The 288,358-nt window shown below is 48.8% G+C and overlaps 1 protein-coding gene across 1 annotated transcript; it reads left to right on the top strand.

The window, feature by feature from the left end:
- Positions 1–93,516: 93,516 nt before the first annotated feature.
- ACTL8 (actin like 8) lies at positions 93,517–96,383 on the top strand. The gene is made up of 2 exons (XM_063103997.1): positions 93,517–93,864; positions 95,631–96,383. Exons 1-2 carry the CDS (start codon positions 93,517–93,519, stop codon positions 96,381–96,383), a joined length of 1,101 nt encoding a protein of 366 aa, XP_062960067.1.
- The last annotated feature ends 191,975 nt before the right edge of the window (positions 96,384–288,358 follow it).

Genomic DNA, 288,358 nt, shown 5'->3' on the forward strand with positions numbered 1-288,358 from the left:
CCCATCTCAGGCCTCAGAGACAGAGGTGGCAGCTAAGCACTGCCTGATTTAGTGTAGGCAGCCCTGGGGCCCACAAGGCAGGCCTGTTGGGGAGGGGGGTTGGGGTGGGAAGGAAAAGGGGTGCCTGCTGCCTATGGCTTCTGGTGCTGACTGGGGACCCTGGCAGGGAGGCTCCTGGCACCAGGAGAGAGCACAGGCTCCAAGTCTGATAGGCTTCCACAGCCCAGCTACAGGACCTTGGGCGAGCTGCTCAACCTCTCTGAGTCCCACTTTCTGCTGCGTTCCTGCTATGTCGTCACCAGGAGCTGATGTGATGCCTGTTTTCTGGTGTCTGAGGTGAGAGAACCCCCCCCCCCAATCTCCCATTTCAGATGCATTTCTGGAACTTTCCAGGTCTCTCTAGGCCTTCTCAGGCCCTTGGCCACTGTCCGCTCTGTGTGCCCACAGCCTACATGAGAGTAAGAGGCCTCTTACTGGTTCTAAATGAGCCCCTCTTTGAGGGGGTGCTGCAAGGTCAGAGTCTCAAGCTCCTCACCCTCATTTCTTGCTTCCTGAAGCTCCAAACCAAGAGGTCTCCACCCCTCAATCTCTTCTCTCCTGTCTGCCTGAGCCCCCTCCCCACTAATCCTTTTGGCCATTTGCTCTTCCCCAGCCCCACCATCTCTTCTGTCAAGCTACAGCAACCAGAACTGAGGCCCTCCGTATCCACGGGTCCTGCATCCACAGATTCAACCAAGCGTGGATTGAAGATGTGGTTAGGCCTATGATGGTTGCGCTGTGCTGACCATGCACAGACTTTTATTTCTTGTCATTAGCCCCTCAACAATAGAGTATGACAACTATTTACATAGTATTTGCATTGCATTAGGTATTATAAGTAACCTAGAGATGATTTAAAGTATATAGGAGGATGTGCATAGGTTATATGCAAATATTATACCACTTTATATCAGATATTGAGCATCGGTGGATTCTGGTGTCTGCAGGGGTTCCTGGAACCAATCCCCAATGGACACCAAGGGACGACTGTATATAAAATAATAACAACAGTAATGGAGATGATGTTTGCCTCTAGATCTGTGCCCCAGTCTGCTCTAGGCCTGCCTTTGTCACTGCTCCCATTGGGTGCATGACAGGCTCACTGGTGCCTGTCACCATCAGGAGTGCCAGTCCTGAGACCTGTGCACACAGTGTGGGTCCTGGAGTCAGACAGATGCAGGTTGAAATGCTGATTCCATTGCTGTCACTGTGGCCCTGGGGCCTTCACCGTTCCAACACCACGCCAGGCCTCAGTCTCCTCATCTGTCAAAAGTGGAGGGTGTCAAGGGCCTCCTACTGGGTGCTGTGCTTCTGAGACACAGCAGGTCTTAGGCTTCACTTGTGCATCAAAGCTCGTCCCCCCTCTGCAGAGCACAGAGGTGACCCCAGCCCCTCCCTCAGGGAGCTTGCCACCAGGTTCAAGGAGGCAGAATGCAACGTAAGAGATCATTCCGATGGCTGCAGTAGAAACACAAGGTGACGCAAACTCTGCCCTGTCCCCAGGGGGGGATAGGTAATAAGAAAAATGACTATAATACTACCATTAATAAGTAATAACGATAATCTGCTGAGTATTTATTACAGGCTAGGAGCCCATCTCAGTCCACCAACTGTGATGTGCAAAAAACACACCCCCTTTATTGTTCTAAAAGTGTGCTTAATTTCTATTTCAAGTTTCCACAATGACCAGGAGCAGAAACCTGATCTCTGCTCAGGGACCCCCTTCTCTTTTCCCCCTTGGGACTGTGATTTGTGCTGGCATTCCAGGTGTTCTCGGTGTTGTGCGATTGTCAGTCCTTGAGCCTGTCCCCCTCATTACAGACTCTACAGGCTCTTCTGGTCCCATGGCACTCTGTGTGGGGGGAAGATTCTTCTTCTGGGGTGTGGGAACATGGCAGGCAGCCTGCTCCAGCCCTCTGCCTGGACCCCACAGGCAGACATTTTTTCTGCCCTCATGCTGTGTTGATGCAAGGACCTTGGGCTCTCTTTGCTTCCCCGGGAGCCGTAGGACAGGTTCCTTCTGCCTTAGCTCCCCATGCTTCCATGGAGGTCCACCAGAATCTAAATACCTTCTTGCCCTCTCTGATGTACTTAACCCAAGGATTCCTGAACTGGTCTGGGATGATAACCCTTGCTTTTATACTAACCTCCTGTTTTTTCCCACATCTCTGTCTTATGTCAGAAGCAAGGCAGTTGGCACAGAATGATTGGGGGTGGTGGTGCCTAAGGGAAGACTCAAGGGGGAATCTTGGTTAGAACCCCAAGTAAGAACAGCTGGTATTTATAGAGCACTTACTATGTGCCAGACCCTATTCTAGCTGATTAACATGTATTATCTCATTTATTGGTTGTAAAACCTTCTTTGATAGTTGAGAAAACTAAAGCACAGAGACAAGTAAGTCACCCAAGGCCACACAGCTGGGAATGGTACGTATGACAGGGCTTTGAACCCAGGCAGTCCAATTTCAGTCTTCTGGCTCACAATCATTCCGTCCCGTGGCCAGCGTGGGCTGGGAGCTGGGAGGGGTGTTGGTCGTGAGGGCAGGGGGCGGGGGTGGGTTGGTGGCTGAGGACGTTTGAGCCCTGAGGCTGGTCAAGAGCAGGAAAGAAGTTCAGGATTGGCTCTCTGTCCGTGCTCCCTGCTGCTGTGAGCTGCCCTTCACCTGGAGTGGGCTGAGCTCCCCGCTGGGATGTGCATGGGCCAATGTTCTGCTGTGGTGACTAAATCTCAGGCCTGGCTGGCCTTGACCTCATCTTTGCCTATGGAATCGCTGAATGAGCCCCCTCTCGAGGCTTCCAGCAGTGGATGAATTTTGCCTTGGAGGCTAGCTCCTTCCATGGTGGGGCTGGGAAATCCAGCTTCCCTTTACCCCTAGATCCCTCCCCACTCCTGTCTAAGCCAGAGGGTAGGATCCTAAACCTACTGCTGTGCTCTCTAGATGTGCCATCTCAATGGCCCTACACACCAGCCTGGTGTTACCATTCCTGTTTACAGTTGAGAAAACGGAGGCTCAGAGAGGTGAAGTCATTTACCCCAGATCACACAGCCGGTAAGAGGGGAAGTGTAGGCTGAACCCTCCCGACTCACACTCATCTCACTCCATCAGGGATACAAATAGAAGGTGTGGTCCCTTCCACTAGAATTCTAGAACTTATCGGGTCCATGGGAAATGGGGCCAAGGTTTCGGTTATGGGATTGGAGGTGAAGGGGGTGCAGCGGCTCAGCTGTTGTCTGATGTATCTGGGAAAACTCCCCTTAGGGCTCTTTTCAAGGGACCTGTTTGAGTGACAAGGAAAGGTGACGTGGACAAGTCTGCCACAGTGTTCGGATGATGGGCTTTGGAGTCACATAGACTCAGGTTTGAATCCCAGCTCTACCTGTTTCCTATGTGGTTTTGAATGAATCCTTTATCCTCTCTGAGTCTTGGGCTTTGTATCTGGAAAATAGTGAAATAATGCCTCCTCTGACCCTATAGAAGTAACAACGCGTGCCTGCACATAACCCTAGCCAAGGTCACCGAGCACTTGTGATGTATGTACGAGGCCCCATCCTCACCCTTCCCCACTTGACACCATTTGCTCCTCATTATGCCCGATGGGCAGATGCTCAGGGAGTTGAGTCACCTCCCTGAGGTCACACAGCATGGAGGTGGCAGAGCTGGGGGTCTGCAGCCTGTCTCAGCTCCCTATGCCCTTCTGTTCCTCAGTCCCTGTATTAGTCTGTTTTCTGTTGCTTATAATAACTGAAGCTGGGTGGTTTATAAGGAAATGAAATTTATTTCTTATAGTTTTGAAGGCTGGGAAGTCCAAGGTCTGGGGCACATCTGGTGAGGCTTTCTTCTTTGTGATGACTCTGTACAGTGATGGTGATGCAGGCTGTCACATGGTGAGGACGGCCTGAGCAGGAGAGCGAACCTTCTCGCTTGCTCTCCTTATAAAGCCATCAGAACCACGCCCCTGATAACCCATTAAACCATCAACCCATTACTTCATGAAATTCACAAGGGCACAGTCGTCAAGATCCAGTCACTCTCAAAGGCCCCGCCTTTCAAATACCATAATGGGATCTCCCACACTCTTAACACTGTTACAGTGGGGATCAAGTTTCCAACACATGAACTTTTGGGGACACATTTGACCCACGGCAGTCCCTTTTGTGCTTGGCTGTGGCCCTGGTACTTCAGGCCCTGTGAAGTGCTTTGAGGGGAAGCCTGCTTTGGGGTTTTGCAGGGATTCTCAGTCAGCCTCCAGTTTTTCCTGGTGAGTGTGGGTGTTGGGGGGTAGGGGCATGGGTGCTCTTGATTCTCCCTGAGGTAAATGACCTTTTGCCTCAAACCTTTCTTACCTCCCCACAGTTCCCAAGCCTTGAATCTTTTATGATATTCTCCTAGAGCTTGCCAAGGCGCCAGGCTTGGGGTGACGTTCAGCTTGGTACTCACAGCCTGCCCCCCACCGGCGGATACCTGATGGCTGGTAGTATGGCCCGATTAGGACACGGTCACCTGATGGCTGCAGGTGGGCCCTGGGGTACTCCCCACAAGGCTGCCCGGCAGCCAGCACCAACAGGCCCATCACCATAGAGCCCCATTTCCTGGAGCATAACTGTCACTGTTCGGGGTCTCCCACCCCAAAGGAAGACTTTGAGATAAGGCTTGGTTCAGGTAGTTTATTTGGGGCTTGATTGGGGGAACAGGGGAATAGAATAGAGTAGGAGGCAAGCATTATCCAGTTAGCTCTTGGACTGGTGCTCCATCTTGCTGGAACCTTCTGAAAAGCCTTAGGAAATGCATCTGTCAACTGTCTGACTAGGGGACAGAGGCAATTACCCGTTGGCTCTTGTCCCCCAGGTAGACGTGGCCACATGGGTGCTCACTCCTGCACACTTCTGTGCTGTGCATGTGGGACTCCTGCTGCCTCCTCAGAGAAGAGGCTGGAAGTGAGGTCAGCGTCCCAAGTACTGTGAGGTGGCCCTTGCCTGATGCTACTGGAAGTCCGTGTAGAGCTTGTCCCTGCAGCAGTGGCTGAAGGAGGGGTGGGGGGTGAGAGGATTTGCAGGGGCATGAAGAGGTGTCTAATGCCTGCCTCTCTGCCCCACCTGGCTACACACTCTCCCCTCCCCATGTCCAGGGGTACCGAGGGGTACCCTGCTCTGCTGATGGTTGCCGACTATGTGCACAGGGCCTGGCACACAGCAGGTGTTGAATGAGCAATGAAAGGAGTGAGTAAAGGATGCCTCAGTAGACGATCCGTCTCATCCGCTGGACTTGAAGACTCAGCTGGGCGTCCTTGACTTCGCGTCTTTTTTGACAGACACCTGCTCTCTGCCAGCCCTGTGCCCAGCACAGTAACATCTTACTTGATCCTCACAACCCTACAAGGCAGGATTACTACCCTCCCCATTTTACAGGGCAGGATGCAGAGACTCAGAGAGTGAAGGAGCAAGCCCCAGGCCACACGACCAGGAAGGGGTGGGGTCGAGATTGGCAGCCAGCTTCCCTCTCCCTGGGGGCAGACCACCCATGTGAGAGGCAAGCACTGGATTTTCCAACGGAGGAGCCCTGGGGAGGCCCTGAGTTGGAAGGAGGAGGAGATGGGAAGCTCTGCCAGGCAGGGGCTGCATCCTCTCTTGGTTCTGACACCCACCGCCCCCATCACGCAGCTGTCAGTCTAGTCTCTCACCACCTGGGACTCCCAGAAGGACCCTTGTGGCTCACCTAGTCCAGGATTACTGAAATCCGTTGTTGAAATAACATTTTACATGGACTCCTGGCACATCACACAGATCAAAGTGGGTCTGGTCTGGTGGCAGCTGGGGTGGGGTGCCACCTTCTCTTCCTCCGTTTCAACATGCCCCTGAGACCATTGTGGGAACGTTGCAATAGCAAGAAATGCACTTTGAAAACCCCTAATCTTGTCCATACTCCTCCTTGAGCAGATGGAGGAATGGGGCTCGGCGAGGTCACCTGACTTACTCAAGGTCACCCAGGGAGTTAGGAGTAGAGGCAAGGCCTGGGCTGTGCGGTGGCCCTGGCGTCCTCTACAGTGCTGGGGGGCTCTGTGGAGCCTCCCAGAGCCGAATTTTGTGAAATTCCCTATGCAAATAGCACGCCCACCCCTGCTGTGGTTTTTGCTCATAGCTGCAGTGCCTGGCGCTTCCTAAGCCTTATCACTAAAGCGGGGCTCTGGTGCCGGCAGCCCCCTCCCCCTGCTCTCCAGGCTGAGATAAGGGGCATTATCTGTCTCAGAGAATGGAGCTCCAGGAGCGGGTGTAATAAATGGTGTTTGCCGATCAGCACTGTGTTCAGCTGAATCTCCTTGAGGAAAAGACACAGAAATAGCTCAGCGGGCCCCAAATATCCCAGGCCTGACTTCCCCAGGAGATGCAAGGACCAGGCAATGTGAGACCTTGGCAGACCCCTGCTTTTGCTGGGTCCCTTTCTCAGTGGGAACCCTAAGAGTGGCCTCCAACACGACGCAGGTATGGGCTGGGTCACCAGCAGGCAGGATGAGTACCCAGGGTCCACCTGGCCTCCATCTGGCTGTGAGACTTGGTTAAGTCACTGGGCCTCTCTGGGGCTCAGTTTCCCCATCTGTACCAGAAATCATAATAATCTCTAGTGCCTCAGTAGCTCAGGTACCCTTTGTCCTCTAAACCCCATGCTGCCTTGGGCCCTGCTGACTCAGGTGAGGTTGGTGGGCTCCCTGCCCCTCACCTGCATGCTGAAGGACCAGCTCCACACTGCAGCCTTCCCTCCACCACCCATGGCTCCCACCTGCTCCCCTCCCGGAGGACTGACTCCAAAGGAAGCCTGTCCTTTGTCAGCAGAGCTGCCTCGCCTGGCAAAGGAGCTTTCATCTTTGTGAGGACTTCTGCCACATCAGCAGAAACTTCTGGCTGAGGAAGAAACAGGCTCCTGATTCCAGGGGGAAACTTCAGAGAGTCCAGCCTCTTGTCTTCTGGAATGTGAGGACTGGCGCCAGGTGCAGGGGTAGGGTTGCTCAGTGGTTAAGGGCACAGACTTTGGAGTAAACCAGATCTAGCCTTGAATTCTGGTTCTGCCACTTACTTGCTGTGTGATCTTGGGCTAGTCACTTAATCTTCATATGACTCAGCTTCTCTAACTGGGATATGGGGACTAATAATAATACGGAATTAAATTATAGGAATAGTTCACGACATACATGATAACAAGTATAAAATATCCAGCAGACCACCTGGCACATAATAAAGACTTGATTGTGGAAAACTGATTGCATTAACAACCCCAATTTTTCAGTCTTTCTGTACCTGTGTCCTCTGCAGTGACACCTTGCAGTTGCTCTCACTCAGTAGACAGAGGCTATTTCCCCATCCCTTGTACCTGGTCTGGCCTCGTGACTTGCTTTGGCCAATAGACTGTGGTGGAAGTGTTGATGTGCCAGTTCTGAGTCTAGGCCTTGTACATTTCCGCTAGTTGGCTCCTGCATTTCTGCCTTGCCATGGTATGTGCCCAGCTAGCCTGCTGGAGGACAGGAGACGTATAGAGAGGAGCTGAGTTGCCCAGCGCCCATAACTGAAGTCAGCCCAGATCAGCCAAGCGCCAGCTGACCCCCAGACACACGAGCGAGCCCAGCCAAAACCAGAACCACCCAACTGACCCACAGACTCATGAGCCAAATAAATGCTTGTTGTCGTCAGCCACTGAGTGTGGGGGTGGTTTATTATGCAGCGCTCTTACAGCACTAGATAACTGATACAGATATTTGTATGATTACACTTAGAATGACAGAGGTATCCCTGTGTACTAACTGGCTGTGTGGTTTTCTGCTCCATCAGTATTCAGCAGGACGACAGGGCAGTGGTGGTGGTGTTCCTGGGGACTGAGACTTTTCAGAGCTAAAACTGGGAGAGTCCCAGACAAACAGAGATGAGTTGGTGGCCCTCATTGTTGTCTGGGTCACCTATGTAACTGCAGCTACCGAAGGCTTGACTGGGACCTCTACGGTGGCTCTATTCACATGTTTGGCAGATGGTGCTGGCTGTGGACTGGGAGCTCAGCTAAGGTTCTTTGCTGGGGAATCTAGGTTCTTCTCCATATCATGGGCTTCCTTACAGTGTGGGGGTCTCAAGGCAGCCTTCCAAAGGGAGTGTCCCAAGAGAAAAAGCCCCAAAGAGCAAGTACCTATAGAGCTTCCATTTGCTCCTACTGGCTAATGCCCCACTGGCCAGAGCAAGTGCCATGGCCTAACCCAGAGTCAGTGTGGGAGGGGACTCCAGGAGGGCAGAAATCCCGGACGCTTGGTTCACTGGGAGCGACCAACGAACTGGCCGGCAACAGGCTCTGTAGGTGGTTGGGGTCGTTACTGTGATTATGATCGATATAATGAAGGGCCTGGATTGATGATCTATGAGGTTCCTCCCTCCAAGCTCCCGTATTCTGTGATTCAGGAGGATGAATGACTCGCTCAGGGCCACACTGGGAGGTGAAGGCAGAACCAGATAAATCATGGACCTCACATAAGCAGCACTATTGATAATATAATCAGTAACCTAGAAATGACAGAAACATAAAATATCACGCATCTGAGCATTTGTTAAGGGTGTTAAGTGTGGCAGCACCATCACAGGGGCAGTGGTTCTGTGCCTGCATGATTGCAGACAGTGAAGGGATGGGAAAGAGTTGGGGGACCTGGGGTGAAAGGTATGTCACACAGACCCTAGTGCCCTTCCCATGACTGTTCTGAGGCCTTACTGGAGGGGCTGTGTTTACAAACCAAGAGTGAGGCTATGTTTACAAATGGATGCTCAGAGGAGTCAAGACACTTGTCCAAGGCCACACAGCTAAGACATGGTAGAGCTGGGATTTGGACCAGGTTGCCATCCACAGGGTATATTTTTCAGGCCATATTGCCTCCAGTCTTCACAAAGCAGCAGCCCTTCTTCAATAGGCTGGGTCAGGGCAGACAGGTGGTGCTTACACCAGTGGGTCTACAGGTCAGGAAATTCTATTGCCTTGAATTCTTGATCCCAAAGTCTTCCCGACAGGCAGTTTGGTGGGTAGTTACGTTAGACTTTGGATTGGGGTAAATCAGAGTTTGAAGCTCAGGTAGGTTCTTTACTGGCTGTGTGACTTTGGGCAAGAACCTTGACCTCTCTGGGTCACTTTTCCCACATAGCTGTAAGGATGAAATAAAGATGCACATCGAGTGCTTAGTTGGGTGCTTGGTGCCTGGTAAACCCTCCATAATGCTCACTGGTATTCTGCACTGAAGCACTGTGATGCTATGCGGCCGTGGTGGAAGGGACAGGATGACAGATGATTTTCCTAGGCCCCTTTCAGACAGGATTCTCCCTGCCAAGCCCAGTACTGCGGGTGCAGCTATGTCTGCCTCCCCACAGCCCTCTAACGCCCCCAGCACCAGTGGACGATGGAGAAAGAAACTCAAGCAAAACGAATCTGTTGGCTGGAGGCACCAGCTGCTGATTTATTCCTGGGAAGGGCCCTGCGTCCCCTGCAACGGTGACCTCTATTAATGTTGACGTGTTCAAAGCCTCACATTGGGATGCAGCGTGCCTCTCCTGTCCCTTTAAAGAACCCGCTGTTAAGTTTCAAAGACCCTCACCAAACACTAGGAGTACCTGGGAGTACCTCCGGGAGGAATATTCCATCAAACGCTGCTGCGTGATGAATGGGGACCGGAGCGACTGTAGACACTCACTTTGGACGCGATTCAGTCACGAGCGGCCCAGCGAGGGAGACCTCGCTGGCCGGGATAAAAGGAGATTCATTCCAAACAGAAGGCCTGAACAAATAGCCGCGCCTGTGTGCATTTCTCCTGCCCGCCCTGCTCTTTACTGCTGCTGGTTCCTTGCCCTGGCCAGAGCTGGTCCGCTCTGTGTGCCCAAGACCTGCTGGGTGCTTTGCATATGCTGTCTCATTGTGCGCCCACCCTCTGTGGCCAGGTGGCCTCAGCATATCCCATTCTGTAGAAGAATGGGAGGAGAGGCACAGAGGTTTGGGGAACTTGCCTAAGGTCACACAGCCCAGCAAGCGGAGAGTCAGGAATATGACTCCTAACTGGTTTTCTTTGCACTACCCAGAAATTTTAGCACTGATCGAGACTTTAAAGGCAAGAAGTATCAACCATGGTATTTTGCATTAGGGAGACTGAGGCCCAGACTGGGGATGTGACTTGCCCAAGGTCACACAGCAAATTCGGTAGAGGAATTTTCTCGTGATCAACAGACATGGCCCATCATTGGTGCTTACTAGATTGAAGTCTGTTTCCTTTCTGTTCCCCCGTCCTCCCTCCAGCCAAGGCAAGGCGGGGGAATTTTAGTGAAGGGAACTGAAAACCCAGCGAGGTGGTGCGGCCGGGTCACTCAGTGAACTTGCACTGGAATCGGGTTTTGATGAGTCTCCCTTCCTTACCCACAATTCCCTTCAACTCTGACAGCAAGGCCTGTGGCCAGAGGGTCAGCTGTACAGTCCCCTCTGTGGGTCAAGGACAGCCCTCTGCTCTGCTGAAGTCCCAATAGAGGTCATGCAGCTTCCAGGACAGGCCAGTGCCCTGGAGAATCTGGGGTCACTTGGTGCCTCGCTAGGGCCCCAGACGACACCTTCTCTTCCACCCCTCTCCCATCCAAGCCACACTTCAGAGAAATGGCCTGCACCTGACTCTGTAAAAGCCTTTAATGATTTCTTACTGCTCACAGGACAGCACCAGGGCTCCTTCTTTCCTCCTTGCCCTGTTCCAGTGCAGGGTGGCTGCTAACCTCTGCACACACACCCCACTCTTCCCTGGCTCTGGCCCTTTCTCATGCTGTTCTCCTGGCTCGAACACCTTTCCCTCTCCCTCCCCTGCTAACAAAGCCCTACCTTCCCTTTAGGGCTCAGCGTAGCAGCTGCCTCATCCAGGAAGGCCTCCCTGGCCTTTAGCCTGGGCTTGTGCCCCTCCTCTGGGCTCCTGCAGCAACTGAACCTGCCTTTCTCAGAGTCCTCTACACCTGAGCAGTAAATCCCTGTTCCAAGTTTGTTTCCCTGATGGGACTGTGAGCCCCTAAGGGCAGGGCCCGTCTCCCATTCCTGTCAGTGCTCTAGGGCCTGGTACACAGTAAGTGCTCTGCAAACAACTGTCCTGCTGCTGTCTGTGGGACACAGGCATGGCTCAGTGTGTGTGTGTCTGGGGAGGGGCCTTGGATGCCAGCTGGTCCTTCGGGAAAAGGCCCAGGAGTAATGGTTCAAGGTGGCCATTTTACCCCCAAGGGTCTTGCAGGTCCCAGGCTCACCCAATCCCCCACTGTGGGGGGCGACCCTTGGGGTCCCAGTCTGGGTCAGGGCCTGGTCCCTATGGCCTGGCCTCCAATCATCATACCTTCTGAGCTCCCAATCAATTCCTGCTCCTAATGTGCCTAAGGATTGATATTTTTTCGAGGCCTGGCTGAGGGCTGGATCGATCCTAACTTAAAGGCACAGGCCTCTCTGAGAGCCTTCCATGGGCATTTTGTGGAGGTGGTTATTTTAAAAAATCACCTTTCATTTTGTTCTTGACTCCGAAATATAGCGAGCTCTCATTCATTGACCCTGGGCAGGGGCTGGCGCTGTGTCTGGAGCTCTGTATGGAATATCTAGTTTAATCTCTCGATAATCATTTGCGATGGAGTTATTAGAATCCCCTTTCAGGTGAGGACATGAGGGTCAGGTTGGTGTGGTAACTTGCCCAAGGCTGCACAGCCCCTGAGGGCAGAGCTGGGATTGAAACACTATTTATCTGATGCTGGGGTCTGCATGCATAATGAGGATCTAACCCAGCTTGGGTGAAGACCCTCTGCATGCCCAGTAAGGGTCCGCGGATATCCCTAAAGCCCGCAGTACTGCTGCTGGCTGCACGGCGGCCGCCTCAGCCCCAGGCCCCCATCCAGGAGTGGGTCCCTTCCCTCCCTCCCTCATTCCCTCACTCAGCCTTTTGCCTGCTTGATTACAATTAAGGATGAGAACCATTGAATAGGCCATGACTAGTGAATTAATAACCTTATCTCGGCCCAGCCAAATCTGGGGCTACTGCACACCTCTGGCCCAGGGCGGGAGGGCTTCTTTATCAAGCTACGGGCAGCGCTCAGACTTTCCCTCTTAGACATGATGAAACAATGATCTCGCCTGCTGGCTGCTTCCCTTCCCCACCCTCCACCACTGCTGTTAGTGCCCAGCCACTGCCTGGCATTTCCCCAAAGCCTGGTGCTTCTCAGAAATGTGCCCGAGTCGCTTGTTTGAAATCTTAGGGCTGGACTGGCTCCATGCAATGCGTTGGTGCATTTCTCTGTCACCGAGCAGGGGGTGACTGTGTCCCCCTGGAGCGATGGCACTCTGTCCAGCTGGCGATGGGGGCTGTGAGTCCTGGCAAGAGCCACTACCAGGCTGTGAGCCCCCACCTGCAAGGACAGGGAACGGCATTGGGCCTGGCATGTGCTTGGCACAGAAAAGGGTCTTGGTACATAATGAGAGAAAGAAAGAACGAAACTGCCCTGTGCTCTTTGGTGGCTGGTTCATTTTCCTCATAACTGTGGGGGAAAGGGAGGACTGGGGAAGGGTCTCTTTCTCCAAGGGGACCCTCAGGGTTCTTGTCTCACAGGTTGTAAAGAAGTGACGCTGACGTTGCCTGACATGAGGTTTCTGTCCCCTTGGCTGACTTTGGCTGGTTCACTTGCTGTGCTGGGAGACCCTTATCATTGTGAAGGGAACCAGATTGGGCCATGGTGCTGGAGGGAGACAGAAACAGCTAAACCCTATTACACGGGCCCAAATCCCAAATGCTCTGTTAGGTGACTCCACACAGTACAGAGAGCGTGGAGAATCAGACTCCGTGGAACCCTGGCTGTGCCACTTGAAAGCCGGAGTCTTTGGATCATGAATTTGGCTTTTCTGAGCCTCAGTTTCCTCCTCTGTGAACTGGGAATACTAGTAGTAGGAACTTTGCAAGGTGATTTTGAGAAAACAGATGAGTCAATCTGTGTAAGTGCCTAGAACCGAGCCTGGCATGGAGTCGGGGTTGTATAAGTGTTGGTGGTCATTATTTTGTTCGATCTTCATTTGAGAACCCTCTGTGAGGGCATCAGGAAATTGAGGATCAGAGAGGGAAAGTAACTTGTCTAGGGTCACACAGCTGTAAATGGAGAGGTGGGTTTTAAATCTCTAAATCCTGCCACCCTCTACAGCACTGCCTCTCTTTAGAGGGCAGTGGCCCAGGGCTCTGGCTCTCTCCTCTGTCCTTGACTCACCGTTGTGGCCTTGGGCAAGTCACTTCACCTCTTTAGACCTCAGTTGCTCCATCTTGAAGAGAGTCATGTTACCTTTGCTGAATGAAGGCAGAGGGCCGGATTAGACAGAATGGAATAGCCTGGAAGGGGCTTCAGAAACCATCAGTCTCATTCTGTCCTTTTAAAGGTGCGATGAGGGCCGGCCTGTGGCTCACTTGGGAGAGTGCGGTGCTGATAACACCAAGGCCATGGGTTCGGATCCTATATAGGGATGGCCGGTTCGCTCACTGGCTGAGCGTGGTGCTGACAACACCAAGCCAGGGGTTAAGATCCCCTTACTGGTCATCTTTAAAAAAAAATAAAAAAATAAAAAAAATAAAGGTGCGGGATTCTGACATAGTATTAGGGATGGAGCCAGGACCAGAGATTTCCAGCACACTCAGTGGACCTCCCTCCTGCTGAGACCTCTGGATCCTCCCCACCTGGTGGGTCGTGTAGCCGGTGTCCCACTTCTGCCTCTTTTGACAGTTCTAGCCACGGAGAAATCTAGCTACTGAGAAATTCTGTGGGGGGCTGGGGATCCAGTGCCTGGACCTTCCCCTCCCACCCCCAGCCAGGGCTGGGGTGTGCACATCCCGGAGAAGCTAATGTTCTGAGCGGATCATCCTTATGACGATAGACTGACCTGCAATTTCACCAGGCCACCACCCTCTCCTCTTTTGCCTGTGAGGAGACTGTCAACCCCTTGGGGGCCTGCAGGACCCCCATTGCCTTCTCCCCAAGTCTCAGGGGCTTGAAGAAAGACCTGTGGAAACTGGCCCCATTTGGCAGATGGGAAGGAGAAGATGAAAAGGGATCCCACAGTAAGTGAAACATCCTGGAAATAAACGATGCCCTGCCAGCCCTAATACCGAAGGGGACTGGGATCCCAGTGTGGAAGATTAATGCTCTAATCCTGCTGGTCTCTTAATGTTCATATTGGATTATTGATACCCTGGAAAGTGAATGCCCCAGGAATGCTGATGTTTGAGGATTATTGGGATCCCGAGCTCTGGAAATTGTGATTATAGGAGTGCTAATCACCCAAGAATACTGTTCTTTAAGCAGTATGGAGACCCCCATCCTGGGAAATTGATCCCACCAGAATACTGATTCCTCTGTGTTGTTGATACCCCAGGAGCATTCCTTTCTAAGCCCCGGGCCCTCAGCAGCCTGACTTTCCTGTGAGTTCATGTGAGGCCTGCAGGGGTCCCTGGGAGTGATTTCCTCCCAGGAAGCATTTTGGAGAAATACTTGTAGAACTTGGCTCTCACAGTTGAGGTGCATCACCATCAGCAGGAGAGCTTTGTAAAACAGACTGCGGGGCCCACCCCCAGGGTTTCAGATCCAGCAGGTCTGGGGAGGGTCCAAGAATTTCCATTTGTGCTAAGTCCCAAGGTCCAGGATCCACACCTTGAAAAGCACTGTTCTAGAATCCAGATGATAGGCTCTCAGCCCTGGTTGCAACTGAGAATTATCTGTGATGCTTTTAAAGCTCTACCAAGGCCCAGGACCCCACTCCCAGAAACTGATTTAATTGGTCTGGGATGGGGCAGGCAATTTAAAGTTTCTCTGGGTGATTCTAGTGTTTGGTCAGGAGCCGAGAAGCACTGGTCTCAGCCAAGCTGTGGTGGGTGGGGGGCGAAAGCAGTAAGATCCTGCCAGAGGTTCTGAGATGGGGAGGCTGAGACATACCCTGGGGCCTTTGGGGAGACACTGGGGCTTAGCTCCCTGCAGGGGCCATCCCCAGACTCAGGGCCCAGGCAGCCCAGGACCCTCTCCTTGGAGCTACTGAGGTGTAGCTGGACTCTTCTGGACTCTGGCACTGCCAGGGTGTCCGTTCATTCATCCACCCACCCATGTTCCATAGATATGTATATGACAACTGCTATGTGTGTTGCTCTAGACTTTGTGGGTGTCTAGATGCAGCGGTGGATGAAACAGGCAGAACTCCCTGCCTTCATGAAGGTCATGTTCTAGTTCATGTTACCAACACAGCAAAGTGTGATCCAAAGGTGCCCTGGTCACGTGAGGGTCCCTTTGCTCATACTCATGACTGTCAATGTGATGGAACCCCATAGCAGGTGCTCACTAGCTACTGAATAAATTAATGGATAGATGAATGAATGGATGATGAATGAATGACGAATGGATAAAAGGGTGGATGGGGCACTTATGTCATAGACACAGAGCCACGCCTTGGGGATATAGGAATAAACCTGAAATAGTCCCTGACCTCAGATTAGCCCCCTAATGGAAAAGACAAACAAGCCAATGAACAATTAGGGGGCTCTGTGCTCAGAGCTCTCAGCAGAGCCCAGATCTGAGCAGCCAGATCTCTCTTGAGCTGATCTGGTGGTGGACTTGGCTAGGAAAATCTTAGCAGTCCTTGGCCCAGGCCTGGCTCAAGGACGGGATGAGGCTGACTGGACTCAGTCTGGAAGGGGTCTGTGGTCCTGGCAGGCTACCATGTCTCCCTGAGCTGGGAAGGGGTTAGGGGCTGCAGCCCAGAGCCTGCTGTAAAATGTGCCCCTTAATACCTTGATGATGTCGTGCATAAGAATGCAAACCATCTGCCACAGGGAAGGGGAAGAAATCTATTTCCCAGCTAGGAAATTATTGAATATTTAGGAGCAGGAGCAGATCGTTTAGAGGGGAAATGAATTTCTCCGGCTTCCTTTGGCCGAGATAAATCAGCCCAGATGCTCCCGTACTTTCATTTACCCCCATGGAACGGGTCTGGATGGGTGTTTATGCAGCGCTAAAGTAATCGTTTTTCCAGAAGTGGTAGCAATTGCTTCCAAAGCCATCAGCTGCCTGTCAGTGCTGGCATGGTGGGCCCTGCGGGTCAGCCCCTGCCTGTGCACATCCTGGGGGCCTGGAGCCCAGGAAGGAGAGGAGCAGGCTGGCCACCCGTAGGTTGTCCACGGCGCCATCTTCTCTCCTGATGGTCTAGGTCCTGTGGTCTTGACGGAGCACTGAGCAAGATCCAAGCAACGGCCAGTAACAGTGCGAGACCTAACAAAGTGTCCAGGTTGGGCCAAGGGGTCTGAGCCATGAGGCAGGAGAATTAGGGGGTGCTGGATTAAAGTTAGACTTAAGAAAGAAATTCCCCGTCAGGAGGTGATTGTGCTATTGCTCTGCTTAGGTGATTGGTCAAAGCAGAGGAGACCCTCATCTGTGGCGAATGCAGGCAGGGGATGGACTGAATGGCCTCCGAATTCTTAATGACCCAGGATTTTCTGATTCTCAGATTATCAGCCTGCAATTGTGTCAGAAGCTTCTGCCTTGGCACTGGGCACTACCTAAACTTTCCTTCAAAAAGTTATGTTTTTCTAGACCAGGGCCCAGCAAACGTTTTCTGGAAGGGGCCAAATAGTAAATATTTTCACCTTTGTGGACCATGATTCCCATCACAACTACTCAGCTCTGCTGTTGCAGCACTAAAGGAGCCGTAGATGATACATAAGTAAGTGGATGTGTCTGGGTTCCAATAAAACATTTTTTACAAAAACAGGCAATGCGCTGGATTTGACGTGCCTGCCACAGTTTGCCAAACCTATTCTAGAGACTGAAAACTCTTCGGGGGTTTCTTAGAGGAATCCATGTTTCTGGCTCTTGTCTGTTTTTGAAGTAACTCCATTTTGTTTTCCCGATTAGAAAAGAAACCTTTGCTTAGAGCAAAAAATTAAAATAATGCAGAAGGGTAGAAGGAGAAAGTCGTCAGTAACCCTCCCCTTTCTCAAAGTTCACAGTTTAATGTCTGTATATATTTTTGTCCTAACACGGTGTTCTTTTGAAAGGGCATCTCGCACAGACCATATTTACTGAAGCTGTTGCATTCTGAGTCCCAAGTTGACTCTGGTTTGAAGGAAATCTGGAGACGGCCTCTGGGAAATCAAGCCGAGAGTGACAGGAAATGGACGAAGTGAATTTTTCTTTCCTGGGGTGTTCCCTCTGAGGGAGCTGCCTGGTGCCTTGGGTGGCGTGTGCACCAGGGCAGGGCTGTGTGCTGAGCTGAGGGTGCAGGAGGAGGTGGATGGAAGAGATGGGGGAGGGGAGGGAGCCAGGGCTGCTCCTACTGACCTGTGGGAGGTCAGAATTTGCTAAGTAGAACTTGCAGAACCAGCTGTAGTGCAGGGACTGCCCCCCCAGCACCCCTGGTGGGGTCCTTGGCAGTGGGAAGGGGAATCCCGAGCCTCAGAGGATTGAGTTCATTGGCTGCCCTGAGGGGCTCTCCCCAGCTGATCTGTCCACTTCTGGAGGAGAGGAAAGGCTGTTGCCAAAAATACCCTCAAATGCCATGGCAAGGTGCTCCTGGTCCTCCCCCACCCTCCACCTTGAGCAAAAAGACTTTAAAACATCCATGCCCGAACAGGAGCCCAAATCCAGAAGCACTGGCTTTTCTTCAGCCTCAGTTCCACAGAAGAGGAAGCATCCTTTCCCAACAGTGAGGGGATCAAGAAGAAACGAAGAGGACAAAAAGGCCACCTGGGCTAGCTGTCCATCTCCACATGGAGGCAGAGAGGAGGAGTTGGGGACAACAGTGGAGACATCACCTGCCCCTCTCTCCCGTGGACCCCGTGCATGGTAGGGAGAGGTGGAACAGCTTTAGGGATCATTCAGGTCTGAGTTCAAGTCCCAGCTTGGTCTCTTTCTCACCATAGGCAAGGTTTGCCGTATTCGAACCTCAGTTTTCTTGCCTGTAAAGTGGGTATAATATTAGCACCTTAAGGATTGCATGAATGATGCACGTAAAGTGCCTGCCCCAGTGAAAACTATGAGAGTCACTTTTCATTCCTTCCTACTTTCCTTTGATAAAATGTAATTAGGGACATTGGCATAATCTTGTACTAAATCTCAGGCTCATAGGAGGCTCTGGAGAAAATTATGCTTAAAAAAAAATTTTTTTTTTCCTCTCTAGAATCTTAAGATTCTCAATGACAAGGTTAGACTGCAAGCTCCTTGGATAGGAATCTTGATGGCTTGTTCACGGCTGTATCCCTATGTCCAGCCAGGACCCAGAGCCCAGTAGGTGCTCATGAGCGGTTGTGGGAAGAATGCTTATCGAAGTTTGCTCAGAGGAGGGAGCAGTGACAACCCCCAGCAGCCCCTACCTCTCTGGTCTCTGCTCTGAGCCCTGGATTCTTGCTCTGTTATCGCCGTGTTATATCACGAATTAATTTCAGGTCAGCCAGATCCAATTTGGTTCCTGAGTAAAAAAAAAAAGGAAGTGTAATTAAAAAACAATAACAGCCATGGAACAGAAGTTCCGCTCTCACAGCTGATTTTTCATAGACGCTGATGATGGGGAAGGCGGTGCAGCCCTGTGTGGTTCTGGAAGCCGCAACAGGCAGGGGGCAGGCGGTGGCCCTGCATCCCAAAGTGTCTGCAGTCCCAGGAGGGACACTGAGGCTGGGCAGATCCCCCCTCCCCAGGATAGACCCTGCTTGCCTCACAGGCAGGCTGACCTCTTTGACCCCCTTTGTCTTCTGCTACACCAAATCTCCACTCAGCTTTCTGCGATCTTGCTCTGTGCTCCTTTGATCTGTGACCCGCTGCAGTCCCTCACCCCAAGTCCCGTCTCTTGCAGGAAGGCTTCCCGCCAGCTCTGCCACATCCCTGCAGTGTGAAGCTGGAAGGAGTCTTAAAGAGGGTGAGCGTCACCCCCTCATGGTCATTAGTGATCACAGCTAGCCGTTAATGCTGACCTACTGTGTGCCTGAACTCCTTCTCACGACACTCTGAAGTACGCACTGTCACGCCCCCATCTTTATAGGCTTAGAGAGGTGAAGCACCTTGTTCAAGAACAACAGCCAGGAAGGGGTTAAGTTGGGTAAGACTGTGCTGGACACCACACTGTGGACAATTGGGGGATAGAAAAACAGATAAGGCAACCCCCCTGATTTCAAGCAGTTCACAATCCAGGCAAACCTCGAAGCAGGTTGGCTGGCTGGCAGGCTGGCTGGCCGGATGGAAGGACAAATAGAAAGCCAAATTTGGAGGCACAGAGGAAACCAGGTAATGAAGAGTGGCTGCACAACAGACCAATTTGTCCTCAGTTCAATGGGTAACCGGTGAGCTGGTCTCGCTAGCCCTGACACCAGCATGCCGTGTGACCTTGGTGGTCCATTGAACCTCTCCGAGCATAGTGGAACCTCTTTGAGTACTGTCTGTGGAATAAGGGCTTAGATGCCACAGTCTGTAAATTTTCAATGGGCTCCAGTGTTGTCTGATTTTCTAAATCTCTAAACCCCACATTCATCCTGGAAAGCAGAGACAGTTGTGTGGGTGCTGGTGGCAGATGAAGTTTTAATTCTGACTTGCTGAAATTCTCTAAGAGCAGCAATTATAAGCTGGCAGCTGAGAGCTAGACACAGGTATCTTTTGTTATGCCTGTAAATATTATTTTTTTTCTTAATCGGCAGCTAGCATTTAAAATTAGGTGATTTTTCAGCTTCCCTCACCTCAGAAAGCTGAAAGGTTGGGCAACATGGGCTCCTGCTCCTGGCGTAGTGAACAGCCCATGCTCTGCACGTAGACTGGTGGGTTCAAATCCCACTGTTGCCATTTTTTAGCTGTGAGTCTTTGAGGGAAGATACACTCTTTGTGCCTCAGTTTCCTTATCTGTGCAATGGGGATGATAATAGTATCTGTCTCATAGGGTCATTGTGAGGACTAAATAAATTAATCCATGTAGAGTCTTTATGTTAGTGCCTAGAACACATGAGGGTTGTGTGTATGTTGACTTTTGTCACTATTATTTTTTCATCATGTGCATTAGTCTGCCAGGGCTGCCATAACAAAAACACAGACTGGGGGGCTTAAACAACAAAAATTTATTTTTTGATAGTTCTGGAGGTGGAAGTCCAAGGTCAAGGTGTCAGCAGGGTTGGTTTCTTCTGAGACCTGTCTCCTTGGCTTGCAGACAATGGCCTTCCTGCTGTGTCCTCACATGTCTTTCCTCTATGCATGGACATTCCTGGTGTCTCTTCCTCTTCTTAAAAGGACATTGGTCATATTGGATTAGGACCTCATCCTTATGACCTCATTTAACTTTAATCACCTATCTCTGAATAGTCCCATTAGAGGTTAGGACTTCAACATCTGAATCTGGGGAGGGGGGTTGGGGGGGCACAATTTAGTCCATGACACCATGTGGCAGCTGCCAGCCTGAGGCTGAGTAGCAGCTGCTCCATCAAGACAGGGTCTTTTTTTCTGTTCATGACAGTTCCAGCTAAGCTGACAAACCTTTGTGGTTTGCCCAGGATGAGGGGGTTCTTGGGAAGAGAGACTCGGTTTCGAAACCAGCAAACCAGGATAAGTTGGTGATGTTCATTGTAACTGCACTTGCCTCCTTCATTTATTTTACTTTCCTGGCCCCTGAGTTTTGTCCCTGCCTTGGAGTGACGCTTGGATCCAGGAAAGCTGGTCCCAGGCAATGGGAAAAGATGTGCTCCTGGTGCTTCAAGGTACTAGCAAGTGACCTGGCTGAAGGAGGGAGAGCATGTGGCACTGGGGACTCTGCAAGAGCCTGGGCTACTGAGGGTTAAACCCACCTCAGAAAGAATGCCCAGCAGCAGCAAGGGAGGGAACCAGCACAAGCATTATCATGATTAATGTTATTTCAAAGACTTAATTTTCCCCCCTCTTTCAGCAATGTTTGTGTGCTGTTGCACCCAGCGCTGTCTCTCGATTCTGAGTGTCCTTCCCTGGAGTAATTTGGAACAAGGTCACGGTTCTCCAGGCAAGCCTCCTCTGATCTACCTGCTGGCAGCCCTGCGAGGCTGAGGGGCTGAGAGCAGCAGGAGGCTGGAGAGGGAGGAGGCGACACAGGACCAGTCCTGATGCTTCCAGGGCTGGGCCCTCGCTGGCTGCAACATTATCCCACCCAGGAGCAGACAGAGGCTCAGCCCAAGGAGGCAGGGGTGGTGGGAGGAGGCTGGGGTGAGGGTGCAGACCTTTATCTGGCTCAAGCCCTTTGTTGGCTGGTCTTCTTCAAGTGTCAGTTTCCTCACCTGCAAACTAGGGAACGGTGCTTCCCTTCCCATGGTTGTGACCGGCACTTCTCAAGCTCAGCTGTGCACACCGTCACCTGGGGGCGGGGGTGGGGGCGAGATGGACTCTGCACGTCCAACAGGTGCTCGGGTGATGCCCACGCTGCTGGCCTGTGGACCACATTTTGAATGGCGAAAGTTGGGAAGATGAAATGCGGTGTAAGCTCTCAGTATCACAGGAAGTGCTCCCAGTGTATCTCACTTATCACCATCGTTACTACAACTGCCACCGTCACCATTTCATCTTAACCGTCGTCATCACTGGCATCATTGTCATTCTCATCATCTTCATTGTGGTCAGCATCGTCAGATCTCGTCGGTGCCTTCCCTTCTCCCATTCTCCAGAAGAGGTAAGCAAGACACAGAGATGGTTTGAGACTCACCCCGGCCAGCTTTACGAGAAGAGGGCTGCTATGTTGGAACAGATGAGAGCCTGATGGCTGCAATTCAGGAGACTGAGACTCAGGTCCCAGTGCTCTGCCTGGCTTATTAAGCCTTTGAACTTTTTAAAGGGAAGGCCCTTAAAAATTGTCCAGTCCAACTCCTTCCTCTAACATTTGGGGAATGAGGCCAGATAGAGAAGAGGACATATAGTTAAGCGTATGGGTTTTGGACAGTCCTGCCTTCAAATCTCTCTTCTATTACTTGCTGGTTGTGTGATCTGGGGCAAGTTACTTCATCTCTCTGAGTCTCAGTTTCTCCATCTGTAAATTGAAATGTAGCATCCATCTTTCAAGATAGTTTCCAATGACCCCCATCTCTTGATATTTACTCCCTCGTTTAATCTTTTCTCACATTGTTCCAGGGTTGGTCTGTGTGACTAATATGGCAGAAGTGATGGTATTTACTTCCGAGGCTAGGAGGCTCGGTTGTTACAAAGATGCTGCAGCTTCTGCTTTGGGTTTTCTTTTTCTCTGATCACTCACTCTGGGGCAAGCCAGCTGTCATATCCTGAGACTTAGGCAGCCTATGGAGAGACCCATGTGGCAGGGAACTGAGGCCTGCCAATAGCTACCATGCATGAACTTGGAAGTGGATCCTCTGGCACCAGTCAAGCCTCGAGATGAGACCACAGCCCTGGCTGACCACTTGACTGCAATCTCATGGGAGACCAAGGCCTAGCCAGCTAAGTCACTCCCAGATTCCTGCTCCCTGGAAGCTGCATGAGATAATAAATGTTGTTTTAAGCTGCTAAATTGGAGGGTAATTTGTTATCCAGTAGTAGATAAATAACATATGGGGATAATATCTATCTTGTAGATTTGCTGTGAGGATTAAATTCTTGTAAGCACTTTGCACAGTACATGCATGACACATGATGAAGGTTGGGTGAAATGTAGCAAAACAATGACAGCCTAGACAATAGTATCATGGACAAACCCCAGGGTCACATAGTGAGGGTGTGACAGGGTGGATGGTCCTGTGGCTCCCACCTGCCCAGTTTTAACCATTTGTGTCCCTTAAGCCTTACTGACCTTAGTGGGTACCAAAGACTTTGCCAGAAAGGGAACATAAGGGTCAAAGGGCGGAGGGCAGAGGAAGGTGTGATGGTGATGGTGGCAGTCAGTGGGCCCCTGGGATGGGGAGCAGCCACAGTGTGCTGGAGGGTTGAGGGCTGAGGCACGGGAGCAGTGTGTGTATGTGTGTGTGCGTAGGTCACCTCTGAGGACCCTTCCAGCCAGAGAGTGGTTGATTATCTGATTTGCTCCTTGTTTCTGGGCCTGCTGTCTGTGGAAGGCTCAGAAAAACCATGGCAACAAAGGGATAATTAATGAGCAGGGACGGAGGAGGCCAGGAACCTGGGTGTCCCAAAGGCCATGCAGAGAGTTACTCAGGAGGAAGGTCCACTGGGCTTTTCTGCCTGGCATATGGTACTTCCTTGGGAGAGATATATTGGAGAGGGTCCAAGTGGGAGGTAAGCCCCTGGACCTCCAGCTCCAACATTCCAGGAAGCACAGGGCTCTCCAGGCCCACAGTATGGTTCCTTTAGGGTCATTAGCTCCAAGGTTATGAAATTAATGACTTGTTTTCAGGAGGCTGTCCACAGCTTCCACTAGGTTCTCAGATAAGTCTGTAACCCAAAGTGTGGAGACTTTCTAGATATTACTCATTGTAGAGACAAGGAAATGGAGGCACAGAGAGGTTAAGAGACCTGCCTAGGTCACACAGCAGGCTTAGGCAGAGTGAGGGTTGGAAGCCAGGCCTCCTTGCTGAATACTCTGTTCCAGGGTGGGGCCCATGGTGGGTGGGCCAGAACACACTGGTGGAGGGCTCTTGTGCATGTGGGCCCCTCTGGCTGGTAGACATTCTGCCAGGAGAGTTGGGTCACCCCTGCCCCCTGCCTGGACCAGATGGACGGCCCTCTCTTCCCCATCTTCTCCACCCTTTTCTTTTCACAGGGAATAATTGGGGTGGAAAATTCAGGGGGGCACACAGTCTGCCAAGTTTGAGCCTGGCACCTATCCGGGCACCTGGATGCCAGTTGGGTTGGAAATAGAACTGGTAAAGGGGCCCTTGGGGGGAGGGGCGGGCTGCTGGGAATAGCTTGATGATTGCCTTTCCTGGCTCCTGTCAGACCTTCTATCTCAGGTATATCCCCTCCCTGCTAGAACATGCCTGCCATATGCCAGGAGCATCTGGAAGAGAGTCTTCTGACAGGTTGTGGGGTGCAGAAGTGGTTTAAGGGGACTTACATATTCCAGAACAAACATCTACCAAGGAAAAGGAACCGGTGTATGACTGTAGTGCCTGCTGGTGCAAGGGACCAAGTGAGGCCCCCACACATCCTTTGTTTCAGTTCTCATCATAACTGTGACATGGGATTCCTGATTTTACAGAGGAGGAAACTAAGGTTTAAGAACTCTAGATGAAACTGGCATAAGGTCACCCAGCTTTTAAGTGGTAGAGCTGAGATTTAAATTCAGGTCTGTGTGACTCTAAAGCCTGCCTTTTCCCACCATATGTCCCTGTGCCCTCTGCACCGATATGTCCAGGTACCAGGCTAGATGCTGGGGATATGGTGGTGAATGAGTGTGAGCCCTGCCCTCAAAGCACTCCTAGTTTAATGAGCGTATCTGCAATTGCTACTATGTCAATGCTGTATGACACACAGCCCCCTAATCTCAGTTGCTTACAACTGCAAGCAAGAGCCTTCTTGCTCACAGGTGGTTGGGTGGGCTGGGGTGGCGTTGCTTCAGGCTGCAGGTTGGTCTAGGTTGGCTTTACCTGTCTCATTTTCCTTGCACCAGTGGCTTCTCAGGGCCTGTGTTCGTGGCTGGGCAGAAACATCGATGTTTCCTTTGGATCAGCTTGGAACTGGTGCACTGTCCTGCTGCTCACATTTCAAGGCATGTCACACGGCCAAGCCCTACATCGGTGGGGTGGGGAAACTCACTTCACCTCCTCTGATGGGAGGCACTGCAAAGTCAGGCAGCAAAAGCATGCTTGCCTACCTCTCTACTGGGTAGGCAGGAAGCATAGAGAATAATAATCTAGGCGTCCACAGTGGGCAATGCTCACTTGTGTTAATACTGTACTGCATTTCATCAAATCTAAGAAACCATTAACTTCAAGGCACACTGTTAATTTATGTACCACTAACAAAGAAAAGTGGCTGCCAGCTAAAGTATAGCATGATGCTTTCTTAGCCCACTGTATTTTTATTTTGTTCTTTGTGAGAGAGCTGCTTGATCCATAGGCACGGAAGTGACAACAGTAGGAACAGTTTTGATCAGGTTTGCTCTTGCAGAGGCAGTGACAGCTGTGTCATGACTGCCACTGTCCAAGGAGATTGTGAGATGCCATCGACTGTAAGACACGTGCTGATTTCAGAGATGTTAAAATGTGAAAATGTGTTAGAATTGGTGAAATCCATTATTTAGCCATGGTGAATACTTGCTCTGGGCAGGACACTGAGCTAAAGGTTCTGTGTGGGTAAGCTCATTTGTACCTCGAGACAACCCAAGAGGAAAATATGATTATCGCCATTTCAGGGATAAGTACAGAAAGGCTCAGCATGACCACTTGTCTTGCCCAAGATCCACAGTTAGGAAGTGGAAGAGCTGGGATTTGAACCTGGGACAGTCTGACTCCAGAGACAAAGTGGTTAAGAGTGTGGGCTCTGAGACAAACTGTACCTCAGTTTCCTCATCTGTAAAATGGGGATGATAGAAGCAGGACAGGTTCTGCTTCCTGATTGTAGTGTGTTCACAAGGCAGCCTCTCTAGCGCCCTGCTCCTGTGTGCACAGTGCAGGTTAGCAGTGTCCCCAGCATCCCCCTTCAGGCAGTTTTGTAGTGGCGTGCCTCTGGTGGGACACCTCCCATGAGCAGCTTTTGTGGCACCCTATCGGGCAGATTTCTGGTAAGTTCCACCAGTTGGATTTCTAGCAAGTTCCACTGGTGTGGCACCGGGGCAAATTCTTTTTCATGCAGTGACTATTTAGTTTTGAAAACAGAGTTAGGCACAGAGCACTCAAGACATGCTGGTTACTCTGGGAGTACCAGGGACTTTTTGCTTCTCTGAAGCTAACATTAGCGTAGTAAAAGCTGTGACTGGACTAAGAGCAGACGGCTATGGTAGCCCAGAAAAGCACGTAGGCCAGTAGCTTAGTGATTTGGGGGAACCATCAGAAATCTGATGTGCAGAAAGTAAAAAGAGTGTGTGATTCATGTGTGCATTTATTTACTCAAAAATATTTATTTACCTGCTGTGTGCAGGGAGTAGAAAGTGACTGGATTTGAGACAAAAAACTTGGGAGCTAATTTTTTAAAAATCACACTATAATTTATCTACAAAGAAACACACAGATCTTAAATGTTCAGTTTGAAGGATTTTCACAAATGTATACACCAGTATACACCATCTCAATCCCAAAAGAGAATATTTCCATTATCCCAGAAAATTCCATTGTGCCCCCTTCCAACCCCCCAGTCACCTGTTTTTAAATTTCTATCACTGTAGATTACTTTGCCTGTTCTTGAACTTCATATAAATGAAAACTCACAGATTGTGCCATTTTGTGTCTGACTTATTTCACTCAGCATATCTCTAAGATCAATCCATGTTGTTTCATGTATCAGTAGTTCCTTCTTTTTATTGCTAATATTTCATTGGTGCCTTTTATGATTGATTGCTGCTTAACTCCAGAGTCACCCTTTTGGCCTGCTTGGTGAAAGAGGATCTGGGCCCTTTAAATTTTTCTGCCTGGCTGGCTGGCAAGCTAGGCTTTGTCAGTAGAGGGCGCTGGGGAACCCCAGCAGCAGGGCACGTTCTGCTTCCTGATTGTAGTGTGCTCACAAGGCAGCTCCTGCAGCACGTGCAGCCTCTCCAGCACCCTGCTCCCGTGTGCACAGTGCAGGTCAGTAGCTCCCCAGCATTCCTCTTCAGGCAGTTTTGTAGCAGGATGCCTCTGGTGAGACACCTCCTGTGAGCAGCTTTTGTGGCTACAGGGCAGATTCTTCTGGTAAGTTCCACAGGTTGGATTTCTAGCAAGTTCCACAGGTATGGCACCAGAGCAACTTCTTTCCCATGCAGTGATCCAAGGCCATGTCCTCTTCAGCAAGGTCTGGATGTTGGCCCCCAAGGGTGTGTGTGTGTGGGGTACTTCTTTGTGTGTGTGGGGGGGCTCTACTGCAGATCAAGTGCTTTTCTTTGGGGTCCTATCTTAGCCCTGGGTGAGAGCTCCTCCTTGTGGTGGGGGGGAGGGGTCTAGCTCAGACTGGTGGGGGGATGTCTCTAACTTGTGGGCTGTATTTTAGCCCTGGGGTGAGGGGCTTTCCCTTGGGAGCTCCATCTTTGCCCCAGGTGGGGGCTCTATCCCAATCCTGGGGTGTGGGTGGGGGCTCTTTCTTGTGTGCCCTATCTCAGCCCAGGGTGGGGGCTCCTTTTTCAGGGCTCTGTCTCTACTCTGGGTGAGGGCTCTATTTCAGCTTGATGTGGGGTCTTTTCTTTGGGGATCTGAGACCTAGGGTGGGAGGGCCCTTCATAACCCTCAGGGGCTTTTCCTTGGGGACTTTATTTCAGCCTGAGGAGGGTGCTCTTCCAGGGTGGCTCTACCTTAGCCCTGGGGTATGGGGCTCCTGCTTCGAAGCTCTGTCTCAGCCTGGGGGGGTTCTTCTTTGGGGACCTTTCTCAGCCCTTGGATGGTGAGCTCTTTCTAGGGAGCTCTTCCTCAGCCCTGGAGGCTCTTCTTTGGGGACTTTATTTCACCTCTGGGGAGGGATTTATCCTTGGGGATCCTACCAAAGCCCTCAGGGGCTCCTTCTTGGGGATCCTATCTTAGCCCTGGGGTGGAGGATTCTGAAGGGCTTTATCTCTGCCCTGGTTGGGGTCTCTTCCTTGGGGCTGTATCTCGGCTGTACTGATTGAGGCTGCCCCTTATATCTGCTGTTCTTATATTAATTATAGTTCTCATTATTCCTTATCAGTCAATTCCTTCTTAATTCAATCTCTTATTATAAGTTAATAATTCTTCCTATGAAACTTTCCCTGTTAAAATCACTGTGTGGTTTTCTATTCTTGGTGTCAGGAGTAACACCGGGAGATGGACCTGCAAAGGTGGTATTTGGGGACTGCTTTTCTGCAGACTTTGAGCTTGAGTGTGGTATCGAGTTCCATGCCAGTGGGAAATAGGATTGCTAGTAACCCAAGGCATGTAGTGGCATTACAATTTATCAAGCTATCACCATGGTTGATTGAGATGAAGTGCCAATGGAGGCATGTCCCTTGGCAGCCAGAGTGATGCTGCACTTGACCGTTATAGCAGTAGTAATGATGACTGTAAGGACCATGGGGTGGGATGGATTTTTTTGAGGACTCTTGAGCACTTACAGAGAGAAAGCGACAAGCTCAGGTCCATTAATGCTCACCTCAAGTCATGGTTTGAGAACCAGAGAGCTTCCATGACAGCCCTTAAAGAAGCTCGTGCTCCTTGCAGCCATGGGGCTGATACTGCCGAAAATAAAAATTTAATTGTGCTGTTGTTGAATTACAATGACAGTCGAATTCACATCCTGACAAGTTTCTCGTGTGAAAATTAGGGTGATCATCAGGAAAGAATGGGGTCCTGAAACATGGAGTGGGGACATCTGTTGGATCCACATGAAATGACAGTCTTACGTTCCAAGTCACTCTGAGCCTCCCTTATTGGTGGGAATACCTTGCCCTCTGGTGCCTCTTCCTGTGTTTAAAAACACTGTGATAATCTCGGCTGGAGCAGATGCCTTGAAAGGGTATGCCCATTCTCCTCAAGACTCACCACAACCACCTCCTGTTGTCACTAGACCCTACCTAGGGTCAATCTCAGTGTGTCCTGTGCTGACAGGTGCACACTAGGATCTAGGAGGAAACAAACAAAGAATCACAATACTTTGCTAATATACATCAGCAGAAACCTGGGCAGCATGTCAGAGAGATTATAAGGATTTTGAATGCAGGAGGGCAGAACATAACACTAGACTGCACTGAATTCATCGATAGGGGTGCACTTATTAGAGATCTCGGATTTGATTGTTTTCTTGTGCAGCTGGAGGCTGCTGTAACAGCTTACTTGGTTGATTGAAATTTGGACTTAACAGTGGCCTACAGTTAATAAGGTTGCAATGTCACGATGTGGGAGAGGGGAATCCATAGGCTTACGGAGACAGAGATGTCAGATAGTATCTATCATATGCAATCTTCACCCCCCGTTCCGATTGTGTGCCACAAGAAGAGCCAGAAAACAGGGCCATTGAGAAATCCAATAGTGAGGGAGCACCTCCATCCTTGAAATCCGTGGTGGCTGCTCTCTTTTGTAGGCTGGTATGACCATAGAGGCTGCCTCCACTGAGATGGGCTCCCTGATTTCAGTGGGGATGAGGGGATCCTGGAGTAGCAGAGACCATGGACAGCACTTTACCGCCCATGACGAGGTGGGCACACCTACTGTAAAGGGCAGCAGGAATGTACAGGTAGTCAGAATGCCTTGGCCCACAGGATCTTCAGTGGTGACTAATTGATCACAGTGTCTCTGGGAATGAAATAAATGGACAGCCTACTTGAATATTTCCTGATGTATATAAAACATAAAAGCTCTAGGTCTTATAGCCAAAACATGACTTGTCACCACAATAGACAGGCTTGGCCTCTCATCCACTTTCCCGACTGAAGTCAATTTACAGCCCTTGGGAAACTGGGTCCCCTTGAGGAAGGAGCCTGCATCACTGCTGCAAGTACTTACTTAATGTAAATCTTCCTCCAAACCTTGCCCAAAGGGACTTGCAGCCATTTACCAGAATGATGGTGCACTGGGGAAAGGTAATACTCAGACAGTTCTGGGATTACTAGGCACTGGCTCTGAACTGACACTAATTCCTGGGGAACTAAAATTCTACTGTGGCCCATAAGTCAAAGTGGGGCTTATGATAGTCAGGTGATACAGAGTTTAGCTCTAGTCTGACTCATAGTGGGCACGATTGGTCCATGCCCACTTGAGGTTATTTCTGCAGTTCCTCAATTAATGAGTAATTAGAATAAGCATACTTAGCAATTAACCTTGTTCTTCCTCTCCTTCCCCATTTTTAATTGTTATGCAGGTTTTTGGAAGTCAACTTTACAATTTAGTCTTTAGGTGACAGAATATTCCATGGAACTGTGACTGAATTTGAGTAGTAATAAATATAGTCAGTGATGACTTGTGAGCCTGTTAGTCTACTCATTTCTTGGAAAGGGTGAGAATGTCTCTTGTAAGAATGATGGCTGCATCTTCTTAGGTAGAAAAAAAGAGTTGTGTTGCACAGGCATTCAGTTTTGTGTAGATGGGTTCATATGGAAGCTGTGTAGTCAAAGGGACAAACTTGGCTCATTATGGGTTATTGCCTCCCAGTGCCGAATTCACCCTTTTTGCCTGCTTGGTGAAAATGGATCTGGGCCCTTTAAATTTTTCTGCCTGGCTGGCTGGCAAGCTAGGCTTTGTCAGTAGAGGGCGCTGGGGAGCCCCAGCAGTAGGGCACGTTCTGCTTCCTGATTGTAGTGTGCTCACAAGGCAGCTCCTGCAGCGCGTGCAGCTTCTTCAGCACCCTGCTCCTGTGTGCACAGTGCAGGTCAGTAGCTTCCCAGCATACCTCTTCAGGCAGTTTTGTAGTGGGGTGCCTCTAGTGAGACACCTCCCATGAGCAGCTTTCGTGGCTACAGGGCAGATTCTTCTGGTAAGTTCCACAGGTTGGATTTCTAGCAAGTTCCACGGGTGTGGCACCAGAGCAACTTCTTTCCCATGCAGTGATCCAAGGCCATGTCCTCTTCAGCAAGGTCTGGATGTTGGCCCCCAAAGGTGTGTGGGGGGTACTTCCTTGGGAATGGCTCTAAGTCAGCCTTTTGGGGACTTCCTCAGCACTGGAGTAGGAGCCTTTTCCTGGAAGGTTCTATGTCAGCCCTGGGCGTGGGGGGAGTTCCTTGACACTCTGTCTCAGTGCTGGGGTTTGGGGGATTCCTCATTGAGGGTTCTCTCAGCCGTAGGAGTAGTGGCTGCTCCTTATATCTGCTAACCCTATATTCTGTAGAATTCTCTTTACTTCTTTCTAGCCAACCCCTTGTTAATTCAGTCTCCTATTATAGTTAATAATCCTTTATATGAAACTTTCCCTATTCAAATGACTGTGTGGTTTCTCTCTCCTGATAGGGTGCAAAGCGATACACGTTGTATGTAAAGGCCACAGTTTGTTTATCCATTTTCATGTTGATATTTCCAATTGGGGGCTATTACGAATAACCTGCTATGCATATTCTTGAGCGAATAAGCCTTTTTGTGTTACATCTTTCATATCTCTTGGATAAATTTCTGGAATGGAGTTCCTTTGTGAAGGCCAGGCTAAAGGACTTTATCTAGCGGGTGCTGAGGAGCTGCTGGAAGTTTCGTAGGGCTGTTTTTTTTTAGGACAGTGATGGGATTTGATGTGGATCTTAGATGGATGGCCCCACCTTATGTGAAGGGGAGGGGAGACACGCACTTTCAGTACCCCAGGTGAGGGTGGCAGTTCAGCCTAGTGACTCTGGGCATGTGACCTTACTTTATCACCTATTTCTTAACCTATGAAAAGGGGATTTTCAGGTGTATCTGTAGGGTCTTGGGCAGGACTGTATGGGATGATGCAGTGTGGCACTTGGCATGGAGCTGGCAAGGAGACACAGCAGGTGGCAGCCAACATGACTGCTATTAGGTGTTTCAACCAGGATGTCCCAGTTTCTTCCTGTACTAGCCACTATGTGTCCACAGACCAAGAGCCCAGAGGGGTGGGGAAGGGTCTTAGTGTCCAGCCCAGAGGCATCTCTGGACCCAGAGGTGGTGTGCAGCTGCCATGGCTGACCAGTGCCTGGTGCTTTCTGATGCCTTCTTGGGGCTTCCCTCTGAGGAGTGGACCCTCAAGGTGGCCTTGGGCTTTGGGCTCTTTGCCCAGCCCCCTGATAATCACCTCCGCTGGCACCCTGCCAGTCCAAGCTCCGAGCTGCTGCACCCCAGCAAGTCAAACCGCCACGAATAGTCAAATAAAATTTCCATCTGTTGAGGAGTTTACAAGAGTTATTATTGGCTATAAAACCAATCTGAGTAGAAGAATGGATACAGGGGGGTAAATGCCTCTAATTATTTGCAGCAGTGACTTTTAAGTATGGTTGCACATGTCCTTATTGAAGGAAGCCAGGTCCCCATCTCTGTCTGGGCTGGCGGGGGTGGGTGCTTCACTGCAGAGGGAGGAAAGAAGAGGAGCTACTGTGTGTGAACCTCTAATGGCATTTGAAAAGATACTGGATGCAAAAGGGCCTAGCACAGTGCCTGGCATGCTGAAGGTGCTTAATAAGTGCATAGTTCTGCTTTACTTGCTTCCCGCTGGGGACCGAGCCAGGCTGCTGGACAGAGGTGGCAATCTCTCTGGACTAGGCTCTTGTTGGCATGGTCTCTTTTTGTGACCAGCCCATGAAAACTTGCCGGGCCTCTGTAGCTTCATCTTTAAAATGAAACAATTGATTACCAGCATCCATCCCCTAAGGAGCTCTGGGAGGGAAGATTTTTGAGTATGTGGGCCCAACCTTGTTCTGCTACTAATACATGACATTGCTCTAATGCTCCACATGTCTTTTACCTCCCAGCATCTGTAGATGGAGGCCGTGTCATGGGCTTGTCCCCATCTCAGGTAGCAAGGTTTTGGGGGGACTGAGAGGCTCATCTGAGGTCACCTTTATGCCAGATGCTCGTGCCTTCTTGGAGAATCAAGGCTTTTAAAGTCCAAGCCCTTACCTTCATCCTACTCGAGATGCTGAGAGTGAGACTGCACTTGGGGGCAAACGTGGACTCCTGTGGCTGGGAGAGCCCCTGGGGTGGTCATTGCTGGAAAGGACTGGCTTGAGTCAAACATAACCAGGTCCCCAAGACTGAGGGTGGAGATGAATTGCCCCATCCCAGAGAGTCCAAACTGTCAAAGTTGGGCTCTGGGGCCTGCGGCTCTGAGGTCACACAGTGAATTTGTAGCAGGTCCCCTTACTGCTAGGCCAGGGGTCTTTCCACTGGTCCATGGAAAGGAAGGACAGCCACTCTCTGTCCCACTCCTCTCCCCCACAATCAATCACTAACCAGCCCCGCACCCCTTCGGCACATGCTGCCCCCAGCTGGCCACACTGTTAGTGCTTAGAGTCAGCTGGTGAAAAGCCTGCACCTGCAACCAAGTGCCTTCAGAATTCACCCTTCCCTAGGCTCCGGCTCGCCAGGCAGGTAACTCTCGCCCTGGGTCCTTTTCTCTTTGCCACGTGGCTTGAGTGTGATCGTTTAGCAGCAGTGTGCACTCTATGTGGAGTCCCTGGTCCCTGATTCTGGATGGAGCCAAGGGCGCTGGGCTGGAAGTGGGAGGGCAGGGTCTGGCCGAGGCCGGCCCAGGTTGCTGTTTGCAGCAGAGTTGCATGAGGAGCTGAGTCCATGCTAGCCTGGTTGTGGCCCGTCGGGGAGGCTTCTCCCTCAGGACCCCTCAAGCCGGTGGTTCCCTTGAACCTTTAGGCCAAAGGCAGCTGTGGAGGGGCGAATCTGGCCCTCGCAGGGCTCCCAGCTCTGCTGCTGGCTCGGGACCTCCTGGGGCCTCAGTTTTCCTCTGTGTGAGTGGGGATGATAAGGCTGCCTTGCATGGTACAGGCAGCAATGAAACGAGTGTGAGAGACGGAGAGGGACCCCAGTCAGAGCAGTGCTCCCATCCTATTTGCCTTCTGGGGCCAGGCTAGGGGAGGGGAGGCTCCAGGGCAGGAGTGAGCCAGGTCTCTGGAATTTTCCCTTCCCCTTGCCCCCCGTTGGGGGATGAAAGAGCCTGATGGGGCGGGCACCAGGGAAAGGCCTTGGTACTCTTGGGTCCCCAGACACTGTAGGCTCTGGAGCGACAGTGGATGAGCTTCCCTTGTGCTGATGACTTCACTTTGCCTGGGTTTCATGGTGTCTACAGCCAGGTGTGTGGTGGGGAGTGCGTGGGGTTTATCTGCGCTGGTCCTGGGCCATTGCACATGTGTCTGATTCCTGCTGCTTCCCCTCTGCCAGCCTCCCAATTCCAACTTTGGCTGCATGATGACAACATAGCCGTTATTGCTCTTGCTTTACAGATAAGGAAGCAGGCTTAGGGTAGAGACAGAGGGCACAGTTGGTTTCAGACCTTAAGACTCGGTGTTCCTGCCAATAGAGCCAATTCAGCATGTATTTATTGAACGTGCTCTCTATGCCAGATGCTGTGCCAGGGCAGGAATGCAGGGACAGCTAGAAGCCAGGCCCTTGGAGCCTCTGGCCTGGTGGTTGCAAGCAGACCAGTGCTGTGACTGCCGTGCCCTAGAGTGACAGGGTGGTGGGGTGCTCTGGGGGTGTGTTCTTCAGAAAGGCTCCCCTGGGGAGGTGACATCCTGGATGCCTCATGGTCACATTTGTACGGCCCTCCCCTGGATTGCCTGCCTCTCTCCCCCTGGGTGTTGGGAGCCCCCTGACCTGGAGCTCCCGACTCTGTGCTTTCCTGGTTCTTGTCACCCTGCCCTCCCTTCCTTATTTCTGAGTCAAAGGACACATGTCCCTGGGCCCTCTCAGTGCCCCTTCCAATGCCCCTTGCCTATAGCCTGGGAGGAGAGTCTGATGATTTCTCTCCCAACAGTGTGACTTGGAGGGTTGTCAATCCCTCTCCTGGTTGGAGAGGCTTTTATAAGGAGTGGATTACGTCTTTCTTTTCTTAATTCCTCATTAGCCAGAGGCCTTCTCCACACTGGAGTTCCCAGAACATCTGGGCCTTCGCTTGCACCTTGGGCAGAGGAAGGCTTATAGCAGAATCTTCCTTAGTCCTTCCCCGAAGTTCCTCCCTGCTCCAGAAAGAACGAGAGGTTGGGAGCCTCGGAGCCTATGAGGTTTAGTGTCTGCCATGGTGGGCTTCTGCCCTTGGGGAACCTGGGTTTCATCTGGAGCTCCATGCCTTACCAGCTGATGACCTGGTCAGTCTCAGCCTCAGTTTCCTATTTGTTAAATGGGGATGGTAACTTCACAGGGTTGTTACCGGGGTTAAACAGGATGTTGATTTGTCTAGTGCTTTCTAGCATGATAACCACTATTTTTGATAATGTGTCCCAGACTGAAATAGCAAAGGATGGAAACTAGCTCCATGTTGTCGAGCTGAGCTAGGCTCAGGAAGCCAGAGGCAGAGCCCATGCAGGAGCCGGCCCTTCATGTGAGCAGACACCTCTGGCCGGTCCCTCCCCTTGGTGGGAAGCTGTGGCCCAGGTCTTGGCCCACTGGGGGCTTGCCTTGAGTATGACCTGGTGGTCCTTCCTCCCCAAGGTCTCTCTGTCTTTTCCTGAGGGTCTGGGTCGGTCCCCGCTCGCCTTGGGCTTTGTAGTTTTACAGCATCACCTTCAACTCTTGTCGACCAAAGGAAAGACTCAGGCCCGTTCAGTAGGAGGCTGAAGGTACCACTCAATTGCAAGTTTCCTGAGGGTGAAGACTGTGCTGGACAAGCAGGTGAACAGGGCATGGTCCTACCTACAACCACTTATATGGGGGCTACAATGGAGTAAGATATGGGGCTGTAGAAGTGCAGAGTCTGCTACTAACTGGGGGTGACAGTGGGGGAGTAGCAGGGAAGGCTTCCTGGAGGAGGTTGCATCTGAGTGGAGTCTTTAAACAGGAACAGACAGAAGCCCAGCAGAGAAGGAGATTGAAAGAGGGAGAGGTGGTGGGGGTGGGGTGGGGGGGCAAGAGGACCCCTGAGGCAGTAATGACCTGTGCTTTGTTGTTGCTGGAGAGTCAAGTATGGGGTGGGGGAAGGTGAGCATCGAGGGCGAGGAACCAAGTCAGGTCGGCCTTGAATGCCGGGCCATGGAGCTTGGATTCCGTGCGGAGGGTCTTGGGTGTCAGGGGAAGCTGGAAGCAGGAGCAGCAAGCTCAAGGCTTGTTCTTTAGTTGCTTTTATGTCCCTAGCCCAGTTTTTAACCAGGAGCAATTTTGTCCTCCACGGGGCATTTGGCAATCAATGTCTGGAGACATTTTGTTGTCACATGGGGGTGGGGTGGCATGGGTGCTGCTGGCCTCTGTTGGGTAGAGGCCAGGGATGCTGCTAAACATCCTACAGTGCACAGGACAGCTGCCACCACAAAGAATTATCTGGCCCCAATGTCAACAGTGCTGAGGTTGAGAAACCCTCTAGCCTCAGGCCTGACACATGGGTGGGTCTCAGTAAAAGCTGGATGAATGAGAATCTGGGTAAGGCCAGGGGACTGGTATCAAAGTCATTCGGAAAATTGGGAGTTTGCTTCCTTTTAGCCTGATGTTTCTCCCTAATGCGCTGTTAGCTGTGGATAGGAGTGTTATGAGTTTCAGAGAGGCAGGCTCCAGCCCTGTGTGCCCTTGGGGAGGGGGCTGTGACTGCAGTGGCCTGGCTCCTCTTCCCCTCTCCCTGCACCCTGATGCCTATGTCCATGCTGCTGAAAATCCACCAGCCCCACTTGGTATGCAGGCCTGGTGTGGCCCAAGAGCCTGGGTTTTTATAGCTGAGTATTTCTTTAAACAAATTCTATTTGTCTTGAGGCCCTCATTCCTTCCACTCTGCCTGCCTGGCTCCCTGGGGGAGTTCATGCAGAAACGGATGTGTTAATAGGCCCAGGGCTTCTCCCTTTCTGTCTCTCCACTTAACCTCCTGTGGAGAGGGCCAGGGCCTTTCTGTTTGCTCTCTGTGCCCCTGCCCAGCAGCCTGTGATGGCACTTGACTTGGGGACCCCATGTCTAGGCGGTGGGGGCTGGGTGGATGCCAGATGTCAAAATCCACCTGGGGAAAGCTGCCTCCTCAAGACCGTCCCTGCTGTGTTGGTGGCGTGAGCCCTGGGCACGGGAGCTGTGAGCTCTGGTCCATTCTAGGATGTGGTCACTAATTTGTGACTCATCTGACCTCCACCCCTCCATGAGAGAGGAGGAAAGAGGCTTCCATGGCTGTTCTGAGGACAAATCCACCCTCTTTACCCGAGCTTTGAAGGCCTTGCCCTCTGTCTACCTTTTTCTCTCATTGCCTCTGATGGATGTAGCTGAATTCATCAAGGACTTAACACGTGCCTGGTGGCACTGTGCTAAGCACCAGCATGCCTTATTGTATTCAGTCCATACAACAACTTTATGGAAGGATGGACATGCTGCTCTTTCCCCCATTTGATAAGTGAAGCAGTCGACACTTGGAGGGGTCCCTTGCCCGAAGTCACGCGCCTGGTGAGGAGTGACGCTGGGGTTTGGACTTGGGTCGATGCCCGTGCAGCCTGCCACACGGAGCTGTCTTCTTGAGTCAGTCCTGAAAGGTTTCCTATGACCCCCACCCCCTTCAGTCAGCTGAACCAAGGAGCAGCCTTATTCTGCGAGGCCAAAGGGCAGATTTGGTTTCAAAAGCAAGAATTTTCCAGCAGCAGACCAGCCTGCCTCCCTGCCAGAATGCCTTGCTGTTTTGGCGATGTGGTGAGCATCCCTCACTGGGGGTATTCAAGCAGGGGCCAATGGTAGAGGGGACCCTTCTCAGGTGTGAGAGGCCTCTGAGGGGCCTTTCTCTCTGAGAATCTCTGTCTTCCAAAGCTTGAATCCTGCAAGCCTCACAGGAGTGGAGTCAGTGCCCTGTCCTCAGAATGAAGAACGGCTGGGAAGCAGGAACTCCTGTGCCCATGTTGCCTGCCCCTCCCTACCTTCCATTTATCCCAGGTGGCTGGGCATGGAGAAGGCCACCCATCGTCTTGCTTGGTGGCAGTACACTGGGCCATTGGTGACCTTGGGGGAGGCAGGAGTGGGCTTTGATCTGGTTAAATATCTCTCCACCCGCTCTGCTGGCACTTATACTCCGCTGAGCACCTGCTGTGTGCCAGGCCCTGTGCTAGACCCTGGGGACATGGGCTCAGGGGCAGGTGATTTCTGCCTTCAGCAAGATCATGTCAGCTTTGCTTGTGGTTCCCACACCCCAGCATGGAGTGCTGGCCTTCCTGAGAATTGCAGGATCAGTCACCTGAGGCAGGGCCCAGGGATTTCCATTTTGTCTCTGTCTCCCCAGGGCATCACAGCTGAGACCCTGATTCAGGAACCAGGGACACAGTTCCTAGTGGGCAACTCATAGCAGCTGGGAGCTCCAGCTGGAAAGGAGGTGGAAGGGCTGCTGTCGGCACGCAGAGTCGGTAGTGAGCTGGGGCCAGCAGGAGGCACTGGACGCTTCCTTCCGTGAGAAGGAGCAGGCGAGCCCCTGAGAGTAGCACACCTAGGGGAGATGAGTGCATCACCATGGCTGCCCCCGTCATGTGCACATGAGGGTCGACTCCATGAGAGCACAGATGTTTAAATGCTGTAGTCACTGTCGTGTTGCGGTGCCCAGGAGAGTGCCTGGCATGGAGGAGAGGTGCACGCACCTGTGGGGGGTAACTGTGAGGCTGCTCCCCTGCTGCTCGCCTCCAAACTGCAACCTCTGCTTGAGCTGTAACTAGGGACCAAACTCTGTGCTAAGTGCATTTACTTATCAACTCGTCAGGCACTCACAATAACCCTATGAAGTAGGCATGATACTTATACCCACTTGACAGATGAGAAAACTGAGGCCCAGGGAAGTGAGTTCTCTCTCTGTGGTGGGCTCAGGTTTCCCCCGTTCAGAGAGGTCTTCCCTGAGCCTTGGCCAGATCACCCGGACATTGTCCTCACTACATCCTTCATAGCACGTGTCACTCAGCTACCTGTAAATATCTTCTCTGTTCACTTGCTCATGATTTGTCTCCCCTTCCCTGGAATGAAAGGTCTCTGAGGACAGTATTTGGCTCATGGTAGGTGCAGGGAGGGCAGAGCTGGCCGATCTGACCTGACATCTATGCTCTTATGTACTAGGCTTTCCTACCTGCTTGGTTGACAAGAACAGTGAGTTCATTAAATCTGACATTGGTGTCATTTCCCTGGATCCCGGGATGGGAGGTGGAGGTTCTCAGAGACCTCCCTCAACTCCCAGGGAGTTATATCTCTCCCCGGGTCTTAGATCAGCCAAAGTTCATGCAGCCAGCCCTTCTGTGGAGTAATTACTATAATTTCCCCTGTATAACCCTCAGCACTTGGGTGATATTGTGACCAAAATGTAAAAAGCAGTGACACTTCCAGCCCTTGTAATTGAGGCTTTGAAAGCACTGCCAACATCTCCAAAGGGGACTGGGTGCTCAGTGGCATGTGTTGGAGGCGTCACCTCTGAACTCTGGCTTTTCGACTTTGTGGCTGCTCTGCAAATATAATAATGACTAATGGATGTGACACATTGATTCACTCCCCCATACCCCCCAAATTGCCTTCACATCCCTGATCCGATTTGATCCTCATGGCAGCCCCGTGAGGCTGGGACTGGCTCTTGGCCCTGACTTGATCACCAGAGAAGAGTGTTTTCCTGAAATTGCTCAGTGTGTAAGTGACAGGGCCTGGCTCACACCCAGGTCTGCCACTCATGTCACATACTCTTTCTGTCTCATGTCCCTTCTGCTCAGATGCCCCATTAAAGAGGACCTCCTGATGATTCTACCACCAGGCTGAAGTTTGTTGTAGAATAGCAATAACAAAAGCAAAATTCACAGCCTTGGGCGCTGATGGCACGCCAGACACTGTCGTGGTCACCTTGCATGTGTTAACACATTTCATCCTCCCAGCAGCACATTGGGGTAGGGGCTGTTGTTATGCCCATTTTATAGATGAAGGAACTGACTCCCACAAGGGCTACACTTACTCTGGGACAGGGAGCCTCAATGTGATAGAGCTGGAATTGGAACCCAGGCAGTTTCCAAAGGCCAAGCTTTTAACCATCCTGCCACACAAATTGTTCAGAAAGCCAGCTGTATTATTCTGTTTCTGTTGCTTATAAAAGAACACCTGAAACTGGGTAATTTGTAAAGAAATGAAATTTATTTCTTACAGTTTTGGAGGCTGGGAAGCCCAAGGTCTAGGAAACACATCCAGTGAGAGTCTTCCTCTGGGTGGGAACTCTCTACAGGGTCCCGTGGTGACCAGGGTGTCACATGGTGAGCGTGGGCTGGTCAAGAGAGCTAACCTGCTCACATGCTCTCCTTAAAAAGCTAACAGAACGATGTCCATTACTGCATGAATGGATCAATCCGTTCATGAGGGCACAGTCCTTACAGTCTAATCACCTCTAAAAGGCCCCACCTTTCAAATACCATGATTGGATTTTCCACCCTCTTAACACTGTCAAATGAGGGCCCCGTTTCCAATACATGAACTTATGTGGACACATTTACTCCATAGAACCGGCCTTCCTGGAAGGTGTTGTGTTTTTTCTTTGGGGTGTTCATTTGTTCCTTCCTTCCTTCATTCAACCATAGTTTGTGGTTACCTGTTATGTGCTGAGCATTGTCCTAAGTGCTGGGGATTTGGTCCTGTACAAAATAGGCAAAGTTCCCATCCCATCCTCGTTGGGGGAGACAAGCCGTAAGCAAACAGCTAGTGCAGTCTCGGTTGGGAGAGCTGTGGTGGGAAGGAAGGGTAAGGGAAGCAGAACGACGGAGGTGGGTGGCTTTGGCTGGAGAGGTCGGGGACAGGTTGAACACAGACCTGAGGGAAGTGAGTGGCAAGCCTTGAGAGCACCATGGGAGAGAGGTTCCAGGCAGTGGAAGCAGACTGTGCAAAGGCCCTGGGGCAGGAGGCGTGCTGGAGAAGCAGCAAGGGGGAGGTGGGAGGTAAGGTGGAACTAGTGGTAAGAGCAGGGAGATGCTGGAGTTGTTTGAGTAGGGGGATGACACGATTCAACCTCCGCTGGTGAGGACAGAATGTAGGGGTGAGGCAGAGGCCGGGGCTGGTGTTGCGGCTCCTGGACACTCCTCTTTTGTGGCTGTTCTGTGCATCAGTCTCTTGGCACTTAGTAGGCCCTTTGCTTTTTGGATATTGAGCAAAGGTTGCGCATGCTGTGTTTATCCTACTTAGGTATTCCAATTTTATTTCTAATGTCTGCAGAAATGCCTGGGTTATATGTAATCTGCTCACTTATGCTTATTGTTACCTTTATTTGTTTGTTTCATACAAGAGGCACCACCCCTGCTTGGCTTCTCTGCTCACTTTGATTCGGTTACTGCTGACCCGGGAGGAATGATGCTGTACTGCTTAAGCAGTTGGCAGCTTGGCTTCTGCTGAAGGCATGAGGCCCCGGCCTCCCTGGCTATTGAGACTTGGTGCTCATGGGCCCCTCTGGTGGGATTGCCCTTGTCCTTGGGTTCAGTTCTGGAGGTCAGGTGTGAGCGTGTAGCGTGTATGTGATGTGGGGTTTAGAGAATCAGGGTTTTTTTTTTTGCATGCAGCAGAAATTGGTTCTGGCCAACTTCAGCAGGAAAGGAATTGATCAGAAAGAAGCTCTTGGAATCTGAGGTTGGGCTGAAGGATTGGCTGGGAAAGGAACCCAGCTAGCTCTGGGGGATTTCTTAGCAAGACCTGCTTAAAGCCCTCTGGGGACCCCACCTTAGCCAGCTTTTAAGGATCTTGCAGGACTAAAATTCCATGTCCTGGGAGAGAGGGGACCTAACTGGTGGGGCTTTGGCACCTGTGGCCAGTCCTGGCCTGGTGGGTTCAGGGTCTATGATCAACAGCCCTGCCAAGACTGCATTTTGGGGAGAAAGTAACTCCTGAAAAGGAGTTTGGGGTGTTGGTGTCAAAAGAGGATGGGTGCTTGGCTGCTAGAAATACTTCATATTTGCTAAAAGTCACATGTGTGAACTGTGTCTTGGTCTTTTAAGATGCTAGAGACAGAGAATATCATCAAAAAGAATGTTAAAAGAACTGGACCAAGTTCCTCCAGACAGATGAAGAAGCTGGGTTCCGAGTGGAGAGAGGTTCCTGGGTCTGGGGAGGTTGTGGAAATGCTGAGCCTCGAGGACTGGGTTGCCTTGGGTAGGAAGAGTTGTGGGGAACAGGGCTCTGGGGAAGGCTTGCTGGAGGGCAAAGGTGCTGGGCTGGGCTTGGTGCAGAGGAGAAGACCAGAGGCTGGAGCTGCAGGCTTGAAGATGTGATTGGACACCCGGCCCAGTAGTTCAGATTTGGGGGTGTGACTGTGTCGGGCTGGAGTGGAGTGACAATGGAGTGGAAGTGGAGTTTGAGGAGCGATAGGAAACAGTGCTTTGGTGGAGAACCTGGTATGTGTCTGATGCCATACTAAGTGCTTTGTTGTAGCCTCTTTAACCTTCATAGCGACCCCACCAGATTGGTGCTGCTATTTACCATACTATACAGACATGAGCTCAGAGAGGTTAAGTGACTTGTCCAAGGTCACACAGCAAGCAAGCAGCAGCGAAGGGGTTTGAACCCAGCCCTCACCGACATTCTCTACTTATCTGTGTTACAGAAGGGTCATCTGTGAAGTCTGGGGGTGACCTTTTGGCCTGTCCTATTTCCCTGATTCGTTCTCCTCAACCTTCTCTTTGCTGGTATTCCTGGCCAGCACCGAGCATGGCTGTGAGCAGGCAGAGGTGGCAGAGTACAGGGTCGGAGGAAACTTTTCACCTTGTCCCTGCAGAGCATTTTCTCCTCCCTCCCTTCCCCTTGCAAAGAACTGGAACAAAGCTGGCAAAATTAGAGTCAGCAGAAAAATCTAATTTTCACCTCAGACACGTTTGTAGCTGACAGATATTAACCCAGCTGCTAGACTTTCCTTCCAGACAGGTCTAAGCTGAGTCCTGCCCTGGACATTGAGAGACCAGCTCTGTCATAGATTCATTGGTATATCTTAGACAAGATGTTTCTCCTCTATAGGCCTCAGCTTTTCCAACAATAAAATGGGTTTGGTGGTACTGGTGGGGGGTTATCGCAAACTCACATGCCTACAGGGGCCCTTCAGGAAAGACAGAGGTGTAAAATAGGCCAGGCACAGGAGAGAAGAGGGTGTAGGGCTTTAAGGGGCCTGGTGGGCATGAACCCTGCTTATATAGGGTCAGTTCTAGCTCAGGGCCAACCAGCTGTTGCTACGTAGGACTGCTATGGCCAGACCTTTGAATATTTTCAAGAAACTCCAGTACTCTGAATTATGCTCTAAAATATTTCAAATTTGAAATGTTAGGAATTTGTTTGAAATTTTTAGAAAGATCATATAGGCCAATAACAGCAGGTCACCAGTTTGCAATGTCTGGATTGGATTATTTGGGTTTCTCCCAGCCGGATGAGCTATGGCCACATTTAATATGCGTATAAACAAAAATCAAATATTTGCCTTCTAGATATATTGATTTGTATTTATTGATGAGGTCTGTGTTTATAATGTGCATCTAAGCTCAGAGTTAATAATGGGGTGGATGCCTTTTGAGAAACCTTAGTCACAGATTAGGAATTTGTGTGCCCACTCTTCTCCCTCTGGATTACTTTGCCTTCTAATGTCTAACTTTAATCCTTCCTGCTGCAAATTTAGCTTCTGTAGTTTCTATGGCAACAGAGCATGCTACATCCCCCCCCCCCCCCCCCCGTCATATATTCAGAGACAGAAAAGCAGTGAGGGTGGACTTGAGATGTCCATAACTCGGACAGGAGTCCCAGGGAACCCTACTTTCAACCTGTGTGAAATCATGGGCAGGATGGGTTTATTCAAAGCCATTGAGCAGCCCAAGAGAGAGATTAATTGACTCTCGTAAATTCTTTAGAGACCTCTGGCTAGAGCTACCAACTTTATCACGTGCCATTACCTTAGTCCCCAATCTGGAGGGTCTTTGCAGATTGATTTCTCTAGTATCCAGAAAGCAAGGAGTTTATAGGCCCTTTGAAGGGTGGGCTGGGGAAAGACCTCTAAGAGCCAATAGGGTTAGAGGAGGATCTAGGGGACACAGTAGCCAATGAGCTAGTTATTCCCCCATGCACAGTGCAGGGCTTGGGAAAGACCTAAAAGAGCCCATAGAATTAGAAGAGGATCTAGAGGTCATAGTGGCCAGTAAGCTCATCATTCTCACCAGGCACAGTGAAGCCAAGATGGACTATAGGTAGGGGACGGAGATGACCCCATTGGGCTGTAGTGTATAACAACAACTGTTAGTCCTGGGCTTTCACCAGGGAGAGCAGGGGTGTGGGAAAGATACAGACATTGGAGTCAAATGCCTGGGTTTGGATCCTGGCTTCCTGCTGTGAGGCTGTGGGACGTGGACAATTTACTTAACATCTCTGAGCTTCTAAGAACTTCCTTGGCTGGAAAGTGAAGATTATAGCAGTTTCCTCCTCATGGGGTGTTGTAAAGAATGAGATGATACATGTAAAACATATAGAATAGGAGTCTGCAAACTTTTTCTGTAAAGGGCCAGGTCATAAACATTTTAGGCTTTGTGGGCTCTTCAACTCGGCTGTTGTAACTTGAAAGCAGCCATAGACAGGCAATATGTAAATGAATGGGTGTGGCTGTGTGCCAATAAAACTATTTATAGACACTGGCATTTGAATTTCATGTACTTTTCATGTGTCACAAAATAGTCTTCTGATTTTTTCCCAACCATTTAAAAATGCAAAAATGATTCTTGGCTCTCGGGCTGTGTAAAAATAGGCAGTGAGCCGGATTTGGCCCAGGGGCCCCAGTTTGCTGACTCCAGATATAGAATGATGCCTATTACGTGTTCATTAAATGTCAGTCGCTGATAGTACCTTTATCTTTATCATTATTTTCATCCGAGGGACGAGGGTGGGTTGAAGGCCGTAAAATATTTGGCCCAGGAAGAGGTGACTTGGGTGGGTGGATGGAGTGTAACAACTGCTATAGGGGAGGAAGACGGGGTTTGTCCCGTGTTATCCCAGAGGGGTATCCTCTGGGACTGAGGGGGAGGATTGACAGTGACAATGATTTTTGGCTCTGAGGCTTCTAGCAGCGAGAGGTACCTAAGGTTGGAACAGACTGCCTTGGGCACAGTGAGCTCCTGTCACTGGAAGTGTACTAGTCACTGACACTCTGCAGTGGAGGCTGGAGGAATGGACGATGAGGTGCTGGGGTCTGAGCTAGTGCTTGCAGCACCTGCTAGAGTAGTGTGGGAGGGGGCAGTTTCCTGTTCTTCCATGGTCCCTTTTCTTAATTCTCAAAGTACCTTACCTTCTTCCTGGCTTCTCAAATAATCCAGAGATGGGTCCAGGCCACATTCCCCCCATTTAACAGATAGGACAGCCACAGCTTGGGGACGGAGGATGAATTGGACTCCTGGCCAGACCTGGGGGTTTAGGCAGAGAGGTGTGGCTTGGTGGGAACACACAGGCTGGGGTCCTGGCCCTGTTCAAATCCCAGCTCTGCTGCTTCCTACTTTTGTGAGTCTAGGTAATAAAAGTCACTTAAACTCTCCAAAGCCTCAGTTTTCCCATCTGTAAAGAGGAGGTGTATTGTCCTGGTGGTCAGAATGAGATGAGTTATTGCAGCTAAAAGGTCTAGCATGGCATCTGGCAGACAGTAGGTATTCAAGCGGTGCTCTCTCACTTCTGCCCTGGTCTTGGCCTCTGGTCCTAAGGAGCTGCTGGCGTGTCCTGGGAGGGTCAGGGAGGAGCCTGCCTTTTGGGACATGGCCTATCCACTAGAATTTGCTGTAGCAGATTCTTCCCCTTCCTCTGCTGCTGGCATCATGGGGAGCTGGGGAGAATGGGGTGTTATTAGGCATTAACTCCAGGCCAGCTTAAACATCTCTGGCCTGGGGGGAGGGAAGACAGGGTCTGGGCCACACACAGGCCCAGTCCATGGAGTGGGGACCATCTCTGCTGAGATACAGAGAAGTGAACACTAGACAGGGAGGTCTGTGGTCCATAGTGTGGCTTCCAGAGGGGTTCAGCAAGCTAGACTGGACTCTCTTCCTGCAGATGTGGGGCTGTCACCCTCTGGTACCTCGGGGAGGATGACTGTAGGGAAGAGTAAATGTGAGAACTGGGGGGTTCAGCAGAGACAGCCTGGGGTCATACACCCACTCACCCCATGCTTCATGTGCTGTGCCCTCTGCCTGAGTGACTCACACAGGGGATCCCATGAATTCTCACAACCACCCTACGAGAAGCATCCAACTTTTACCCCCAGTCATGGGTGACCAGACTGGGGCCGAGAGCCCAGGCTCCCTGCCCAGGGTCACAAAGGAGGATGCAGGAGAGTTGGGATTTGAACTGGGTCTGACAGCAAAAGCCTGCACCCCCACACTCCCAACCCAATCCCCATCTCCTAGCACCTTTTGGCTCACACTGGAATCCATGGTGTGTAGGGTAAGCCCTGATCATGACAGTAGCCCACATTTTTGGAGTAGTTACTACGCCCCAGTCACTGTTCTAAATAAGTCCTCTTGCACTGGTTAATTTTGTGACCCTCACAACCTCTCTACGAGCTGTTCCCATTTTACAGATGAGAAAGCTGAGGCACAGAGGGGTTACTTAACTTGTTGAGGTGACAAAGCTAAGCTGTAGAGCTGGGATTTGTGACCAGGAATTCTAACTCTGAAGCTTATTCCCTTATCACTCAACTCTCCTGCCTCGAACTTGGCTCTACAGTGCTTAGCGTAGCATCGGACACAGGCTAGGTGAACAATAAACAGAAACATCCAAGACCAAGTACCAGCATGAGCTTATTATGACATCGGGGAGTCGTGACCCACTCTGGCCTTGACGTTCCTCTTCTGAGCACTGGGGATAGCGACACCCCACCATGCTGTCCTTGCCTCTCAGAGTGGTTTGTGCATGTGAAGAACACTTTGTTCTGCTATAACATGACACATGCATTTCTCAAAATCACCATGCTATGCAAAATTCCACAATAAAAACCACAGGGTTTTTACACACCTGGGAAAAACACTGAAACACTTTGTCAGAGAGTAATCTAATAAAGTGGTCGCAGAGTTTTATTCATGTTTAATGGTTAAGAAATACATACATTTGACAATAAATACCGCATATTGGAAAAAAAGACCTGAAGTTTGCTTGTGGAAGTATGTGCTCACTCTACCTGCTGCCTGTCTTACCGATTCTCACACCTGCCACCCTGTGTGCAACGGGAGGGAGACGAGAGAGAGAGAAAAAGTGGGAGCTAAAGAAAGAAAAAGAGAGAAGAAAAGTACAGAATGGGCTGAGGGAGGAGACAGGGAGAACACGGGATCACAGCTGCTGAGTTTTCGTGAAGTGCTGGAAGGAAGGTTGTGGAAATCAGATGGGGAGGTGTAACCCCAGTGTGGGTGCGTGTGGCTCATTGTCTGCAAGGTGCGTGCATTTTGTGTATTCCCACATGGCCCAGCTCGGCTGAGTGTGGTTTTCTGTGTTCATCTGATTTTTCTAGGAAACAAAATCCTGCATAAGCTGTCATGAAATTTGCATAATGCTCAAATTATTCCCTAATATATCGATTGCATTGGAACAAATTTACCTTTTCAAAATTGGAGTTACAGCAGAATGGACTATACTTCACATCAGGAGTTACGAAGGGTGGGAGGGCCTTTTTAAAATAGGGACTTCTTTGTAAGGCTTGTCCAACCCCAGAAAATAGGCTTTTACAAAACCCAGCAATTCAGGGCCTAGGATGGTCTCTGGGATTCGAGTCTGTCCCTTCCCCAACCCCCAACAGCTGGTCTTTTGGGACCTGAAGGCACCACACCAGGTCCTCTAATGAATCCTGACCCCACCCATTATTTTCGGCAGAGCCAGCATCGATGGAGGCAGGGCAGCTCCACGGCTCTGACCACACAGCCTCAGCAAAAAAGCAGTTTATGCAGGATCGTGCTTGACCAGGGAGAGGGGGCCACACACGGGTTGGAGGAGGTGGGGGTTCCCTTTTGAATGAGAGGGGAGCAGTGGTGTTAGGCGGGAATGGTGGCCACTCATCCCCTGCCCCCTGGAGCCTCCACCATTTGGCCAGTTAGTCTCACGTGCTCTGGAGCTGCGGTGGCCAAGGGGTCTTTCTTGGGCCAGACCCAGGAGGTCTAAGAATTGCTTTCCTTTGCAGCAGAGCCCACAATGGGACCTCCGTGGGGGTAATGAGGTCTTGTGAGTGGCTCCTCCTTGGAGCAAAGAGGAAAAAAAAAAGGACTGCCTGGAATTTATTAGTCTAATTACATTTTCCTAATGTGGTTGACCCTCGCTCACAGCAGTGAGCTTATCAAAGCCACAATCACCCCAGCATTATTGGAGTTTTAATAAGAGTCAATTGGTTATTGTCCTTGCTGCGTCAGACACTGTAGATGTAATCCCCTGAAACCCCTTGGGAAGGCAGGGAGCTGGCTTTCTTTGCCAGAATATTATTTACATTAATAACAAGGATTAGAGGTTTGTTTTATGTATTTAGAAGAAGCAGAGCTTTTCTTTGTTCAAGCAGGTCCCGGCTGCCAGCTGAGAGCCTGTCGTCGCCCCTCTGATCTTGGGAGAGCACTGGGCTGTGAGTCAGGACCCTGGGGTTCTAGCTCCATCTCATGGCTCGCCAGTCACCATGCCATGCTGTGTGAGCTTAGCCAAACTGTTTCACCTCTCTGGTCCCTCCTGTGTGAGATGAGAGGACATAAGTAATGACAGTTCATAAGAATGCATGGGAAGCACTTTCCTAGGATACAGCAAGTGTTAACAAAGGCTGGCTGTTTCTGATATAGCCTGGTAAAGGGTTAGGTGACAGCAAAGTTCTACCTTCACATATATATTTATTGTAGACTCAAGCAGTTTCACATCTGGACTGAGAATTTCTAGGATACTAGGTTCTGTTACCTTACAATAAAGTAGGGGGTTTGGGGGGGGCAGTCTAGCCTGATGAAGAACAGCTGGACTTCAAGGGCTCCAATTTCTGCTCTCCCATTAGCTGTGTGACTTTGGGCAACATTCTTGACCTCTCTGTGCCTTAGTTTCCCTTTCTGTAAAATGGGGGTGATCAGAGGATCTCTCTTCTAGGGTCAGTGAGAGGATAAAAAAGGTAATCCATTCAGTGTGTAGAACAGTGCTTGGCCCAGGCTGAATCGATGCTAGTTACGGTGAGACCAGTGCGATTTCTAGGCTTCCGTTTTCTAATTTGTAACTAGGAATTACAGAGGAGATGAGGCCGCGTCATTGTGAGGATACGATACGGCTGCGTTCAGGCGATGCCTGGCACAGAGAGGAGTCAGCGGACGTGGGCATCACTGTAGCTCTCTCTGCGCTCCCTTTCACAGATCAGGACAATGCAGGGCACACGATGGACACAGCAGAGCCAGCTCTAAAGCCCAGGGTTCTCTGAGGCCAAAATCTGGACTCTTGGCTTTAGTGGGGGCAGTGTGTGTGTGGCGGGTGCTTCTGTGCCCGAGGGCTTGGCAGCCCGACAAATAATTGCATCCTGCCTTTGATCCGAGTCCTGATTTCCCCTATTTTGCTAATGAGGCAACTCTTCGCCAGCTGAGCAGCTACACGCCCTTGTGCTCAGCCACACTGGGCATCTTGGTTTATCATGGGCTCCAATGTCAGTGCCCAGGGTGGAGGTGTAGGCCGTCTTGTCCACTGCTGTGTCTCCAGGGCCAGACACAGCACCTGGCACATAGGAGGTGCTCAATAAATATCAGCCCCGCGTGTAGCTTACAGTATGTCACATGGTGATAAGTGTAATGGGGAAAAATATAGAGGAGAATGGGGACAGCGATATTGGGGGATGTTACGGGAGGTTTGCAATTTTAACTCCCCGAGGGCCAGGGAAGGCCCACTGACAGGTGCCACTTGAGTAGAGACTCCAAGGTTACAAAGAGCAAGTGTGCAGCTGTCTGGGGGAAGGGTATTCTTGCACAAGGAACAGCAAGTGCAAAGGTCCTGAGGCAGGACCATGCCTGGAGCCAGGGAGGCTAGGGTGCAGACTGCAAGGGGACAGAGGGTAAGGTCGGAGTTATCTCTGCTTCCACAGCAGCTTAGGGTGCTGGGCTCTGAGCTGTGGGAGAGGTGCTGATTGAGGCAACTAATCCCTGAAGGGGGCTGAAGACCGCCCCCTTTGAAGGTTTGCCTCCAGAATCTTTGTCCCTGTCTCTGGTGACAGTTGACCCCTCTCACCTAGATGGATGCATCTGCCGTGTCAGGCTCCACCTCCCCTCTGCCATCACCTCCAGCCCTTTTCATTTACCTGATTTGTAAGTAGGAGGCATGGGCCCTGGAGTCTTGGGGTGAAGAGAGAGAGGCTGGAGGGTCCCTGGAAATGCTCCTGCTGGCTCAGCCTCTGGGGCTACCCTCCCCACACTCAGAGAGGACTTATCAGATCAGAGCAGAATTAGATCTGACACTCTCAAGTGTCAGGTGGGGAAACTGAGGCCACATGGGGGAGGAATTAGCCCAAGTTCACCCAGCAAATTAGAGACCCAGAGCTACATCAAGCAGGAGGTCTGGAGCCCAGAAGATCCAGGTGGGTGGGGACAGCAATGAAGGTCCTGGGGGGAGCCTGCGGAGGCTGCCCCTGCCCCATCAATTTGACTGATTGGCTTCTGGGGCCTGAATTCCTGGGAAATGGAAGAAGAGAGTTGGCTCTTTGGATGGTCAAGAAGCTCATTGACCAGGCACTGGCCTGGGGAGGTGAGAGCTTCTATGTGGAAGTGGATAGAAGGGGCCAGAGGCAGGAGGTCCAGGCAGCCAGGGCTCTACGGTCAGCGTTAAAAGCTCAGGTGGACCTGGAGGTGACATCTGAAAGGAAACCATCGCAGGTTTGGATGGGGTGAACCATCAAAAGGCTATAGTTCCCTGCCAAGGTAACCTGTGAAACCCTGATAGCTAAATCTAACGGCTCTTCAGTCCTCCTCCTGAGTCAGCAGTGTTAAAGATGCTCTTTCTCAAAACATTCTCCATTATTTGGCATGACTGAACTCCATGCACCCATTTAAGTTTGAGAACTTCTATTTTGGAGCTCGTTAAGGCGTCTCCCCTCCCCTTTCTTCTCCTTCTCTAACACTCATGTGCTCTGGATGCTCTCTATCTGCGGTGGGGTGAACCAGCATGAGGTAGGGGGTGCTTAGAGCTAGGACAGAAGATTCTCAGGACTGTGTGTGGAAGCACCTGGTCTACCTGGAAGAGTCAGGGAGGGATTCCTGGAGGAAGCTTCACTCAATGAGAGGACTCTGGGCAGAGGAGCGGTTGCCTGGGAGTCTAAGGTGAGGTGGAGGGAAGGTTGCTGCATGCAGAAGAGCACAGAGATATGTGTGTAGCATGCCTGAGAAACTACAGAAATTCCTGGATGACAGCTGTTAACCTCTGAGGGTTGGGGGTGGGGATGGGGAGCATGTCTGAACAGGAAGCTGGAGAAGAAAAATCACAAAAAGTCTTGTACAGACTGATAACAATGATGATGACCCCCTGAGTATCTACAAGGTGCTTGCTACATGTTATCTCTTGTCCTCAGACCAGCTCTGGGAGTAGCTGTCATTATCTGCACTATTGAGATGCTGAGGCTCAGGGAGGTGAAGTCACTCACCCACATTACAGCCTGTGAATGACAGGGACAGGATCTGCACCCCTTAGCCTCTTCTCCCCAACCAGCACTTGTGATCTGACCCCGAGGACCACAGGGAGCCATGGAAGGCTTTAGAGCTGTAGGCAGGAGCTCATGATGAGAGTGGCACAAAGGTCCTGGGCAGGATGGGGCACACCCAAGCACCCTCCATCCTGCCCCTTCCACTGGGCTCTGGTGAGAGCTGTCCTCCCTGAGAGGCAGTGCCATGGAACTAGAAGGCAGCTGTGATCATGGATTCAAACCAGGGCCTGTGCACAGTCACTCTGGGTTTGATGAGACTGAGTTGCTCAGTGTCTGGAGCTGGCAGTCAGGCGTCTGTGTCAGTGCTGAGCTCACCTTGCTCCTGTCTTGGCCCTCCTGCTGCACCCCTGGTGCACGGGCCAGCTCCAGGAGCTGGGGGAGGGGGTGGCGCCTGCTCACTTCGTCTTCCCTGCAGCCTCCCAGGAGCTCGGACGGCTGCTGCTTTGCAGTCCCCATCTGTATCAGTCAGGGTTCTCCAGAGAGAAAGAACCCATATTATATGTACATAAATACTTGAGAGGGGATTTATTAGGGGAATTGGCTCGTGTGATTCTGAAGGCTGAGGAGTCCCACCATAGGTCGTCTGCAAACTGGATGCCAGTAACGTGGCTCAGTCTGAATCTGAAGGTCTCAGAACCAGGGAAGCTGATGGTACTGTTGGTGAAAGTCCTGGAACCCAAAAGCTGAAGACTCTCGAGTCCCAGTGTCCATGGACGGGAGAGCAGAGTGCATCCCAGCTCCAGCGGATAGAGAAAGAGAGATTTGCCTTTTTCCGTTTTGGTTCTCTTCGGACCCCTATCGGATTGCACGGTGCCCGCCCATGTTGAGGGCAGATCTTCCCCATCCAGTCCACTCAGGCCCCCATACTAATCTCTTCTGGAAATACATGGACACACCTAAAAAGATAGTTTTACCATGTTTCTAGGTATTCGTTAACCTAATCAAGTTGACACATAGAAGTAACCTTCACAAGTCCAGCTGCTGTCAACTCGGTGTCCATACTTATTTCCTTAAACCATACTTAATCTTTAAATGGGGAATATCAGTGTAATAGTTCCACGTAACATGATGCAATTATCCTGCATATACCCCAAAATGCGTTAATCCCTTTCCCAGAAGAGGAGGTAAGCTCCTTAGATGACATTACTCTTCTGATATCCCATGTCTCCTTTCTTCCCACCCCGTGTCCCTCATGGCCTTGTTTTCCCTCCCAGGCAGAGCCAATGGCCATCTGCAAACTTGGCAATCTCACAAACATTCCTGCACCCAGGTCTCTTGTAAGAGTTTTAAATATGACTCGTTCTAGCACCAGTCCCTGGTGCCTATGGGGTGACCTCTTTCTTCCTTCCAGAGGGGCAGAGGGGCTTATGTGTCCCTCCTCTTTGTTTTCTGTCTCTAAGGCAATAACCTAACCATGGCAGAACAAGCCCATCTCTTAAACAGTGCCAATGATGTGCAAGTTGTGCTGGGTCAGAACTTTCAGAAAGTCCAAGATTCTATGTCTTGGTTCTCGAGGAACGCCTCTCCAGAGTGCTACCTGATTATTTACATCACAGAAATCCACCCCCAGTGACTTTTGCTTGCCCGGCAACTCCTGCCTAGCAGAATGCCACTTGGAGTCCTTTGTCCCATGGTCCCAGGGCTGCATTATTCCCACTTCTAAGTGTGTCCTGATTCTTTCACTCCACCTGATAAACGCGTGCCCAGTGGTGAAGGCAGCCCTCATATCTGAGATCCTCAGCTGGTGATAGCAGGTGTGGGGTGGGGCATTCATCTTGTGTGTCAACTCCAGCGAATTGGCCTTTGCTTATCAGAGTGTGGTGTAAAGAGATTCCCGGCTTGCTTGGGCTTGGTGGGAAAGAATCCGATGATTGATTAGTGATGTCTGCCATGCCTGTGAGGGAGAATGATGGCACATGTGCTAAAAAGTGCCATCTGAGGCCCGCTGCCTTTTCCTCATGTGTCCCTGGTCATGCAATATGCTCTGGAAGGTGGCATTGCTGGGTGGTGGTACGTATTAGGTTGCTTTGAGGGCTGAATGGGAGGCAAGATATTAGTCCCAACTGGTTTTGGGGAAGAGTTGGGAATTGCTGTATGCTGAGACATACATTTATCCAGTGGCATGGGCTTTGCCAACAACAAGTCATGAGTTACCCCCTGTGTTGGGGTAGGCTGGGGCAGCTTAGGAGACTTGGTGAGCAGAAAGTGTTTATCTAGTTGCTGAGCCTTGGAAGTCTTCTAGCCTTGGTGCAAAGGGCTTGCTCATTTGTCAGTGGCGTCTCACTGGGCCTGAGGGGCTGCAAGGCTAAAGTATTTCCCAGGATATCTTTTGGGATTCGGGTAGGAGCACAGGGCTGGGGTCTCTACCAGAACCCATGAAGTCACCCAAGCTTAGCTCCTGCCACTGAGACCCTGGATCATCATTTCCTCCTCCCCGCAACCCCATGCATAAAACCTGTAGAACTGATGCCTACTTGGCTGCAGGTGTGTTGTTGGGTGTAGCTGCTGATTCAGAGAAGAGCTAGTTTTGGGTGGAACAGGAATCTCAAGGACCCTGGGATCCTAAGAAGCAGAGCAGTAAAAAACAAACAAACAACAAAAAAATGCAGCATTCTTGGTGCCCAATCTGCATTCTAGTCACAAAGCTTCACCATGGATTTGCTGTGTGGCTTTAGGCAAGTTACTTCCCCACTCTGGGTCCATCTTTCTTATCTGTACAAAGAAGGGAGATGACTAGAGATCTAAGCACCCTTTCTGCTCTAGCTGTGGAAATGGGCTCTCCTGGGCACAGCACTGTGTCTGGTTAGCCTTCAGTGGGGTGTTTCTGAAAGTTGGATCCTCGCAGTGGTAGTGTGTCCCCAAAGCCTGTGCTCTCAGACATTGATTGGGTGCTTGTGTGCGAGGTGATGGGTGGCCTGCTGAAGTAGTGCCAGGCTTGAGTGGTGGGTGTGAAGGTAACAGACGAGCTGATGACACAGGACTGAGCAGGGTCAGGAGAAGCCGGGCCTGTTTGCTGAAGCCCACTTCTCCCTCGGGATGTTTTTGCTTGGAGGTGGGGCAGGCAGTTCCTAGAGAAACCCGTAGTCCCTGCTCCCCCACCCTTGGTTCCCCATACCCACCTGAGATTACAGCTGTGCTAAGCAGTGTTTGATTTCCTCTGGGCATTTGTACCTGCTGGTCCATCTTTTGGATCTTTTCCTTCCCTCCACCCCTCCTTGCCTCTTGCATCACTCAGCTTGGGTGGACCTCTGTGGGAAGTCTTCACTGACCTCTGCCTTGTACTTTGCACCTCGCTCGAGACATTCAGAGGCAACCCGAGACCACCCCATTAAATCCCTTTGCTACCCTGTCTGGGTTTGACTGCTGCTCTGCCACATTGTAGCAAGTCCCTCTGTCCTTTCTGCCTAGATTCTTCATGATCAGATTCTCAAAAGGAAATAGTACTTGCATTAGTCAGGATAAGCCAGGCTGTGCTGCTTTAATAAATATGTCCTGAAATCTCAGTGGCTTAAAACAACCAGGTCTAGTTCTTGCCCTTGTGAAATCTGAAGTGAGTTGGGTGGCCTTCCAGGATGGCTCTCTTCCACATAGCAACTCAGAGATCTAGGGATGCCACGATCTGTGGCTCCACCTTCTCAATATTGGCCCTCCGTGGTCACCACCAAAGAGGACAGAGCACAGAGATGTCCCACTGCCTTTTAAATTTCTTAGCCCAGAAGTGAACACTTCTGCTCCCCTCATGGACCAGATCTAGTTTCACGGCCCTCCCTGGGGCTGGTAGGGGGGCCTGGATATGAGTGAGCACTAGGGACTCTATCACAGTCCACGAATCTAAAAAGGTTAATGCCTCTGGCTCAGTGACTGGCTGTAGTAAAGCAGTGGCATTACCTGGACGGATCTTAGAGTGCCTCCTATCTAATGTTACAGAGAACTGAGGTCCATAGAGAGCTGGGGTCTTGCCTGAGATGGCAGCTGGCGTCTGGGGAGAGGCCAGGAGTAGATCCAAGTTCTCCCACTGTCCAGGCAATGTCCTTTCCTCCTTCCCGTTTGGTCACACTGCAGCCTGGCCTCCTGCTGTGAGATGCAGGGAGGGACGGGGTGTCGTCTCTGGGGCTCTTGTGAAATTATTTTAAGACCTTGGAAAGCAATTAGAATTTCATACCATCCTGCCCTCTTGAAAGCAGACTGGGGGTGTGTTAGAGATAATTTAATTTTTGCTTTGTTTTATTAATGGGATGTGGGAGGGTGGGGGAGGCTGTGAGTCGATGGTGGCTGGGGGGTGCTGGCTTCAGTGTGGGTGGGTGGTGCCAGTCCTGAATCAGTAGTGTTGGAGGAAGGGCTGGAAGACAGCTCTGGGGAGCGTCCAGGCAGCTCCAGCCTGAAGATACAGATTTGGGAATCACTGGCTCTTATCAAAGAGGTTCTAAAGTGGGGTCTGTAGTCTCTCTGGGATTGGGGGGCTGCATCCATTTCCTGTGGCTGCTGTAACAAATTACCACAAACTCAGTGGCTAAAAACAACAGAAATGTATTCCCTTTCTGTTCAGGAGGGCAGAAGTCTGAAATCAGTATCACTGGACTGAAATCAAGTTGGCAGCAGGGCCACGCTTTCTCCAAAGGTTTGAGGGGAGGATGCTTCCTGACCTCTTCAGCTTCTGGGGAATCCTGGCTCTCCAGCCTCTGCCTCTGTCCTCATGTGGCCTTCCCTGTGTGTCTCTGTGTCCTTTCCTATTGTTTTAAAGATACCAGGAACTTACAAGTCATTGGATTTAGGGCCCAGTCTAAATCTAGGATGATTTCATCTTGAGATCATTAGCTAACTATATCTACAAAGACCCTATTTCCAAATAAGATCAGTCTGACATTCTGGGTGAATATGAAATTTTAGGGAAGATTATTCAACCCACTACTGGGGCCACTCATGGGTGGTCTTCAGGAGGATTGCAAACCACCTAGATCCATATGTAAAATCCCATGCGTACATTTCCCTTCTGGAAAGACACATGTATTTTTTGATTTGTCAGAGATCCCAAAGATGAGGGGACCAGTACTCTTGCAGGATCCATCTCTGGCAGGTGGGACTACTGGGGTACAGGCCAGGCCATGGGAAACACACATAGAAGAGGGATCTGGAGAATGGGTCACCCATAGAGCAGCCTGATAAAACAAAGAGGACATGGGTGGAGAAGTGTTTTGGGAGCCTGGGATGATGGCTCATAACTCCCAGGGATCGTGAGCATCTTTAAGAATCTGAATTTTTCAGAAATGTCCCCAGAAAAATATATAATGAATATACACACCTTTGGTGTATGATTCCAGGGGCATGGGACTCCCCCACTCCAAAACCCATAGGGACCCTGGTTAGGACCCCCAGCTGGAGGAGAAGAGTTTGAGAAGGAAGGACAGAGGGGAGGGAATGGGAGGAAACGCCGCAGATGGCTCAAGCTGGATTTGGCAATTCGGAGGCCAGGGGTGACCTTAGTGAGGCCATTGTTTCCGCTTCTGGTTTTAAGGATTATGAGAGATAATATGGGGGAAAGTGCTCCTTGGTTTTAAATGTTAAGTTACTTATTTTGTCTCTTTTTTTATTAAACTGTACAAAGCAATATCTGTCCATGGTAGGAAGAAATGAGGAAATGCAGATAAGCAAAAGGAGAAAAATCCCTTTCATTTCATTATGCACAGACAGCCACTGTTACCACCTTGATGTATGACCTCCCGAACCTTTTTCTCTGTATTTTACTTGATATAAATTGGATCATCATATACGTAATAGTGTCACTCACATTTTAATCTAAATTATTTAATACCTTTTCACACAAAGAAGTGCTCATGAAATGCTTTTACTGGCTGCAGAGAATTCTGTTGTCTGGCTGTATGATAACTTAACCAATTTTCTGTTTTTGGACAAATTGCTTTGTTTCATTTCTTTCTTTGTAAACAATTCTGTAGTGAACATTCTCATAGTTTCTTTTGTGCATCTGTTTCTGTAGGGGAAAGTATGCTGCAAACCCTAAGCCACAAAGCGCTTCACTGATGCACACACTTCAGCAGCCTTGCCAGTCCTGAGCTCCCCCATACCATGTGTGGGGATGGGCTTTTATGGGCCCTGGGACCCCACCTGGTCCCATTTGTCAGGGTATACCTGGAGGCTCTCTGAAAAGGTGTTGGTTCTTGTTCAAAACATTTATCACTAAATACTCGTGTCCTGTACCGAATTGGCTTGGAACAGAGGAAAAGGAGTCCCGTTCCTGCTGTCCTTTGGCTGTCTGTGGCTTATGCAACTCTGGTCACCCTTTGTGTCCCACAGATGAGTTGTTCATCTCTTGTGAGGTCTAAGGGATCCAGAACTGAGCAGCTGTTGGGCTGGAGATGTCATCTCCAGGCCTCTGCTGTAGACAAGCTGCCCCTGTGTTCACTTCCATGCTAAGGAAAAGCCCTGTTTTGGGGAGATGCTTCTCTCAGGCCCCACTGGCCTGGAATTCTGGAATGAGAAATAGCACTTGGCCTGGGTTGGTTCAAATGGGATATCTTGGCTTTGTGGCTGAAAGCCTTTGAACTGGTAATAACTAGGAGCTTGGGGTTTCTGGGGTGGATCCTATGCCACCCTCTCAGTCTAAACAGGTGTCCACCCTCTGTTTTGCCTCTCACTATGCAGACTAGGCAAGTTGCTTAGCCACTTCCAGCCTCGGTTGTCTAGTCTGTGGTATGGGCAGCTAGCCCCTCATGTACCTCGCAGGAATGTTTGAAAGCAAGCCATGTTGTCCTCTGTGGGTGACAAAAATGTACCATATCCTTGGAAGAATGATTTATAATAACCCATTTTCCCAGGAGCTGTTACTCTTCAGAAATTGAATGTTTATTCTTTTTGTCTCCATTTTGTTTTTGAGAGCGGTATAGAGCATTAGGACAGAGAGTCTGCATTTTCCCATGCCGGGTACTCTTCCCAGTGCTGTACCGCATTCACCCACATGTCAGTCTGTTTCTGTTGCTTATAACATAAATACCTGGAACTGGGTGATTTATAAAGAAAACAAAATTTATTGCTTACAGTGTTGGAGGGTGGGAAGTCCAAAGCCCAGGGAACACATCTGGTGAGGGTCTTGGTGGTGATGACAGTGACCCAGGGTTCTCACATGGCAGAAATGGCAGAGAGAGCAGAGAAAGAGAGAGCTCCTCAAGCACTCTCCTTTTATTTTTTTATTTTTTTATTATTATTTTTTTAAATTTTATTTTGTCGATATACATTGTGGCTGATTATTGCTCCCCATCACCAAAACTTCCCTCCCTTCTTCCTCCCCCCCCCCCAACAATGACCTTTCTGTTTGCTTGTCGTATCAACTTCAAGTAATTGTGGTTGTTATATCTTCTTCCCCCCCCGGTTTTTTTTTTTTTTTTTTTTTTGTGTGTGTGTGTGTGTGTGTGTGTGAATTTATATATTAATTTTTAGCTCCCACCAATAAGTGAGAACATGTGGTATTTCTCTTTCTGTGCCTGACTTGTTTCACTTAATATAATTCTCTCGAGGTCCATCCATGTTGTTGCAAATGGCAGTATTTCATTCGTTTTTATAGCTGAGTAGTATTCCATTGTGTAGATGTACTTTCCGTATCCACTTATCTGATGATGGACATTTGGGCTGATTCCAACTCTTGGCTATTGTAAAGAGCCAAGCACTCTCCTTTTAAAGCCCCCAGAAGCATGCCCCTGACCCCCATTATTAATCCATTCACTACTGCACGGTCCTACAGTCCACTCATCTCTTCAAGGCCCCACCTTTCAATTACCATAATAGGATTTCCTATTCTCTTTACACTGTCACAGTGTGGACTAAGTTTTGGGGGGGACATCAATCCACAGCAACCCGCTTAATCCTCATGAGATAAGCACCACAGTTCTCCTCATTTTACAGGTGGAGGAGACTTAGGCACAGAGAGGCAGTGCACTTTGTTAAAAGCATGGGCTGTGGAGTTGGAAGACGTCCCACATGGTGTTGGGTGCTGGCAGAGCTGGTTGAATGCTCATTGAGCCACTTACTAGCTGTGTGACCTCTGAATCTCTATTCTCTTATCTGTAAAATGGAAGTAACACCTGCTCTTGGTGGGTCTGCTGGGACCACTTCAGCACCTGGCCCTGCATACGCAGTGTGTGCTGGCAGACACATGGCCTGCCACCTTCATGGAGTAGGTTTCATTCTGCAATGTGCTGCTGATTCTCCATAGGAGGATTTGGACTGTCCCTTTCTGTTGCAAGGGACAGTAAGAGCACCTGCCTGATAGGTTTTTGTGACGGTGAAATGAGCAAATGCAGGTGAGTTCCTTAGTGCAGTGGAGAGTCAAGTGTCCACTTCTCGCTCCGTCCCCTTGCCTCCTTCTTGGTCCCTCAGGGTCTTAGACATCAACTGTGATAGGGGTGCTTGTAGGGTCTTTTGCCCTAACTCACAATGATCCAAAGTAGTTGTTAGCTAGTTCATAGCTACTATTCTTCATTCTAATGCTCATTTCTTACAGTTATTGGTATCTTTTTTTCAATACGCACTTTTAATTTGATGAGCGTATTAGTTTTCTCTTGCTGTGTAACAAATGACAACAGATTTCGAGGCTGAAACAACACACGTGGATTATGTCAATGTTTTCATGGGTTGGGAGCCCAGGTACAGTTTAGCTGGGTCTCCTGTTCAGATCTCACAGGCAGCAATTAAGGAGTTGACTGGATTGTGTTCTCATCTGGAGGCTGGACTGGGGAAGAGTCGCTCCCAAACTCATGCACGTGGTTGGCAGAATTCATTTCCTTGTCACTATGACTGAAGGCTTCAGTTTATTTCTGGCTGCTGGCTGGCCTGCCCTTAGGTGCTGTAGGTCACCCTCTGCTCCTAGGGGCTGCCTGCAGACCTCCACAGACAGCTCACAGCACGGCACTTTGCCTCTTTGAGGCCAGCAGGAGAGTGTCTCTCTCTTCAGCCTACTGGGACTGGGTCTGATATAATGAAACACCGTCATGGAGTGGTGTCCCATCACCCTTGCCTTATCCTGCTGGTTGGGAAGAAGCCACTGACCCCAGCACGCTCAAGGGGAGGGAATTATACAAAGAAGTGGATCACTGGAGTCACCTTCAGGTTTGTCTGCCACAATGAGTTTAATAATCTGACAGCTTACTAAAATGGCATAAAAGGAGAGTTATTAGCCCACAGCACTTTCCCCAGAGCAAAGCATACACAATCCATTTTGACTACCAGGTGTCTATTTGCCTTGTGGTTCTAGGCTGTGTTCTGGAGTCTTACAAGTGCCAGACAAATAGGTTATTTGGCCTTTTACTGAAAGTCTATTTTTCTTGTGAGAATTGTCAGAAGAGAGAGGCAGAATGAAGAATAGGAGACGAAAGTGAGCAGGAGGCCAAAGGGATGAAGGAGGGAGGGAAACATGGATGTGGACGTTGTTTACATACATGTGTTAAGTGTCATTTTATAGGCAAGTTTATATAAGTGCATGTATTATTTTGTTTCCTGTTGCTTATAATATCATATTTGAAACTGTGTAATTTATAAAGGAGTGGAATTTATTTCTTACAGTTCTGGAGGCTGGGAAGTCCAAGGTCCAGGGGCTGCCTCTGGTGAGGGCCTTCTGGTTGGGGACTCACCATGAAGTGCTGTGGCTACGCAGGCACGGGCAGAGAAGAGCGTGTTTCCACATGCTTTCTTCCTGTCTTTATAACCTCCCCCAAAATAAAAAACAAAAAACAAAAACAAAATAAATAAATAAATAAATAAATAAAAGAAAAGAAGAAAAAAATACCCTGACAATCTATTAACAATAAGAAAAATATAAAGACCTCAGTTTGCTCCTTGATAACCCACTAAACCATTAACCCATTACTCTATGAATGAATTAATCCATTCATGAGGGCATAGTCCTCATGATCCAATCACCTCTCAAAGGCCCCACCTTTCAAATACTATATTAGAGATTAAGTTCTAGCATAAACTTTGGAGGGGACAAACATTCAAACCATAGCAGTGTATAAATATTTTATATGTCTTAGTGTAATTTTCTTTGTTTATCTCCTAACCCTCCTTCAGTGCAATCCCCGTGACTCCCACCCTGGAACCCATGTTAATGATCTATTACAGATCTTTTTATATTTTTCTATGCTCTTATAATCATGCAAACATATATGAATGTTTTTACATTCCTGGATCTTTTATCATTCAAAGTGTCCTGTGGAAATCTGCCCATGCCAATAGCTGTAGTTCTGGTGTATTCTTTTTAACAGCTGTGTAATATTACAGAGCGTGGATGTACTTACTGTAATTTAGCTGATTACTCACCTGTTTATTAGTGTTCATTTCATTTCTCATTTTTTTTTTACCATAATAAGCAGCACAAAGATAAACCTTCTTGCACACACATATCCTAAGGTACCTGTTTTATTTCCCTGGGGTATGAATTGCTGGGTCAAAAGGTTTGTGTACTTTTAATTTTAATAGCAGTTGCCAGCTTGATTTCCCTGGAGGCTGTAACACTTCCCATTTACCCCAGTAATCTAAGTGGTCTTTTCCCTGTGTCGAGCCAGTGAAAGATGTTATTGGTCCTCTCAGTTTTGACTGTGCTGAGAGGTATAAAGTGATATCTCATTGCTACTTTTAATTTGCATTTCATCATCAGCCATGAGGCTGAGCAGCTTTTCCTCCATGTGGCTACATGGACCCGCTCGCTTGTGAGTTGCCTCTGCAGATCCTTTGCTTGTTTCCCCATAGGTTTACTGACCGCCTTGCCGACTTGTCAACTCTCTGCATAGCCTAGACGTTAACCTTCTTCTCGCCTTCTGCATAGCAGTTATTTGCCAGAGATACTGCATTGTCTGTTAGCTTTGTTTATTCTCTCTTTTGCCATATGGGTTTGCTTTCCTTTCACATCGACTGCTCAGTCTAGCAAACGTTTACCAAATGCATGATCTGTGCCAGGCCCTGGGATAAACACTGCAGAGGTGGGATAAACAAGATACAGTCCTGCCCTCAGGGAGCTCAGAGTCACCCAGATAATTACAACCAGCATGACAGAGCACAGGCTGCCTGTGGGCAGGGGCTGGGGTCAGGCTGGGCTGCTACTTCAGCCTGGAGCTTCCCAGTCAAGGTACAGGTGTGCCAAGGCCTGATAGCCTCAGCTCTCAGAGCAGCCAGGGCATCTGGGGTGGCTGCAGCCCCAAGAAAGGCCTGGTATAGGTGGCCTAATCTGTGTGTCCCCTATAAGAACCATTTTCTCTGTCTTCCCTGTTGTGGGCTGCCTTAGCTAATGCTTCAAGGGGATGGCTAATTTAGCCAGGTAAGAAAGGAGGGTGGGGAGAGAGAATTCTTGGAGGACGGAATAGTAGGGGGTGGCAGGAGGGCTTGTCCTCCCTGAGGAGTTCCAACCTGGGCCATAGGAAGAGATGGACGCAGGGCAAGGGTGGGAGTGTGGGAAGGTGAGCCCGTGCTGCAGAAGGCTGAATGCAAAACAGAAAGGGACCCAGAGCTGATGCCCGTTGCAAGAGGGGATGTGGTGGAGGGGAGAGTTGGATTTGGAAACTTTGCCCCTGGTGCATCTGAGGGGGAGGGTCAGGGCCCTTGCATGCCAGTGACCTGCCATCCCTCGGGCTGTCTCTAGGGCTGCTGGCTGCTCCTGAGCAGTGGTCCCGAAGTAGGGTTTATGTATTCTCAGGAGCAAGTGAGAGGATCCACAGGGGGCAGGAGACAGAATTAGAATTGCATTTCTATTTATGTTCTCATCTCTTCCACCAAAGGTATATTTTTGTGTATGTTTAATGATGTACATAATATTAGGAAGGCAATGCATGTTCCTAATTATAAACAAATATATATTGGGACATGTGCACAGTTAAAAGTTTGCAGACCATTGCTCTTAGTGGGATGAGCGATTGCAACCCATAGTCCCCTCACCTTCAGCCACTCCCAGCCAGCCCCAGAGGGAGGGGACCCACTGACATAGAAGAGGGGGACACTCATGTGGGTGGGGGAGGCCTGGGAAAGTGGTTACTGGGAAGGAAATAACTTCTCTCACACTCCTAGAATGGCCGGCTCCTTCTCATATATCCCCTCCTCGGAACAGCCCCTTCCAATGCCCCTTATATTGTATTTTAACACCCTTTTTCCTTTAGAAGATATCTTATAATTTGTCGTTATTTTGTCTATTTACCTTTTTCCTATTTCCCCACTAGACTGTAAGCCCCATGAGGGCAGAGACTGAATGTCTCATCCTTTGCAGTATTCCCCAGCACCTAGCACAGTGCCTAGCATGACGTAGGTACTCAATCCCTGTCTGTAGTACAATGAATGGATGTGTTCAGCACGTATTAGGTGATTTCCATACCTTATTTATTTCCATGCCGCATGAAGGTAGGCATCATCATCTCCATTTTGTAGGCAAGAAACTTAGGTTCAGAGAGGTCGAGTAATTTGCTCTAGGTTGCACAGCTATTTGGGTACGGGAGTGGGAGAAAAGGAGCTAACAGTTTCTGAGTAGCTGCTAAATGCCTGGCTCTTACCATACCTTGATACCACCTCATTGGCTACAAAGATCAAACCCTGTTTACAGAAGAGTAAACTGAGGCTCAGAGATGGGAAGTGACTTACCTAAGGCCACACAGCTAGGAACTGGAAGAGCTTAGATTTGAATCCAGGTCTGTTTCAGTCTCAAGCACAGCCTCTTTCCACCACCTCGACAGTGATTCCTTTATTCTGGGTCAGCTCAGGGACCCAATGGTGGGCTCTGAGGTCTGTAAGGGGTTCATGTGGGCACAGACTGAATGATGGGCACCCCTGCCAGACACCTCCCTGGATCAGGCCGCCCTGATGGTGGGAGCTGGTATGCAAGCACCAGGCCTGGAGCCAGGCTGATTTGCCTGCTTAACGAGGAGGGTGATGTTTTATGCATGGCGCCTAATTTTGCCCCAGCAGCTCTGGCTATATTTAACACCATTAATCATTATTGTTGGCTCCCAGGGGGATGGATCCCTGATTAGTGTCAGAAACACATCACACGAGGAAGAGAGAGGGAAAAAATAAGCGCTCACCCCCAATCGGATTTCTTCCAACTGGAAACTTGCATTTCCGGCACCCATCTCTCTGCCATCTGCGACGTTCGTGACTAGCGGCTCCCTTGGCTTGGCATTCCTGCCCCTCGTCAATTCACGGTGCTCCCCCACCTGCCCCCATCGCTGGGCTGCAGCCAGGGCCTGTTACCCCAGTTGGCCCCCCTTGGCATCCCTCTTCTCTGCATCAGAGCAGCATGAGGCTCAAGTGAGGACAGCTGCTGCAGCCAGAGCTCAAGAAAGGGTTAACTAAGCATTTATTAAACTCCGACTGTAGGCAAATGTCCCTGCCCAGTGCCTTACCTACCTTAGCCTAATCATCTTGACTCTCACCTTTCTCAAGGATGCATTTTTAACCCTTCTTGACAAATGGGGAAACTGAGACTCAGGGTTAGGTTTCATGGGCCTCCGGCTGGTTTGATCAAGTGTGTGGAAACACTCCTCTCTTTACAAAGAACTTCTTGAGCATCACGTAACCACGTGGTTTTGCTTTCACATATCTGGAAGGGTCTTCTGGTCATGTCAGCACTGGCCAATGCCCTGACTTCCCCATAATTAAATGCAAACGTACGTAGAGACCAGGGATTCATGCACAACACCATTTTCTCCTCAGGTGGGTGGCTGGCTGTCCCTCCTGTCCATCTCCATCCCCCTCCTACTCTGACCCTTGGCCTCTCCCCAGGGCCCTGCTCATCTTGCCACCACCTTTGACATGGCGGACAGCAGCTCCTTGTTTATCTCAGAGTTCATGGGGGCTCTTTCCTGAGCAGAATGTCTGCCCTCCCGCTCATAGCGATGGCCTCTCTTGCCATAAATTTGGGGCTCTGCTAAAATCCTTCTCCACCAGGGGCAAAGATGGGAGGTAAAGGAGAAGAGAAGGTGAGGACAGAGGACCCTGTTCTGCCATCGCTTGTCACCCAGGGAGGTGGCAGACTGACAATCCAGGTAGAATCAGATAGAGGTCAGTGGAGTGGGGAGGAGATGGACCCAAGAGACAGGTCCTGTGGGAGGAAGCTGTCTTCCTGTGTCAGAACTGTCTTCCCCCATCCTATGGTGGGCTCTTGCTTTCTCCTCAAGAGGTTTCTGGCTGTGGTGCAGGAGGAAAGGACCACCGTCAGATTCACCTGTGCATCCTCTGGGCTTCTTGCCCCAGGAGAAGTAAAGCAGGGGGCAGGACTGTTGATAATCGGCCAACTCCCCTGCCATCCACCCTGCCCGAATCTGTCCTGTGTGGTGTCTTATGATTTTCTTGCACAGTTGAGGGATGCTAACCAGAAACTGGCATCAGAAGCCAACCCGGGAGTGGAAATGGGTTTGCCTAAGCAAGGGATGGATCTCTGTGCCTTTTGTTATGTTCAAATCCTGCAGCTCCGCTGGAGGGGTGCTTATCCTATGGGATCCCCAATTGGCAGAGGGGTTTGGGGTGGCCGACTGAGGCCCTCTCACTCTTGCATATGTGGAGCTGATGTATTATGAGCATCTACTGTGTGCACAGCTCTGTGCAAAAGGCTTTATCTATGTAGCTGGTTAACCAAGGAGTCAATGCTTTGTGCGCAAAAATGGGAGATGGTTTGGATTTTTCCACTTGTTGCTTTTAAGCGAATTCTTTCAAGTTCCCCTTTCTTGGGCCTTCATGTCCTCAGGCAGATTTCATTATTTCCAAGCCATTTCCAGTTGTTAAAATGTAATCTGGACTGTTTTAGAACCTCGAATCTCACATTTCATCTAAAGCTCTCAATTCCATTCCCACCCCATTTTCTAGGCTTCTCAAGAGGTGGGAGAAGGAAGGAGGCTCACTCTCTAGGCCAGGCAGGTTGTAGAGGGTGGGGGACTGCCTGCCCTGGTTTTGGTTGATTCTGCCCACTCTGGTGGTCTCTGCTGCTGAGATGGCACCTCCTGGCTCCTGCTCCCTGACAATCTCCGTCTCATAGCCGGTGTCACCTCTCATGACCAATGCTCTGCTCTTTGCAAGGCTAACCTCTTCTGTGCAGAATATGTGCGGGAGAGTTGGTTTGGGGGCTGGTTCTGCTGTTTCCTAGTCAGTCCTGGCAGGACACAGGAAGAGGGCAGTTCTGATCCCAACGGCAGGCAGTTTCTTGTCAGCTCTCTCTAGAATCTGGTGGTGCTTAGCCTTCCTTGTCCTTCTTTTTAGCTTTGGTTATAATTCCAGGGTACCAGGAAAAGTCTCACTCACATTCTGTTATATAAAAATTTCTCTTGCTGACTCTTCAAAGAACTCTGCATGGTTTATTGGGTTATTCCTGTTGACAGGTGAGGAAACAGAAGCTCAGAGAGGTGCAGTCATTTGCCCAAGGCTGTTCAGCAGTGGATAGTGGGTGAGATTTGAACCCAGGTCTGGCTAACCTTAAAGCACTTGGTTAAGAGCAAAGATTATAGAGTCTGACTTTTTGGACTGAATCCTCCACTCTGCCATTTCCTAGCTGTATACTTTGGGCAGGTTACTAAACTTTCTTTGCCGTTGTCTCCTCGTCTGTAAAATGAGCATGATGATGAACAAGAATCCCCAGGGTTATTTGGAGGATTAAGTGCATTACACCATAATAATCATTATTGCCTTTGCCACCAGGACTGTTGCTGGCATTGTTCAGCGACTGCACTGTCCCCTCTAAGCCCCACAAGAGAAATGGCTTTCAGACCTCGAAGACTGGAAAATAGATATTGAACAACCAACAGTCACTATAAGTTGATTGTGTTTCCCTTTTTGCTTTGGCTGCTAGGAAGCTCAGTCAAATTACCATGAGTATACAGGTCTTCCTGGTCTCATCTTATTTTTTTCTACTTTTCTCTTTGCTATAATTTTTTCCTTTAATTTTGTCTTTTTTCTTACTGTGTGAAGTTGTGTAACATTCTAAATTCCTGTGTGAAGCTCTGGTTGTCGCAAGCTGATGTTGCCATCAGAGGGAAAGTTGATGGCAATGCAGAGATTCAGGAGAGCTGCTCTTCCAGACTGCTCCAGCCTTTACCCTTCAGAGAAAAGCATCTTTGAAGGCTGAACTGCTCTTGTGGGAGTGGGGGAAGGAGGTTGGGGGTGGTTAGTAATACCAGAAATTCCCTTTGTATCCTGAGGCGGTAGGATGATCTGCTGATAACATCTGCAAAAAAGAGTAATACCTAAAGGGCCACTGTATCAGTTTAAGATTAAAGCAGATAAACCCCAAATAAGAGGCTTAGTAAGAAGTTGATTACCTAGAAGTTGATTTCACTCTCGCATTCAGATAGTTTAGAGGTGGGTCAATCTGGGGTGGCATGGGCTCCACAGTTTGGAAAGACCTAGCGTTCCTCTCTTCAGTGCTGCTAGGTAATAGCTTCCATTCCCAGAGTTTCTCACGTTACAAGATGTGCTGGAGCTTGCCATCATGTCTGCGTTCCAGCCAGCAGAAGGGAGGAAGACAGACGGAATGGCACTTCCCAGAAGGTGCAGAGACAGCAACCTCCCCTGCCCCCTTAGTTCTCACTGACCAGGCTCAGGACCGTGCCTACTTCAAAGGAGGCTGGGGAAAGGCGTCTTCATTCTGTGCAAACTTGGGCTTCTCTGAGCCTGTTCCCTCCACTATCCACATTCTACCTTGCAGGGTTCCTGTGAGAATTAAATAAGATTGTAGTAAAGTATAACAGGTGTTCCACAAATATAAATGTCCTTCTATTTTTACTTTCCCCTTCTCTCCATTACTTGGGAGGAAAAGAGAAGCTTTAGCTACACCAGGAAAGATTTAGGAGCAAAAAAAAAAAAAAAAACCTCTTTGAGAGGGAATGTTGTAGTACATGCCAGAAAGCTGGGATAACAGATGCCCTTTGGCTCCAATCAGTGAGGTGGTAAAACAAAAACAAAGAAAGGAGAGTGGGGGTCCCATGTTAACCACTAGAGGTTAGACACGTGAGGAAATGAGGCTGGATCCTTGGAGGAACCTTACCTGCCCTTTGATTCCAAATATTGCTTTGATCATCTTCCCCAAGTTCAAGGTGGTGCATGTGATACTTGAACAAGGCGGGTTGGGTTTGCATGTGCGGCTGTTTTCATCCTCAACATGAGCTTGGCAGTTCCAAGACTGAGTGCATGCCAAGCTAACCGGCACGGGGTGCAGCATCTCCTTCCTCTGCCACCCCTTTCTGCCGGGGCTGAACCTGCAGGAACCCCTTTGGGACCTGTAAAAGCTGAGCCAGTGAGGGAGGGAGCCCAGCAGGCGGCTTGCTCTGCTCAGTGGGGGCTTTGGGAAACGATGCTCTCTCCCTGGTTGTCTCGCGGGGGTGGAAATGTTGAAGTCAGCAGTGGGGCAGCAGGTCCTGGGGACCCCTCAGCTGCCCTGGCTACTGAGCATGCCCAGACTGACTCTACTGGGTATGGCTTGGTTCCTTGGAGGATAAGGGAGAGGAGGAAGAACAGGAGGTGGTTTGTGGGGGTTGTACTTGATGGAGGCAGGAGGGTGGCTCTGTGTGTGTGTTGGGGGAGGCGCTCCTGCTTTCTGAACATTCCCTCGCTCTGCTGGGGTGATGGGCAGCTGGAGGTGAGTACAGGCAGGTGCTCTCCATGAGTTCCGTTTACGTACACATCATCTCTTGAGAGGTGGGCATCATTTCCCCTCTTAACAGAAAAGGAAACTGTGGCTGGGGGTAGGTGGGCAATTTGCCCAAGTTCAGTGGCAGCCTTAATATATTTGGAGAGATTCAAATCCAGCTTTGTCACTCACTCAGCTTTGCCCCTGACCGCATGTGGGGTGAATGGGGATAGTCCCCACAGGGGGTGCTGGAGCTCTCCAGCCTCCTGCTCACCTGGCTACCAGGTGGCTGAGCCAGGATTCAAACCCCAGGTCCACTCGGCTTCAGTGGCCGACCGTGTGCTGCTTGATTGCGTCTTCCGAACTCTTTGGAGTGGGCTCTTCTCTAGCAGCTGACAGTATGCTCTAGACTTAGGCTGCAACAAGAAAGGAGGTTTAGGTGGCAGCTTGTTGGGGCATTAATTTGGCTTGAAGTGTTAACTCCTTAACTTCCAAGCTGGGAATTTCCAGAGTGATAGTTTGCGTATCACCAGCACTTCAGCAGCAACTGGACCAGCCCTGAAGACCTAGGCAAAGCCCACTCCTGGCACTGACTGGGCACCCCTCTGCTCTGGCCTGCTCCCAGGATAGGTGGCCCAAGTGAGGCCCTTTGGAGGCCCTCTCTGGCAGCCCTGGGGCAGTATCCACACTCCTGGCTCTGCTTCCTTGACCATAGGCTTACGGCTGGGATCTGGAGTACCCATTACTAAGAAGTGCTTGAGCTCAGATTTCCAGCCAGACCAGGGTTGGAGACCCGAATCTATCCTGACAGCCTGGTGGTCCTGGGCCAGCTCCCTACCATCGTGGAGCCTCAGTTTTTGTACCTCTACATGCAGGGTGGCAGCCACCACGTGCTAGGCGGCTGTGGCAATTTGAGATGATGCTGATAATGTGCTGAAGCCCTGCTCTGATTGATACACAGCAGCTATTGGTTGTAATATTAGCCCCCTCCCATCTCTCCTATGAGACCATGATTGCCTTGGAGGTAAGTACCCCCCACTCGAAATGCCTGGAGCTGGCTTAGTGCCATATCAGCTTTTTCTGTGGACAAGTATTCCTGAAAAGAGTGTTCTGAAACCGAATGTGTGGGGGAGATATTGCATTAGATGGGCTTCTCAGGGTATTGCCAAAGAGCACTGGGAGTCTCCAAGGAAGGCAGAACAAAGTATACACGATTTCTCACCTGTATTGAACAATCAGACCTTCCTCTCATTCTCCCTGCAGAACACAGTATAGTGTGTGTTTGAGAGAACATTCTAGAAGCCTGCAGGCCTGGGCATGGCTGGTGTGTGTTACCTCTCTGAACCTCAGTTCCCTCACCTGTAAAAGGGGGAGAGCGGTCCCCAGGTTTCCAGGTGACTCTGAGAATTAAACGGTGTGATGTGTGTGAGGCTGTTAGCACAAGCCCAGGCTCATAGTGGGTGCCCAGTGAAGAGTAGCCACCATTACCAGCAGCAGCGGGATGTAGGGCGGACTTACAGGACAGACGAAGTGGGACCTGGAATAACGAAGAGACTGAAATGCCATCGAATCTGAATGAGGCAGAGGACAGGTGTGAGGCAGGAGGTCCTTTTCCCTCCACGAAGGCTTTTCATGAATCTGGACCCTTGGGTAGATTCACAATCCAAGTCAACCGCCACCATGTCTTCACAATAGGGGCACCTGGGTTCTTTCCCAGGATCTCAAAGAATTAGCTAATCAGGCCGGTTGTGCCTAGAAGGCAGAGGTCAAATCGGTCTGTAATTGGTCTGTAATTCTGTGAAATGTGCGGTGTAACTAAGTAGACTTAATCAACCCCCACTCTGCTTCTGTCTCTTCCTGAATTATGCAGCGAAAGTGCTGCAGGATGTGGACACACGCCAGTCTTCACTCCACTAATATTCGCCACCAGCAAGGTGCCCCAAGGAGCTTACCGCCTAATGGGGGAGCCAGGCCAGCAAGTGTGCAATTAGACCAGACAGCCGGGCTGGGACCAGGAGGGCAGGGGACCCACTGACACTGGGAGGAGGACTTGGACAGCACCTTGGTGGGGGTGCTGGTGGAGGCATTGGCACTTAGGAGAAGGGTAAAAGCTCACCTGGCAGATGCTGAGCTCGGGGAAGGACATTTTAGGCAGAGAGGGAGAGAAGCCCATTCGAGAGGCCCATAGAGTTCTTCTGGGAGCTTGTTTTGAGATTTCTTAGTCTGAGTCATGTCCTGTTTTCTACCAGGACCCATGAGATTGACTTACATTGATCCCAACATGCTTTTCAAACACAAAACTGTTAAAAAAAAAAATCCTTCTATTTTTGCCCTCCAGGTGAAACAAGTTCATAACAATCTACTACTTGTCTGGTCGAGGCCCCCTCTGGTTTTAACAACCTTCCATTCCCGATCCCTGCTCCTGTACCCTCTCCCTTCCTGTGCTTGTCATCTGTCCTGAGATATGAGGGTACTTCAAAAAGTTCGGGGAAAGATTAGTATTATCTTTTAATTCTGCTTTCCCACAAACTTTCTGAAGCACCATCATATGTATCAACATGAAATAAGTAGGTTTTTGCATTAACTGGCATCGCTAGTACTGTGCTGTTTAAGACCTCCTTTTACACCTTCACTGTTTCCGCTCCACACTCTCATTCTTTGTTTTAAAGGGACGTCTGTGCTGCTGTTCAGTCCACTAACGAGCCAGTTTTCCATGGATACGTCCTTGTGAAGTCGCCACAGGCTTGGAGAGGGTGGTGTCTCTGGGGGTGCATGCCAAGGAGTAGGGATGCCGAGTAACCAGGACATGCACATGGAACTCACCAGGTTTCTCCAGATGCCCTTCCAGAAGGTTCCACAGGGCTCGCTCCCATCACTCACTGGGAGCTTCCTCTTCCCCACATCCTCGCCAGCCCTCGGTGGCATTTTCTAGTTTTGCTGCTCCGATGCACGTGAGACATCTCATTGCTTGGCTCTGGGCACTGCTCCTCAGCGGGCGTTGGGCATCTCTTCACGTGCTTGCTGGCTGTTTGGATTCCTGGTCTCCGAATGGATGAATCATATACTTTGTGCATTTCTCCATCTTTGTCTTTTTTTCTTGTCGGTTTCTAAGTTCCTTGTCATTTTTAGACATTGCTGGTATCTTCTCCCATTTTGATATATGTCTGTGAAATGTATCTGTGCTTTCACTGAACAGAAATCTATTTTATGTTGTTACAAATCTTTCTCTCTCTTTTTTTTTGGCCTTAGAAACCGTGGGTGTGTTTTCTGCCTTGTTTTTAGAAGTCCTTCCCTCCACCAAAGCCAAAAAGATTCTCCCACCATCTATTATTCCCTGAGCTTTGTAGTTTTTCTTTTTAAATTGAGGACTTTAATCCATTTGGATTCTGTTCTGTGTTCTCTAAATGATAAGCACACACTTTATTTTTCTCCAAAACATAAATCAAGTCCAGCCCGACCCCCCACAGTCCATCCTTTCTCCTTTGGTTTCAGGAACTACCTTTATCATTTCAAACACAGCAGGTTCTATTTCTGAGTTCTGCCTTGTGTTCCATTGGCCTGTCTGTTTTTATACGAGTGCCATTGCTGTTTTTATTGCTGTACCTCTGGGACATCTCTTAATTTCTTGGAGGCCAGAGGCTTTGCTCTTCTTTTTAAAGATTGAGCCACTGGTGGAATTTTTCTCCTTCCAGACAATTTTAGAATTAATTGACCAAATTCTCTAAAAACCTCTTTGTAATTATCATTGAAATTGCACTAAAATTTCTCCATTACTTTGGGGAGTTGACATATGAACAATGTTAACATGCTATTTAGTTTCCTTTGGTTATCAATTTAATAATTTAAAACTTTTCTCTGTATGTCTTGGGCATCTGAGTCAATTCTAAGATTGTTTATATGTTTTTAATTGATACTATGAATGGTATCTCATTTTCTATTGGGTTTTCTAGTTGGTTATTGCGAGTGTAGAAGAATGCTCTTCATTTTTGAGTTGATCGTTCTGAACGTGTTCAGATTTTGTTGGATCTTTTGATGACATTATTATCCTAGGTGTGAACAATGATAATTTTCTCTTTCTTCTTCCAATTATTTTACATTTTGTTTCTTCTTGTCCTATTGCATTTGCCAGGACCTCCGGTGTGACATGGAATAATAAATAGCAGTGGTGGTAGGCTTCCTTGCCTCAGTCCCAGTCATAAAAGGAGTGAGGCTAAGATGCTCAGCTAAGAATGGCTTTTGCTGTAGGTTTGACTACATAGCACTTATCCAATTAAGGAAATTCTCTTCAATTCCTTGTGTGGGTTTTTAAAAATAAATAGATGTTGGGCCGGCCCTGTGGCTCACTCGGGAGAGTGCGGTGCTGGTAGCGCCGAGGCCACGGGTTCAGATCCTATATAGGGATGGACGGTGCGCTCACTGACTGAGTGTGGTGCGGATCGCACCGAGCCGAGGGTTGCGATCCCCTTACCGGTTTTAAAAAAAAAAAAGATGTTAATTTTTTTTTTGATATATTACTTTTTAAATGAGAGATATTTAATGAAAATATTCAAGTACAGATTTAAAATAAAGAGATATTTTTGTTTAAACAAATTTCAACAAGAGTAATTTTCCCATTAAAATTTTCTATGCACTTATATAGTTAATATTCTACTCTATGTGGTAGTTCTGTATCTCGATCAACATAACATTTTCCCATGCGATTAAACGCCTTAAATATCATTTTTTTAAAAAGTTTTATTTTATTTATACAATGTGGTTGATTATTGTGGCCCATTACTGAAACCTCCCTCCCTCTGCCCTCTCCCCTCCCTCCCAACAACCTCCTTTCTGTTCGCTTGTCGTATCAACTTCAAGGAATTGTAATTGTTGTGTCTTCTATCAAATTCTCTTTTTTCTAAATTTATTTATTTTTTATTAGCATATTCATTATTACAAATTGTGATTATTCTTTATGCCCCTTACCCAACCAGTCCCCCTCCCCAGCCCCCTCCCTGCCTCCCCTACATCTCTAGTATCCTTAGGTTTGTTCTCTCCTTTTGAAAGGTCAACGTGTTATTGTGATTCTCTCTCTTCCTTCCTTAGCACCCAGTTATGAGTGACATGTGGTATTTTTCTTTCTGTGTCTCTGGCTAATTTCACTTAACATAATTTTCTCCAGGCTCATCCATGTTGCTACAAATGGCAGAATTTCATTCTTTTTTATGGCCAAGTAGTATTCCACTGTGTATATATACCACATTTTCCTTATCCAGTCATCCATCGATAGACATTGAAGTTGGTTCCATAGTTTGGCTATTGTAAGTAGAGCAGTAATGAACATGGGAGTGCAGGTGTCCCTTCGGCACGATGATTTCCATTCCTTTGTGTATATACCCCGCAGTGGAATTGCTGGATCATATGGTAGTTCTATCTGTAGTTGTTTGAGAAACCGCCATACTGTTTTCCGTACTGGCTGTACTAATTCACAGTCTCACCAACAGTGTAGGACAGTTCCCCTTTCCCCACATCCTCACCAGCATTTGTTATTGTCAGTCTTTTTAATAATGGCCAATCTAACTGGGGTGAGATGATATCTCAATGTGGTTTTGATTTGCATTTCTCTGATGTTACCAAGTGCTTTTGTCAATCTATGGAATTCTTGCACTTCTGTGCTAAACCTTCCTCTGTCTAAAAGTACTTATAAAGCTCTTTCTAGGTGCCAGATTGTGTCGTGAAGGCTTTACAAATATTCACTTCCTTAATCCCTATAACAGCTGTTTAGAGCTGGACACTATTTAGTGTCTCTTTCTTACAGTTGAGACAAGGTAGGCACAGAGAGACTAATTCATTTGCCCGAAGTCACATAGCCAGTCAGGTCCAAATCCTGTAGATTTACAGAGCTAGGGGAAGAATATAAAGGGACACATATATACCAATTCTAAATATTTACAGCTATAAAACAAGCTAACAAACTGTTAAATAAAACGTGTCTGAGAAATATATCTGATAAAGATAAAATCTACGATATATCAAGATGACCAGATTTAATTATTGTACATTTCAGTATTCAGTTGATAAGTCTGAGATATCTGGATAAGTAATAAAGTCATACATAACTCATAAATTATATATTTGTTCCATAAGACTTACTTTTCTTGCCTTCAGTTCGATAAAATAGCTAAATTTTTGTGTAATTAAGATTTTCACATGGTTCATGTTCTATTGATAGTAGTGATATAAAGGATTAAAAATAAAACACAATTATATTCCAAGTATACAAAATTAAACTTTCACCACCCAGACATTAAAGTAAATGTAAAAAAAAAAAAAAAAAAAAAAAGAATTTCTTACGCTGTCATAAAGTTTTTCATCTAAAATTCAGAATTATCTGTAAACATTAAAAAGCAAAATATAAATCAATAAAAATTTAAAAATCAAAGATATTTAAAGCTTAAAAGTATTCACCCTTTGAATTCTAGCATTCAGTGTCCATATAGTTGCCAATATAAATAATTGGTGTCATGCTTTTCCTCTTATTACATCTAGATCTAGGTATATGCAAGTATAAGAGTCATAGGAATTGTTCAGTGTTTCAGAAGGTCTCTGAGCTGCCACGTAAATCTGTCCTGAATGCTGTTCCAATTCTGCTAATTCGTGAGTACCCCTAGTACCCCAAATCAGAGCATGAAGAGAAACAAGGGAACGGAGGCACCGTGCTTCTAGGAAGCGATGCTTCATTCCGTGGGGCTCTATTGCTTGAGCACTAAGAGGAAGATTGACAAGCTGGTTTGTTTGTCCTCTCTCTTACTGAACTGCCTCTGTGCCTCCATCCTTTCTGTGGCTCAGAGCTGTGTCCTATGGCAGCAGCACACACAATAAGCTTCTACGCTGTTTGGACTCTGGTTGTTTCTTGCTTCTCTGATGTAGAGCAGCAGCTGCTGAGAAGTATTTCTCGGGGGACTGAACAGAGTTCATCATGAGAGTGAATGTTCACTTAGGGGTTGCATTTGCTGGCCCTGCACACTAGAGCCCGGGTGACTCTGTGTGTGTGTATGTGTGTGTATGTACATACTTAATGCGAGTGGGACTCAGGGCTCAGGGTAGGATCCCAACTTGCCTGGGTCGGAAGGAGTTACTGTGGCTAGTAAAGAATGGAATTTGAACCCAGACTCTGACTCGAGTCCATGCCTTTAACCACAGCACCAGATTGTATTTAGTTGACTCTTAAGCTTGATTAGCTGATGCTTTATTTTGGATTTTTGCAAATAATATTCATAACTGAATTGAGCATATGATTTTCTTTGCTTATTACTATCCTTATTCAGTTTTGGAATTCATGTCATACTAGCCTCACAGAATGAGTTTGGTAACTTTCTTTTTTTCCTATTTTGTTTAAGCTGGGGAAAATCGATTTGGTACAACTCAGCTGTAGAACCATCTGGGGTGAAGGCCTTTTGGGTGGAGATATCTTTGTTGTTCAAATTTTGTTTTACTCTTTTATCAATATGGACATTTTTTATTTTTCTGGTAACTTTTCTGAGTTTTTAAATTTTTGAATGATCCAGGCCAATGTGGGTGAGAAGAAAGGACACTGGACGGCCTTTCTCCTGTTTGTGGTCCTGGCCATCTTTTCTTTTGGGATGCCTTTTCTCCACAATGAGGCCCAGCCCCTGTCTGTCTCCCTAGTGGCCTCTCCTAGTGTTCGTCATCAACTTCCATCCTACTGCTATGGCACCAGCAGGACTGGGTCTGGGGGAGGAAAGCCTGTGCTGGTTTGGGGGCCTCAGTTCAGCAGCCCATGTTAGTTCACTTGGCATGTGTATTAGTCTGTTTCTGTTTCTTATAACAAAATACTTGAAACTGAGTGATTTATAAAGAAAACAAAATTTGTCGGTCACAGTTTCTAAGGCTGGGACACCCAAAGTCTAGGGAACACATCTGGTGAGAGTTGTGGTGGTGACTTCAGTGATGCAGGATATCACATTGTGAAATGGCAGGGCAGAGAGAGCAGAGCAGAGAGAGACCAACCTCCTTGTTCACTCTTCTTTTAAAGCCCTCAGAACCATGCCCCTGACTGCCACTATTAATCCATTCACAACTGCATGGTCCTCCAATCTAATCATCTCTCAAGGCTCCACCTTTCAATTACCATAACAGGATTTCCCACCCTCTTAACAGTCACAGTGGGGCCAAGTGTCTTTCTTTCTTTCTTTTTTTTTTTTTTTGTCTTTTTGTGACGGGTAAGGGGATCGCAACCCTTGGCTTGGTGTCGCCCGCTCCGCGCTCAGCCAGTGAGCGCACCGGCCATCCCTATATAGGATCCAAACCTGCGGCGGGAGTGCCGCTGTGCTCCCAGGCGCTGCACTCTCCCGAGTGCACCACAGGGCCGGCCCGGGCCAAGTTTATAATATGTAAAACTTGGGGAACAAATTCAAGCTTCAGTGAGTTTTGGGGGGACATAATTCAATCCACTACAACATGATCATGTTTAGTTATCTCACGTGGAATCGGGCTGGAAGTACGTGAAGGGATGCCAACACGGCATCCAGGCCCTACAGAAGAGAGTTCTTCAGTTAGCGAGGCCTGCCTGGGGTGTGTGAGGGGAGCGTGTGCCACACCTGCCGTTCCTGCCTTAAATTGGTCAGCCCGGCTGAAGGTCCCTATTATTTTAAAGGCAGACAGGCAGAGAGAGAGGGAGAGTGATAGAAGGTCTGTATGTTCAAAGCAGGGCTTTTGAGCCAGCAAGACTTGGTTCAAATTTGAGCTTTGCCAAATTCCATCAATATGCCTTTGGGCAATTTATTTTTCTCATCTTGTTTTCTTATCTGTAAATTGGAAAATTGGATATAACATTTACTTCCTAGGGGACTCATTAGGCCTAGGTGAAATAATATACATAGCATAAGAATTCTGTGACCGGTTAGACATCTAACCTATCCAAACTGGCTAAAAGAAAACAAGGAAATTGATTGATTCGATGAACTGAAACCGTCAGAGGCAGTTCTAGCTTCAGGAGTCTGATCCATGATGTCAAGTCCTGGCCCCATTTCTCTGTGACATTCTTGGCCCTGACCTTCTCCACAGGCCGCTTCATCCTCGGCTGTAGCCAGGAAACAGTACTGGGGGCAACGGTAGTGGCTGTGGCCGTTTCAGAGCTGACATCATGGGCTCAACAAGAGGAAATGGTTCTTTGGGGGCCTCCTGTGATGGAAAACAAATTTTTACCCAGAAGCCCTCAGTCAGTGTGTCCTCATCTCATTGGCTTGAGCTGGGTCACGTGTTCCTCCCAGAACCAATCACTGTCCTAGCATGTGGGAGGGGCATGACTCACCTCATCTCTGTGCAGAAACCTTCAGTGGCTCAGCCTCTCCCCAGGGGCCAGAGCTGGAGTCTTTACAGTTTCCTAACAAGGCCCCAGTGCTGTCCCGCCTCCAAATCACCCCTCACCTCTGGGACTTCACTTCCTCTCCCTGCTTCTCTGGGTGGCTCCCTTCCAGCCCCCCTGGGTGCACCCCTGCCTCTGCCTTTACATTTGCTGAGCCTTCTGCCTGATCTCTCTTCCCCAGACATCTGCACGCCTCCTGCCTGCGCTTCTTTCGGGTCTTAGTCAAATGGCATCTCCTCAGAGAGGCCTTTTCTGATCAGCCCTGTCTAAAACAGGAACTCCTTCCTTCCCCGTAATTCTCCACCCCTGTCCTTTGATTTTTTTTTCTTTATAGCCAAATGCTTTACAAAACAAATTTATTTTCTAGCTCCCTATCACGTGCCCCCCCGTGAGCTCCCTGAGGACAGCCACTGTCTTCCTGTTCATGGTTGTATCTGCAGAGCCCAGCACACTGCCTGGCACATAGTAGGGGTTCAATAACTATTTGTTGAAGGCGGTAGCTCTAACGCTGCCACTCTTCCTAACAGCTCACTGAGGGCTCCCTGTCTCTTACCTGCCCATCAGCCCTTGTCCTGGGCCAGAATGGGAGGTCCCAGGAACCAGATGTCACCCACCCCGATGAGTTGTGATGTGTGCCCTGGACATTGGGGTGTCCACTCTGGTCCTTGGCGGAGCAGCTGATTAAAGGCATTGCTTCCTCCTTGCTCTAGGCTGCCAGGATCTTATTAGCCCTGTTTACACGGGCAGAATGTCTAGCGATTAATTTTTAATGGCTTGGTTTATTGCATGTTTGAACGGTTTATTGAGTAATTCCCACATTTAAGTGATTAATTCCCCAGAGTTCGGAACGACTGGTTAGTTTTACATTAATCAGGGTTTCTGAATGCCAAGAGACAATCAATCAATCCATCCCGCCAGGGAGAGTAATGTTAAAATACCTCAAGGTACAATGAGGTTAAGAAAAGGAGTAATTAAAACCCTGTCTTCCCCTCATGCAAATTTGATGTCTCTCTCCCTCTCTCTCTCCTCTCTCTTTCCTCTTCTCTCTCTCCCCTTTTCTCTCTCTCCTTTCTTCTCTCTCTCTCTCTTTTTTCTGGCACTCCTGCCCCTTTCTCAATAAGGGCCCTCCCTGAACCCACCTGCTCTTTAGGAGGATCCAGTCCACCTCTGCCCCAGGGGGTCTGACTTCCTTGGTGATGAGGTTCAGTGTGGCTGCTGTGAGGAGTTGGGGCTTGCTCAGCTCTTTGTCCCCAGGGAGGGGACTTTGGAGCCCCTGCGTTCTTTCCTCTCACCTTGATTCCTGATTTGCAGGGAACTTGAGCCATGTCTGGCCTTGGGATAAAATGTTTGGTTATACCTTGTAGCCAGAGCCCAGGAGGGCCTCAGGTGGATCTCCTCTTAGGGAGCAAGGGGAGGGAGCTTGGGATGTGGCTTTGCTGTTTGACCCTGTGGCAGAGCCCTGTGGCCTGCTCAGCACTGAGTAGGGGAGAAATGAGAGCGGCTTTTGCATCCGATGAGTCTTCTATTGTTGCTGTAACAAATGACTACAAACCTAGCGGCTTAAAACAACACACATTTGTTATTTTACAGTCCTGGGGGTCAGAAGGACAAAATGGGTTGCAGGGGACTAAAATCAAGATGTTGTCAGGGCTGGGTTCCTTTTGGAGGTTTTAGGGCAGAACCATTTCTTGCCTGTTCCAGCTCCTAGAGGCTGCCTGCATTCCTTGCATGGCCCCTTCTGCCACCTTCAAAGCCAGCCGTGTTGCTGCCTCTTCACATCTTTTGCCAACTCTGACCTTCTGCCTTACTCTTCCACAGGAAATGACACTTGTGATTACACTGGACTCACCTGGTTAATCCAGGATGGTGATCTCCTCTCAAGGTCAGATGATTAGTAACCTTAATTCCCCTAGGCCATGTAATCTGGCATATTCACGGGTTCCAGAGATTAGGACATGAGCATCTCTGTGCTGTGCTGGCCACAGCATCGATACGATGAGAAGCAGTATGGCTGTCAGGTTAGAATCATAGACCCTGGAGCTGGATTCCCTAGGTTCAAATCCTAGCCCAGCCCCTCAGTAGCTTTTGGTAAGTTTTCTAAGTGTACCTCAGTTTTCTTATATGTACAACTGAGTCTGATAATACCACCTGCCTCATAGAGTTGTTGTGCTGGGGAGATGTTGAGTGGAGCCTTTGGCCTGGTGCCTGGGCCACAGGAAGTATGCTAAGTGTGAGCAGCAATTACTGTGTCTATATCCATAAACGGGGATGGAAACCAGAGTGATGTGTAGGATTCAGTGGGAATGTAGATAAAAGGCCGAGTGAATGGAAAGTTCCTTGCAAAGTGTTTACAATTACAAAGCAATTCACAGGGGCCCCAGATGGAGCCCTCAAAAGCCCATATGTGCAAGTGCTGTGCAGGCCTGAGGGAGAGAAGTCCCCACCCAAGGTAAAGAAGTAGCAGGAGGCAGACAGCAGCCAGGGGCTCAGCAGACTAAGTAGAGCTGACGTGGTAAAGTTCTGTACCCTGTGTCCCTCACATGATATTGCTAGTCCTCTGAGCATCTGCAAAACGTAGTACTTCTCATCTGAAAACTAAGGTTTAGTGACTTGATTAACCTAAGACCACGGTTAATCAGGGCAGTGGTGAAGAGGTTGGGCCGTGGACCCACAGACATGCATTTGAATCCAATTACTTCACTTCTGTAAGACTCAGTTTATTCGTCCATAAACTGCAGATGGTACTATGCCCTTGTGATTGGGTGGTTGTGCGGAAAGATGAGATAATATGTGGACAGTACCATGCCCAGTTGCCTGGCACATAGTAAGCGCTGAGCAAGTGTTTGTGGTAGTCCACGGAAGTTTTCTGGTGTTCGAAGCTTTAAGGAATGAAGGTTAAGACCTGACAGGTGTGGTGGAAGGGAATTTCAAGCAGACAAGAGATGTTGAAAGGTCAAAATTCTCAAGCAGCACATTTTCCAGCCTGGCTCTGGCCTTGGGTGCATGGACAGGGTAGAAAAGAGGTGCGACCACCAGCAGCCAGAGTCTGGTGGGCTTTGTCTGTCAAGCTAAGTTTAAACTTCATCTCGTTGGCAGTGGGAGCCACTGGAGGATTTTGAGCGAGAAAGTAACGAGAAGCCTATAGAAGAATCGTGTTTTAGGGACGTGGAGGTGGAGTCCATATGGAGCTATCATGCTGCCAGCAAACCAAGGTGTTTTTAAAAATTCATTCATTCAACACAAACTGAATTAACAAAAAATTCGCCAGTTATGTGCCGGAAATATGGAAGGAAAATAGAAATCCAAACTTGTTCTCTTGGAGCCTGCATTCTAGTGGTGCTTGGGGCGAGACAGACAGCAGCCAGAAAACACAAGCTAATGATGTATTGTAATCCGTGCTATGAAAATAATACAGCTAGTTGATTGGCTCGGAGGAGAGTGGTCAGGGAAGGCTTTTCTGGAGAAGTGACACTTGAGTTGGGACCAGAATGATGAGAAGCAGCTGGTTTCTAGAAGAGCCGGTTCAGGTGTTCTAGACAGAAGGTAAAGCAGGTGCAAGGCCTGGAGAGAGGAAGGAGTAGGCTGTGGTCCAGGGACAGAAGGAAGGACAGATAGGTCAGGAAGGCTGGAGGCCTGCGAGCTGGGGAGAGGGGAGAAGATGATGTTGGGAAGTAGGCAGAGGCTTAATCGCGGAGTCTAGATTTAAATGTACTGTGCTCTGCTTTTATTCACCTTTTTCCTCCTCTGGACTATTCCTGTCAGCATAAAACCTCCCCATATTATTTTTTGTCTTAGTAAAACCACCCCAAACCTCCCGGGGCCCCGTGTCTCTGCACATCTACCGCCGTCTGTCTTTGCCTCCTTTACAGCAGAACTCACCAAAGCTGTCCGTACTCATTGTTTCCTTTTCTCTCCTTCCATCTTTTCTTTTTCCAAAAGCTTTTCATTTTCAAAACTGTTCAGACTTAGAGAAGGTGCAAGAATAGTTCAATGCACTCTCCAGTATCCTTCATCTATATTCACGAGTTATTGTCTTTTGACCACCATTTGGTCTGACACTTTTTCTGTATACACATGCTGATTTTTTTCTTCATCTATTTGAAAGTAAATCGCATGACATTTTACCCATAAATACTCCTTCATCTGTCTCCTTAAAATCAAGGATATTCTCTTTCAAAACCACAATACAGTGATCAAATAACATTGAAAATATAACTCATATTCAAAATTCACCAACTGTCCCCAAAATGTTCTTTTAAAAAATTCACTTAAAAATTTATATGCAGTAAGACTCACTCTTTTTGATGTATCATTCTAAGTTTTGGTAAATGCATACAGGCACATAACAACTATTACAATCAAAACATAATACAGTTTCATCACCTCCAAAATTCCTCCATGCCCCTGTGTTGTCAGCTCTGCCCACCTCCCTCAGGCCCTGGCAACTACTGATAGTTTTACCTTCTCCTGAATGTCATATAAATGGGAACATACAGTATATAAGTTAGGCCTCTTTCACTTAGTACGCTGATCTTGAAAGTCATCTATGTTGTTTATGTATCAGTAGCTTGTTCCTTTTTATTGCTGAGTAGTGTAACATCATATGGATGTACCATAGTTTATTCATTTTTAGTGATTACGAATAAAGCTTCTACAAACTTTGGTATAAAGCTTTTTGTGTGACAATATGTTTTAATCTCTTCGGATACATACTTAAGAATAGGATTGCTGGGTTGTATGGTAAGTATATGTTTAATTTTATAAGAAACTTCCAAATTGTTTCCCAGATTGTACCTTTTTACATTCCCACCAGCAGCATGAGAGTTCCAGTTCCTCCAAATCCTTACCAGCGCTTGGTACTGTCTTTTTTTTGTTGTTTAATTTTTTTAGCCATCTGTGAGATGTAGTAGTGTCTCATTATGGTTTTAATTTGCATTCCCCTAATGACTAATGATATTTTTATCATCTTTTCATGTGCTTATTTATCATTGATATAGCTTTTGTCCATTTAAAAAAGTGAGTTATTTGTTTTCTCATTATTGATTTTTGATAGTTCTTTATATATTCTGGATACAAGTCCTTTATCAAATATGTGATTTGCATATATTTTCTCCCAATCTGTGGCTTTTCTTTTTTATTCTTCTAATAGTGTCTTTCAAAGAGCAGAAATTTTAAATTTTGATAAAGTCTAGTAAACCAACTTTTTCTTTTATGAACTGTACTTTTGTGTTGTATCTAAGAATACTTAGATGTTCTTAGGTCTAAGATCACAAAGATTTTCTCATTTTTTTTTCTAGAAGTTTTATAACTTTCTGTTTTATATTTACATTTTACATGATCCATTTTGGTTAATTTTTATTGAAAAGGTGAGGAATGGGTTGAGGTGATGATTATTATTATTTTTTGCACAAACAGGTCCAATTTTCCCAGCACCATTTGTTGAAAAGACTATCTTTTTATTACTGAATTGTTCTTGTACCTTCATCAAAATCGATTGATTATATTTGTATGAGACTATTTTTGAACTTTCTATTCTTTTCCACTGATCTATGTGATAATCTTTTTGCCAATATCATATACTGTCTTGATTACTGTAAATTTATGTTGGGCCTTGAAATTGGATGTGTGTCTTCAGATCTTGTTCTTTTTCAAGATTGCTTTGGTTATTCTAATTCCTTTGCCTTTCTATGTAAATTTTAGAGTCGGCTTGTTGATATCTACATATAATCTGCTGGAATTTTGATTGGAATTTAATCTATAAATCAATTTAGGGAGAAATAACATCTTCTAATCTACATTTCTATTTATTTAGGTTTTCTTTTATCTCTTTCATCAGTGTTTTATAGTTTTCAGCAGATTTTATAATATGTTTTGTTAGATTTATAGTAAAGTATTTCATAGTTTTGATACTACTGTAAATGACACTTAAAATTTTTTTTTTTGATTTCTAGCTGTTGATTGCTAGTATTTAAAATATAATTGGTTTAAAAGATATTAAATGTGCATCCTGTGTCTTGGCCAAACTCACCTGTTAGTTTTAGGGTCTTTTTGTAGATTCTTTGACATTTTCTACATATGAGGATACTTCAAAAAGTTCATGGAAGGATTTATCTTATCTTTCAATTATATTTTTTTTGAAATTTTTGATATACACTCATAGACAATTATGTCTTCTGCAAATAGGAAAAGTCTTTTTTCTTCCTTTCCGATTTCATCTTTTATTTATTTTTTCTTGCCTTATTACACTTGCTAGCACTTGCGATTTATTGCTGAATATGAATGGTGAGAAATGATGTCCTTACCTTGTTTGCAATCTTAGGGAGAAAGCATTTGGTTTTCCACCATTACATACGTTAGCTGTAAGTTTTTTGTAGATGCCCTTTATAAGGTAGGAAATTTTCTCTATTTCTGGTTGTTGAAAGTTTTTATTATAAATGCATGTTGAATTTTATCCATTGATTTTTGCATCTGTTGAGATGGTCATGTGGCTCTTCTTCTTTAGTCAGTTAGTAGGTTAAATTACATTGATTTAAAAATGTTGAACCAGCCTTGCATTTCTGGGATAAGACCAACTTAGTCAATGTGTATTATCCTTTTTATATATCACTGGGTTTGCGAAAATTTTATTGAATCGTTTTTATCTATCTTCATGACAGATTTTAGTTTGTAGTTTTCTTTTTTTGTAAAATCTCTTCTTTGGTTTTTGTAATACCTTTGCTTTTGATTTGCTGGCCTCACAAAAGGAGTTGGTATCTGTTATTTCCTCTTCTGCTCTCTGGAACTGTGTACAATTAGTATTATTTCTCCTTAAATATTTGCTAAAATTTTCCAGTGAAGTCATATGAGCCTGGAGCTTTCTTTGTTGAATATTTTTAACCATTTTACCTAAATTATCAAATCGATAGGATAAAGTTGTTCATAATATTTCCTTGTTATCCTTTTCATGTCTGTAGAGTCTGAAGTCATGTTACTTCATTCCTGGTATTAGTTCTTTGTGTCTTCTCGTTTTTTTGTAGTCAGTCTGACTAGAGGCTTGTCAATTTTATTTATCTTTTCAAAGAACCAGCTTTTGGTTTATTGACTTTTCCCTATTGGTTTCCTGTTTTCAATTTCAATTATTTTGCTCTTTATTATTTCCATCCTCCAATTTCTTTGGGTTTAATATGTTCTTCTTTTTCTAGTTTCTTAAGGAGAAAGCTTAGGTTATTGATTTTAAACCCTTTTTCTTTTTCTAATATAAACATTTAATGTGATGTATGCCTTCTGAGTACTGCTTTTGCTGCATCCCACAAATTTTGATATGTTGCATTTTTAAAATTTAGTTCAAAATATTTTCTAATTTTTTCTTTGACCCATGAGTTATTTAGATCTGCATTGTTTAACTTCCAAATATGTGGGGGGTTGTCTAGATATCATTGTACTTTTGATTTCTAGTTTAATTCCTTTAAGGCCAGAGAACATACTTTATATGATTTCAATTCTTCGGAATTTGTTAAGGTTTGTTTTGTGGCTTATAATGTGGTTTATCTTTGTAAGTGTTCTTTGTGTTCTTGAAAATAATGTGTATTTTGCTGTTGTTTAATGGAGTGTTAAACAAATGTCAGCCAGAAAATCAGTGAAGATATGGAATTTCTGAACAACCAGCTTGACTTGTCTGCTTGTTCTGTTGGTTACTGAAGAAGGTGTTGAAGTCTCCAAATTTAATGGTGGATTTTTAAATTTCTCTTTGCATTTCTTTAAGTTTTTGCTTGAAGTGTTTTGCATATCTGTTGTTAGATGCATACATGCTGTGGTGGATTGAATTTTGTCCTCCCAAAACTCATTGAAGCTTGAATTGTGTCCCCCAAGTTTTATGTATTGGAAACTTAGCCCTCACTGTGACTGTTAAGATGGAGGGAAATCCTATTATTATTATTATTATTCTTTTTCTTCTTCTTCTTCTTCTTATTATTATAGTAATTGAAAGGTGGAGCCTCGAAGATGTGATTGGATTGTAGGACCATGCAGTAGTGAATAGATTAAAAATGGTAGTCAGGGGTGTGGTTCTGAGGGCTTTAAAAGAAGAGGAGACTCTGTGCTCTCTGCTTCCACCATCTTGCAATGTGAGGCCCCTGGGTCACTGTTGCTACCACCAGATGGACTTTGGACTTCCCAGCCTAAGAAACTATAAGCAGTAAATTTCACTTTTTTTAAATAAATTTCCCAGTCTTAGGTATTCTGTTAAAGCAACACAAAACAGATTAATACACATGCTTAGGATTGCTATATTTTCTTGGTGAATTGAACCTTTTATCATTATGTAATGTCCTTTATTGCTGGTAATATTTCTTGTTCTGAAGTCTACTTTGTCCAATATTAAGATAGCTACTCCAGCTTTCTTTTATTTAGTTTTTACATGTTGCATCTTTTTCCATCCTTTGACTTTTATCTGATCTTTATTATTTCATTTAAAGTGTGTTTCTTGTAGACAGCCTGTAGTTAGGTCTTTTTGTTGTTACTGTTGTTATAATCTGACCAGCTCCGTCTTTCAATTGGTGTGTTTTGGGACATTTTATTTTAATGTAATTGTTGATATGGTGGGACATAGGTCTATCATTTTTGTCTCTTTGTTTTTTCCCTCTCTGTTTTTTTGTTTCTCTTTTCCATATTTCCAGCTGTGTTTTGAATTAATCGAGTATTTTTTAGTATTCCTTTTTAACTTATCTATTCACTTTTTGGCTTTATCTCTACATATTATATTTTTTCTTGGTTCCTCTTGGGATTACTATACAAAATCTAAGCTTTAGATGACTAACAAGAGTTAACATTTATATGTCAAATAATGTGTAGAAGCTTTGCAACCATGTAGGTTCCTTTACCGTACCTCTTTCTACCTCTGTTTTCATAGTTTTTTCAGTACATGAACTTGTATTGAAAACTTTATCAGACATTGTTATAATTTTATGCTTTCAATGGCTATGTATATTTTAAGAGGAGAAAAATATCCTTTTACAAGTTCTCAGGTATTTGCCATGTCAGGTATTTGCCATGTTGCTTTTTCTTTATTCCTGAAGTGCCAGGTTCTTGTATCATTCCCTTAAAAGCAGTTCTGCTAGTGATTAATTTTCTTAGTTTTTCATTATCCAAGAATGTCTTATTTTGTCTTCATTCCTGAAAGATATTTTTGCTGGGTATAGAATTCCAGATTGATAACTCTTTTCTTTCTGTACTTTAAGATGTTGTTTAACTGTCTTCTGGCCTCCATTGTTTTCTGGTGAGAAATCTGTAGTCATTCTAAGGGTTATTCCCCCGTGTGTATAGTTTTATTTTTCTCTAGATTAGTTCAAGATTTTAAAAAATCTTTGTATTCAGCAGTTGAATTATGATGTGTCTGTGCATGCTTTTCTTTGAATTTATTCTCTTTGGGGTGTTCTGACCTCCTTGAATCTGTAGTTTTCTTTCTTTAACCGAATTTGGGAGACTTTTAGCCATAATGTTTTCAAAATTTTTACTTAGCCAATCTTTTCCTTCTCATTCTGGAACTTCAATAACATGAAAGTTAGTCCTTTTAATATCATCCCATAGGACTCTGAGGCTCTGTTCATTAAAATTTTTTTCTCTGTGTTTTTCAGATTGGATAATTTCTACTGATATCTTAAGTTCTCTTACTTATTCCTCTGTCATCTCCATTCTACTATTGAGCAGAATTTCTTAAAATTTATTTTTATAGTAAATTGATAATTTAGAATTGCATAAATTTATAGCATAAAAAGTGATGTTCCAATTTCTGAATGCAGTGTGGAATAATTAAATCAAGCTAGTTAACATATCTGTCGCCTCAAGTACTTAACATTTTTTGTGGTGAGAACATTTGAAATTTACTCTCTTAGCAATTTTGAAATGTACACTACTCTGTTATTAACTGTATTCACCATGCTGTGCAATAGAACTCAAAATGTTAATAGCTTTCCAGGCTAAAAATATTTGAATATTATGTTGTGCGACTCTGTGTTCTGTTAAAATCTTGGGAGAACATTTGTTCTGTTATGTTTTAGCTTTTAACCAACCCAGTGAGGTTCAGCCCTTAATTCCATCTTGTCCTCTGCAGGCAGTGGTACAGTGTCAGCTCATGCAAAAGGCCTTCGCTCTGCTGCTTTGGGTCTGTCCCACACATTCACTGCTGAGCCTGGGACTGAGCCGTTCGTACACAGAATGGGGGCTACTTTCTCTGTCTGGCTTTCTTTTCTTCAGTATTCTTCCTTCTCGTCATCTGGACTCTCATAGCCCCTTTTCTTGATCTTTTATGGCCAGAAAGCTTCGTCTCTGTCTCAGCTGTCAATCAGCCATTCCTGAAGTTCTGCTGGAAACCTGCCTCAGGTCAAAGCTTTGAGAGCAAACAGGAAAATAGAAGAAATGGGAAACTCACCCTGCGCAGTTTGCTTCTCTAAGTTTTGATTCTCCTCTTCAAGTTGCCTGCATTCCCTGCCCCCACCCACCATGTCCTCAAGTAGTTGTGTTGTTTGCATCTTGTCCAGAACTTTTAGTCTTATTCAGTAAAAAAGAGGGATGTAATGAGCTAACTCCATCCTGGCCAGCAGCAGACCCCTGTGATAATGTCCTATGTGGTATTTTTTTTTTTCCTGATCTGGGATGAGCAAATGTGTATTGTGTTGGTTGCCATGCCCTATGATTATGAACGCTTCCATGACATTTCTTTGTTTAGTATGCTGCTGGTGCTTCTGCAGAGCCTGGGCCCATTCCATAGAGTCTCTCTCCATCTCCCACCCTTTCTTGAATCATTCTTGTTGGGCTTTTACCCTCTCCACTCCAGTGGAACTGCTTCAGCCCAGGCTACTGATGACTTCTATGTGCTAAATCCTATGGATGTCCCTCTGTCTTCATCTTTGTTTCTCCCCACATTTGATTCTTCCCTTCTTGAAACACTTTCCCTGTTTGGCCTTGGTGACACTGCTCCCTCTGGGTTTCCCTCCCACCTCCCTGGCCACTCCTGTCCAGTCCTGTCTCCTGGCTCCTTCTCAGGGTCTGGCCGCTGGACCTTGGAGTGCACTCAGGCATTGGTCCTTGGCCGCTCGAAGGCCCTTTGTGATCTTATCTATCCCAGCAACTTCCAGTTCCATCCGTTCGGTGACTCCCAATCACATCTCAAGCTCAGAAATCTTCATATGTATCTAACAGGCATCTTAAACTTAACATGTCCAAAGTGAAATCCCTAATTGCCTCCACCCCCTCCCTTATCTCCATCTCAGTCTTCCTCAGCTCAGAAAATGGATACTTCACACTTCTAGCTCTTTAGGCTAAAAATCTTAGCGTCTTCCTTCGTTCTTTTCCTGGTCTCATGTTCCAGGGAATCAGCCTTTCTTAACTGTATCCAGAATCGGGCCATTTCACACCCTCCTCACCGCTGCCGCCTTAGTGCGGGCCATTGCCATCCGTCACCTCCTTTTCCACTCCTGCTCTGGTCCTCTGAAGTCCGTTCTTCATGTCAGCCCAAACGGTCCTTTTGCAGCTCAAGTCAGATCATGCCATCCCTCTGCTCAAACCCCCAGGGGGTTTCCCAGATCTGCAAGACCCCCAACACACTCCCCTCATTGCCACATCCCCGCTGTGCTGGCCTCCTGGCTGTCCCCAGAACACACTCAGGCTTTTCTTCCTTGGGGCCTGTGCACGGCTGTGCCTTTGGTGTGGAATGCTCTTCTGGTGATTCACACGCCTCACTCTCACTTCATTCAGTTCTCTGCTCAAATGCCACCCTTTGGAGAGGCCTTTTATGACAGCCCCATTGAGAATAACACCATGCCTCTGTGCTTAAATTCCCTGTCCCTCTTACCAGTTATTTTCTCCACTGTGCGCATCCCCGCTGGCATGCTGTATTTGATTTGGTGCTTACCTTGTCTTTCTGTAGAATGCGAACTCCAGAAGGGGAGAAATCATATCAGTTTAGTACAGTTTTTGGTACATAGTAGGTGCTCAGTAGCAATTTGTAGAACTGACAACTCAGTAAAAGTGCTTTTGAATATGTGCATTTTATGTCCATCCTTGGAACCATCCAAATTTTCTTCTTACAGTGTTGGTCCAAGGATGAATGGTCCCCGGCCTCTCACCCTTACACTCCCAGGCCAGGTCAGTTGGGTCACCAGCCTGGAGTCCCTGGCCGCACACCTCAATGAGCATCTTGATTGACAAGCACAGTGGAGCTGCCCCTGCCAGAGTCTCCTACGACTCCAAATGCCTGGGCCGAGGAAGCATTTATCAGTCACCCCACTCTTATGGTGCGGGGGAGGTCGGTGGTGGCAAAGCCTGCTTCCTGGAATGTCATCCAGGCAACCAGTTCTCCATCACTCTGGGTGATTCAATGTGAAGAATCCATCACTCAGCCTGCCAGCAGGTACACAAAGAGACCTGGCTGCCTTGGCTCTGTCTCTCTCTTCCTGGCTCTCCTCGCATCTGATGTCAGAGCTAATTAAAGTCAGGGAAGCCTCATGTCTGCCCCAGTGTTGGTGACAGCGACGAGCTACTGGCCAGGGCCAGGCAGTGGCTGTCATGCTCAATGGTGACAGGCAGAAGCAACCACTGTCCAGAAGCCGATGCAGAGCAGATAGCTGGTTGAGTGACAGCCCCAGAACCAGCCTTTGAGCTGAACCACCTGGGAGCAGGTGTGTCCTTACAGGAAACACCCATATAGAGTCTAGGCACCAAGTCTGCTGTCCATGTAACAATTTGTATTCTGCAAGGTGATTTCATACACCTTTCATTGGATGTCCCCACACCCACTGTAAATTAATTAAAATTTAATTTTAATTAAAATTAAAATTAAAAACAAATTTTTTTAACTTAGAGTAAAATTCACTCTGATTAGGGTATAGTTGTGAGAGTTTTGACAAACGCATGTAGTTGGGTACCCACCTGCACAATCAAGATGTAGCACGGTTCCATCATTGCCCCAAATTCTGCCACCTCTCTCTGCTGGTAGCCACAGGTCTATTTCCCATCCTTATAGTTTTATCTTTTCCAGAATGTCATATGAATGGAATCCTACAGTATGAAGCCCTAGGAGTATAGCTTCTGTCACTCAGCATAACGCAGTTGAGATTTATTCGTGCTATTGTGTGTATCTGCTGTTCATTCCTTTTTATTGCTGAGTAATGTTCCAGCGAGTGAGTCTTGTGGATCCATTCCCTAGCTGAAGGATCTCTGGATTGTTCCCCAGTTTTGGGCAATTATGGATAAAGCTCCTATTAGCATGTACATAAAGGTTTTCGTGTGAACATAAGTTTTCATTTCTCGTGGGAAATGAAAACCTAGGAGTGGAAATACTAGGTCGTGTGGTAGGTGTATGCTGAACTTTTAAAGAAATGCCCAAATTGTTTTCCAAAATGGTTGTATCATTTTGCATTCCCGCCAGTGGCACGTGAGAGCTTCTGTTCCTCCACCTCCTGTCAACACTGGTACAGCCGGTCGTAACTTTAGCCATTGCAATAGACGTCTGGTAGCATCTCCCTGTGGCTTTAATGGACGTTTTCCTAATGACTAAGCTTCTTTTCAACTGCTTATTTGCTATCCAGATATCTTCTTTGGTGAAACAACTGTTCAAATCTTTTGCCTGTTTAAAAATTTGGGTGGTTTCTCTTATCATTGGGTTTTGAAAATTTAAAAAATATTTTTAGATATGTTTTTTTTTTTATCAGATATATGATTTGTAAATACTTTCGCCCTGTCTATGGCTTGTCTTCTCATTTCTTAATAGTGTCTTTTGAAGAGCATAAGTTCTTACGTTTGATGAAGTCCAATTTATCAATTTGTTCTTTCATGGATTAGGCTTTTGATGTTATATCTGAGAAAACTTTGCCTTACCTTACTATAATTTTCTCCTATGTTTTCTTTTAGAAGTTTTATAGTTTTAGGTTTTACATTTAGGTCTATGATCCATTCTCAGTTAATTTTTTATGAGATGTGAGGTATGGACTAATGTTCATTTTCTTTTTCTCGCATATGGATATCCAAGTGTTCTCCACCGTTTGTTGTAAAGATTGTCCTTCCATTTAATTATTTTTGCACCTGGTCAGAGATCAGTTGACCTTGTTTGTGTGAATCTATTTCTGGATTCTCCATTCTGTCCCATGGACATATGTGACTATACTTTCAACAATACCACAGTGTCTTGGCTACTGTAGTTTTATAGTAAATCTAGAAATCTGGTAGAAACCACACTTATCTTTTGAGTATGAGGCTTATTATTCCCCCCACTTTACAGATAAGAAAACTGACCACAATCGTGGGTAGGTGTCTTGTTGATAGCCTTCCTTAAATAGTGAGTTAGCTGCTCAGCTCATACTCAAAACCCACATCTTCTCATGCCTGATGCTCAGAGTACACAGCCTTAGGAGTCTGTTTGGGTTTAGCTCTTAGACCTACCTTTGTTAGGTGTATCGCCCAGGGAAAGCAACTTTAACTCCTCAGCGCCTCAGTCTACCCATCTGTAAAATGGATGTAATGACAGTACTTGCCTTACAGATTGTAGTAAAGACTAAATGAGTTCATGTATCAGGTTGAACCATATGAAATTACCAGTATCTGACTATTTCTGATGGTCATAAATGGAAATTGCATATAGTCCAACCTAATGTGCAAAATTTTCTGTGTAGCAGGTAGAGGGTATGCATTCCAGACATAGCAGCTGTCGTTCTCATTGTCAGCAGCGCGTCACTGTTAGTATTACCACTGCTGCTCCTGCTGCTGTTGCTACATCATTATTGCTGAAGGTGGTGGCTCCTGAGGCTGATGTTTCATGTTCCATGTACCTTCTAATCAAGAAGCTGGAGCCTACCAAGGACTTCCTAAGTGACAAGCTTCTTGCTGAGTCTGCACAGAGTAATCTGACCTCGCCTCTGCTCTTGTGGAGCAGAAGAGCCCCTGGTGTGACAGACTTGTGTGCAAAGTGCAATGGGAGAAGCTTGGTGGGAGGAGGGGTGACCAGACTCTCCAGGCAAGGTCAGTTAGAAGGGCCTTGTAGGATGATTGGGAGTTTGGGGTGGGAAGAACATTCTAGGTTCAGGTTATAGCTTGTGCTTGGGAGGGGGGACAGACAAGTTTCAGGAGAAGCCTGAGGCTTGACTCTGGGGTGGAGGGTGGGGAGCAGCCCAAGGTAGCCTAGAATGGGTTCACAAATAACCCCCATCCTTTCCTTCCACAGGTGGCCCTAGTTTGCCAAACATCCTTGGGTACCCAAGTCTAGAAGATCTCTCTTCCTCTGCCTCCGTCATGGCCGCAAGAACCATCGTCATTGACCACGGGTCTGGCTTTTTGAAGGCTGGCCTGGCTGGCTGGAATGAGCCCCAGATGGTCATGCCGAGCATTGTGAACTACATACCGTGCAGGGAGAACCCTGGCCCTAGCTGCGCCCGGAGGCGCGTGAGCCTGGGCATTGACGTCTACCATCCTGACACCTTTAGCCACCCCGTACAGCGTGGCCGCATCCTCAACTGGGAGGGCGTGGAGCACATCTGGTCGGTTGTCTTGGAGAATCACAGACAGGAGCAGGAGAACTCTCCTGTGATGGTCACAGAGTCGCCCATGAGGGAGCCTGGGGACCGACGGAAGACCCTGGAGGTGAGGCGTGCTCGGGGCTGCCCTGCTCAGCTGGCCCTTTATGTCTGGATATGACGGGGCACTAGGAATTCCGTTTTGTAAATAATTTGCCCCAGAAATATTTTCCGAGTATTTAGTGTGTGTCCAGCATGGTGCTAGGCAAGTGGTCCATGGAGCCTCCTGCAGACAAAGCCACAGCAATTAAAATGCTCGGTGGAAAGGGTGCTACCAGGGGAGACACTGAATATCTGTTAATGGATTTCATAAATGTTCATAGACTGTGTCCTGGCCCTCAGAGAACTTCTATTCTGAGGGAAGACTTGACCACGAAGAGGTTAACAAAGAAGGATTCCAGATAGTGATCATTTCTAGAAACGAAATGACTGGTGGGAAAGGGGGGGAGCCTGTTGGAAGAGGGTGATCAGGGAGGGCTTCTTTGAGGAGGTGATTTCAGCCAGTGAGGGTGGGGGGTGGGTGGGGGTGGGGTGGCAGCAAAATGCAAGCAGGATGATGAGGTCAACAGGGGTTGGACTTCAAAGGCCAGCCTGTGGGGAGTGCTTGGATTTCACTCTCAATCAAGAGTTGGCAAACGATGGCCAGTGAGCCAAATCTGGCCCCCCACCTGTTTTTGTAAATAAAGTTTTATTGGAATGCAGCCACACCCACTCATTTACATATTGTCCAGGGCTGCTTTCACACTACAGCAGCAGAGTTGAGTAGATGCAACAGAGACTGTATGAGTACGGCCTGCAAAGCCCAAAACATTTGCTATCATTGGTTTGCTAGATAAAAATACAGGATGCCTTGCTAAATTTAACTGGGCGTCCTATATTTTTGTTTGCTAAATCTGCCTCTCCCTTTATAGAATATGCTTACCAACCCTTGCTCTAAATGACTAGGAAGTTCCTAGAAAGTTTTAAGCAGGGCAGTCATATTTGATTTTTTTGTTAGGAAAAGAGAAGCTTGGCTGCTAATGGGGAAAAGATGGTGGGGGGTCAATGCCGAGAGTAGGTGTGGAGTGAGCCTCTCCGCCCAACACTGAGGGGAGAAGGTGGGCCTGCTGGGCCTGCAGAGCTAGGTGAATAGCCAGTGGTCACGAAGGATGGACTGTTGCAGCCTTTCTGCATCTGTAGGGTCAGAACCTGGGGGATAGAGCCAGACCTGGGGAACTGGGGAGGGGAGCTCTATAAAGACCCAGGAGGTGATGGGCAGAGGGGGAATTCATCCCAGGGATATTGCCAAACCCTAAATATCAGAAGTCCAGTTTTTTTTTTTTTGACATTTGGAAAGTTTTTAGTAAAAAGAAAATAAGGCTTCACCTACCTGGCAGTGAGTGTTTACTTTCTTTCTTTGTACCTCTGCATTTTTGGAGGCAGTGATGAATATGGAGCTCTTGTTCCTTTTCTAATTTTTTTCTCCCTTCATCTGAAGAGGTGGTTCAGGATGCAGATCTGACCCTTGGTCTTGTCCCCCCATCCCCCGTCCTCGCTCACGTAGCCAGGATGTCCTAGTGCTATTTCTTGCAGCCTGACAGCTGTCTCCACCACTCCACCAAAATGGTCTTCTGGAAAGTCATAATCAGATAAGCTCTTGAGGGCAAATCTGGCTCCTTCTGATCCTCGGAGTCCTTCCCTTATTCCCATAGCCCGAGAGTCCCCTGAGGATGCAGGTCTGGGGTGACTTCAGTCTTGAGAGCTGAGCTTGTGGTATGGCCTTGGGAGAAACAGAAATGGACCAGAGCCCTTCGTTTGGGGAAGATGCACTGACTGTCTTCTCCCTTCTTGCAGATTATGTTTGAGTTACTGGATGTCCCATCCATACTCCTGGCCGACCAGCTGGAGATGTCCCTGTACTCCTCTGGCCTGCTGACCGGTGTGGTGGTGGATTCTGGCTATGGCCTGACCCGCGTGCAACCTTTCCAGCTGGGCCGCCCCCTAGCCTCCAGCAGGAAGACACTGGAGTTCGCCGGCCAGGATCTCTCCTCCTATCTCTTCAGCAGCCTCTTTAAGGAAGATTGCAACCATCACAACCTGTTTCAGCTGGAAACGGTCACCGCACTTCAGATGGGCAAGTGCTACGTGCCGCAGCATCTGGGGGAAGCTCTAGACTTTCTTCAGAGCATGCCGAGTGGCTCCGATGAAAACAACACCTACCAGCTCCCGGACGGCACCCCGGTGGAGCTGACCCCCCTGCAGCGGCTGGCTCCCGAGATGTTCTTCAGCCCACAGGTGTTCGACCTGCCGGGGCCCAGCATCTCGCAGGCAGTCGTGGATACCATCAAGGCCTGCGAGGCCTCTGTGCACCAGCTGCTGACCTCCCACGTGGTGGCCTGCGGGGGCAACACCCTGTACCCCGGCTTCACCACGCGCCTGTACAAGGAGCTGACCACGGATCACTTCTCTTCCACCAAGACCGCAGTATGGGTGGGTTCCAACAGGAACTTCAGTGTCTGGCTGGGAGCATCCATGATGGCCCATCTTTCCACGTACAAGTCTGAGTGGATGACCAGAGAGGAGTATGCCGAGAGCATGAGGGTGTGACCTGTTAGCTCACTCCGGGGAGTGGGTTCCTGTTGAGTGGGTATGGGTGGATTAATTTCAGCAAATGGCCTGGGCAGGGATTGGGTGGGGGGGTGGGGTGAGCTGGCTTTGAAATTCTGAGGTCACGTGGGATTTTTTTTTAGGTTCTAAGGTTTTATCTTAGGTTTATCTAAGGTTTTAAGAGTGGGATCCAACCCAAGGGAGGCCAGGGTGTCATCCCTGGAAACCTAGAGGAGACAGTTTTTCCAGGGTGGCCTGTCATTGGGTTGAGGGTGGCTATTTGCCATCTCCACCTCTTGTTTCTTACTGACATTTCCCTTGGGTTGTCCCATTCCTGGTTGAGTGTGTTTTAATTGGGACAAGAGAATGGGACCTTTTGCTAGGATTCCCAATTATTTTTGACTAGGGGATAGGGAGGGTGGGGGTGGGGAGAGTTGAAGTTTCTAGTCCTACAGGCCCTTTTTAGCCAGGGAGCCGTTGCTGCAGGAGAGCATGGAATGTCCCTCGCACTGTGCCAGGGTCTTGTTTTTTATATGCAAATAAACAATTTGTTTGGAACCAGCGTTGGCTCCTGTGATGGATGGGGGTAGGGTGGGCAGTCCCTTGGGGACACCCAGGGAATGTGAATCTGAGAGAGCTGAGTCGGGTCTGGGGCAGGTTCTAGGAGCTTGGGGACCCATGGATAGTGGTCACCACCGAGCAGAATGGAGAAAGGCCTGTAGCGTCCCCCTCTTCCACTGCCACTCTCTCTCCATTCATCCAAGATGTCCCCGTAGTCTGTTAAAGTTTGAGTTCTTCTTAGTTTAATATGTATCAAAGAAGTGTTCAAGTACCTGCTATGTGTCAGGTGCTGTACTAGGCGTTGGGGACTTCCAGGTGAAAAGGATACATGAGGTTTTTGTTTTCAAGGAGATGACAGTCTACTCTGGGGACATAGACAATAAATAAGTAAATATATTTCAGATGATAAACAATGAAATGAATCAAACGAAACATGGTAATTGGGTCTGGGGGTGGGGGGATGGCTACTTTTGATGGGGTGGACTGAGATGGAGACTGCTGGGGACCATCAGTAACCTCAGTGTCCTCTCCTTCCAGGGTGCACTGTGAGGCTACACTTCTGAGTCCCCGGCAGTTCAGGAGGGCCATGAGATTGGGTTCTGGCCAATTCAGTGTATGCCTAACTCTTAAAGTATCCTTAACAGCCTGTGGGATGCAGGGGTCCAGTGGAGGACTGGGAAACCTTAGGGGGCATGAGGAAGAACCTGTCATGTATGGGGTTCTTTGTTATAGTGGCTGTTTTGCTTGCTCTGACTAATGCAGAGAAAGGGGCCATAACTTACTACTTATTTAGCAAATATATTTCTTCTGGTAAGTGGCAGAACTGGGGTTTGAACCGAGTCTGGGCTCTCAACCACTGTGTTATCCAGCTGTTTCTGAAAAGGGCTTTTGACTCCCAAATGTTAAAAGCTGGAATAGAGTAACAAGTATGTGAAGATTGAAGCCCAAGGAACCCAGATGTTTCAGGGGCAGATGGAGGAATTTGGAGGGCAGAGTCCAGTCCCCTCATCTTTGAACACATGAACTGTATTCTTTTAGCCACAACTTTGCCCCCAAACTGGTCCAGCAGTGGTCCCCAGGGAAAGGAGTGGGGGCCTAGAAATTATGACTCTTTATTGGAACAGCTCAGAACCAGCCTGGTGCATGCCCCAGGGTTTGGGGTCTGACTTGAGTTACAAGTTGGCCCTGTTGTTAGCTAAGCTCCCTTGGGCAAGGTGCTTAACCTCTCTAAGTCTATCAGGTACACAACAGGAAGCGATACTTCCTCCTCTCAGAGATTTTGGATTGAGGATGAGGTAAGATGAGGGATGAGAAGTCACTTTGAAAACTATGAATTACTCTTGAAACCTGAGATGTGACTTTAAGTTTTATAATGTGATATCATTCTCCTATCAATCAGGGCTATTAATAACAGCAGCAGCTACCATTGCCTAGCTAGGCATTGTGCAGCTTTACAAATGAAGTCACTTAATCCTCATGTGCACGCTGTGAAATGGGTGACATTTACAAATAAAAAACCAGCAGCTTAGAAGTATTAAACAGTTGCTCAAATTCACATTCAAGCTCAAGCTAATCATGAATTGTCAGAGTTATGGATTCAGCATTCCTAGAACACTAGACTAAAAGTGGCTCAAACAGAGATTTGTCACAGGTAACAAGTGTGCAGCCCAGGGGAGCAGTGGCACGTCCACATCATCATGGACTCGTTCCATTTTTCTATCTTTTGTGTGGGGGCTTGCTGGGTTGCGGTCACGTAAAGGCTGCAGTGGCTCCAGGCATCACGTCCATATTCCTTGCAGGAAAAGCAAGAGTGAAGGGAGTGTGCCATCTGAGTCTGTCTCTTTCTGTTAGGACAGTGTCACCCAGCAGACTTCTGTTTATGTCTCATTACTTGCAGGTAGCTGAAAGAAAGACGAGGCACATAGGCACTGGGTGATCCTACCACAGTGTCTATTCCTCGGCAGAGGAGGGAGTTTGAGTATAGGTCTATCCGTACTAAAGCCTATGCTTTTGCCCATGGTGCCAGGCTGCCTTCCCAGCTTTCTGGGCCCTATTGGTGTCCTTGGCCTGAGAGATGCACATGTGCGATTTTCCAGGCTTCAGTGAAAGCTGTTTTTGGGTGGCAATCAAGGCATTGAGACATCCTGAGAAGTAATCTTTGTGCTTGAATGCAGTGTATTTGTGTACACCTGAGCCTTAAAAGGCAGAAGAGGGGAACTCAGAAATGAGTATGCAGGAGAGGAGGACCTGAAGAAGAGATGAAAAAAGGGTATTTTCTTCATTTAGTTCTGGGCAACTAGCATCAGACCTCTTTTTCTCATTTCATTCCAAATGTAACATTTAACCTTTCTGTTCAAGCATCAAATCTGGCTGCCTGGTGTATAATTATGAACTTTTCTTCACTTTCTCTTCTCCCTCTCCCACCCCAAAAGCTTTTAAAACTCCCTCGCTGGGTACGATCTCTCTCCTCCGATTCTCCAATTAAATTAAAAATAGCAGCTCCATGGGGCTGTGCAGGGCCATCAACCTAATGTAAAACTGCTGGCATGCCAGGCCTGGCGGGGCAGTGTGTGGTGCTCAGAAGATGCCTGCCGGCTCCAGCATGGCCTGGCAGCTGCTTAGAGCTGGGGGAGGCTTATCCTCCATATGGGGTCTGGGGCTGTTTGCCAGGGGCAGCCAGGTGCAGGGGGTGGGAGGCAGGGTCTTGGCAGCTGGGTGAGGGGCTGAATGGGGCTGGCAGAGAGGACAAAGGGAATGGCCCCCAGGCGGGCCATCCCTGGTTGTGAGGATAGAGCCCTGCCAGTTTCTATTGCCAAGGCTGGGGCTTGGCACCCTTGCATTTGGGTTTGGGTGGGATTTGGATGCCCCAGTTCCCTGAAATAACCCTGGTAGAGGCTTTCGGTTCTACTGATGCTGAGAATCAAGTCAGCATTAACACTGAGCACCCTTCTGGCTCTGTAAGAGACTTTTATTACCTCTCCCACCTCTAGGACCCCTTTCCTTAGAGAGGCAGATGGTGAAATGGACAAGGGTACAGAACCTGAAGCCAGACTGCCTGGATTGGAATCCCTGCTCTGCTGCTTTCTGGTTCTGCTAACCACCTTGTGCCTCAGTTTTCCCATCTATAAAATAGGCATAACGAAGATGCCTACCTCAGAGTAGTTTTGTTGACTACTGTGTGACTTTAATGAGTTCATGCATATAAAACACTTAGCAAGTGCCAGACGCGTAAAGGTTAGCTGTTGCAATTTCTGTACATACCAGCCTCTATTAAACAAGTGCTTAGGAAAAACCTGGCTCTTCCATTTATATTTACTTGCTCACATGCAGGCAGGTGCTAGCAATAGAAGATGGATGAAACATCATAAGGTGCTGGTTGCTTTCCAAGGGGAGGCAAGGCAGGGTAACTTCTTTCCTTGTCTGAGTGCTATGATGGTTTGAATGCATCCCTCCAAGATTCGTGTTGAAACTTAATCCCCATTGTGGTGGTGGGGCCTTTTGGGAAGTGATTATAAGGGACTCATGCCCCTATAAAAGAGGCCTCAGAGAGCTGAGACCCTTCCACTCTTCCACCACATGAGGACACAGTGTTCCTCCCCTCTGGAGGACGCAGCAACAAGGTGCCATCTTGGAAGCAGAGAGTGAGCCCTTACCAGACACTGAATCTGCCAGTGCCTTGATCCTCGACTTCCCAGCCTACAGAACGGTGAGAAATAAATGTTTGTTATTTATAAATTACCCAGTCTGTGGTATTTTGTTACAGCAGCAGGAATGGACTAAGACACTGAGTCATGGGGTAGAGCCCCATTGTGCACACAGAGGTATCACAGGGGTCGGGTGAGTGGCTGCAGGTTGAAGTGAAACAGCCAGAGGGGTCTTCCATGAGGGATCTGCCTGAGATGATTCCTGCCAGAGGAGCAGGGCTTTGCACATGCTGTTTCTTTTGTTTGGAATGCTTTTCCCTACTCCCACCCCTATAGTTGCCTTTGACAACCTGGCACGGGAGAATAAATAGATGGAACATTTAAAATGTCTGAAGAATAAGGGCAGTATGGCATGGGGAAAGATGGCACATCTCTAAGGACAACTAGTGTCACACCAAGGACAGAATTGTAAGCAGAGTTATGACATCACTTGAAGTAGGCCTCTGGGTAAAGTTTGGAGAATGGCTGAGAGAGGGATTGGAGCAGAGAAATAACATAAACCGTGAAAAGAGGTGTTTCATTAAACTCTAAGCTAAAAATTCTGCACTGTCTTCAACCTTGCTCCTCTCTGATGTCTTAGATTGGGAACTGGGTATTGGTGATGGCTGGGGTCTTGGTGGGTTTGAGGGGCTAACAGATCTTCCTTTTTATCATCCAGCAATGGCTTGAGGGCATATTGAACCTACCTGATAGCAGGAGAGGCAGCCCAGAGTGCAGGACTTGGGGTGCAGAGCAAGATGAATTCATGGAGAGGGCAAGACTTGCTCTGCCTCAGTTGGGGCATGTCCGTGCTTGCCTTCAGTTGCTCTTCCTTTCAGCACTGCGAGTCTTGGACAGCTCCCGGGGGCTTCTCAATTCCTCGCCTGCCTCATTCATGATCTTCTGTTCTGAGAAGCCAGTCCCTGCTGAGAAAGCAGGAACCCTGGCTGAGAGGGCAGGGATCTAGAGTTCAAGCCAGACAGTCACAGGCTGGAATCTCTGTTCCCCACTTGCATGCTGTGTTGTCTGGGGTGAAGAACTGACCCCTCTCTGGTTCTGTTGCCTCATCTGTAAAGTGGTGATAATAATACGTACCTCATATTAAATAAAACATATAGAAGGCCATTGATTTGGACTGAGCTCCTGCACTAGGCCCAACAGACCTAACCAAAATGGAGTTACTTGTGCTGAAATTCCATGTCACCAAGCTGAAACTAAGTTATTTATCTGACCACCTGAGAATGCAGGGGAGAGAGAAATAATAGCCGAATCCCCAGACAGGTCAATTTTAGCTAGCATGATAAGGAAGTCCCCTCTGCTTAATCTTTACAAGAAAAGTAACTGAAATGACCAATCACTTTTTGTTTTCTGTTTCTGCTTTCCTCAGCCCTTTTCTGTCTATAAAGTTAAACTCTTCTGCTCAGCTCATCAGAACACTCATTCTATTTTATAGAATGAGGTGTTGACCGATTCTAGAATTGCAAATAAAAGCCAATTAAGAGCTTTAAACTCAATTTGTTACAATTTTGTCTTTTGACACTCATAAGGCTGATATGGGACTTACAGCCATTTATCCACTCAATGAATTTTCATTAAGCACCTACTCTGTGGCCTGGGCCCTTTCCTAGACTCTGTTAAACTGAAGACTACATGTAAAATGTCTTAGCACAGCCTACTGGCACATAGTATTTGTTCAATAAGGGTTTGTTTTCTCCCTGAATCACTCTCTGCCACAAAAAGACAGGACTAAAGACACCAGAAGGTGTCATGATGCACGGGTCCCAAAACTTGTTTTTGTTACTAGCAAAGGTTTCTTTTCAATCTGTCCTTTTGGAGAACTTTTCCACCAAGGTGTTGGATCTTGATATATTCTCAGGGAGGTTTAGAGTTTAAAGAGGCCCTAAAATCAGAGTATGAGAGGTGGAGCCCACTCTTGCCTTTAATTAAGAAAGAGCTAACTGCACTTACTCAAATTCAGGCCACTTCTCTTGAATAAGGGAGAAGTGAGCCCCCAGTTCTGTAGTTGTCTCCTCTACCATAACCTCCCTCCAAGGAGAGAACGCTGCTTAACCCAGGAAGGATGACATTGATGGCACTGAAGACACAGTTTCACTTCGACAAGCCTTGCTGTACACTGGCGGGGGATGCTAGGGACACAGAGGACAGAACTGGTTCTTACTCCCTAGGGTTTGATGGGGGGGAGGGGTGGATCGGGAGGTGGGGAGCAGACCCGATCTGCTCCCTCTGTCACCCTCTGTTTGTGGAGCCATGATCTTCGCCCAGCTCTCTGGGCCAGCAAATCAGGCTCTTGGAGGGCCCGAGGGAACCCTGTAGCATGTTCCCACAGCAGACATTCAGCTGGGGGATGGGGTGGGCTGTAATCCGTGTTTAATTTCTCCAGGGCCTCCATTATAAATTCCACAACTCCACCAGTCAAAACATGACTAATTCCTGGGACTGCAGCCCCACCTGGGAGTAGAAAGCCCTGTGCAGCTTTTGCAGCCTTGTATCGCTGCTAATAAAGGCTCAGCAGTCGGAATTCAGTTGCTGTGGGTGGTTTTCTTATGCTTGCGGCTCCCCCTCCCCCCACAGGGTCACTATAGAATAAACGTTTGTTTGTGGGACTGGATTTCTACCAGCTTTGTAATATTCTCTGTCAGAGAAGCTGTGAGTCTGGGGACAGTCTACAAAGAAGGGGTCGTAGCGTTTAGGGTTAATTGGGCCTTTGATGATGCTGACAAGGGTAGGACGTTGTGTGATTTCTGGAGAAAAGAATGAGCTGGTTGAAAGTAAATAGAGCAAAATTGCAGGTGTGATGTTTAACCTGCTGAGGAGGATGTGATTCGGGCTGCTCTGTCACCTCGCCAGTGTGACAGTGGTGGGGAGAGTGAGTTGTGCATGCAGAGAGACTGTGAATCATTGTTTCACCCCCACTAGCTGTGAAACCCTGGGTAGGTTACTTAGCTTTTCTGAGCCTCAGTTTCCATATCTGCAAAATGATCCCAACTAGCCATCAGTCCTGTCCGTACAACAGGGTTGTACACAGGTATGCACTTAGCCTGGCCATCTGTGGTTGGGGAAACAATCCCCCGTGGTATTATTATATCTAACATCATTACATATTCATTAAAGATGTTCCCTGAGGGCCTGGCTAAGGTATTAGTTTGTCATCTTTTCAATAAGCAACTAACTTGGCTTTCATCTCTCTAAAAATAGTGCCTGTTCCTAGACACCTGGTTCTCTGCCTGGAGTTATTGTGATCTCACTCCAGGTAGGAAATGATGAAAGCTTTGATGTGGGGACTCGGTGGGGGGTCTGTGCATGTGGATGCAGGGGGTGTGAGATGAAGTGGCCCTGTCTCAGAAAAAAAGGGTAGGGACAGTGGAGCCAGGGCCAAAGGTGATGATGAGATGAGAAAGGGGGTCTGCCTGGGAGCCCTGGAAGGGACCACGCAGAGAAGAGCTGCTCAGCAAGGAAGGGGAAAGGCTGAAGGAGTGGCTGTGGTTTCAACCCTGGCTGTGCCACCTTACGCTGATTACTTAGCATCTCTGAGCTCCAAATTCCTCATCTCCTAAATGAGTATCATAATAGTACCCACCTCTTGGTGTCTGAAAGATTATATGAACTACTGTAAGCAAAATGCTTAGCAGGGCGCCTGGCACTTAGTAGATGTACAGTCAGTGTTGGCTGCTATTATTTTTGTTGTGATTGTGGTCATTACTATTCATCTCCTTTTCAGCTGCCTTAATGGGGGGATCATTGGCACAAACAGACACAATTGTCCTTCTGAGCTTATCGGTCATGGCTGGGGGCTGTGGGTCAGTAAGTTTGCTGTAGGGTAGCAGCATCATGCCAGATGTAGACAGACCCCCTCGGGAAAGCCCGATTTCCCCAAGAGCTGCACTGCACATCTCAGATGAGGCTTAGGGCTGCCACCTCTGTGGCTCGCACCTGCCACCTAATGTGAAAAGCTTCTACTTGCCTAGCTTCTGGCAGATTAGAGTCGAAAGACAGAATGTCAATGTCAACCAAGGACAAACTGTTGACCTGGTGGCCGAGACCTTGAAAGGGAGATTCACCTTGGATAAGCCAGAGTGGCAGTAAATAATCACCCTGTTGTCTCTGACTTCATCATCTCTCCAGAAACAGCCTCTTCTCACCTGCTCCACAGCTACCACCACGGGCCACCACCTCTCATGCAGGTTCCTGCAAGGGGCTCCTGCCAGCCTCACCTGCTTCCAGCTTCCCCCCGTCATCCCCCGCTCCCTGCCCCTGCAGTCTGTCCTCAACACACAGACCACAGCGAGCCTGTGAAAGGCCATGTCACCTCACACGGTAACAGCATCCACAGTAACAGCACCCGCATCTCCTCTTTTTCCTCTTCCTGCTTTATTTTTAAATTAAATTAAATTAAATTTTATACGTTTGTCTCCCCACTAGACATAAGCTCCATAAGGCAGGAATGTTTTGTTGGCTGCTGTCTCCCCAGTGCTTAGAACAGTGCCAGCACACAGTACCTGCTCAATGAATGTCTGTCGAATGGACAAATGGCTGCTTATTCCTTCCCTGAGAGTACGTCTGTAGTCTCCACGGAGAATGGGTGGCCAGCTCTTCCTTCTCTCCTGAGGACCAAGTAAGCATGTGGCTCCAACATGCAGCAGGATGTATTGAGTTTAGCTGCTTGTAGGATTTTGGCATAGTCTTGTGAGTACATCGATTGAACTGACTTTCTCGGGGGTTTGAAAGCCTCTCATCTGTAGGAATGTGTATTTTACATTAGCTGCCTGGTAGAACTTTCTGCTGTGGGGAGATGGGCCTGGTTATAGAGGTAACGGAGAAGCTCAGGGTGGTGATGGGATGCCCTCCTGGATGCCGACTTACCAGTAGCAGAACCAAGGTCCAAATCAGGTCATCTAGTTAACAACCCTCGCTTCCGTTCATTGGGCACTATTCTCCCTTTTGCTGGAATGTTCCAAGCACACCCTCCATCTAAGTGCCTCACCTCCTTCCCCTGACACCTTGCTATCTTGACACCTTCTGCTGGCCCATGTCTCTTCTTTTCAGTCTGGTTCAAAACACCGTCACCTACTCAGCTCAGTCTCTGTCCCCGGCTCTTGCATGGGATGAGTTTGGAGCATGATCTTTGTTTTGCAGATGTTTTGGGGAGGTTGAACTTTATGTCTCTCAACTTAACTATAGCTGCTAGAGCTTACCTCGGAGTTGTGGGGCAACAGAAAGGCGGAGTGGAGAGACCTCAGGCTGTGTTGCTAGATGGGAGACCCAGGCTGAAAATCTGGGTTCACTGTGAGCCTCCATTTTCTCATTTATACATGATGGTGAGAACACATACCTTGTCATCCTTGGGAGGACATGATGAGCCACAGCATGAGAGGTGCCTGTCACAACGCCCAGCCCACTGTAACTGTCAGCATGTTGCAGAGCTGTGGTTAAAGGCATGTGCTCTGGAGCCGGAAGGCCTGGGTGCCAATCCTGGCTCTGCCACTCTCCAGCACTGTGACCTTGGATAAGTCTCTTGGCTTTTGTGTATGATGAAGTTAATATCTGCCTGGTAGAATTGTGGGGTGGGTTCAGTGAGGCCTACAGGAAGCTCACTGCACAGGGGCCTTCTGGAATAAAGCTGTTATCTCATCGTTGTTGCAAGAAAAATATGACAATGTTGTAGAAGAAAATAGGAGAGTCAAGGTTTCTTCAAGCTCCCCAATTTACAGATGGGGAAACTGAGGCCCAGAGGGGCAGAGCAGAGACGCAGGTCTCTGACTCTTAGGCCTGCCCTCTCTCCTCAGCTCCATGGTCACATCACTAAGTCTGTTCTGCTCTCCCAGGGTGGGGGACAGCAAGGGTTTGGTGACTGTCCTGCCTGTCTTAGGTGTGGCACTTCTGAGGGATGTCGGTGGGGGGATTGCAGCTGACACTCTGTTCTGATCCCCACTTTGGAGACTCAGACTTCGATTCTGTGAGGGCTGCCTCTTTCCCTCCTAAATGAGAAAAAATGTCTTGGGTATGCCTTGTGCTGTAACCACCCCTAATCTGCAAACTCTGTAATTCTCCGAAAGAGAGAATGGAAAGAGAAAAACCACCTACGCAGTCTGGCCGACTCCTGGGCCAAGATTTAGTGACGGGAGCTGTAGTGAGGTCTCGCATTACTGAGCCTTCATTACTTTTACAAAATATGTTCCAGTGGGTTCACCCGCAGCTATAAAGCGCTGTCGTAAATAATTAAACTCCACCTGTCAAGGGGGCCAGGAGGCGGGTGGTGAGACCATGACATGGTGCGAGGAGCACTGGACTGGGAGACAGGAGTCTGGGGACCCACTGGGCTGTCTCTGATCCCTGCGACCTTGGGCAGGCAACTTCCCCTCTCCAGGCTTTGGCTTCTCCATGTGGCAAAAGAGGAGTTTGAAGGTGGTGGTCTCCAAAGTCCTCGCCAGCTCTGACAGTCAATAATGCTCAGCTCCAGTGAGCATGCAGTTTGGGGAAGACGGGTCCAAGCCTCCCAATCTTCTTTCCTTCTATTCATCTTTCCATTTACCCAAGTTCCAAGCACTCTGTCAGACCCTTGGAACAGAGTGGTTACGGCACAGGCAGACTCAGATCTTTAGAGTCTCACAATCCAGTGTAGAAAGCCATCCAGGAAACTGATCACAACATTGGAGAAGCCCAGAGCCCTGTGGAAGTGCAGGCGAGGGGCAGCTACCCAGCTCAGGAGGGCCCACGAAGGCTTCCTGGAAGAGGTGCCATTGGGCTGAGTCTGGAGAATGGGTAAGAGTTAGACAAGGAAGGACATTCAAGACAGAGGAAATGGCCTGTGCAAAGGTGCAGAGGACAGCCTGGGAGTTAGAAGGTTGGCCAGTGGTTCTGTCAAGAGCAGACATGACCTGGGACAGTTGTTGGGTGGTAGGGATGGATCTGGGGACCTTGAATGCTCAGTTGAGGAATGTGCTTTATCCCGAAGGCAGTGGAGCTTCCATAGTTCTGTGCCTTTGCCTGTGACATGCAACCTTGGCAAAGGTTAGGTAAGTTTGCCTCCTGTCCAGCCCCACTTTGCCCTTCAGTGTTCCCTCTTTGGATCAGGCAGAATTTAGAGTGTGTTAGTTTGCTAGGGCTGCCATAACAAAACACTACAGGCTGGGGGGCTCAAGCAACAGAAATTTATTTTCACTCAGTTCTAGAGTCTAAAAGTCCAAGGTCAAGGTGCCAGCAGGGTTGGTTTCCTCTGAGTCCTCTGTCCCTGCTTGCGGGTGGCCGCCTTCTCCCTGTGTCCTCACGTGGCCTTTTCTCTGTGCTTGGCTGCCCCTGCTGTCTCTTCCTGTTCTCATAGGGACCCTGGTCAGATTGGGTCAGGGGTTGCCCTGAAGGCTTCATTTGGCCTTAATCACCTCTTTAAAGGCCCCGTCTCCAAATATAGTCACATTCTGAGGTAACAGGGGTTAGGGCTTCGACATATGAATTTGGGGGGACACAATTCAGTTCATTACATGAAGTTTCCCTCATGTTATTTGTGGAAGAACGAGGTTGTCCCTTGAGCTCCTGGGGAGATTTCTGTGGGTGGGAAGATTCATAGAATGTTCCAGCAAGATGGAGCAGCTGTTCCCGCCTCCCAGTTTAACAGATGGGAAAACCAGAGCCCAGAGAGGAGGTTTGGCTTGCCTAAGGACATAGCACATTAGTAGCCCAGCAGGATAAGAACTCAGTTTAACTACTCTCCTTGAACTGGTACTTGGCCCTGTAAGGAGTGGGGCCCTGTGCAAACACTGTCCTTTTACTTCTTGGTCCATTTTACTGAACAAGAATTCTGGCAGCCCCACTTACCAGCTGGATGGCCTTGACAAGGTCACTTTGCCTCTCTAAGGGCATCAGTCTGCTAATCTGAGAAATGGGGCTAGTATTCTCCTGCCTAGCTCCTAAGATTGTTATGGCATCCTGGATAGGAAGACGTCGTTTAATCTAAGGTCAGTTATTGTTATTAATGTATTAATGCACCTGGTGAAAAGGAGGTGCAGAGATGGCCAAATGACCACAAGTCACAGCCCTGGCCTAAGAGTGCTGGCTTTGGGGACCTCGCCCCTGCCTGTTGCCCTGAGCTCACCAGGAGGTGAAGGAGGAGGGTGCATATCTCTGTTTATCTCTGCTGCCTCTTCCACATCACAGGACAAGCCTAACACGTTCCAGCCCATTAGCAGCCAGCCAGCTTGGTGGTGGCAGGGTTGGTGGCCTTGGCAGCAGATACAGCAGTGCCAGCTGGGCACAGCTCTTAAAGGGACAGTGTTACCACCCTGCTGGGGCAGTTCCCCAGGGTGCTATCCAGGTTCCATCTTGGAGTCCCTGACTGAGAGTTTGGGACTAGGTGCCTTGAGGACCAGCCTGAGGCAGGCTGGGGTCCTGCCATGGAGTGGAGTGCAGGGCTGCCTGGGGAAGGACAAGCTGGTTCTGGGAAGTATCCCCAGGGCCCCCATGCACCACCCCCCCACAGACTCTTGTTTCTTATCCTCTCTCCCTCTGCCCCTCCCTGTTTCTAGCCTCCTTTGTCTCATGCAGACCCTATACCATGGAGCACGGAAGGAGCCAGAAGCATGTTTTGGGTCCCACCTCCCTCCATCGCTTCCCAGCAGGCAGACTTGCTGCAAAACACGTAACTCCACTGAGTGCATTTCTTGTCTGTGACACACAGACAGTGGTACCCACCCTGGGGCTGATTGTGATCATTGTGGGAGAGAATACAGCTTCAGGCCTACCCTCTTACCTCCACATTCGTTCTGGCTGCGCTGGCCTGATTTCTGACCCTGGTTCACTGCTGCTTCAGGCAGACGGGACTTGTAGGTTTCCAGGATCACAGGATCACAGCTGTGTTTTCTGCCTTATGTCCTGTTCCAACTTGCTCTGTTGGGTGGTGTTTATCATTTGCCACGGGGTAAAATCCACAGCAAGTCTCATAGCTTTCCTGGTCACTCTTAGGCAGTGAAGCTTCCTCTGGTCACCTCTGTAATGTGCAATCCCATGGAAGAGTGAAAACTTCCAACTGCATTCATTTAAACTCAAGGATTCTCCAGTCCCTCAGTCAGGTCTGCTGGGGTGCTGGGAGTGGGTGTGGTCAGGATGTCAATTTCCCCCCTGCTCTGCTTGGTCTTCCCCATTGCTAGCAGCATTTTCTGAGGGTCCTGTCCTTTGGGGTCAGAGGTGGGAAAAGCTGGAGGAGAGAAGGAGGCGCACGAGGGCAGAATTCTTACCTGCCTGGCCCTGTTGTGAGCTGGGGCCAGGGCACCCACCCTTCCTCTCTTGGGGGACTTTTGTGGGTTCCTCAGACCTGTATCTCCCCTGGCTGACCTCCTGTCATATGTCTCTAGCTGCTTTTTGCTGGGGCCTCTTTTCCCTCTGGGGACCCTCCTGATCTGCCCACTCTGTGGCACACATCTGGTCCTGGGGAAATGCGTTGCTATGACAAAAAAACAGGTTTTAGGTGTCCCCTCCCCTCCTCCACCTTGTCATCTTAACTTTTGCTGGGTGAGGCTCATATCATTGCTGTGCCCCCACCTGAGGGAGACAGATCTAGCTGTGCAAAGAGCTTACTGAAGCCCACCTGCCTGGGCTTGCGGGAAGGACAGGCACCGCCCGCTTCTCTCTTGGTAGGGGGCTCTCGGAACTCCAGCAGCTCTCCTAGGAACTCCCTGCCTCATCTTCAGCCTGCTCTTGACCTCTGCAGCCTCTTTTAAGCTAGAGGTGGGTGATCAGCTTAGGGCTGCAAGGCCAGTTCTCGGCCCTTCTTTGCAAATCCTGCTCGGGTGGTCTCACACCTCACCTTGGAATGGGGGCACGGTTGGCACCTATTGTCTTGGGGCCTCAAAACTGAGACCAAAATATTTTCGTATTAACATTTGGTTACCTTCAACCATCATGAAGCATTCTCTCCTCAGGACTTTTGCATGTGCTGCTTCCTCTTCCTCGGCCTGAGTACCTTGTCCCAGATCCCTGCGTGGCTGAGCCCCATAGCTGACCTCAGCTAGTTCATCTTGTCATGCACTTGCCCTCCCCAGCGAGTCACGCTGTTACATCAGCCTGCTCTTTTTTTCTACAGAGCATTTATCAAGACCTGAAATGATTTGTTTGTTTGCTTGTTGATTTTGTGTCTGCAAACATCCCCTTCCTCTCCACTGCCCTTTGCCCATCAGCTCCACGAGACTTTATCTGTTTTGTTCACTGCAGCAACCCCAGGGCCGACAGAAGAGGCACAGCTCTGACACTCAGGGAGAATGTTTGGTGATCTTTTGAATCTGCCTGATTAATCAATAAAAGAGGTCCACAGTCTTTGGCATGTAGGTTATGATCAAGATACTGCAACATCTCAAGGGGCCAAAGTAACAGGGACAAAAGATCTCTGTCCATCTGTCTGACGCAGGTGGCAAAGGTTTGCGGCTGGTCAGAATGGCGTGAGCCACCTGCCCAGCTTCCCCTGGGTCCCCTCCTACACTGATGGGTTGTGAGCTGGAACTCAGATGTGCTTCCTGGCGTCATCTCCTTAATAATTGACTTCGACCCCAATCCTCGTCTACTTTCCAAAAATCCTAAGCAAGAAAGGTGGTTGGGAGAATAGAAGGAGTGTGTTGTTTTTCTCATGGAGAAACATAAGTTCAGAGAGGTTAAGCAGCTTTCTTCGAGTCACCCAGCAAGGAAGGGTCACAAACTAGGTGTGTTGAGTCCATGGGGCTGAGATGGGTAACCTGGGGAGTGGGAATGAGGAGCTGGGTCTCTGGAGTCGATGCCTTCCTGGGGTCTTATTTATAGGGCAGCAAATGGTGAAAAAGTCTGTGTTTCCCAAGGGCAGACAGTCTCTGGGGGTCACGTCCAGCTTGGCTTTCAGAAGAGTCTGCAAGGGGTAGAATGTAGAACACACATAGCTGACCTGAGTCTGGGGCTGGGGGGGTCCCACAGGGCAGGCGCTGCAGGGTTAACCCCACACATACTAAGGTGGGGAGAGTCCAAGGGATGAAGTGTCAGTCCAGCTATGTCCAAGGGCAGTGGGACCGGCAGCTGTGGGGTCAGAGTGGGAGGGCTGCCCAGCAGGAGCCCAGCAGGTGGAGATGTAGAATTAAAACAAAATTGGAGGGGAAGAGACTCTCTCCCAGCCCCGAGCCCCCAGCCCTTCCCAGCACAGATGGTGCAATTAGAGGATCGGACAGATTCTCTGCAGAAGATGATGCCACTTGAGGAAAGGAAACAGTTCTGTGGGGGGCCTTTTCTCTATTTTAAAAGCAGCTGGCAGTATATAATTCTTTCAAGTAAATTGTATATTTAAGTGTTTAGGGTGGGGATGTAGCCGCAGTACTTGCTTCTATGTAGAAATTAAGAAGATCCTGGGCCTGTGGATCTGGAGCTCCTGCTGGGGGAGAGGGAAGAGCAGGGGAGAGCACAGAGCCATGTGCGGGCGCCCCCACTCCCCCGTCCCCTGGCTCGGGGAAGGCTGGGCAGGCAGATGGCATCTCCCTGTATTGTTTTGTGGGGCGGGATGCAGTCCATCCCTTGCCTTCCCCTGAGTTGACCATATCTGACCCCCAAAGACCAGGCAGGGCAAGGTGGAGGGTTCAAGGGCTCAAATGATGTTCCCGTGCTGCCCAGCAGAGGACAGGCTCCCCAGGTCCTCTCAGGGCTCAGGCCACCCCTCACTGCCCTTGTGTCTGCAGGGAACAGCAGGATCTTTAAGCGTTTGTGAAACTCCAGGCGGGCAGGGGCCCTGTCTGTCTTGTTCATGAGGTATACAGCAGGTGCTCAATAAATATGAGTTAACTGAATACAACAGGTGAAGGGGAATAGTAGGGACTCGCTGACTCAGGCTGCCACTAGAGCTCTGTTCTATTTAGGTGCTGGGATCCCCAGCTCCTTCATACGTGACGTGGAGGAAAGGGGCTTGCCTGGGGGATTTCTACGAAGATTCACAGAGGTGGTGCTTGCAACCTGCCTGTCCCAGCCCTTGGCACACAGTAGGTGTTCAGGAGATGGCAGGGCCTGTGTTCTCTGATTCTCTGGGTCCTCGTTCTGCCATGTGGCTTCTGGGTCAGGATGGGTGTGGGTCGGGATATGCTGGGCTTTGGGGACCACAGGGTCATTAGTTCTCCCTCTATGAGCCAGTCCCTGTCCCTGCACTCCACACCCCCAACCTTCACCCTAGGTTCAGACTCCAAAGGAAAGAGCCCAAACACAGAGGAAGGAGCCTGGTCTCATCTTTTCAAACCCACTGCCTGCTGTGAAAAGGGCAGGTCGAGGCTTGTTTTGGGGGCAGGGTTGGAGGTGATGAGTTCTGTGGACCTCCCCACCCTTGTCCCCTTGCAAGGGTGCAAATATGTCATTCTCTTCCAGAGCCTGGGAGGGAAAGACAGGGAAGAGGATAATTCCAGGGAAGCTAGTTGGCTGGCCGCTGTCTGTGTGTATGTGTGTGTGTGCGAAAGGACATTGTCCCTCCCTGCATGTGTCCTCCTGTTCCCGGATGTGTGTACATATGGCAGGGGAGTTGGCTTCTCAGAAACAACACTTGGCCCAGCCTTCCTCCACCTTCCTCCCTCCAAACTCCCACTGGGCCAGCCCCGTAGAGGAATAGCTCTGTGGCTGGCCTCCCCCAGATCAGCGTAGTGAGTTGAGTGGGCCTGGGCCACCCACTGTCCCCTCACTGAATCCCTCAGCCATCTCCTGGCCCCGAACTTAGGGCCTGCCCCACAGCCACCCTGGGCAGGCTGGATCAGGAGCTGAGGGGTGGGGGGTGGTCTTTCTGGGAGGTGGGGGCAGTTCATCTGGGGGCTCTTCCACCCGCAGTGGTCTCCAATGCCAAAAGGTCTCCCCCAAGGGCCTTGGAAAATTAGAGAGTAATTCCCACCCGAGCCAGGGGCCCGGCACATGCAGTAAACGCCCATGAGTAAACAATGAGCTCTCCCTCCACGGCCGAGGCAGCAGCCCAGGGTGGGTTGGGTGGGCTTTGGGATGGGGTGCTATGCTAACTGCCTCCACATGGAATGTTCTGGGTCACTATCTCCCTCTACCAGAGAACCCAGACTGTCAGATGAAATGCTGGATGCTCTTGGCTGATGCTCTTGGGAATGTTTATGGCTGCATTCAAGTTCTAGCTCTGCCACTTGTGACCCTATAAATACTCTTATTGGGCCTGGGCCTCAATTTCTCTACCTGTACACTCGGAGGAGTAAGGGTTGGACCCGATGTTTTCTAAGGGCTCTTTGGCTCAGGTGAAGATGGACTATAGGACCATGTATTAATCCACAGAGAGAGAAGGAGAGTTGAGCGACTGAGCTTGATTAATTTTAAGGAGTTGGCTCACGAGATTATCGAGGTTGGCAAGTCTAAATCCCAGCAGGCTGCAAACTCAGGCAGGGCTGCTGTGTTGCTATCTTGGGGCATAATTGCTGCTGCTTCTGGTGAACCTGTCTGTGCTCTCAGGCCTTCAACCAGTTGGATGAGTCCACCCACAGCATGGAGCGTAATCTGCTTTAGTTAAAGCCAACTGATCGTGGATGTTAATCACATCTAAAAAATACCTTCCCAGCCACATCTAGACTGGTGTGAGACCAAACAGCTGGGCACCACAGCCTAGCCAAGTTGACACATAAAATTAACCATCCCAGAACATCCGGCCATAGGTAAGAGGGACCCTTGGATTTACCGTGTTCTACCTCTCAGGCACTAAGCAGGTGATTATGATTAAGAATGGTGGTTTTCCCATGAGCAGGGAAGCTCCACGAGGTGGGATTTTGTGTTCGCGGCCGCAGCACCCAGATCGTGGCACACGATAGGTGCTCAATGCATTTTTGTGAAATATAAGGTTGCACAAGGGCAGGGATTTTTTTCTGTTTTATTCACCACTATATCCACATTGGATTCCCAGTAGATATTTCTGGAACGAGCGAGTGACTGCTCTAGGGATGTCTTTGGAGTTGTGAGACCCAGATAGATTTCTGCTACTTCTTCCCTCCTTTACTTCAAGAAACTGGATTGAAGCCATAGACTGAGTCTACAGTCCCTCTTCTGGCTCCTGGGGGACTCTCTCCCTTCCTCCTCCTCCACTGCCTGGCTGAGTCCAGCCTGTCCTCAGAGGCCTGGCCCCAGCCCGGCTCTCCCAGGAAGCCTCAATTGCAGCCCTGCCCAGCTCTGCTCTGGCTCCTGCAGGAGGTATGTCACTGTGTGCCGCACCATTGGGCTAAGGGTTGGAATTTGGCCAGTGAGCTACGGTTTGCTGAGCCGGGTGTAGGTTATGTCATCCTGGGTCTCTGAGTGAGAATGGCATGACACACTGCCCTCCTCTGACCTAAGGTGGATTTCTGAAACATTGAGATTTCCCCTGTAGTATAATACCCCCCCCCACAAGGGCTACCTCTTGCCTCCTCACCAGCCCCACCTTGCCCCATGTTCCACTGCCCTCACTGGCCATCTCGCAGCCTTTTGCATCTGTCACACTCCCTCTTACCCCAGGGCCTTTGCACTTGCTGTGTACTCAGCCTGGAGCACTCTTCTCTTTCCTCTTCAGAAAAATTTTATTTAATCTCGGCTTAAACATCATTTTCTCCAGAAAGACATCCCTGACCCACCTGCCTCCCTGACAAGGTCTGGTTTCTCTGCATGAACTTCTTGAAGCCCACATACCTTTCCACAGCCTTTGCCATGCGTGCACTTCTGCATTAGTTGGTGTGACTACAAGATTTATATCTAGTTCCCCCACTAGCCTGGGAACTCAGGAGAGCCCAGGCCTAGGAACTGTGTTCTCCACTCTTTCCCCAGTGTCTGGGAAAGGGCTGCACATGCTGTCCATTTTTGAGTGAGTGAATGAATGAATGCATGAATGAAATAGGTTGCACGAACTTCTCATTTCTTCAAAGACTTGACATGCACTTGACCCTTCTCACACTGGGCTTTGCACCCACCCAGTACTCGCTGTGATCATGGAGTTTTGGACAGCCAGCCCTGCCTCTGAGGGAGTTTCTATTCTCCCCTCAACTCGAGCACTTGCTGGGCTACCCTGGGTGGAGGTGCCGTCCATCTCTGGTTCTCCACATTCCCCTCTTCCCTACCTTATAACCTCCCACAGTTTAGGGCATGGGGTCAGTCAGCTTTGCCTTAGCAATGAGGCAACTGTGGCTGGGAGGAGGGCAGTGACATCCAACCTGTCCTCACATCCTGTTGGGTCCTCTGCAAGTGTGCTCCTCCGCCCACTTCTCACCATCTTTTTGCAGGAATCTTCACCATCGCCTGCAAAGCTCCTGCTCACTGTGCTCCCGGCCTGCCACCCTCCTGTCTTCTCTCCACCCAGCTGCCAGAGTGATATTTTAAAATATAAATTAGATCGTGACATTCCCTTGCTCAAAACCCTCCAGGGGCTTCCATTGCAGTTAGAATAAAATTCAACGCCCTGCAACAGGAGCTGGCAACCTTCTCTGTAATGGACAAGATAGTAAATATTTCAGCTTTGTGGACCATATGGTCTTTGTCATAACTATCAGATGCTGCTGTTGTAGCACAGAAGCAGCCACAGACAACTCATAAACGAATGGGCATGACTGTGTTGCAATAAAACTTTATTTACAAGATAGGTCGTAGACCGGATTTGGCCCACAGCCTATAGTTTGCTGACCCCTAACCTACGAGGTGCTGCATGCTCCATCCCTGCCCTGCTCTCCTACCTCCTCTTTCTCCTCCTCCCTGCTGTCTCTTCCTGGGCTACTCTGGCCTTCTCTGTGTCACTCACACTCAGCACACTTATCCCCATCTCAGGGCGTCTACACCCGCTATTCCCTCTGCCTGGAATGCAACCCTCCTGGATCTTCTTAGACTGAGTCTCCATCATATTACAGATCTCAGGGCAAATGTTCCCTCCTCAAAAAGCCTTTTATGATCAGTCTAGCTAAAAAGCAACCCCCTTCCTTTACCCCCATTACCATCTCCTGTTTTATTTTCTTCAGAGCACTATCACTCTTTGAATTTATTTATTCATTTGTTGGCTTGTCCCTCCATCCACCCTCCATCCATCCATCCATCCACCCATCTATCCATCCATCCATCCACCCATCTATCCATCCATCCATCCATCCATCCATCCATCCATCTGTTTATCCATCCATCCATCCATCCATCCATCCATCCACCTATCCATCCATCCATCCATCCATCCATCCATCCATCCATCCATCCATCCATCCATCCATCTGTTTATCCATCCATCCATCCATCCACCCATCCATCCATCCATCCATCCATCCATCCATCCATCCATCCATCCATCCATCCATCCATCCATCCATCTGTTTATCCATCCATCCATCCATCCATCCATCCATCCATCCATCCATCCATCCATCCATCCATCCATCCATCCATTCACCCATCTATCCATCCATCCATCCATCCATCCATCCATCCATCCATCCATCCATCCATCTGTTTATCCATCCATCCATCCATCCATCCATCCATCCATCCATCCACCCACCCACCCATCCATCCATCCATCCATCCATCCATCCATCCATCCATCCATCCATCCATCCATCCATCTGTTTATCCATCCATCCATCTGTCTTAGTTCGTTCAGGCTGCTATAACAAAATACCATCGATTGGGTGGCCAATAAACAGCAGAAATTTATTTTTCACAGTCCTGGAGACCAAGGCACTGGCCCATTTAGTGTTTGAAGGCCCACTTTCTGGTTCATAGGTGACTGTCTTCTCACTGTGTCCTCACATGGCAGGAGGGACGAGGGAGCTCTCTGGGGCTTCTTTTATAAGGGCACTGATCCCATTCATGAAGTCTCCACCCTCATGACCTAATCACTTCCCAAAGGCCCTACCTCTAAACATCATCGCATTGGACATCAGTTTTCAACAAATGGATTTAGGGGTGGGGGGGGACACAAACATTCAGTTCGTAGCACCATTCATCCACCCGTCTATCCATCCATCCATCCATCCATTGGTCTGTCTATTCTTCCATCCGTCCACCTATCCATCCATCCATCCATAGCCTAACTTTCCCTTCTAGAAGATATGCTCCATGAGGACATCCTTGTGTCTGTCTTGATCACTAACATGGCCCCTGCATCAAGAATCATGGATATGGTAAATGCTCAATAATGTGTGTTAACTGACTGAGTAGTTAACACGCTTGTCCAAGGTCACAGCGATGCTGTGTGGTCAGGGCGGGAGAGGCCTGCCCCGGCGTGGGTGGGTGCACAGGGCACCTCTCCAGGGGCTTCTCCCACCTCTGATGCAGCAGCACCCTGTCTCCCGTGCCTGCTGTAGAGCTCTTTGCTAACTTCTGGGCCACCCCGTCCTTCTCTAGAGGAAAAGAAATTCAGAGAATCAAATAAAGTCACCATTTTTGGGAGCTTCCACATGAGCACATCGCAGGTCAAGTCTAGGGAGCTTTACTCCAAAGACCGAAGAGATGTGGATACACTTGAAAGTGAAGTGTTTAATTATCCTATTATAGGACAGGAACTGGGCATTAAGATTTTTTATAATTATTAATAGGGTATTAAACAATGAATTATCATGAACAATTAAAATTAATTACATTTCTTGGAGTTAATTAAATGATTCCTTTAATAGGACAAGTGGCTAAGCAGACATAAAATTAAGAGCTGGTACTACAAAAGTCTGCAGGAACGGGGTGCAGTGAGGCAGGGAGCTTCTCCCTCTGCAGCCAGGGGGAGGGCTCGGTGAGCAGGCTGGGGCCTTGGGGATCTCACAGTTGTCCAGAGATGAGGACGAACTGAAAGGGTAGACCAGGCAGCCTGCTCAGCATCCTGCCTGGATCCTCAACCATCAGGCCCTGCTCTCTGTTTTCCTCTTTCTCTCTTCCTTCCATTCCTTCGTTTCTTTCTTCCTCCCTCTTAACCCTTTTTCCTTCTCTCTTCCATGTGGGCTGGGCATGTCCTAGGCAGTGGAAGCACAGGGATAAATCAGTCAAAGTTCTGTCCTTTGTGGAGTTCATGGTCAAGGAGAGACCTGGCACTGTATTAACGCAGAAGACTCAGATGGCTGGGGTTCGACTTTGGACTCTAGCTCTCACCAGCTGTGTGACCTTAAGCAAGTTACTACTGTCTCTGAGCCTCAGTTTCCTCATCTATAAAATGGTACCTACCTCATGGGGCTGTTGGGAAATGAATGAGTTATGATGTGTAAAGCATTTAGTATAGTGCCTAGAACATAGTAAGTGCTCAGGAAGTGTTAATATTAGCATCATTGTTGGCCCCTTAGCTGCTGTGACAGTCAGAAGCAAGGGCAAGATACCTAACCTAGCCTATGAGGGTCAAGAAGCTTTTCTGGAAAAGAAATCCCCGTCTGAGTCTTTAAGCACTGGTAGACCTTGGCTAGGTTGAGCTGCGAGGGAACAGCATTCCAGGCAGAGGGAACAGCATGTGCAAAGGCCTGGAGGCACAGCCCATGCAGTGAAATGCAGTAGTTCTATGTTCCAGAAGTGTTACCTGGAAGTTGTGCAGTGGGCATAGATGGGCTTGGAGAAGTGTGGGAGCCAGCCTCCAAAATGGTGTCAAACCGTATCAAGGTTGGCATGTGATGAAGTGTGGCAGAAGTGATGGACTATCATTCCCAAGACTGGATCCTGAAAGGCACTCTGGCTTCCTTCTTCCTCTCTTGCTCTTGGATCAGTTGCTCTGGGGGAAGCCAGCTGCCACGTCAAGCAGCCCTATGGAGAGACCATGTGATGAGAAACTGAGGCCCCCAGCCAATGGCAGCATGAACAGCCATCTCAGAAATGGATCCTCCAGCCCCGGTCAAGCTTGCAGATGGCTGCAGCCCCATGGACACATTGACTACAGCCACATGAGAGACCCAGCGCCACCCAGTGCCACCCGGTGAAGCTGTTCTTCTGTCTTAACCCACAGAACCTGGGTTGAGATAACAAATGTTTCTTGTTTTAAGCTGCTATATCTTGGGGTGATTTGCTAAGTCATACAAGTGGTCACTGATTGTGAAGGGTCTATTGGGAGCTGAAGGTCAGGTTTGTAGGTTGGGAAGACCACTTCCTGCAGCACACAGGATGCATTGAGGGAATGAAAAGCAGCCAGCAGTTACTGCACAGCTGTTATGTTCCAGGCACTGTTCCGAGGGTGTCACTGTATAACACATTCAGTCCTCCCCACAACCCTGTGAGGTAGGTACTATGATTATGCTAATTTTAAAGATAAGAAAGCTGAGAAAGGTTGCAAAACTTATTGTAGGCAGCTTCTTCACCACTGCATGATGCTGCCTCTCTGGGGCCAGGAGTCCTGCAGGTGCCGGGGATGGGACCGGAAAGCTCCAGCACTGGGTGCAGACACAGACATGGGGGATGGTGCAGAACTGGACTTGGGACCTGACGGGAAGGGAGCGTGAGGGAAAAGGCGGCACCCACAGTTCCTGGCTGGGCCTGGCATCGAAGGTGTTTCTAGAACCTGACACGGGAAAACTGTAGGAGGGGCAGGTTTTGGGGAGGAATAAGGTTCCTTTTGGAGATGCATTGAGTTTGAGATCCTGAAGGGCATCTGGGTAGCTCAAAGGAGACATTAGAGCCAGAGACCTGAGTATTTCCCATGCCCCACGGCCCTGGACTTGTCCCCTCTTAGATCTTATCAGACTGCACAGTTATTTCTGTGCTGTCTCCCGATACTCCATGCCTTGAATCTGTGCCACCTCCAGTCCTCCAATGCCCAGCATGTGGCTGGGCCCATGGTGGTGCCCAGGGAATGATTGTGAAAGGCATGACTGAGCTCTAGGTCTCAGGTCTGGTGCTGTGGGATGCTCCTGGGTGGTGTGATAGGGGTACAGTGGGCAGGTGGGAGCACGGAGCCATGTGGCATATCCTGATGGTCTGCTCAGGAGTGTGGCTGGGACTGACATCTTCACCCTGTGAGCTGGTCTTCCCAAACAGATGGCCATCTGCTCCCTCCCCAACCCAGTGACACTAAGCCTTGGCTCCTGAAACAGCAAGTTGATCACATGCGCCATGCTGCCAGGGCCAGGGCCACACAGAACAGGGCCTGGCTCCTTGCTGAGGCTGAGACCACAGTCACCCTGGGCCTCGGGAGGGGGCTGGAGGAAGACCTCCCCAAATGCAGGTTGGGCCTCTCTTTCCATCACCCCTTCTGCCAGGGTAAGAGCACTGGCTTTTGTCTCCTACTGAACAGGCCTCTTCAAGTGACCGGTGCCAGGTCTTTGAGTGGCTCAGGTGAGCGCCCTCCAGCAGCCCCGGGCCTGAATGACCTTCATAAAACAGCAAGAGGCCAAGGAAGCCCTTTAGAGCAGAGATTCTAAACAGGAGGGAGAAGAAGGGAGGGAGGATTTTGCTCTCCAGGGGACATTTGGCAATGCCTGGAGACATTCTTGGTCGTCATAATTGGAGGTGGAGAGGGTGCAACTGATGTCTGGTGGGTAGAGGCCAGAGATGCTGCTAAACATCCTGCAGTGCCCAGGGCAGTCCCCACAACACAGAATTACCCAGCCCTAAATTCAACAGCACCGAGGCTGAGAAACCCTGCTGCAGGGGCCCGAGGCCTCTGGGGGTGGGGAACACTGCTTTGCTGGACATATCATGAGGTTCTGAATGGACGTGGGCCTGCCCAGCCCTGCTCCTGGGACAGGACACGGGGCCTCCAGTCTGCTCTGGGCTGTGGGGAAAGAGAGACAGCCCAAGAGCGGGACGGGAGACGCGCAGCACGCCCTTTGGCCTGGGGTAGAAGACGGAAAACTGTGTTTCCAGAGCCTCCACGTGGGGCAAGGGGGAGGCTGAGCAGGTGGGGTCTGGGGCCGTTCCTCTCCCCAGCTACTCTTTTTATTATTTTTTAATCTAGGGGCCGTGTATCTAGTGAGTATGAATTTCAACCCACGTACTCTGGTGTGCCAAGAACTGTAGCTTTATTTTTCTATCACTGAACTGCATTTCCATCCCAAGCTCCCTTTCTGCCCAAGGGCAGAAAATGTAATTTCAGGCAATTCCAGGTAAACTCAGTCATTTCAGGCTTAAGCTCAGTCGATTCAGGACTTCCTCCCCTCCTGCTCCTTAGGGTGCCATCTAAGTCTGGGGTGTCGTGGCATCTGCACGCAGGGTCCAGGGCCTCTTCACTGGCATCCGTCCATGGGAGCCTCTGCTGGGTGGACAGTGTCCAGCCTGGCCCTTACACGGGGGTCACTCCTCCCTGAAGGCGCCCACATTCCTGTCTGATCTCCAGTTTGTGCCCCATCTCTGCCTCTCAAGGGACAAGATGGGGGGTGTTTGCTCCTCTTCCTCCGCCTCCGTTCTGTCCTCTCCTGCCCCCCCTTTCTTCTTCCTCCTCTCCTTCCTGCTTCTCTTTCCTCTCCCTGGTAGAATCCAGCAAATCTTACTCTCTTCAAGGCAGAAGCCCAGAATTTAACCCCAATTCCCAAAGGGCAGCCGTCTGCTCAAGCTGTGTTTGCAAAGCGCTTCGGGATTCATGGGCTGGTTCCAGACATCTCAGGTGAGCTTTGCTGGGCAGAGCTCTGAGCTTTTGCATAACAAGCCGTGTTTACCCAAGGGCTCTGCCCTCTCGCTCCCTCACTGGCCATCCAGGGGCTGCACTGAAGAGCCTGCCCAGGCCTGGAACCACCTGGGCACACAGAGGGGGTACACGGGAGGAACCTGACTTTTCCCAGGAGGGCCAACTGGAGCTCAGAGAGGGATGGACATTTGCCAAGGTCATTAGGCAGCAAATGAGTGGCCAGGGAAGGTGGGGTGAGGGTGGCCTTTGTGGAGGAGGATGTAGGCAGAATCTTCCCCACAGCAGTCGGAGTGAGTGCCCTGTGAGGGGTGGGCTGCTGGCTGCAGGGGTGTGGCCTCTGCTTCCCCTCCCCTCTCGACTTTGCTGTGTGCCCTGATGCCTTTAACTCTCACAGGGAGTCCATAACACAGACACTGGGATTTCCATTTTACAGATGGAGAAACTGAGGCTCGGGCAGTGACATGCCCAAATCACACTGTTAATCAGTGGCAGAGGTGGGAGTTTTAAAAATCACTCTTCCTTTATTTTTAAAATATACACCCATTAAAGCAATTAAACAGTAGTGAAGTATATAAAGTAATAACAGCCTTTCGACCCTTCTTCCATTTTCTGTCCCCTACACTGCTTCCTGTCTGTGGTGACCAGTATCTCCACACCTGTAAATGTATATGAGGCTACTTCAAAAAGTTCATGGAAAGATTTGCATTATCTTTAATTGTATTTTCCATGATCTTTTTGAAGTTTTCTTGTACAAATGTGTACACACAAATATGAGGTGCTGGGGAAAATGTGGGGTGCTGCTGCACATGCATTCTGCAGCTTTTCCCCTTAATGTGTTTTTTCCTTAGCAATATAATTTGTGCTTCACGATATATTCTGGACATCTAAGGTCAACAAGACAGGTGTAAGTTATTCTTTTTAACAGCTTTCTTGTAGCCAATAGCATGGATTGCCACACTCATTCGACCGGTCCCCCTTTTGATGCACGTTCCAGCTGTTTCAAGGTTTCTGCTCTTATAATACTGCGACAGCCACTGTGGAATAAACATCCATTGGTAATGGTGCTTTTATGTCCAAGGATCGATCCTAGAAGTGGGACTGTGGGTCAAGGGTTATAAACATTTTTATGTTTTCATAGATACCAGAGGTGGGATTTGAATCTGAATACGTCCAACTCCAAAACCCAAGAAAGACCCAGGATAAAAGATGGCGGCATGACCCCCAGATACCATCCTGACATCCAAGCCACCTGCCCCAGCTGGTCCAGAGCGTCCTGCTGGGGGGCATGGATACTGGCCTCCCACCTTGCAGGAGCCTCTGGCCACAGCCATAACCAGCCCCACCATGGATGCAGAGCCTCTGCACACACTGCCCTGTCCCTTCTCAGAGGCAGCCTGGGAGGTAGGAAGGGGAGGGTTGGGGTCCCATTTCTCAGGTGGGGAAGCTGGAGAAGGGTCAAGCCCGGAACGGAGATTTTCTTGCTGAGAGTGGAGCAGAGACTTCCCCAAGGCCAGGCAGGTGGTAAGTTAGACCCAGGCAGGTGAGTGCACAGCAGGGTTTTAAAGCACTACCTACGGGGTGGGGAGGGCTCTGTGTCCTCTCACGGATGGAGCTGGGGGCAGGCAAAGCTCCCTCCCCTCTGCACACAGCCTGGTCCACCTAGTCCAGGTGTGGGCGCCGTGCTGCCCTGGTAGGGAGGGCAGGGTCGTGCTGCGCCTCTGGCCTCCCGTCCCCGCCCACAGGCCCTGCACTTTCCCTCCTGCTGCAGCTGTTGCAGAGGCTGGGGCGGGCAGAGCGCGGCACTTGTTAGTGAGATGATGGATGCACTCTTTGCCTCGAAGAGAAGGAGCCATAAGAGGGGGCCCAGGGAAGGGACAGTGCCAGGGCCATATGCTGGCAGGAGCAGGGGTCCTGCCGTGGTGCCTGGCTGTCTCTTTAATAAGATAGCCAACAGATGGAGGGCAGAGGAAGGCAGGACAGTGCAGGGGTGGGGTGGGAGGGGAGGGTGAGATCTCCCAGTCTGATAGCGGAGGCACAATTGCTGCCCTTGAGGAATTCCTGTTCTGATAGAAGAGGCATGGCTGCTACCTCAAGGAGCTTCCAGTCTAGTGAGGTGACTAACAGTCCTGGCTTTGGGGACCTCCAGTCTTATGGAGAAGACTGAAAAATATAGAAGGCCTTGATGTAGTTTTCAAGTACTGCTCTGCACGTTTTCCCCCCTTAATATGTTTTTATGCTTAAAAACACTGAAAGTAGCACTGGCATGAAGGAATGGCATGAAGTGACATGCAGTGTGGCTGTTGGGGAGGAGCACAGGCTTCAGAGTCACAGGGACTTGGGTTGGAATCCCTGTCCCACCAGATGAGCTGTGTGAACTTGGCTGTGTTATTCTGCCTCTTTGAGCCCATTCTCTCACTAAGTACAGGGTTAATATTTAAATGAGTTGATGCTCATAGAGCCCCAAGCCCAGTGCTTGGCCGTGAGCACCCACAGCATGGTTGCTACTCTGACTGGTCTTATTTGTGTAAGTTTAAATCATGGAGGGCTTCCTGCAGGAGGAGAGCCCTGGGGCTGGACTTTCTTGGCCTCCCTTCTAGGTTTCCCTAGAGGATCTCAGCCACTGGATTGTTCTCCACGCTTGTGGGCCTCACTGCCTCTCCTTGCACCTGTCCCAGGCAGCTGGGCCAAGCTCAGGAGAGATGATGCATAAAGCAAGAGGATGCATTTAAGGGCTGTGACGGAGGCATAATGAAGGTCATTAAAGGAGATGGAACACACCCGCTGGAGGTGTCTTCACCGCCAGCTTATAATGGAAAAGCCATGGGTTTCGAGTAATCTCGTGTTCCCCAGCCATGGATACTGTCTGCAATTGCCACCTCAGTGACTCCTGGTCGCCTGTGGTTGCAACATTTAATGCAGACACATTGGATGAAGGAGCCAGGCCAGTTGGGGAGAAGCTGGAGTGACAGCAAACACTGTGGACAGGTGAGGCGGCAACAGCAGGACTTGCAGAGGTCAGGAAAGGCTCCGAGGACTGGGGGCAAAGCAGAGCTGCTGGGAGCGCCTTCTTTTTGAACGAGTAGGTGGGCTTGCGGGTTGGACACGGTCTGATCACCTCCCTCAGCAGGCGTCTGTGGCCTTGGCCTCTGGTTGCCTGACCCTGGTGGCTCACCATTCCCTCCTGTCTATTTAAACTCCCAGCCCGCGCTGTATGTGGCTTTGGCCCCAAGGGGTAGCTGATGGGTGTTGTTGATACTGTAGCAGGTCAAGCCAAATGGAAACCAGTAGGATGTTGGAAGGTAGGAGACCCAAGGTCTGTTGTGGCAGGAGAGAAGTCTTAAGGGCAACTAGTGTGGCAAGTAGGAGGGTCCCCAAAATATACTCTTCCTCTCACTGTCATTGACTGAACAATTTCTATGCCTTGTACACTGTGCTCAGTATGTGCATTATCACATCAAATGCTCCCAACCACCCCATGAGTGAGTGCAATCTTTATCCCCACGTTACAGTGAGGAAACCAAGGTTCAGAGAGGCTTAGTCACTTTCCCCAGGTCACACAGCTACTCTGTGATGGAGCCAGGTTTCCGAGGCAAATCTGTCTCATTCCAAAGGCAGATATCTGAGCAAGCCAATCCTAGGGGGCAAGTCCAAGAGCAGGCTGGGGTCAAATCCTCCCAGGAAAATGACGATGTGCAGGAGCCAGAGATAGGACGTGGGACACTGGAGTCATTTCCTTAGGCAGGGCTTGCCTGCACCTTCACACCTTCTGCAGACCCAGAGGTGTGCCTCTATGATGGGGTCTCAGCTGGCTTAAAGGTGCAGCTCTCTGAACTCCAAGGAAGTGCCTCTTCCCGGCTGGGTTCATTCTTTCATCCTACCACCTTGGCCCTGTGCCTTGGAATTGTCCAGACATGACCAGATCTGCCAGACCTGCCAGCTCTCGAAGGGGAACTGGGGGAAAATTGGTGATAATCTCAACTACCATCCAGTGGGGGAGCCCACTCTGGGTCAGCCCCACAAGGGTCTTCACTCTTGGACTTGCCTTCTGGTTCTTCCTCTTAGGCCTTGGTTTTTCCCTCTAGGCTGTACAGCTCCTGCCTTCAGCTCTGGGTTCCCTCACCCACCCCTACCCCCTCCCTGCTCAGTGTTGTGCCAGAGTCTGCACCTGCACCCACAGCTCTTCACGCATGTAGAGGGGCCTGGCCCCTGGCCTGAAGGGGCCATCTGTCCAATTTTATGAGCTCTTTGTTGACAAGAACAGTGATGAAAAGAGTTAAGGCAAGTGTGGTGCACAGGAGGAGGAGGTGGGAGAAAGAGAGAGAAACAACCCAGCAGGCTGTTCCATCCAAATCTCTGCTCCCCAGGACAGAGTTGCTTGCAGATAAATGGGCGAAATAGCACGAAGGTGTATAATGACACAGAGTTATTTCAAAGCGATTATCTGGGATAACAGTAATTATGTCCAAGAACAGAGAAGGTCAAACCGGCTGGTCCCACTGCTCGATTCCAGCGAGACTCTTGCCAAGAGAATGTTGCTGTGTGTGGGAGGCGTGGAGGGAGGGGCGGGGGGTGGGGAGTGGGAGGAGGAGGAGGTGGAGGAAGGCACAGACAGAGCCTGGCTCTTGACCAGGGACTCAAGAGGGGCCTGTCCCAGGGTTGGGCTCCTGGAGAAAGCGTAGCTGTCAGTTCCTTGGGTCACCCAGGAAGCCCTGGCTTTGGTGAGTTCTTGGCCACTGCGTGAGGGTGACTCTTTACCCGTGGTCCTTAGGATGTGCCTCTGAGTGGACATGGGCTGGGATGAGCCCTTCTCTCTTGTCTTTCCCTTTGTTTCCTCTCTCCCTCTGTCCCTCCCTTCTTCTCTTGTCATCTCCATCACTGTGCAACCCACACGCCTACACACGTGCTCATCCATCCAACCACCTTACCACCTATCTACCCAGACCCCTTCCATTCTTTCCCTCCCAGCCACCCAGTGTCCCACCCACCCGCTCACCCTCTCATCCGTAACCACCTGTCTATCATCTACCTTCCACATTTCAACCTATCCACATATCCCCCACTTCACCCTTCCACATGCCCACATTAACACCATCTGTGCATCCAAGTTCCACCTGCCCACGTTTCCACTTTTCTCCCTGTGCACCTGTCACCTTCCACCCTTCACTATCCGCCCTTCCACCTGGTCATCTACCTACCCAATCTCCCTTCCCCACCTCCCTTCCTTTCCCTCTAGATTCCACCCCTCTGTTCATCCACTTGCTGTGATATCCACTCTTCCATTCATCCACCGTCGCTTTTCCATTTTTACACTCTTGCCTCCTCCATTGTCTCAGCTGCCCATACTTCCCGTCCACCCTTCCACCTCTCCACCCACCTGCCCTTCCTGTCTCCCACCTCCGTTTGTCCACACTGATCCATCCTTCCACTGTGTAAGCCTCCAGCCTACTCAGTGCCCTCTGATGAGCCCCATAGCTTGCTGCTCCCATGAGTTTGTTCATGCTCTCTGCCATGCCTCTCATGTCCTCCTCCTGAACTCTGATTGTTGAAATCTTACCCACTCTTCAAGGTTTATTTTGGGATCTCTATTTCAAGCAAATGTAGCGCATTAGAAAATATGGGAATCTGCAGCCAGAGAGACGAGTGCTATAATTCTGGCTTAGCCGTTCACTGGCTGCATGACCTTGGGAAGGTTTCTTAACCTCCCCAAGTCTCCATGTCCTCGTATGTAAAAGGAATTAATGATACCTACTTTGTAAAGTAGTCGAAGGGTTAAATAAGATGGCCTATAAAGTGCCCAGCAGCTGGCATGGCACCAGGGGATACTCAACAAATCTTAAACTCCACTGAGAAGGAAATGCAAAATTGATTAAAGACCCTCCTGTACTCTCAAGGTATATAGATGACATGGCTGGCTGGGGACAGATGTGCTACCTGAGGCTGACTTCTCCTGCTTTTTGTTCGGTGCTTTGCGTGGTCTCCACTCTAACCACTGATATATCCCCCAGAGGTATTAAAAGCAGAGACAAAAGGTGGGCATTGTAGATACCAGGACATGGTTAAATCGACTTCATCTCAGCAAGGGGCCTGGGATGAGACCACGGGCATTATGCCAACTGCTCATTAGAGACGAGAGACCTGCTCTGACATGCATAGCAGTGACTCCAGAGGGCTGGGGTTTGATATTTCCAAAGGGAGCTGGATGTTGGTGGGAAAGCCCTTTAATTGAAACTTGTGGTCATAGAGGCCCCCTGCAGAGATGAATGGGGCAGCTGGACCCCATAGGGAATGTGCCCTGAATCTCCCACCCCCACAGGGAAGCATCCCCAGAGAAGCTCAGAGAGTCCAAAGCCGGCGCCGTCTTCTGAAGTGAGATGTCCTTTTCGAGTGAACATGGTTTTCTCCCAGTTATTCACTGGCCTAATGGAGAACCGACAAACCATGTTCTTTGATATGTGACCACATCCTCTGTTGTAAACCAGCCATCATATGCTGGTACATGTTTAACAACAATCTCTCTGGGACATTAATAAAAACAGGACCTGGTTTGGAACGTTTGCCAATTTCCACGGTTCGAATACTTCCACTAGAGCTGATTTCGAGCTACCGATGTGACATCATGGAACACAGAGTTGGGAAGAGATCCTCGGCAGGAGACCAGCACAGAGTTTTTTCATCATGCAGATACGATAGATGTAAATAACCTCAAGAGCATAGATAGTAGCAAAATAATTAAAAAGTGATTAATTTTTAGTATTTATTATCTTTGTTTTTAATATAATTGGTTTAATGGTAAGTTTACATAATTTGATTTTTAACAATGGCTGTGTTTAACAACTGGCTCGCACAGTTCCTGAAAACGTAACAACTGGTTCACACGAGCCATCGCAAGCCGGCGCCAGCACATCACTTATCTTAGTTCAATTGAATTTATTTTTCTCCTGCACTCTCAACTTCAGAGGTATGGGGAGAGCCTCATGTAGAAGTATGAGCTGAAGAAATGGATAAAACCACCCTGGCTTAGAACTTTTGCTGGGGTATTCTCCAAGGTGAGTGATCTGCAGGTCTGACCTGGTGCCATGCTTCCTGAAGAACAGATGGGAAAATGTGATTTTCTGCATCATTCACTTGACAGGCAGCTGGTGGAATGGGCTTTGGCCCTTCTGATCTAGGTTCAAATTCGGATTTTACCATTTGGTAGTGATGTGACCTTGGGCAAATGACTCAACCTCTCTGAGCCTTTTGAGTAAATTAAATAACTTATTAATTCAATAAAAATTTATTGAGCACCTGCTATATGCCAGGCACTAGAAATAGAACAGTCAAAAAAAAAAAAAGTCCCTCTTTGCATATAGCTTATATTCTTACTGGACAAAGTATTAAATTGTCTGCTTTTTATATAGTAGGTGCTTTTTAATGGTGACTGTTTGTTGTCTTGATATTATTGTCATTATTTAGAAATTATTTTTTCCACCCATGGATGTTGGATGGGGTGACATTGGATAGGGTGACGGTGGATGGGATTCTGGTCTTTTTCAAGACAAGGACATATTGCTACCAAAAGCACCATATTCTCTTTCATAGGGTTTGGTACTTGTAACTTTTAAAAATAGAAATTGACTCCCTGCCCTGGTATGGTATATCTTACCTGGATTTCGCATTATCTGTTTGCTAATAATTCATCCATCCATCCACCCACCCACCTGGGAGGAATATATCTCCATTTCAATGTTTCTTTCAATTAGTATAATTCTTGGCCTCTCTCTATTCTGTCCCAGGGTAGGTGAAGTGATTTATCTCGCTTGGAGCTTGCCGTCCATAGGGTGCAGGCATTATTCCCTGATCTTTCATGACCTCCACTGTCCAATATAATAATCACTCACCACGTGTGTCTATTAGTATTTGAAATGTGGCTATTTTGAATTGAGATGTGCTGTTAGTGTAAAACACTCTGAAATTTAAAGACTAGTGTATATATATATAAAAGAATGTGAACTATCTCCTTAATAATTTTTTATATTGATTAGGTGTTAAAATGATGTCTTAGAGATGTCGGGTTAAACAAACTATATTCTTAAACTCAGTTTCACCCGTTTCTTTTTTTTTAATGTGGCTACTTGAATATTTAAAGCTATGTATGTGGCCTGCATTATATTTCTATTGGACAGTGCTGGTCTAGACATGAGCTTTGTTCCTGTGGGGGGCTGGGCGCTGTGTAGCCTTCCTCACCCAGAGCTGTCTGTGACAAGCTGGGTTGGTCTGCCTAATTCTGGGGTTCATTGAACAGGCTCACTTGGCTTTCACATGAAGCTATGTCTTGTTCTCCAAATTAGCCTTTAGGTACACCAAAGGTGACCTGTTGGTTTCCATCTACTACTCCTTTGTCTTATTTCCCAATGTGTTCAGAACTTGGGAGGAGAAGAGGAGAAATATTTCTGAGTCTCTTTAGGGACCCCCTGCCATTCATCCAAATAGTTGGCACCAAATGCTTTGTGCCTTGCTCCGTGTTGAACATCAAACACACAATTCAGCAGGATGTCCGACCTCAAAATGGAACTGAAACTTAACATGGCTCTCAAGCTGGAAACATTCACAAACACACACACACACACACACACACACACACACACACACACACACACCAAATTTTGCTTATGAGTTTAGGGAGGTACCTGGATTTCTGGAATAATAGCCATCAACCTTCTAAGGGTCCTAAGAACCCCTACTTAAAAACTGCTTGTTTAGAGCAGGGTTTTTCAGCATCAGCACCAGCACTATTCACATTTTGGGCTGGATACTTCTCTGTAATGGGGCGTGCCCTGTACATTGCAGGATATTTAGCAGCATCCCTGGCTTTGACCCCCTAGGTGTCAGTAGAATGTCCCGCCTACCCCTCCCCAGTTATGACAACCAAAAGTGTCCCCAGACATTGCCAAATGTCTCCTGAGAGTAAAATTACCCCATTTGAGAACCCCTGAGTTGGAGGGAGCTGTATCTGGCTAGATTCAGACACCAACATGATGAGAGGGCTTCTCCTACTTCTGATTAGACTGTGGGCGCGTGAGTACTAAGGCCACATCTTATCCATCCCTGGATGCCCCGTGCCTGGTCCCCCCTGCTCTGCAAGGTGCTGGATGCATGACAGTTTTATTGAATGAAGACTGCAGGTAAGCACTGAGGCCCCCTCATTTTCCCCTTTCCCACTGGCATGTGAAATTCATTCTAGTACCCAGTCCTAAATTTCCTATTTGGCCCTGGGGGATGTGCCATCTTTAATTGTTTTAAACTCAGATGCTGCTGAGACATCTCCTCACTTCCCGACTAGAAATCACTGCTTCTGAGCAAGCAAGAAAAAAATATCTCTTAAAAGCCTCAAGCCAGATGTTTCTGGAGGCCCTGCTGGCCTCTGCCGCCCACTCCTGCTCCCGCTGCTGACAACTATGAATTGGACTGACACGTGTGGTCCCTCAGACATCCCACCCATGCCCTGTGGGTTACTTCTCCTGGCCTCATGAGTGGCTCTGCTGCCTCAGTGCAGACTCAAGATCAGACTTGCAGGGCCTCCAGAGAGATCCTCCTAGGGTCCACTGGGTCCTGAAACCCTGGCTGACTCTGGAGCTGCGAGAGAAACAAAGAGAAATCAGGCAATGAACAAGCAGGGGCGTCGGTGTCAGACAGAGCTGGTTCAGATCCCAGGCCTCACACTTCTATCCGCTGTGTGATCATCTGCACATGGCTTTCCCTCTCTGAACCTCATTTCTTATTTGGAAAGTGGAGATGTAGGCTGATTATCTCTAAGTACCTTCCTGCATTGACATGTGAGGCTTATTTCAAGTCCACAGGGTTGACATTGGCTCTTGCTTTGCTTTGTCCAGGCGAATTTATTTTCCATTGTATGGGCATTGGGACAAAAAGAATTCCAGTTCAGCCCTAAAGTCTGTATTTTAAGGTTTTCACTCCAGGCTTCTTCTGTCTCCTGTGCCCTCTCAGTTTTAATTTCTAGGCTCAGCAAATACTGGAGAGATGGCATTATGCAACTGAGTATCTTACTGCATCCTCATTTTGCCTCTCTATGCCTCAGGTTCCCCATCTGCACAATGGACATAATAAATAGGGTGGTAGTAATCATTATTACTTCCTTTTTTGTAGATGAGCACGCAGAAGCATAGAGAGGCAACATGCCTTGCTGCAGGTTACAAACAGCAAGTGCAAGAGCTGGGATTCAAACCCAGGTAGGCTAAGCAAGACCCGGGTCCTTACCCATTTGGGGATGTGGTCCTCCAAGTCAGAGAGCCTCTGTGGAAAGCTGGCTTGTGAGTTTGCATGGAGGGTGCACATGCGTGCAGGGCTATGGGTGGCTCCACAGCAGGAGCGTGCCGGTGTGCACCTGTCCGAGGATGCTTGAGGGTCCGCGTATCCATGCTTGCATTCACTCCGCACCTAGGCTGTGTCAGCACCACGTGGGAACAGAAGCACTGCCCTGTGGTGCTCGCCATCCAGCAGCAGGAGTCAGATTATAATCACAGTAATTTGTGCCTCAGAGAGTCCGTGAGAAGGGGGAGGGGCAGTGTGGAGGAGAACAAATGCACCTTTCCCTTTTTCCTCACCGGGGAAGGGCAATCCCGAGTGAGGAAAAGGGAAAAGCAATTTTAAGAGGCCTCGCCAAGAGGGTAATAATTTAGCAAAGATGTGAAGGAGGTGAAGGGGTCGGCTCTGTGGCTATTTGGGAGAAGAGTGTTCCAGGTGGATGGAACAGCCAGTGCAAAGGCCCTGAGGCAGGCATGTGCCTGGCATGTTGAGAGAACAGCAAGGAGCTCAGTGGGGCTGGAGCAGAACGAGCACGTGATTGTGCAGGGCTCTGTGGGTCAGGGTCAGGACCTGGACCTTGACTCTGAGCGAGATGGGAGCTGCTGAGGGTTCCAAGTGGATTGCCCATCCAGGGTGCCTATCTAGAATTCAAGGAGCTCTAGCACTCCTTACCAACCTCCTGTGAAGCGGTCCAGTCCAGGGGTCCCATGGGGGCCCTGTGGCCTCCTCTCCAGGAGGTCCTAGAAACATCTGGAACCCAGCACTCAAGCCCCAGGCTCTGCTCCCTGGGCCTGGCTGCCCATCTTGAACGCCCTGGACCCACCAGCTCCTCGCGTCTGAGTTCCTCCTCTCCTCCCCACCAGCCTGGAGCTTTTCATCTCAGGCTTTGTCCCCTTGGGCAATTATTTATTATTTCCTTCTCCAAAGTGTTTCTGAGACATGGCTCTTATGAAAGATGCTACACTGAATAAAGTGGGACGGCATCATAATTCACCTTGGCTTCAGCTGAAATATTTGAACGACAACACATTACTGTCCAATTTTGCTGCTGTCTGCTTTGAGGGAGAGGCAGGAACCCCCGCTCGGGGTGCTCTGAGCTCTTTGCAGAATTGAATGAAATGGGCCTGGCAGCCGTGGGGCTGAATGGGGCGCTGCAGGGAGCCATGGGTGGGGGATGGTCACTCAGCAAGGCTAAGACGGTCCTCTGCCCTGCTGCCCTGCCTCCCCCATCAGATTGGGAAGCCCTGCAGAACAGAGATCTCCCTCTTCCTCCTTCCTTGGTATCTCTCATGTGCCTGATTCGGGATGCAAAGTGAGGGGTGGTGGAAGAAGGCAGCTCTGGAGTCAGTCTGGCCCGGGTGAAGTCCCAGCCTTGCCTCTTGCTAGTTGCGTAATCTCAGAACAGACCCTTGGGCCTCAGTCTCTGTGCCTCTATAATGAAGATACAGATATCTATGCAAAATTGGCTGTTTCATGGATCATCACGAGATAATATGTGTAGTTATCTATGGCTGCATAGCAAATGAACTCAAAATGAGCAGTTTAAAACAATAAGCATATATTGTTTCACACCTTTTCTGAGGGCGGGGTTCTAGGAGCAGCTTAGCTGTGTGATTCTGGCTCAGGGTCTCTCAGGCAGTTTCCTCCAGTCGAGATGGCAGTGGGGCCTAGAGTCACCCGAAGGCTTGACATGGCTTGGAGGATCTTCTAAGGTGGCGCACCTGAATGGCAGATCCAAGAGGCCTCATTTCCTCCCTGGTTGTTGTGGAGGCGTCACTGCCTTATGACATGGGCCTCTCCAAAGGGCTGCTCATGACAGCAGAGAGCAACAAAGGGACCGGCAAGTGAGCCAGATGACAGCCACGATGTCTTTTCCCCCCAGTGGTTTTCACACATTTACAGACTGGTGCAGCCATCACCACAATCCAGTTTTAGAACATATCCATCATCTCCAAAAGTTCCCTTGTGCCTATTTACAGTTAATCCCGTCCCCACCCTAAGCCCTAGTCAATTACAATTCTGCTTTCTGTCTGTATAAGCTTGCCTTTCCAGTCTCTTCATTTAAACGGAATCATAGAATATGTAGTGTTTTCCATATAGACTCTTTTACTTAGCAAGATGTTTTTGAGGTTCACCTGTGTTGTCACATGGATCAGAGTTCATCCCTTTTGATGGGTGAGCAGCATTTCATCATATGGCTACCACATTTTGTTCATTCATTTTCTGATAGACATTTCAATTGTTGTAGTTTTTGCTCATGATGAATAATGCAGTTGTGAATATTCACATGCAAGTCTCTGTGTGCTCGTGTGTCTCCATTTCTCTTGGGTAGAGTCCTAGGAGTGGACTTGCTGGGTCTTGATAAATGTATGTTTACCTTTTATGAGAAACTGCCAAAGTGTTTTCCAAGGCACCAGCAATGCACAAGGGTTCCGGTTCCTCTGCGTCCTCAGCACTTGCTAGTAACTTTGTGATTAGAGCCATTCCAGCAGATGTGTGGTGGTGTCTCACTGTGGCTTTCATTTGCATATCCCCAAGGATTAATTGTGTTGAGTATTTTCTCGTGTGCTTGTTAGCCATTCATATATCTTTTTTGATGAAGCATCTATTTTTTTGTTTGTTTGATGAATTTTCTATTCAAATACTTTGCCTATTGGGTTCTTTGTCTTATTACTAAGTTATAAAAGTTCTTCATATAGTCTGGATACAAGCTTATTATCAGATATGTGATTTGCACATTTTTTTCTCCTAGTCTGTGGCTTGTGTTTTTTTCTCTCAATGGTGTCTTCGAAAGTGTGAAAGTTTTCAATTGTGATGAAGTCCAACTTACCAATTTTTTTTTACATTCATCATGCTGTGGCTGTTGTATATAAGAACTGTTTGTACTACCTAAGGTTATGAAGATTTTTTTCCTATATTTTCTTTTGAAAGATTTATAGTTTAGTTCTAACTTTAAGGTCTGTGATCCATTTTGAGTTAATTTTTGCATATGGGGTCGGGTAAGTCTAAATGGATTCTTTTATATGTGAATATCCAATTGACCTAGCACCAGCTGTTGAAAGATTATTGTTTCTCCAGTGGAATGTTCTAGGACCTTTGTTGAAAATCAGTTGACCATAAAAGTAGGAATTTATTTCTGAACTCTTAATTCCATTGTCGGTCTATATGCCTGTTCTTGGGTGCTCATAACACAGTAACTCATAACAACCCTAAGAGGTGGGCAGAATTATTGTCTGTTTCATAGGAGAGAAAGCCAAGACACAGAGGGATGAAGTCACTTCAGAACACCCATCTGGGATTGGAAAACAGATCTGCCTGTTCCAAACATGTGTAATTGTTCACCAGGCTTTCCTGGGCCTCGCTTTGGGTAAATGTTTCATAAAAGTGGATTTAAACGCAAATCTATGGAAGGACTTTGTAACTTGGGGAGCTGTCTGGCAATGGAATGGATGTCTTCCTCCTGATCAAGAGAAATGAGTTCTCCACCTCTGGAGCAATTCAAACAGAAGCCAGATGGTCATCTTTTAGGGATGCTGGGGAGGAGTTTAGAGGAGTCAGAGTCAGAACCAGTTCATCAGACCAGAGATTCCTTCCCGCATTGAGCACTGAGAAGTCTAATGGTCATGTTCAAGCTCACTCGGTCAGTTAATGACAGGGCCATAATTTGAATCCAGGTCTCCTGACTCTCAGATTTTATAACCATGGACTGTTACTACTAGAAGTCCCTTAGTGTTCATCTAATCCAACTCTCCCCTCTCATTTTATAGGGAAGAGGGTTAACTGAGGGCCACAGAGTAGACTTCACAAGGACACCTCCATACTTAGTGGCAAAGCTGGACTTGAACTCTGGCCTTCAGTTGGCCATTTATCTGCCTCTCCTTCTACGCCCTACGTTCTCGGGGGCTGGGAGCCTGCTGCTTCCCCTGCTTGGGCCAGGATGGAGTTAACTAGATAAGTAAATGACAGCCATAGTCCACCACAGCGGTTTCCTGTTTAGAAATGCAAATGCCTTGCAAGGCCATGCTCAGTGCTTCACGTTTTTATGCCACACAAATTACTCTTTTTTTCCCTCCCTCTAAGACTCGTCTGGGATTGTTTGTACTACAAAAACCAGAGGGAATTGGGCCATTTGCTGGAACAATCCTGCCAAATCTGGCCTCTGAGATGAGGCTTGCTTCAGCAATGAGGGCCCTCGCCCCCTCTCTCCTTTCTCTCACTGACTGGGGTGGAGGCCCAGCAGCAGGAACACAGCCTCCCACCCTTTCTTCTTCCTCCAGGGACCAAAGGTGGGCCAGAAAGGTAAGGCCGGCTCAGGAAGGACACCGTGCAGGTGTTGTTCCCATTACACAGATGGGAAGACTGAGTCCTAATTTTCAGGTCCTAATTCTCTCTCACTTTAGGAGACAAGGACAGGTCTCAAACTTCCGATAGCTGCCAAATTCTTACTTCCATTCTCTGTTCCCTCTTCCCCCACTAGTTTTATTTCTGTGCCATTGGCAAGTCACTCAATGACCACGGGCCATCCTGTGTGCTCCAGGGCAGCCCACTTGTGGTTCGCAACATCATTTTGATTGTTAGATTAATTCTTATGAGGACCAGTACCCCTATTTCACAAAAAAGGAAATTGAAGCTCAGAGGGGTGAAGGGTCAGATTGAACCATATGAAGTAGCTGTTTCTGTAGACCAAAAAAATGGCTGTATATTGGCTATTTCTTATGGTTTGACTTAATAACTTGCCTCAGGTCATATAACTCACCCCTTGTCTAGTGACAACAAATGCACCTACCCTGTTTTCGATTAACCCTCTTACTGGTGGTGTACTTTTAGCTGAATCACAGGCTTCTGTTTTGATGAGGGTCATGAATATGCATGAGTCAACCCGCATTGCTGTAAACCATATACTTCACAATAGCCACCCAGGCTCAGCCAACACATATCTGTGGGCTCTTGCATGTTGTCAAGGCACAAGACCTTACTAATACAGTTATCTGTTGCTGTGTAACAAATGACCCTGAGACCTAGTGGATCTCTCCACAGGATTGGTTGAGTTTCCCTACAACATGGCACCTGGCTTCCTCCAGAGCAAGTGACCCAAGAGACAGAGAAGGGGGGAAACCACAGTGCCTTTTAAAATCTTCCCTCAGAAGTCACACGCTGTCCTTTCCACCATGTTCTATACATTAGAAGCAAGTTGCTAAATACCACTTACCCTCAAGAGCAGGGGAATTAGTCTCCACAGAAGGAAAGGATGCCAGAGAATCTGTGGACATATTTTAATACCACCCTGCTCAGCTCTGGCCTAGATGCTGATAAAACACAAAGATAGGAGAAACTTCCAGATATTCTTCCTGGGATGTTTTTCCCCTAAACTAACCACCTTTAACCTTCTTTGGGCAACCGTTCCCTCATTGAAAAACAAACAAACAAAAAGTTTATTGATGCTTCTCCTGCGTGGACACACGTCAGAGAACACAGACACACAGGGTCTGGTTTCTCCTCTCCAGGAGCCCATGATCTTGGCTAGTCCTTTTCTTCCTTGGGGATGACAGCATCATTAGCTGGTTCCATGGGGCATGGCCTAGGCCACGGAGCTTAGGCGAGGGGAGGTTGTAGGGCATCATAGGACAGGCACTGGACTGGGAAAAGGGAGAACTAGGTTTTAATCTGATCTGCAGGAATCTATTAGGACTCTCACGGCACTAATAACAGAAAGTCCAGCCCAAACCAGCTTAAGCAGAAGTAGGAAAATTTAAAATTTATATAAATTAAAAAGATCAAGGGGGTGAGCCAGAATTTAGGAGCTGCTGGAGGTAAGCATTCGGTGATGTGGAGGTGGAAGTGATGGGCTGGCCACACAAGGCTCAAGCCTTAGTGCAGACATGTTGCTGAGAAGCAGTTGCCCAGCCAGGAACTACATTTCCCAGCATCCCTTGCATTTAGGTGTGGCCATGTGACCAGTTCTTACCAATGGCATAGGTGGAAGTGGTACATGTCACTTCCAGACCAAAGAGCTCAAGAAACATATATGCTCCCTCATTCCAACTTCCCCCAAGGGCTGGATGTGGAAAACTCCAAGGCACTAGTGGAAGGTGCAGCACAAGCTGGAAGGATCCTGGATTCCTAATCACCAGAAAGACCCACATCAGACTGTTGTGCAAGCAAGAAATATATTTTTATTAGGATAAGCTACTGAGATCTGTGGGTTTATTTGTTACAGCAGCTAGCATTACTCTAACTAATGCAGATATCAGGACCTCTTCTCTCTCCAGCTGTTTACTCTGCTTTCTTCTCTGTTGGCTCCATGCTTAGGATCCATGGGATAGTAATATGGCTGCCAGCAACTCTAAACCAAGTACACATCTAGAGATTTCTAGGTTCAAGGCCAGCAGAAAAGATTGTGTACCATCCTGTCAACATTTTGAACCAAGTCCCAGGCCTTGTATCTCATTGCTTAAAGTTGTGGCCTTATCCCAGAATGAATTACTATGCCCAGGGGTTTGCCGTGCTTGGATTGGTCAGCCCAGCTAATGTCCACTCCTGGAGCTGAGGGTGAAATCAATGGCACATAGGCTGCAGTTGGAGGAGGGGACTGGATGCTAGGCATTTGTCCATTACCATGAACTTGGGCGATCCTCATAAACTTCCTGTGCTTCAGTGTTCTTTCCTGTTCAGCAAGGGTGCTGGACATACAGGTATTGTGGAGGATTTACCAGGACAGCATGACCTTGGAGAGTTGCCTAGTCCTGAAATTTGTGACTTGGTGATGCTCACATTTCCTTCCTTCTGGAACATCGTGGAATTGGCTCATTTGGGCTCTGGGTTGATTCTCCCAGCTGAGCATTTTCTGTTTCCTCCATCCTTTTGTTCTCCCTCATATCCACGCAGGGCACTTTCTGGAAGGACATCAATGTCTGGGCCCAAAGCACACGGTTTTGAACATCACTTGCTTGGTCTCGCCCGCTGCCAGCACTCTGGTTGGTTCTGCTGCCATACCCAATCCTTTGATCCGAGGGAGCTAATCAGAGCCTGTTTCTCCCCCTCAGAGGCAGCGGGTTTCAAACCTCAAGGCAGTGTTTTCATGTCCTCGCCCACGTCGCCGGTCCAGCCTCGCCTAGTGGGAACACAATCTGTGAGGCCCTTCGTGTGGCAGATAATGAGGTGGATGGGTCTTTCCAACACCTCCTCCCAGAGGCCCTCCAGACTGGCCCAGGCCACACCAAGCTCTCTGAACTCTTAGGCGACTTCTGCTTCAACACCTAATTATGGTCTGTCCTTTAAATGAACAGTTTCCTACTTCTCGGTCTTGTCCTTCAGGGCAAGAACATATTTTCCCCCTCTCTTGTGTTCCCCACGTGTCCTTGGGTAGAAGTGAGCACAGAGTCAGGGAAATGAAATGCAATCCAGATGACATTTATTTAACGTGGGCTCACTGTCAGACACCCCACCAGGAGTGTTTGCATCCGAGTTCTCATTTGGTTCTCACCAACAGTCCTGTGAATTGCATATTCGGACACATATTTTTACACACAAAGAAAGTGACACTTAAGACAGACTGTGTCACACGTTCAAGGTCATAAAGAGTTAGAGAAGGGACAATGATTCAAATGCAGGTCTTTCGGACTCATTCATTTGGGATTTACTAAGTGTCTTCCATGCACCAGGCTCTGGCTAGAATCCTGGGGGGAAATGCTGAACTGAACGGGTTTCCTGATAACTTAGAGGTTAAGAGCCGGGCTCTGGAATCAGGCTTTTTGGATTCAAATCCTGCCTTGACCACTTTTAAACTGTGCCACCGTGGATGAGGCATTTTCCCTCTCCCACCGCAGATGTCTGTGTGTGGGCGCATTGTAGGATGTCCAGGGCCTGTGTTTATACTGCTCTTCCATATGGCTTCGTTTACCAGACCCTTGTGTAGGACTTAGCACTTACTATATGCCTGAAATGATTTTAAGTGCTTTGCAAGTATTAACTAATTTCATGCTCATGCAGCCCTATGAGGTAAGTGCTATTGTTATTCCTATTTTACAGATGAGGAAACTGAGGCTCCAAAAGGCTAAGTGACTTGCCCAAGCATTGCAGCTAGGATTCAAACCCAGTCCACCTGGCTCCAGAGTCCCTGCCCTTAGCCTTTATGTTTTGCTGTCTGTTCACTTAATAAATAGCGCTTGAATTGGATTGAATTAAATCACCCAAATGGTCTTTGCCAGGCCTGCTTGGGGGTGAGTTTTCATGAGTCCTTGCAGGACTGAGTCAACCACATCCATCTTTCCCTTGGATTCTGATTCAGGGAGTGAAGTCACGCACCCACGAGGAAGGCCCTGACGAGGCTCTAAGCCCTGCAGGCAGGATGGCATGGCCTCTGTGAGCTGTCCTGGCCCTGCCCTGGGGGCTGGGCTGCCCAGCAGTGGTCCAGAGGCTTTGAAGCAGGATGTTCCACTCAGGGCCCAGTTAGTGGTATTGGAGCTGCCAAGCCCTCTCTGCAGGCTGGACTCCCCCAGCACCCTCAGCGCTGCCAGCACCCCAAGCACCATCACTCTGTCCATCCTCCCAGAGCCAGCAAGGAAAATATTCCCACCTTGAGGTAGCCCGGCAGCTCACGCTCTGGTGCCTGTGCTCCAAGGCTTTCTGTGTGCCAAGTGGTTTTCTTTTCCCCTCTACTTGACTGGAAGCTGACAGAGGGGATCAGACGCTGCCTCTGACAAATCTCAGGATTACTGAACAGTCCCTGCATGACCGATGCTGGCAGCCAAGACAGGAGGGACTGAAATCTGCCAGCTGGTGGTGGCAGCGGGGCTTGGAGACTGATCCAAATGCACCTTGTTCTCTCAAGCCTTTTCTTTCCTTTGTGGCTTTGACTGTTTGAGATTCAAGATGCCCTTTGAGGATGACTCTGTGCTCCCAAAGGAAACTGTTGTCTGGGGCGAGCATGGATGGATCCAGGACAGAGAACTTTGTTGCCCTGAACACTCCATGACCATGGCACCTTCTCTTTTTTCTCTTTTGAATTTTGTTTGAAATATTTCCACATGCACAAAGGTGCAAAGAATGATACTAACCAAGCCCTGTTTACTAACCATTCGGGGTTTATCTCCCAATTCAGAAATGCACACACCCTCCTTCCACAACCCCAACAGGCAGCCAGACACCATGTCTACAGTGTTTTCCCCTCCCCTACCTAATTTGAAGAAGGAAGGTTGGTATCAGTGCCCCCATGTTACAGATGAGGAAACTGAGGCTCAGAGAGGTGAGCTGTGACCTGCCTTTGGTCACACAGTCAGGAAGTGGTGGTGCCAAGACTCCAAAACAAGACCTAGGAAAGTCTTGTTTCTACCAGAAGCCAAAGCAGCCAGGACAGGAAGAACTGTATTGTCATTGTCTGCTGTGCAAACCCCTTGAGTGAGGGGCTGTATATTTCCTGTGTCCTCGGTCCCTGGGCACCCACTGGCTCTTGGTAAATACTCGTTTGATTGCACAAGGAGATATTGTGTGACCCTAACTGGGGGAAGGGAAGACTGCCTGGAGGAGGCATCAGAATAGTCTCTTTTGGGTTCTGTATGTTTCCTGGGGCTGCCATAACAAAGTAGAATGAACTCGGTAGCTTAAAACATCAGAAATGTCTTCCCTCACAGTTCTGAGGACTAGAAGTCTGAAATTAAAGTGTTGGCAGGACTATGCTCCCTCTGAAGGCTCTAGAGGAGGATCCTCCTCGCCTCTTCCAGCTTCTGGTTGTTGCCAGCAATCCTTGGTGTTTCTCGGCTTGTGGCTGTAACATGCCAGTCTCTGCCTCTGTCTTCCTCCTCTGTCTCTCTGTGTCACCTGTGTCTCTGCAAGCCTTCCTCTCCTTATAAGAACACCAGTCTTGGATTTAGAGCCCACCCTCATCCAGTATGGCCTCAACTTAATACTTACATTGGCAAAGACCCTATTTCCAAATAAGGCCACATTCTGAGGTTCTGGGTGGACAAGAATTTTGGGGGGACACTACTGAACACGTACAGGTTCTAGTCCATCACTTACCAGCTGTGTGTCCTTGGGAAAGCCTTGTTGGAGCTGAAATTTCCTTTTTTGCCAAACTGGGGCCAATAGGGCCTCTTTGTGTGGGAATTGTGAAATGAAGTGAGGTAATAGCTCCACGGCGCCGGGCACACTGCAGCCACCAAACACGGCAGTGACTCTCCTTATTACTATTATTTCTATTATTAAATGAAATGTGAGGAGAGTGCAGAAGAATGGCAATGTTTATATTTAGAACGGGGAATATTTAGAAGGTAAAGAATTCCAATAAGGGAGCACAAAATCCATTTATTTATTTGTGTACTTGCAATTACTGGGGTTTAAGGGAGGGCAGCAAATACCTTGCTTTATGCCCAAGTTTGGAACCGACTGAGAACAGATGTCAGAGTCAGACAGAAGGAGGTGAGAGTCATTCCGATTGCTGGAGGGTGTGGCGTGCTCATCAGCGGGCCTCCCGCTGCTGGGTCGCTGGGCACCGCCACCCTGCAAGAGTGAGCAACTCCCGTCCCATCCCTTTACCGGGGCCAGAGAGCGCCCTCTGCAGGCAGAGGAGGAGGGTGGCGCGTGGCACGCAGGCTCAGTGCCCGCTCCCAGACTCACCAATCAGAGGGCTGGGGGAGGGGTGAAATGCGAGAGGTGGGGAGGAGTTGGGGGGTAGGGGAAAGGGGCTGGGGGGTGTTGGGAATTCCTCCCTCCAGATATATAAAAGTTGTCCTAGCGCTGCCACCTTCTAGCTGGGAGGCCTGCAGCAAGTGGCTATGCCTTTCTGAGCCTCAGTTTTCTCATCTGTAAAATGGAGGTTATGAAGCCCCTAGTTTATAGGCTTGTGTATGAATGAAATGATTTAATACCTGTGAAGTACTTGGAACATGCCTGGCACAAAGCAAGAGCCGAATTAATATCGGCTTCTGTTTTTGCTGTCCTCATCACTACTGTGCAATGTTTAGGTGCAGTGGAAAGGCACGGGATCTAAACATGATCATCCAAATGCTTCTGTAACACAGTCTGATTCTGGGAGAGGATGAGGCATAGGGGCACCGTCTGCTCTCAAGATTCTTGAGAAAATGGGTATGAAGGTGAGTTATAGACTGTAAAGTGCTATCTGAAGTGCAGGGACTATTGGTGTTCCTCTGAGAGCTGTCCCCAGAGTTCCCTCTCCTTTTTTTGAGGGCTGACAGAATATTGGAGTAAAAGCCCTTTCCTGGCTTTTGGGCTGTGCTGTGGGTAGGGGTCATGAATGGGCAGGATGCCTTGCCAAGGCAGCCTCGTGGACACGAAGGGGGAAACAGCAGGGAAGGTTGGGATGCTGGGCGGGAGGACGATGCTAAAGGGAATCTCCCCATCTCTCTCCAGCCTAGAGGGTGAGGGAGAGAGGCTGAGAGGAGAGAGCACTGGCCCGCTGGCTGGGAGGTTTTCCTTTCCTGTGAGGATCCATCAAATTGCCCAAGGAGCTGGCCATTGCTGGAATTGACCTTTCTGGGGGTGAGTGCTGGCACAGCAGCACAGAAGCAGATGTGGGCCCCTCCTAAATGGTCCTGCAGGTCAGCAGGCGTGGTGAGCCCAGGGGTGGGGTGGAGGTCGACGGTGGGGGACAGGTGTCATCTCAACACCCTGCCCCAAAGGTTTACATCCTGGGATGGGGTGCCTGGAGCTGTGGCTGGAGTCCACAGATATTAGTGGCCCTCTGAGTGGTTGGCTTCTCAAGACATTCCAAAGTCAGACAGAACTAACATTATAAGGAGTTTCAGATCATGCAAGTCCAGGCTCTTTCCCTAGTCTGGATAAGGGAGAAACAGCTTGAACTTGAATCATTAGGCAAGTTACTGAATCTCTATGAGACTCAATCTCTTCATCTAATATAATGGAAATAATGATAGAGTACCTCCTCCTCACTGGAGTTGTTAGGAAGATTAAGGGAGATAATCATGTGAATCACTTTGTGCTATGCCCAGCACATCAATGAATGTTATCTGTGACAACAGTAATGGCAGTGATGACAACAGTAACGGCAGTAATGGTTGTGATGGTGATAGAGGTGATGGTGGAAATGATGAGGTAGTGGTGATGGTGGTGGTGGTGGTGGTGGTGGTGATAGTGATGGTGGTGGTGATGGTGGTGGTGGTGGTGGTGATAGTGATGGTGGTGATGGTGGTGGTTGTGGTGGTGATGGTGATGGTGGTGGTGATGGTGGTGGTGGTGGTGGTGATAGTGATGGTTGTGGTGGTGGTGGTGATAGTGATGGTGGTGGTGGTGGTGGTGGTGGTGGTTGTGGTGGTGATGGTGATGGTGGTGATGGTGACGGTGGTGGTGGTGACGGTGATGGTGGTGATGGTGATGGTGGTGATGGTGATGGTGGTGGTGGTGATGGTGGTGGTGATGGTGGTGGTGGTGATGGTGGTGGTGGTGACGGTGACAGTGGTGGTGATGATGGTAATGGTGGTGGTGGTGGTGGTGATGGTGATGGTGATGGTGGTGATGGTGGTGATGATGGTGGTGATGGTGGTGGTGGTGATGGTGACAGTGGTGGTGATGATGGTAATGGTGGTGGTGGTGGTGGTGATGGTGGTGGTGGTGACGGTGACAGTGGTGGTGATGATGGTAATGGTGGTGGTGGTGGTGGTGATGGTGATGGTGATGGTGGTGATGGTGGTGATGATGGTGGTGATGGTGGTGGTGGTGATGGTGACAGTGGTGGTGATGATGGTAATGGTGGTGGTGGTGGTGGTGATGGTGGTGATGATGGTGGTGATGGTGGTGGTGGTGATGGTGACAGTGGTGGTGATGATGGTAATGGTGGTGGTGGTGGTGGTGATGGTGATGGTGGTGGTGGTGACGGTGATGGTGGTGATGGTGACTGTGGTGGTGATGATGGTAATGGTGGTGGTGGTGGTGGTGATGGTGATGGTGATGGTGATGGTGATGGTGGTGATGGTGGTGGTGGTGATGGTGGTGATGGTGGTGGTGATGGTGGTGATGGTGGTGGTGGTGATGGTGGTGATGGTGGTGATGGTGATGGTGGTAGTGATGGTGGTGGTGCTGGCAATGGTGGGGACGATGGAGTGGTGATGATGAGAAGGTGGTGATGACAGTGGAGGGAGTGATAAAGGAGGTGGTGATATAGGAGGTGGTGATGATGTTGACAGTGATTTGGTGCCAAGCCTTGGGCTGGGTGCTGGGGATATAGAGATAAAAAAAAGACAGAAAACATAAGCACATAAGTGGTAATTATCATATGTTGTGACAAAGGTAACCAGTGAGGAACGTCAGGCTAAATTGAACAACTCTTCAAGAATATGCATTTTGAAGAGGTAATCCTTCACCATATTTTTAGGGAGGGAAAGGGAATTGCGTGGAGAGGAAACCGCATGTGCTGTGGCTTGGAAGCCTGGAATGGCAGGGTGTTCCCTGTTGCTGGAGCATGAAGCCTGTGCTGGGGCTGAGGCCGGGGTGGTGAGGCATAGGCTAGAGGGGTGGGCAGGGCACTGAAAGCCACATCAAGGAGTCTGGCCTTGTTCTTACGACGATGGCAAGGCACTGACAACCCAGCACCACCAGAGCAGCTGGGACTGGAGGTGGTCCAGAGACACCTGATGTTATCAGGTCTTGTGGGTGGTGGGGTGGGGGAAAGATCGAATGGGCCAGAAGCCTATGAAGGATGGATATTGTCCTGTGGTGGATCTCTAGGAGCTGGAGGTGTCAGTGAGCTTGGGGGCTGGAGCAGGACCCAGTACTGGGGAAAACAAGATGGCGGCTTAAGCAACAAGTGGGTCCTTTGGTTTTTATTCAGCTCCTTGGTCCTGCTAGTCACTACAGAAAGGCTCCAACATGCTTCTCAGACTGATTTATCCCTGGGCACAAGCTGTCCCTGAGCCAGGGCTCTGGATATGCAATCAACCTCGGTTAACATTCATCCATTTATTGATTGACCTGGTGTCTGTTTACTGAGCATGAGGCGTTGTTCTATGCACTGGGGACGGGTGGTGAAATAGACAATGTCTTGGCCCTCGTGGAGCTTCCATTCTAGTGGACATTATCTGTTACGCTGACGCTAACCCTGCTGCATACTGACCCCCAACCTCGGTCATAGACCAGACCTGTAGCCTGATCCTCAGGGGAAGTCTGACAAATGCAGGTTATTCATTATCCTGCCTTGAACAAACTCCACGGGCACCATTTCTGTTATTAGCGGGCAGATGGGAGGAGAGCACACAGAGGCCCTGCAGGTGCTGAGAGGGTCTGGGTGCCTCAGTGCAATCCGTTCTCACTGCTGGGGAAACCACCCTCCATGTCTGTGTTAGCAGGCTCAGAGAGGAGTTGAGTGCAGTCACCTCTTGGTGATAGCTTCGTCCCCTGACTACCCTAGGATGCTGAGGGGGTGGTCCCAGGATGTGTACATGTGTATGTTTTCCTAATGGGGGGGTAAAGGGGAAGCTCCCTGGAGACAGCAAGTCCTGAGCCAAGTTTTCCAGCCTTAGAGCAGAGGAGGTGGAAACTAGCCTACTCCACACTGGGAGGCAGGAGGCAGCTGATCTCTAGTGAGGGGGGCATGGCAGGGACAGATTGTTGTAGGTGATGATGAGTCCTTTAAAATCACATGAAATCAGTCAACGGCCTTTAGGATAGAGTCCAACTCCTTGCTAAGGCCCATGAGGCCTGTCCTGCAGAGACCCCCACCCGTCTCCCTCCAGTTTCTTCTCTCACCTCCTCCTCCATCACACTCGAGATCCCAGCCCTGCTGAGCTACTGACAGTTCCTCCAAAACGCCAGCTTTCTCTCACCTCCAGGCCTTTGCACGTGCTGTTCTCTGTGCCCGGGATGCTCACTCTTCACACTCGCTTATTGCCGCCTCTTCACCTGCCTTCAGCCCTTGCCTTAGCTATCACCTACTCCAGAAGTCTCCCCTGTCCAGGTTGGCGTAGGTGCCACCATGTCTCCCAGCAACCCATGCTTCCTATACTTAGATGTATCACACTGTCAATAAGTCTGTCTCCTGTCTAGATTGCACCCTCCTTGAGGGCAGGGGTTGGGTCTAACCACCACAGGCCCAGCACAGGACATGGAATATTGTGTGTTGCATAGATGGATTGGAGGATGAATGAATGAACAGGGGCGAGGCTCAGAGCAGACAGGCTGCTTCTACCCAATTCTGCTTCCTTGCTTGGAAGCAGCATCTCACCCTGCTGGCTGGTTACTGAAGGCCCAGGCAGCAAACCTCTTGGAAATATAGAGCGTTATCTAAATGCTAAATAGCAGCAGTAACAGCCGAGACGACCTCTATGAACAATGCGCGGGCCTATTGGCAGTCTCCTGCCTCCTGTCCTCCCCACACTGGTTGCAGTTCTAGAAGGGCTGTCGGGTCCGTTAGTGCTCACACTTCATCAGGCCCTGTGAAGATCTCTGAGGGGCACACATGGGGGCTGTGTGGGCTGCAGTACCTGCAGGGAGAGTTAGGTGGCAGGTGCTAGTCTTGGGGGCACTGCTGCTGGCCCTTACGTGACCAGCAGATGACTGACAACCCTGCACGTCCTTGGGTTCCTCATTTGTAAAGAGAAAGAATTTCATTACCATCACTGAAAACCTACTACATACCAGGCACTTTTCTGATATTCTCAGAACAAGTCTGGGGAGTTCTCCATTGTCCAGACAGAGAGACTGGGACTCAGACAGGTGAAGAGACCCCCTGCTAGTGAGCGTTATAAATAGGACTTGGCCCGAGGCCACCTGACTGCAAACCTCCGCTGCCTAACATGAGGGGCTGGGCTGGATCAGAGGTTTGCAAAATGTTTGTAGTGGAGGAAAACTTTGTTCAAACAAAATCTTACACAGAAACTCTACCGAGAACAGATAAAAGTGGAGTGGATCTGATTGAAGCTGGAATCGGTGGGTGGGCAGGGGGTCGGTGGGCCCTTCCTGATTCGCCTCCGTCCCACCCTGCAGCTGATGGGCTCACTGGGGACTTCCAGGGTCAGACCTTCCTCAGGGTGAGGGATATAAGAGTGGCCGCTTGAGGTCACTTGGAGGGTTGTGTTGACCTGAAAGTTCCTGAGTCCATCTTCCCTGGATGGAGGGGACCCAGGCCCTGCAGGGACTGCGGGCTGCACCTGGATTGGGCCACACCTGCACATTAGTTTGGTCTCCTTGTTTGTAACCAGGGCCTGTGGATTATCCAGGCGGGGTCTTCTCTGGCCACCTCCTCTAGAGAGGCCAGGCAGGGGTGGCTCAGAGTCCCTGCCCTTTGACCCTCTGATGTTAGAAACGGGATTTGGGGAGGATATCAGTTCTCCAGCCTCCCCTGGGGCGTGTCACCCTGACTCTGTGCCTGGCTCACTGTGGACTGGTGTGCAGTCAGGGGGGGCCTGGCGGGGCCCAGGACTGGGCTGGAACAGGGCTGTAAGAGGGGTGTGTGGGTGTGGCCAGGGTCTGGCCAGAGAGATGCTAACCACCCCAAGGCCTGGGGGATTTCAGGACGTGCCAGAGTTGTCCCCTGGGCTGTCAGTGGAGCTCACACCACTAGGCTCTGGAGACGAAGGACAAATTCCAGAAAAGAGCCGAGGGGCTTAAAAATGGGGGTGTAGGCTCTGAGAGAGAGGTGGGGGCTGGCAGAAGGGGAGGATCAGAGAGGGCCCTCAGATCGACAGTCCTTTCAGGGCTCAGATTGCTCCAGGAAAGGTCATTTGCAGGATGGACTGAAATCCCCCCAAAGGAGCATTAACAGTTCTTTTTTTGGGGCTGGGTCTGTGGTGGGTCTCCTTCCTGTGCCCCCTCCCCTGACAAATACCTGTGCTGTCTGTTTACATTCCCTGCTCTGACCCCTCTTTCCACTGTGTTTCCCTGCCCAGTGGTCTCTGCTCATCAATGCATCCCTGCCTACCCCAGACCCCGGGTCCAACCCACACCCAGCCTGGGACCCGGGAATCCTAGATTCTAGTCCCAGCAGTGCCCTGCCTGTTCCTGCCCCTGTCTCAGTTTGCTCACCTGTATATTGAAGGTTTTGGAAGAGATGACCTCGGAGGTTCCCTGGGACTGGGCGACTCCAAAAGGCTGTGACTCGAAGCTGAATTCTGTGCCCACCTGTGTCCCCTCCCTGCCTCCACTATCAGTCACCCTGGGTGCTCTCTGAGAAATCCATTTGGTTTATTAACACAAATACTCTTGGCATAAGCCCGGGAATGGCAAATTGGATGGGAGTTCACGGAAGTCAGGTGATGTGTTTGTCACCTCCAGCCCTGTCACCTGTCGCTGCTTCTGGCAGTCAGAGGACCAGAGAGGGGTGTGGAGGGGTGAATGGAATCACCTCCAGAAGACCACTTATCCTTGGCTGTGGCTGTTCTCTGCCCAGTGGACAGGGGTCTGCTCTCTGATCTTAGGTGTACAGTGGACTGGCCAGTGTGTGAACTTGGGCAAGGTCCTTCTCTTGCCTGGGCCTTGGTGAGTGGGGGCTGCGTGATCTCAAATTTCTGAAGATGCACGAAGCTAGGACCGGCCCAGCTTGCAGCACAGTGTCTGGAGTCAGAGCTCCACACCCTTTCTTCTCTCTGACTCCCAAGGCTGTGGGGCAATCTGAGAAGGGCACGAGGATGGGATGAGTGTTTGAGCTCTTCAGGGGGAGAATGTGGCAGAGGGACACTGCTCCCTGGGAAGCGCTGGTCCTTTCAGAGCCTTGGGCTGACAGAGGCCTGGTGGACTCCCTCACCTGGAAGTGGAGGGTCCCGTTAAACTGGGAGCCATTTGCATTAATTAGTGCCCCCTCTTGGTCCATTAATCCCAGGAGCAGTGCATATCCGTTGCTGCCTGCTGGGTGCTGGGAGAGGTGGGATTTGGTCTTAGTGCTCCCAAAGAGGTGATTCCTCCTCTGAGAGCCAGGTCCTGGGGGAGAGGTGAGGGCACCTGGTGCTGTGGAGGGCATGGTCTTGGAATCAGGCTGGCTCCAGTTTTCCAGATGAGGAAACTGAGGCTTGGTTGGAGTGTTCCTCGAGTGACCTGTTCAAGGTCATGCATTGGCAGTGGTGGAGCCGGGGCTGCAGCCTAGATCTCTGGGGTCCCAAAGGTGGGTTTGTTCCCCTGTACCAGGAATTCCTGCAAAGCCAGCAGCTCGTTGGCAGAGGCTGAGGGACCTGCCTTCCCTTTGTCGTCCTCTCCACCCTTCCTACCCCTTTCTTCTCCTCTTCTCACCTCACGCATCTCTCCATTCCGCTACCCCCACTCCCCAAGCCCCCAAGCCAGAGCCCTCCACTGGGGGTCTCCAAGCTGCCTGCCCATCCTTTGTCTGTGACGATGAGCGAGCAGAGAATGTAGGTCAGGGAGATAAACTGTGCATTGGAGGTGCGCGGGTGATCAGGGAGGGGTGCCAGCACCTGGACACCAAGGCCACATTCTCTTGAATGCTCAGGCATAGAAGCTGCGGGACTGGCCCCCGTCTCCAGCAGAGGCGAGGAGGAAGCCAAGGGCTCTGTGCAGAGACCGTCTCCTGCCCTTTGAGCATCCCAGTTCCCGTCCACTTCTCCCAACCATCTCGTGGCTCCACTCAGCTCTAGCCCTGAGCCTTGTGCCCCAGGACCCCATAAGCTCTCCTTGTTTTGCCCCAACCATCCTCCTTGATATTGTCTGCATGGGCTCTGTAAATCGGACTATGCCTCTCCCCTGCCCGCACATGCTCCATTGCTCCCCTTGCCTGTTGGACCTGATGTTGAAGACCCTTGGCTTGGCAAAGCCCTCCCTTTAGGACTGGGTTGCACCCACCTCCGGCCTCGCCTCTTCTCTCACCACCTGCCCGCACGCACCCACACTTTAGACTTGCGGTTCCCGGGCAGCCACACACTTGCTCCCTGCAGCATCAGCTCAGGAGCCTGGATGCCTGGGCTCAAATCTCAGACCTGCCACTTGTAAGGTGAGTGGTGTGATACTCATTGAACCCTTACGTGCCTTTGATTCCCTGTCTGTAAAGTGAGAAGTATCAAAGTACCCCCCTGAGATGTAAAGAGCTCTAACAGGGCCTGACAGTCAGGAAGGGGATGCTATGCGGGGGCTGGTCATTGCTGCTGCTGGTATTATATTTGCTACTGGGATGGGTGGCCTAGAGTCTCTGGAAGGCAGAGACCCATTTTATATCTGCCTAGCACGTGGCTCAGTGGTAGGCATACAGTAGGTTTTCAATAAATGCTGATTGAACAAATTGATGAGTCGGGGGGAGGATCTACTCTCTGGGGACCCTCAATCTGATGGGGAGGGGACGTGGCCTGCCCCAGACCTTGGCACCTCCCAGTCAGATGAGGGAGGAAGGTTACATTTGCATATAAATATTGGAGGGTTCCCAAAGGTACCAACTTAGACTGTTCTGGTGCCCACAGCACACCAGGAGTTTCTGAAATGAAGTGAGTCCACCTCAGCATATGGAGGAAAGAAATAAAAGAGGACTTCTGGAAAAGGGGACTTCTCCCGGTGCACCATACAAGCAGGTTTTGGGGGAAATCCTCCTGCTCTCTGCTGAATTTGCTTACTGGCTCTGTGAGGGGTGTCCCCCCGGTGCCTGCCATGACCCCCTCTGTCCTTGAGTGGTCTTTGCTGGGGAGAAGGGAAACTAATGTCCCTTGAGAACCTCCAGGCCAGTGAGCCAGACATTTAAAGGTTTCTGACCAGCCACTCCCTGCCTTCTGAGAGCCTCTGTCCCAACATCATCCCACTGGCTTTTGCCTTGCTTCCAGCACCTCCACCCCCAGAGTCCTGAACCAGGACCATGGTCACCCGCCATCTCTGTGAATGCTCACGGCAGCCTTTCCAGCTGATAGCAGGAGCTCCATTTGACAGTTGGGAAACTGAGTCTTGGGTGTAGTGGCTTGCCCAAGGTCACACAGCTAGGCAGCAGGATCCCTGGGGCTGGGACTAAGAAAGAGCCCCTTCCCATTTCACCTCCCACTCCTGCATCCCTCAACTCTGGAGTCGTCGTGGAGGTTTCCCGCCTCAGTTTCTCCATCTGCTGAGGGGCTCCTCCTCTTCCTCTGATCTCTGCTCTCCTATCTGGGCTCTGCAGAGTTAATCAGGGCCAGCTCCAGAAACACCTGGGACAAGCGGTGTTATAAATAGAGTTTATTATGGCGACGTGCCATCAGCAACCTCTGGGCTGCAGGCATGATCCTGGCACCTGCTGTTTGCCAGCCGGGTCCAGGGTGACTGCTGGCAGCTCAGCCTCCCCACGGTTTGCTTGTCTGGGACATTGCTCAAAGGACAATATGTCCCGTGTGGCCTTCTCCCTTCTCATAGTGAAAATCTCTTTCTTTGTTATCCTTTTACAACCTCTTCTCCCCAAGGAGTCTGAGTGGAGAGAATGATGTTGACTACCCCATAGGGCAGAGTCTACAAATCCTCTCAGCCTCAGTTTCCACAGCTAGAACATGGAAATACACTCCCTAAATGGTGGCCTCCGAAAATACCAGGTCTGAATCCCTGGAACCTGTAAATATCACCTTATTTGGAAAGAGAGTCTCAGTAGATGTGATTAAGTTAATGATCTTGAGATGGGGACATAATCCTGGATTGTCTGGGTGGGCCCTAAATGTCATCACAAGTGTTTCCATGAGAGAAAGGTAGAGGTGTGTGCACACACGTACGCACACACACAGGCACACACACACACACACACACACACACACACACACACACACACACACACACACACACACACACACACGGGAAGGCAACATGAAGACGGAGGCAGAGACTGGAGCATTGCAGCCACCAGCCGAAGAACGCTGGCAGCAGCAGAAGCTGGAAGAGGCAAGGAGCGGATTCTTCCCTTGAGCCTTGAGAGGTAGCGTGACCCTCCTGACACCTTGAATTTGGCCCAGTGATACTGACTTCAGACTTCTGGCCTCCAGAACTGTGAGAGAATAAGTTGGTTTTGTTTTAAGTCACCTAGTTTCTGGTGATTTGTTACTGCAGCTTTAGGAAACGAATATACTCTGTTCATGGAAGACAGGAGCACTTGGCTAGAGGTTCTTGAAAGAGAAGGAAGGTAGACTGAGGCACAGGGGAACAGGGACTTGAGAGCCCTGAAAGTGTGGGACTGGAACCTAAAGGGGCTTTACTAGCACAGACTAGCTCAGGGGAGCAATGGACACGTTCATCAGAGGTGGGAAAAGCTTCCTTAGTGCCCCTCCTCCCCTCCCCTCCCCCCATCCTCCCTGCAGAGAGATGCAGGGTAGTGCTTCTCAAATGCGGTGCATATTAGAATCCCCCGGGAAATTTAAAATGTCTTGATGTCCAGAGTACTCAATGCTCATTAAATTGGAGTCTCTATGGCGGGACTTAGGTGTTAGTACTTTTACTTTTTAAAGCACTGTAGGCAATCCCAGCATGCAGCCAAAGTCCAGAACCCCTGGTCAAGGGTTCAAGAGTCAGGTTACCTGGTTCTAGCCCTGCTCTGTTCTGAACCTGCTGTGTGGGGTCATGGCTTTACCCGCTCACCATCTGCTTCTCCTTCCTCTGATAGCAGCACCCTGGTTTCCCCTTGAACATGCCACCCCTTTCCCACTCTTAGTCCATGTGGGGTGGGTGAGGCTAGTTCCCCTTCCCTGGTCCCAGGAGTGGGCATGTGACCCAGGCCCGAAAAATCAACACATTCCATCCTTTTTGGCTCTGGGGGTGGGGGTGGGGGGGGGACACACAGCTCAAATAAGTCCAATCGGAGTCCATCCTGGGACTTTAGCTGCTGTTGTTGGTAAAGAGGTGAGTTCTTTCTGCTGGGGCTGCAATGCTAGAAGGATGTGAGTCTGGAGCTGCTGGAGGCTGCCAGGTGGAGAAAACTTTGGCCTGACAGTAAGGCCAGGTAAGAGGAGGGCAGAGCTGAGATCTAGCAAGAGACCAGAGCTGAAGACTCACATGAGCCCCTAGATCCAGCTGAGCCTGAAGGTGCCCTCCCGGGCATCTCAGGTATGTGAGTCAGTTATTTCTGGTTTTGTCTGATTGAGTTAGTTTGAGTTGGGGTTCTGTCATTTTGCAATGATAGAGTTCTGACTAAAACATTATATGACCTTGGACAAGTTTCCTACTGGACTCTGCTGACTATCTGTAAAACGGCTAGGTCAGGCAGTAATTCTCCTGAGTTCCTTCCAGCTCTAACATGCTATACCTTGACTCTCTGCCTGGCTCCTGGGCAAAGAGCTTTCTCTGGCTACATCAGGCTGAGCATAGCTTTGGGTGTCCTCGTGGGGCCAAGGGTATTATTGGGGGCTGTGGACAGGCTGTGTGAGGCTTTGTAAACTGGAGGTATAACTGGGAAGTGGGGTGCAGAGGGACACACTTTATCTGATAGTATAAGCAATGAGACAACACAGTTTTCATCAAGTACTGATGTCATGGACATCCAGGCAGTGCCTCCTCCCTACAGCCTTGGCCTAAATGCTGAATTCTGTCGGTAACTAGTAACTCTTAGAGATACTTCACTCAAGTGAGAACTATTTTGGGGTGTCAATTTTGCCAAAAGTAGACCAGCTGAAATACACAAGGCACTGAAGTTGTCTATCACTCTGCCCAGATTCTGATGGTGAAGATCACGACCTGGTGGAAATACTGCCAGAGACAAACAGACAAACGTGATTTGGAGTCTGCAGCAGATGTCGTTCTAATTCCAGCACTGTCATGACTAACTGTGTTGCCTTGGGCGAGTCCCTCAACCTCTTTCAGCCATCTGTCCTCATATGCCTGTCTCTGTATCAATCGCTGTAGCCAGGGGGATAAAATAGGCTGGCTGGCCAGACCTGGCTCACAACCCAACTCCTGGACCCACCCAAAGGAAAAGCAGGGTGCTGTTTCCAAAGGAGAAGTGGATGGTGGGCAGGTGCCCACACACACAGCAAGGCAGGCGTTGGCACCCTGCAGGAGGGGTGGTGAGGATGAAGCATGTGTGTGTGTGCACATGTGCACGTGTGTGTGTGAACAGCTGGCACATGGCAGGAGCTCAGGAAGTGCTGGCTGACCTGGATGATGGAGATAAAGTAGGCGAGGTGGGTAGGAGTCAAAGCCAGGGTGATGGCACTGGTTGGCTTCTCAGAGGACAGTTTGGGATCCCAGGAAATACTAAATTCCTCCCAGCCCCTAATTCCAGCCAGCAGACAGCCCATGGGCAGAGGCAGGAGGCTCAGGGCCTTCCTGTTTTCCCCTCCAGGCTGGCCCCAGCAGGTCGGCAGCAGAGCCTGGTGTGGCAGAGGCTGGAGGCTGCTCCAGCAGGCTCAGCGTATTTAGGATCCCTCATCTAGGTCCCAGCTGGCTCTGCTTTTGACCTCTGGCCTGTCACCTGCCTCTCAGCTCCTTTGTGGCTGTTACGCTTCCAGATGGGGGTGCAGAAGCTCTTACTCCCTGCTCCCTGCACCAGCACATCACCTGGGCGCCTGACATCTCCTCTAACTGGAGGCTCCTTGATATTATGGCCTCCTGTACCCTCAAACTCTGCCTCCCCAGTATGGAGAGTCTCCAGGTCATTGACACAGGCTTTGGAGACAGCACAGTCTGGGTTGAACTCCCTGCTCCACCCTTCACTGGCTGAGCAATTTGGGGTGAGTAGCTGGGCTTCTCCAAGTCTTGCTTTCCCCTTTGTATAAAATGAGGATAATAATATTTCTTTCTCCAGAATTATGTCAGGATAAAAGGGGACAATGTGGGAAAGCACTTGGCCTGTGCTCCATAGATGGCATCTGATGCTCTCTAAAGTCCAGTTTTATGTTCTTAAATCATTTTGTGCAGTTTTGTCTCTGGGCTGGACCATCTAGGATTATTGAAATCTCTTCTTAGGTTCAGGTTCTCCCGTAAACCCTGGAGAAGAGTTTTCCAGAGCATCCAGACCTTGTTACCAGAAACTCACTTAATGAAACAGAAATGGACTTAGTTTGTATAGGCAAGCAATGTATCCGGTTGGCTTCTGATTCACTGCCTCAGGCTAAACCTCAGCCATAGTAGGAGCCAACATACGTACAATAGTTCCCCTTCCTCTTTGGTGAATCCACCCTCCAGGCTGTGCTGAGGTGCTGTGATGGGGCCCAAAGTCCCCCGATAGTTAGTCTTGAGAGGAACCTCCTAATTCCAGTACCTTCACCCCTGACTCATGCATTGTTGGCCCAAGCCCCGGGGCCTCCTGTCCAGTGCCATGGCCCAAGTGGAAACCAATCTGGGAGATGATTTTTCAGTTTCGTGATCATCATGGCACTTGACTGCTTGCTGTTTCTCCTCTGATAGGGAGCAAGGAAGCAATTTGAAACAGGATAAAGCAGGATTCTTGGGAACAGGGCTTTCTAGGCCTGCTCCTTCCCTGTGCCAAGGACTGGGCTCTTCTGGACTCCTGTTGGCTGCCTAGTTAGAATATTCTCCCCCATCCTATAGATGGATAAACTGAGGCCTAAAGATGTTAGATGACAAAGGCCTTGCCCAACACTATAAGCATTAGCAGTGGTGCTAGGACCAGAACCCAAGCTTCCTGACTCCTGGTTCGGGGCTGTCTACCCAGAGGTCTGCTAGCAGATGGTAGCTATGGCCAAGATTATTTTTAAAAACACATCATTAAAAATTTTGTTTAAATTATGGTAAAATATGTATAACATAAAATTTACCAACCTGATCATTTAAGCATACAGCTCAGTAGTGTTCGGTACACTCGTACTGTACCAGTCTCCAGAACTCACTTCGTCTTACAAAATTGAAGCTGTATACCCACTAAATGACAGCTGCCTGTTTTCTGCTCCCTCTCCCCAGCCCCTGGTAACCACCATTTTACTTTCTGTTGCTATGAATTAGACTACTCCAGATACCTTATATGAGTGGAGTCTACCATATTTGTCTTTTTGTGACTGCCTTATTTCACTGAACATAATGTCCTCAAGATTCATCCATGTTGTAATGTGTGAGAATTCCCATCCTTTTAAAGGCTGAATGATATTCCATAGTAGGGATCTACCACATTTTGTTGAGCCATTCATCAGTCTGTGGACGCTTGGTTGCTCGGCCAGGATTTTTGAATTCCATCTCCGTGACTTCCTGGCTGTGTGCCTTGGACAAGTTACTTAACCTCTCTGTGCTTCTCTTTCCTCATCTGTCAAATGCAGATCACAATAGTACTTTCTTCGTAGAATTGGTAATAGCTTTTGGAGATCCTGTTGGCATCTTCCCAGATTCCCTGGATTCCCTTTTACTGGTTACGTGTGCCCATCCCCTAGTTGCTGAGGATGTTACTACTAAAAGCTCAACTTTCTCCAGAGGGTAGCCCTCAGGTGACTAGAGACACTAGCCTGATGATATCAGAGAAGTTATGCTCCTGCCCCCAGGGATGGCTGTTGGCCAATGACTGCATGGTGTGTGTGTGTGTGTGTGTGTGTGTGTGTGTGTGTGTGTGTGTGTGTACCAGGTGCAGGGGATATGGAAACCCAACTCCCTTGCCTTAAGATGGGATAAACTCTGAATGCAATTTATGTTCCTGAACTCCTGATGGGATCAGGCTGAGGCTAGACTTCATCTGAACCACGTCCTTGCTTAGCTCCCTGTCCTTCCCTATCCTGTTTCCCTTGCCCCCTTACAGATTGCTTCTGAGAGTGCTCTCTTAAGAAAAATCACTTGCACTCAAATCCCAGGCTCTGCTTCTAGAAAATCTAACCTAAGATAATAGCTAACATTTTACCGAGCACTTACTCTGTGCCAGACACCATTCTAAGTGCTCTAATCCTTTCACACCTCTATGTAGTAGGAACTATGAAGAACAGCCCATGGTATATAGTAAATGTTCAATTAAAAATGAGCTCTTATTATTGCTATTGTTGCTGCTATGGTGGTTGTTGTTGGCTGGTCTGTCTGAACTATAGAGGGAGTCGACAAGGGAAAAGGAGAAAGGAAGGTAAGAATCATAGAGTCTAATTAGCAGCAGACAAATCAGGTAATCCTACGTGTTTCCACTTGGAAAAGTAAGGCAGCAGGACAAGTCGCTGACAGCAGGACATTGGGCCAAGTAATCTCTCTCCGTAGGCCTGTTTTTCTGTCTGTGAAATGTTAGCCTGATAAAAGAACAGACAAAAAATTCATCTCAGGAGTCAACTGTGATCGATTAGTAGCAGGACTTTGGGGTGCTATAGCAAAAATGATTCTGGATTTGTATCTCAGCCCTGCAGGAAAGAGAATTAGGATCCATTGGTGATGTCTGTCCGGGGGACGGAAGAGGGCGGTTGTGCTAAGTGTGCTGTGTATGGTCATCCCCCTTCTCCGTGGTTCCGCTTTCTGTTCCAGTTATGCAAGAGTCTGAAAATATTAAATGGGAAACTCCCAGAAACAAGCTTTAAATCGCACACTGTTCTGAGTAGCGTGATGAAATCTGTGCCGCCCCACTGCCTTTGTCCAGTGGCTCCACGCCGTCTATGCTACCTGCCCATTAATCACTCAGTGGCTGTCTCAGTTATCAGATCGACTGTCATGGTATCACAGTGCACGTATTCAAGTAACCCTTATTTTATGTAATAGTTCTCCTTTTTTATTTTTAGTGATTGCTAATCCCTTACTGTATCTAATTTATAAATTAAACTTTATTATAGGTATGTATGCATAAGGAAAAAATAGCATACCTAGGGTTTGGTAGTATCCATGGTTCTGGTCATCCACTGGGGGTCTCGGAACGTGTCCGCTGCAGATAAGGGGCACTACTGTATTTGCCATTTGTTGACAGTTGAATTTGAAGGCCCCTTCTAGCTCTGGTGGCCTGTGATTCTACGCTTCTTCACCAGTGCTTAGAGGGCTCTGCTGGTGGGTTTGGATGAAAAAGAAAGACAGCAGCCAAGGAGAGACACGTAGGACTAGCATGTGCAAAGGGGAGGCCACGGCCAGGTAGCAGACACCTGCTGCTTTCTCACTGCTGCGTCCTCTTCCCCTTGGATGAGAATCGTCCCCTCCTGTTTTCCCAGTCCACTTCAGGTGGAATTCACCTCTGGCTCTAGGAGTGGGCATGTGACGCAGGTTTGACTAATAAAATAAGATCTTTGGATTCTTCTGGTTTGGGTACATGACCCAGTCAGAGGTGTTGAGACGAGATGAGGCTTTTGCTGGGGCTGTTGTTAGAGAGAAAGGCAGCATTCTTTTCCATTGGACTTGAACCTGGGAGTTTGTATCCTGGAAATTCTGGCAGCCTTCGTGCCACCTTGGGTTTCCTGAGATGAGGCTGATATGAAGAAACATAAAGTCAGGAGATGAGAAGAGACTGGTTCGCTGAGCATCTTTGTAGTCCCTGGATCCAGCCATACCTCAGATGGACTCCTGGGTTTTTTAGTTCTGTGAGCCAATAATATCTTTTTTGCTTAAGTCAGTTTGAGCCTTAAAGGACACACCCAACATCGACATCAGCAAACCCCTTATGTCCATCTCCTGTGATCGGAGCACTCTGCTGCCGTGACTGAAACGGGCCATGTACCAGGCTCCTGCCCTGTGCGCTAGGTACCATACCTGCCTCAGTGAGACTTCACAGTTTAGGAAGCTGATTCTTGAGGCCCTGGAGGATTCAGCTTCCATCCAATCTATGAACTGTCCATGAACTGGATTCTCAACATGAGTTATACCTTCCTTGAGATCTCATTGGTAGATGAGAAAACAAAACAAACACAAGGGACTGGAACTTCTCTGATGCACCCTGACCTCTGAGTTCCAGAAGGGACACCAGTGAATAAAGTTAGCTTATTATTAGGATTCCAAAATTGCCAATAAGGAAATGAGGTCTGGAGGAGTGAACTGACAGTTTCACAGTCTCCCAGCTCCCGAGGAGCAGGTTTTCTCCTCCTGGCTCCAAGCCCCGGGCTGTCTCCACTCCTGGCTTGCTCACCTGCCAGCAGTGTCCTGGGGCTTGCCTTCTTTCATCTCCAACTGGGGTAGTGATGCTGAGGTTTACTGTCTGGGGACTGGGAGATGTGCTGATAGTGGCCTGCATGCAGTAGGTGCTCGATAATTATTGAATGTGTGAGTGATTGATTGATAAAGTATCATAGCCTGTTTCTCCCTAAAGCAGAGTCTGACGTTAAGTGCAGATAGCTCCTATGGGAATGTGACCCAGCGCAGCAGTGAAGGGCAGGGGTGAAACAGGGAAGGAAGGCCCGGTTGCCGGCCTCCTAGATGGCCCCCGATGAGCCACAGGGGTTGCAGAAACGATGGCATGTGGCTTCTGAGGCTAGATCATAGGAGATATTGAGGCTTCTGTTTCGCTCTCTTGGGTCACCTGCTCTGGGGGAAGCAGGCACCATGTCAGGTGGACACTCAAGCAGCCCTCTGGGGAGGTCCCTTTGGTAAGGACTGAGGTCTCCTGCCAAGAGCCAGTGTGCACTTTCCAGGCATGTGACTGCATCATGCTAGACTCAGTTCTTCCAGCCGCAGTGAAGCCTTCAGACGACCACAGTCCCAGCCCCCATCATGGGTGCCACCTTCTGACAGACCCCAAGCCACAGCAACCCGGCTGAGCTTCCCCAAAATTTTGGACCAGTGGAAACCAAAACTTTAAATGTTTATCATCGCTTTAAGCCACTGAGTTTTTGGACAGTAAGTTTCTTTATTGGATCAATCCCGGCTGTGGGTGACATCTTGCTTCATTCCAAAGGACCTCTGAGAAGCATGTAAAATGTATCTTGAGATTGCCTGCCCAAGAGAAGACAGGGGAAGCATTTACCCATCGGCCTCCATCTTCCCTTGTCCAAGGCTTGCCTCGTGGGCATCGACCCCCTGCACTTGTGGGTCCCTGTGGCCCTCATGTCAGGGAGTGAGGGAGGCTCTGGGCAGGAAGCAAGAGGCCATGGTTATACTTGAGGTGAGTTGCCGTCCGCTCACACCCATGTGAAGCAGATGAGGCCTGAGCAGAACTGTCACCACAGTGGTGGCTGGAGCAAGAGGTGGGCTGAGAGGTTGTACATTGGGTACAGAATCCTCTTTCTGTTCAGCTCCATCTTCTCGTCCTCCCTGCGGAAGGAGGCAAGGAGGCATTGAGCACTGTCACTGAGCTCCAGGTGAGTGGGGCTGCCCAGAGAGAGAGAGAGAGAGAGAGAGAGAGAAAGAAAGAGAGAGAGAGCTGTCAAATGTGTCCGCCGGCTGGCTCCTGGCATGTGGCACAGAGTTGGGGCAGAGGGGGAGCCCACAGTGCCTTTTCTTCCAGAGAAACAGTCCTGTGCTCTGGGAGACTGACAGGAAAACTACAGACTGTGAAGGTGTTTCACCACCTGGACATGGGACCGGAACAACCTTTTGCTGGGCTGGGAAAGCCAGGTGAAGTTTCTGCGTAGAGTGGCTCAGATCAGTGGCCATGTGACTCAGCATTTTTTCCTCCTTTTCCTTGCAAAAGAAAACAGGTCACGAATGACAACACTCAATCCTTTCACCACCCTCATGTCATAAACATTATCATGATGTCCCAGTTTTACAGATGGAGGAAGTGAAACCTGGACAGATAAAGTGACTTGCCTGCGCTCGTGGAGCTGCATGCACGTGGCGAGACTGGAATGGGGACTTGTTCCGGCTTCTTTACCCTCCACCCCTGAGAGAGAGGCTCTAACGTGATTGAGTCCATGGGGAAAATGTGCTGCAGCCTGATTTTAAAAAGTGATAGCGAGAGTCCTAAGTCAGAACTGTGTTGACCTGGTTTGAACCCAGACTCTGTCTCCAGCCGTGAGATCCTGGGAGAGGAATTCCGCACTTGGAGTGTCATCTTTCCCTGCAGAGAAGGAGAGGGCTGGACTGCCCACACACCGTTGTCCTTCCAGCTGGAACCCTGGCCAGGAATCTCAGTGCAGTGGCTGGCTCATATTTATTGAGCACTTATTACATACCAGGCAAGACAAGCAGCAAACATGCTTGCTTGTCCCCGCAGCTCTGCAAGGCTGGCACGACTAAGCCCATTTTACAAATGAAGCAACAGAGGGTCTGAGAGCTTAGCGAACTCACCCAGAGACACAGAGCTGCTAAGGTATAAAAGCAAGATTTGACCCCAGGTCCATCTAGCCACCCAGTGACAGAGTTTCCTGAGGAAAAGCACTTAGTCGTTTTGTTGTTGCTGCTGCTAATGATGATAAACACCAACAACCACCATTTATTGGACATCTACTATTGGTCAGGCATTATTCTAGGGGATTTTACATGCAATATCTCTGCATCAGTGAAGACCTTTTCATTGGCCAGTGAAGAAATCCCACTCAAACTGGCTCAAGCAAAATGTTATTTATTGGCTCATATGACTGGTGGATCCCTGCACAGCCAGATCCAGGGCTCCAATATTGTTTTCAGTTTTCTCCATTCTTCTTCCCTCTCTGTGTGACTGCATTCCCTGCTACTAGATCAAGACTTTTTCTGTGTGGCTCCCCCTAGATTTCCATTCTCCCTGACAAATCACACCTGTGAAATAGAGATCGCCTCTCACCCAAAGTCTATATAGCCATTACAGGGAAGGTCCCTGATTGGCCCTCCTCTGGAGCATAAGCCCACTCCTGGGCCAATCAGCGCTTCTGGGGGTGAGAGGGTCCTGCGATTGGCTAGGCACGTATCATGTGACCACTCAGGGTGTGGTGGGGTTGAGGAGGGGTTCTGTGATGGACAGTCCCACTGGAGTCACAATGCTACGCACAGAAAAGACAAGCTATACCCAGTTCAATTTCATTAACCCTCACACAATCCCATGACAAAGGTATAGTGACATTCTGCATTTTACAGATGAGGACATGGAGGGTCACAAAGGATGAGTAAACTGTACAGCTCATATAGTCAGCAGGTGACCATGGGCAACTCATTCAGATTCACTCTAGGGAGAATTGAGAAGACTGGGACTAAGTTAAATTGAATGGATAAAGTATTATTGAGCACCTACTATGTGCAAGCCTACAAAGAGAAGCAGGAGACCCTGCCCCTGCCAACAAGGTATCTACGATCTACCTGGGGAAAGCAGAGTTAAAGAACAACAATGGATTTGAATAATAGTTGGAGGCAGCAACAGAAGCTGTCACAAGGCTGCTGGTGATTAATTGCTAAATGAGTGGTACAGACAGTAATTGCTCCAGAAGTTCACAGGAGAGAGCAAGGACTGTGGGCTGCAGTCAGTAAAGCATTTCTCAGAGAGAGCCTCTGAACCCGGACTTGAGAGACAGGATTTTCAGAGGTAGTGAGAAAGAGGCAGGGACCTCCTGCATGGGTCCAAGGGCAGACACTCCCAGCTCTGCAATTCTGTGCCTTCGAAGATGTCCCAGGCCCTGTTTAACACCTGACAAGTTTAAATCCAGCTCTCCCACCAAAGGGCTGTGTGGCCTTGGGCAAGTCATTTCATCTCTCTGATCTTTGGGGTTTTCATTCATAAACTGGGAGATAGGATTCCTGCTCTGCCTACCTCACCAGGTTATCGTGAAGACAAAATAAAATCATGTGCATGAAAGTGCCTTGGAAACCATAAAGTGCTTTGTAAATATGAACAATGATTACAGATAGCCAGTTCCAGTGAATCTATTCTTAGCCTGGGGGCTCCCAACGATGTGTCAAGGAAAACTGGCTGTTCTCCCCTTCTCTCTTGAGGCCCCATGTGCATAATGGGAAAATAGATTCGAAGCCCAAATCACCTGCTTCCAAAACCTGATCCTGCCACTTAGCTCAGGAGGCTTACTCGTTTATTCCTCTAAGCCCCAGTGTGAGGATGAAGAGATAGCACATGTGAAAGTGCCTAGTACAGCGCCTGCACAGAATAGGTTAATTTATTTCAATGCTACTTCCCTTTGGGGATGCCCTTCCCAAAGCAGTTATTTTATATTCAGAAGCAATGTAGGGCCAGGAAAATGGAACACACTGATTGGCCGGACCCAGATCACGTGGCCTTCAGTCCCTGGAGAGTGGACTCAGGCCGTGTGGCTGGAGAGCAGGGGTGTATTTATCACCCCTCTATTGCAGCAGTCAACAAACTACTGCTCACTGGTCAAATCTGGCCCATGGCTTGCTTTTGTACTACTCACAAGCTAAGAATACTTTTTATATTTATAAAGGGCTTAAAAAAAAAAAAAGACTATGCTACAGAGACTCATGTGACCTACAAATCTGAAAATATTTACTATCTGGCTCCTTACAGAAGAAGTTTTCTGACCCCTGATCTATTTCATTGTAAACACAATGAACCAGCTCTTCTCAAATCCAACATTTAATGAGTGTAGTGAGAGGGCTCTTCACAGAGCAACATAAAGTTGTTTCTGGCTAAATAAAGGTGTTGGGAGGTGCATCAGTCAGGTCCCAATCAGGGAAACAGAAACTGCTTTAAGTAAGTATTTAAAATAGTGGCGGGTGAATTTATATATTAATTTTTAGCTCCCACCAATAAGTGAGAACATGTGGTATTTCTCTTTCTGTGCCTGACTTGTTTCACTTAATATAATTCTCTCAAGGTCCATCCATGTTGTTGCAAATGGCAGTATTTCATTCGTTTTTATAGCTGAGTAGTATTCCATCGTGTAGATATACCACATTTTCCGTATCCACTCATCCGATGATGGACATTTGGGCTGGTTCCAACTCTTGGCTATTGTAAAGAGTGCTGCGATCTACACACACACACACACACACACACACACACACACACACACACACACACACACACACACAAACCGGGGGGGTGGGGAGAAGATATAACAACCACAACTACTTGAAGTTGATAGACAAGCAAACAGAAAGGACATTGTTGGGGGGGGAAGGGAGAAGGGAGGGAGGTTTTGGTGATGGGGAGCAATAATCAGCCACAATGTATATCGACAAAATAAAACTTAAAAAAAAAAATAACCGTTAGAAGATATTAATTTGAAAATAAATAAATGAGATCTGCTTTCTAGTTTTGGGATGAAAATAAAAACCATATTTTGATATAAAAAAATAAAATAAAATAGTGGCGGGGGTGGGGGCAGGGGCTGAGGGGAAGGGGGGACTTAACATCAAGAATTGGCATATACAGTGATGGATGACAGAAGAGCTGAAATATCAAACAGAAGAGGGGGAGCTGCTACTGACCCTAGGCTGTAGAGAAGGGAGGAGGTGGGGTTTACCAGAGCCCAGGTCTTGGACCATTTGGGAGAAGCTGGAACCACAGCGGTCCTGTCCCTGTCCTTTTGGAGCTGGACTCACAGAGGGGAGGCAGCCACCGTCTGGACAGCTGTGTGCAGCAGAAAGTAAGGGCAGAAATACCCGGGCTTCTGTTTCTCCTACCCTTTCACTTTCCAGCAGTGCCTCCAACTGGCCGGAAGCCAGTTTCCATGGGAGTCTCTGAAACTCAGCCTGCAGAATTTGATCCTTTCCTGCTTTATAGACCTGAACCTGGGCCTGGTGAGAAAAGGAGGAAAGAGTAACCAGGCTTGGGATAGGCCAGGAGGCATAGCAGACTCTGCCAAAAGTCGGCCCCTCTGATGAGCATTGACGAGGCTAAATGCCTGCGACCTTAACAACATATCCACACGGCGGGATGAAAATTTACACAGCATCCAAGTTCATTGCGGTGCCCACCTTGGTTATTCGCAGGAGACACGTGTCCATGTCCATGTTCATTGCCCCTTATTTGTAATTGGCGTTTAGGTTCTATTTAATTAGTCCGAAGTGGTCTTGCCCTTCTCACTTCCTGTATTCCTGTTATTCAGTATTTCCTCTTCTTTGTGGTCACAAAGTTGTAGACAGTTTTTCAATTTCAGACATTTCCCAAGCCCCATCTCAGTGTTTCCACACCCAGGTCTCACTTCACATGGCCCTTATGACTTCTGTCACATCGGTACGCTGCTTGGATCTTGCTTCTCTTTTATCCACTCTGTTTTGAACACATTAATAAATTTAGTTATGGAGAAAACTTTGTATCATTTCTGTAAATAGAAACTCAGGGTTCTATGCCATCAATATAAATAAATACCATGAAACTGAATCAGTGTTAATTAAATTCTGGCTAGATCCTGCAGCTTTGGCAAAGACTGTGAGCATGAGGCTCTTTGTTAAAAAAGGAAAATATTAAAACTGTAAAGTTGTTGAAGAGTAGCACCACGGGGAAACGTTCTCCTTGATGTAGTCAGAGGGACTTGAATAGAACTGGAAAGGAATTAACTCTGACCCCGTGTGATTTGGTGCTACGTGTGGCCACTTCTGTCCCTTCTCTATCCACCTGAAATTGTACTGAAACTACATGAGATCTGCCACACGAGATACGTGCCACACATTGGGGAACCCAATGCAAGGACTTTCTTTTACCCATATGTTCTGCTAATCTCTCCTCTGAGGTTTTATTAGCCTTTCTCGCATGTTTATTAGAAATCTTATGTACCATTCTGCTGTTTTTTACACTTCTGAAAACAGTCCTGCTGCAGTAAACGGATGCTCAAAGACACTCCACATTCTTTGATTAATTAAGCCAATACCGGGAAATGAGTGAAATTCTTATAAATGCTTTATTTCTTGAATCAGGGCAGAGACAGCCCAGGTTGCTCTTCCACTTTGGGAAAATTCTGTTTGTTTTGAAAATGATTAAGTTATGAACAGTTACTTATAAATAGTTACAACCTGCCTGTCATCTGTAAGTGTCAACATTTATAACTTAATGACAGGGTTTTTAAGCTATTACTGATGCTTGTGGATGTTTGTCTACTCGTTGGCATGTTCAGCTGAATTTTAGGGAAATATGTCTAAGTGGTGTGTGTGTATACATTATATTTCATATTGCATATGATATATTGTATCTAGTACAGCCATACCTCAGTATCTGTGGGGGGATTGGTTCCGGGACCTCCCTTGGATGCCAAAATCTGATGATGCTCTAGTCTCTTACATAAAATGGTGTAGTATTTGCATATAACCTATGCACATCCTCCTGTATACTTTAAATCATCTCTAGATTACTTATAATACCTAATGCAATGTAAATGATATGTAAATAGTTGGTACACTGTATTTTAAATTTGTATTATTTCTATTATTGTATTTTTATTTTTATTATTATTTTTTCCCCGAATACTTTTGATCTGTGGTTGGCTGAATCTGCAGATGTGGAACCTGTGGATGTAGAGGACTGGCCGTATTTGCTATATATCGGACTCTGAATAAATGGCTTTACACAACCTTAATCCTCACAGCAACTGCATGGGATGGTACTGTCTTAACCCTCATTTTTCTAGAAAGAAACTGAGGCTCAGAGAGGTCAAGTTACTTGCCCAAGGTTACAGGCTACTAAGCATCAAAACTGGGATTGAATTCAGATTCATGCAACCGCAGAGCCAGTGATCAAAACCACAGCGCTGCATTGCTTCTTTCCCCTGGTCCGCAGCCCTCCTGTGGGGAAACTGATGCCAGAGAGGGATCTACTGCCACTGTCCGAGTCTGAGCAGAAGTCAACCTTCGGCCTCCTGCTGCCCTTTCCCAGCCACTCCAGACTCCCTGCAACTCCCAACACAGGGTGGCACATCGGTGTCCACCTGGTCCCCCTAGAACTGTTGCTGCCAACCACCTGAAAACATTGCTGCGATTCCCTCTAATTCTCCTGCTTTTTCTTCTGAGAGCATGGAACACTTCTTTTCCTCCTGAAGGTCCTAATGTGATTATTCGTGCAGCAGACAAACATGCAAATGTACATGACTTTGAATTATGGGGCGTGCCAGGATAGGCTGTATTTAAAACAACAACTCCATTACTCATAGCTTGAGAAGACTGGAATAGCATTATAGGAGGCCTTCTGCCCAGGTTTGCTGTGCGATTCCATTTGCTGACATTTTAGGTTGATTGTGCCTTCATCCCGGCGTGACTAATAATTATCAACTGGCCTACAACGTGCAAGGCCAAGTCTGGGGAGTGGGGAGGGGCCTAAGGAGAAATAAAACTTTCAGGTCTTGGGAGAGCTTCTGTCTTCCTCCCTGCTCTCCCCTCCTCACATCCCCTCCCTACTTCCTTTCTTCCCACTGTCCTTCCTTCTCTCTCCTGCTCTTTCTTCTTCCTTTTCTCCCCCATTGCCTGCCTCCCTCATTCCAACCATTTTTGGGCTCCATTATGCTCTGGGCACCCTGCTAAGGCATTTACACAGAGATAAATCATGATCCCATTCATGACGGAGCTAACAATGTACTAGAATTGAAGGGTGCCCGAGCTGGAAGGGCTCTTTACAATAACTCCCACATCCTGTTTCAGAGTCGGACAGCAGAGTAACCAGAGGGGGTAGCTGACGTTCCCAGAGTCAGACAGCTAGAGAGCAGTAGCTCTCGGGTTAGTGCTTAGATTTCCAGAATCTTTGGACACCGTTCTTTCTACCACGGTGGGGAAATGCCATTAGGATTTATACTGATATTGAGAATTAAAGGGATATTATGTCCTTTGAAAGACTTGCCATGGTGTATAGGAGACAAGCCCTTGATCAGCCAGCAACAGAGAGACCGTCCTTGGCCATTAGGCATTAAAATGCAATGGGAGGGACGCATTCCAGGCTTCTGTTAACAGTTCTGGTGGATTCTGCTTCTTCCCTTGGTCAGAATGGACACACTGGCTCTAAATAAAAAGTCTAACGGGGCCCTCGGAGGCTCCCTGCTGTGAGCTGTGACAAAGCCCCAGGGAATTTTCCCTGAGAGAGGCTCTCTGCTTGTGACCTTTGGCTTGTCCTGCCCTCTCTTAGGCACACTCTTCCTTCATGGCCTCTGACCCTGGCACAGAGCTTGCCTCCTGTTCCCCATGGACCCCTCAAGCCCATTCCAATCTCCCCTGTGGAGAATACCTGGGCTCAAACCTGGCGGTCAGGCCATGGTGGGTCCAGGGCAGAGCCTCAGCGTGCAGCCTGTCCCACCCAATGTTGATCAAAGTCCTCCTTAGAGACACCTTGGTCCATCCAGCCAAGGTCAACCGATAACAGAGTATTCTGAGGACAAGTGATAAACAGGGAGTCCCCATGTGACCCACTGGTCACTAACTTCCCACCTTGCTGCTTTTACCCACACTCCCCCCTATGTCATGGTCCATCCCCAAGGGCCTCAACAGTGCTCCTCCAGGCCCTTGGGGTTGCAGCCCCCCTTACCCTCACCCCAGTATCCCAGCCTTGCCCACATCTAAGCAACAAAATTCTGGAAAGAATTTCACTGCAGTAAGTTCAGGGCAAGGCTGCAAGCCCTTGGCAGCTCTCAACCACCCTCTCCTTCATCTGCCCACATTGACACAGCTTCACACATCCAGGCAGCACAGTGAATGCAGAGGACGCAGCTCTGGAGCCGGCCCAACCTTGAGCAAGTGACATGTCCACTCCGTGCCTCAGTTTCTCATCTTAAAATGGGGGTGATAAGAGGACTCACCTCACAGAGCTGTTGTGAGGATTAAATGTCAGTTCACGGAAAGTGCTTGGAACAGTGCTTAGCACATAGCAAGCGCTGAATGCACATGAGCTTGATTTTCTGATGACAACCTGCTAATCAGTTTCAGTCCTTTGGGTAGCTCTGTCCCTCCCTCTTGGCTTCTGCAGCCCAAATCCAAACTCTTCTTACCACATCCATCAATGACCACTCGTAATGGTTCTCTGCTCCCCCAGATACACCGAGGACACAGCCATTATTGAGCTCCCACCCACTGTCTACGATGTTCAATGAGGCACAGCAGCTGTGAGATCCCAGGGAACTTAGTTCACCTCTCTGTGCCTCAGTTTCCTTATCTGAAAAACAGACCTATTAATAGTATTTGCTTCAGGTGCCCATGGTGAGGAATTAATGAATTTATTGCAAAGCATGTAGCACAGCTCCTGGCACATAGTAAGTGTGTGATAAGAATGCACGCTCTGAGGACTATTATGTGCAAGGTCATGGGTGTGCAGAGAGGTATCCGCTGCTGTCCCTGCCTGTGTCCTCCTCTGCCACAGACCCTGCATCTCGCACTGCATCCATCTGGTCTGCCTCTTCCTGCCTCCCTGAATCCAAATTGAGCACCACGCCCTATCGTGTTTCCATTCCCAGCCTGGGGAGCCACCATGCCCCACACGAGGTTCCACTGTTGGAGTCACCAAAGGGTTTCTTACATAGGTGGAAGTCAGACTCAGCCTTCGTGGATTGTGCTAGCTCCCCAGAGAGCTCCCTTTTATGGAGAGTTTATCACGTTCCCAATGCTGGGCTGAGTAGTTGGCAGATAATCTCGTTTTTTCAATTTTTCAATTTTTTAATTTTTTACTTTTTAATTTTATTTTGTCGATATACATTGTGGCTGATTATTGCTCCCCATCACCAAAACCTCCCTCCCTTCTCCCCCCCCCCAACAATGTCCTTTCTGTTTGCTTGTCGTATCAACTTCAAGTAATTGTGGTTGTGATATCTTCTCCCCCCCCCCCGGTTTGTGTGTGTGTGTGTGTGTGTGTGTGTGTGTGTGAATTTATATATTAATTTTTAGCTCCCACCAATAAGTGAGAACATGTGGTATTTCTCTTTCTGTGCCTGACTTGTTTCACTTAATATAATTCTCTCGAGGCCCATCCATGTTGTTGCAAATGGCAGTATTTCATTCGTTTTTATAGCTGAGTAGTATTCCATTGTGTAGATATACCACATTTTCTGTATCTACTCATCCGATGATGGACATTTGGGCCGGTTCCAACTCTTGGCTATTGTAAAGAGGGCTGCGATGAACATTGGGGAACAGGTATACCTTCGACTTGATGATTTCCATTCCTCTGGTTATATTCCCAACAGTGGGATAGCTGGGTCGTATGGTAGATCTATCTGCAATTGTTTGAGGAACCTCCACACCATTTTCCATAGAGGCTGCACCATTTTGCAGTCCCACCAACAATGTATGAGAGTTCCTTTTTCTCCGCAACCTCACCAGCATTTATCGTTCATAGTCTTTTGGATTTTAGCCATCCTAACTGGGGTTAGGTGGTATCTCAGTGTGGTTTTGATTTGCATTTCCCAGATGCTGAGTGATGTTGAGCATTTTTTCATATGTCTGTTGACCATTCGTATATCTTCCTTAGAGAAATGCCTGCTTAGCTCTTTTGCCCATTTTTTAATTGGGTTGCTTGTTTTCTTCTTGTAAAGTTGTTTGAGTTCCTTGTATATTCTGGATATTAATCCTTTGTCAGATGTATATTTTGCAAATATTTTCTCCCACTCTGTTGGTTGTCGTTTAACTCTGTTAACTGTTTCATTTGCTGTGCAGAAGCTTTTTAGTTTGATATAATCCCATTTGTTTATTTTTCCTTTGGTTGCCCGTGCTTTTGGGGTCGTGTTCATGAAGTCTGTGTCCAGTCCTATTTCCTGAAGTGTTTCTCCTATGTTTTCTTTAAGAAGTTTTATTGTTTCAGGGTGTATATTTAAATCCTTAATCCATTTTGAGTTGATTTTAGTATACAGTGAGAGGTATGGATCTAGTTTCATTCTCCTGCATATGGATATCCAGTTATCCCAGCACCATTTGCTGAAGAGGCAGTCCCTTCCCCAGTGAATAGGCTTGGTGCCTTTGTCAAAGATCAGATGGCAGTAAGTGTGTGGGTTGATTTCTGGATTCTCTGTTCTATTCCATTGGTCAGTGTGTCTGTTTTTATGCCAGTACCATACTGTTTTGGTTATTATAGCTTTGTAGTATAGCTTAAAGTCAGGTAGTGTTATGCCTCAGATAATCTTGTTTAATCCTCACGATGACCCTATGAGGTAGGGTCAATCTGCCCTCTCTCAAGATGAAGGGCTTCCAAATGCAGAGGGGTGGGGAGGGCTTTGTCATTTCATAAAATGGTTGGTCTGTGTTCCAGTTACCCAGACTCTGTAAGCTGTCCCCGCCCCCCCCCCCCCCCCCCCCGCTCAAAGTAGAGTTCCTTAGCTTAGCCAAAAACTGCATTGACAACTCCTTGAGTCCTGGGATAAGCAAGCTGATTTAGTGATGTTCAATCTCACATTTTCCAAATATATTTAACAACAGGACTTTTCTGTTTTCCTTTGCAACTGCAGTTAACATCTCAAAGATGTAACATCTCTAGGGCAAACCCTGATGTGAAACAGTTCAGTAGCCACACCCAGTCTCATCCATTCAAATCACCTCCACATTTGCCTGTGAATTCAACTCAGTTTTCAAGGCTCCATTGGAATCCCACCACTTCCAGGAAGGTTTTCTTGATTGCTTCAGCTAGAAACAATCTTTCCCTTCTAGGAACTTTCATGTCAGGGACTTTCTTGAGTGTCTCTGGAGCAGGACCTGCATGGCATGGTGTTCGAGACAATGAACTTTGCAGTCAGATGCAAGTCTGAGTCCTCGTTATGAGCTGGGTGACCTTGGACAAAGTTACTCAACTTCTCTGAGCCTCATCTGTAACAGTTCCTCAATGGCAACATGGGGTAATAATAGAACCTGTTTGCAACATTTTCAGGTAAACAGCTCAGCAGAGTGCATGGTGCACAGTAAGTGTCTAATGAGTGGCAGTTGCTACTATTACTGCTATTATTATTACTAACACCATTAGGAATGTCAATATCTATTTGTTGAATTGAGTTACAGTCTATGCCAGGACATCACAGGGCCATTTGGAACGTGTCCCCAGCCATAGAGGATAACTTGAAGGTACGCAACACTGACCTCACTTAAATCCCCGCTCTGAGCCCCTGTTATGGACTGGGGGCTGGGAGATGCTCTGGTGTGTGGATAAAAGTTGTTTCTCCTACCTTGTATCAGATCCAAGAAGGAGGCCGAGTAGGGAGACTGGGCTCCCTCCATATGAGAGCACAGAGTTGCCAAGGCCTCCCTCTGTCCACGCTGTGAAAGGAAAGCCCAGAGCCTGTCATGGGGTTAATGAGTCTCTCTCTCCCTGTAATAATCTGATAAATAGCTCCTCCTTACCCTGCTCCTCTGTAGAACCTTTAGGTCCTTTCTTTGGCTGCTTCCTGCCTGGTGGGGACCTCCGAGTAGGCCATTACTGCTTAATTACTGGCTAAACGGTCTCATTTTTTCTCCATTTGTCAGTGGTGAGTCCAGGCCAGGGCAGCAGAGAAATTCTGAAATTCCTCGTTGAGCGCTGGCTTTGGGAAGTAAAGACGATTGTGTCTTTCTCTCTGCCATCCTCTGGCCGCTTGGGCACCGTGTCTGCAATGCTTTCTTCGCTTTCCTGTTTGCTCTTTCCTGTCTTGTCTTTGGCCTCCCTACTCCTTCAGCCCGATGTGGTAGAGTGAACTTGGACTCTGCAATTGTGAAGCCACAATTTGAAAACAAGTCTACCACTGACCAGCTAGATGACTGGATCTCCATATCTTTATATGCACAAGGGGTGTAATGTTAATGGGCACCTCATGATGGCCCAGTGAGTATGATGTAAGAGTGAATTTCCACTGTCAGCTAGGGTTGGGTATGTTGTACAGTTACTGACTTTAATCATATTTTTCTCTCCATCCGTGACATCTCATACCTTGGTGTCACTTCAGGGACAGGGTAGTCTGGCTCAGGTCACCCTCTTATACTGGCATTCCTTTCTGCTTCTGCCACCCACTCATTTCCTTGCCCCTCTGCAGTGTTCTACCCGGATCATCAGGTCTTGGAGAGGAAATTCTTGCCTCCTCAATAAGGCTGTTGAAAAACCTTTGCACTTTTTCCTACATGGAAAATCAACTTACAAATAAATAGCTATTCTAAAGTGCAGGTTCAGACGTTCCTCAGTATGTATGGGGCACTGTTTCCAGGACCCCCATGGACACCCAAATTCACAGATGCTCAATTCCCTGATATAAAATAGCTGTAGTATTTGCATATAACCTATGCACATCTGTTTGTAAACTTTAAATCATCTCATGATCACTTATAGTACCTGAAACAATGTAAATGCCATGTAAATAGTTGTTATACTATATTGTTTTTATTTGGATTGTTTTTTATTGTTGTATTGTTATTATGTATTTAGAATATTTTGCATCTGTGGTTGGTGGAATCTGCAGATGTGGAACCCACGAATACAAAAGGTGGACTGTATGGCCAGCAGCTGGGCTGGCTAAGCATCTCCATTAGGTAAAGTTGGTCATTTAAGACTGTTGAAAGTTGGGTTCAATGGGAAGGAGGCTCTGAGACAGTGCTTGGTGTGCAGGATGTCTATTAGATAGTGCTCTTGGGAACAACACCCGTGGAAAGAAGAGGAAGAAAGCAGAACTGGGCAGAGGGAGAGTTTGAGCTGGGACACCGTCTCGACATGGCTTTGGCCAACCACACTTGGTTAGCTTAAGCTGGTCAGAATGGCTCTTCAGAGTCTGTGCACATTGGTGGTGAGGGCTGGGCCTTTACATCATTGAGTCAATCAGTCACTGAATGTGGACCTCCCTAGGGAGGGGACAAGACTTGGGTGCGGTGGCTTGGGTACCCCAAAGGGGGCTGGCAATCATGGCCTATCAGCAATAGCCTTTCCAGTAGCTGGGATGCCAAATCCTTCCTTCCTTGAAGGACTGTCTGGGGGGGCACATCACACCCCACATAGCTCACCACAGAGGTTCCTGAAACATGTCCCCTAGTCTAGTGCTGGGACCAAGGTCTGCCTCCCCTGGCTCTGGTGTTCCAGGCCCCTCTTCCTGCTTACTGCATCTTTGTCGCTAAGGTCCTGATCACTTGCCTTCAGACCCAACCTGGCAAACAGATGTGGCTACTAAGTGCCTGGAGACTTTCTGCCCTTACCTCTGGCTTCACTTCAACCCCAGTTTAATGCTTCTCTAGAGGAAGGATGTAAAGCCCTTTCTTCATCATGTGTCTTTGCACTTGTGGAAGGGAGCCATGTCACCAATCATGCAAAGCAGCAGATAATGCAAAATCATTTACATTTGCCCTTCAGTTGCATTATGTGATTACAAGGGGATGGGAAAAATGCGATAGAATTAAGTGAGTGCACTCTGGGTTCAGACCGCCTCAGTGTGTATCTTGGCTCTACCACTTACTAGCTGTGCGACCTTGGGTAAATTACTCTGCCTAAACTGTAAGAAGGAGGATTTAATAATGGTACCTATATCATAAAGCTGTTGTCGGCACTAAATGAATCATTACACTTCCAGCCCTTAGAACAGTTCCTGGTACATAGTAACTGCTCAATAAGTGTTTGCCTTGATGGTGATGTTCAGTAGGAAATTTTATTAAAATGTTGTTTGTTATCTGGTATCATCTTTGTTTAACTGGAGTTAACCCAGAAGGTTTTCAATTGCAGGAGAAGTTGTCCTGGCATTAAAGGACTGCCATGAAGGTCTTGCCAAACATAAATCCCAGACAGTAATCAGCAGACAGGGCATTGAGAAAAGAGGAGTCAGCACCAGGGACAGCTCCCAAGTCCCCAGCACCACAATAAAGTGTTTTTTCTTGCAAAGGACAATGAACCACAGAAACCTTGTCAACTGCTCATCTCCCAGGCCTCCTGACAAGTTAAGGGTCCCATGACTGGCTCTAAATGCTTATCATCCGGGGATTCTGGGGTTATCTGGGTCTTGATTTCCCACAGTAGTTGTAGAAAGAAGAATGAAGGAGCCAGAAGGAACTCCGAGTCCTGCGTCTGCCCTACCCAGCTGTATGTACTAGGAGGGCAGAGATAGTGAGGGTAGGGTCCTCCTGCCTGCTCTGGGAAACCCTTTTCTCATCTGTAAAGCAAGGGGTTTTGTTCTCCCAAGACTTGTGAGGCTCTGGTAGGCCTAGGATCTGCGGTGATCCTCTGAGGATGGAGGTCATGGACCCCGGGGCCAGCAGATGGCACCCTCTAGCCTGTGTCCAACTGGGGCAGGCCCTCCCAATTGGCAGCCCTCTAGGACACCACTGAGGTTCTCTAAGCCCACTGGGGTGAGTGAGTCCTTGAACCCTGAGCATCTCCTCTCTCTCATTACCCACCTCTCAAAGCCCCATCCCTCCAGCTCTCATTACCATGGCAGCTGATGCTGAGGCTCTGCTTTCAGATGGATATTTGCCCTGCTTTTTTATCTGACCCTGTGTTACTGCCTGATTCTCCTCCTCCCCTTGCAACATCTGCATTGCAGAGCTTGGGAGCAACCCCCTAGTCCCCTCCTCCTCTTGCTCACCCCCTTGTCTCCTGCTGTAGGACACTCTGGGCAGGCCCCAGCAGAGCAGAGCAGAGCAGTGGGGTAGAAGGGAGAGTAAAGCCCCAGGCTTGCTTCTGATCCTGTGGTGCTAGTTGGCTTCAGGATGGACTTGTGTTTGCTGGGCGCAGGAGGTAATGTTCTTTGGGTCACAGGCAATCAAGTGGTGGAACAGAGGTCCTGAGTCACAAGAGGGTGGATAACCTCATAATTATTATTCAGCACTCACTCTGTGCCAGGTGCACCTCTAACATACAGCACAAGATGCAGCTACTATTACAAGGAATTCGATGGTCAGAGAGGTTCAAGCATTTACTGAAGGTCATGCAGCCAAAAAGTGGCAAAACTGAGCCCCACACGAATCTGACTGCAGAGGTGAATTAAACACTGTGACCTTATGGGGAGAGGCTGTGGCCAGGACTCAGCCAAACCGAGTTTTGATTTCAGCTCTGCCTCTGAACTTCAGTTGTGTGGCCTTGAACAAGGAACTTCCTCAGTTTCCTCATTTGAAAACAGAAGGATTGGACTAGGATGCTCTCTAAGGATCTTCCAACTTTAAGAGCTATGAATAGACTTTCCCTGGGACTAATGCTTTTTACAACGGTTTGCAAGAACCCACATATGCACAAGCCCAGCCTTCTGTCTAAATGGAGTAGGTGGCAGCCTGTGCAGTGTGAATGATGGTGCTGGGAAGGGTCCCTGCTCAAAATGTCTCAATCGCTCATCCACTGCCCGTGTGCATAGAGTCCCACCTTCTAGAGTCATGCTCTCACTGAGTCCCTATTTCAAAATGCCAGTACCTCAAGGAGGCCTAACAGATTATGTCCTTTCCCTCTGGGAGGAAGAGAGCTTTTGTTTTATGGATGTTGATACTGGTTTGCTTTTCCTGAGTTCAAAATAATTATCCTGTGGGTGAGAGTAGGCTGCCCAGGGCCAACTGGCAGAGCAGAGAGCCCTCCTTCAATTAAGTGGTGGAGTGGGAATTGGGAGGGCAGCAGGAGGATGCTTGCTGCTTTGTAAAGCAACCCAGGCTTTGGCTGCAGATGGACCTGAGTTTGAATCCTGGCAGCTGGGTGACCTTTTGGGATATGCTCTGACTTCCTCCCTCCCGGAGCCAAGTCCCTCACTTCTCCGGGACTTGGCACACACAGGCTGTTAGAATGTCTTCTTCCAGAAGAGGTGGGATCTAGCCCAGCACCAGCCCTACCAAGTGGGTATGTTCTCAGGAGAGGCCTGGAGGCTGGTGCCTGAGAAGTGTCACCGCCCCTCCCCTGGCTCCTGCTGGCAAGCCCATCTCTTCAGCCCTCCCTTCCCCTTGAGAAGCCTGTCGAGGCTGCTGGACAAGAAGCTGTCATCTCCTCTCCCACCCAACATTACCACCATGTCCCCCCACCCTGTCCCCTCCTGGCTCTGGGTAGCTATTGCTCTTCCTGATGAGGGGCTGCTCTGCGCATTTGGGCCACATGTAAACTGAGGACAACCACAGCACCTGCCTTGCAAAGCTCTGCTGGGCAGCTAAGATGATGCAGGAGGTCATCATGGTTGCTTGATGCATGCTGGTGACACCCCAGTGCTTTCTGACCTAAATGTCCCTGCATTTATGAGCTCAAGATGAATGTGGGGACCACAGCCACAGGGTGAGCTTGTGGCTGAACTATGGCTACACACTCTTGCTCTTGTAACCCACTGGTGCTTTGCATTCGGCCCTGTAGACCTCAACAGAGGGCAACTGTACAGAGCCACAAAATGGCAAGGCCATAGAGGACATTGCCTGACACAAAGTAAGTGCTCAACTAATGGTGCCACACTCAGAATAACATCCAAAGTCCTCCCTGGGCATCTCTCACCTCTGTGAGATCTATCTGGCCCCCACCCAGCTCTTCCATCTCATCTCTCGTGGCCTTCCCTCTTGGTCATTCCATCTTAGCCTCATGGACCTTCTTCCTCCTGCTGGAACATACCAGGCATGCTCCTGCCTCAGGCCTTGGCCCCTGGCTAGTCCCTCTGTCTGGAATGGTCTTCCCAGATATCTGCATGGCTCATCCCCTTGCTTCCTTCAAATCTCTCTTACTATCATCTCAGCAGAGAAGCCTTCCCTGACCACCCTTGCTAAAGCACCACCCCATCCCTCTCCATTCTTCATAGCGTTTATCTCTCCCGTCATTACCTTATACATTTGTTTATTTGCTTATTGTGGGAGCCTAATTGCAGAGGTGACAATTTTCACAGCACAGTGCTGTTTTCAGCTGTACCCAGCACTAAGAACAGTGCCTGGCACATAGTAGTGCTCAGTAAACATGTGTTAAATGAATACATGAATACACGTTGAGAGACATCACTGAATCAGGTTCAGTGTTTCCTAACACGAGTCCTCCAGATCTCTAGAGGGTGTCAAAGGCTGACCCGGGGATTCTGCAGCCATTCTCAACTGCTCACAAAGAGTAAAGGGGATCAAGCATTTATCTGGGATTAAATCCACATTGGCTATAGTTTAATAAATGATGTTTGCTTTGTAATAATTCATTCAGAAAACACTTTGTGAGCACCTACTATGTGCTGGGCACAAGGCCAGGCAGTAGGATTATGTGCTGGGGGAGACAAGCATGTTAATGTCCTTTTGGAGCTCATGACACCCTTGGGGAGCACGGTGCCTGCACTGTAGGATTTCTGACTCCGTCTCTGGATGGTCCTAACACAGTTCTCTGGACTGAGCACAAATGTGCCTCCCCAGGGATGTTACTTCTCATCCTTGTCCTACGCCGGCCTTGGTCTTCCATCTTGTAAGTGGGATGTTTGTATAAGATGATCCTTAAGAACCTCTCTGGCTCCCACCTTTCCTGGTTTCCTGGAAAGGACTCAGGGACACAGATGTGCGGGGGGCTTCTGATCCTGGGGGAGGCTGAGACACAGAGGGACAGCTCAGCAGTGGGGTCCAGATGAGGACGAACTGAGCTCCTGTGTGGGGAGATGGTTCTTTTCCTTCATCAGCAGCATCCTGGCACAGCATGTAGAAGCTGCTTTCCCTCGAGTGGCAAAAGCCAGGCTGAGTGCCAACTCATTAGGAATAGCTTCACAGCCACCCGGAGCCAGCAGTGGCTGGGGTGGGGGACATGATGGTGATGTTGGGTGGGGGGGGGAGAGGATGACAGCTTCCTGTCCATCAGCCATCAGCCATCAGCCTCTGACAAGCTGCTGAAAGGGGTGGGGTGCATGTACAGAGATGGGCTTGCCAGGAGGAGCCAGGGGAAGGGCGGTGGCATTTTCTGGGCACCAGCTTCAGGCCTCTCCTGAGAACATGCCAACCCAGAGGTGCTGTGTGGGGCTGGATCCCACCTCCCCCGGAAGAAGCCATGTTAACAGCCTGTGAGTGCTGAGTCCTGAAGTGAGAGATTGGGATTGGGGAGGGAAAGAGTCACAGCCACACCTGAAGAAAGACCTTTATGGGAAGGGTGGTGGCTATTTCTACAGAGCCCCCACCAAAAAAGGCAGGAAGTACTTAAGTCAGATACGAGGGAGAACATCCCGGCAGGGCTAGTTGTTAAACGGGGAATTTTATTATCAAAGAGAAATGTGAATACATGTGTGGAGGTTGTCATTTCTGATTTCTGAATCATCTGTGTGGGCTCGGATTAATTAATTAATTAATTAATTCAACTTTATCTACTATGTGCCAGTGCTGAGCCCTGAGCAAGTAGAGGTAAATAAGACAAAGTCCCTGCCCTCCAGGAGTCTGTGAGCCAGAAAAGACAGGTGACGAAACATGCAGCCAAAGTTGGTACCATCAAAGAGGGACTGACAGGAGTTTAGAAGAGAGAGGTGACATGTGGGACTAGGTAGTTACAGGAGGCTCCCTATAGGAGGTGGCATTTAAACTAGGACTTGCAGCAGCTCAAGATACCCAGGAAGAGAAGACAGTGTGGACAAAGACCCAGAGGTGGGAGAGTGTGAGGCCCAGGCAGCAGTGGCAGCCCACCATTTGGCTGAGTCATGTGGTTTCAGCTGGGATGTTGATACAGTTGTCCTTGGCAGGGAAGGCTGGGTCACCTGACCCGTGTCTGGCCAATCAGTATAGTCCATTCTCCTGGCTGTGTGATTGGTTCCAGAATGGCATGTGATCTAAGATGGCCCAATGAGAATCAGCCATGGGAATTTTGCTGAAATCACCCCCACCCCTATGTCATTTATAACCAAACGAATGATCTCATGCACATCCTCTAATGGAGAAATACTGAGACCAGGAATTGAGAGATGTGGGTTTGAGCTCCAGCTCTGTCCCGTACCTAATGCGTAGACTTGGGTACATTACTGTTCCCTTCTGGGGTCTCAGTTTGCATATTTGCAGAATATGGAACTCAAAGTAGATGAACTTTGAGGTCCAACTAGCTCTTCCACTCTGAAGACATATGTCCCTTAGCCCTTCTCTCCATCCGTGATGCCCATCGTGTGTGTGTGTGTGTGTGTGTGTGTGTGTGTGTGTGTGTGTTGGGGGGGGTTCTGCTGAATATCTGAGCACGAGAACATATAACAATGGTTATTCTCTGCAATTTCTTGGCTCATGCTGGCTGTGCCTCTGCCTCCCTCCATTTTAACAAGATGTGGCGGTGGGAACGACGGGACTTTGTGTATTGCACGAAGCGGAAAACCCTGCCTTGCTCGCGTTCTCCCTTCTCATGGAGGCTCAGAGAGGGCGGGCAGGCTGTCCGTCACTCGGCACAGCCCGGCTGAGCCCAGGATGTGGGGGCTCCGGGGCTCTGTCTCCCCCTGGCATCTGTCCTGTCTCTGCTCTCCGTAAGACTTGGGAAGTTCATTATTTCCCTGACTGGCTTTTCTGGAGAGACTCAAATTAATTTTCCTTCTCTCCCCCTCTCCCAAGACTCGCAATCATTAAATGCCAGGGAAAGTTAAATAAACAGCTGATTTACAGAAGCGTTTTCTTTCTTTCTTTCTTTTTTTAAAGGCAGGAGCCTCTATTAATCAGTTGTGCCGAGAGCGGTCTGATTAAGCAGTTGGCGTACCCTTCAGACTTGCGAGTGTGGGGTCAGAGGGCCTGGAGACTGGCAAGAGGCTCCTAATCAGGGACTAAAAATAACACAGGCTCCTGTCCCCTCCCTCCTCTCCCTACAGAGGTCTGGGGTCTCTCCACCATTCCAAGTTGGAATAGTTTTTAAAAATATTTTTCCTCAACTCCACTATTGTATAGAGACTCAGAGAGAGGAAGGGACCCATCTAGGGTCACAGAGCAAGGTCATGGCAGTGCCGGGATTAGAATCCTGAATTTCAGTTTGGGGCAAGGGATGAAGAGGTTTCTAGAGTTGAATGCCTTGACAGATTTGACCAAATGAGGCAAGTGCATTACATACACTGGTGCTGTTGGAGGGCCACGAACAGAGCACGTGCAGAAATGCTCTTGCACATGCTCACATGGAGGGGCATCTCCAGGTGTGCATGCACATGCATGCGCCTGCACGTGAAGTTAGCGCCTAAACTGCTTCTGTTTTTTTAATCCCTGGACAGCAGGGTGATTTTGCCATCTAGCCAGACTGGGCGCCCCCACCCACAACCTCTTGCGGGATTGTCTTGGCTGGATGGAGGACTCACCACTCGCCTCCTGCCCCACTCAGTCTGGTGCTTCGAGGCCTCTGAGCCCTGTTTGCAGTATCGTAGTGATGCTGGCACAGTGAGGAGCTTAATGAACAGAGTTAACTAACCCAGTTCTAGTCCTTCCTCTCTCTCTCAATGGCAGGTGACTCTGGGCCCTTGAGACACACTAAGGATGGAGACTCTTCCTTTCTATAAAATGAGGACAGAAGTTCTTAATTCCTGAGGCTGCGACAGGGATTAAATAAAGAGGGCTCATAAAGCGGTGGCTCCTGGGTTCGTCCCACGAACGAGTGTCACGGGCCCTGTCCTCCAGGGGTGCTCCACCTTGGGTCTTCCTGCCTTGGCATATAGTAGGTTCTCAGCAAGTGGAAGTGATCATCAGGGTCATTTGCTCATCGGGATTTACTGAGCGACTCCCTGTGCCAGGTACTGTGCCAGGTTCAGGTTCGGAGGCAATACCCAGAGTAACCCGGCCCAGTGTCTCCAGGGAGGAGCACCTAGCGTGAGACAGACACATGAGAAAGTGATTCCAAACGCACGAAAAACTGCTATAAAAGAGGAAACAGTGGTCAAGACAGTGATTAGAGTTCCTGTATCTAGGCACTAATTATATGCCTGGGGGCTGTGTTGAAGTGCTTCACCTCTTTGCCTTAATAGATTCTCACACAGCCCTATGAGGTGAGTCCTGTTCTCACCCTCATTTTATAGATGAGAAAAATGAGGCATAGAGAGGGTTAGGAACTTACCCAAGGTCACAGAGCTGGCAGGTGGTGAGAAGGGTACTGGGAGCACAGGGAAAGGGTTCCTAACTCCAAAAGTGGAGTCAGGGAGAGGGGACACGTCTGAAAGGGAGAGCTTCGAGGTGGGCCATTGTTCCTGAGACTCCCCCATCCTCAGTGCCACCCCTCTCTCCCCTACCCCGGGGAGCCAGCCCAGAGCTTGCTTCTGCAGGGGCAGCCACGCGGCCGTGCCAGCCCTGGCTGACTGGACCGGGATGCACATGTGACTGATGAGCTGGGCCTTCAGACTCTTTCCCGCAAGAGTTCGAACACCCATCACGGGTGAATGGGAGTCGTGTCCTGAGACTGGAAGGTCAGAGAGGAGCTCGTGCAGAGGAAGGAAGCAGAATAGGCAGATGCAGAAAGAAGCAGAGCCGAGAAACTCTAGGGACAGGGAGGGTGGGAAAGAGAGAGAACAGGCCTGGTTTCGACCTGAGTCCTTTCTATTCCGAGTTCTAGAGGCCCAGCGACCTTCCAGCATCTGCGGTCCATGGGACGCCCTGATAGCCTTATCACCAAATCCCCCTTACTTAAGCCAAGCTAGAGTGGCCTCCACTTTCTTGCCACCAAACAATGCCAGCTGCCAGGACAGATGAGTGAACAGGTTCGTGCCAGCCAGAGAAGCAGAGAAGGGAGCCCTGGGAAGGGAGAGGGGCTAGAAACCTGCAGGTTGTACGAGGGCCACGAGGGGGTGCTGGGAACAGGCAGCGCAGAGCCCCTGGCCTCTCCGCAGAGCCGCTGGCCTCTCTGCCCCCGAGATCCTGCCCAGATCTGGACAGGGCTGGTCCGTTTGTGAGGCAGCTGGGCCCTCACCTTGCACCGGAGGCCCCGTAGCTCATTCTCAATCAGGCCCTGTCCCCGCACACAGGCAGAGTTAATTAGACATGGCCTCCCTTCGGCGGGGGAGTGAAAAGCTACCTCCTGATGGAACAATTAGTATTTACGGGCCCGCCCCCTCTCTCCCTTCTCCTGCCTTCTCCTAACACCGCGCCTTCATCATCTCAGACTGGAAACCATCTCCGCTTGCTGTCCATAAATTAGCATTAAGAAACCAGGGGTAAATCAGAGGAGAAAGGACGGTCCGGTCCGTGTATCCCTTCCAGGGCCAGCCGCAGCATGGGGGAGTGTGCGTGTTCAGGGGTGGGGAGCCAGGCCACCGAGCTGCTGGGAGCAGGGGTCTCAGTCTCTCTGTTTTTTCATCCTTCTCAGAGGGATTATATGGCCTACTTCATAACACTGTGTCAGGACCAAATGGGACGTTATGTACAGAAAGTGCCGAGCACAGTGCCTGGCACGAACGCCCCCTACCTATTCATCTCCTGCACCCAAGGCAGGCAGGGCCAGAGACCTGGGGTCTGAAGCCAGCTGGGCCTCGTGCAGCCTTGCTGTGTGACATCGGACTAGCTACTTGGCTTCTCTGGGCCTCTGTGGAAAGGAAGGCTATGCCTGCCTCTCTGTGTAAAGCACGTCCCCTGGGGCTGGCAGGCAGGCAGGAAGGAGGGCAGGTGTGGCATAAAGCGTGTGCTCTGGCACGAGACTATGTGTGGTCCACCCGGCCTTGCTGTGCTGTCTGCTTGCTGTGTGAACGCAAGCCAGCAGTTTTTAACTCTCTGTGCCTCTATTTCCTCAACTGTAAAATGAAGGTGATACTTTCCCTCTTTGAGGGGTCAAAGGCGTTAGTATGTCTGCATATTCAGAACGGCTCTTAGCACACGATCAGCAATGGATAGATGTCAGCTATTTTTATTCTTTATTTTCATCTGGTCCAGCCCCTGCCACCAGACCAGACTGAAGCCCAGCAGTGGAGTCTGTTCTTTGAGGGTGAATCTGGAGTTTCCATAGGAAGTGACTCCACAAAGGAGAGTCTCATTCTGGCCAACTGTTTCCATGTCTGAGATTGTGGAGGGGTAGGTGAGTTCTGGGGTGCTTGAGTGTCCCCTTTGGTAAAACTGAGCTGGTTAAGCCCTCTATGCAGGGCTGTCGGGAGCGGGGGACAGCGAGGCAAAGCTCCTGTCGTGTGGCTCTCTCCTTCATCCCCTGCCACCCTCGACTGACTGATGGGCCACTGTGACGCTGAGAGTCTCCAGCAAACCAGAAGACCTTGCTGAGCACCTGCTGTATGCAGGCATCATGTCAGGCTCTCGGAATGGAGACAGAGAACTACCCTGGGACTGTGTGGTCTCAGAGCAGAGGTGCAAACATGACATGCATTAAACCAAATGGTGGCCTCGGACTCTGGGTTATGATAAATCCTTCCCAGGGAGCAGTAAACCTAGAGCAGAGTGGTGAGGTACAGAAACAAGCAGTGGAGAAGCTTCTGAAAATGGGATGGTACAGCCTCACTCAGAAGCTGGAGCTGGCCCAGCCATTTTGACTGGAAGTGCACTTTGGGGTCTAACCTGAATCTTTCCTGCTGTCAACGGATCCCCTTTCCCCCTGATTCCATCATCCCAACAACAGATATTGTGACCTGGAAGCCAGCTTGACAAATATAAGGTCAGACTAGCAGATAATGAGATGGATTTCCTTATGGGACTCAGGAATAACTCAGAAGACAATTCCCAAAGCAGATCCGGCCATGTTCAGAGCCCCGGCAGCAGTGGCCTTCCATGGTGACTGCTTTGAAGGGGCAATGCTGTGGGCAGTAGATTAGCACTGGGCTGTGGCACCAAGATCGATCTCACTGCTTTACACTTACCCCTTGAGATGGGCTGTCATTTAAAAATTTTGAGTTTTGCCAGAGATGGGGTCTGGACATACTATGAAAGGACAGAATTGTCTTTGGTCTTGGATCTTATACCCCTTCCCCAAATGCTAATTATCGCCGAGCTAATGATCAGTGAACTTGACTGAGATGTCCAAGGATGGAATGGTTGGGGTGAGCTGCCCTTTAACCCAGTTCAAAATTCACCCCAGTTTGGAGAAAGGGTCTTAAAGGCAGTGATGAAATGTTTTTTTTGGCTTGCTCCCCTTTGGGCTAAATGACACTTTCTCCCTTCCTCCTCTCCTGGCCCAGCCCCCAGTGTGTTTGCCCCTGGGTGGTAGGGGGCAGTTTGCGGTCACCCCTGAGATGTGCTGCTCAAGGGTCCCCTCTTTCTGGCCTCTGCTGGGCACTGCTCCCTGCTCCTGCCTCTGATTCCTGTCTTCTCTTCTGAGTCTGGATGGCAGGCTGGGCCGTATTTGCCTGTTGGACATGGTGGCTAGGTGAGTGGGCTCTGGAGCTGGGCTCCTAGCTCTGCCCCTTCTTGCCTATGTGACCTTGGGCAAGTGATTTTGCCTCCCTGAGACTCAGTTTCCCCCACTATAAAACAGGGATTCTAAGGATGGTGGGTTCAAAGACAGATGCTTTTAAGGAACTTAGAACAACATCCAGATCCACTGCAAGCATTTATTTAATGAGAGCTGTTATTATTTCTGTTTCCTGTCTCAGGGACTGGCTGGGGGTCCTCTTTCCAGATTCAGGGGCTCTGCCAGACCCCAGCCCAGGACTCCTGGAGGAGACCAGGAGTGACAACATGACTGTTGGCGGAGCAGCTTCTCTGTGCTGTACACCACCCTTGGCTCTGCGGACAGAGAAGCCAATAAGACCTGCGAGGTCCCGGCCCTCAGGAAGCTCACATTCTAGAAGCAAGAGACAGACAACTAGCAGTAAGTGCTACAGCCCTGACCTGCTGCTTTCTCCCGCATCACCCTCTGCCTCACTGCACAGCTGATTTATCTTGTGTTTCTCTCCCACACCAGTGTACTTGTCAGTTTCTGTTGCTTATAACAAAATACCTGGAACTGGGTAATTTAGAAAGAAAATGAAACATTGCTTACAGTTTCGGAGGCTGGGAAGTCCACAGTGCAGGGAACGCATCTGGTGAGAGTCTTGGTGGTGGCAGTAGTGACCCAGGGGTCTCACGTGACAGAAAACGACGAAGCAGAGAGAGAGACTAACCTCCTCATTCACTTCCCTTTTAAAGCCTTCTCAACAGTCACCGTGGGGTCAAGTTTCTAATAGATAAAACTTGGGGGACACAATTCAAGCTTCCATGAGTTTGGGGCAGGGGGACATTCAATCCACTACAACCAGGCTCCAGGCTTCTTACAGCCAGAGATGGGGTCTGGTCCACCGCTGTACCCCCAGTGCCCAGCACAGCTCCTGGCATAGAGCGGATGCTCCGTGGCTACTTGTTACATGAATGGATGGATGACTGAAGGCAGGGTGGCCCTGGCAGGTCTTTCTGGGGCATGAGATAGACAAACTCTATGGTGTCAGTCTCTTGGAGGGAAGATTCCCCTCCTCCTGCCAGAGCTCTGGGATGCTCTGTCTTCCTAGCTGTCCTAGATCGGTCCTGACTTTTGCCTGGGGCTGAGGGGGTTGACCAGATCCCCCTCCCCAGGATGGAACTGCTTCCCGTGCTGCCTAGCCTGCCTGGGTTCACCGAGGAGGATCTGTGGCTCCCTGGGTGTGCGGCTCCCACGCTGCTGTTCCTTGGATCTCTGAGTGGGGGGTGTTGTTCCAGGCTCCCCACTTCTGCTCTGTCTCTTTGATGAATCCTGTGCCTGTCATTTTATTTGGAGTGTGAGTGTCCAAGGACCAATTCCCAAAGACAGATGTGGCTTCAGCCCACCTCTTACCAACGTGTGACTTTGGGCGAGCCCCTTTACCTCTCTGAGTCTCAGTTTCCACATCTGGATAATGGGTAGTCATAATTCCAATCCCAAAGGTTTGGTGTGAGGATTAAAGCTGGTGACAGTGTCCCACGAGGGTTGAGAACCTGGCCCTTGAGTTTGTACGAGAGGGTTGAGAACCAGGCATGGATACTTCTTAGCTGTGTCACTTTGCCGAGTGACTATATCCTACGGAACATCAAATGATTTCTATCAAATGGAAATAATAGTAAAAATAATAACTGGATCCCATTATTTTGCTGTGAGGATTAAATGAGTTAGTGCGTGGAAAGCATTTGGTACCACGCTCGGCACATCAGCAGTTTATACCTGTGGATTCTTCGTCTTACCTTCATCTCTTTATGTGCTCGGCACTTAGTAGGTGCCAACAAATCAATGAATACTTGTCGTCTGGCTCTCTTTAGAGGTCAGGGCTTTTGTTGTTGTTGTGAGGGGAAGCACCATGAGGATCTGAATTTGCCAGTCTCTGCTGACTTGGGGAATTTGCTCTGCTGGGTGTGGCTCTCCCGCTGGTAACTGTCAGAAGAGTTTTTCTTGTCAAATACATATTGACAAGAACAAAATCCTGTCAAACAGATATCCGGAGTCCTTCTGTACCTCTTATTTCACTGTGTCTTTCACTACCCCACTTGACAGGCGAGCACATCAAAGCCCAGAGAGGTTTGGCAAATTGTCTAGGGTCACACAGAACACTTCTTATCTCTTGTTAAAGGTCAGGGTGCCACCCACTGTCAGTCACCAATGCCACCATTATTGCCATCACCTATAGGGGAATGGGGAATTAAGGTCTTCCAGTCTTTTCTACAACCGCCATCTCACATGATCCTCTCAACAGCCCCATGAATTGGGCAGGACAGATCAATCCAATGTTATTGCCATTTTTCAAAGGAGACACCTGGGACTCAGAGGAGACTCAGATGGGCGTAAGGTCACACAGATTGAGTGGCCTCCTGATACCTAGCCTGGGCTCTGGCCTCCAGAGCAGGGCAGCCCTCCCTAATGGCATAGCCTGCTTTCTTTGTGTCCCCTCCCTCACCCTCGGCTTCCCCTTCCACTCCTCCCCCAGCCTCCAACCCAGCTCTGAGATTCCTCAACTGAGAGCATTTGATGGTGTGGGCATCTCTTACAGGAGACCTCAGAAACACGACTTCATGGCCCACGAACCCTGAACACTAACATGCAATGATTTTTCATGAAGAGATTCATACCTTCTGCCTATTGACTCTGCTTTTCATTGAGTTGCACAAAAGCATGGGTGTCACTTCCAGGAAGACAGATGATGTTTTGGTAACAGGGTACCAGAGACCAAAAGGTTTAAGATGTCCCTGGTAAATGTTTCTTCTTGTTTAAAAATCACCTTGGGGGTTGAAAAAATGGATCCATTAGAGAATGTGGCAAAACTTGTCACTTGAAGTTTCCCGTGAGTTAAAGGAGCTGGGATTTGATGTCATTCTGGCCCCACCATTTCTCCTCTGAGGAGAGCAATTTACAAGGTCAGACCACCTCCCCGCACTCAGAATGTGCACTTGACCATGTCCCCGATGATCAGCTGCAAACCTATGGGGAGTCCCTCTTGGACCAGTGTGAGCCCCAACACTCTTACGAAGGTTAAATGAGTTGATGCAGGTAAAGTTCCTGAAACAGTGCCCAGCACATGGCAGGCTCGGAGTAAATGTGAGCCATTTATTTTTATGATTCGCAGTATTCAAAGAACATCAGGCAGGAGTCATGAAAGTAATATAGTAATATTTCAGTTTGGGAGAGGGAAGAAGAGGAGACTAAAACTCTTTTGGTCTCTGGCTATTTGTCCTGAAAGTTGCAGGTCATTGCATTTAAAATGAAAAGCATCAGAAACAACAAAAGAGAACAAAGCCCAGTTCAAAGAAGGAGGCCTCCCTGACCCGGGCAGGTTCTGAGACAAGCCCAGGAAGAAAGCAGCCCCGAGGTAAGGCAGAGGTCCCGGTGCCCATTTCACAAGCCAGCGGCTTCGTCAGCCACAGGACATCAGGGTCCCTGTGCGCCAGACCTGGAGCCTGTCGTTGGGGCTTGCAGTGCTGGGAGAGGCAGAGGTGGCCTGGGCCTAATCATCATGGTGTGTGACGGGCGTGGTGCACGGGGAGCCGAGGGGCTGGGCTCGCTCAGGAAACGTCATCTCTGAAGCTGGAGAGATTGGTCTGGTCAGGAGAGACCTGAGCTGAAGAGCCTTTTCTGTGAGCTCCATCACCATCTCCTTCTCTGGCTTTGAGGGGAAGCAGCTACATCCCCCTGCAGGGATCAAAGCCACCTCTCTCTTTGTGTCCTCTTCCTGCCTTTTGTCTGCTCTTCTGTCTCACCTAGAAATGATGTGGGAGAGAGCAGGACTCTCTTAGGAAGTGGTGGCTGAAGTGTCTCCTCCACGGACCCCTTCCCATACACCCACACCCACTGCCCTGCTGGGAGAGTCTCCTTCTGTGTCCCGGGTTTCTCGGCAGGAGGCCCCAGAGCCATGACAGCGATGGTCATTGGAGTGATGTTCCTAAAGCGCTCACCTGCCAGGCACCACAGTGCAGTATCTCTGAATTCTCCCAAAAACCCTGTGAGGGAGGTGTGATGACCCCATCTTACAGATGAGGAAACCGAGGCTCAGAGAAATAAAATAACGTCCTAAATTACAGTTCAAAAGAAGCAGATCGGGATTTGAACCCAGCCGTGTGTGATTCCATTCTTAACCACCACATTGCCACATTCTTTATAAAATGGGAAATATTAGACAAATTTAGTTTTCCTTTTAATTAATTGATTGACTCTCTGACTCCCCCCACCTACCCTTTTATAAGACAAATTCTGGAGTTTCCCCACCCATTAATTTACTTGTTCCTATGAAAAGGGCTGGAAATTGCCTTCCCCTTGTAGTGATGGAGGAACTGAGGCCCAGAGGGGGGCAGTGGCTGCCTGAGCCCTGGGCCAGAAGCCCCGGCCTCCTGCCTGCTTTCTCTAGAACACTGGCTTAAAGGCAGCGGTGTCTCTGAGAGAAGCCATCGGGTTCCTCTGCCAATTGAAGGACGATTATTATAAACTTATTTCCCAAAGTATCATTTCTTTCTTTTCAGAGATTGGATTTTGGTCTTTAATAAGGGCAGCATTCCCCAGCCTCCTCACCCCACCTCCTGTTTTTGAGCTTCCTCTCTCTGCAGCAATTTAAGCAAGTTATTCATTAACTGCTGTGCACCCAGAAGGTATTTATATCAACTGTGCATTTGGAAATTCAGCCACATTGGAAGAATGGGTATGGAGCGTATGACCTACTTGGGGACCAGGTAGGATCTAGGAAACCTGCTCTGTTGGGCCTCACCTTTTCCTGATCCTGAGTGTGCGTGACTATGACCATGTGCCTTGAGAGTGGATGCTCATAGGAGGCAGAGGATGGACAAATATGAGGATTTGTCATTCCTTCACTTAAAACCTTTGAGTGATTCCCCATCTTCTAGCCAGCCTTCTGTCTTTCCATCCATCTGTCCTTCCTTTCTCTCTCTCTTCCTTCCTTCCATTCATCCAACATTCATCTACTTATCTATTCATCTGTTTGTCCTTCTTTCCATCTATACATCCATCCACCCACCCACCCACCCATCCACCCACCCATCCACCCAGCCAACCATCCATCCATCCATCCACTCATCTTCATTCTTTCATTCATTATTTAATTCATTATTTAATGACAATCTACCTCATTCTGCTTTAATTTTTCTGTTTTCCAAGAGCACTTATCACCTTTTAACACACGAGAAAGTTACCTGTATCTATCATCTAATTTATATGTATCTATTTTCTATCTTCTAGCTATCACCTGCCTCTCTGCCTCTTTACCTTATCTACCACCTGCCTATCATCAGTGTTTACTGTCTCTCTCCACCACCATTTTTTCCTGTCCTGCTAAAATAAAGATCTACAAGGGCAAGAATCTTGGTTTTATTTACTGGTATTCTAAGTGCCATCCAGTAGGCACTTAATAAGTATTTATTGAATGAGTAAATGAACATAGACATGATAGTGAAGAAGACATAAATTTACAAGAATTAAGATAAAACTGGAGACTTCAAAGTTTATAAAGAAATGCCACTGTTAGGCTCTGCAGGCAATATTTCCTTCTGTCTGCCTTGAGTGCTTCTTATGAGGGGAAGTTGGAGATGACAGGCCAGTGAGAAGAATTCCAGCTCTTTTCCTGGCATTCTGAGCTCTCCAACCTCTAGCCCCTGCCATCCCCTGCCATCCTTCTCTGACAGGCCACCCAGATAGCTGGGGTTGCATGTTCCAAATACACGTGCAGGTTATCTTTTCACACCTCAGGGACTTTGCACGTCTTCTTTCCCCTTCAGGAAACTCATTCATTTACCCTCCTGTCCATTTGGAAAACCTGCCCACTTTTTGGGACTGTGTTCAGGTTATGCCTTCTTTGGAAAGTCTTCTCTTTTTTTCTCCCCAGTTGGGGCAAAATTAGACTCACTCTCCACCCTCTTGTAACTCTCTCTACTGAAGAATGTTTCAGATGTTGAATTTGCTTATTTCTTTCTGTCTCTCCCACGAAATGGGAGCTCTTCAGGGCCAGAAAATGTTTCCTCAGCACCTGGGACAGAGTGGCATTTGTGGAATTAGTTTAATAGTAACTATTTGTGGAATTATTATAATGATAGTGGCTACCTACTGTGTACCAGTTACTGTTCGAAGGGCTTTGACATCAATCCTCATAATAACTCTGTAAGGTAGGAACTATTATTATCCCGATTTTGTAGGGGAGGAAACAGACACAGAGAGATTATAGTCATTTATCCAAGTTTATATTGTTAATAAATGGTGGAGCCAGAAATGGAGCCAGAATTAGAGCCAGGCAATGTGGCTCTAGAGCCTGTGAGCTGCATGTCTCTGTGGCTTAGCTGCATGTCTCTCTAGAGCCTGTGAGCTGCATGTCTCTGTGGCTTAGCTGCATGTCTCTCTAGAGCCTGTGAGCTGCATGTCTCTGTGGCTTAGCTGCATGTCTCTCTAGAGCCTGTGAGCTGAATGTCTCTGTGGCATTGGACAACTCTTTTCACATGTCTGGGTCTTAGCTTCCCAGCTGTACAATGAATTAATTGTTAGGGTGAGGTCATGTTTAAGGATTCTTTCAGTGAGGACTCTCTTTGGATTCTGTATTATCCAGAGATGATGTCTCCATGGTCAGTAACATCCTCTTTGTATAAATGTGGTTGGGACCATATAGGGCTGGGGAAGAGGGCACCAGAAATCTTTCGTATGTAGGACAGTTTCAGTCTAGAAGGATGGCAGGGAAATGGGTGATAGCTCGAACATATCAGAGATTCTTTCTGGACTGTGGTAGATTGTACTGCTTTTCCTCAGTTCTTTCCTTCTCTCCCTTGCCATGGCTCCTTGTCATGGGTAGAATATACTTTTCCATTGACTCTGGATTTGGCCATGTGACTTGCTTTGGACAATGGAATGTGGGTGGAAGGGATTGTGTGCTAGTTTCAAGACAAGATCTTTAGAGCCTTGGAAAGTTTCTGCCAGCATTTCTGAGTTTCTGTTCTCCATGAGAGAGCCTGATACATGAGGTCCTAGAATAAAGACATGTGGAACAGACCTGATCCCTGTTAAAACTTGGAGTTCGTCTTGGCTCGACTTACCTCAGCCAGCATCAGCTGCTCTGTGGCTGACTCACAGGCCTGTGAGTCTGAGGTATGTGTTTGGTGTTGTGAGCCACTGAGACTTGGGGGATGTTTATTATGCAGCCTTCCATAGTGAAAACCTGACCAATATGTAGACTAAGCACCAGAACGGTGTGAGTGTCGCATCCTTGTTGAATTCTATTGTCCTTAATCATACGGAGACCTAACATTAAAATCAAATTAGCAGTGATTTTTGAGCAAACTGATAATGTTCAGGCTTTCTTTCTTCCCCCAATTCCTGCTAGGTGACATTTTAAGGAGGGGGGCTCTGACTAACCATATCACACAGTGGCTTTTCTTTGTCCTTGCTAGTATAGCTACTGAAGCTACATTTCCTCTGTTAATCAAACATGCCCCCAAATGAAGTGCCTGATCACAGCCTTGTAGAATAAGAAAGAAAGCGAGCAAGGCCATTCCCTCCATCACTTTGGTATATTTAATCTAGATCTGGGAGCTCCACCATTTGAGCCAGGACACGGAGGAGTCTGATCTGGACAATTTGAAATATCAAGCAATGAGAGAAGATGTCTCAGAAGAAAAGTTGATGTGTTCTCTCCTTTCTGCTCCCCGAATCTGTCATATGGGTGTAGGTGGTTTCAGTGGTGTGTTGAGAGGGAGAGAGAAATGGTGGGAAGGAATTTGGAAAGTTTCTGTAATTTTGGAGCCTACACAATCTTTGCAGAAATCTGTCTTTCTGAGTCAGCCTTGATTTGGGCATTGCCTAACCCCTTGGTATAGCACATGCTCATAAAGTCTTCTGTGATCCTGCCAGCCACTGTCTTAATTCCCATGACCTGACCCTGAGACCCTAGGGTTGTGGCTACAGTGGTGAGTGGGTCCTGGTGGTCACGACTCACATGCATGGTCTCACTCGACCCTGTGTCAGGCTCCTATGCTGCTGTCATAAATATCCACTAACTTAGTGACTTAAAACAACACACATTTATTCTCTTACAGTTCTGGAGGTCAGAGATCTGAAATCAGTTTCACTGGGCTAAGGTCAAGGTATTGTGAGAGCTGGCGTTTTCTGGAGACGCTGAGGGAGAATCCATTTCTTTGATGTTTCTAGCTTCTAGAGGCTGTCTGCTGTCCTCGGCTGGTGGCCCTTTCCTCTTGTCTCTTCAGCCACTTGTCTTCATCATCACGTAGTCAACTACTGACTCTGACCCTCTCATAAGGCCTCCGTCTCATAAGGACTCTTGCAATTACATTGGGCTCACCCAAAGAATGTTAGGTAACATACTTATAGGTTCCAGGAATTAGGATGTGGGCATCTTTGGGAGATTATTTCCTGTCAACCAAAGACGCTGACATTCCCTCTATGATAGGGAACACATATGTTATTACCCAGTTATTCCCATTTTACAGTTGAGAAAACTGAGACCAGTAGGTTATAGATCCAGGATCAGAACCCAGCCTTCTGATTCCTACTCTTCAAGCTGTGATTAATTTTATTGTTAATAATTTAAATAATAGTAACATTCATTGAATGTTTGCAACGTGCCTGGCACTGTTCTAAGAACCTTTACATATGTTATGCACTGTTTTTACTCCCATATTGCAGATGAGAAAGCCGAGGTTTAGGGAATTTGGGAATGTTGTCTGAAATTACATAGCCATTAAATGGTGGTGACGGAACTTGAACTTAGGTCTTCTTATATGACCACGGGTAGTAGATGCTGTTGGTCCGCCATCCAGATCCTCTACCAGGCTAGTATACCCATCCCCAGCTGCTGTGACTGTTGGAGACTGGCGGCTCACAGCTGTCCCCTGGGATTAGGCTGAGGCTAGACTTCAGCAGACTCCACATCTTTCTCCAGCTTCTTTCCCTGTCCCCATCCTACTTCATTCCCTCCTAGGTTTCTCCTGAGAGCTCCCTTTCAGTAAATCACTTCCATGAGAATTCCCATCTCAGGCTCTTTTTGTAGGGAACCCGACCTAAGATACGGTATGAAGTAAGAAGCAGAACCAATAGGAATGATAAAGGATAAGGATTTGTTATAGGAATTTGACCATCTGCAATTGTGGGGACTCGTTAAAATAGTCTCTGTGAAGTTGTTGCTTCAGCATCTGGGGCTGATCTGAAGTCAGCTGGGCAGGCAGCTGAGAAAGAAAGATGACTGTGAAGTGGGAAAACAATGACTCTGTGAGAATAAGCTAGAACACGCAGTGATGACCTGGAGCTTGTGTATGGATCCCACCATCTCCAAGCATCCAGCTCCGATGGGGCAGGTGACCTGCAGAAGAAGCTGGCATGCTTCACTGTGGAGCCGCCCAGCACCCAGCCCAGGATCTGGAGACCCCAATGGAGGAGGTATGGCAGGAACTGCAGTTACCGTGGGCCCGGTTGCTGCCCCACCTGAAAAAGGTGAGCCAGGAGATCAGCAGCCATGTGCGAGGACTCCAGACATACCTGATCCTGCCCTGGCCTGAATGCAAGCATGGCTGCTACTTCATTTCTCTTCTGCCTTCCAAACCCCAAGCAAATTTCTCTGCTGCCAACCTCACTCAGAAGGAGAAAGGAAAAGGAATTCTGGGAAATGTAGTTGCAGCTTAATTAAATTGACCCATGCAAAACCACCATAAACCAACCCATGTCAACTTGGCACAAACACACCCTTGTTTTAACCATGTTTAACTTCCACATTAAGATTATAGTGAAATCATGCTTCCTTCTCACATAATGCAACTATCCCTTGTACAACCTAAAACACACAACATACACTTTTTTCCCAAAAGAGGATACAAAGACCCTTTGTCCATCTTTGGGTGAGATTCATTCCCTTTCTAGCTGAGTCAAATGCCTTCTTAGATAACTTACCATTTAAATACTGAATTACAAGGTTAGCTCCTGTTAACCCGTCTTATGTTAGATGGTAGGAAAATGAGAGAGGGGGAACTGATTAACATATACATGAAAATTTTCATATCAAAACAAAGGAAAAATACTCATATCTATTATCTTCCTCTTTTCTTCAACCATGATTGTCATGTGATTGTAGTTGATGTTTGTGATTTCCTTCTGCTACCCACTTCAAATTCCATTTTCTCTCAAAAAGTCTTGGCTTAGTAAGGTTCTTGGACTGGTGAGTTGACTCAAACCTTCATTATTTAAGGGTCTGAGCCATTAGCTGTCCTACCTCTAATGGGTGATTGTAGTTTTCACAGAATTTATCATAGGACATGAAAACACTAAGTGATGGCTCAGGGGATCTCTTGAATTCAAGGCATCTTTCCATTTTTCCCCATTGTATTGTAGCAACCTATATTTCCCCTTGATATTCAGGATTAATGACTCCAGCCTGTGCAGAGACTCCTATCTATGCCCATTGACTCACTGCCATGGAGAGCCCGAAGTTGCCAGAGAGCAATCTCAACCCCAGCTTAATGGGGCCATTGTTATGTCTCCTGGTAGAAGCATTTTTCCTGTGATCTCTGGAGCAACAGAGCCTCAAGTCATGGTGACCAAAAGCAAACATTTTGCTAGTGGATTGCGTAGGGTAATAGTGACAGAAGCCACTCCCATTTCCACCCCTTGATTCCTGGTGGTCTTGGCTGTGGGATGCATAGCACCATATATTAGTTGCTGGTTTTAGAGTATAGATTGCATCCTGGAGGATATTTCCCCAGGCTTGCAAGGTGTTGCCACAAGCCTGGTGCCATAACTGTGTCTTCAAAAGACCATTCTCCCACTCCAACATGCCAGCTGCTTCAGGATGATGGTGAACATGGTAAGACTCATGCTTACCTGAACATGGGTCCCTTGCCACACTTCATTGGCTGTGAAGATTTTCTTAGTTATATGCAAAACTGTGCAATGCTGTGATGGTAGATGAGGCATTCTGCAACTCCCACAGATGGTGGCTTTGGCAGAAGCACTGTGGGCAGGGGAGGCAGATCCATATCTGAGTGAAGTTCTAGATGAGTGAATGAGAACAGAGCATGGGGCCATACTGGGGGTTCAGTGTTGGACTCTGCTGTTGGTGCTTGGGCACAAAGCAGTGCCTGTAGCCAAGTTAGCTTTGATGAGTGAAAGCCCAAATTATTGAGTTCATGCATAACTTCTGTTTCTTCCACTGTGGCCATTTTGTTCATGAGTTTATTGGGAAATGATAGGGAGGTCTTGGGACACAGTTTGATTAAAGTTTACTAAATGGATAATTTTGTCCACCCAATTAATAAGATCCTCCTCCACACACTTCTGCAGGTGTTTATGGTGGGATACAAATACCTTCACCCTATCTGCCAATTCAGGAAGTTCTAGGCATATACGTCTTCTCAAGACCTCCTTTCAACAATTTTCCAACTACGTGCCTCCCAAGAACCTGACTATTCAGCCAAACCATGAGCCACACTGCATGAACTGATGGGCTGTGGCCATCTCTCCTTCTAGGCTAAATAGGTAATTAGTTTTACTGCTCAAAGTTATGACCTCTGTGGGGATTTCCCTTCATCCGTGTCCCAAGGAGCGGGGCTGTTCTGTTGAGCTGCCCTTTTGGGTGGAGCCATCTGTAAACCAGAACCAAGTTTTTCCTTCCTCAGTCAGCCTGTCCTAGGGAATTGCACATGAGGCCACAAGCGTGGGTTGAGGGAAAGGTGGTAATGCCCCACAAGGAGGGCTTTGGAATGTGTGCTCATGTAACTTGTGTCTTCCTAATCTGCTTGAGCTTATACTGTATATGCTTCTTCTATTTTATGATGAAACTGCTGCCATGAATGTCTCTAATTTTATGCTTTATTGATCAGGCAACACTCAGTTCATAATGGGTAGCTCAGAAGACATGGTTACTTGTGGCCTATCGTCAAGCTTTCAAACACTATCTGTGTCCAGTAGCAGTCCAGAAGCCATTTCTCAGAAGGAGAGTAATTATCTTCGGAAGGTGGCATAACTTTCCTCCAAAACCTTAAGGGTTTGTGCTATGATTCACCCATATGGACCTGCCAAGATCTCCTTGATGCATCCCTGACTGCCACTTACTCTTCGAGCCTGGTCATATAGCCCAAGTAGCCTGCATGCAGCCTGCGCCTGTTGGGGGATGGATGAGTGGGTCTTGCATGATAAATCCACTTCAGAATTCCAAGATCCTAGGCCTTTGGATACTTTCCTCTAAAATCTACCAAGGAGATGCTGGCATTAGAACTTCATTTAGTGGAAGCCGCCTCTGCATCCAGGTTTTAATCAATCAACCGAGCACTCTATGAGAGTCAGTCCCAGTTGCTTGAGCTAACACATTGGATCCAGAATCTCTGCTGAATGCACCTGGCCAAGGAATTTGACCTGATCCAACACATTTAGGGCCATTCCCAGAACTGCACAGAGAAGGGAATCCTGGAAAATACAGTTCCAGCTTAGCTAAGATGACATGGTATATGGCTTTGCAGACTCCATGCCTTCCTGCCTCTTTCGGCTTCCAAACAAAACTACTTCTTGATTTCCCCTGCAGTAGAATGTGGTCTTTTTAGAGCTACAAGGACAAGTTCAATGAGATTCTCTCCCCAGGTTAAAATCAAAGGCCATTGAATTTCCTTTTTAAAAAATTTATTTATTTTTGGCAGCTGGCTGGTGCAGGGATCGGACTCTGGACCTTGGTATTATCACCACCACCCTCTAACCAACTGAGCTAACCAGCCAGCCCCTGACTGCACTTCCTTTTAAGCCTCAGAGTCACAGCCAGCCTGTACCTAGAGTCTCCCATCTTTGTACGAATAGCTCCTCATCTCTGGTCTGCCCCCAGCCTTTGACACTCATCACATCACCTAATCCTGATGACCTTATGAGGAAGGGATTGTTGTCCCCAGTTTACAGATGTGGAAACTGGGGCCTAGAGGGCAAGTTTGTGCAACTGGCGAGGGATGGGTTGAAGTTCTAACTCAGTTCCCTGACACTGTAGCTGGGACAGACTGACTGTAGGGAACCTTCTACCCCACCCACCCACGCACTTTTTTTCCTGTTGGAGTTAAAATCCACATTGTGTTATTTGTGAAGGATTAGATGATGGAATCCCAGAACCATAGATTGTCCTTGCTGAATGAGGCCCTGAAGGACACTGTAGAGTTTAAAAAACTGAAGTCCAGGAAGGTGGAGCAGTTTGACCAAGGCAACCCAGTGGGTTGTCCTGAACCCAAGGGGTCATTAACAGAGTTTTGGACAGAGGGTGGTGGCCAGAGCTGTGTCTAGGGGTACAAGGATTAAGTGGTTGAGTGAGCTTACCATTCCAAACACGCCTGATACTGGGATTCACATCACCTTACACCCAAACCGTGCCTGTTCAGGGAATCACATACTTTTTCCTGTCATATCCTGTGGTCCTAGTTGGTAGATCCATCTGACTGGCTTGGCTCTAACCAAGCTTCAACTGCTCATTGGTTCGATGGCCTGAGAGAGAGTCCCTTTTTACTGGCCCCCAGATGCCACTTGGATTTCTTTGGCCTCCTTTGACACAAAGGGAGCTGGAGTGTCTCTTTCTGACTTGTTTGCTCTAGGAGCAGAGCAAAGAGTCCCATGGAGGTAGAGGACCTATTCTATAAAGACTGGCCTAATTGTTGTGCTCAAATAAAAAGACACAAGCAACTGAGACTTGATCTGAGCTATTTAGATCCAGCCTGTATAAAAATATGTGTTCAAATGCTGGCATCTACAATTCAGTGGGGACATTCTCTGGAGCCTTTAGCAAAAGTGGGCTCTATCTCCACTGTGCCCGAGGAAATAGTGGGCACTGGCAGAATACAGCTTAGGTTGGATTCATGCATTCATTCATTCAACAAATATCACAGAGCCTCTTCCAGGGCTGGCACTGCGGGAGGGGATACATCAGTGATCAAACAGACAATGCCTTGCCCTTGTGGAGATACGTTCTAGTGCAGAAAGACAGGTAAGGAAATAAGAACATAATAAATAACTAAATCATGTAGTGTGGTAAAGGTAATATTTGGTACAAAGAGGAAAGTACGGCAGGGTAAGGGGGAGCAGGAACGAGGGGCAAGAGGGCCAGGTGCAGAATTAAAGGGGTGGTGGGGGGTTGCCTTGGGAAGGTGAGACTTGAGCAAAGATTTGGAGGAGGTGAAGGAGGTGGCCCTGTGGATGCCTGGGGAGAAGCACGCCAGGGAGAAGGAGTGGCAGGTGCTAAGGTCCTGGGGCAGGGGAGTGCTGGTGTGTTCCAGAACCAGCGAAGAGGTCACTGTGGCTGGAGCAGAGGGAAGAAGGGAAAGAGACACAGGAGAGGAGGTCGGAGAGACAGGAGGGTTGAGGGCAGAGCCTGCTGCTGTTTCAACTGTGATGCTCTGTGAGGTGGGAAGTGTTAGGAGGTGTTGAGCGACAGATTTGTGAGACAGTCAGACCGGAGGTTTGCAAGGGGTGCCTCAGGCTGCTGCAGGGGCCAGGGAGGAGGCTGTCGCACTAACCAGGTGGGAGATGATGGGGATGCAGACCAGGAAGGTTGCAGGAGAGCAGGTGAGTAGCCGCCAGATTTGTGAATATATTTTGAAGGTGGAGCCAATAGAATTTGCTGCTGGGTTAGATGTGGGGAGAAGAAGAGAGGGTCAAAGCAGATGCCAAGCTTTTCAGCCTGAGCAACTGGTTGGATGAATGTCAAGTAGAACTTCCTGACGGGCTCTGCCACTCACTGGCTGGCATGGGCAAGTTAGTTACTTACCATTTCTGTGCCTCAGTTTCCCCAACTGTAAAACTGAGAGAATAAGATCCAACTTTATGAGGACTGACGTTGTACATAGTAAGTACTTAATAAATATTAGCTGTCGTTACTGTTATCGATATTGTTGTTACTGGTGTAGAGTCTAGACTATGAGTCTGCAAACTTTAGCCCATGAGGCCTGCGTTGTAAAGAATCACTGCTACAGAGTCACATCCATTTGTTTGCGTATTGCCCATGGCTGCCTTTATGTTGTGAAGGCAGAGGAGAACAGTTGCGGAGCTGAAAGTATTTACTACCGAGCTGTTTACAGAGAGTCTGCCCACCTCTGCTGTAGATCCAATTGGCCCTTTTTTGGAGCATGTTTCAACAAAGGTTTCTCATGCTCTTTCAGAGGTGGGGTTAACCCCATCCTGAACCAGGACGGGGGCGGGGGGTGGTGGCGCACTGGATGACTTCTGTGTCTCCCATCCCTCACTCTGAGACCCTCCTGCCAGGCCCAGAGCTCAGCCTGCTGCCGGCTCTGGAGGTGGTGCCTGCAAGCGTGTATCTCCTCCTGCCCGAGCGTGTTGTTCATGGTAATCTCATGCCCATCACAGCACTTGACGACACAATGCTATAGAATTACATGGCTGAGTGGAGGTATTAATAGCTGATGGAGCGTGTGGCCCTGGAGAGTCAGATCCTGATCTGCCAGGAGCTCTGGTGTGCACCTCCACCCCATCCCTGCCTTCCTGTCACCCTCCCAGGCTCTGCAGGGGCCTTTCCAGGCAAAGCCATCTGTCCATCAGCAACGTGGAGACAGACCAGCTTGGGAAACAACCAACTGGGGCTTGAAGATGCTGTGCCCCTCACCGGCTGTGTGACATGGGACAAGTCACTCAACCTCTCTGAGCTTCACTTCCCTCATCTGTAAAAAGAAGGATTGTTTTGAGGATGAGAGACGGTACCATCTGTATGTTTGGCGCAGGGTGGAAACTCATTTTCTTAGGGACTATGGCAGCCTTGTCTGACCTCTTAAGATTAGGGGCCCCATCATGAAGCTTGGCACATGAGAGTTGCTCAGAAAATATTTGTCAAGTGGATAAAGGAATGCAGAGCCTGCACAGTGTGGGTGTGTGTTCACCACTGCCATTAATGATAATAATTTTGCTACAAGATTGTTTGATTCTTGGAAGCTTTCCTTTGGCCAGCCTGCAAGAGTAGGCATGAGTTTCAGGACACGGGTGGGGTTTCACCAGCTCTGGGGAGGAAGGACAGGGCTGGAACTTTCAGGAATGAGGCCGTGGAAACTGGATGCATTTGAGTTCCTGCTGGAAGTGGGCAAGAGAGCGAAATCTGTGGGCAGCTCCAACACACAAAGGGAGACAGATGATAGATGAAAAGACAGAAAGATAGATTGGCAGATAAATAAATAGAAGACGGGAGAAAAAGGTAGACAGGCAGGTTGCCAGGCAGGCAGATAAATAAGTAAGTGATGGCTGGTGTCCTCTGCACTCAGCCCCTCCTCCCCGTCCCCGCTGTCACACACTCATAGTAAGACAGAAGAAGAGCCCCGTGTTGACTCAGCGCCTTAGGGGTGCCTGCGCTTTAGGGAGCATTCTGGGGGCAGCAGGGCCACATCGCCTGTCTGGGCAGGCACTGAAGATGCTGATCAGAAGGTGAGTTTGAACACAAGGAGGCTGAGCAGCAGGGGCATGGGCTGCAGAGAGCCCAGACTGGAGGCCGGGGTCTTGGATTTGAGCCTCAGCTGCCTACTTTCTGGTCGTGTGACCTTGAGCAAGCCTGTGCTTCTCCCCTGCCCTTCAAGCCTGTGGCGGAGGTCACGAGGAGAGGTGGTGTGGGGAAAAGCCTCTGAGACTGAGAGGTGCCCTGCAGCTGCCATCTGACACCGGGCTGGGGGAGCTGAGTGACGAAATGCAGAGGGGCGGGGAAGTGAAGGCTTTTGGCATGTGCTGGCTCACCGCGTGGGGCTCTGTCAGCTGCGTGGGGCTGGAGCTCAGCGGTGAAACTGGGAGGGATCGATGCAAGTCACTGACTCGTCACAGATGGGCCGCCTCGTGGGAGGTGCGTGTGTGGGCTCAGTTCCCCTGTGTCACTGCTAGAGCAGGGCCAGGCCACATCACTGGGAGTGGGGCACTCTTCCTTGTCCTCACATCTCGCTGTCACCCAACAAAGTCGTCTTGACATCTGGAGACAGGACTGGTTGTGTAGTTTGCAGAACCCCATGCAAAATGAAAATGGGGAGCCCCTTGTTAAAAAAGTTATTAAGAATTTCGAGACAGCAACATCAGAGCAGTAAACCAAGCCCCTTGTGCCCACATAGGTTGCACCCTGCAAAGCCGCCCTGTCTCGGGGCACATGGACCCTTGACTAGCACAGTCGGGGTGAGGACGGGGACTGCTGAGCTGCACACTCCTCAGTTTATACCTCGGTCCTACCACTTACTGGCTCTGTGACTTTGGACAGGTAACTAAATCTCGGTGCCTCAGTTTCCTCATCTGTAAAATGGGGTAATAATAGCACCTACCCCTTATGACTATTGTGTCAATTAAATGGGTGAATACACCTAAAACTCTGTGTTCTGTGCCTGGCCCAAGTACTTAGTAGGTATCAGGAGTTTTATCATCCTGTTGACCAAGTTGCAGAGTAAGTAGGTAACCGAGTCTGTAGTTGGAACCCGGGCTGTCTAAATCCAAAGCTCTCCGCCCAGGCCAGATGACAAAGTTAGCTTTTCCAGGCTCTGGGGCCCCAGGGATGGGCAGGACTTTGCTGTTCCCTAGAGGAGCTCATGGCTGTCTCTTTAGGAGCAAACATGCCACCTGCTGACACTGGCTGTGAACCCCCACCTACTGTGGAGTCATGCAGAGCCTGTTCCCGATGTCCTCCTTTTCTTCCTTCCCCATCAAGGTGCTCCAATGCTCACTTTCATTGATTTCACCTGAGCCTGGAAGCATGGGCTGAAGAGGGGAGGCTCAGGGACAGGTGAGGACTAAAGAGGGGTACCCTCAGAGGTGGGGTGAGCAGAGGAGGGACACTTGGAAACAGGGCAGGCCTATAGCCCTCTGGAGATTACCTATACCTAAGACCTCACCTTTGTGCTCAGGAACCTTTGATCCAACTTTAAATATGAGATTTAGACACATAGGATGACCACAGATTTAGGTTTTTTAAAAAAGACCAAAGAACAAATGTGGTTGGACATTGCATGTGTTGATGTGGCAGATAGACCAGCCTTGGGTAGGAGCTTAGAGAGGAAGCACCGAGAATCGGGCTGATCAGGGAGGACTCCCTGGAGGAGCTGCCGCTGTCACAGGCAGTGGGGGGCTGTCAGCTGTGTCTTGCCGTGCAGCCCCCAACCCCCATCTCGGGCAGAGCATGTTGCCATGACAGCAGCAGGCACTGAGCCTCATGACCTGAAAGATTCAGAGCATTACCCTTGGCATCTGGGGGCTCCCAGGTCTGGGCAGGTCTGATACTTTGGGCAGGGAACACCAGGTTGGACCAGACAGAGTGAGGTAGAGGCTGGCAGACAGCGTCTCAGGGCCTGGGGGCCAGGGCCTGTGTTTGGCTTTCATCGTAAGTAACGGAAGTTCTTTGCAGGGTTTTAAGCAGGAAAAATGACTTGATTTGATTTACGCTTTAAGAAGATCAATCAGTCTGGTTGTTGGGTGGAGAATGGAGGGTAAAGAGCCAAGAAATGGGGGCTGAGAGACCAATTAGAAGGTTATCACCATTATCCAGGCAGGAGGTGAGAGCTGCTTGGACCAGGGTGGTGGGAGGTGGAGAGAAATGGACAGATTAGAGATTTACTTTAGATGATTCCCAGGACATGCCACTGGTTTGGAGGGATTATGCAGGAAAGGGGAGAATCAGGAGGGTTCCTCCAGAGGAATGGGAGCTGGTGGGGAGTAGGAGATGGAGGGGAAGGTAAGATCCCTGCCTGGGCTTGTGGAGGCTGAGAAGTTCGTGAGCCGTCTTGGGGGTGCTAACGGGGAAAGCCCAAGGTGAGGCTCATTTTCTCACTGCTGGACTCTGCCTTAAGGGTCATGCAGGGGACTCATCGCTGCCAAAGGTTAAAGTCCTCAGGTGCCATTCTTCCCACATGACAATGCTCTGATCTTTATAGGGAAACGCTAAACATGGAATCAGGTAGGAGGTGTGGGGGGCAGCTGGGGGACTAGTATGAATGGGCACTTTCTTCAGGGGCCCCTCAGGACCTCATGGTGAATGGCCCTCTGTGCTGTCCTGCAGAGTGGTAGATCTTATCTCTAAAATGAAGGATTTTATGGAGTCTGGGGAGATTTAAAAAAAAAAAAAAAAAGACCAAAGGAGGGGATGAAGGCAGAAAGTTAAGATGGAACTGGGGTGGGGCGGGATGGAACTAGAAACAGTGAGGTGGAAAGATGGGGAGAGGTTGTGAAGGACGGAGATGGAGGGGAGATGGATGAGGTCGAGAGACCGAGACTGGGATCGAGAGTGGATCGGTCAGGTTCCGGGCAAACAGTGGGCACCGTCAGGGCGGAACTGAAAAGTTTATGGAGATGTGGGTGGGGGTGGAGGAAGCCAGTGACGGAGGGCAAAGCACCCAGGAAACAGCGACAGCGAAGAGCCACTGCCCCTTCCCTCGCGCCCCGCATGCCCAACACCCAAGGTGAGGGAGTCGGTAGCACGTGATGGGGGGCATTGGCCGGGAGCCGCAGCAGGAGGTGGAGGGAATCAGCCGACTCCAGCATGGAGGCAGCGGAGGGAGAGAGTCGAGCTGGGGACACACCCTCCACTCCTCCTCCTCCAGCCCCGGATCTGCTGGTGCCTCCCGGGTCAGCCGAAGCCAGAATCAGAGGAGCCCTGGAGATGCACCTGAGAAGCCAGCCTCTAGGGGCACAGAGCCGGGCATAGAAGGGTGGGGCAGAGATCCAGATGAGAGGGAAAGAGCAATGGAATTATAGGGATGGGCCGGAGAAGGAGACCAAGTTAGGAGACAGCGACGGAAATGAGAAATTCTGACTCAGGGAGCTGGAGCCTGAGGTTCAGGAAAGGCCATTGGCTGGTGATGTTCCCGCATTGCCTGGCCTTGGGTTTCCTTAGAGCCACAGGACTGGGGCCCTGGATAAAACCTCTTGGTCCCTAAGGGTAGGGTCTAGTGACCAAGCCAGAGCCTCGGGCTGCTCCACAGCCTGATCTCCCTCCACAGAGCATTTGTCCCCTCCCTCAGGTTGACACTTGGCGAATAGTTAAAAGAAAATAGTCTTGCTTTTTTGCTTTTAGTCTAATTAATTGCGGGCATCCCTGCCTCATCTTGCCATTCCTTCTGGAAGCTGGATGCTCTGAGCATGTAAGGCCCCTGTCGTCTGGGCATTCCAGTGCCAGCAGCTGGCCAGACCTCCCGCTGCTCTGCCTGGACTGAATTAAACCCAGGGGCCAGGCCCTCTGAAGTGAGGCTTCAGGAGGCAGAGGTCCAGCGTGGAGGTCTGGACGCTCCTGAACCAGCTCCTGGCTAGTGGTGTGGTTTGGGAGGGCCCAGGTTTTTGGAAGTGCTTTGAAACAGCCCTCCCCTGCCATCCCGGGTAATATGGAACTGTTAGGATAAGAAGCCTCTGTATTCTGATGTGCTTGAAGAAGCGTTTCCCCCAAGTTACGGAGCTTTGAACCCTCTGTTTTCGTACTTTGAGAAAGACAGGGAGGAGGTGGGAATCCACCTGGGTCAGTCCAGAAAAGACCCAGGCAGCTGGAGGAGCCGTCGGGTTGCTGCTGGCATTTCTTTGGTACCACTGAAGCCCGGTCTGGGAGGCAGCTGCCCAGAAGCATCTCTGTGCCTTCTCTCTCCTGCAGTGGGGCAGGTCACAGCCTCCTTACCCATAGCAGCCTAGCCTTGGTGGCAGTGAGGGGAAGAGGGGACACATTAACATTGGTCAAGCTACAGAACCTGTGCTGGAAACCCTCCCCCAAGAGGAGTGGTAAAGAGTAGATTCTGGAGCCAGACTGTCTAGGGTTGAACCCTGGCTCTGCCTCTGACTAGCTGTGTTCCCTTGAGCAAGTCACATGACCTTTCTGTGTCTACTCCAGAGGGTTGTCATGAGGATTAATAAAGTATACTCATATGTGTAAGCATTTAGAACTGTGCTGGGCATACTGTGAGTGCTGGGTAAGTATTAGCTGTTACTGTATTCTCTCTCTGGACTCACCCCAAACCTCACAGGTGGGTTCTGTTAGGACTCTCATTTTATAGTTGAAGAAAGCAAGGCTGCAAGAGGGGCATGACTTGCCCAAAGCCACATAGCTGAGGAAGGGCACAGTGGGACACACACCCAGGCCTGACTCATGCCCAGCCTGCGCCTTTTCTACCCAGTGACCTGCAGTTGCTGTTGCCTAAGCTCAGAGGTAAGTTGTTCTGAGCCTTCTAGTAGGTTCCCTTTGCCCCCCAATCTCCTTTACTGAGGCAATCCAACGGCACATCCCAAACTCACGTTGACAGCCTGTCCCTTGATCTCACGCTGGGCCAGCTGGGAAAGGGAGCAGCCCTCCCCCGTGCATGCCTCTCAGACTGTCAGAAGCACTCCAGCTCCAGAGAAGGAAGCAGCTGGCCCAGGCCACGCGGTTCATCACAGGGGAGCTTCTGCCTGGCTTCTCTGACAGGCTGCCTGCCATCTCTTGCCTCAGGGGACAAGGAGACTCCTGAGGATTGATGGTGGGACCCAAAGGAGAGTGTGGACCCGGGGGCCCACAGACAAGCTTTCTGCCTTGACACCTGTGCTTGCTCTGATGACCCAGCCTGGTTGCCCTGGCTCTGAGATTCATGAGAAAATCTGTTAGAGTGGGCCAGAAGAGAATGGAATAGACTGTAAGGAAGGAACTTATAAACACTGTTGTGTTATGGTAAGGAGGGTAAAGCCATCCTGTTTAGCTAGACACCCTCCCTGTGCCAAGAATTACAACCACTGACTCCTATAATTGTGCAGCTGGGAGTGCAAGGTAGAGATTTCTTTGTACAATTGCTTCATGTTCCATATGGAGAAACTGAGGCTTGGAGATCGGAGACGGGTTAGTTATTGAAGGCCACACAGCAAACCTTACATGACTGAGCTGGACCAAGAGCCCAGGTTTCTAGAGTCACAAACCAGCTTGCCTTTGGAGAGCTTTCCAATCCAGTCACAGTCAGCTCTCTGATGAGTCAGGCTTTCCTGCACCTGCCCTCATCCAACCATGCTGATAAGAGTAGCTAACATTTATGGGGCATTTACTATAGGCCAAGCACTATTCTCAATGCTTTACATGTATTCACTTATTTTATCTAACCTCTTAGGAAGTAGTTAAGAGCCTTATCTTCATTTCAGACATGGGGAAACTGAGTCACAGAGAGTAATTTGCCCAAGGGCATCCTTCTAGGAAATGTCAGAGTCAGGATTTAAACCTAAACCATAGGGCTCCAGAGTCAAAAGCATCTCAAAGATTAGGAAAATACAGTTTCAAGGGAGCCAGAGTGCATTGCCCTCAAATAGTTATTCATTTACTGTCTAATTGCTTTTGCATGCTGCTGAATTCCATTCATTAAAATCTCCTTTATTGTGTCTTCATTGGAGGGCCCCAGGGCCAGAAGTAGACAGGTTTGAAGTGGTTTTATAAAATATGATAAGAAAATGATACCAGTCTTTGGGAAAAATCCTACAGCTAAGAGGAGAAGATCAGCGCAAACAGGCACAGGGAGGACTTTTGTCCGGTGACTGGGCCGGGACAGGAGGCAGGACAGTTAGGTCCTAATGCCCTCTTGGCCTCTCCTTAATGTATAACCGTGGTCTCTTCTCACCCTTGCCTGGACCTTGGTATCCCCATCTATAAAGGGAGAAGTGCATATAAGAAGTTTTCTCTCTAAAACCCTTCCAGGTCTGATGTTTGATGATTTGATGAGATCCCGATAGTTCCTCTATTTCCCAATAGGTTGGCATCTGGATGGCCCATTAAGAATTTCCTTTCTTTCCCAGCTATCTGCTCTCCAGTGAGTTTTTCCTCTTCCATCCTGGAGCTGGATGATTCCTGTTGTTAGGAAGATCTCCCTTTGGCCTCACTTAAGAGCTCCCTTTCCCATTCTATCTTCTTTCTTCAAGGAACCTTGTGTCATTTTCTTAATGCCAGACAGACTTAGAGCATGATTTCTGGCTCAAATTTGCCATCGTGCATTGGGGCACGTCCAGGCCTGTCAGAGATGCCACCGATGGCTTCATTATGCTGTTGCTGAGCAAACGGAGTCAGGGATGGGAGAGAATGTGCTCCTTCCCCAGTCCAACCTCTGGCTGGAGGGAAGGAGCAGCCTCTCCATTCCCTCAAGTCAGGCAGAGCCTCTGTGGGGCAGGATGGGGAGGGGCCACTAGGCCCACGTGCTACAGTGAGGACTCCTCAATGCAACTCGCCCTGTGACCTGGGGGAGGTGGTCAGCTCCCTTAGAGAGAGGTGGGAATCAGGCTTGCCTTATCTCTGCAGTTCAGCATCTGAATACAGCTCAGGATGCATCTGCTTCCAGTCATTTGCACGTATGCTCAATTCACTCCACATTCCTTCCTTCATTCATTCAATAAATGGACAAACTTTTACTGAGCCTAGGTTGGCACCTGGCCTCTCGGGAACTTGTGGAATGGTATAAAAGAGTCTGGAGTCTGGATTCAGGTGGACCTGTGTTCAAGTCCTGACTCTTGCACTAACAAGTCATAAGATTTGGGGGACCTGCTTCACTCTTCCCATCTTTCATGTCCTATAAAACAGGCATAATAATATCGATCTCCTACAGTGGCTGTAAGGACTTTATCTATGCAGTGCCTGGCATGGTGTTAAATAAGTAAATGTTCGTTTCCTTTCTCCACTTTCTCCATCCACGTTTTTATCCTTATGTCATGACTTGCAAGTGTGTCTGCCATCTATTGCATCAGACTGCAAACTCTTAGTGTGTTCTCCTCTCTTACATCAGCTCCCAAAGCAGGTTCTGAGTTTCCCTTTCAGAGTGGGAGCTCCTTGAGAAAGGGATCTCCTTCCCCACCATTCAGCAGATAATCTCGGGCATCCCAAACTGGCTACGCCGTAGTGATGAGGAACAGGAGCTGGCTGTGGTGCTGACTTGCTCTAGCCGCTCTCATGGAGGATGAAGGAAATTCTGCTCCACAAATGTCTTCACGCTCCCCTGCAGATCCTCAGGCTCCTCCCATCACAAACATTCTATCAGATGCAGAAAGCTCTATCAGACTCAGCTTGTAGGAACAGGCCCAGTAGAGACACTCTGGAGTGATGAATGGGTCAGGGTTAACAATCAAACCAAAGATGCCAACTCCTCCTGCCCCCATTTCTCTGAGATGGCAGAGGGTGGGGGATGATGTGAGGGGGAAGATTCAAAATGCACAGAAAAAGACAATCTTAGACAATCTCCTACCTGGTCTCCTTGCCTGTTACATGTCTTTCTTTCAACCTACCCTGTATGCTGCAGCCAGATTTATCTTCTGAAAGTCTTGCTATCTTCTGAGAAAGAATCACAGAACATTAAGAGCTAGAAGAAACCTTTGAGATCACAGAGTGCACCTTTATCCTTTCATATATGAAGGAATAGCAGCCTGGGGTGGCTAAGACATTTTTCCATGGCCAAATATCCAAAGAGGGTCAGAGATCAGACCAAGACCCAAGAATCCTAAACACAATATCTTTCATTTACACAGAGTGTGACAATTTTCAAATCATTTTCTCATTAGTTACTTGACCTCTTTTTCCCTAGTGCCTACAATAGTCTAGCACAAATGCTTTGTGAACGAAGGCACGATATCACCAGATTCTCACAATTATATTAACCAGGCAGAGGTTACATTCCCATGAGGCATAAGGGGTGGTAATGGTTTGTCTTACATTATCCATACAGCAAATGACAACACCAGGTCTTCTGAGTTTACATTCAATGCTCTTTCCGGAGACCACATCTTCCTCACTGTTCTGCCATGGCTCCCCAGTGACTTCTGAACAATAATAAAGCTCCTTGGCCTGGCAATTGAAGGCCTTGGGAATGTGGGCTTCATGTCACATCCCCTCATTCTTGATCAGAAGCCTCTGATGAAGCCGGACCTCTTTATTCACCACCCTACACCCTACACTCATGCCTTATTCATTCTTGACTCCTGTGTGACCTGTGTCATCGCTGCACACACAACTTAGCACAGTGCTGTTACTAAGTGTGCACACGATAAGCTTTTGAGGAATGAATGCTCGCCCCCCCCCCCATTGAGCCTCTTCCCATCCTTTCTCCCCTGTTCAGATACGACCCATCCTTCTAGGTCTAGATCAAATCCTACAACCTCCAGGAAGCTCTCCATGATCAGCCTAGTCTCCAGTAGTCTCTCCTCCTTCTAAATTTTTATATCTTGTCCACACACATTTGCCAGTTCATTTTGTACTCTGAAGCATTATTTTAATGTTTACCTCTGTCTCTCCAATGCATTATAAGCTTCCAGCCAATAGAACCCTTATATACCTTGACTTCAACCTCTAGCTTGGAACTGACAAACAACCCAGGCTTGATAAGTATCTGTTGAACATTAGTAAGGACCCTGAGGCTCAGAGAAGCGGGATGGCTTATACAGTGGCCCACAGCCAGCTGATAGCAGTGCCTAACTCAAACGCTTGCTTTCTGGACTTGCACTCTGCACCCCTTTCTACCAGACTGGACCATGCCACACCCCAAGCTTGCTCCTTGCCTGTTTACCATTTCTGCCTCCCCAGCCACACTTCAGGGGCTGGGTTTGTTAGCCAGCAGGGGGTGTTCAGGGCAAGTCCCTTGACCAGGAGTCGGGAGGTCAGGGATCTGGTCCTGGTCTTGCCACTGGCTCATGGTGGGATTCTGGGTAAGTCTCCTTCCCTCTCTGGGCCTCAGCCTCCTCATGCGTAAAATGGGAATGATTGATCACTTCTGTCCTACTATTCTCTCCTTAGAGAGTAAAATGAGTTAAAGACGCCACAGGGGCCTTGAAAGACCCAACTTCTGCACTTTCTCTAAAACTATCGTTGCCTCTATACTGGCCTCTCTCCCAGCAATTCCCCACTCAGCAGCCAAAGGGATCTTTCTAAAATGCCAAAGTGTCCAAATCACCTCCTGGTCTCAAGCTCTTCCATTTTTCCACGATGCCCTTGGATTAGAATCAGGTTCTTTACTGTGGCTTGCAAACCCTCCATGGTCTACCCTGCTTGTCTCTCCAGTCTCATTTTTCCATCGTTGCCCTTTCTCACCAAGCTGGGAGAGAACGGATAGCTTCATGCTTCTCTTTCCCATTGGGCTCACTGACATTTTTGAGGAACTTGACCATGATATTCCGCCCTTACCGCAGGTGTCTTTGTGCCACCCTCACTGTGAAGACTTCTATGATCACAGATGTGGTTGGACCTGGTGCCGTCTCCACAGATGGCCACATCAGGTCCTCCCCTCCCTGGATGTCCATACTGCTCCTCCCACTGAAAGGTGGAGCCAATACCTCTCTCTCTGAATCTGGGCTGGCCTTAGTCACTTGCTTGACCAATAGAATGCTGTGGGAGTGATACTCTGGGACTTGCAAGGCCAGGCCATGAGAAACTTTAGAGCTTCTGCTTGGGCTGCTTAGACTATTCACCCAGGGGAAGCCAGCTACCCCACACTAAGTCTCACTATCCTGAGACAGCCATGCTGTGAGGAAGGTCAATTCAGCTGCTTGTGGGGAGGGAAAGAGAGAGGTGCCTGGTCAGCTCCCAGCTGAGGTGCCAGATCTGTGAGTAAGGAGACGGCTTGGGTGCTCCGCAGCTGGGGGACCACAGCTGCATGAGGAACCCCGGTGACACCAACCAAGTGAGCCAGCCAACCCACTGAGCTGTGAGAGAAAAGAATAAATTTGTATTTCAATCCCCTAAGTGGTGGGGTGGTTTATTATACAACAGCAGGTCCTGGAAACAGGTCCCCTGCTTGTGCACCCACAGGCCCCTGAGCTTGTCCTATGAAGCCTCCATTGTGTGTTGCTGAGATTAGTTGCATTGTGTGTTGCTGAGATTAGTTGCATTAGAGAGGTTGGCTGTCCAACCAGGACTCCGCTTCCCTTCCACGTGGTTAGGAACTGGTCACTGAGCCAGAGATGACATGTCCCAGCTCCTTCGACAACTTGGTAGGTCAGGTGACTGAGGTCTAGCCAATGGATTGTGGCAAAAGTGGCGTACACCCCTTCCAGTCCTGGCCTACAAAAATGTCCTGAGCGGCCTTCCATACTGTTTTCCTCTGCCTGTCAGTCGGATGTGACTTTGGGAGCCATGTATTGGAGGTGAAGGCAGCTCTGTCAGCCTGGGTCCCTCTGTCATCCACCAATTGACCTTTACGCAGGAGAGAAATAAACCTGTATTTGAAGCCACTGAGATCGGAGGGTGTGGTGTTTCTCCTACATGTCACCTTAACAAGACGTTACCCTTGTTAATTGTGTATTCCTGACAGCTAGACAGCAAGCACCCCGAGGGCAGAGACAACCTCTGACTCGCTTACCATCCGATGCCTGGCACCTGGCGAGTGAGTGAGTGAGTGCAGGGTGCCCACTTATTTACCTTTCGGCAGGGGTTGTCTGAATCACACTTTGCCCCCAGGCTAAGCTTTGATGGTGTGGTTGTCATGCTCAGCCAGGTGGGGAGCCTGAAATGAACAAAACCTCTTTCCTCCCAGAACCTCCCTGGTGAGGCAGGGAGCTGGGGAGTCCAGCTTCCAATTCCTGGCTTTGCTTTGGCCTGATTTTAATCCCTGCTGTTTTTTTAGGTCTTTTATTTTTTTTCTTTTAAGGCAGGGGTTAGGCGGGTGGCAGCTTCATTCTAGTCAGAAGCTAAAAGGCTCGTTGAGTTTTCTGATATCCTTTGAATGGGCCCCTTCTCCACAGACAGCTCCTCACAGCTGTTAGGACTTCAAATTCCTCAGGCATTGAGGGGGGCAAAGAAAAGATATGAAAGGCTTTTCGTCTGACACAAAAGAGGGGGAAAAAGTGGAATAAAAACGACAATGTGGTTAATACATAAAACGGTGAAATTTCTGGCACTCGCCGTATCATTAATCTGTCTAAAGTGGCTTTGATCTCTTCTGCTTTAATTAACTTGTAATTATAACATGATGATTTCTGTAGCGGGCAGAATCGGGAGCTGGGCCCTGAAAGCAGCTTCAGCCTCTAAGAGGCATCAAAAAGCAGAGTTTGCAGCATCTGCCTTTCAGAGAGCGCGTCTCACATCTGTGCTGTCTACATGCACGCGTGCGCACACACACACACATGCCTCAGGCTTCCCTGTCACATGTTGTCATGCAATAGTGGCTGTGTGATTGTAGCGGATAACCAGAACCTGTGCCTGAGTTGGGGGTTATCTGGGCAGTGTCAATTCAGGGTAGAGCTGGTGGGAAAGCAGAAGCTAATGATCATTTATGAACACCATTTCATTCTCATGACAACCTGGCAGGTGGTTTCATTTTCTGGATGAGGACACTGAGGCACAGAGACATTAATTCACTTGCCGAAGGTCCCCAGTTAGAAGGCAGTTGCTGTCGATTGACTTGAGGGCCTCAGCTCTTCACGTTGCCCTTGCCACGGTCTCATTGTGAGTGGAGTATATTCCTCCATTCTTGAGATTGGGTTTGGCCATGAAACTTGTCTTGGTCAATGGCATGTTGGTGAAAGTGACAGTGGGCACAGTTCTGAGGCTTTGGCCTTAAGAGCTCCTGGGCATTTCCATCTGTTCCCTTGTGCTGCGGCCTTAGCTGTGACAACATGCCCAGTCTCACCTTCTGGTCCCAGGAGGAGGATGAGAGGCAGGTGGGGCAGTGTCACCCCCCGGCAGGGCAGCCCAGATCAGCCAGCAGATCTGCCAGTGCATGAGCTAATAGTTGTGCGTCCCTGAGTTTTGGGGCAGTAGGTCCATCTGTCTCCAAGGCCTGAGCTCTTTCCTTGATGCCACGTGGCCTCAGAGCTGGGGGCTCCCTAGGCTGTTGGTCCAGCATTTTTCAGGCTGGGGAGGAGGACTGAGCATGAATCTCTGCCTCCATCACCCCGATGTCAACTAGAGTGGCCCCACTTTGCTGCACCTTATGTTGGCCCTTCTCTGTGACGCTTCATTGAAAGAATGTGTTCTACTGCTTAAAAATGTTTGAAACCCTTCATTGTACAAGTGAAAGAGACAGAGGCCCAGGGAGGGCAGAGACTTGGCCAAGACCTCCGCTGGTTAGTGGGAGAGCCAAGGTGACAGCCCAAGCTTTCCAGGCCCCTTAGTCAGAAAATTATGTCACCATGTATGCCATGAATCTTCAAGACAGGAGGACTGAGCAGGGATAACAAGAGACACCAGATTGCAAAACAAGGCTCAGAGAGGTGAAGCCCCCGGTGTGGTGGCCTCACCTCTGTTCCTCTGGCTGGCTCTCCTTCCTCAGTTTCTCACCCTCATCAAGGCTCCCCGAGGGATGGCTGTGTGGCTGGTGCTGTCCCAAGGCTGGACTCAGAATGACCCAACTTCAGAAACAGATGTTGGGGAGCCACCCCTCCCCATATCTAGCTCTTGTGGTTTATGTGTCGCCACCAGACCACATGCCTGCAGCCCTGGTCTTGGGGGAAGAGCTCATGACACCTCCTCTCTGGATGCTGTGCTTGGTTTGGGGATGGGCATGTGAGACTGTCAGACCCAAGGAGACCCAGTGGGACTTGCCCTGAGCTCATGGAAGCTGAGCTCAAATGTAAGAGAGATAAGGAGATAGTCTTTCTGAGAAGAGAGCTAACATAAGAGAAATCAAGCTGAGGAGTGAAAAGAGAGAAATCCAGCTTTGGAGACACCCTGAAGCCCACCCTGTACCAAACTTAGGACTTGATTGAGCCAGTAAAGTCCGTCTGGCCTAGGCCAGCTTGGGCTGAGTTTTTCATCATGAGGTTTCACTGCCTCTTGGCTCCCTGGCAAACAGATGCATGATTCTCCAGAAGAGGCTAACATTAAATTACGGCAATCCAGATGGTGACATTTTTTTCAGTACCTTCTTTTTAGGGCCACTTCTGGTCACATGTTTAAAATAATATGGTGGATTCAGGGCTGAGAATCCTGGCCATATGATCTCACCCACCCCCACCCCCATTGGCCTCGTTGACACCCTCTGCTCCCAGAACTCTGGGCTGTGGGTGAGGAACCAGTGTTCCAACCAAAATTCTGCTGTTGAAATGCTGTGTGACCTTAAAGAAGTCACCCTCTCTGGTCTTCTCACTTCCAATTTGTGCTGGTGGCTTCAGAAGAGATCTTAGGTCTCTTCCAACTCCCAGGGCTGTTACCTCCAAGCTCACTGCATTCTGTCTCATCTCCCAGCCTTTGCAGGTGGTTCTGTCTCCGCCTGGAATACCCTTTCTCCCCAGCTAGCTGGAATCATCTTTCAAAATTCAGCACAGCTCTCCTTCCTCTGGGAAGCCTAGCTGACCTGGCTCCTCCCCACTCTGGTCTGGACATCCCATCTCTGGGCTCCTGTGGGTTGCTGTTGAGCTGGGTGGAGCTTTACTCTGTGTGATGCTGACTGGACTAGTCAGAGGTACACTGGAGACTTTGACCCCTTCACCATAGGCTGATCCACCCCGATGCTGAGAAGAAGGGCCTCTGTTTAAAGAACCTTTCATTGTGGCAGAGTCTGGAGCCATAGGTTGTAGAGGTGGCCCTCACCAACGTGCACCTGCTACAGGCATCCCACTTCTCCAGAACTGCCTTCCCCCCACTCCCTGTCCTTCAAAGGCATTGTCACTTTTGCTCATTTGTCCTTGCTCTCCTTCCCTCTGCTTGTTATCCTTTCCTTCTAGTCATCCAAATAGCCTCACAGACCAAGGACCAAGGCACGCTTGGATCCTCTAAGAAATTTCCCATGAGAGCCCCAGCTCATGGAGGCTCCCTGGCCTTGTAGCCAGTGGTCTTCAGCCCCCTTGCACTTCTCTTTAATTGTTTCATGAGAAAGGCAGCCTTGTCCTCCCAACCTGACTGTAAAGGCCCCTAACTCAGGGGCAGGGCTCTGAGTCCCAACTTTGGCTCCCTAGCATCTGGCTCAGGGCCTGGCACAAAGATGGCCCCTGGTAAACTGTTGAATGACACATATTTGTGCTCCCAGTTGTGTTCAGTGAAGAGCTGGGGACACATACATCCTCGTGATCATGGGAGGTTGGATGGATGGGCTGAACTCACAGTGAGGGACTATTACGTACCAGACTGTGCAAAGTGCCTTGTAGGTAACATCTCATTTCATCTTCCCAGCAATGCCATGGGGTAGTCTTTCATTTGTTCATTAATTCATTAATTCATTCATGCATTCATTCAGGCTCTTTCTAAACTTCTGGCATGCCCAGCCCAGCCCACATGCTGAGCATTGAGCACAGCAGGTAATAAGTCAGCCACCACCAAGCCTAGATGCCAAACTGGAATTTCCCGGGGCGGGATCCCACTGCACTGTGCGGGGAGAAGGCAGAGGGACTCATCCTCATGAGGCCTGGGCCAGCCAGGTATTTCTCTAGGTGTGGTCGCCCAAGCAGAGGTGGGCAGCAGGTGAGAGGGCAGGGGTACAGAGAATAATGTTGAGAGCCCTGGAGAGTCAGGAGCAAAGCTGTGGGCGAATGTCAGTATTTTTGGACCGGAAATAAGTGCTATGCAAATGGATGCAAAACTATGCAAATCATGAGCATTCAATTTCAGTCCAGAGCTACTTTGGTAATAAGCCCACAGCAGGGCTGGTAATGGAGTGGGGTGGATTGCATGTTCCCCAAGTTGGTCCTGCTTTCGAGAGGAAGGCAGAACTGTGCTGGGGTGCTGTGCTCTGAGGCAGTCTGTGATAGCTGCTAAAATCACGGGGGGTCACCATGCAGCTGGGCAGGGTGGGGTCAAGGGCAAGTATGAGAGTCCCAACCAGGGGGAGGTGAGGAGGTTTCTGGGGGGAGGTAAGGTTTGAAATGAAGATACAAGTCTAAAGGCAACAGCAGGCACTGAGCTCGGAGGGGCATCGCGTGGCAAAGGTGCAAGGGTGGGAAAGCAGGGTGAGGGGTCACCTGGCCTGGGATTCGGGGTGCATGGGCGGGGGGCAGCTGGGGAGATAGGTAGACCACAGTCTGAAGGATCTGGTCTAGAGCTAGGGGGGAACCCAGCTGCCTCCAGAGGCCAGCATTAATGAGAGCAACCAGCTGCCGTTTGCATTTTAAATACATGGAAATATCCATCACTTCCACAAAGAAGCATGCTCTCTTTATTTTCTTTGAATCATGAGGCCCTCAAGGTCTATCTTTTGTTTGCCAACTTTTGACAGAGACATGTACAGAGAGACTTGTCTAAAAGAAGGAAACCAAGAGCCTAAGATCAGTGGTGGCTGGCGCCCAGGCTCAGCATCGGGGGACAGGAATTGGTTGTGAGGACAGTGTCAAAGCGGAGGACCACAGACGCCCCAGCCTAATGGGCTGCTGCTTTTCAGGCCTCAATGGGCAGTGCCATGTAGGATCTTCTGATTTTTCAAAAGCAGGATTCTATGTGAGAGCTTCCATTATTTAAATTTGGGCTCAAATTCTTTTTTTTTTTTTTTTTAAACACACTGTGGGAGCAAAAAGGGGTGGAGGGGGGAAGAAAAAAACAAAGAAAAGAAAAAGGAAAGAAGGAAAATCTGGAGGCCAGGAGCCACCAGTCAAGGCCTCTGGGATGAAGGATGGATTAAGGAAGTGAGGAGGCTTCGGGTCAGGTATCTGTTACCTAATGCCGCAGTAATGCCGCGTTACAAACAACCGCAAAACCTCAGTGGCACGCTGCTGTAAACTATATTATTTTGCTTGTGAGTCTACAGGTCATCTGGGTGATTCTGCTGACATGAGTGGGCCTGGGCAGAGCTACTCACACGTCCGTCAGCTGCAGGGTGGCTTTGCTCATCTTGGTGGGGCTCTCTTATGTGTTGGGGCCTGACTGGGACAACTGGGCTGATTGGACTCTGCTCATTTCTCCTGCAGGCTAGCCCAGGGGGGTGCTCATCAGAGGCAGAAAAGCAAGGGGAGACCAAAACCCATAAGACTCTTGAGACACATGCTTGAAACTGGCATATGGGCATTTGCACCACTATTGGTCTAACAAGCCACATGGCCAAGCCCGGATTCAAGAGGTAGGGAAATAGCTTCCTCCTCTTGGTGGGTGGAGCTGCAAAGTCCCATTCCAAAGGGCATGGATGTGTGGACGGCTGGAAAACTAGGGCCATTTTTGCAATTCACTTACAACAGTGGGGCTGTGGGTAAGTCACCCATTCAGTCTGGGCCTGTTTTGTCATCTGTAAATTAAGGAGGTTGCATGGGGTGACTCTCCTAGCTCAGCTAACCTGTGGACCCACCCCATCTCTGGCCACCAGGGCTCATCTAGAGTCTAGCTGGCAACAGTGAGGAGAAGGTCTTGCCTCTGTCCCTCCTCTGCTGGGCCCAGGCTGCGCCTGTCCCGGGATCCCAGCATCTTTCATCAGGAATCAATAGCTTTTCTTCTTCCCTAATGGGCTCCCTGATGGTCGGCAGCTGCGGCAGAACCATGGGGAGAGGTGCATTAACCCTCCTTGTGCCCCCGAGGGGCGTTCATTCTTAATGGAGGGAGGGACACGGCTGATCCAGTCTCTCCATTGTTTAAGATTATTAATGAGGCTTTTATGGATGGTTCCTTGCTGGGACGGTAGCACAGAGGATAGGACTATCTCACAGGCCCTGTTTGCATGTGCTGAAGCTTGCAGAAACCTGCTTACAAGGAATTCATTCCATCCACGCATCCATGCATCCATGCATCCATGCATCCACGCATCCATGCATCCACGCATCCATGCATCCATCCATCCATCCATCCACGCATCCATGCATCCATGCATCCATCCATCCAAGCATCCATACAACAGTCTTCTCAAGACCTTGTGTGTGCCAAGCCAGGCACAGGAAGTATAGAGATGGATAAAACATAGCCCCAGCCCTGCAGTGAGCCATCAATGCACCGCTCTGGGTGCTGGGTGCAATCAAGCATGGAGGAAGGAAACAGGCAGGGGAAATTCTGCCTTAGGCCCAAGAGGGAACCGTATCCAAGCTGAGCACCCAGGGAAAGACATGGCTGGTTGTCTGCCGGCCCAAACCGTAGTCCTGATGGTGGGTCCCAAGCTGCCTTCCAACATTTAAAGGAGAAAGGGTCATTCTGAGATCGAGTGTGAGGACCAGAGCTTTGCCCATCATCAACCTGCACTTAAGACGCTGACCCATGAGACTTGCCATGGGAGAGCACCATGGTGATGGGACGTGTGTCAGGAGGCCCCTTGGTGCTGAGCTCCAGACACTCTGTCCTGTGGCCTGTTCCCCAAGGAATGGCCACTCCACCCTGCCCCTGCAGCACTTGATTGGATGTGAATAAGGCCCTCAGCTCTCTTATTTTGGGGCTGTCTGTCAGAAAGTTTGCTGAGTAGCCAGTGGGGTGATCCATCCACACCAACACTACAGAGAGCTTTTTCCTGAGAGTAACTTAAAGATGCAGGTGGGAGGCTGGTAGATGCCACTATGCCCTGGGCTCCATCCAGCACCCAACTCTCCCTGCAAGCATGGGTAGAGCTGGGCCAGGAAGAACCAGACAAGGGGAGATCCTCTCCTTCAGTGGGACAGAGCCCACCCCAGACTCCTAGGTAGATGCTTTCACCTTGTGCAGCCTCAGAAATATGTTTAAGTCCTCAAAATTATGCATATAATTTTAGGAAGACTCCTAAAGTCCACCCTTGAACCCCAGGATAAGAACCCCAACTTAAGAAGATTAGTTCCACCAATTAGATTTTTGACTCTGGTCAATAAAACTTCTTAGTATCATTAGGGAAAGCTGGTACCCAAAATGGGAAGAAAAAGTGTTTGCTTCAAAGTTACAACAGCTAACTCCATGCCCCTGGGAGATGTAACCGCCCAGAAAGATGAAGGAAATTGGCTATTCCTCTCTGTGGCCAGAACCAGGAGTCGCTGGGCGAAAAGGAAATTTCACATCCAACGTGGGCCTCTTTGCCATGGGAAACCTCAGTATCGATTCATCACTTGTTACCTCTCCAGTTCCAAAGATGGATTGTGTAGATATGTAAAATAAGTGTAACAAATAAAGGAAATACATTTAAAATGTACAAGAATTGGCCAATTTTGCAATATTTCACCTCGATTTTATATGCTGTCAAATATACTTGAAATACATGTGCGCTAAGCATGACAAATGTATAGAAACTAAAGCTCTATTATTTTGCTATAATGGGCCAGGGGAATAGCTCTGGAATAATATTCTTCTGTCTGCAATAAAGGCTTTTCTCTGAAGCTGTCTTAATGCTGTGAACAAAACCTGGAGATCTCTCCAGGGCATCTTCCCCTGGATTACTGCCCCTTTCCGTGGCCTTCCGCCATGATGAGGTTGACACCCACCTGGCGGGTGGATGGGGGCCCATGATGCAGTGGTGTGAGGGGAACATGAGCCCCGGCCCAGGCTGATAAGGGCGGGCTGGAGGGGTGAGCGTGGGAATGCACACCCAGCCCCGCAGTGCGTGTGCAGCAGGCATGTGGTGCCCAGTGCACGCCCCTGGAGCCACACCCATCTGTCAGCACCTCCGCTGGGGCAGAGTCCTCAGGAAAACCGGAGGCACACTTGTCTGGAGAGGTCAAGGCCTCTCAAGTGACGGGGCTGCTTGGGCAGCAGTAGGCCGGGGAAGAGGAAAGGTCTCAGGGAATCAGGCTCTGCAGTCAGACAGGTTCAGAGCTGCACTCTGCTGTTCACTGGCTGTGCTTGTTGGCAGGCCACATAGCCTCCCTGAGACTCATTTTTCTTGGCTGTAAAAAAAGAGTATCAATTCCCACCTTATAGGATTGTTGCAACCTCACTGCACATGCCCAGGGGGCACTATTTACATTGTACTCTAGGTGGGTGATATTCCCTAGTGTTGTACAGTATGCTACCTGTGCAGCTGTACATGGCAGCTCTGTATGATTAAAGACCCTGGTACACAGTCGGTGTGCAATCCACAGTAGCTATTATTATCACAGTGACTCATTCCTAAGCACAATTAGTTCTGGAATGTTAGATTTAGAAGGGACCTAGATGGGCCTATTTTGCAGAGTGATTAAAAGAGAGGACATTGGAATCAGACAAGCCTAGATTTGAATCCCTGCTCTGCTCCTTCCTAGCCCCATTAGTTTGGGAAAGTTGCCTAACCCCTCTTTGCCTCAGTTTCCTCCTCCATCAAATGGGAATAATAATAGAGCCTATTTCGGGGTTGCTGTGGGGATTAAGTCTGATAATTTGAGTTTGAGCCTTTGTTGAGCAGTATCTGGCACACAACAGGTATTGAAAATGTTAGTTTCCACGGGGTAACTGGATAGACAGTATGCCCACCATGAAGCTGACAGCAGCTAGCAGCAACACCCCGCATGCACCCCCCAGCAATATGGATTGATTGCAAAAACCCAAGGCTGGAATGGAAATACCATTTAAGTACACCAAAAACTCACACATGCAGAACAGCAATATGCGTTTCGTAAAGAGACACACAAAGAGAACGCTACGCTTGCAACACACCAGAAATGTTGCCTATGGGAAGGAAGGGAATGGAGCAGGAATTAGGATGAAGGGGAAAATGTGGATGAATAAGAACAGGTTGTGACAAAACCATAACTAGTTGGTGTGAGTCTCTGGACAGTGCTCTTCTCTGAAGCAAATGGTGGATTACCTTGGATGGAGCCCCATCGAATTTCAGCGCTGAGAGGGACCACAGACACTGTTCACTTCACCCGCCGCCAGACAAGGGGAGGAGAGAGAAGGCAGTAGGGTGGGCAGCACGGCTGTGGAGCCAGTGACCAAGGAGTTTTAATACGAGAGGAGTGGGATGCGCCACTTTAAGCTTGCCTTGCTCTTGGTAACCTTCTGCCCAGCAAACCCTCCACATATGGAGTCATGCCTGCTACAGGCAATGCCTCGTATAGTGATTTGAAAGGAAATCAGGAGAGTGGGTAGAGTTCTGTAGCTGGGCCAGTGCAGCTGCAGGACATGAGGTGTGAGAGCTGGGGAGTTCCACAGGAAGAACTTGGTGCTGGCAGTGACCACATGCACCTGCTCCCCTAGGAGTACACAGAAAACTCGGGAAGGACAGCAGGTTTGCACAGAATATCAGATAAGGGGCTTGATTCTGTTGTGTTTCAATATTAAAGACCAGGCATCCTTGTCTTACACTGGGTCACAGGAATCTAGAAGAGTAACCGACCACCTTGTCCTGAGGGGCATCCCAGCATTTTGTGGGCAAATCATCAATGGTACAAAGGAAGCAGAACTAGAACTTCTGGACTGGGTGGTGTCAGGCATAGAGACAGTAACATATTCTAGTTGAAAAATGAATGAATGAATGAATGATTGGGTGGATGTCATAACTGTCACCTAATTTGGTGGAATTTTTCCACGTTTCAACTAGTCAGTTTGGGGATGCGTCGCTCAGCCCATTCTTTATTCAGCTCATTTTTCTTGCCTCCCTCCCCTCCTTTTCCCCTCACCTGTATCCCCTTCCTTATTCTTCCAGCGCTTCTCCCCTTCTCCCCATCCTCAGCATGGAGACACCCCTCTGGGACCAGCCCTGACCCCAGTCCTTGCAGATGCTCCCCCATGTAGGATAAAAATCAGATTGCTCGAAGCATCCATCTGCCTCAGCTGTCCACCCAGCCTTATGCCTCTCCAAGGGACAGGGGGCCCTTTGAGCCACCAGTGAGATGAGTGAGGTTCCTCCACCCCAGGAGGGAAGGGCCGGGGCCCTGGAGGTGTGGGCACACAGGCACAGTCTTGCATTCCTACAGAATCAGAGACATGAATGTGCATACAGGAGCACACATACAGGGGCACACAAACACACAAAGGCACAACATAGAAGCACAACATGCATACAAAGGCACAGACACACATATATGCTCCTAAATGTACTCATAGAAGCACACCCAGACATGCACGCCTGCAAAAACACACATGTAGGCATGTGCACATATATGCATACACATGTAAGCATACAAATGGAAAGAAATGAACACCTATGTACAGCCAGGCATAGGCACAGGTGCACCAGGCAATGAACGGGGAAAGCTCCCTTCCACTCCCGCTTCACACACAGGTATACACGCCAACATGCATGCCCTCCGAATGCACCACACAGCTGCTCAGGCAGGTGCACAGCCAGCCGTCTGTCCCCTCCCCTTCTCCCCTCCCAGTGTTTGAGGGCCGTGTCTGCAGTGAGTTGGGGCTGCAGATGGCGAAAGCAGAGACACATCATAGGACCCCCACGGAAGTTGAGATACATTTGATCATGCAAACTCCACCCAACTCCTGGGACTGGGTCTGCAGCACCTTATAGTGAGCACAACAGGCATTCCTGCTGAGTCCCTGTGCTCGTGCTGGTGCGAAAATTCTATGCAGACGATGCATCTGTGTGAGAGGTCCGCATGTGGGAAACGCTGCTGTCCAGCCCCCTTCCACACACAGCCCAGGCCCGGTTTGCATGGACAGCAGGTCAGAGCAGGTCAGCCAAAGCTTCCAGAGCAGTCTTCTCAGAGAAATCCAGAAGCACCTCCTTCAAGAAGGAGCATCTGGGCACCCTCCTCTTCTCTATGAGGCATTGGGATGGGTGTGACAAACCCTCATGAGCTAGAACGGGTGGCAACCACTGTCGGTGCATCAGCCGGGCCCTGTACACACATCGTCCTGTTTCTCTTCCCAGCCATTCTCTGTCTCCTGGACTATTGCCGTAGCTTTCTGACGGAGCTCCCTGCTTCCCCACTTGCCCCTTTGAGAACATCTGGCACACATCAATCTGGGACTCTTAACATGTGAGGCCAGTCATGCCACTTCACTGCTCCAAAGCTTCCCATGGCTCCTGTTTCACCAACACCTCCTGGCCCCCGTTGCCTCCCTCCTCTCCTCTCTTCCCTCCCTCACTCCACTCCAGCCCGGCCAGCTCCATTGATATTGCTCAAGCACACCAGGCCGCCCCTGCCTCGGAGCATGCTGATCCTCCCAGAAACGCTTCTGCCCCAGACTGTCTGCATGACTCAAAAATTGTCACCTTGTCCATGAAGCCTTCCTTGGACGCCCGATCTCAAATCACGTCCAACCACAGTTTCTCTCTCCTTCCCCTGCTTCATTTTTCTCTGTAACACCACCATCTAACATACGTCATGTTTTTTTGTCTTTCTTGCCTACTTTCTGTCTCCTCACTAAACCCTGAGCTCCAGGAGAGCCGGAATTTCACTTGTTCTGCTCATCGCTAATGACGGTAACGTGGTTCATGGTGCTCCATACATACTTGCTGAATGAATGAACAATCCTGGGAGGTGGGCGTTTTCAACCACATTTTACAGATGAGAAAACTAAAGATCCTACATATGAAGTGATTCATTCAGGTTCACAATGCTAGTGAGTGGTAGAGCTAGAGCGTGAGCTCAGAAGTCAGAAGTTGTATTTAACCCACCTGGTTACCATCTGGCTACAGTAACCATGTCCCAGGTACCTTGCAAAAACTCTGAACCAGTGGTTGTCAAACTCGGGTGTGCACCCAAATCAAAACAGATCCTGGGGCTCTGCACTGCCCTAATCAAGTCAAATGGGTGCTTTGTGGAATGCACTTTGAGAAACACAACTGTACATTATTTTTCCAAGATACCCAAAGATTCATGATGTTGCTTGCTCAACCCTCCCAACCATGTTCCTGAAATCATTGCCTTCTATGCTTCCTTTTCAAAACTGCTCTGTTTGGGCAGTGGTACCAGCAGCCTATTTTGTTTTTTGTTTTTTGGGGTTTTTTTTTTTTTTAGGACCTGGCTATCTAGGGTCAGGGTGAAGGGAAAATAACCTTTACTGAACTCCTATTGTATTTGAGCACTGTTTTAGGAACATACCTGTCTTGAGGAGGTGGTCTAGTGTGGTAGCTATGTACACGGACTCTGGACACAGACGACTGGGTTTGAGGTCTGGTTCTATGACTTCTGCTAACTGTGCAAAGTAGGGTGATTTATTTAACTTCTCTGAGCTTCCGTTCCCCTATCCATGGAACACTGACTTTGCTGCAGATGATTTTCTCCAATATTTATTCCTTTCTTTTTCTTTTAGTAATAGAATTGCTGGATTCTAGCAGGGCATGTGGTCACCTACTAAAGACTACATTTTCCATATGCCTGTGTTGCTCAGTGTGGCCATGTGATTATGCTCTGACCATCAGATTTAAGAGGAAGTCACAGAAGCCACTTCCAGGTCATGCCTTTAAAAGAAAAAAGATGGAATGTTCTCCACTTCCCCTCCCCCTCTGCCTGCTGGTGAGAGTGCTGGACTGTGGGATGGAAGCCACACGCTGACGACAGCAGAGAATAAAGTCGGAAGAGGCTTTGCCCCTGATGTTGGGAAGCTACCTTATCAACTATTAGACGAGAGAGACTTCTGTCTTGTTTAAAGCACTCCTATTTCAGGTTTTGTTACAGCAACTGAGTCTGTATCTTAACTAAAACCGACATTGGTACCAGAGTGAGTCATGGCTGTAACAAGACTTAAACTATGAGGCTTTGGCTTGGTGGTCAAGGAAAGGGAGGCGAAGACAGAGATATTGCAGGACGGAAAGACAACCCTTGTTATAACACGGCAAAACATCTGATATTGTCTGTGAAACCCTGGAAGCAGATCTTGTGCCAATAGTGTTCGTACCTCTAGCCAGTCTACTGGAAATCTCAGAATGTCATATGTACTGGCTTATTCTTTCACATTTAGCAAAGTCCTATGAGAGCAATGATGTCAGGCTAGTTATAAAAGAGGATCTGGAAGAGGAAGTCTTACCAGGGGCAGGAGAGAAGACTGAAGCTCAGTCTTTTCTCAGGCCCCTCACGCCAGACCACAGGATGAAATAAGGCCACAAAGTCAGATTAGAGTGTTGCCTTCCACCTAAGCGACTGTCCCACGTGGCCCCCAGGAAGTCTCCTTCAGGTTCGAAGATGGGCAGGACAAGGATACCAGAAGCGAAAGACAAGTTTTCGAACACCAACACTAAATCTAGGAGAGATCGGGTTGTTGTTATTTGTAGTGGAACAGATTGGAAGCAAATAAAATGAAAGCCTATACAATCCTTGAGAGGATTATATTGCCAAAGAAGCTACATATTTCTCTGGGACAGGTTGATCGCCCTAGGCAAGAGCCTGCTTCTGGCTCGGGGCTTACCATGTGCCCATGTACCTCTCACAGACCCAGCCACTCTTGGAAATGTGCAGTTTTGCCCTGGCATGCTAGAGCTGGGCTCAGAGCTTACCTGGTTTATCCCCAACCTCTTGTTTTGCCTATGGGGAAATGAAGGACCAGAGAGGGACAGTGACCAGCCAAAGAACACACAGCTCCACAGTGGATGACTGGGGGCAATTACACGCATTACAGAACACACCACAGGGTTTCTACTTGTTAGCAACTCCATTATGTGCAACCTGCCGGACCACATATAACAAAAAGAAATAATGCTTGTGAAAATAAAGAATGCACAGAAGTGAGGGCTCGTGGACCGAGCTAGCGGCCACTGTCACGGTTGCTTACCCTCTCCCGTCCCCCATTCACTCTACCTCTTTCCAGGTGGACTGGAGGATGTTCTGGCAAGATGAAGGAAAAAGAGAACCAGGCGTGAGCACTGCACTGCCTGGATTTGCATTCTGATCATGCACCTACTGCCTGTGTGACCTGGAGCAGGTAACTTACTTTTGCTGGCCCCAGTCTCCTCATCTGTAACAGCGGGACCTGCCTCATGGCCTTGTGCTAAGGTATAGATGAGGAAATAATATGAAATGCTCAGTGTGGTGTCTGGCAGGTAGTAAGTGCTCAGTACATGTCAGATGTTGTATCCAGGCAGTTAATGTGAGCTGCTAACTCTGACACCTCAGTGGCTTTGTATGACGATTGTTGATTTCTCACTCATAGCAGTTCAGCTGGCCTTTCACTATCCTCTAACTGAAGAGAGAGATGGAGGGTGTTTCTAAGGGCCAGGCCTGGAAGTGACAGACATCACCTCTGTCCACATCCCATTGGCCAGAAGTTGTCAGTGGCAGAACTAAATGGCAAGGGGGGTTGGGAAATGTCATTCACCACATGCCTGGGGAAGCAAACAGGGTCTCGGTCACATAGGCTCCTGTCACAGCTGGGCTGTAAGGCTGACTCTGCCCCTTGTATATTGTGTGAAGACTGACATGTTGTTCAGCCTCTTGGAGTCTCAGTTTTCTTATGGTAAATGGGGTTAATGACACCAGTTTTATTATTATGAGGTTCACATGAGGAAAGTTACGTCCAAAGTGCCTGGTGCCTGGAAGATGCTTGATGGATATTCCTTTCCTTCCTTTCTTTCCTCAGCAGGCCTCCTCTTTCCCCCACCTCCAACTTCCCCCTCTTCCCACCCCTTCCATACCCCTCTCTCCTCCTTACCCTGGCAGGCCTCCTGGTCTGCAGTCATCGAACCTGCTCATTTTCAACCAAAGGCACAAAATGGCCAAAGAAAATCTTGAGAGTGAAAGTGGTGGCACAGAGTGGGTGGCTGGAGGCTAATCCCTTGCTCCCCAACATAAATCTTTGGGAAAACCATTAGCGAGCCCTGCAGCTCAGAGACAAATTACAAGGCAGGGGGATCAATGTTATTTTTCCACAAGCTGAATTCGTAACAGTTTATGGCAAAATCAATGCAAATCTTCATGAATAAAGTGATGGCAGGTGCACGGTAGAGAATAATAAGGGGGTGAAGGGGAGGAGGAACCTCAGCCAATCAGCAGTGGGGGTGGGGTCCAGGTGGGAGCTGGAAGCGGGTACCTGGGGAACTACCTACAAGCTGCTGTGGGGTTTGATTCTTTCTGCGGGATAGTGAGGCCCTTCCCAGAGTGGCCTCAGCCTGCATGAACACCCTGGAAGAAAGGGGCTCGAGGGTAGGAGGAGAGTTAACAGGAGATGACATTTTTCTTGAGAGCTTGTCCTGAGCTTCTTGCTTTATCTTCACGGTCTTATTGGATCCTCATAACAACTCCTGGAGGTAGGTGCCATCATTACCCCATTTCCTAGTTCAGGAAACTGAGGCTCAGAGACGTGAGACAACTTGCCTGGCATCACGTAGTTTATAACTAGGAATTCCTGGAAACCCACTCCTCCCTAATCCAGAGGCCCAGAGTTACTCATTAAAGCAAGTACTGCTCCTCTGTCCCAAACTTTCTGCCACTGGGCCTTTGCACATGCTGTGAGTTCTGTCCAGAGTGTTCCACTCCTCTTTCCTCCACCTGAGAAACTCCAGATTGGCCCTCACGACCTGGCGGCGATGTTGCAGGGAAGGCTGGGGGCTCTGTGATATCTTCAGCCAGCATCATCACACCCATCTTGGGACCCCCACGGGATTTTGTGAAAATGTCCAGTGTGGACTCTGGGATATTGTCTCAGGAGTGTTTGTCATCAGGGATTCTTACCTAGGCTGTGAGCTACTCCAGGGTTGGACTGGGTCCTGTCTCACCCTCTCTCTTTCAATCCACCCACCTGAATACCAGCATTGACATTCAGCTGTCATCCATCCATTCATCCATCCATCCATTTCCAGGTAGTTCCCAAGACTTGTACAATTATCAGAATTTATCTTGACACATGGTACAACATGGATGAAACTTGAAGACATTCTGCTCAGTGAAATAAGCCAGTCACAAAAGGACAAATATTGTATGATCCCACTTACATGAGGTACTTAGAGTAGCCAAATTCATACAGACAGAGAGTAGAAGGGTAGTTGCCAGGGGACATGGGGGAACAAGGAATGTGCAGCTATTGTTTAATGGGGACAGATTTTGTTTTGCAAGATGAAAAAGTTCTGGAGACGGAAGGTGGTGATGGTAGCACCATCATGTGAATGTACTTACTGGCACTCAACAGTATAATTAAAATTGGCTAAAATGGTACATTTTATCCTATGTATATTTTACCACAATTAAATTACTTTTAAAAGAGTATCAGATTTCACAAGGAGGCTACAAGATACCGCCTCCACTTCCCACTTGTCGCTTTCCATTCCTACCTTAAGTCCTGCCAACCCCCTGCAGCACTAGCAGGTTACTCCAGCCCTCTCCAGTTCTCCTGTCCCCAAATAGCTCTGATACTCATGGTTTTAACATAATAATTACAACATTAATAATAACAGCTAATACATGGTGAGAGTGTTCTCTTAGAGCCTGTTCTAGGTGCTTTGCACAGATCACTGCACATCTACCCTGGCAGCAAGGTCCTCCCATCAGTCCCATTCTGAAGATGAGGAAAACTAAGGCCCAGGTAGGCCCAAGTAAATAACTTGCCTGAGTGTCCTCAGCAAGTAAGCCGTGGGGGTAAGACTCAGCCCCGGACACTCTGAAATGACAACGTCAACTCTGTGCTGCTTCTCACAAGCCAGTGCTTGCTAATGTACTCGCCTTGGTGTTGAGCTTATACAAGTCTCATTTCTGCAAGACCTCATGAATTCCCTAAAGATAGACGTTGGGTATTTATTCTCACCCTTACCCCCTCTTGACCCAGAGTGGACACAAAGTAGAGGTTCTATAGCTCAGGGCCAGGGCTAGGGTGAGGGGAGTCCCCTCAGGGGCCAAATTTAAGGGGGAAACTAAAACTCAGTAATCAAGGTAGATAATATTTTCATGCAATATTTTAAAATATCAATGTAGTGCAAAAAGTAATCCATGATGAACGAAATATCGACGTTTTAAATACAGACAAGATCCGATCCTGCATGACCCTACCTTACCTTAATTTAGGATCTGTGGAGCTTGTTTTTAAGATGGAATCATGCTCTAGCATATTTTTATGGGATTACGGACACCATTTGCTTGAATAAATAGCTGTTTTCCTCCAGTCTGACACAGTTGGCAGGAACTGCATGCTGTGGGGCAGTAGCACACGGACCCTGAAGTCAATCTTGGCTTGCAAGATTGCTTGTGTCTGGGTCTCCAAAGCTGTGTGATGCTGGCAAGTAGCTTAAACTCTCTGTGCCTCAATTTCCTCCCCTGTAAAGGGTCTGCTAATAGTACCAACTTAGTAGTGCAGCCTTGCAGATTAAATAAAATAGAGCGTGTGGAGAGCTTAACATAGTGCCTGCCCCTTGGCTAACTAAAAAATGTAAACAAACACTTGTAAAAATGATTCAACTCATAGACTGAGCCCCCAAATTCCTCCATTCACCAAAAACAAAGTGTGACATGTGAATTTATGTTAGCAGCCATCAAAAAGCCCTCAGCTTTCATTTTTCCTTTTCTTGTTTTCCCATTGACATTGCTTGACCACGGCTGGCACAGGAGAGTTGGCAGGTGCAGGAGTAAGACGGTGAAGAATGGGAGAGGGGCTGGAAGGAGGAGGAGATAGCGAAGCGGTTCACAGCTTATCAGCACAAGACAGCTGACTGCTTCCATTCCCCACTGCCTCGGCTCTGCATATCTGTTTACTGACTTCAATAGGAGAAGTTGTTCCTGGTTCTCCAGATGTGTGCTCTGTGTAGATTGCCACACATCTGGATGAAAAAGGGCTGGGGAAAATGAGCTGTTTTATCCCTCTGTGATGTCAGGAGTGTTCAGAAAGCCAGGTGGCTGGTGGTCACCACATCTGGAAAACAGGCTGAATCTTTTCAACCAGATGTGTCAGGTGTTGTGGTGACTTGGGGATGCTCGAGGCCCCTGGTCATACAGAAGAGCAGAGAGATGGCCAATCAGATTCTCCATGGCCTCTCCAAACCAAGTGCAGCTCTTGTCTCCACCTCTCCCTGGTGTAGACCTTGAGTGAGATGCCCTTTCTATTCTCCACTGCCCCTGACTCCCATCCCCTCGAAGCTGGGGGCTCTGACTTGACTTTTCTGTTCATAAACTGCTGGCAGAGGAGTCTCCCTGAGCAGTTGAAGAGATAGAGCCAAGGCCTGTGGTGGCAGAAGAAACAGAGACCTCACTGGGCTCTCCCCAGTTTGGTTAGGAAGGTGCCTGTTCTTTTGCCGTCTCATTCGTGTGCCGATCTTCAAAAGAATCCTGCAAGGAAGACATGTGGCCATGACTTTCTTCATATACAGGTGGGGAAACTGAGGCTTGGGGACATTAAAGGATTGTATCAACCCCCTCCCCTCAGTAATATTGGGCAGTGCTAGAATGGACACCTTGGTTTGTTGATGGTAATTTACTTCCGATATGCCAGACCTGACAACCTGTCTGAGAAGGCACAACTGTGTCCGAGACCTGGACCTGCCTCTCTTTCCTGCTGGATCGGAGGAAGTGGGGAGAGATGAAGGAAACATCCACCACCCCACCACCGTGGGGGGAGAGCAAGGGCCGGGCTCAGTTCTTCCCGGCAGCCTCAACACCGTCCTCAGTCACAGTGCATCTCAGCACCCCAAAGCATCGGGGCTGGAAGGGACCCCGTCGCTTCGTTTCAGCCTCAGTCCGCATTCTAATCGGGAGCACCAAAGCCAGGGACAGGAAGCAGCCTGCTCACGGAAAGGCAGCTGTTTAGTGGGAGAGCCACACCTGCGACCCAAGCCTTCTGACCCCTGTGATCAATGCCCTCGACTGCACCTGACACAGCCTCCCTGGGGGAGGCCAGACCGCCCCCCCCAGCTCAGTGTCCTCCTCTTGTTTCTGTCTCTGGATGAATGAGGGTCTGAGTGCCTGCTTCATCCAACTCAAACAGCAGTTGGGAAGATGGGATGAGACAGTCAGGTATAAACACAAGGGTAAAGAAAGCTAACACTTTCTGAGCTCCTACTGTGTGCCACACCCTGGGCTGGCACTTGTCACATGAGGTCCTGATGACTCTGCAACTGCAACTACCTCCCCTATCTGCAACACTACGAACTTCCCCTTCCCTTCCGACCCCTCCTCCCATTTCTTCCTTTGGCTGACACCCATCATTACTGAGGTCTCAGCTAGATGTCGCCTCCTCCAGGAAGCTCTCTCCAATGACTTATGCCCTGTCTTTGCATTCCCATGGCAACCTGTGTGTACCGCTGTAGCATTGATCACAGAATGTATTCACTGGCTTCTTAAATGTCTGTATCCTGCACTGGACAGTGAGCTCTATGAGGGTAGGCAGGTCTGCATCTTTCTTCCTCACTGTAGTATCTCAGTGCTCTTTAAGGTATTGGATCACAGTATGCATGTGATATAGGTCTGTTGAGTTTTACCTTGGAGGGATACGGGATAGCAGATATGGGAAAACTGCCAACTCCAAATGGCTCTTTTGACTTCAAAAGGCGGGTGGGGGTGTGGTGGTACGTAGTGTTGCGATCCCACAGCTTACCTGCAGAGGGCGATGCTGGACCCAAGGGACTACCCCAGTGTTGGTGTTTGCTCTGAGCGGGAGTGCGCGGTTATGACACAAAGCCTGCTGCAATGATTCCTGAGACCCACGCGGGTCAATTCCGGCAAAGAAACAATTTCTCTGAGTCCCAGTTTGTGGTTAGGGGGTGATCAATTGCAGCTAGACCCTAATTATTATTTTGGCTGCATTTTCTTCCTCTCTCCTTTCCTCCCCCCCAATTAGATTTAATTAGATATTGATAATAGATGCAGATGGAATGAGTCACTGTGGTTGCAGGCTGGAACATGGAGGGGCTGCTGCAGAGAGAGGGGGACAGAGAAAGAGGACAGCCAGCCTCTGGGGACAGGACCTGTGTGCCTAGGCCTTTGGTTTCCAAGTGCCAGTACCAATTCCTTAGATTTTATGACCCACCTCCCCATTAAAAAAAAAAAAAAAAGCAGTCTCCTCCTCATCAGTTTCTGCTCCCTGCCCCCACTTTCTGTCTTCTTTCAGGATCGGTAGCCCCATCTGTGCCTGCTCTGGCCGATCCCGCCTCTCCAGCCTGATAGTCGTATTTCCCTAAGCCTCAGGTGTTTTAATGCAGGTCCTGTCTGGAGGAAGATGGGACAGTTCGGATTACTGTTCAGCAGATATCCCCTCTCCTCCCAGTGTAATGGTGCATCATCCCCGTCCACTGACGTGGAGCTTGGCCATATGACTTGCTCTGGCCAATGGGAAGTTGGCAGACATGACCTGAGCAGAGGCCTGACAGGAGAGGAAGATGCCCGGGGTGGCCACTGCCCCATCAGACGAGGCTCCAGAATGAGCACACAGGGATCAGATGGGAGCCCATTCTACAGCCTGGAGTGGAGCAGCCCAGCCGGGTCCAGCTCAGATCAGCCAAACCACAGCCAACCTGAAGCCCCACGAGCATGGGAAGAAATGCTGTGGTTGTACGCCATGGAGAGTTTGTCTGTTTGTTATGCATCCTTATGGCTGTTGCAGTCTGGCATAGAGGGTTGGGCAGGGGGGGCTCAGTGAATGATACAATGAAAGAGATTATTCCAGACTACAAGGCAGGAGACCTGGGCTTTAGTCCAAAAACTTCTACTAACTTCCTCTATGCCTTTGGAGCTGTAGGATAGATGCTAACATCTGTTCCTCTCCTACGAGCCAGGCATGGGCTAAGCACTTTCCATATATCATGTTATTTTACACCATCATTTCTATCTTATTTTGACCCTACTCTGTGCCAGACATTGTGTTAAGTGCTTATGATGCTAATTAGGGTGATGCTAAAAATGATACTAAAGCTTAAATGAATAATCACTAAAAAGACAGCCGTTTGTTGAATACATACTACGGGCCAGGTCTTCATCGGAGTATTTCAATGTATTGTTTCAATTTACTTTAGCACAACCCAGTAGACTGTAAACTCCGTGAAACAGACATCAAGTCTGTTTAGTCCACTGTCATGGCCCTGGGGCCTAGCACGTGCGTGCCTCAGTAAATTGTCATTGAGATGAAAGTCCTGTGATGCTGTTATCACCACCAACACCCCCCGACCCCCTTTCCATAGCCGATGAATCTGAGGCAGGTGAGCTGGTCTAAGAAGTGGTTCTAACATTGCAATTGGGGGCGCTTTTGTCCCTCTCCCCCAGGGAATACTTGGCAATGTCCAGAGACATTTTTGGTTGTCACGAGTGGGGAGGGGTGCTCCTGGCACCCAGTAGGTGGAGGCCAGAGATTCCATTGAGCATCCTACAGAACAAGCCTCAACAGAGAATGATCTGGCCCCAAATGCAAATAATGCCAAGGCTGGGAGACCCCGGCCTGGCTGTCATGAGAACCTGGCTATCATGGTCTGCCTGGGAATTAAACTCAGATTTGTTTTGTCTCAAATCACATGTATTAATTTCATGGGGCTGCCATAACTAATTACCACAAACTGCATGGCTTAAAACAACAGAAATGTATTCTCTAATTTTGGATGCTAGAAATCCAAAATCCAGGTTCTAGCAGGGCTGTGCTCCCTCTGGAGACTCTGGGGGACATTCTGCTCCTGCAGCTTCCAGTTTCTGGTGACTGCGGCCTTCCCTGGTTAGAGGCCGTGTCACTCCAGCCCCTGCCTCTGCCTCCGCATGGCCTCTCCCCTCTGACTGTCTCAAATCTCCCGCTGTCTTTCTCTTATGAGAGCACTTGCCATTGGACTTAGCGCCCACCTGGATACTCCAGGATTAGTTCCTCATCTCAAGATCCCTTAACTTAACCTCAACAAGACCCTTTTCTCATATAAAGTCACATTCACAGGTTTCAGGGATTTGACATGGAAATCTTTGGGGTGCCATTTTCCAGCCTGTCTTGACTGCTGAGCTGTCCCGCTCTTTCACAGATTTACCAACACTTCGTCCTCACAACAACCCTCCAAAGAGTGCATTTTACCCTGTCTTACTCATCAGGCACCGAGGCTCAGAGAGGTTGTGTAGTTCTCCCAGGAGAATCAGCGCTGGGGGTCAACATTTGCTCTCCGGCTCTAAAGCTCTTGCATTCACCCTTGAGCTTTCTCTCCCAACCCCGTCCATCCCTCTGGGCTCAGAGATGCCCACACTCCGAGGAGGTCTAGAGATGTCCCCTGGATGTGCCCTGCAGTGGTCAGTGGGACATCCTACCTAGATGCAGAGAAACGGACACATGAGTCATCAGCAGTCTTTTCAGGCCAATATGTCTTTCAAGTGACTGTGGGGACATTGCATGGAGGGAGAGCCCAGGATCAGCAGCCTCCCCTGGAGAGAGAGCAGGCGGTGTCACCCAGGGGACTTTGCCACAGAGTCAGGCCCAGGCCAAGCCCCAGGTTCCAGTCACTGCTGCTCTCATGAACACCTCCTCTCCTCCTGTCTCTCCAGCCACCTTCTCTTGCTGCTTCTCCTGCTTGCTGAACTGTGTGCTGGCCTATTGTGGGACCTCCCAGATGGCAACGGCTAATGGGGAGGAAGGGACCTGCCTAGCCCTGGTCAGTGATGGTTTGATGGAGCCAATAAAAGGCAAAGGCATGAGACCCCCTCCCCAGTCCCATCCCTACCCTCTGTACTGAAAAGTCCCACCAAACACCACACAGACGAATGTGCCGGCCACTGTCTCCCATCATCTGATAACCTCAGCATACTTGGGGTGTCTGCCCTCTTTGTAATAGTTTTACCGAAGCATAATGTGCACACAAGAAACTGCACATCTTGAAAGCAATGCATTTGATAGATTTTTATCTATGTATAGACCAGTAGAACCGTCACACAATCAAGACAGGGCACCCCACGTCACTCCCCAAGAGTTTCCTCGTACCCCTAGGCGGTGCCTCTTTCCCCTCTCCACCGTCACTCCCATTCCCAGGCAATCACGGATGGATCTGCTTTCTGTCATTACAGATTAATTTGCATTTTCTAGAGTGTTATATAAATGGAAGCATATACGATGGACTGTTTTTTGTGTGGCTCATTTCACTCAATTATGAGGGTACTTCAAGAAGTATGTGGAAAAGTGGAATCGAAAGATAATACGCACCTTCCCATGAACTTTTTGAAGACCTCTCATATTTTGACTTTCAACCATGTTTTATCACGTATCAGCAGTTCGTTCTTCTTATTTTTCTCTAATATTCCACCTTGCGGCTCTTCTACGGGTTGTCTATCCATGTACCTGTTGATGCACGTTGGATCTTTTCCAGTGTTTGATGATTATGAATAGAGCTGCATGGACCTTTGTGTAAAAGTCTTTGTATGAAAACATGCTTTCTCTTCTCTTGGGTAAATACGAGTGGCTGGATCGAATGGCAGGTGCATGTTTAATTTAAGAAACCGCTCAATTCTTCTGAAATGTGTGTATCGTTGTTTTCTGCAGTGTTTGCATCATTTTGCACTCTCACCAGCAGGGTATGAGATTTCCAGTTGCTTCTCTCTCCAGGGGAGGCTGCTGCTCCTGGGCTCTCCCTCCATGCGATGTCCCCCCAGTCACTTGAAAGACGTATTGGCCTGAAAAGACTGCTGATGACTCATGTGTCCGTTTCCCTGCAGCTGGGTAGGATGTCCCACTGACCACTGCAGGGCACATCCAGGGGACATCTTCTCCAGTGCTTGGAATGGTCAGAGTTTTACTTTTAGCCATTCTAATAAGTGTGTTGGTTTCTCTTTATGGTTTTAATTGGCATTTCCCCTAATGCCTAATAATGTTCAGCATCTTTTTGTCTGCTTATTTACCATCCATATATCTTTGGTGAAATGTCCGTTCAAGTCTTTTACTCATTTTTAATTGGATTGTTTGTTTCCTTTTGACCGAGTTTTGAGAATTCTTCATATATTACAGATACAAGTCATTTAGCAGATACATGACTTGTGAATGTTTTCTCTCCCTCTTTGTGTTACTGTTATTCGCTTAATGGTATCTTTCCAAGAGCAGGAGTTTTTCATTTTGATGAGATCCAATTTATCAATATGTTCTTTAAGGGATAGTGTTATTGATGTTGTATCTAAGCCATCTTTGCCTAACCCAGAGACTGAAAACCCTCTCAAGGTGGTGAGCTGGGGCAGTCGAAGGGCCAACCTGCTGTCCAAGGGCTTTTCAAAAAGTTCGCAGAAAAATTGAATTAAAAGACAATATGAATCCTTCCATGAAATTTTTGAAGCCCCCTCATATTTCTGGTTTCTCAGTCTCTGATGCCTAGTGTCTTGAAACCTTTGTTTTATATATTTTGTCTGTTTTCTGTTGTTTTGGGCAGGAGGATAAATCTGATCCTTGTTACTCCATCTTGGCCTGAAACCACAATACGCTTTTAAAGAAAACTTTTTTTTTTTATTGAATCAAATTTGATTATACCTATTTTGGGGGTTCAACATTGAGATAAGTTGATCAAATCAATATTACTAGCATATGTATTGTTACAAATCATAATTATTCTTTATGCCCCTCATCCAATCTCTCCCCACCCCCCTCCCCCTCTAATGACCCTAGATTTCTTCTCTCTTTCTGAAAGAATAGTGGTTCCTCTGTTGATTTGTTGCCTAGATGATCCGTCCAATGCTGAGAGGTGTGATCAGGTCCCCCAGTATTATCGTAGAGCAGGTGCTTCTTCTGTCACTCTGAAATGGGCTTTGTGGATAGAGACATCCTCTTCATTTCTTTGGTCTCTGCTGTGACTCTCCTTGTGTCAATGCACTCCAGTGGCTGGTGGGCCCTCTGCATGGTGGTTGTGGCGTCTAGCTGCTTTTGTGGCAGCCATGGTTATTGTGGTGGCTGTGGTGGGCCACTCACATGGAGGTGATGTTTTTGGCATGCTACTTGGTGCTGGCAGTGTGCCAGGTTGTGGAGAGTGTCTGATCCTTGCCTCCATGCCTCGGGTCCCCAGGCAGGCCCTGAGGTGCTGGTGTGGTGTGCCTGATTGTGCAAGGGGGATCTGGTCCCCTTCTCCATGCTTTGGGTCCCCGGGTGGGCCCCGAGGCACTGGAATGGTGTGTCTGGTTGTGGGAGGAGGGTCTGGTCCCCTTCTTCATGCCTTGGGTCTCTGGGCAGGCCCCAAGGTGCTGGCATGGTGTGCCTAGTCGTGGGAAGGGGGTCTGGTCCCCTTCTCCATGCCTTGGGCCCCCAGGCAGGGACCGAAGTCACTGTCACGGTATGCCTGGTTGTAGGGGGGGGGTCTGGTCCCCGGCTGCTAGCCCTGGGTCCCCGGGTGGGCCTTGAGGTGTTGGTGGTGTGCCTGGATGCAGGAGTGGGGTCTGGTCCCAGGCTCCAAGCCTAGGGTTCCTGGGAGGGTCCTGAGGCACTGGTGGTATGAGTGGTTGTGGGCAGGGGTCTTGCCCCTGGCTCCATGCCTCATGTCCCCTGGTGGGCCCCAAGGCATTGGTGGTATGCCTGGGCAGGAACTAAATTTTGTCCTTTGCTTACTTCTAACATGGGAGAACTCCCTGTGGGAACCAGTACTTGAGCTGTGTTGTTGAGCTAAATTGCTGCTTTGCTGCTGTTTCCCTAGGGAAGGCTTTTTGTGTAGCTCATGGTTTAATGGTTGACCTTATAGGTACTTCCGGCCCTCCAGAGACTTGGTACGCCAGGGTTGTGTAGAAGCTCTGATCTGGGCCTGAGTTATTTCATGAAAATGCACCCCATGCAACTCTGCATTCCCAACCAGTCTCCTCTGAGTGGTCCTGCGCTGATTGGGAGGTATGTCGGCTGTCCTTGCTGTGTCCCAGTGTTCTCCTGGTGGGCCCATCTCCCCCACTGCCTGTGCTCCAAACACTTCCCATGGGCCAGGCCCTGCACCAGTTCCTTGCATTGACTCACTGGCCTCTGAATGGCTCCCCTTTTTCAGCTGTTCTGGCTCCTCGCTCCTGCATGGGTTCACAGGAACCGTATTAGTGGTCTTGCTGTCCTGGGGGCCACCAAAGTCCTCTTCTCCCCAGCCCCCTCTAAGTAACTCCATCTGAAGGGCACAGCTGTGGCTTCTGCCGGCTCCGGCTCCATGCTCTCATCAGCTTGAGCCTTAAAGCAGCCACAGCCCGAAAGGCTCAGAGGAGCTTTTTCTTTCTCTCATTGTGGTTTCTCCCACCTTCATGCACTCTGTAGGTCTCTCCTCCTCTTCCCCTGAGCTCTAGCAGCCCCAGCTTGGCCGATGTTACATTTTTATAGTTGTAAATTGGTTGATTTGTGGGAGAGAGTGATACTGGGGACTGTCTATTCTGCCATCTTGACCGGAACTCCACAGTACACTTTTTAAGGTAAGTTATTATTTTACTCATACTGTCGCCTATTTCTCAGGTGAATCAACAGACCTTAGAAAGGTGAAGTGTCTTGCTCAGCATCACACAGCACTTAGATAGCAGTGTGAAAACATAAATTCAAGCCTGCTGGACGCCAAAGCCTGGTGCTGCAAACCAGGCACCCTCAGACTTTCAGGACTGTTTCAGGTCTCACTCACTGCTTGACATTTTAGAGTCTAGAATGCATCTAGGGTCTGGAATTGGCCAGACAGGGGACTAATCCAGTTTTGCTGGCTTAGCACTGGGACCCCAGAGCAAAAGTAACCTCTCAGAGTTTTGGTTGTCTAATCTGCCTGCTGGAAATGTTAATTCTGATTTGACTTGCACTGTAGGAGGTGCAATAAAACACAATCAAAAAACCACAGGCTTTCTAAGACCATGTAGGCTATAGAGCCCAACCTTCCACTCAGTGCCCGTTCTACAGCAGGATTTAAAAATTTAAGATGCACATGCCACCCCCTACCCCTCCTGTGCCCACTGTTGACATGCCTAATCAATAATGGAACTCTTTCTTGCTGAGCTAGACTTGATTTCAAAATCCAGTCTTTTAAAATGTAATACCCAAAGTGCCCACCCCCCAACTGACTGGATTGTCATATGAAATGCAGCCCATTTGTGTCCCTGCTCACCAGCATCCTGGTCAGATGGCCATCCAGCCTCCATGCACACCTCACTTGAGCAAGCCTTCACCACCTCCTAAGGTCATCTGTTTCATGATCATCCAGCTGCAGTGCCAGAAACTTTCCTGCATGTGACAAACCAATCCACTGTCCACTTAGCATTAAGTGGACATTAAGTTGTGTCCACTAGAGACTGAGTGATCAGACATCTCCATCTTCTAGAAAAACTGAAGTCTTTCAAGTATAATGTGAAGATAAAGGTCATGTTCCCTCTTCAAGTGAAGTATCTCCAGTTCCTGACATGTGACACATGACCCCTCAGAGTCCTACTTTACCATATTTTATCATTATCTTACTTAAAATGTAAAATCTGAATTTGAAAAAATACCCAGTGTAAGATCTGATTAGAACCCAGCAGAGGAAAACTATTATACCTTGGTCTCAACATTTCACTTTTATTAACATAGCCTAAGATTTATTAGCTTTTAAAGCAATCATCTCATAGCTTTAGCTCATGTGAGAAAATGTGAGGTAATTTTTACATGCCCTGAGCCAGGCCAGTGCCCCCTTTCCTATACCTGTGCAGTCGATTCTGCAAGCCCAGAGCAGCACCTGATGTCTCCCTGGTTCATCTCACCCATCTAGATAGCGAGTGTGCACAGGAGCCCTATCTCCAGACCTAGCACAGAGCCTACTATGCACTAAATAATAATAGTAACAATATTAGCTAACACTTACATAGCACTTCCTGCATGCCCAGCACTGTTCTAAGCATATTATGTATTTTAACTTATTTAGTCTTCACAGCAGCCCTGTGAAGTAAGTATTATTTCATTCCCATTTTATAGAGGAGAAAACAGAAGCAGAGAGGTTAAGTAAGCTAGTCAGTGGCCAAGCTGGGATTTGAAGCCAGCTATGAAGTCTGTGTCCCTAATCACTACATTGTACTGTTCTGCAGGGCCTGAACAAATACATGTTACCTGAATATTTATGCTCTTGTATGCAGTTCTTGGGGAAGGCTTCTAGAAGTGGCAGGAGAAAGCTGAGATGTGAAGGATGCCATTGCTGGGCAAGGCCTCTCCCCTCTGTGTCCTGTCTCTGCTTTAGGCCTGTCTCTGCTGAAGTTCTGCTTATACTGCAGATTTCAAGCAGATGAGGGCAGAACAAACCCAAACATGACTTTACACACAACCTGGTTAGTCTTAGATCCAGCCTGCCTCTCCCAGGCATCTGGAGGGCAGAGCCATGGCCTTTGATTATAAGTCAGAGCTCTACTCTGGAAGGTGCCCTTTGAGAGATGATGTCACAGATTGAAGTGCCGAAAGACAGCCCCAGGTTCGAGATGAGGACTCAGTTTCACCGTCAGTAAAGTCTCCGATCCCTCCGCTGGGTCATGGGGCAGCCATCTCTCTTCCCTTTCTGGTTTGGGTGGGGCTAACTGCACCCCCTGGTGGACATGCGATCTAGGCTGAGACAATCAATGGGCTCTCTCTCCCTGGCCACTGATGGTGGGCAGTTTCCAGCACATGGCCCAGCCCCAGCCCATGAGAGGCAGACCTGGGATTTTGATAGAAACTGTTCTTTTCTAAGGACCTGAACCCAGGAGGAGGCAAACCCTGAGCCCTCTTGGGAAGAGTCTGCCTGTCTGTAACATGTGCAAAAGGAGGAAGCAGAGTGAGAGACGCTGCTTGAGCCCCTGAATCCAGCCACGCTGGTCCTCTCAGTTATTTCAGCCTATGAGCATCCTGCGTTTCCTAAGCTGGTTCAATTGGCTTTTCAGCCACAGACAACCCAAGGAGCTCTGACAAGGACTGGCAACAACCTCAGCTCTAGCTGGGACTTTTTTGTGTGTTATTTGCTAGCCCAGGGCCAGAGACCATAAGAGGATTTCACCACCTGCCTTGAAGTCAGAGCCCCAACATGTCAGACCCTTGGGGTACAGTGATGAATCAGGTGTAGCCCTGCCCTTGAGGAACTCACAGCCTAGCTAGCAATTAACTACCATAGATGCAATTAATTTCCATGGTATGCAGCATATCAGAGGGCTATACCTAAGGTGCCTGGGAATTCAGGGGAAGGGACACACCACCCTTCCCAGACTACAGGAGGGAAAATTAAGCAGACCACCAGGGAAAGTGACATTTGAAAGCAACACATGCACGTGGATCATGATGAATTGCCCAGGTCCTGCATCATTGCTGGGCTTAAATCCTGGTTTAACCTTTTGCTAGCTCTGTGCCATCAGGCAAATTACTTAATGTCTTTGGGCCTCAGTTTCCTCATCTGTAAAATGGGCATCTACCTCATGGGTTTGTTGAGAGGATTAGATGTGATAATATGGGTGGAGTGATTATATATTACAGTGACTGGCCTAGAGTAAATGTGCAGTACATGCTAGTCTTTTATCATTATTCTTATCCATACTGTTATTATTATTACTTTATGAGGGCAGTCACACTGCAAGGGAGGAAAAAAGGAGCTGAGAATTACACATGCACCAAGTGGGTGGGAGTGTAGGAGTTAGGTCTGTGAGAAAAAATGGAGGGGTTCCAGGTGGTGGAGGCAGCATGGGCACTCAGCACAGCTTCCTGATGGCAGGATGACTGCAGGGAACGGTCAGGAGGAGAAGGGTTGAGAGTCCAGGCGGTGTGAGATGGTAAAGACCTAGATTGCTGCTACTAACAAAAATGCCCTGGAGAAGAACTTGTAGCCACCAAACCCAGAAGTAACTTATCTATTTGCTCAAATCAGTCAAGTTACTGGTCAATTCAGTAGGGGAAAACAAACAAACAAACAAACAAAAAAACAGCCGGGCCATTTGTCAGGCTGAAGCAGGCATCTGCTAGGGACAGAAGTGCATGTTAGGATATGCTGTTATGTAAACATCTAAGCAGGGCTACCTGAGCACAAGGGACCCCAGAAGCCCAGCCTCCAGGAGAAAAGAGAGAAAATGGCATTGGACAATGTCACATTTACTTTTGTTTTTTGTCATGTGGAGAAGAATGATGTTTACTTCTTTAAGCTCCTGCAACAAAGGGAATAAGTAGGCGTCGTGAGACTGGCTCCCCACCCCCCACCCCCACCCCAGCTTCACTGTGAAGGAAATGGGCACTTATCTGGCCGATTGGCCGTCAAGTCAGGTGCCCATGCAAATCTCTAGCACCCCAACCTTCTGGGTGGCCTGAGATGACATCAATCAATTTGGACAAGGCTGCCACTGCCACTTCAGGGAAAAACCACCTCTGACCCAGACCTCCCCATGTCCCCCGTTCATTCACTCACTAACCCACTGGCCGACATTCTTACTCCTTTTTCTACTCATATATCTTCATTATGAATTCACAAACACTCTCTCATCATGTGAGCACTGGGCATGGTTACTGGGGTGCAGGTGGCAGCAGCAGCTGTGGGTGAGGTCACTGCGGGATGACTGGGTGCGATCCAGGGCCAGAGCAGGTGGGTAAGCAGATCAAGGGAGGGGCACCAATGGGTCCAGTATGGGCAACTTTTAAGCAATGCTGGGGAAGATTCTGGGCTCCTGACCTAGCAACATCAGTGGTCTGGAGTTGTAACTGCTCCAGATTGAACTAAATCACAGTCCTCCGTTCCACTGTGTCTTGATATTTGCCCTCCCTAGTGTTTGAATACTTTTCTCTTTTCCCTAGGTGATATGCTGGATCTTAGGGACATGGAGAACCAAGAGATGGTGCAAGGTGGGGGTAGTCTGTGAAAAGAACACTGGTAAAGCCAACCTGGGGAGAAGGGCTGCTTAGAATGCATGAACGTCTTGGTCAAAAGCACATGCCTTTGAGAGCAGTTTGAAGAATTGCATTGCCTGTCTCTGTGGTTCATGGGTCTCGTGAGAATACAAGATCCTCCTAAGTTACTACAAACTAGATATAAGTTTGCCTTCTTTTAAGTTACCCCAGGACTCCAAAGGGCCACAACCATGGGAAGGGGGTCCTTGTATCTGTTAGATAACTTTCTTGAAAGAAAAACAGTATCTTCGGTCTCTACATCCCGAGCACCTAGTGTAGGACTTGACAATAAACATATTCATTCATTCATTCATTCATTCATTCATTCATTCATTCATACAACAAATACAGACACCTTCTATCTTAGTTTTCTAGAACTACCATAACAAAGTGCCACAAACTGGGTGGCTTAAAACAACAGAAATGTATTGTCTCACAGTTCTGGAGGCCAGAGTCCAAGATCATAGTGTCCAGGGCCATGTGATATCTGAAATTATGGTTAGAATCCTGCCTTGCCTCTTGCTGGCTTCTGCTGGTGACAGTCCCTGGTGTTCCCTGGTTCACAACTGCATCACTCCAACTCTGCCTCTGTGATCACATGGCATTTTCCTACGTGTCTCTGTCCAAATTTCTCTCTTCTTATTAGGACACCTGTCATATCAGATCAGGGCCAACCCAATGACCTCGCGTTAACTTGATTATATTTACAAAGACCCTATTTCCCATTAAGGTCATAATCATAGGTACTGGAGGTTAGGACTTCCACATACCTTTTGGGGGGATACAATTTTATCCATAACACCTACTATGTGCCAGTTTAGCTAATAAGCATTAAAGGAAAATACCTGTTGAATTGATAACTTCATTCTTCCATCCCACAACAATCCTCTGAGGGGAACCCTTCACCTCTTCACCCTGCCACAATTCTATCATGAAGATGCTGGTGAGGGGCTGAGGGCCCAGCTCTGCTGACAAGTCCCTGGGTCCCAGGCTTGCTGGGAACACCTGCCTCACCTCTCTGCTAGGTGAGCCCCAGCCTCACCTGCCTGGTTCAGCTCCTCGTGGGGCCTCCGTGCTCATCAGTAACCATAAGAGGAGCAGCGGGCAGAATAAATCTCACTCCGAGATTAATGTAGCTCAGGAAGAAAGTACCTTTACTCATTTCAACCTCTTGTTGCGAGACTCATAAGTGAATAAATCCAAAATAAATGTAACCAGGACGAAGGGAGAAGCCACGATAAATGCAATTCCATCGCCCTAAATGAAGACAAAGGCTCCGAGACAATATTAAATTCCCTCCCCAAGGGCTCATTTCATTTCAGACCCAGATTTCCAGAAAATCGAGTTTTCCTGCCCCAGCTAAGCCACCCTTCTGCTCCCGTCCTCCTCTTCCCCCACCGGCTCCCCCAATAAACAAGTCTTTGCTCCCCTTCCTGCTGGTCTCCCTGGTTCTCACCTGTGCAGGTTACCTGCTCTGCTGCTCACACGCCAGCTGGCCCCCACGTTCTGAAGACGCAGCGACGACTTCCTCAGCTCTCAGACAGACAGCTTCAGCCACACTCTGGGGACCCACAACATCTGCTCGGGCTTCCAGGATTTCCATATCCTTATCTGCATGCTTGGGCAGCCCAGGTAGAGTGGGAGATGGGACGCACCCACCTGTGAGTCTTCACAGATGCTTTGGACCTGTGAGGTTGGGGGCTCAGCTCGGCAGGTGGAAGGCTGGATCCTCAGCTCTGCCCAGCCTTCTAGTCAAAATGGTCAAAGCTGGCATGCTGCATGGAAGCTGGGCTATGCTCTGCTTTATTTTGTTTCATGTTAACCTGAAAGCTATGGATCTCATCCTTGCCCTGCAACCTGCAGACCCAGTGTGGATATCCTTGGGGTAGAGGAGCCTTAGGTGGGGGGGGGGGACACAAAGAAAGGAGCAGTTGGAGTCCCTCTTCTCAGGGAGGTCTCCAGCTTGTGCAGGAAGACTTGTTCCCTCCCCAAGGAAAGTTGATCCAGGCTTCTCCCCTGGAAGAAGGGGCTTTGTCTACATGTTCACAGTGGACCGCACCCCTGGCGCAGAGCCTGGCACATGCCGGGCATCAAAACATACTTGTAGAATTGATTTAAATTGCCCTCTGTCACCAGTTTCTCACCCTCGATGATGTCACCAGCCAGGTGATCCTGGGTAGAGTATCCACCTGACTTTACAAGCTGGGCAGAGTATCTCAGCATCTTAATGACTAAACTGAATGACTGAGTACTGAGTACATAGTGAAAGGTTTTCGGGAAATCCAATGAGATACCTGGCAGAGCTGACAGATGTCTGTCACCAGTGCCAACAATTATGTCTTTGTGTCAGAATCACACCAGCGTCAAGAGCTCTGTTACCTGTACCCTCCCTCTCAGGGCTAGGCTGTGCGTGTTGTGTTGCTCTTGCTGTTGCTGGCAGGGGCAGGCTTACTTCTAACAATGGTCGCAGCGGCCATGTGTTAGCACCTACTGTGTGCCAGCACCGTCCCATACATAGGTTTATCCACCCATTCATTCAATAAATCTTTGAATGCCTACTATTTGCTAGGTCTTTCTTTAGCAGTGCTGAGATTCTCTGTTGTCATGAAGTTTATATTCTGGAGCGGGGTAGTGTATTCTGTTTTAGTCTATTATGTTGTAGTGCAGGGGGTTATATTATTTATATTATCATATATGAAATTTATTTTATGTTATATCATGTTATGTCATATCACATCCAACATATCCTATCATTCCCATTTAATTGTCATGACAGTCCTGCTGGGGAGGTATTACTTTCATGTTATAGCTGGGAAGACAAGCTCGGAGAGATAAGTGAGGGCCCCCAGCCAGTGAGAGCGGGTGGTGCTGTGAGCACAGTGGGAGGAGGGTGGGTTTGGAGTGGGACATTCTGGGATTTGAATCTGGCAGCATGGCCTCACCCTCTGCATGCCTCAGTGATGTCACCCGCAGTGTGGAGCTGGTATAGTTCCCCCCCCCCAGGATGGTTTAAGGCTCCCGTGGGTTGATGCGTGTGCATGCCTAGCTTGGCTCCTGGCTCATCACTGGCACCTGGCAAGGGTCACCCTTTGTTAGGCCAATGGTCACGGTCGTTACGAGGCAGGACCACAGAGCATCTCTGTGGCAGGACCCAGGGCTCTGATGTTGTCCCGGGGTGCAAGGACTGAGCAAGAATCGAAAAGCCCCGACTCCTCACTTGCGCTCCAACCCTCATGTGGGAGGAGGGGAGGGTCAGCCCCTCCAGCTCATTGGCTGTCACTCGTTCCCAGGGTGAGGAGCTGCAGGGGTCGGGGTTAAGAGCACAGGCTACTGGGTTCCAATCCTGGCTCTGCCACTTCCTCGCCACGTGAAGTGGGGCAAATGACTTACCTTTGCTATGCCTCATCTGTAAAATGAGGTTTTACCTGCATGGTTACTGGGAGGGTTAAGTACAGGACAGAACTTGTTCCATGGAGAGTGCTGTGTAAGGATGGTCATCGCCAGTGTGTGGAGGCAGGCCAGACAGTGTTAAGACAGGCCTCGCCCTCCTGGTGAGAAGCTGGGTTGGCACTTGGCCAGATGGGAGACAGATTTCCCACCAAGGGCCATTGCAAATGAGTCTTGAGAATGAAGCACTGGGAGAAGCGGCGGCTTTGTCAGGGAAGTCAGGAGCCAGGCAGAAACTTCTGCCTAGTCCTTTGCTAAGCTCTCTGGGGACAGAGTCCAGGAACCCCACCCTTGACCCTGACTCCCCTCTCGCCTCCAGAGGACCCCTAGTGGTGCCCATGGATGATGTAGGTGGCTGTGTATGGGTACAGTTTCCAGGATCACAGCCCTCATCATCCATTTCCACTTTCTTAAGTCAGACTTACTTTTTATTTTATTTTTTGTTCTTTATTTTTTCCTACACTTCAATGGTTTTTAGTATATCGTCATGCAGTTGTTTGTTTATGGTGCTGTCTCCTTTGCCGGCCTGGAGGGCATGGTCCAGATCATAGGGACCCCTTTATGGCCAGTGCCCAGCATGGTGTGTGGTTCCCACCGGGAGTCCAGTCAGTGTTTGATGGACATCTTCACAAGAATCCCCATTATTGGGGTGGCAGGCACCTGCAGACCCCAGAGAGGTATCAGAAGAGGGGTCCAGGAAAAATGGGGCAGAGATGGGTGGCCAAAGACACGCTCAACCCACTGCGCTTGCCCTTGTCTCATCTGTCATTTCTCCTTGGGAATCAAGTTGTTTGGAAAAGAGAAAACCAGTTGCATAACTGTGTCTGCTGGCAGGCGCATTCTAATTTTAAAAAATGTGTCACTCTCCGAGAAGTGCGTCCCTTAATCAGGCAATTACTTTATGATGTAGTATAGTTAAGGAGGAGAAAAAAAAACTACTAACCCTTGAAATCTCAAACAATTTCTGGAGCAGAATTAATTTGGTAAATGTTTGACTTGAGCTCAAGAATATCTTTTGTTTCCATTTCTAAATGACAAAAGGGACATAAAGGAAAGGTAATAATTTGGTATTAATCAATCTTCTTTAGTAAAATTAGCTCCCCAAACCAAGGGTGTCATGGAAACAGTGAATGCTGGGAGAGGGCTTGGGGGCCTGGAAGTGGGGTGGGGGGCAGTGTTATTGCATGGGCATGGGCCAGGGGACACAGGACAGGACTGAATGGGTGTCACTGGCACTGAAAATAGTAACCATCATGGATTGAATGCTTCCCCCATTCTAGCTCTTTTTCCAGACTTTTCCAAATACTCTTATTTTGTACCCAGAACAACACTGTGACGTAAGTAATGCTATGCCCATTTTCCAGTTGAAGAAACTGAGCCTAGGAGAGGTTAGAGAATTTGCTCAACTCCCATAGCTGGAAGTGGCAGAACTGTGAGTTGAACCCACATCTCCTGACCCCAAAGACCCTCCCTATCATTTCTCCATCTCACCGTCCCTAAATGCCCTTTACCTCTGCCAAGGCCCGGGGCAGGACTGCGTGGAGCCCATGGGTCGGGGGGCTGCCAAGAGGCCCTCAAAAGTATATAGAGGACTTTCTCATTTCTGCCAAGACTTTTGCCAAGGGGGCTTCTGCTGAGGATGACCTGAGTGGGAAGGAGTGGGGCTCACTGCAGGCGGATGGGGCCTCTGAGCAGCTAATCTCCAGCAGCCCGAGGCTTGCAGGTCCCCGTGCTTTATCCTGGAGGCCTGCATTCCCAGTCATTCTCGAGCTTCTCCCTGCATCAAAATACCCAGATCTTTCTGTCCTTCTCCTGGGACATGATGAGTTAAAGTACCTTTGTCCTCTGTGACATATGTGTTGTTAAACTCAAGAAATCCCAGATGCTGGCAATTTCAGCTTCTGCAAAGGTTTGTGGAGGAGATATTCTGAGCTGGAAAGGCGGAAGTGGGGGAAGGGATGGTCAGTTTTCTACAATCTTTGGATCCACCTCATCCCTAACTCTCTCCCTCCCCAAACCCAAGCACTGAGGCTCTTCCCCCTCTTCAACTCATTATTACGTACAACAGGATAGTCAGCTGTTCTCCATGTTAAGTCTTTCCCTGTCTGCTTCTCACCTCTTTCTCCAATCTCCTGCACTGGGCTGTAAATGCAGGGCTGGTCAGTATTGGGGGTGGTGGGCATGGGATAGGATTGTAGTCAGCAAAGACAACATTTTCCTTAGAGAAGTTGAGGGCTGTAGAGAATCTTCATTTGTGAACATGTCTTGTCCCTGCCACAAGATCACGTATGTTACAACGATGACGCTGGCCCCTGGAATCTGAACATCCCTCTTTATCTGCTGAAGCACAGATGTGTCTTGAAACAGCATGAAGTCCAAAGGGTACTTGAAAATATTCCCACCAAAGGATGGTTGGCTGTTGGTCCCATGAAAGTCTCATACTTGGGGACAATGGGATGCTTTAGCCTAGGCAGCCCCCAAAGGACCCCAAGGTCCTCAACAAGTTGAAATGAGAAGCCCTAGGTAAGTAATTGCTCCATGCCAGGTTTCAGGCTTTGTGAAGAATACCAGCCAATTATTAAGCACCCACTGTATACAAAACACTCAATTCCATACAAAATAGATACTATTTTCCTCACTGCAGTTAAAAAACAAGCAAACAAACAAAAACTCTGAGTCTCAGAGAGTTTAATTCACTTGCTCCAAGCTGCACAGCGTGTAAGTGGCAGAGCACGTCTGCCTAATTTTGCAACACATTCCTTGGCCGTTACATTCATTTGCTTCCCAACAATAGGATCTGTTTTCCTATCTGCTGAAAGAGATATAACCTCATGAAGCATAACCTCACGGGACCTTAATGGACTATAGCATTGGAAGGAAAGCTTTGTGATACTTTTCTTTGGACGTTTGGAGAGGAAGGGTCTCTGGGACAACCTGGGACTCCTCCTTGGGCTGCCATTTCAATATCTGTCCATCATTTGGTTATCGTGGTAAGAATTTGCAGGAGGTAGTATATGGACTCATGCATTCAATCACTCAAAGTAATGTTTATTGTGTCCCGACTGTGCACCAGGCACTGTGACAGATGCTGCAGTGGTGAGCACAACTCATTTGGTCCCTGCTGGTGTGACGTCTACAGTCTTGTCAGGAATGTGGCATTGGAACAAGTAACTAAAACATGGTATCTGTCTGGGTGCAGTGCTGTATTGTCAAGAAGAAGGGATTTAATACAGGGGTTTATGTGTTTGCAAAACCAAAGAAGGTCTGAAAAAGCAGGGTCTAGGCTGAGGCTCTGGGAAAGACTAAACAATGCAACCCTATACCATGAGGAGAATGCGACCACTGACGCCGCTCCAAATGTCCTGCCTTCTGGTGCCACCACGACTGATGCCACAGCCCCTGTGCATGAGGAGGTGGCAAAGGGACACCTAACACTGTCATTCAACAATTAGGGAGTCAACTCAAGAGTTATCCCCACGCCCACCCATTCATGACACCCAGGATGCTGACGAATGAACCTGAAATTCTGCTGCAGGAAACTCGCGGCTAACCTAACCATCAGCGAGGGTCGGAAACTGCAGAGAGATGGCGCCCACCTCATGTGTGCCTCGCAAATGTCATGCCAGCACACTCCACTGGTGGAAGCTTCATTTTATCCTGAATCCTAGCTGCAGAGGAAGCTGGGAGATGGGGATGATAGAAGATGAGCCTTCCATGCCATGAGACACAGAGGCAAACAGAGAAAGGCTGGGAGTAGGTGCTGAGCTGATAGATGGTACCCAGTGCAGCCAAGGGGGTGGGGGGTGGGAACGAAGGCCCACAAGGTGCTGTGGGCATATAATGATGGGGTAAGTCCAGACTGCAGGGTCAGAGGCAGTTTCTCCAAGGAAGGTGAAGTCCAAACTGAGATCTGAATGGTGCCAGTGGAGTACTGCAGGCCGAGTCAGCAGCACGGGCTGAACCTTGAGACTAGGGGTGGAGAAGTATGGCGTGTCTGTCAAAGTCTGGGTGATTGTTCAGCCACTATTCACTTCCCCCCCTTCCACTTGGGTGGCATGTCCTTTCCTTCCCCAGTGATGTTGGCCTTGGCCACATGACTTGCTTCAGCTGGATAGGGTATGAGCAGAGGCCTGGTTTGGCATGGTGTGTTGCATTCTGGGGATATACCATGAGAAGAAGCTCCCTGAACTTCAGAAGGAAAACAAGTAAAGCAGAAAACCAGCCCAGCCTGCAGCCTGGAGCCAGCCAGACAACCCCCAGCCTGCAGCTGACGCCTCTGATTGGGCCCAGTCTAGATCAACCCCAGCCAGCCAGCCCCATTAGCATGTGGACAAATGCTTGTTGCTACAAGCCACTGAGCTTTGGGGTGGCCTGTTATGCAGCACTCGTGTGGCTGTAGCTGGCTCATACAAAACCTGAGCTATTGAAAGAAAAGCCCAGTGTAACTGGCATGGAGAGAACAGCAGGGGAGCAGGGAAAGATGAAGCCACAGAGCTGGCAGGTGCCAGATCTTTGCAGGGCCTTGTAGATCCTCTTAAGGATATTGGAAAGTTTCCCATTTTACACAGGGGAAAGCCAAGGATAAGAGAGGTGAAGTGCCAATGACACACAGCAGGTTAGGGGCAGGGCTGGGTGGGGCTGGAGCCCAGGCCGTCTAGATCTCATCTGTATACCTGTCCCATCCTCCTTTCATCTTGCCTTAGTAATGACAACTGTCCAACAACGTATTCAATATGATCCAGTCATATCCAGTGTATCCAGTCCTACCTGATTTAGTCTTGTGAACATCCCCACGTGCAGACAAGGAAACTGAGGATCAGAGAGGTTCCACATTCTGCTCAAGGCCCCATGCTAGCTTGCTCGAGACAGTGCCCATGACCCTTGCCACTGGGCACCACTGCCCTTCCCCAGCCTGGTCTCCATGGGCCCCTTGAGCCTGGGCTTCTCATGCCAACTGTGCTGAGCTGGACTGCTGGCAGAGGGTGATGTTGACCATGGGCACCAGCTTCTAACTCTGAGGATCTGTAACTGCTCTGACTCAGGTGGGCTAAATTTACACCTCGGGCAGGCACGTGTGGGGATTGTTTGTTGTGGGCGAAAGAGAGGTTCCGATCCCATTGTGTGTTCCTGGTAATTACAGGCTCCTTTGTTGTCAGGCAATCACCGAGATGCCTGTGGTGAGATTTCCTTCTCAGAAGGGGGCTCCTGAAGCAGGCTTAGCCACAGTCTAACAGGAAGTGACAAGGGCAAGGGACACCAAGGGGAGAATAGAAGAGGGAAGGACACAGGCAGCTGCTGCAGCTGGAATGCCAAGGAAGGAGGCAGGAAAGAACTCCGGAAATCCAAGTGGAGGCCGGGGTGCAGCCAGGGGCACTGGGTAACCTGAAGCCGCCTTCCCAAATTCGGCTCTTGGGAGCCACAGGATCCTATGGAATGTCGGCAGGTGTCCTGCAGACGAGAGAAGCCCTGGGTATGATGCTCTCACATCTGCTGGCTCTGTGCTTTCTGTGCGCATGGTAGCAGTGCCCTTGGCCTTGGGTGCGGCCATGTGACTAGTTCTGACTAATGGGTCATCTGTGAAAATGCCCTGCATCCCTCCCTGACTGGAGAATTTAATTGCTGGTGCAAGACCCTCAGGAACTCTCTTCCCCCTGCTGAGAAACACCTGTTGAGAAGGGGTTGTGAGTGACACAAAATCCCCTGTCAACCTGCAGCAGACACCGAGTGTGAGCGAGAAACACACCTTTGCTGTTATAAGACAGGAACATTTTGTAGGCGGGGGGAGAGAGAGAGAGAGACTTGTTTGCTTTGGTTTAATTCAAGGTTTCCCAAACTCATAGATTAGCAATCGTCCTTCCACTTTTGTGGAGCCTTGTGAATATCCAATGTGACATCTTTGGGAAAGTTTGGGAAAGGTCATTATGGAATGCCTGGGACAGCAGGGTGGCAGTAAAAATCTGTCAGAGGGCTCTCCCAGACTCGGGGTACCTCTGGATGACATCTTGTCTCAGACATCCTCACAGGCAGCTCTGAGGATGGGTAGCACTGGGGAAGGACTTGAGCTCAGAGAGGAGCCAGAAAATCTGCTTATCAACCCAGCTCTGCCACCAGCTTCCTATCCTGCATGGAAGGTGTTCTCCCCTCTCTGAGCCCCAATGTCCTTCCTCAGCATCCAGGCATTTGGGAGGATGAAATGACTCTGCAAAGTGCTTGGTACACTGGAGGGGCCAGCCTTAGCCCGCTGCAGCTGTGCAGATGTGCAGGCAGCTGTCAGAAGGAGGGACTACGGTCGTACAGCGAGCACAGGGCCAGGAGACACTGAACCTGCTAGAAGAGGGTGGCAGGATTTGGGAACCATGACAGTCTGTAGATGGATCAGTGACATAACAGACTCCACTAATGACCCCTGGGACACCCCCTGTCTCCCCTGTCAGGGTGTCTGGTTCCATGTGAGTTTCCAGACTGAGATTCCCAGGCAACTGCTACAGCCATCCTGCAGCCCTGTGATCCCAGGGATGTGGGGTTGTGCCTCTGGGATCCTCTGGTGCAACTTGTCACTGCCCAGAACCCATGGAAATGGGCCCTGATCTTCCTGCCTCCATTTAGACCACTACGGGCTTTCAGGGCTCAGCCTTCCCTGTGTTCCAGCCTCTGCTATCTCCCTTTGAGGTGCCATTTCCACATTCTTATAAATTCCACCTTCTCCCCGCTTTCCCCAGACTCTTTCCCCACAAGCTTCCAAACTGTGAATAGATGCCCCTATGTCCTGTCGGGGACTGAAAATACTCTGGCTCAAAAATGTTGCTCCTTTCTGTAAGCCTTGGTTAAATATCTGGAACATAGCATGGGCTATGCCAGTGGATTTCAAACCATTTTTTAAAGCCCTGGGCTCTTTCCCTTGAATAAAATCTCAGATGAGGCCTCAATATATCTCCCAGGTGAGAGCAGAGTGCTCTGGGGAGCGGCAGGAGGGCTGCCTGCCCGGTTCCCACTCGCCTCCTCTGTCACCTGCACCTTTGCCCACAGACATCCTCAGGCACCTCAGCACACAGTTTGAAAGTCACTGGATTAAACCCACTTGGAGATCCTCCCAGCTCAGAGAGATGGACCCCATACTGCCTCACCCTCTTTCCCTCCAGAGGATCCACACCCTGCGCTCCCTGGAGCCCCATGGGTGCATCTCCCTCCCTCCTGTGAATCTCTGCTTCAGTCAGACCCTGCCTCCCCTGACCCCAATACCCACGCAGCTTCCCCAGAGGCTGCCATTGCTTTCCAGGGGTGCCAGGGAGCTGGGGTTGGCCCCCATCCCCTTTCAGGCTAGCCCCCACCAGTAGGGTCTGCCATGGCTAGAGGCAGAAGGTGGGGGTATGGCAGGATGTTTTCTGACCCTCACCTAGCCAAGGCAGGCCCTGAGCTGCTGTGGCAGGGGCTGGGCCACCCTTTCTGCCCTGGGAGCCAGCTTTGCAGGCCTCCATGCCTCCAGAAGCCCTCCTGGCAGCAATCCCTTCCTGACCTGCCAGCTGAAGAGGGAAGCTCATTAGCTACAAATTAGCATTATTATTCAACTCAAGTGCCCTGTCAGGGGCTTAAACAAGGGAACCATCAGGCGCCTGGTTTGGGAGCCTGCGTGTCCTTGCTTGAGATTTTAATAATCCCCGAAGGTGTTTTTTAATGCAACAATAATAATAATGACAATGATGATGGTCAGAAGACACAGCAGCGTCCCCTTCCTGGGGACCTCAGCAATCTGACTTGTGGAGCCCACTGGGAAAGCCCGAGGTGGGTGTGTGTGCAGAAATCACTCCCTAAAATAACCACCAACCAAGGTGATAACATTTTAATCTGCCCCTTGCTTCTAGAATCATGACAGCAAGATTGAAGAACCCCCTGCCCAGTTTTGGATGTCTTAAGGAGCAAGGGTATATTCCAGAGTTCCACACCAATGCCTGTTGGGGAGCTCCCCGAGGTGCTAACTGACCCCCTCTGGTTCCTTTTGAAATGCTGCCCTTCCACTGGACCATCTGAGATTTGTCAGGAGAGGAGACAACCTTATTATACTTAACAGAGCCCCTCCATCAGACAGAACTCTTTCGGGAGCAAGTGGCAGAAAACATTAATTGAAACTGCCTCAAATCACCACCACAACAGGTGATTTGTTAGACCACAGAGCACAGAAGTTTGGGATGGAGCTTCAGGTCTGGTTGGATCCAGGTGGCTCGAAAAATATCATCAGGATGATATTTATTTTACATGAATATTTTTATTTATATAAAATATAATCCGTCCCCAATTAAAAAATATCGATCTTTCTCTTGGCATCACTTGGCCCTGCTTTCCTGTGTCAACTCTGTCCTCAGGCTCTCCCTTTATGGTGGCGAGACGGCTGCCATCACTTCCAGGTCTTCATCCTCCCCCGTTAGTGGGCAAGTCTTCCTCTTTTCCAGCAATCCCACTCCACCCCAGCAGTGACTCCCACGGGCTCCCATTGGCCCAGCTTGGGTCACATGCCTATTTCTGAACCAATCAGTGTGGCCAGGAGAAGGAGTTTCTCCAATTGGACAGGTTTGGATCACATGCTCATTCCTAGAACATAAAAAAAGGACAATCCCACTTAAGCCACCTGGACTGAGTGGGGAGGCGGGTTAAGTACCCCAGGGAAATCGGGGCACTGTCACCAGAAGTCAGGGGGATCTACTCTGGGCAGGCAAACCTACCTGGCTATTTATGTGTATTTAGACTTGGACAGCACCACTCCACCCCCACCCCCACTAGCACCACACTTGGCCTCCCAAGTCCAGAGCTGGCCTATGTTTCAGTCAACCCCAGAGCAGGAGATGCTTTTATCAGCCAGATGGTTGTCTCTAGGGACAGATCTTGGCAATGATCACCTGAAATTCAGGCAATCACAGATGTTCAGTTGCTCAGTCCAACCGTCACCTGAAGTTCTTTTGCCAGTGCATCCTCTCCAAGAGATTGTTCCGTCTAGTACTGGGGACTCGCCACCTGCAGGGCAGCCTGTGTCCACCAGAAGGTGAGCTCCTTGAAAGCAAGGATTTTGTTCCTTCACTTTTTTATTCCAGGACCAAGCACAGTGCCTGGCGCCTACTAGTGCATAAACGAATAAACGTCACAATTGGTGGGCTCTGACTTAAAAAATTTCTCCTTGTGTATGTAGATTTAACCAAAATTAAGCTTTTGGGAGTTTCCACCCTCTGGTTAGGAGCACTCAGAAAAACTTTACCATTTCCGGGGGACTACGTGTCAGACAATTGAAGACTACCAACTATCTCTCACCTTCACCCCGTCCACATAGTAGGGTTTGGAGTCCCTACCCCCATTCTGGACACTCGCTCTAGACCCAATCCCCTTGGTCAATATCCTGTCACTCTACCTCTATTGATATGGCCAACCGCATTCCATTATTGTCTGTGTCCTTGTATCTCACTGGAGACTCACAACATACTGTCTCCTAAAACCCTTGTGTTTTTCGCATATCCTAACTATAGGCTTCCCATCTCTTGCTTATATGGTTGACTTTTTGTGCAATTCCTGATTCCCAAGGAGAAAGGGTCATGGCAGAGAAGCCAGTGATGGGGGAAACCAACCTTTTCCAGAGCATTCCCTGTGGGCCAGACACTTCGCATGTACCCGGCTCTTCCTTCTGACAACCCTATGAACGAGGAATAATTGTCCCCAATATATAGATGTTGGAACTGAAGTTCTTCATTTGTAAAAGTCACACAATTGAAAAGAGGTACATTTGGGATTCAAATCCAGACCTGCCTGGCCCCCAAGCCTATGCTCTTGTAACGATACCATGAGTTCCTCCAGGTGACAGGGGTCTGAATTGAGGGTGTCAGCCAGACCACCCAGAGAAGATATCATTGTGCCTGGAAGTTCCCCTTGTCCCCCTACACCTGCCCAAGCCTGTTGTTGTACCCCCTCTGACCCTCCTTCTGGATACTGTTTCCAGCATACCACAAGAACCTATCATATCCTGCAAGTTCTCTGTGTCCATCTGCCAGCTTGGCATGGCCTCATCTGTAGGGCACCAAGGACAGCAGATGGGGGTCAGCGAGTCTGGGGCCAGCGAGCCATGTTGGAAAAGGAGAGGAAAAGGCCGGTGCGGTCAGCAGTGTCCCTCCCTCCACTCGCCAGCTGTCAAGGGGCTCACCAATTAAGGGGCTGCTTAAGGCTTTCAAAACCACTAATCAAAACTGCCAAAGTCTTTAAAAAGGGCTTTTAAAAATTTTTCTGCTCATTTATTTTTTTAAACATGTTAAAAGGTTCATTAAAGATTTGCAAAGGATGGAGAAGCCCTTCTCCAGCTACCTCCTCCGTCACTCAGTAATTAACGTGGCTCCCCCAAAGTTAGCTTTCATGCCGCCCCCACTGGCAGCAGAAAATGCGAGGGGAGTTCGGAAGCATCTTGTTATTGTGTCTGCCTTGCAAGGAATCACTCGTTAATGGGAGATGCTGGGAACTGGTAATTTGGTAAAAATGCGTCGTGGTTGTCAGCAGCCAGCTTCTCCAGCCCTTGCCTGGGTCCTGCCTGCTCCCTCTCTTGTATTTGGAACTCGTCTGGAAAACAAAGAAAAGACGGCCCTCTGGGAATCCAGACAGACTATGTTCCCTCAAGGAACTCTCCAGAATAAGTGGCGTTTGGGAAGCTGCAGCTCAGATCCCCCCAGAGAGAACGTCCTTCTCACTGTGGTAGGAACCAGGGCTGCATGGGAAAGGTGCTAGACTCAGAGTCAGAAAACCTAGGCCAGTGGCCTGTTTCTGTGTCTGAGTTACCTGGGGCAGGTGGCTTTATCTTTTGGCTTCAGTTCCCACATCTGTAAAGTGGAGATAACAATATCTTCTTTACAGGATTGTCATGAGTGTCACACGGCCACAGTAGTAATTAGAATGGCAGTTGCCATTGATGGAACATCTGCCAAAGCAAGACACTCTGCTAAGGCCCTCAAAACACCCATTTCACATGCTTGGAGAGGTTGAGTGACTTGGCAGTAGTCACCCAGCTGGTAAGTGAAGTGGGATCTGAAGCCAGATGTGCCTATTTCCGAAGCCCTATACATGCTGCATGTTCTTAATTTAAGTCAGATTCCACAGACAACTGTGACTGTAGCCACAGTTTGTGTGAGGAAGGTTTGGTATCTGCTCGACTTTGCAGAAGCATCTCGTGTTGGCATATTGTGAGCTGTCAGGCTCCAGGAACAGGAGAAGCAGAAGGGACTGTCATTAATTTTCAGGGATAGAGAAACAGAGAGAGGGACGGGAGCGACTGGCTGAAGCACATAGACCAAGGCTCACTCCAGGAGTGTAGAGGGACCAGATCTCACTGGGGCACCAGAGAATGGGCAGGCCTGCCCCTTATCTACACATTGAAATTCACATTCTAATAGAATAGAAAAGCCAACATGGAATAAGTGGAAAGGTACAAATAACCAACAAAGCCTCATCCTCACTTATTCAGCAGATATCCCGTGTGCCTGCTATGCACCAGGTATACACCAGGCACGTACCAGGCATGCACCAGGCATGTACCAGGCATGCACCAGGCATGTACCAGGTATGCACCTGGCACGAACACTGGAGATAAAGCGGGTTGTTGCTTTAGACCTCTGCCTAAAGCACTTCCAAGTCTCCCCGTGGCACATAAGCAAAACCCACAGTCTTTACTGAGCATGATCTGACCCTGCCATCCCCCCAACCTCATCTCCAAGGACCCCTCACTCTTGACCATGGGCCCTAGGCCTCTGGCCAAAAGTATCCCCCACCCTTGGTGTTTTCACGATGGGCGTCTCATCCTTTCGGATTCAGATCAAATGCAACTGCCTCAGAGACACCCTCCCTGACTTATTCCTATCAAGGAGGGTCCTTCCCTCCCCTGACAACCTCGGTCCTCCCATCCTTTTTGTTTTCTTTATAGCTATTAGCACCATTCATAGTCATTTTTATTTGTGTACTTCCCCCACCTCTTTCTGCCCAGTTAGACAGAAGAAACTCCTTGAGGACAGTGACCATGTCTGTCTTGTTTACTGTCATATCTCCAGGTGACAGTAGGAGCTCAGGAAGTATTGATTGAAAAAACCCTGCACCAGACACATTACCTGCCCCTGTAGAGCTTAAGAGGTGATCAGAAGTTGCATTGGCTGGTGGGAGAAAAAAAGAGATAATCCCGGTGGGCTTCCTGGTGGGATGATTCCTCTGGGGTAGGGAATGGCCTGGCACAGCCTTGGCAGAGGGAGGGGGAAGCTGAGAGCAGGAGAGAAAGCGGAGTCTGGGAGAATCACTATGCATAGCAGCTGTGCTCCCTGGGTTCCCAGAGGAGGGTCCAGCCCTGCTCTGTTGGCTTGAGATGATAGGACAGTGGAGGACAGTGGCCATAACTGTTGGCTGTATCATTGGCAGAGCTGAGTGAGCCCTGGGAAGCCAGCAGCTCAGTGGCTGGGCTGCCCACAAACCCTGATCACTGTCTCTAGCCTGCTGCTATAGCAGCTGCAACTCTACCCCTAGGCCAGACAGAAAGACAGGAGAAAAAAGGGAGGAGGAAAAAACCTGTACCAGTTCTTTGGGAAACATCAGAAAACAACATCTCATTGAACAAGGAATGAGTGCAAGGCTCTGGTGGGCAGCAGGCAGGCTGGTAAGCGGCCTCATTTCTGATGTGACAAGGACCCACCTGCTGCCAGGTATGGCAGAGCCAGTTGCTACATGGGCCTTGCTGGGTGGGAGCTTCTGCTGGACAAGATGTTTCTCCTGGAAGGAACTACCGATGCCTAGCCGGACCTGCAGGGGTCTGATGAGCAAATGTTCTTTCCTGTTTCAGTATCCCAGGCCAACAGACATTCCCAATGGCTTCTAAGTTCCAGGCTGTGGGCTTCCGGCTGGGAAAGCAGATGAAAAAGCCACAGAACTGCCCTTGGAGGTTGGTGGTCTGGAAGGGGAGAGGAGCACAGAAAACAGAGAATGGAATTACTGCAAGAGTGATGGGGGGACAGTTAGGCCATCAAAGCTGACAGGCCCTGGAGTCACACCCCAAACTTGCTGTGGAGTGCTGAAAGGTCAAAAGCTCATGGGAATGGCATTCTGGGTGGAAGAGAAAGTACAAGATACTTGGAAGTACTGACACCCCATGGCCATTCCCACCCTGCCAAGCCCTGTTCCTGCAAGAGCCATGGTCCTGTCAACATGTCCCAAGTCAGACAGAAGATCATCACAGACATTGTTCAGGGTTCCCTGACCCCAGAGGTGGGGCAGACAGTGGAAATGAATAGTTCTGGAAGGTTTTCCACGTGGTGGTCATGGATTGTTAAACTGGGGTTTAAAGAGTAGTTATGGGATGATGGTTATGAATTGTGGTGAAGAGTTTTCAGTGAGTTGTTACAGTGGCCATGACCATGGTACTCAAAGAGATAATGGTGGGGTTGGCAATGATGCAGAATGGTGATAACAGTGGTGATCATGGTAGTGGCGTAAAGGTAGAGATGGTGATGCAGAAGTGACAGTGATGGAGGGGTGCTGATGAGAGGAGAGAAGCTGTGATAACAATGGTGACAATGGTGATGTGGATGGTGCTGAGGACTGGGATGATGTCCAGATCCCTCTCAAACAGGCCCACCCTTCAGGAAGGGGAGTGCAGATAGTAGCAGACATCAGTTGTCCTATCCTCAGGCAACACTTGCTAAAATCTCCTTTTAGCAGGCTAACAATAGGGCTTTTCTTGGAAAACATGCTTTCCAATCCTCAGTATAGCTCTAAGTGTCTCCGCTGGTCTTTAGCCAGTGCTTATCACCCAGTGCTTATCACCAACGCCCCTAAAGACTTCATGGTGGCCCTCTGGGACATAGACATGAACTGGCTATCTGGGGAAGGTCCTGAGAGGGGGGTCTTCATTAGCAGGATTATTCACAGAGGAAACAATGCCAATCAGAGGAAGAAGAGGTCACTTTGCACCTTGAGAGACACACTAGCTTCAGGGCTGGGAGTTGACAGTAAAGTTCAGAACAGGATCTCCAAGCAACTCAATCATCAGGTTCCACCTCCAAAATCACCTCCTCAAATGTGTGGGTTTATTTCAGTGTTCTCTATTCTGTTCCATTGGCCTATTTATCTGTTTTTATGCCAGTACCATGCTGTTTGGGTTACCATAACTTTATAGCATAGTTTGAAGTCATGGAGTGTGGTGCCTCCAACTTTATTATTTTTTTTTTCAAGATTGCTTTTGCTATGCGGGGTCTTTTGTGGTTCTGTACATATTTTAAGATCTTTTTTCTATTTCTGTGAAGAACATCATTGATATTTTGAATAGGGATTTCATTGAATGTGTAGATTGCTTTGGGTAATACGGGCATTTTGATGATATTAATTCTTCCAGCTCATGAACACGGGATATCTTTCCATTTATCTGTGTCCTCTTCAATTATTTTTTCACCAGTTCATTGTATGAGTCTTTCACCTCCTTTGTTAATCTTATGTAGGTATTTAATTTCTTTTTTTGTAGCTATTATGAATAGGATTACTTTCTTGATTTCTCCCTTGGCTATTTCATTGGTGTATAGAAAGGTTATTGATTTTTGTGTGTTGATTTTGTATCCTGCCACCTTATTGAATTCATTTATTAGTTCTAGTAATTTTTTGATGGGGTCTTTAGGGTTTCCTATGTATAAGATCATGTCATCTGCAAATATGGATAGTTTGATTTCCTCCTTTCCTATCTGAACATGCTTTATTGCTTTATCTTGCTTTATTGTGCAAGCTAGAACTTCTAGTACTATATAGAATAGGTGTAGGGAAAGTGGACCTCTTTGTCTTATTCCAGATCTTAAAGGAACAACACCCCACACTTACAGTCAACTGATTTTCAACAAACGTGACAAAAATATACAATGGGGAAAGGATAGACTCTTCAACAAGTGATGCTGGGAAAACTGGACATCCACATACAGAAGATTGACACTAGACTCCTACCTATCACCATGCACAAAAATCAACTCAAAATGGATGAAAGACCTAAATTTGAGACCCCAAACTGTGAAACTACTAGCAGTAAACATAGGGGAAACACTATGAAAAATGGAAGTGGACAGTGCTTTTTTGAGTTAGACTACATAGGCCCAGGCAACTAAAGAAAAATACACAAATAGGACTACCTCAAACTAAACAGCTTCTGCACAGCAAGGGACATTATCAACAAAGTGAAGAGACAACCTACAGAATGGAAGGAAGTGTTTGCCAACAGCACATCAGACAAGGGGCTAATATCTAGAACATATAAGAAACTTAAGTGATTCAACAGCAAAAAAACCCCCAGAAAACAAATAACCCAATTAAAGAATGGGTAAAGAACCTGATCAGACATTTCTTAAAAGAAGACATACAAATGGCCAACAGGCACATGAAAAATGCTCAAAAGCAGTAATCCGCAGAGAAATGCAAAGTAAAACCACAATGAGATATCATCTTGCTCCAGTTAGAATGGCTATTATCCAACAAGACAAAAAAATAATAAATGCTGGTGAGGATGCAGAGAAAAGGGAATTCTCCTATATTGCTGGTAGGGGTGTAAATTGGTACAGCACCGTGGAAAACAGTATGGAGCTTCCTCAGAGAACTAAAAATAGATCTACCTTATGACCCAGTTATCTCACTACTGGGTATATACCCAAAGGAAATGAAATCAGTATATCAGAAAGACACCTGCACTCCCATGTTCATCGCAGCACTATGCACAACAGTCTAGAGATGGAATCAACCTAAATGTCCATCAATGGATGAATGGATAAAAAACTGGCATATATACACAATGGAATACTACCCATCTATTAAGAATAGTGGTATTTATCATTTGAGGCAACATGAACGGAACTAGAAACCATCATGTTAAGTGAAGTAAGTCAGACACAAAAAGACAAATACCACATGATCTCACTCATATGTGAAATCTAAAAAAAAAAAAAGTGGTTCTCATAGAAGTAGGGAGTAGAATAATGGTTACCAGAGGTGGGGGCAGGAGGAGGAAAAGTGGCAGACTAATGGATACAAAATGATGCTGTCTACCCTAAAGGAATCACTGTGCAGTATATGCATGTATTGAAACAACACGCTGTACCCCACAAATATGTACAAATAAATGTTAAAATATTTTGGATGAATTAAAAACAAATGAACCAAAGTCATTTCCTCAGAGAAGACCTTCCTGATTGCCTCCGGAATGAGTAGGGCCCTGATGGCAGGCTCAGCACTCCCCCAGCATCTTCCAAGACTGTGATTCATGATTATGGGCACACAGTTTTATAATAATTGACCATGCGTCTGTCTCCTGCATAGGCCATGCCCTCTTTAAAGGCAGAGAGACCAGGTCTGCTTGTTGGTAGAATCCGAGTCTGGCACACACCAGGCTGCTGATACATGACGGCAGTCAGTGATTCAAGGTCAAGGATAATGGGGTGGGATCTGGCTCTACTCATCTCCTCCCTGAATGTCTCGGTCAGCTCAGGCTGCTATACCAAAATACCATAGACTGGGTGGCTTATACAACAGACATTTATTTCTCACAGTTCTGGAGGCTGGAAGTCTGAGATCAGGTGCCAGCAGATTGAGTTCCTGGTGAGGCTTGTAGATGGCTGCCTTCTCACTGTGTGCTCACATGACAGAGAAAGAGAGGGGAGCAAGCTCTCTCGTCTCTTCTTAGAAGAACACTAATCCCATCACGAGAACTCCACCCTCATGACCTCATGTAACCCTAATCACCTTCCAAAGGCCCCACCTCCAAGTACCATCACATTGAGGGTTAGAGCTTCAGCATATGAATTTTGGGGGGGACACAAACATTCACTCCATAAGTGATCATGTGTCTTCTGGGGAGCTAGACAGCAGCCCTTCAGAAAAGTCAGGAAATAGACAAACCCAGTCTCAGGCTCCAGCTGGAGAAGCTGAGTATAAAGCAGTTTGCACAAAAGGTGGCCAAGGATGTCCCCTGGGACTCTGCCCTGTCCTGGGCAGCCTATCTGCTGGCCTCCTCATTAGCATGAACTTTCTGGGCCCTTAACAAGCTCCGAACTGTCTTAACTGATGACCAGGGACAGTTCAGACCCTGGGGAGAGAGCTCCAGTTTCCAGGCAGGCAGGAAGAAGGTGATCACAGGGACAGTCCCTGCAGAGCCATCCTCTGGGATGCCTCAGAGAAGAATGTCTCCCTCGAGGAATTTAGGGGAGGTAAGATGGGTTATTACCTGCTGCTGCATTGCTGGGCTGTACCTGGGGCTCCTTGAGAGGGGGTCCTTTCTTCCTCCCTCCTTCCTTCCACACTCAGTTACTGCTGGTTTCCTATTGCCAGGGCCCAGGCAGCCCCTCCACTCACTCATTCACTGCCCATCCACATTTATTGAGCACTTACTGTATGCCAGGCACGGTACTCAGTGAGGGGGCTGCAGTGGCGAATGAGACACACACTGACCCCACCCCGGGGAGCTCACGGTCTAGAAGACATGCAGAGACCAGACCCGGAATCTTCCCAAATGAGGGGAAGGCAGGACACGCCCACAGGTTACCAAGGTGCAAGGAGGAGTGAGACCAAGGACACGTGTCATAGTGGAAAAAACATGGGCTTCAGAGGGAAACTGACTCTCTGAGTCTCAGTTTCCCCATCTGTAAAATGCAGATAATATCTGCTCATCAGACTTGTCATGAGGATTTTTAAAAGGCAGCTCCAAAATCTGGAAGAGGGGAGTGAAATTCTGGTGGGGGGGATGCTTTCCAGCTGGAGGGATCGTGGGAGTCTTTCTTGAGGAGGTGAGTGTCCAGTGAAACCCTGACGATGGCTAGCAATGAAAGCAGGCTGGCTGGGAAGGACGCCTGGCAGAGAAGCCCCGGCAGTGAGCACACAATGATAGAGGTCAGTCAACACGGGCAGCCTCGCTCTGTTGCAGCCGCTGGTTGATTTTCTTCATGCTCTGCATCTCTATTTGGAATTGTCATGTTTATTTGCATTCTTGTTTATCATGTTTATTGGGTTCTTACGACCAGGCCATAAGCTCCAGGAGGGCAGCCCGTGTTCCTGGTGTCTAAAACAGCGCTGGCACGGACGGGTGATTGACTCATAGTCATTAGATGGATGAATGAGACTGTAAACGATGCCATCCTGTGGATCCCACGGGCAGCCTCACAATGAGGTCATCCATCCATTCGCTCACGACCTTCCACAAATTGAGTTGCTGGGCTTTTAGGGACACCTGACCCCGTTGAGAAGAACTATGCTGAGCTAATGATGTTCCAGAGAAGTAGCCACCCCAACCCCCTTCCGTTGAGGTATTCAAAGCAGAAATGTTTATTAAGAAATGCTGTTATGAGTATTAGCTTTATTATCTCATCTATCCTAGCAGGCAGGCAGGCAGGCACAGCGGGCCCCATTCCCCAGCCCACATAGCCGAGGGAAGGAGGCTCGGGAAGGTAAAGTGCCTCTCAGGTCCCCACGGGTGGAGATGGGCAAACTCAGGGCTCCTTCCAGCAGCACCGCTGGTCACCAAGTCCTAGACACTGATCAGTTATGCCGAGCGGAAATTCCTCCTCCTCCACCGTGGGCCACACGCGGTGGGTGTTGTGCAAAACCTTTTCCTGTCCGAGCTTGTTTCCTTGCCAGTGCTGTGTGCATGAGAGTCCCCACTTGCCTGCCTCCTGGAAGGGCGATCACATGGGCATGGGCCAACACAGAGCCATGCAAACAGCAGGCGCTCACACCCTTCCTGTCTGACATGCTGGGAGGAGAGGTCACCAGGGAGGAGCTGAGGGGCTTGCAGGGCGGGCAGGGAGACAGGGGAGCAGCGAGGTGTGGGGCAGTGGGGAGGGAGGCCGGGGCAGGAGGTGAGGACGGGGTAAGTGAGGGGGGCCTCGAGCCGTGCAGGGCCGACCTGAAGCAGGAATGAGAGCAGTACACGCTTGCCGTGTCATCCAAATGATAAACAATAATAATAACATGGGTTTGCGTGGAATGAGAAAGACTACAGAGACCGAATTACCTCGGTAATGGGTTACGGATGTCAGGGAGGCATTTGTTTCTGGAAGAAAGAGCTGAGGATCCAATTCTCTCTCTCTCTCCCTTACACACGCGCACACACACGCACGCGCACACACGCACGCGCATGCATGTGCACGCACGCGCACACACGCACACCTGCACGCATGCATGTGTGCACACGCACTCACACGCGCACGCACGCACGCACACACGCACGTACACACACAGAGGATGCTGCTCAAGGTGGGGAGGAGGCGTATGGAGCCCTGGTAGAGCCAAGCAGCTCCGTCTGGGGTAGAAGGCTCAGAGTTGTGGGAATCAGAAAGGGGATGCGGTGGCCACGGTCACTGCTAAAATATTCCCCGTTCTCACCTGATGGACACGTGGTGGGTCTGCATCTCCTGGCCCCTGTGGCTGCTGAGCCAGTGAGTTGTCAGGGGAGTGATGTGTGTCACCTCTGAGAAGCAGCCCTTAACACCAGTGCAAGACCCTCCCGGATTCCCTTCCCTTTGCGGCGGTGATCGTGGAAGTACGTGGTCCTGGAGTGAAGACGAGGCAGCGGAGAGCCCCTGTCACAAGGGATGTACAGTGGGAGAAAGAGATGAGCCCTCGCTGCTCACGCTGTTGAGGCTGGGGGTCGTCGTTCCCGCAGCATCACACATCCCGCCCTCCCGACCACAGGGCCCTGCTGATGTCCATAAAGCTGAGCCCTGGACCAATGAGTTGTGGAGCTTAAACACATATTTCCCTAGTCAAATGGAAATCGTCCCCAAACCTCCAAGATGGGGAGATGGGTCTTTTGACCTTGAATCACCTGAATGTCTGGGCCTCACATCATTTTGTTTTGCTGGCTGTGACATTGCTCCAGGAGTTACAAGCCACTGTTCGGTTCAGGAAATAAAAATCAGACAGGATGCCCAGTATCATGAAGACAGAGGTGCTCTGTCGACTGAAATTTGTTTTTCCATTTACTTTTTAGGTCATCAGATGTCAGAGCACTGTGGTTTTGGGGTCAGAGCCGGGCATATTATCTAGGTGTTCAATAAATGGTGAATGTCATTAACTCTGATCTCATCCCTTCTCCTTATCATGTGGTGGGAAACTGAGGCTGACATTCTCAAGGTTAGCAAGACTTGTTGTGTTGTTGTTTTGAACATCCGTGGACTTTCCCTAAAGTCCCAAGTACATTTTTCCCAGATCCGAGGACTCTGAGAAGCTGAGTATTACCTTCCTATCTTATTTAGGGAGGCACACGGGAGAAACGGACTTTGTGGGACAAAAACTCGTGCCTGGATTTAAATCTTAGCAGCTGGACCGTGAGGCTCAGGCTTCTGCCAGGTGGGATAACATTCGGCCAGTTCTCTGCTTTCCATTTAATCATCCGGAAGCTCAGCTGGAATCTCACCCCCAAAGTTTCTCACTGCACACAGCAAGCCAGCCCCTGGGAATTCTCTTCTGTAACCTCTCCCCCTCTGCTTTAGTAAATGATCCACCCTCAGCCTTTCTCGCTGGGAGGTGCCATTCTTCAGACCTTGACTCATGTCCACAGCGCAGTTCTGGCTCCTTTCCAGTCACTGCATCGTGCGGCATCTCTGCATAGATTGTGCTTTTCCTGCTTCCCCTGTCCCATATATTATACACTCACGTAGTCAACTAAATAGCCCTCACCGCCTAAAAACATAAATCACATTTAAAAAAGGAACAAAGTGGTTTAGCATCTTAAGCTGAAATAATAAAATATTTTCCCCTTTCTAGCTAGCACTGGTGGAGGGATTATTCTGTGCCAGGACTGCTCCAAATGCTCCACATGTGTTAAACTATTTCCTTCTTGCTACAACCCCAAGAGTCATTAAGATCATTTTTCTGCTGAGGAAACTGAGGCACAGAGCATTTAAGTAACTCACCCAAGGTCACACAGTGGTAAACGTCAGAGATAGAATTTGAGCTCTGGATGCTGGGTACTTGAGTCTTCCCTCTTAACCACTGCAGTATGTATCTTTCTGGAAGGAACTCTTGGGGTCCTCAAATTCAGCCCTATTTGGAGACAAGACACAGAGGGATAAAGTGACTTTCTCTGGCTCCCAAAGAAAGTTAGTGGCAGATGCAGTAACTAATTCATTCCCCATCAGTTCTATTCCAGGTTTGCTACATCCCTCCCACAGGCATCCTTTGATCCATACAAGGCTGCATGGCTGTCTTCTCTTTACCCTGCTCCACCTACAAGGCAGGCCTTCCTCCTTATCCTCAAAGACCCAGGCCCCGGTGCAGGGGACGAGCCCATCCATCCTTCTCAGGAACCGTAGTGAGCAATCTGTATTTTTCGCAGGCACGTCTGGAAATTCAGAAATGACACAGAATAGCAAGAGAATTGCACCCCCAGCCACCATCCTCTGTGCTGGAGCTGCCAGCCATGGAGAAGGTGCTGATGAGAGAGAGGGGCCTGGCTGGGCTGGTTAAAATTATTCGAAGGAAAACAGGACCACATCCTGCTTGGTCACACCTGGCTTCTTGCCCTACCTAAGCCTAGACTCTTACAGCCTCCCCTCTGAACACCTCTGCTTGACAAAGAGAAAAAACTCATCTTTTAAGAGAAATATCAACTTGCCAAGGAGTCCTAGACTACAGAAAAAGGGTGGGGGGGAGGGGAAGGAGACCCAAATAAGTTCCAACTAGGGAACGGGTGAGTCTCAGGGTCTTTTGACCAACAGGTGAGAAACAGAATTAGGAAGAAAGCCCCCTGAGCTCTGAATGTACCTCCTCAAAGACATACCATGGAACATTAAAACTAATCAGCTATGCAATGATTTTTATTATATAAGCCAATAAAACGGGGAAATTACATTTTCACTGTTAACTTTTTAAGCTGAGTTTTTTGAACCTTATATTTTATAGACTCAAGGTTCCTCAAGATTTTTTAAAAAATACATTCTTTCATATTGAACAAAGTCATCTCATACATTTTGCATACATGCATGTGGTAGATAGGACTATTGTTCTTAATTTTTCACTGACCTGCAGTCCCCTTTGCCACAGGACTTTACAGTAGAGTAGGCATTGTGCTAATTGCTGCACTATTGATTTGGGGTGTGGTCCTGTGATTTGCGTGGGCCAGTGGGATGTGGAGTCACGTTGAGGCAGTTTGCATTGTGTGTTTCTACATGTCCTTTGCAACATTTCTGTCCTCCTTTGTGAACCAGGCATGCTCCAGGTTGCCTGCTCTTGGGATGAGACATATACAGAGCAGACCAGGACCTAACCTGTAACTAGAGCCTGAAGCCTAGAGCCCCATCCTGCTGAGCTGCAGCTGGCCCAAGACCCATGAGCACAAAGTAAATGCTTGTTTTCTTAGCCGTTGTGATTTGGGTTGGTTTGCAGCTTTCTTGCAACAAAAGCCTGATGAATTCAACACATGTATTTATATATGCAGAGAATCATGGAATCTCAAATTTGGAAGAAACTTTTTTATTAATAATAATGACCATCATATATCGAGGGCTTATTAAGTGCCAGGCTCTGTACTAGATAATTTATATGCAGCACCATTTTCGATTGGGGAAATAGGAACTACGAGGGATCAGGTAACTTGCCCAAGGTCACTTAGCTAATTAGTGGTCAAATTCAGGTCTGGGTTGGCTATAAAAGCTCCACTCATCCATGCTGCCCTCACCTCTTGAGATTGATCACCCTCAACCCTCCCTGCCTGAGACCTCTCTGCCATTGAACTCATCCCCCAAGATCCTTGCCAAAGTTTCCATCAGTGTGTCTTTGAGTTCTTTAATTAAACGAAAAGAAACCTAATTCCTCCCCTAAAAAGGGCACTCTGTCTTTGAACATTTCTGGTTATTGAAAATTCTTCCTTATATTGAGCCAAAATCTGTCCCTCTGAGGCATCCATCCCTTAGTCCTGATTTTTTCCTCCTTTGGGACTATGAAGAATGATGGTGATCTTTCTTCCATATCCCAGCTTTTCAAATATTGTAAGAAAGGTCTTATATTCACCCCATGTTTTCTCTTCTTTGAACTAAACCCTTCTACTTCCTCTAGCTGTCCTTAAGAAAACACATTTTTTATTGTGAAATATTGCATGCAGAAAACTGCATAAAATATAAAAGCACAGTTTCATACATAACTCTGAAGTAAGTCCCACATAACCCCTTTCAGGCTGGGAGATGGAATTTCGTCACCTCCTGAAGATACTGTGTGTCCTTCTTAATTATCCTTGCCCCTCACCCAGCTGTAATACCCTCTGAACATTTATGATACTAATTTCCTGGCTTTCCTTTATGGTTTCATTACTTGTGTATCCATGCCTAAACCACATGGTTTACTTTTGCCTGTCTGTAAGCTCTATGTAGATGGAGTCATAATGCAGTATTCTTTTGTGCCCTGATTCTTTTAATTCACATTTTGTTTAGAAGATTCACTTTGTTGCTTGTAGCTATATTTCATTTGTTTTCCCTGTTGTATAGTATTCCACTGTATGAATATATTGCACTTTACATGCCCATTCTATTGTTGGTGGATAGTTGGATGTGTCTAGGTTTGGATTGTGACACACAATGCTGCTGCAGTGAATATTCTGATACATGTACTTTGGTGATGTGTTTAACAGTTTCTTTTGAATTACAGGATCTGGATGTCTTTAACTTTATTAGACATTTCCAAGCTGCTTTCTAAAGTGATGAAACCTAGTTCATTTATCCACCAGCAGTTTTTTTGTGAATTTCTGATGCTCTTGTAGCTTAATATGGCTTACCTTCAAGTGGTCTTCTTAGCCTGGTTATTTGGTCTTCAAATGGTCTCCACAATACACACAAAATTCATGAGGTATGCACATTGCCTATGCATGCATCCTTGCTCAAGAATATATGGGTCATATATGCACAGACAAGAAACCCCATTTGACTAGGTTTTAGAAGACACACAATCTACTAGGAGAAACCACTGTGACAAAGAAGATAAGAAGCTGGTGCCACTAAATCACAGTCCTCATTCTGTACTTGTGTGAGTGGGTAAAAAATAAAAGGAAGTCCACCTGAGTTGTTCATTGTGGAAGATTGGATTATGGGCCTGCCTCTTAACTCCCCAGCCAGTAACAGGATTATACGTCCACGCTCTCAGGCATGCGTCTTTGCAGTGCCCTCCCATTGCGGTCCGGCTGTACTTCTCTGTCTCTTGAGCTGGGATCAGCCTTGCTTGGGTCAATGCAAGATTAACAGATCTGGCACAAGCAGACTTGAAGTGCAGTTGTGTAGTTCAGCTTGTGTTCTTTCTTTTCTGCTGGGCCCAGGGAGAGGACGAGAGGCACATAGAGCAGCACAGCCCAAGCTGAGGCCAGCTCGGATCAGCAATCCCCAGCCAACATCAACTAATTAAATGCTGTTGTTGTAGCTGCTGAGATTGTGGGCTTGTTGGACATGGAGCTACAGCCCAACACCATCGTCATCATCATCACCATCATCCTGTTCATAACAGCCACAGTTTATTGAGCATTCATCGTGTGCCTAGTATTGTACTAAGAATGTTATATACATTATCTGTGGAGTCCCTGCACCATCGCTCTGTAGTAGACGACATTATCATCTCCATTTTGCAATGGGAATCAGGGCTCAGAGAGGTTAAGCAACTTGCCCAAGGTCACACAATTAGTAAGAGGAGGGACAAAAGTTTACACTGGGGTCTCTCTGCTTCAGGAGCTCATGACCAGCTTGGGCAAGTGGTAAGAGGAGCCTTTTTGAACAAATTTTAAAATTACTGTGTTGAATTAGTATTTGTTGGGCTGTGATGAGAAGGCAGTAGAGCACACAGGTGTCACACACACGGTCAACTCTCTCCCCTTATTCAGCTCGAGCAGGCCCTTGCGCTTTCTGCCTGATGTTAGAATCTGCCAGCGAAGCCACTGCCTTCTGTTCATCGGGATGGCAGTGATCAGAGATTTGGAATGGGTCAGAGTTGGGGTGGAGCCCTGGTTGAATGTCTCACCCATGGTGTGTCCTCGGGCAAGTCATTTAATCACCTTTAAAGGAGGCCCCATTCCCGTATCTGTAAAATGGGGAGAGAAAAATAATCCCATGATGCTTTTTCCCAGTGTGCCATTAGGGTCAAACAGTATGCGGGATACTAAGAGTTTGGAAAAGGTAAAACCCTCCACAGATGTTGGTTTTGTCATTGTTCTTGTTAACGATTACAGTGTGGGTCCCCCTTGCAATCTGGCAGAGATGCCAACATCTCCAAGCCAGAGACAGCAATCTCCTGGATGACCCGATACCGAGAGCATGGGGGGGGCGGAGGCTGAGAGTGACAGCTGGGAACATGAAGATCGGAGGGGAGGACAAGGCTCACTCAAGTCTTTGGATGACTCTTCAGGTTGGCTGACACCCAAAGGGTCCCTGAGAGGGCTAGCACTGTTTCTTTGCCTCCCCGCCCCAGCCTGGGAAGACTCAAGTTTGGGGGGGGGGGTAACTTTCCCATTTCACTGCTCAGAAAAGACTCCCGAACTGCAGGACCATGCAGGGGGCTGGGTGGCCATCTGAGGCTCGGGGGGAGACCCGTGAAATTCCTCTTTGGGAGGTCGGCGCAGCCCACAGCCCCGAGAGTGGGAACGTTTGGGGAGGGGGATATTCTGAACGTCCTGCTCGCTGCCTTGACCTTCAGCTTTTATGTATTTTAGCTTCTGCAAAAGCTCTTTCCTTTCTCCCCAGAACAGCATCTGACAGCTCTCCTCACGCCTCTGTGTGCGAGGCTTTCTTTGTTTGGTTGAATAAAGTGGCTTGTTACGGGATAAAACGCCTTGGCAAGTGTCAGTGAAGATATCTGTTTCCTTGAAGAAACTCCCATAAAACCTTTCAAGCTGCTGCCTTTGAGTCCCAGAGCCCCTTGGATGCAAAGGCCTCTCCGTCTTCCATGCTTTCTCTAGCTGCTGCTTGGTGACTTCCCCAGCCTCTCTCCTGCAGCAGGAGAGGTGAGCCTTTCTTCTGGGATCCCTGGGGCACTGGGTGAGCTGCTCTTCATTATTCTCCTTTCCTCTCAGTTGACCTGCAGGCCTCGGTGCTGGAGAGAGGAAAGGGTGTAAATTTGTGTCAGGAGAGGTCAGCAGGAGACATTCACCTGTGGTCACCCCAAGGGATGACCCCCTCAGAAGGTTGCCCAAGACCCAACTGGGTCTTCATTAAGTTTCTAGCATCTAGGCATTGTCAGGCTCAAGGGAAGACAACACACACAGGGTGTCTGCCTGTGGGCTGAGGTCCCTGCTCCTCAGCAAGGATGTTATAATCTACCCCATCTTCTGCTCTGGTTTTGCTGCCCACCCTGACTCCCCAGCCCTTGCTTCCTCCATCACACACCTTTTTGTAGTGTTGGGAACAACATCCCCTCCCAGGATGTCCCCCTTCCTCTCAGGGACCCAGTTCCCAAGTCATCTCCCCATGGATCCTTCTCTGACCACACAGGGACCCCCCAGCTCCCTGCTTCTCCCCTCTGTACCTGCTTTGATTTCAGCACTTCTCACATGACACTGAACCATCTGCTCGGACGTCCACCTCCCATTAGGCAGGAGCTTCCTGGAGGTCAGGAGCTGGTCTCATACGCAGTGCCCAGCACGCCATGGAGGCTGTATCAGTTTGGCTTTCTAAGGCTTCAAGGATGAGTCCAGTCCATGTTGCCTTTGATGATGGGGGAGGAGTTATTCCAAGGACAAAGAGGGCCATGAGCCAGTGTGGCTGTACAGTCATGCTGACTTCCAGAATTTGCTGGGTTCATGAAAAACAGAAACAAATGCTCAGCAATAGCTCAGAAATGTTTAGGATGACCCACCTTCTCTGGAACTCCCAACACCCAGCCCCCCTAGGAGAGAGAATCCGATTGTCCTATTTGCCTCCACCTAGATCAAAGCATCATTACTGAGCAGGCCCCCCCCCAAGTCTCCTTAGAGGTCATAGGCTTTTCTTACTGACTTGGGCACTGATCCAGACCCCACCTGATAGGAGTGGGGATGGCAGGGTCTCCATGCTCATGGCCCAGGCCAAAGCCATGCTGCAGAAGGACTCACTTAGGGTGCCTTTCCTCAAAGGAGACAGTGGGCAGGGCAGGCCCACAGTGACTCCTGGTCCCTGTCCAGTACCACACGTCCATCACAGTGGAAGGAAGGCTCTCAGGAGGTGGCCTCTCTTTGTGATGAGAAAGCATCTGGCCTCCCCAAGGGAACCAAGGCAAAGACATCAGGACAGAGGTTGAATAAAATATATGTGGAGTCCCTGTGGCATTTCAAAACCTACAGATGATTGACAGAATCCTTCTCAATGTCCCAGTTTAGGACTTCCATAGGTGTCCTGCTTCACAGGTGTGAAAATGGGACACAGGGTGGAGAAGTGACCTGCTCCTAGGCATGGAGAGATGAGGTCTCCAGCACAGTTAGACTCTAAAGCCTGTGGTCTTGACCTCTGTCCTATACTGCCCAACTGGCATGTCCCGACAGCCTGTGGTTCCAACTCACCACCTCTCCAGCCCCTGCCTCTTCTTGCCCCAGCTCCCTGAAAGTGCATCTTGTCCCTGGGACATCCGAAGGTACTGTCCCATTCCATTTGCCTGGTGATTTCCAGATGTGAACCCCATTCTCAGAAGCAGGAACTGCTGCTCTATAATTCTTTGCTGTCCAGCAGACCTGGGACCACTTTGGCCACCCACGGAGGTTTCAAGCCCTAGCACATTCTGCCCAAGGCTCACTGGCCATGGATGGGCTTTGGCCTCGACTGTCCTCTTTGGAGGTATTTTTTTCGTTCTCTGGACTCTGAACTATGCCCACCCACTGGCCCTATGGGCTGGGGCCTAAGACACCACCCTTCTCCATGGTGGATCTTGTCCTCACTCTAGACAGCCCCCTTGACCCCAAGACACTGACATCCCCCAGACACTGACTGCTGCAGAATGCAGGGCTCTGCCCTTGGCCACGCACCTCTGTGAGCAGAGATGATGTTGTAATCCAAGTTTCTGTTCCTTAAGGTAGGCATATGTGCCAGGCAGAGGCTTGATGCTTTCAGGTTTTATCTCTTCTAAGCCTCCTTGGGTTTCATAGGTCCCATTGTACCGATGAGGAAACAGGCTCAGAGAGAGGCATTGACTTTCTCAAGGTGGCAGGGCTGACATTGCAGTCTGTCAGACCACAAAGTCCAGGCTGTCTCCATTCTTTGGACACTGAGTGGATCACCTCCTGAAGGTGGTCACCTGTCCCAGGCTTAGTGTTCCAGGTGGGGACTAAACTGCTCTTCAGTCTGTGATTTTTCCTTCATACATGTCCTGCAATGATAAGTGCTCAGAATTAAACCACCAAGGACTCCAACAATGGAGCTAGGATTGTATCAATGAATTGCTATACTTGGGTGTGGCCCCATCCTCCTTACCTGTGGGCAGAGCAGCTGATAACAGTGTTCCGCACAAGAATTATGGGAACGATAGTACAAGCCAACATTTACTGAGCCTTCCATGGGTGCCCAACACTGTTCTGAGTCCTTTACATGCAGTAGGGCTACAGAGAGAGGGCTCATCCCCAAATGATGTGGACATGCTGTCCAGCATCAAGGACCCAGGGAACAAAGGGTTTCCCTGCTGTATTTGGAAGTCTGGATCTCTGCTTGGTCACCAGGTCCATGCTGTCCAACACAGCTCTGTCTTCCACCTTTCCTTTGTCAAATGACATAATGAGATTTTTGCTTTATTGCAAGAGGGGGGAGGAAAAAAACACCCTCAACAACCAACAAGAAATAATTAGTGCACATTGTGTCATTAAACACTAGACTTTAATTAAATTGCATGGAGATAAATACCTCTAACGACTGAAAATCTGGAGACCGTAGACAGCAAAGCACTCAGCATAATGGAGCAATAGACTCCGCAAATAGCGTCAAGTCAGGGATTCTGACTTGATTAAGAATCTGACTAAATTGGGTTGTCACCTCTCATGCTGCACCTACTACCTGAAAATTGCTCATTATCTTCCCCATTTGATCTTCTTGGAGCTAACAAGCCTTTGCAGAAATTGGCCCAATGATCAAAGGACCCATTTGTTTGGAATGCTTTCTTGCATCGGGGTCCTCAGCACCAGTGTCTCCTTATTCTTTATTTTATTTGTAATAAATCATCACTTGGCAGCAGCCGGTGGTGAGACCAGGCTGGAGGTGACCTCCATGATTTCAGAGATGACCGTGTCTTCCGTAACCCTGACTATGGGAGCCCAGGTGCCTGGCTCTAGAAGGTAACCTGGACGTCTCTCTCTTGCCTTTGCCTCCTACCAGCAGTCAGCCACCAAATCCAATCCCAAACACCTACCTTGCATCTGATCTCTCCTCCCAGTGTTTATTGCTGCTGCCCGAGGTCAGCACATCCTGTGTCTGCAGAGGATAGGAATATCCAATCACTGTCCTCATCTCTCTCCCACTTCGGCCAGAGTGACACTTCTAAAGCACAGCTCTGATTAAACGTCAGCAAGGGCTCCCCACTTCGTATGAGAAGACAGACAAGTTTCATCCTTAGCTTTCAGAGCCTTCTCCATCATGATCTCAGCCTACCCCTCCAGTCCCCAAATGAACAAGCCTACAATGTGTGCCTCCAGAAAGCCCCTGTGCTGCGGTCACACTGAGCTACCTCGTTCCCTAATTCGACCCTGCCTTTTCTTACCTCTCAGCCTTTGCTCACTCTGTTCCCTGCACTCGCAATGATCTTCCTCACTAGCTCAGCCTGTCAATATTATACACATTCCTCAGGACCCGACTCCAATATTCCTCAGCCACCAAGCCTTCTCTAAAAGCTGAACTCAGAGGCGTTTCCCTCCGGGCCAACTTATACCTAAATTTCAGTGTGAGGTCACAAACTTGGAGCCTAGAGCAAGATCCCATTGATTTACCATACCTTAGAAAGTGTCCACTGTGCGCCAGGCATCGTAGCCAGCTCTGGGGGACAGCGAGCCAGAGAGCTGCCTCTCTGCCCGCTTGGAGCCTGAGGGATGCTGGGGATGACAGACCATTGAGCCAACATGATAAAGTGTGTGGGTGCAGAGACTGGGGAGCTGGAGTGTTAAGGAGCCCAGGGCAGAGACAAGAGGAGACATTACCCAGTGAAGTGGGAGGGCTTAGGGGGCAGTTCTGAGAAGAACTGAAGTTAGAGAAGGGTGGGATGGAATTAGCCAGGTACCTGGGCAGAGGAAAGAACAGGTGAGCCTGCCCCTCTCAGGGACCCGAAGACCATCTGTGGGGTTGGAGCTTAGAGACTGAGGAATTTGAGAGGGTGTGGGGTCAGGGGCGCAGAAGGAAGTAAGCAAGGTGGGCAGGGCCTGAGAAGCAAAGCCAGGGAAGTCGAGGGGTTTAGACAAAATCCTTTCCACTGGGAGTCACTGAAGGCCTCTGAGCCTGGACATTTTACAGTATGTCCCTGTGTACAATGGGGAATACTCACTCTCAGAAGGCTAAGCAGGGCTGGGGCTCAAATACAACCCCACAGGTTGCCCTTAGGAAGGCTGGTTCCCAAGGTGGTCCCCTCCCTCAGGGAGTCTCCCCTCCTCCCTCAAATTGGGCAGAGTCCTGCTCTCTGTCCCCTTTGTCATAAGCCGCTTGAGGTCAGGGACTGTCTGAGTCTCTCCCAGGGCCTCAGTTTCTTCCTCTGCAAAATATAATGACAGGAGATAATGACAGGGCCTGCGTTGCAGGCATGGAGGGGACTTTAATAAGATAATAACAATAATAGTGGCTACCACATATTCAGGGGCTACTGTACTGTTTGGGGCATTTTTTTTCCTTTCATTCATTCAGTCGATAAATGCTTAATGAGCATCCACCATGAGCCAGGCACTGTTCTATGTACTTGAGCGATATCTATGAATAAAAAAGGTCAATGTCTAGCCTTGTGGAGCTTATATGGCAGCAGAGGAAAGATGGACTATATATGTATTAATATAAATAATATGTAGTTATGTGATATATTTATTGTCTGTCATATATCACACGTAAGTAAAGTTTATAGTTTGTTAGGAAGTAATAAGTGCTACGAGCAAAGAAACAAAAAGTAGGGCAGAGTAAGGAAGATGAGAATTCAGAACTGTAATTTTAAAAGGTGATGAGGATAAACTGTATGTTCACTCATCTGATCCTTCACGACAGTCTTAGAGAGGAGTGCTGTGTTATGCCCTGTTTACAGATGAGAAAACTGAGGCACAGAGAGGATCGGTTGAGGAGCTGAGCTGGTGGAAGGTCTGGCTTTCAATTCACGTACACAGCAAGCTCTCAACACATGGGAGTTTCTGATGACGGCCGTGGAGGTGATTTTGCACATGGTTAGTGATCATTACATGTTTCTTGAGTTGAAACCCCCTGAAACTGGCAAACATCCAGCCAGAGCATGTTCACCAGCCCCCGAGGAAGATAAACAAATCGGGTCCCAAAAGCCCGACAGCCCCTCCTGGTGCTGGGTGTGCAAACACCCCAGAAGCACAAACAAGCCAGAGGGCTGGGAGTCAGGTCCCCTGTGCCCTTGCCCTTGCCCCTGTGTCCCATTTCAAGGGCCAGTCTCTTGGGAGGGAAGGCAAGGGGGGGCTGATGCTGGGACATGAGGACAGTGGGAAGCTGGAGCTGAAGGACAGTTGTCAGGCTGGGGATTGACCAAAGAAAAGAACCCACTGCAGAGAGTCAATAATTGACTCATGCCTTCAAATATTCAGCTCTCTGGCTGCTTAAAATGTAGGACTGTACCTCTGAATATATACATATGTATATTTTGTAGTTTGATCACAGAGACATGGACACCATCAACAGGGTGATGAGTGTGGAAGGGCGTGGTCGGGCGCTGGAACCCCTGAGGGACACGCAAAATAGTTTTGCAGGTAGGAGGAAAGCATCTGACATTGAAATACTAATCATCTCCATCACATATTGAACACTTTTTATGTGCTGAGCACTGTGTGAAGTGCTTTCTCTACTAACTCACTCGCTCACCCACTCATTCATCCACTCGTTTAGCCTTGCTGGCTCTGGAGCCAAACAGCCTGAGTCTGAATCCTGGCCCCACCTCCTGCAACCCTGGACACGCTACTTAACCTTTCTGTGCTCCAGCCTCTTCTGTAAAATGCGGTGATGGTAAGAAATAAGTCAGTTCACGTGTGTGAAGTGCCTAGAACAGTGTCTGGCATGTTCTAAGAGCTCAATAAATATTATTATTGTCAATATCATCATTGATTCATTTATTATTTCAAGAAACCTTTACCGAGTGCCAACTATGTGACAGATACCATGGGAGTACAGTAGTGAACTTAAACACACAGTTTCTGCCTTTGAGGAACCTCCCCTGGGGACACAGATAATATGTCAATACAGAAATCAGTAAACAAGGCAAGATCACATTGTCATAAGGGCTGGGAAGAAAATGAACAGGTCGGTGGGATACAGGGTAACTAGAGTGGGGAGGCTGTTTTAGCCAGGTGACAGGGAGGGCCTATCTGAGGAGGTGACCTTCAAGCTGAGGTTTGAAATACGGAAAGGGGGCCAGGAAAGAGAGGTTGAGGCAGAGAGAACAGCAGCAGGTGCAAAGGCCCTGAGGTGAGAAGTAGCTTGGTGTGTTTGAAGAAAAGAAAGATCGATGTGGCTGGAAAGTAACATAACCTTCTCCAAAACTCTCCAGGGGATTTGGAATATTCTGAGGATGTGGAAAAGAAAGCCCAAAGAGGTGTAGGGATTTGCCCAAGGCTTCACAGCTGGTATTGGTAAAACCCAAACATGAAAATAGGTCTGTCTGACTCTAGAGCCTGTACACCAGACCACTCCCAAGTGGGAGCACAGGCCCTCATGAGCACAGCCCAACTTGTGGTGACTCAGAGAGTGTCCTGATAGCTTAGCAGCTGGGCTACTTCTCAGGTCTGACAGTTGCTCAAACCAGCCACCCACAAAATGCTGCCAAGGAGAGGCCCTGCTGAACGTTCCTGCAGGAACACATCAAAGAGCATCTCCCTGGGCATCAAACCAGCCACACAAAGCAATCCTAAAGTGTTGTATAGGTTCCTATGGGAAGTGGGGGAAGGATGCCAGGTGCAGGGTTGGCAGAATGGCATGTTCATGGAGACCCTTTTGGGTGCCAAGCGCTGTGCTGGTGTCTTTTGTGCTTCACTGAACTCAGAACTGTAGGTATGATCTTCCTTATATTAAGGATATGGGGCTCAGAAATATCAAGTAATTTGCCCATAGTTGCACAACTAGTAAGTCAAGGTGCCGGGATGAAAACCGAACTCCAAAGCCTCACCCCTCCACCTCAACCTGCAGGCTAAGACGCTGGATATAGCCTCAAGTTACTCATACTTTTCAACAGTCACTAATTGTCCTGGTTCCTTCATCCCAAACCTGAAGTGTGGTCACGTTCATCCACAATCAAGGTGGCCATGGGTTTGGGGCAGCAGGCTTTCCAAAATTCTTAACAGCAGGCTGTCCAAAATTCTTAATGGAATTCTAAGGGAGTCCAGGAGCTGCTGGGTACCAGGTATGGGAGAAGACAGGTCACCTTTGGAGACATTGAGTTGTCTTAATGGGATGTGACCAAGTGTGATTTGGGGGTTACACTTCACTGAGAAGGAAATAGGAGTATTCGTGGCCATACATAGCAGACCGTATACTAGCTCATATTCGACACCATCTGTGAATTCTAACAGGACAGGACCCATGTTTATCTTTTTTACTGCCGGATCTCCTAGGCCTGGGGCCTAGTGCCTAGTAGGGGCTCCAACAAATAGGTGCTGAATGCTAACAGCAGCTCATATGTATTGAGTCTTTACAACAGGTACCAGACATCCTGCTAAGAACTTCACACCGGTGGTGTGCAATCTCAGCTGCATACAGAACTACATCAGGAGATTGAAAAGATACCAATCCCTGAGTCTTATTCCCCAGATATTCTCTTTTAGTTAGTTTAGGTTGTAACCTGGACACTGGCATTTTTCAAAGCTCTCCTGGTGACTCTAATGTACCTCCAAGGTGGAGAGCATTGCTTTACACTTCTTACCTCATTTAAACTTCCCTGAACCCTAGGAGGTGGTTGCTATTACCGTGCCCATTTTGCAGATGGGAAGGCAGATGCTCAGGAATGTTAAATAGCCTGTCCAAGGCCACACAGTGAGGAGGTGGTGGAGTCTGAATTTGAACTGAGGCAGCCTGACTCTGATGCCAGGACTGAGTCATGAAACCGCACGGAATGAACATAGAGAAGAAGGGGCCTCATTAGATCTGCAGGTACAGGGAGATGGTGCGGCAGGGTAGAAAGCCCCTTGCAGGTGCAGGTGCACCTGCCTTGATCGCAAGCTCCTCCTAAGGGAAGTGGCTCCACCCACAGATGGGTCTCATCCTGGGCTCTTTCTGGAACAACAATGACACCTTTCAATGTTCAATAACCTGTCTCCTGGGTCAGAAATGTCTGAATTTGGGGCAGGTGTTTGACTCAAAGGACAACCAACTCACAGATCAGGTGGCCTGATATGGAAAACCTTCCCTTGTAGCATAGTCCCAGTTTACAGTTAAATAAGCATTTATGAAATTAATTGCTTAACATTCATTTTACAAGCCGATGAGTAAATCAGGAGACTGTCCACATTTCCCTCTTTAATCCCAAATATCCACTTTCCTTATTGGATCCCCTAATCATGTTATGCACCATCCTCTGACTGTAATAATCGGAGCCTCAGGACTAGCTATTTCTTCACTCATTCATTCATTCATTCGTTCGTTCATTCGTTTGTTCAGTATCTTCTCTGCACCAGGCTGTCTCCTGGATGCTGGAGCATTTTCTCGTGGGTCACCATGCATCAAGCAGCAATGAGAGAAGACCTGAATTCATGTTGATTTTTGCTTGACTAAATGTAAAACAGGATTGCCTGTATTTCAGATTTTGCTAGTTTATCTTGCATGGCCAAAGCCCCACTTATCTCTGCTTCACTAAGTCCTGAGATTGGTTTGGAACCTGAACATATATTCTTTGAAACCATTAAAAGTGGTTTAATTGGTTGTTCAGGGATGTCTTCCGCTCTCTCCAAATGGATCATCCCTCTCTGTCTCTCTCAAGAACTGGGAGGCTGGAAGCCCCTTGCCTGGATGATCCATGCCCCTGGATTTATTTATCTTGCTCTGGGCCTCAGAAGCATCAGGCTTCGCATAGTTGCATATCCTCAGACCAGCCTCTGTTTGCAGTTGCACATCCAAATCCTACTTCAGACACCCACCATAGCAAAACCACAGCCCTGCATGATGGGGCAATGCCAGCCAATGTAGTCCAAGGAGGAGCCCAGCTCTTTTAAAAAATTCAAAGCTTTTCTTATAAAACATGGTGATGGAAGCATTCAAGGGAGGATTTCAGGAAGAAAGATAGACAGCCACCTGGAGTTATATAGCAGAAAGACTATGACCTTGGGAGTCAAAGTGTCCTGATCTGCTGGTCAGCCACCAGGCATTTGTTGGGTGCCCATGGTGTACTAGACGCAGGGCTCGGTTCATATCCAGGCTCTTCCAGCTCTTAGCAGTGTGACATTGAGCAAGTCACATGACCCCATGGAGACTGTCTTATTGTCTCATTCACAGGCTCTCTGAAAATCAAGTGAGGCCATAAATGTGAATGCATGTGGCAATGTGCAGACCATCAAGGAGTGCTGTGCTCTAGCTGGTTTAAGGCACTAGCACCTGGGCTGGAACTGGGCACCCCATTGTCATTGACATTTATTATAATAGATCTCATCCTACCCATCCATGTAAAGATCTACATGATGCATGATGAATGTTTTTGCGTACATACACACATACACGCACGTAATAAATGTGTGCATATTTTGCAAAAGTTGACAGAGAAAGATACGATGCTGCATTAGAGAGATAGAGACAGAGACAGGGATATTTCTGGATAGTCTCCTGAAGTCACTTCCAAACTACTTCTAGCACTTAGCGAAGTGCTTGGTACATAACAGATACTTAATACGTATTTGTTGAATGATTAAATATAAGAATCCATGATTCCTGTGAGAGAGAGAGAGGATGCATGTTTGTTTCTATATAGTTATGGAACTATAACTATAACAATAACAGTAACTCTCAGGGCAATATCAATATAAATTCCAGAAAATGAAATAAATAAAATTGCTGAGTAAAGTGCAGGAAACATGAGCATAAATTTTCCCATCCCCTTTTCGCTCTTTTTTTTCTTTTCCTTTCCAGTTAGGTTTGCCAGATAAAAAATGGGATGCCCAATTAAATTTGAATTTCAGATTAAAAATAAATAAATAATTTCCTAGCGGAAGTATATCCCAAATATTGCATGATCAAATATTATGTGGGAAATACTTATGCTAAAAAAGTATTCATCCTGTACTTTTATTTGCTAAATTTGTCAACCCTATCTGACCATTCTAGACAAGTCCTTAAATTCTGCTTTTTAAAAATGCCATTTAAGTGCTCAGAGATCTTCACATCTCCCCTCCCTGCACTGGCTGCATGGCCACTGCTTGGTGCAGTCCCTGCTCCACTAATGCTGGCCCAGCCCCTTAAACATCTGTAAGCAGCTGGGGGCAGGGGCCAGTAGCTTGGGTCTATGTTTTGGTTTATATTTCACATTAGCCACATCCCCCAAGTAAAGTTAGACATCAACCGGTCATGGAGTCCCTGCTGATTTTTGCACAGAATCAAACCTCACATCTAAATAGATGGGAGCCAAGCAAACCTTTCCCTTTATCTTTTCAGGGCACTAAAAATGCAATTCCCTAGTAATGGAGGAGCTCATAAAGAGCCTTATCAGAGGTAAGCCTCTGCATCGGATAATCACCCATAACTCACAGCTCGGGTGCAGAGAGAGGTGGCAGGTGTCACCTGGCTGCTGGGGACTGCAGAGCCTTGGGGAGTGCTTCCCTCCCCACCTGGTTCTGGTCTGTCCCTTCTAGCATTCCCACATTCCTCAGCCTAAACATCCTCCCCACCGGCTGCCTTTTGAAGTTTGGACAACACAGGCTGAACCACACTGAAGGAGCGGCAAGACTTGGAGAAGGCCGAGGTGGGGGCTGGCAGGAAAGACAGAGGGTGGGATGGCGAGAGCTCCCTTGTATCCTGGGTACTGTCCCCTTTTCCTAAGGCATAGCCCATGGCTAGACGTCTGCCATGGCTGGCTCTTGTCAGGATGGCACTGAGTTGAAGCATTCTCCAAAAATGGCCTATTACTCACCACACTCTTCCCAGCTCTCATCCCACTGAGTTCTCTGAACAGCCCTGAGGTGGACACCATTGTTAGCTCATTTTGAAGATGAGGAAATTATAGCTCAGATGTTTGAAGTCACTGGTGCAGCTAGTCAGGGTCTGCACCACCTTAACCAGCAAGAGACTGGAGAATTCTGGCTCCAAGCGCAGTCCCTGCAGCAGCCTTGGAACTTGTCCTTGCCTGCCCTTTCATCTGGGAATAGAGAGGGGGTCCCCAACACCCCCACCCCAGGGCCCCCTGGATGTACCCAGGTTTGGTTCAAAACTGGCCCCGGGCTCTCGGAAGTAAGTCCCCCCCCACCCCCGCCCCTTGCAACAACATCCTTTTCCTGAGTGTTTTTTCTCTTTTCCCTCTTCTTGGCTCTGGCTCTCTCTCCCTGAAAATACAGTTTGCTGATATTAAAAAGAAACACAATCACTAAACACATTTTATATAGTCTTTGAAGTCTAATGGCCTCAGGCTCCCGGGCTGATAAGTATGCAGATGGAGCACAGATCAGAGCTGGGGAGCCGGCACTTTGTGCAGGGAGAGCCCCTCAGACCAGGGCGGAGGAGGAAAGCCCGAGGGACGGAGGCGGGGCCCCCTGTAGGGGAGGGGCATGTGTAGGGGTCCCCACCTCTGTCTGGCATTGTTAATCTAAGCCTGATGGAGAAAAGAGGAAACAGGCTGGGAAGGGAGGGAGCCCCAACCCCCCAGACTGCTGCCTCAGGCTAGCTCAGCAGGATAGAGACCAGCGTAGCCTTATAACCCCAAGGTCGCAGGTTTGGATCCAAACACAGGGCTCTTTGAAAGGGGGTTTGATCTCTCAGAGGCTGGGTCATTGGGGATTCCCTGTCAAAACAGGGGGGAACATGTTCTGTGCACCCCAAGTCTTCCAAGGGCATCTTTGTGCCCAGGAAAAGGATCAAGATGGGAAACTGTTTAGATCTGTGTTCACGTGCACTTGTAGAGCAGACACACGTGTGCAAGTGTGTGTGGGGGGTGATGAGTGAGTGGGGGCACCGAACATCGACCTTCCTATGGTGCCCCTTCCTCCGGAGCTGCTTGGAGGAGGATGTCACCTGCAATGCAGACACTCTGCAGATCACTGGGACCGATGCCCTGCTGGCAAGTGGAAGCCCAGTGCTGTGCAAGCCCAGGAGGGAGGAAAACTGCCTGCAGGAAGTGCCCAATCTGATGGAGGAGGTGAAGTGCCCCCAACCCCAGGCTAATGGGGGGTGGGGAGGTGGGGAAACCAGCCATTAGGACCTCCTGGCCTGCCGAGGTGATGGACAGAGTCCCTGACCTCCTGGAGTACACTCCAGCCCCTGTCCCCAGGGGACTCCCTGATGAGCAAAGGGAGGAAGACACCACTGATCCAGAAGTTCTCCTCATTCTCAACTCCCACCACCAAACTTTATGATCCACCCTAGACTTGTGTGGAGGGGCCCCTGTAGGAGAGGAGCCTGCTCGCTCCCCCCAACTATGCTGCCTCCAGGGGGCTGCCACGCTTGCTCCCTCTCCAGTCTCAATTCTCCGCTGCCCATGGCTGCTCTGCAAGAGGAGGCTGAGCCCATCTCACAGCCACAGACCTCCTGTCCTATCCATCCCATTGCCCTCACCCCCTTGACTCACTACCCGTCCTCACCTTCCTGCACCCGCCTCCCAGCAACAGAGACCCCGGTTTGCATGTCTGTCCCCCGTGGAGGGCAGGGCTCCCGACTCCGCCAGCTCTGCATTTCAGCTGTGATCGGGTGCCAGCCTCTGTGCCTCTCTCACATTTATTGAACTCTCACTCTGGCCGGGCCCACATGCACTGTCTCACCCATATGGGGGGGACCAAGTCTCCAGGAAGCCTGGTGGCTCGTTCCCGCACTGCCTGGGAAAGTCTTGTCATCCCTTAGGTCCCAGCTAAATGTCCCTTGCTTAGGGAATTTCTCTCTGACACTGCCTCCCATCCCACCCTCCCCACCCTGCCATCCTGCATATCTTTGTAGCCACTAGTCATAGTGGCATTTAGTGAATTATTTCTGGGATGGTTTACTCTCTCCCCACTCACCCACAAGCTCCACGAGGGGAGGGAATGGATCTCCGTGGTTTACCACCCTGTCCTGAATGCTCAGCACGGTCACTGGCTCAGAGAAGACCCCTGCCCCCAATGAATATTTACTGTTCAACAGAGGAATGAAGGGTCTACTGAGTTTGTGCACCTAGAGCTCTCTGGGCTTCAACTGCTTCCCGTGTAAATACGTGGAAAGACAGACTCTGGAATAGCTCACTTTTAAGATGCCTTCCTACTCTTAGGTCTTAGAAACTACTTTTTAAAATTCCACCTTCCTTCCCTAAATTAAAACAATAATATCATTCTTCTTCATACTGATCAGATTGGGAAAAAAAATAGGAAGTTGGATAATGCCGTGTTTTGACAACATTGTGGACAGTACCAGTGTTCTGGAAAGAAGCTGGCAGTATTTAGGGAAATGAAGTACCATGTATCTCTGACCCCACCATCCCATTCCTGGGAGACTCACACAGGTCCCAGGGGGCCACCCACGAGGTGGGGCATTGGAGGCAATCTTGGTGTCCACCACTGGGGAGCAGTTAACTCTCTAGAAACCTCTGCAGCAGTCAGAGGCATCGAATGAGATTTATGTACAGCAACACAGGTAGATCTTCAAAACACAGTGTTAAGTGAAAAACTTAAGCAACAGAATGAGATCTATAGCCCAATGCAATTTATGTAAATTAAAACACATTCACACAATAAACAACACCATATATTTTACAGGAACCATCCATATCTAAGGACATATATTAGAGATATTAGAGTGGGACTGTGGAGGGGTGGGGGTGGGCAGGGAATAGGATAAGGGATAAGAGAAAAATCAAACAAAGCAAAACCAGAGAGAGGCCGTACAAGATCATGATGTTAATGGGCGGTGAGCTTAGCAGTGGCTAAACTTGACTTATTCAACTCCCTTTTCAAGGCAGAGGTAGCTCCCTCCCATGGATCCCAGCAAGAGTCTGGCACATGGGTTAGAATAGGTTTGAACATGGTTTCTCAGCCTTGGCACTATTGACATTCTGGGCCCAATAACTCTGTGGGGGGGATGGGGGCTGTCCTGTGCATTGCAGGATGTTTAACAGCTTCCATGGCCTCTACCCACCAGACACCGGCAACACCCACAGAGCTGTGACAACCAAAATGTCTCCAGACATCACCCAATGTCCCCTGGAGTACAAAATCACCCCTGGTTGAGAACCAATGGGTTAATAAAAGCCTGA

This window comes from Cynocephalus volans, chromosome 8, assembly GCF_027409185.1.
Source record: "Cynocephalus volans isolate mCynVol1 chromosome 8, mCynVol1.pri, whole genome shotgun sequence".
Taxonomy (NCBI): Eukaryota; Metazoa; Chordata; class Mammalia; order Dermoptera; family Cynocephalidae; genus Cynocephalus; species Cynocephalus volans.

Excerpts from the sequence above, each read along its gene's own strand:
- ACTL8 (XM_063103997.1), top strand. The coding sequence starts at position 93,517 with ATGGCCGCAAGAACCATCGTCATTGACCACGGGTCTGGCTTTTTGAAG. Across the intron at positions 93,865-95,630 it reads ACCGACGGAAGACCCTGGAG|ATTATGTTTGAGTTACTGGA; the intron begins GTGAGGCGTGCT and ends CCCTTCTTGCAG.